Here is a 288358-nt window from a genome sequence, read left to right as displayed (position 1 = left end):
GTTATCAAACCTAGAGATGATGGTGGTGAAGTGAGCTTTCACTACAATTCTTACTCCCACTGGATGCATGAGGTGTTTGAAGGGAGCCTTCACAAAGAGCAAGAAAAGAGGTGTAGAGAAATTATATGGCTTGAAATCTCATGATTGGTACAAGATGTAAGTATTTTATGTGCATAATATCTTTTTCCTTCCAAATTTGTGAGTGAATTAGAAGCAACTAATCAACCATTCCTAATGTGTCCAATTCATACTACCTACTAGCATTTCTCACAGAGCATCAAAGGACGTGAAGGATTGTATTGACAAGATGGGCGAGCTTGTGAGGTATTTGATAGGATAGAAAATGTGAATATTGTATTTATAAGATGGGCAAGCTTGTGAGGTACTTTACAGGGTGCAAGATGTTCATATTGCTAATATTGCATACTTTTTCCTTTCTAGGTATGTGAGCTCAAAGGAAATAGATCCCACCATGCTTGAGAATGCTCGAGTTATGTCAATGGAGGTGGTTTGTTTAGTGGAGGAGACATTTCCATGTTCTATTCTCACAAGCCTACATTTCATAGTGCATTTGGTGGATGAGATTGCTATATGTGGTATTGTACATGCACAATGGTTGTTCTTCTTGGAGTGCTTCATGAAGACCTTGAAGGGTTTCATGAGACAATGCAACACCCAAAGGTAGCATGGCCGAGGGTTGGTTGGTACAAGAGTCACTTGTATATATTTTTGAGTTTCTTGTCGATGTGAATAGCTCTCTCCCACAACTATGGAGAGATGATGAAGACCTAAGGATGACCTCTATTGTGCCTCAAGGGGAAGGACGCAGCAAAGTAATAGACACGGAGTTGCTTAATAATATCAACCTCTATTGCATGCTTAATAGTGATGTGATGAAAAGATGTGTGACAAGATACAAGGATGCAAAGGCAAGAAGACGAGGAGAAAGGGCCCTCTTTCGTACACACCACGGATCTCATGTGCCATACCCTCAGTATCTAAGAGCACTTCCAAAGGATATTCATGTGGATTGGCTACTTGATGAAATGGAGAGAGCAGAGAGAGACGAAGGGATGCATATCACAATGGAAGAATGCGAGTATACTAGGGGATGCATGAGCAAGGTCAATATATAGAATGTAATGCATAAGTTAGGAGCTTTCAACAATTTAGATTGCTATTTAATTGATTTTGTCTCGGTGTACTGTACTATGTTCAATGCTATATGGTGTGAGGACCAAGATTTTTGAAAACAACGGATTGATGATAAGAGAAACACACAAGATTGCATCGTCATTGCTAGCTTTGAGGGAGCCAATGGAGCCATGGATGATTATTGTGGCATAATCCAAGATATTATTAAGCTTGACTTTTGACGCTTGTTTGTGTATGTTTTGGATGTAAAGTGGTTTAAGGACGTGGTGGAAAGAGGCCCTAATGCAAGAATCAAACGCCATGCAAGCGGCTTTGTAACTATTGACTCCACAAAGTTTTGGCAAAGTAAGAAGGACACACTAGTACTACCGCAACAATGTGAACAGGTATTGTACACACATATAAAAATACTCACTTTGAAATATTTGATACCTTTGATGCAAAGAAAATGACATGATTATATTTGTGTTTGAATTAGGTTGTCTATCAACCAATGGTGGATCATAATAGGTGGTGGCATGTCATACCTATTACGCCACGTTCCAAAGTGATGTATAGTACATTTACTAATATGGAGCATATGGAGGATGATCATGGCCATGGAGGTAATGATGACCATGATACGAGAGAGGAGGATGATCATGAGATAGGAGATACCCATATTGAGGCCATTACCCGCCGTGAGGACGAGCCTACCATTGGTGATGCTGATTTCGATGAGCACATGAGTAGCACAAGTAGTAGTGGGTTTAATGTATTTGTAGATCTCAACATTGGTTTGGATTTTAATGAAGTAGATAGTTTGGCAAGGGTTGATCTCATTGAGGATGAGATTGAACCATAGCCCATCATTGATATTGGCAAAACTATTTTACATATTGTCTCATTCTCCTCACCTCACTTAATTCTTGTATATGTGGGTTTGCCAAAAAGCATTGATATTTTTGTTAAAATTACATGCTTTGGTAATCATGGGCAATGTTTGGAAAGCAGTGATGTACATTTATCAGCCTGCACCAAAATCTCAATTTTTGTATTCTCTGCTTTGCGTCTAAATCCGCATCTAATTCATAGTGCAGATGTGCTAATAGACGCGCTATTAGACGTGCTCGTATTTTCGCTATTCTAGCAATGCCTATAGACGTGCCCGCTATTTTGCGCGTCTATAGTTGCTTTGTCTTGTTGTGGATAGATGAGTCCTAAAGTGAGAGACAAGAATAATACTAATGCCAAGAAGATTGTGCAACGATAAGGAGAGGGGGAGTGAGACTTGTGTCATGTTGTCTTAAAAGTACTAGCAATAAAGAGACCACTCTTTAGACCTATATGATATGGCCCACTTATGGTATATATTATATTACTATATCATAAGCTATGCACCTAATGCAAATGTCACGCACACACACACATAAATATTTGTCCTTTTCGCTTAAAGTTTTAATAGGATCTAAGTTCATATAAACTCCTTTTAAAGTGAATTGATATAGGCATATTTCCCTATTTACTAGAAAGTGGTTTTTAACAAATTTCACATTCTAAAGCGCACATAATTTAGCTAACTAGTATAATTTTTGAAAGAAAATGAAGAGGTGGAAATTTCAATAAGTGTAGCGAAAAAAGCACATAAGAACAAGAGAAAAGTGGAAGATGAAATTAAAGCAAGGAAAAGGGGGAGAGAGAGAGAGAGAGAGAGAGAGAGAGAGAGAGAGCGAAATTTTATTAAGAAAAAGCAAGAGAGAGAGACGCCCAAAAGCAATTGAAAGCAATATTTTGTTTAGTTTAAAACGAAACACGTGAAAAATCACACCAAGTAGCAAGAGGAACAAGAGAGACGAGCGAGGTAGGGATGCAAGCAGGCAAAGTCTTGCAACCACCTGTTCAACCTCCACATGACATTCCCATTAGCCATGCATCCACACATGCTTCATCTCCACCTCTGCTTTTCTCCCTCAAAAGCACCTAGCTCGTTGCTTTCTCCTGCTTTTCTCTTGCTCCCATGCAGCTACAAATTAATCTCCCTCCCTGTTTCCAGCAGCAGTGGCACCTTCATCATCATTAGCGCATAGGAACGTTTTTGAGACCCGTATTTCCCCTCTCTACAGACCGTCTTCATGGCAGGGGGCTTCGTCAACAATGGCGGCACAACAAGAGCTGAGAAGTACCGTGGCCGTGTCACGCCTAACGTTGTGGTTGCTTGCATAGTAGCTGCCACTGGAGGATCTCTCTTTGGTTACGATCTGGGCATCTCAGGTGAAGTTTTTATTTCTTTCTGATCGGCCGTGGCTTGTTGTGATGTGTTATCGTATAATCAGTTATTAAAATCTACCCTCCGGTGTTCTGGTTCGTAGGACGTAGAAGTCTAACACCATTAAAGAAACATCACGCACAAAAAACTGTCATAACTAAATCAGATAAGCTAGTTTCGTCACACGAGATGAATTGAATTTGTAGTGGCAATTCTCTTGCATACCTTGTCCCTTCGTTACCAAGATTTATACTTACTTGAAGCGTTTACGTAATAACAGGCGGCGTAACGTCTATGGACGATTTCCTTGAGAAGTTCTTCCCAGAGGTACATAAGCGTAAGATGCATAAGACTCGTGACCAGGACTACTGCCAGTACAACAATGAAGGGCTTACAGCTTTCACCTCATCGCTTTACATTGCTGGCCTGCTTTCTACGTATGGGGCATCATATACGACCAGGGTTTATGGTCGAAGAGTCAGCATTCTGATTGGTGGAATAAGCTTTTTGGTGGGTGCCCTCTTGAATGGAGCTGCTCAGAACCTGGGAATGCTTATCATTGGGAGAGTTATGCTTGGCGTCGGCATAGGATTTGGTAATCAGGTAACTGGATCATCATCCTAAATCTTGTATGTAGAGGCGACGCGTTATTCCTAGGTTTAGCGACGAGAGTTTAGCGAGGCACCCCGTTGCTATGTCTGATCTCATATACTTCTGTATGCTCTTATCTGTGCAGGCTGTGCCTCTTTATCTTTCAGAAATGGCACCTGCAAAGCTACGAGGAGCGTTAAACATGATGTTCCAGCTCTCAACAACGCTTGGAATTTTGATCGCAAACCTGGTCAATTACGGCACCCAAAACTTACAGCCCTGGGGTTGGCGTCTCTCCTTGGGCTTGGCTGCTGTACCTGCCACATTAATGACGGTAGGTGGGTTAATCTTACCAGAGACACCCAACAGCTTGATTGAACGGGGCCGTCATGAGCAAGGTAGGCTTGTTTTGCAAAAAATTCGAGGAACCCAGAATGTGGATGCAGAATTTGAAGACCTTATGGATGCGAGTGCAATTGCCAACGCTGTGAAGCACCCATTTAGAAATATCCTGCAAAAGAAAAATCGACCACAGCTCGTGATGGCAATATTGATACCAGCATTCCAGCAACTCACGGGTATCAACACTATTATGTTTTACGCGCCTGTGCTCTTTCAGAGCCTCGGGTTTGGTGGCCAAGCCTCACTGTACTCAGCAGTTTCAACAGGAGCTGTGATTTGCGTAGCAACGATAGTTTCAATAGCAACAGTGGACAAAGTTGGCCGCCGATTTCTATTTTTGGAGGGTGGCGCCCAGATGTGCATTTGTCAGGTATGTGGCATTGTGTATCTGCTGATTGTGTGTAATGACAAATGTTTACAGATCCCTCTTGAAACTTTGTTGAGCTCTCAGCAGGCACTAGGAATTTGGGAGGTGTTGAGAGAATGTGAAAGAGGGAAAGATATTGAATTAGAACATATCGAATCTTTTGAAACACTTAGTTGTGTTATGTAAATTTTACGCAACCACAATGAAAGGTCAATATGAGTATCGCATCAATGATCACTTGAGTGTAGATTCTCAACGCAAGCATACTAGAGACGAGAAGTATGAACGAGAAAGTTTCCTTATTTATAATGACAGACATCAAACTATTGGGTGATTGTGCAGGTCATTATGAGTATAATTTTGAAGCTACAATTTGGTGGTGATAAAAATTTCTCGAAGGAAATGGGAGGTGTCGTGGTCTTATTGATATGCCTCTTTGTAGCAGCTTTCGGGTGGTCATGGGGTCCCCTTGGGTGGTTGGTACCAAGTGAAATATTCCCACTTGAAACTCGCTCCGCGGGTCAGAGCATAACTGTGTGCGTCAATCTCTTGTTCACGTTCATCATTGCACAAAGCTTCCTAGCAATGCTCTGCACTCTCAAGTATGGTATATTCCTTCTCTTTGCAGGCTTGGTTGGAGTCATGTCAGTTTTCATCCTTCTCTTCCTCCCTGAAACAAAAAATGTGCCCATTGAGGAGATGATCATCCAATGGAGACAACACTGGTTCTGGAAAGGTGTGATTTCACAGACAGAGGAGGTGAAGGAGGGTGCAGTGGCAATATAGGCATTGCATGAATCAAGAAGCCTCGTGTATATAAGGCGATATATGGCAATTCATGAATGTAGGTAATGTCAAAGCTAGATTTGAAGGGATGTTCAGCATATGCATCAAGGATGCAACCAAGATTTTTTTGTGGAATGCAACAAAAACAAAGAATATTATGCACTCATCATTGGCTCTGCTCGGATGTACTTTGTATCTTTTTGGCAATTAATACTTCACTATGGAATTGAATCTGTTTATCCACAACCTTCTTGTGTGTTTGCTTTTACATGTGTTTTCTATGGGTATTTAAAATGATCATATACCTTTGTCCTCATTTTTTAAGCATCTCCTATTCACCTCTCCTATTCCAACCCTATTAATTAATTAGTTTTGGTGCATGGAGGCTTAATTAACCTATTTCTATCTATGGCTTAATTTATCTATGTTCTAATTAACCTATGTTTCTCTATGGCTTAATTTATTTATGCATTAATTATTTTATGCATACACTATGTCCAAGGGGGGCTTCCCAAACCTTTTTTTTTTTAAATTGAACCCAAAACCTTCTTTTTCAAGCACATGAGCTCTACCACTAAGCTATAAAGTCATATTATATGGCCCTTTCCTTGTAATAGTATGGTAAATCCTCCCTCCTTCCCCCTCCCCCTTTATGCCCTTCATAAGTGGTCCCCCCCTCCCCATCTCACTCTTTAATACCCCTCCCCCTCCCCCCTTTATTTAATTCAAGCTCTCCCCCTCCCCCTAGGGTGAGACTAATTATTGCCCCTCCCCCCTATTCGCATCTGCTACCTATTCAATTAATTAATTTATTGCTACGTGTTGTGCATCGATTGATATTTACGATTAACCCAAGCTCAAAGGTATCACTGCGTGTTACATCTGTGACATATTCAATTGATTAATTTATCACTGAATGTTGCATCGATTGATATTTACAATTAATCCAAGCTCAAAGACCCTCCCTATTGCAGATGCTTCTATTCGCATCAATTCTTCTCCTTCCCTCCTTCATGCTTCCCTCTGTTGCTCCCTCGTCCGGCTTCCTCCTTCCTCTCTACCTCGTCACTCAACCCCCCTTCCCACGCTCCTCTCCCTTAGCCCACCTTCCCTCCCTTCTCTCCCTTCACTCAACCATAGCTTCCCCTTCTCCTCCCTCCCTCCTCCCCCTCTCGCTTCTCCCACTCCTCTCCCTGCCCCCCACCTTCCGCTCTACATCTTCCTCCTCCTCTTGGAGAGGCCTTCACAGCCACTCTACCTACACTCTACAACCCCCGTCCTCCTTTTATGCCCATGGTAGCAAAAACTTATGGATTCGAAGGCTTCTGAAAGAAGCCTCCAACCTACTGCACCACCACCATAGTCAATCGCCCAGCCCCCTCAATGAGATTACCTTAATTGACCATCGCCCCCCCCCAAACATGAGCTTACCTTAATTGACCATCACGTCCATCCCCATTAAAAAATAGAGGGAAATTAATTAATAAGGCAAGTTTTTCTCATTGGGGGGCCTATTTGCCCCTCCCCCTCACCGCTTTATTTAATTCAATCCATCCCCTCTTTATCCCTAAATATTTCCCCATCATATACCGAGCATATACCTCTCCTCTCTCTGGCCCCACCAACTAATTTATTAATAGGGGGTTTTTTCTCACTTGGGGGCCCTATTTAAGATGATGTCAAAGGCTCGTCCCTCAAACATAGCCGCTCTAGCTTCGATTAGTTACCACTGGGATTGATGGTAGGGCACGCTCACCCAATACTTTACCATCAACTATCGCATGCCCTTCCTAGCCTCTACTAACCTTATCCTGACATGGGACAGAGATGAAGTTTTGAGAAAGACAATCTAGCTTGTACGCAACAGGCAGTAGATGATTATTTTGCAAAGAGAAGCAAAGTAAAAAAGAAACACATATAATTAAAAAATAACATATAAACAAATCTAATCAAAACATTTAGCTATGATATTCTCACATTAAATATCTCAGAGTATGTCCCATATCATAAAGGACAACAAGATAAGAAGCAATACACAAACTAGGTTGGGTAGGGAGCCTTTAGACTAGAGTAGGAGACTTGATAAAGCACGACCACAAAATAGGCCATAACATATCACAAAAAAAAGAGTGTTGTGAGATTGTGACCCCTTAAATGGCTTTTTCAATAGCCCAATGCTCTGAGAGGGTCATAAATTAAATTTGTTTATTATCACTTGCCATGTTCATTTGTGGCATTCATTAATTAATTGATTGCTCCCTATATTTTACAGTCCTTCGCATTCATGCATTCATTTGGTGCTTGCTCCATATACTTTAGAGTTCCATTTTTGTCGTGGAGGACGTAACTACTCTAGCATTTAATGAAATTTTTTTAAAGGAAAATAAAAACCACTAGAAATATGGATGGGAGATGACACAAGGTCCATTATGACTCGACCCTCCCTTCAAATGTCAGGGGTTGTATTTGATTACTGACTTCAGAAAGTGCAAAGATTTGTGCCTTTTTTGAATTAAAGCCCAACAAATACATGAATAAGGCTATGCTCACAATTCATCCTTAGTTGTAACGTATATAATAATGTGACATGCATGGACTAAAAGCATATGAATTGTTATCCTTCAATCTTGCATCCAACTTGGCCATCTTTGTTATTGATTCCGAATCTTCCATCCCATCAAGAACATGCATCAAAAGAAAGGTGTTGGAAGAAGTTAGATTGAAGCAAGTATATCTAGGACCAGAAGAACAATCACAAATATTTATATAATAATATATAATATGATTATTGTAACCACACATAGGCGAGGAGGTGGCACGCTTCCTTTCCCAAACAACTATAATATGAGAGAATGGGCCCTTCCCTATGCATTGAGATTGAGAGAATCCAGAATATTAGCATCAAGTATCATCGTGAATAAGTAGTATAAATGGGTGAGATAAAAAAATTACATGAATGTCAATAATCGACTCTTTCATTGGCAAGGGTGTGCTCTCACTACAAGGCATAGGCCCTTTTCCGATGAAAGTAGCGACACTTTTTACATTAAAATTTTTTTTTACGGGTGTAAACGTTGCTATTAAAGTCATTAAAAGCGTCGAAAAAGAATGATCGCTATATAGTGACACTGATAAATGTCACTATATAGCGACATATCAGCGTTGCTATATAGCGACACTGATAATCGTCGCTGTATAGTGACACTGGTAAACATCGCTATATAGCAACGATTAACATAACTTAAAAAAAAGCATTAGTGGGGCAAAACAGGGCCATAGCAAGCCCTGTTTTGCCCCACTAATGTTTTTTTTTGAATTACAATAAAAAGTTTTTTATTACAAAATTTTCCTGGTGGAAAGGGTGATACAAAATCGCTCAAATGAAATGATCGAGCAACAAAAGCATATACATGTCGAACATATACAACATTGTTTGTTACAAAATTATCCTTTCTAAAAGGGTGATACAAAATCGCTCAAGTGAGCGGATATACAAAATGACATACATGGCGAAGTACATGCAAACTGCTACTACTACTACTACTACTACTTATTCGAATCGTCCTCGTCATCCTCGTGTTGTTGGCCTATTCCTTGGTCCTCGTGAGCTACGCCTTCTCCCTGACCCTCGTCACCTGCGTTTGATCCCTAGCCCTGGTGATTGCTCACCTCCGATGATGGGATGCTCAAGCTTTGACCCTAAGAGTGAACGATATAAATTGAAAATTAGATTGGAACTTAAAGAATAAAACAATTTAAAAAGTGAGATTACAAGTAGGAGTAGACTTATACCGTGCGAGCAGCCACCTCAGCCCAATCAACCGTCGCTCCCATTGCCTCTTGCTCAATAAACCACGGCTTTGTTCCTATGCGAAATGCACATCGCGTCTCTGCATCTGTAGGAAGATGACCCATCGCAGCTTGCTGTGGATCCAATTTACGAGAGTTAGAGTTAGATAAAGTGCATGTAATATGTAGTAAAACAAATAGAACAATACATTAAATGAGAAGAATTAGACTTACCACGGTTGCCTTGAACGCCAACCGTCTGCCTGCACCAAAGGTGCGAAGTACCTACGATGTCCAGCCGTCTCTTCACAGCCCTCCTCTGACCCTCGAACATTTTGGGATGCTCCCTATTCTACTTCTTAAAAAGCTTCCAATCAGCTTTGTCTGCCCAGCTGGGTTTAGCCATCCCCTTTGCGATGGAAGTACGCAAGGTTGTTCTACGATGCTTCAAGACCAAACCCATGCGCTCCCGCATATAATTCTCATTAAACTCCCAAATTGGCAGGTTAGGGTATTTTTGTTTTAATTCATCGATGACTGCCTGCTTCTTTTGGTCATCTTGATACTGCCAATCGGTAGCAATGCCATCTTGAAGTGATGGCTCATCAACTGCCTCATGGTGGCCATCACTGCTTTGCCCTTTCTATCTTCTATTATCTCTCTGGCAGCCGTGATTTGATAGGAGAGGTCCTCGTCTAGGTAAGGAGGACTGATGGTAGTGGTAGAGTCAGAGCAAGTCGAAGCTATACGAGCGCTTCAGGACGAGGAGTAACAATGGGAGTAGGAGAGGGCAAGGGACCTGACTGATACTGTGTCTCCAGACCAAGTGGAGACCTATAGGGATGTGAGTGTGCTGACTCGTCTACATCTCCCGAGTTAGCATAACATAAGCGACCCCTCCTACTCTTCCTTCCCTTACAAGAGGCACACGTAGGTGATGAGCCCTCGGTCGAAGGGGCATGAGGGGACGGCTGGGTAGTAGGTCCAGTCGTCGGTGTAGGGGAAGATTGCTGAGGTCCTCTAAGATAGCAGAGAGAAGAATCTTGCTGCCTCCTCATCGGTCATCTGTGCTACAAACTCGTCGGGACTCCCGACAAAGCCATGCGTAGCTAGCAAAGGACTTCCCCGAGGGGTAGTCGCAGTGCTACGTCCGAGAGGAGTCAGACTAGGGGTAGTCGCAGTGCAAGATCTGAGAGGAGTCAGACCAGGGGTAGTCCCCTCAGGTGTCACCTAAGAGGAATCAAAGTCCTCTGGAGCATATAGATCGTGATGTCTCCTCATACGAGGCTGTCCATACTCGTCGAACGTGCGACGTGATCCCATGTCTAACATAGACACAAACACGAAAACAAAAAACAAAAAACAAACATAAGCATAGGCATAGGCAGAGGAAAAGAGGAAGAAGAGGGAAAGGAAAAGAGATTGGAAGAGGGGAAAGAGAGAAGAAGAGGGAAAGGAAAGAGGAAGAAGAGGAAAAGAGGAAGAAGAGGGAAAGGAAAAGAGATGGAAGAGGGGAAAGAGAGAAGAAGAGGGAAAGACGAAGAAGAGGGAAAAGAAGAGGGAAAGAAGAGGAAGAAGAGGGAAAAGAGGAGGAAGAGGAAAAGAGGAAGAAGAGGGAAAGGGAAAGAGGAAAGAAGAGGGAAAGGAAAGAGGGAAAGAAGAGAGAAGAAGAGGGAAAGGAGGGAAAGAGAGAAAAAGAGACATATGCTCATGCATAAGCATAAGCATAAGCATAAGAGAAGGAGACATATGCTCATGCTTATGCTTATGCATGAGCATAAGAGAAAGAGACATATGCTCATGCTTATGCTGATGTTGATGCATGAGCATAAGAGCATGTGCATGAAAGAGGGGAAAGAGGAGGGAAAAGAGGAAGAAGAGAGAAAGGAAAAGAGATTGGAAGAGGGGAAAAAGGGAAGAAGAGGGAAAGGAAAGAGGGAAAGAAGAGAGAAGAAGAGGGAAAGAAGAGGAAGAAGAGAGAAAAGAGGAAGAAGAGGAAAAGAGAAAGAAGAGGAAAAGAGGAGGGAAAGGAAGAGGGAAAGGAAAGTGAAGGGAAAGGAAGGGGGAAAAAGAGGGGAAGAGAGAAGAAGAGGAAAAGAGGAGGGAAAGGAAGGGGGAAAAAGAGGAGAAGAGAGAAGAAGAGGGAAAGGAAAGAGGGATTGGAAAAGGGGAAAGAGGGAAAGAAAGAGAGAAGAAGAGAGAAAGGAAAGAGGGAAAAAGAGACATATGTTCATGCTTATGCATGAGCATATGTCTCCTTCTCTTATGCTCATGCATAAGCATAAGCATGAGCATATGCCTCCTTCTCTTATGCTTATGCTTATGCTTATGTATAAGAGGAGTCTTATGCATAAGCATAAGCATAAGCATAAGAGAAGGAGACATATGCTCATGCTCATGCTCATGCTCATGCTTATGCATGAGCATAAGAGCATGAGCATGAAAGAGGGAAAAGAGGGGGGGAAAGAGGAGAAGAGAGAAGAAGAGGGAAAGGAAAGAGGGAAAAATGAGCATATGTCTCGTTCTCTTATGCTCATGCATAAGCATAAGCATGAGCATATGCCTCCTTCTCTTATGCTTATGCATAAGACTCCTCTTATGCATAAGCATAAGCATAAGCATAAGAGAAGGAGACATATGCTCATGCTCATGCTTATGCATGAGCATAAGAGCATGAGCATGAAAGAGGGAAAAGAGGGGGGAAAAGAGGAGAAGAGAGAAGAAGAGGGAAGAAAAGAGGGAAAAAGAGACATATGCTCATGCATGAGCATAAGCATAAGCATAAGCATAAGAGAAGGAGACATATGCTCATGCTTATGCTTATGCATGAGCATAAGAGCATGAGCATGAAAGAGGGAAAAGATGGGGGGAAAGATGAGAAGAGAGAAGAAGAGGGAAAGGAAAGAGAGAAAAAGAGACATATGCTCATCTTTGGAAGAGAAGAGGAGGGAAAAAGAGATCGAAAGAGGGGGAAAAAGAAGAGGGGAAAAGAGATTGAAAGAGGGGAAAACGAAGAGACGGAAGAGGAGAGAAGAGGGAAAGAAGAGGGAAGAGAGGGGAAGAGAGGGTTCCTATGCCATCACTACAGCTAGCGCTTAAGGCGCTAGCTGCAGGCCAATGCAAATAACAAAAATAACAAATGGAAAAAAGAGGAAGCACTTACCTGGAATAGTACATCCGCTCGATGTTTTGTGGACTGGCCCTACAAAAGAGAGGAAACATACCATTTTTCAAATAAGATGTTAGAGGAAGGAGGAGATTACAGAAGCAACTTCTCAAAGAGATTGGATTGAGGAGACAAGGATAAATAGAAGGAAGAGAATTACAAAAAAGACTAGAAGAGGTGAGTCTTCTTTCTTTCTTGAAATCTCGTTTTTTGTTTCAATCCTTTGAAATCAAGCATGAAAACTAGTACATAGCTTTAGCAATACAAGGAGAAGCACTCACAAAATGAAATCTCACAAAAAACCTACCTACATTGTTCAATGAGACTCACTTTCTTGAAAAACTTCCTTTCAAGAAACCAAAGAGGAAGAAGGGTGGAGAGGGAGCACAAGTGTTAGGAGAGGGGTGAGTAGTGGTGAGGAGTGGAGAATAGAGTGGGAGGTCATCGGAAATATGTGGGAGGAGAGATTGCTTTGCTTACAATGAGATTAGAGATTGCTAAAGAAAGCACCACACATCGCGTCGAGTTTCGGGTTATAACCCACAACGTCACTATATAGCGACGCTGGTCAGTCACTATATAGCGATGCTTTATAGTGTCGCTATATAGTGACGAAACAGAGCAAATTGTCACCATATAGAGACGGAATAGATCAAAAAGTTGCTATATAGCAACGCTTCAGGACACTTTATGTTTAAAGTTAAAAAAGAAGCTCATAGATGCTATTTTATAACTGTTAATATATTTCCTTGCAACTTATGTTGTGATTTTATAAGTGTAGATGGAAGTCGTCCGATGATGCGCCAATGCCCGAGAGCACAAAGTGGCTTACGGAAAGGTTATATTGTCATTGCACCCATTGCAAGCGAGAAGTACGACATCAACGTCATATTATCATGTGCCACTTGCAGATGTATGGCGAGGAGCCTGAACTAGTACCCACCGTTGGTGTTGCACGTGTTGATGGATTAGTGGTAAGTCAAAGCTATTTAAGTTCGCGGTTAATATTGGATACCATTATGGTACGAAACCTTGAGACAAGATCTTATATTTACATGAAATCTTAAAACAGGATGAGGAGGCTGACGAGGGCATGCATATACCTTCACACGCATATACCTTTCCGGATGATGACCAGGATATGGTCAACATGATGGATTCTAATTTTAGGGGCACTACATCCCATGTACACGTGATGGCAAAGTCTGAGGTCAAAATGCGAGAGTTGCAATCAACACAATTGTATGAGGGTGCTAGGATGTCTAAACTATGTGCTTGTGTCTCAATCTTGAATCTGCAAGTAAAGTATGGGTGGTCGGATACAAGTGTCTAGCTCTTGCATTCATTTGACTCATTATTTGGATATTGTTTGTTTTGAGAATCATCATGTATGGATTAGTGTACCGAATCATCATTGTTCGAAGCCTATGTATGTTTGAATTGTGATAGGTTGCTCCAAAAGATGTTTCCTGCACCAAATACCATGCCTGCATCAAGAGATGAAGTGAAAAAGATGCTAACAATGGTGGTTATGGATTATGATACCATCCATGCTTGCCGTAATGATTGTATTCTCTTTTGTCGTGAGCATGGAGATTTGGCTAGTTGTCCGAAGTGTGGGGAACAACGATATAGAGATGACTTTCAAGGTGAGCAGATACCGGTAAAGGTCTTGAGACACTTTCCCATCATTGCGAGAATACAACACATGTTCCGATGCAAATCCATAGTGGAGTTGATGACATGGCATGCATCTCGTCGGTCCACTAATGACACATTGAGGATTCTCGCAAATTGTGCAGCTTGGAAGCACATAAAAAATCAGTGGCCGGACTTTGCAAGGGAGCCACGCAACTTACATCTTGGGCTCGCCATGGATGGCGTGAATCCTTTCGGATTATGCTCGACATCTTGGTCGACATGGCCCATAGTCATGGTGAATTACAATATCCCACCATGGCTAACAATAAAAAAGGGACACCTCATGCTTGCACTACTTGTGCCAGGGAAGTACAATGCAAAAAATATGGACGTGTACATGGCACCTTTGATATAGGAGTTACATATATTATGGAGAGGAGTGTGGGTCTTTGATATTTCTAGAGCTCCTAAACATACCAATGATATTTTGATCAAGCGTATCTTGATGTGGACCATGCATGACTACCCAGGATATGGAGAGTGCACAGGTACGTGGCTGTGTCTCTACATGTATAATATAGGATTATGCTTTTATGACTCTCTTTCGCACACATGTATTATACTAACACATTCATGCACGCGTGCAGGACTTGTTACAAGTGGGTACCATGCTTGTCCTGTTTGTGGACCGGGTTTGAAATCGCTTGCATGATACTCCAAACATATGAGGAAAAATGTTTATGAAGGTTATGCTCGATACCTTCCACTGGACCATCTTGCACGTGGAGGTCAGCTTGATCCACCACCATCATATTTGAAGGCAAGTGACTGGATTCAGGCTTGGAGGGCAAATGGAGAGGAACCTCCTCTTGGTATGAAGAGGCTATCGATCTTTCACGAGCTTCCTTATTGGGCTCAGTTACAAATCAATCATCTCTTGGATCCCATGCATATCTTCAAGAATGCTCAGGGGGGTCACTCATCATATGTAACCCTATCACGTGAGTTCAACAAAAGGATATTTTTTATTTCTACAATTTACATAAATAAATATACATAAGGGATTATTTAAAATAGTTTTAGAAAAAATTTACAGATTTGTATAGAAAAGGGGTACATTTTATTAATGAGGAAATTACAGATAAGGGATTTTAAAAATAGGCCTTGAACGCACGTGATATAGAGGGTTTATACATAATGACCCCCCCGAGCAAGAATGTGGGGGCTACTACTTGGGCACACTTGGTTGGTTCCAAAGACTCGAGAGGAGTGCGAGAAGACTTGCATGCTATGAATAAGATGTCTCGTTTGTGGCCCCAAGTGCATGCTTCGGGAGAATTTGTCCTCCCGAAAGCAACGTGGATCCTCTCTACGAGGGAGGAGGCAGTGGTCAAGGCAGACATTTCCTTTTTACAAACACCGACAGGGTACATGTGTTGCTTGAAAGGAGCATTTTCAAAGGACAATAAGCTTAGTGGGCTCAAGTCCCATGATTGGCACAAGGTCTTACAGGTGTTCTAAGCTATAGAATTAGTGTACCGATAATCGTGATGCGTTAGCGTAATTATGATTATGTTATATTGTTGACATGATTTCTTTGTTGCTTTGATAGTTCATCCTCCCAATTATAATAAAAGGGTGCTTACAAGAAGATGTTAGAAATGCTATATTCAAGATCAGTGGTATTGTGAGGTATGCTTACTATCAAATCGCATTGATTGCATTTTCTTCAATTTAAGCTGATTAATTTGTAGACTGATTATGAAAATATCTTACATGGACATGTGAAATAAGTGGATATCTCAAAAAGAGATCTCCATGTTGAGCATCGAGAAGGCTAGGGTGGAATCCATCGAAGCCGTATGCTTGCTTGAGAAGCACTTTCCCTCAAGCATTATGACAACTCAAGTCCACTTGCTTGTGCACATAGTTGATGAGGTGGCTATTGCAGGTACCATTCATAGTCGATGGATGTTTTTTCTCAAGCGGTTTATGAAAACTTTGAAGGGATTTGTAAGACAAAGAGCAAGACCAGAAGCAAGCATGGCAGAGGTATGGCTTGTGCAAGAGTCATTAGTATATATCATGGAGTTCTTGCATCCATGAATCTTGATATGCCGCAAGCTTGGCATAACAAGGATGATGATCGCATCGTTGGCGAGGTTCCCCAAGGAAAAGGGATTGAAAGAAAGATGAGCGAAGAGCAAATGGAGAAATTCAATAAGTTTTGTATCCTCAATAGCCCTGAGATGCAGAAGTGGATTGAGAGATATGAAGTGGCCAAAGCAGAAAGAATAAATGCAAGGATGAGATTCAGAGTAATGTACAGGCGATCACAACCATATCCACGGGATCTGGCTCTTCTCCCCACTCACATGTCACTTGATTGGCTACAACTGGCTCCACATAAAGCCGAATGCGATGGAGAGACAATAAATGAGCGCGAGCGAGAGTTATCATCTGGATGTATGATGCATGTAAGTTTCTTACCTCTTGACGTAATTAAGTAATTATTTGTGGCATTATACGCTATAAAACAAATGCATCTTCATTGTTTTAATGATGCTCTTTTACTGTACAAAAAGTACAGTGCATTATGGTCATATGGACGACATTTTCGCATGGAACGCATCGATTCAAAGAGAGTCACATATGATTGTGGAGTCATGGCTAACTTCACACAAGATAGCCGAGCAAGTGCTTCAGATACCAATCTTCTCTCCTCACTGTTGGATTATTGTGGAACCATATGCGAAATCTATGAAGTTGATTTCGGATGATTTAGTATTTTCATTCTTGATGTAAAATGGTTTAGAACTATTTACAACGGTCCCCATGCGATAGTGAGAAAAGATAGTAGTGGTTTCTTTGCAATAGACTCCACCAAACATTGGACCGATGAAAGTGATACTTTTGTTCTTCCCGAGCACTGTGAGCAGGTGCATACTAATGATTTAATTAATCGAAGTTTTCATTTTTAAAGATCCATTGATACATGTACTCGAGCATAATTTCATATTTATAATTGATGACATTTGGCACCCATCTTCAATATAGGTGGTTTTTCATCCGGATCGTTCTAATCCAAGATGGTGGTACGTGATCCAAGTTGCACCACGAAGTAAGCAAATTTTTGAAGATAGAGATGTGGATATGGAGATGCCACTACCAATGCCGGATCAATTGATCTCGATGAATCTAGCGAAGAAGATGAAGATCACAATATGAGCCAAGAGGAAGATGCGCATAATGACATCGCATGGGAGGAAGATGGAGATCACGATATTGAGGAAGAAGACAACGATCATCAAGAATCACCAGACTTTATTGAAGAAGATGATCAAGTACTTTTAGGTGAATGTACGATGCTAGAGTACGATGATGATATAGGAGATCAACTCGGTATAGAGTTAGAGATAGACTTGTTTGGTGCCTTAGACTTGGCTCAAGATGAAACAGTTGATGTAAATGCTCTTCATTGAATTTTTTCATCTCAAACTTGGACATGAATAAAGGCTTGATGTACGTTTTCTCATACTTTTATTCTCTCAAAGGCTTGATGTACATGCTCTCATACTTTTATTCTCTCAAAAGAAACATTTATGAAAATTTAAAAAAATTTGTCATTGGAAAAAACTAACTTTTAAGGCCTATATGAGTAAAAAACCTCTCTGGAAAACATCACTATAAAATAGTATCTCAGTGTCGCTATATAGCGACACTTAAAAGTTGCTATATAGTGACTTTTGTAATAGTCGCTATATAGCGACGTTTGTCTAAAGTTGCTATATGGCGACGCTTTATGGGATGCGCTTCCCATACCGATGATTAGTGCCCCACGCGCGCTAAACATCGGTACTTAAACATCGCAATAGGATCCATGTATAATAGTGTCTCTAGTCAATCATGGAAATTCATAGTGCACATAGCTGACAAAAATTGAGTGCAACTTATAAGTGATAGGTTAGGGGAATTAGGGAAGATGGCATAAGGGAAGGCAAGAGAGCAAGGCATCTGCATCTTGCAAATGCAATGGCATATGGATATGCTTATGCATAATAAGCATTTGCATATGCATATGCTTAGGCAAGGGCAAGCTTATAAGTGATAGGATAGGGGAATTAGGGAAGACGGCATAAGGGAAGGCAAGAGGGACATATGACAAGAGGGCAATGCAAGGAAAATGCATCATTCATATGCAACGGGCATATGCTTATGCATAATAAACATTTGTATATGCATATGCTTAGCCAAGGGCAAGCTTAGAAGTGATAGGATAGGGGAATTAGGGAAGATGGCATAAGGGAAGGCAAGAGGGCAAATAGGGGAGAAGGAATATGCTTAGGAGTGATAGGATAGGGGAAGAGGGCTTATAAGTGAAAGCATATAATTATGCTTATGCTTATATGCATATACATGAGCATATGAGCATATGCTTGAGCATAAGGATAAGATTTTGCATTTGCAAATCCATATGCTTATGAGTGTGAGAGGGTAGGGGAATTAGGGAAGAGGGAATAATCAAGGCAAAGAGGGCAATGCAAATGCTTAGGAGTGATAGGATAGGGGAAGAGAGCTTATGAGTGAAATAGGGGAGAGGGAAATCATATGATTATGCAAATGCTTATATGCATATGCATGAGTATATGATCATATGCTCATGCATAAACATAAGCATTTGCATTTGCAAATGCATATGATTATGAGTGTGAGAGGGTAGGGGAATTAGGGAAGAGGGCATAAGCAAGGCAAATAGGGTAATGCAAATGCTTAGGAGTGATAGGATAGGGGAAGAGAGCTTATGAGTGAAATAGGGGAGAGGGAAAGCATATGATTATGCAAATGCTTATATGCATATGCATGAGCATATGAGCATATGCTCATGCATAAGCATAAGCATTTGCATTTGCAAATGCAAATGCTTATGAGTGTGAGAGCATAGGGGAATTAGGGAAGAGGGCATAAGAAAGGCAAAGAGGGCAATGCAAATGCTTAGGATTGATAGGATAGGAGAAGAGAGCTGATGAGTGAAATAGGGGAGAGGGAAAGCATATGATTATGCTTATGCTTATATGCATATGCATGAGCATATGAGCATACGCTCATGCATAAGCATAAGCATTTGCATTTGCAAATGCATATGCTTATGAGTGTGAGAGGGTAGGGGAATTAGGGAAGAGGGCATAAGCAAGGCAAAGAGGGAAATGCAAATGCTTAGGAGTGATAGGATAGGGGAAGAGATCTTATGAGTGAAATAGGGGAGAGGGAAAGCATATGATTATGCAAATGATTATATGCATATGCATGAGCATATGAGAAAAGAGGGCATAAGCAATGCAAAGAGGTCAAATGCTTAGGAGTGATAGGATAGGGGAAGAGAGCAAAGCAAGCATATACTTAGGCAAGGGCAAGCTTATGAGTGATAGGATAGGAGAAGAGGTCAAGGCATCATGCATATGCATAATAAGCATTTGCATATACATATGCTTATGAATGTGATTGGGTATGGAATTACAAGGCAATGTCAATGAAATAGGGAAAGAGGGAAAATGCTTAAGAGTGATTGGATGGTACCTGCAACCCCAAATGCCTCACGGAGAATCCCGTGGAAAAACAAAATAAAAAAATACAAAACGAAAGGGGTGAGATTACATACTTGAAAGATAAGGGTTGAGGGTTGGCTAGTTTCCTTTTAGTCCTACAAAACCAAGGGAAGAGGGCAATAAACCATTCTGTGAGAACAAAGGAGAGACAAGGAGAGCAAAGGAGAAGCAAAGGAGACGCAAAACAACACACAAAGCAACAAGCAAAGCAAGGGAAAGCAAACAAAATATGAAGAGGGGAGAGGAGAAGAGTGGAGATGAGGAGAGAGAGGGCACATATAGAGAGCTGACCACAAATGACTAACTGTACACTAGATTTAGTTGAAAATGTAGAATATATACAAACCCATTTAGGGTTAGGGTTAGGGCATCTAACCCTTTCCTTTATAGCACTCTATTGGGTTAGTGATGTGCACATATGCTAACATGATGTTGCGCGTGATCTCTCAACACCTTCCCTCAAGATCAACATCATGAAGTAGGCCTTCCCTCAAGATGATGATTCTACGGAATCGAAGAAAGACTAAACATTACATTCCATCACACCCCTTTAATGGGAATGTCCTTCCTCTGCATCAAACCAAGAGCTTGTTGGTGTTTCTCGAAAAGCTCTTTACTGAGTGGTTTGGTAAAGATTTTTGCAACATTCTCTTTGCTATCACAATGCTACGATGTGATGTTGTGGGGGTTAAAGGTCACTGTGCCTTAACCCCGGTTATGTACAATACTCAAACACATATATAAATGAATGAAAAAGAAGATTAGGGTGGTTCTGCACCCACCAAACTTGTGTGGCTCTCTATCTCTCTCTCTCTCCTTCTTCCGTTCTTGCTTCCGTTGAGAGCACTCTCAACTGGTATCAGAGCCCATGGCGTTCGATCTACGAGGAGCTCGGTGAGAGGAGAACGGGAACTGCTTCGAGAGATCTACCGAGAGCTTGGAGATGGGTGTGGCATTGTATGCATTGCCTGTTGCATGAAGATGGAGGTAGCTTTTGCTCCACCACTTTTGGTGTCTCCCCATCCCTTTGTGTGTGCTCTCCTCTCCCACAACTGGTATCAGAGCAAGAGAAGATGAGATATTCTCTCCGGTTGTGAAGATGACCACACTTAGATGCATGCTTGGACTAGTGGCATTAGAGGATATGGAGCTTATGCAGATGGATGTCAAGACAGCTTTCTTGCATGGGGATTTGCATGAGGAAATTTACATGGTGCAGCCGGAAGGCTTTGAAGAAAAGGGCAAAGAGCATTTAGTTTGCAAGCTAAAGAAGAGTCTCTATGGTCTTAAGCAAGCACCTAGAGAATGGTATCAGAAGTTTGATGCTTTCATTCGGTCCCAGGGTTTTAGAAGGAGTGAAATGGATCACTGCCTCTACACTAAAAGGGCTAAGGATAATAGCCTGATAATCTTGGCACTATATGTGGATGATATGCTATTGGCTAGCAAGAATACTTATGAGCTAGATGCTTTAAAGGCCAAGTTGCATGAGGCCTTTGATATGAAGGATTTGGGACTTGCAGGTCATATTCTTGGTATGCGCATCACGCGTGATCGGAGTAGGAAACTCCTTTGGCGTTCACAAAAAGAGTATGTTACAAAAGTATTGCAGCGTTTCAATATGGAGGGGGGGAAGGCAGTGAGTACTCCATTGCCTCCATATGTGAAACTGAGTCATACAGATAGTCCCAAATCAGATGAGGAGAGGGCCATGATGGCCAAGGTTCCTTATGCATCAGCAGTTGGGAGTCTTATGTATGCTATGATAGCTACTAGACCAGACATTGCATTTGCAGTGGGAGTTGTTAGCCGGTATATGGCTAATCTAGGAAAGAGGCATTGGGAGGCAGTTAAGTGCATCATGAGGTACACGAAGGGTACCAAGGAGATGTGCATTTGCTTTGGTAAAGGAGACATGCATGTACTTGGGTACATAGATTCAGACTATGCAAGGCATGTGGATAGTAGGAGATCCACTTCTGGTTATGTGTTCACCTTTGCAGGTGGTGCAGTGTCGTGGATGTCTCGCGCACAGAAGTGCGTTGCTTTGTCTACCACAGAGGCTGAGTATGTTGCAGCCACAGAGGGTTGCAAGGAGGCTATATGGCTTGATCGGCTAGTGGGAGATTTGGGGATTCATACAGGTGTACCGACATTGCATAGTGATTCCATGAGTGCTATTCAGCTAGCACGGAATCCAGTCTTTCATGCAAAGACCAAACACATCGAGGTCAGGTACCATTTCATCAGGGAGGTACTTGAGGACAAGCGCATAGAGCTTGTCAACATACAGATGATAACCCTGCAGATATGCTGACGAAGAGTCTACCTAGTCAGCGGTTTGAGTATTGTCGTATATTGATGGGCATTGGATAGTATGCTCACTAGTTATTCTCCCTTAAAGGCACATTGTCCTTTAAGTGGGAGGTTGTGGGGGTTAAAGGTCACTGTGCCTTAACCCCGGTTATGTACAATACTCAAACACATATATAAATGAATGAAAAAGAAGATTAGGGTGGTTCTGCACCCACCAAACTTGTGTGGCTCTCTATCTCTCTCTCTCTCCTTCTTCCGTTCTTGCTTCCGTTGAGAGCACTCTCAGATGTCACCAAGTAACACTCTTTCTTTGATGAAGTGCTCTCTGACACCAATGTGCTTTGTCCTAGAGTGGTATACTAGATTCTTGGCCAATTGATTATCACAGTATATTGTTGATTATCACAGTATATTGTTGTTGGCTTTGACTCATCAAAGTAATCTGTTTCTGATGACAATCTTTTGAGCCATATAGCCTCACATGCACCTATAATGAGGGCCCTATATTTTGCTTTAATAGAAGATAAAGAAACAGTTGGTTATTTGTTTGACAACCATGATATTGCACCTTGACCAAGGAAAATGTCATATCCCTGTGTCGATCTCCTAGTCTCATGATCTTCGGCATAGTCAATGTCACAGTATCCATGCAACCTTAGATGACTTCCTCTGTATTCTATCCCAAACTGTCTTGTACCTCTGATGTATCTCAAGACTCTTTTGGCTGCAGTCCAGTGAGACTACTTTGGATTTGCCATAAATTGTGCTAATGAACTTACTGCATAAGAAATATTTGGCCATGTGAGGGTGAGATATATAAGAGATCCGATGAGCTGTATGTAGTACCTATCATTGATTGTAGGATTTTTTGAATCTTTAGTAAGTTTCAAACTCTGTTCCATGGGATTGTTTACAATCTTTCAATCTCCCATATGAAACTTCTTCAAGAGACTGTCAACATACTTGAGCTGACTCATGAAGGGGTTGTCTGAATCTCTCCAGAACTCAATACCAAGACAATAGTGCATAAGTCCAAGATCTTTCATGTCAAACTCTGCAGATAAGCCTTGTTTTAGCTTCCTGATGAAGCTATTCTTGCTTCCTGTCACAATTAGATCATCTACCTACAAAAGTGCACTAGTAATGTCTTCCCCTTGAACTTTGTAGTAGAGAGTATGATCTGCATTGGATTTCATGTATCCCAGATTAGCAAAATACTTGTCGATTCTGCTGTATCAACTTTTCGATGCTTGCTTTAAGTTGTAGAGACTCTTTTTAAGATGGCAAAGTTGATTCTCTTTTCTTGGTTCAAGATAACCTGCTGGTTGTTGCATGTAGACTTCCTTGTCTAGGTGACCATTGAAAAATGCATTCTTGACATTGAGCTAATACACATTCCATCTACTGAGTGTCACTAGTGATATCAAGAACCATATGGAATCCATGTTTGCTTACTGGAGCATAACACTACTACACACGGATCCTATTGCAACGTTTAAGTACCAATGTTTAGCGCGCGCGGGGCGCTAATCGTCGGTATGGGAAGCACGTCCCGTAAAGCGTCGCTATATAGCGACTTTAAGCAAACGTCACTATATAGTGACGATTTCTAAAGTCACTATATAGCGATGTTTGTCAGAAATGTAAGTGTTGCTATATAGCGACAGTGAGATACTATTCTATAGCGACGTTTTCCAAAGAGCTTTTTTACTCATAAAGGCCTTAAAAGTTAGTTTTTTCCAATGACAAATTTTTTTAAATTTTCATACATGTTTGATCTTTTGAGAGAATAAAAGTATGAGAGCATGTACATCAAGCCTTTGAAGCTCATATATTCATGTCCAAGTTTGAGATGAAAAAAATCAATGAAGAGCATTTACATCAACTGTTTCATCTTGAGCCAAGTCCAATGCGCCAAACAAGTCTATCTCTAACTCTATACCGAGTTGATCTCCTATATCATCATCGTACTCTAGCATCGTACGTTCACCTAAAAGTACTTGATCATCTTCTTCAATAAAGTGTGGTGATTCTTGATGATCGTTGTCTTCTTCCTCAATATCATGATCTCCATCTTCCTCCCGTTCGATGTCATTATGTGTATCTTCCTCTTGGCTCATATTGTGATCTTCATCTTCTTCGCTAGATTCATCAGGATCAATTGGATCTGGCATTGGTAGTGGCATCTCCATATCCACATCTCTATCTTCAAAAATCTGCTTACTTCATGGTGCAACTTGGATCACGTACAACCATCTTGGATCAAAACGATCCGGATGAAAAACCATCTATATTGAAGATGGGTGCCAGATGTCGTCAATTATATATATGAAATTATTCTTAAGTACATGTATCAATGGATCTTTAAAAATGAAAGCTTCGATTAATTAAATCATTAGTATGCACCTGCTCACAGTGCTCGAGAAGAACAAAAGTATCACTTTCATCGGTCCAATGTTTGGTGGAGTCTATTGCAAAGAAACTGCTACTATCTTTTCTCACTGTCGCATGGGGACCGTTGTAAATAGTTCTAAACCATTTTACATTAAGAATGAAAATAATAAATCATCTGAAATCAACTTCATAGATTTCGCATATGGTTCCACAACAATCCAACTGTGAGGAGAGAAGATTGGTATCCGAAGCACTTACTCGGCTATCTTGTGTGAAGTTAGCCATGACACCACAATCATATGTGACTCTCTTTGAATCGATGCGTTTCACGTGAAAATGTCCTCCATATGACCATAATGCACTGTACTTTTTGTACTGTAAAAGAGCATCATTAAAACAATGAAGATGCATCTATTTTATAGAGTATATTGCCACAAATAATTACTTAATTACATCAAGAGGTAAGAAACTTACATGCATCATACATCCAGATGATAACTCTTGCTCACGCTTGGTTATTGTCTCTCCATCGCATTCGGCTTTACGCAGAGCCAGTTTTAGCCAATCAAGTGACATGTGAGTGCGGAGAAGAGCCAGATCCCATGGATATTCATGATTACAATCGCGTGTACATTACTCTGAATCTCATCCTTGCATTTATTCTTTCTGATTTGGCTACTTCATATCTCTCAATCCACTTCTGCATCTCAAGGCTATTGAGGATACAAAACTTATTGAATTTCTCCATTCATCTTTCTTTCAATCCCTTTTCCTTAAGGAACCTCGCCAACGATGCAATCATCATCCTTGTTATGCCAAGCTTGCGGCATATCAGGATCCGTGGATGCAAGAAACTCCGTGATATATACTAATGAATCTTGCGCAAGCCATCCCTTTGCCATGCTTGCTTCTGGTCTTAATCTTTGTCTTATGAATCCCTTCAAAGTTTTCATAAACCGCTCGAGAAAAAACATCCATCGACTATGAACGGTACCCGCAATAGCCACCTCATCAACTATGTGCACAAGCAAGTGGACTTGAGTTGTCATAATGCTCGAGGGAAGTGCTTCTCAAGCAAGCATACGGCTTCGATGGATTCCACCCCAGCCTTCTCGATGCTCGATATGGAGATCTCTTTTTGAGATATCCACCTATTTCACATGTCCATGTAAGATATTTTCATAATCACATATTAATCAGCTTAAATTGAAGAAAATGCAATCAATGCGATTTGATAGTAAGCATACCTCACAATACCACTGATCTAGAATATAGCATTTCTAACATCTTCTTGTAAGCATCCTTTCATTGTAATTGGGAGGATGAACTATCAAAGCAACAAAGAAGTCATCTCAACAATATAACATAATCATAATTATGCTAACGCATCACGATTATCGGTACACTAATTCTACAGCTTAGAATGCCTATAAGACCTTGTGCCAATCATGGGACTTGAGCCCACTAAGCTTATTGTCCTTTGAAAATGCTCCTTTCAAGCAATGCATGTACACTATCACTATTTGAAAAGAGGCAATGTCTGCCTTGACCGCTGCCTCCTCCCGCGTAGAGAGGATCCACGTTGCTTTCGAGAGGACAACTTTTCCCGAAGCATGCACTTGGGGCCACAAACGAGACATCCTATTCATAGCACGCAAGTCTTCTCGCACTTCTCTTGAGTCTTTGGAACCAACCAAGTGTGCCCAAATAGTAGCCCCCACATTCTTGAAGATATGCATGGGATCCAAGAGATGATTGATTTGTAACTGACCCCAATAAGCAAGCTCATGAAAGATCGATAGCCTCTTCATACCAGGAGGACGTTCCTCTCCATTTGCCCTCCAAGCTTGAATCCAGTCACTTGCCTTTAAATATGATGGTGGTGGATCAAGCTGACCTCCACGTGCGAGATGGTCTAGCTGAAGGTATCGAGCATGACCTTCATAAACATTTTTCCTCATATGTTTGGAGTATCGTGCAAGCGATTTCAAACCTGGTCCACAAATAGGATAAGCATGGTAGCCACTTGTAACAAGTCCTGCACGCGTGCATGAATGTGTTAGTGTAAGACATGCATGCAAAAGAGAGTCATAAAAGCATAATCCTATATTATACTTGTAGAGACACAACCACGTACCTATGCACTCTCCATATCCTGGGTAGTCATACATGGTCCACATCAAGATACCCCTGACCAAAATATCATTGGTATGTCTAGGAGCTCTGGAAATATCAAAGACCCGCACTCCTCTCCATAATATCTATAACTCCTCTATCAAAGGTGCCATGTACATGTCCATATTTTTTGCCTTGTACTTCCCTGGCACAAGTAGTGCAAGCATGAGGTGTCCCTTTTTTATTGTTAGCCATGGTGGGATATTGTAATTCACCATGACTATGGGCCATGTCGACCAAGATGTCGAGCATAATCCGAAAGGATGCATGCCATGCATGGCGAGCCCAAGATGTAAGTTGTGTGGCTCCCTCACAAAGTTTGGCCATTGATTGTCTATGTGCTTCCAAGCTACACAATCTGCGGGAATCCTTAATGTGTCATCAATGGACTGATGAGATGCATGCCATGTCATCAATGGATTTGCATCGGAACATGTGATGTATTCTTACAATGATGGGAAAGTGTCTCAAGACCTTTACCGGTATCTGCTCACCCTGCAAGTCATCTCTATATCATTGTTTCCCACACTTCGGACAGCTAGCCAAATCTCCATGCTCAGGACGAAAGTGAATACAATCATTACGGCAAGCATGGATGGTATCACCTCATTAAGGCCGAGACACTTGTATCCGACCACGCATACTTTACTTGCAGATTCAAGATTGAGAGACAAGCATGTAGTTTAAACATCCTAGCACCCTCGTACAATTATGTTGATTGCAACTCTCGCATTTTGACCTCATACTCTGACATCACATGTACATGGGATGTAGTGCCCCTAAAAATAGAATCCATCATGTCGACCATACCCTCGTCATCATCCGGGAGACTATAGTCTTGCTCAAAGTGTGAAGGTATATGCATACCCTCATCAGCCTCATCTTGTTTTAAGATTTCATGTAAATATAAGATCTTCTCTCAAGGTTTCGTACCATAATGGTATCCAATATTAACCGCGAACTTAAATAGCTTTGACTTACTGATAATCCATCAACACGTGCAACACCAATGGTGGGTACTAGTTCAGGCTCCTCCCCATGCATCCGCAAGTGGCGCATGATAATACAACGTTGATGTAGTACTTCTCGCTTGCGATGAGTGCAATGACAATATAACCTCTCCGTAAGCCACTTTGTGCTCCCGGGCATTGGCGCATCATCAGACGAGCTTCTACTCGTCCCTTCCATCTGCACTCATAAAATCACAACATAAGTTGCAAGGAAATATATTAATAGTTATAAAATAGCATCTATGAGCTTCTTTTTAACTTTAAACATAAAGTGTCCGAAAGCGTCGCTATTTAGCGATGTTTTGACCTGTTCCGTTGCTATATAGCGACGATTTGCTCTGTTCCCATCGCTATATAGTGACGCTTTTAATTAAAAGTATCGCTATATAGTGACTGACCAGCGTCGCTATATAGCAACGCTGTGGGTTAAAACCCGAACCTCGCGATGGGTGGCGCTTTCTTTTGCAATCTCTATTGTAAGCTACAATCTCTCCTCCCACCTATTTCCGACGACCTCCCACTATATTCTCCACTCCTCACCACTACTCACCCCTCTCCTAACACTTGTGCTCCCTCTCCACCCTTCTCCCTCTTTGCTTTCTTGAAAAGAAATTTTTTAAGAAGGTGAGTCTCTTTGAATAATGTAGGTTCATTGTTTGTGAGATTTCATTTCGTGAGCATTGAAGCATGTTTCTCCTTGTATTGCTAAGGCTATGTGCTAGTTTTCATGCTTGATTTCAAAGGATTGAAGACAAAAAATGAGATTTTGTGAAAGATAGAAGACTCACCTCTTCTAGTCTTTTTTGTATTTCTCTTCCTTCTCTTTCTCCTTGTCTCCTCAATCCAATCTCTTTGAGAAGTTGCTTCTTTAAACTCCTCCTTCATCTAACTAGTTATTTGAAAAATGGTATGTTTCCTTTCTTTTGTAGGGCCAGTCCAAAAAACACCGAGCGGGACGTACTATTCGAGGTAAGAAAGTGCTTCCTCTTTTTTCCTTTTGTTATTTTTGTTATTTGCATTAGCCTGCAGCTAGTGCCTTAAGCGCTAGCTGCAGTGATGGGCATAGGAACCCTCTCTTCCCTCTCTTCCCCTCTCTTCCCTTCTCTTCTTTTTTTCATCTTTCAATCTCTTTTCCCCTCTTCTTTTTTTCCCCTCTTTCAATATCTTTTTCCCTCCTTTCCTTCTCCTTCTCCTTTAATCTTTCAATCTCTTTCCCCCTCTTCCAATCTCTTTTCCTTTCCCTCTTCTTCTCTCTTTCCCCTCTTCCAATCTCTTTTCCTTTCCCTCTTCTTCCTCTTTTCCTCCCCCTTTTCCCCCCTCTTTTCCCCCCTCTTTCCCCTCTTTCATGCTCATGCTCTTATGCTCATGCATAAGCATAAGCATAACCATGAGCATATGTCTCCTCTTATGCATAAGCATAAGCATAAGCATAAGAGAAGGAGACATATGCTCATGCTTATGCTTATGCATGAGCATATGTCTCCTTCTCTTATGCTTATGCTTATGCTTATGCATAAGAGGAGACATATGCTCATACATAAGCATAAGCATAAGCATAAGAGAAGGAGACATATGCTCACGCTTATGCTTATGCATGAGCATAAGAGAAGGAGACATATGCTCATGCATAAGCATGAGCATATGTCTCTTTTTTCCTCTTTCCTTTCCCTCTTCTTCTCTCTTTCCCCCCCTCTTTCCCCTCTTCCAATCTCTCTTCCTTTCCCTCTTCTTTCTCTCTTCCACTCTTTTCCCCCCTCTTTCCCCTCTTTCATGCTCATGCTCTTATGCTCATGCATAAGCATAAGCATAAGCATGAGCATATGTCTCTTTCTCTTATGCTCATGCATAAGCATAAGCATGAGCATATGTCTCCTTCTCTTATGCTTATGCTTATGCTTATGCATAAGACATATGCTCATGCATAAGCATAAGCATAAGCATAAGAGAAGGAGACATATGCTCATGCATAAGCATGAGCATATGTCTCTTTTTCCCTCTTTCCTTTCCCTCTTCATCTCTCTTTCCCCCCCTCTTTCCCCTCTTCCAATCTCTCTTCCTTTCCCTCTTCTTCCTCTCTTCCCCTCTTTTCCCCCCTCTTTCCCCTTTTTCATGCTTATGCTCTTATGCTCATGCATAAGCATAAGCATAAGCATGAGCATATGTCTCTTTCTCTTATGCTCATGCATAAGCATAAGCATGAGCATATGTCTCCTTCTCTTATGCTTATGCTTATGCTTATGCTTATGCATGAGCATATGTCTCCTCTTATGCATAAGCATAAGAGCAGGAAACATATGCTCATGCTTATGCTTATGCATGAGCATAAGAGAAGGAGACATATGCTCATGCATAAGCATGAGCATATGTTTCCTTCTCCCCTTCCTTCTCCTTCTCTTCTCCTCTTTTCCTCCCTCTTTCCCCCCCTCTTTCCCCTCTTTCATGCTCATGCTCTTATGTTCATGCATAAGCATAAGCATAAGCATGAGCATATGTCTCCTTCTCTTATGCTCATGCGTAAGCATAAGCATGAGCATATGTTTCATTCTCTTATGCTTATGCTTATGCTTATGCATGAGCATATGTCTCTTTTTCCCTCTTTTATTTCCCTCTTCTTCTCTCTTTCCTGCCCTCTTTCCCCTCTTCTAATCTCTTTTCCTTTCCCTCTTCTTCCTCTTTTTCTCCCTCTTTTCCCCCCTCTTTCCCCTCTTTCATGCTCATGCTCTTATGCTCATGCATAAGCATAAGCATATGTCTCTTTCTTTTATGCTCATGCATAAGCATATGTATTTGCCTTTCAATCTCTTTTTCACTTTCCCTTCCTCTTTTCCCTCTTTTCCTTCTCTCATGAGCATGTCTCATCTTCCTCTTTCGATCATAAGCATATGTATTTGTCTATGCCTATGCCTATGCCTATGCCTATGCTTATGTTTGTTTTTTGTTTTTTGTTTTCGTGTTTGTGTTTATGTTAGACATGGGATCACGTCACACGTTTGACGAATACGGACAGCCTCGCAGGAGGAGACATCACAATCTCTAGGCTCCAGAGGACTTTGATTCCTCTCAGGCGACACATGAGGGGACTACCCCTAGTCCGACTCCTCTCGGACGTAGCACTGTGACTACCCTTAGTCCAACTCCTCTTGGACCTAGCACTGGGACTACCCCTAGTCCGACTCCTCTCGGACGTAGCACAGTGACTACCCCTCGGGGAACTCCTTTCCTAGCAGCACATGGCTTTGTCGGGAGTCCTGACGAGTTTGTAGCGTAGATGACCGATGAGGAGGCAGCGAGATTCTTCTCTCTGCTATCTCAGAGGACCTCAACCATTCCCTCTCCTACATCGACGACTGGACCTACTACCCAGCCATCCCCTCGTGCCCCTTCGACTGAGGGGTCATCACCTATGCATTCCTATTGTAAGGGAAGGAAGAGTAGGAGGGGCTGCTTATGTTGTGTTGACTCGGGAGATGTAGACGCGTCAGCACACTCACATCCCTATAGGTCTCCACTTGGTCCTAAGACACAATATTAGTCAGGTCCCTTGCCCTCTCCTACTCCCACTGGTACTCCTCGCTCTGAAAGCGCTCACACAGCTTCCGCTCACTTTGACTCTAGCACTACCATCAGTCCTCCTTATCTAGATGAGGAACTCTCCTATCAAATCATGGCTGTCAGAGAGATAATAGAAGATAGAAAGGGCAAAGCAGTGATGGCCACCATGAGGCGGTTGATGAGCCATCACTTCAAGAGCGCCATTGCTACTTCAAGATGACCAAAAGAAGTAGGCTGTCATCGATGAATTAAAACAAAAATACCCTAGCCCGCCAAATTGGGAGTTTAATGAGAATTATATGTAAGAGCGCATGGGTTTGGTCTTGAAGCATCGTAGATCAACCTTGCGTACTTCCATCGCAAAGGGGATGGCTAAACCCAGCTGGGCAGACAAAGCTGATTGGAAGTACTTCAAGAAGCAAAATAGGGACCATCCCAAAATATTCGAGGGTCAGAGGAGGGCTGCGAGGAGACGACTAGACACCGTAGGTACTGCGCACTTTGGTGCAGGTAGACGGTTGGCATTCGAGGCAACCGTGGTAAGTCTACTTCTTCTCATTTATATGTTGTTCTACTTGTTTTACTACATATTACATGCACTTTATCTAACTCTAACTCTCATAAATTGGATCCATAGCAAGCTATGATGAGTCGTCTTCCTACAGATGCAGAAACGCGACGCGCGTTTTGCATAGGAACAAACCCGTGGTTTATTGAGCAAGAGGCAATGGGAGCGACAGTCGATTGGGCTGAGGTGGCTGCTCGCACGGTATAAGTCTACTCTTACTTGTAATCTCACTTTTTAAATTGTTTTATTCTTTAAGTTCCAATCTAATTTTTAATTTATATGGTTCACTCTTAGGGTCAAAGCTCAAGCGTCCCATCACCGGAGGCAAGCGATCACCAGGGCCAGGGATCAAATGCACATGACGAGGGTCATGGAGAAGGCGCAGCTCACAAGGACCAAGGATCAAGCCAACAAGATGAGGACAAGGACGAGGACAACGAGGATGATTCGAATGAGTAGTAGTAGTAGTAGTAGTAGCAGTTTGCATATACTTCGCCATGTATGTCATTTTGTATATCCGCTCGTTTGAGCGATTTTGTATCACCCTTTTAGAAAGGGTAATTTTGTAACAAACAATGTTGTATATGTTCGACATGTATATGCTTTTGTTGCTCGATCATTTCATTTGAGCGATTTTGTATCACCCTTTTTGCAAGGGAAATTTTGTAATAAAAAACTTTTTTTTGTAATTACCAAAAAAAAAAACATTAGTGGGGCAAAACAGGGCTTGCTATGGCCCTGTTTAGCCCCACTAATGCTTTTTTTTTAGTTTTGTTAATCGTCACTATATAGCGACGTTTACCAGTGACGATTATCAGTGTCGCTATATAGCGACGTTTATCAACGTCGCTATATAGCGACCGTTCTTTTTTGACGATTTTAACGACTTTAATAACGACGTTGTGCCCTTTTTTTTTTTAAAGAAATTTATATAAAAAGGGTCGGTATTTTCATCGGAAAAGGGCCTATGCCTTGTAGTGTAAGTCTCATCATAATCCTGACCATATTGCTGTGCAAATACTTTTGCAACTAGTTTGGCTTTGTATCTTTGAATGCTTCCATTTGGATTGTACACTTTGTATACCCATTTGTTTGTTATGGCCTTCTTTCCTAGTGGAAGGTCGCATATTATTCTTGTACAAAGCAACCATTTCTTCATTCATAGCAGTTTTCCATTCTTGCTTGTCTACTGCATCTTTGAAGTACACTGGCTCTTCTGTAGCCATGATGGTAGTCATAAGAGCATAGTTGGTGGTTTCAACCTGAATTGCTTTGCCTTTCTGAGCATATGTCAATCTCCTGGTGGTTTGCTTTTCCTAGTAGACCATCTGAGCTTCTCTAGCACTGCTTGGGGTGTTTATGGTAATTCTAGCTCTTCTTCATCAACCATTTCTATAGATTCCTGTGAAATTGGTATGTTTATCTCCTGTATGTTTGAGGTTTTCCATTCTGATTCCTCATCAAAGATTACATCTCTAGAGATAATGACCTTGTGATGGATCGGATCATACAACTTGTATGCTTTGCTTTCTTCACTGCAGCCAACCATGATGCATTTGCGTGACTTCACATCCAATTTCTTGTGATGATCATCATGTATGTGGGCATATGCTATGCAACCAAATATGCAAAGATGCGCAATCTGTGGCTTGTGTCTAGTGAATGCTTCATAAGGTGTCATACCTTGTATCAGTTTGGTAGGAAGCCGATTAAGCAAGTAGTTGGAGTGGCTATTGCTTCTGCCCAATATTGATTCGGAAGATGCTTCTTAGTAAGCATTGCTCTAGCACTGTCTGCTAAAGTACCATTGTTCCTTTCATCTCTTACATTCTGTTGAAGAGTATCTACACAAGTGAATTGTCTTCGAATGCCATGACTTTTGCAAAAGTTCATGAATGCTGAAGACATGTATTCACCTCCTCTATCTGATCTCATGACTTTGATCTTTCTACCTGTCTGGTTTTCTACCATGGCTTTGAATTCTTTAAATTTGGAAAACACTTCAGATTTCTCTTTCAAAAAATAGACCCAACAATATCCGTTGTACTCGTCGATGAAAGGGTCAATGTTTGCTTAGGCGTAGCCAATCGCAAAACTATTTTGGGAGCCATTTTGGGGCCGTGATGCGATGCACTCCAAGGTGAATATTTGAATTTTGTGTGGATCCGCACTCTCACCGAAAATTTTCCTGACATCATGAAGGTGCACTGGCGTAATAATGAGACGCAATCTATTTATTCAAAACACCGCATAGCTCCACATATGGCATCTCTACACTACTTTGTGCAATGCAATGTCTGGCCTACGCCGCTTGATCAATTATCATCGCATAGCCTTTTGTTGCAGCTTTGCCACTTGTCACTGGGCACGCACCCATATAGATAATTAAAATTAAAGGTTGGCTTGGAGAGACCACCGCACTGGTTCTTGGCGTAATAATTAGACATAATCTATCATTCTGAACACTGCCGTAGTGGAGTCTCTGGCCTAAACACCTGTCATCATGCAACCTTTTGCTGCATCTTTGCCCGCAGTCCATGCATATCATAGGTTGGCTTGGAGAGACCACCGCACTGGTCTTTGGCATAATAATGAGACACAATCTATCATTCTAAGCATCTCCTCAATGCAGTCGCTATCCTGATGACCTATCATTGCCCATAATTCAAGGTCATCCTAGAGAGACCACCGCATTGTTTCTTGGAGTTATAGCTCCATTACCTATTTTTATGTATTACAAGAGGAGGTCTATGATGACCAGCGCGATAGCAAACAGAAGGAGATCTATGAAAGCCACCGCACTAGTTCTTAGAGTTATATATTTGTGTACCAAGGAAAATGTATTCTATTGTGCAACCAAACAAAATGCAATTGACGATAAAAAATACAAAACAATCAAACGCAATGTTGTAGAGGACTTTGTATCCAATAATCAAGTTGATGGCACTACAATCCAAGAGGCTCTTGATGTTAGTGGAGTTAGCAAGAACGGATATAGTTTGATTTTCCATGCGATATCCTCAACTTTGAAAGATCAAAGGATTAAACGAGTTTTACTGCCAAATCTAGCAACCATGTGACGGGTCCCCTTTAGGTGAGGGCCGTATCGACATGCCATTTCTATCCAGTGGCATCCTGGATATTGTATAATGCATGTCGATATGGCCCTTGCCCCTAGAGGGGACCCCTTAAGGGCCATATTGTCAATTGCATTTTCTGAAAGTTTAATTGTATTTTTTTAAATGTTCTCCATGCAACCACAATGGTGGGGTCGTTGGAGTTATTTTAGCACTATTTTGGTCATAAACGAAGGAAATTGTAGTCCTTTCCTGGTATTTTAGTCCTTGCTGCAATAAATATAAATGAGGGAAAAAGTACAACTTATCGAGTGCAAATTGAGCAAAAGTGATTACAATGTACATCTACATTCAATAACAGGTTATATAAAAATTATCAACTTATACCAAGTAAAAATTGAACAGAGGATCTTACATTTATAAAAACTCGGCAATTGCTGAGAGCCTTAAAGGCCAAAAGATTACAGTTAGTGCCATAACCATTCAAATACAAATATAAAAGTTAACAACAGTGCATACTGAAAGCCTCAAATTGAACAAAAAGAGATTACATAAATGCCTTAAAGACCAAAACATTACATCTAGTGAGCCAAAAGATCATTGAGAGCCCAAAAGATTGCATCCAACCATTGCTGAGAGCCTCATCTAGTAAGTAAGAGGGAATTTGTACAACTCAGTTTTCTGCCAGTCTAGCTTGTTGCGTTAAAAAATTTTAGGGAGCCAAAGGAGGATATGATGGAGAGGCTGCAGACCATGCACATTGCCAAGACTCAGATTACGACCCCCCCAGCAAGTCGAGAGTACTTTGCTCTAAAAATACTAAGGCCTTCATCAACATCTAGGGGGAACCCATACAACACAGCCATAAAGAGGCCTTCTGTGAGCATGTCATCTATGGTGATGACATTCAAATGTGTGGGGAATCACCTATGGGAATGAAGGGTCTCCACTAGTGCTACAATTTCTACTTCAGGTGAGTGCAACGCAATCACCTTATATGAGAAGGCAGATATTATTGGGATCACAGAGGATCGAGGGGGGGTGGTAATAGGCATGTTGAGGATGAGTGGGTGAGCAACAAATGAGCAAGGGAGCAGATGAGTGATGAGAGTTGGAGGAGGGAGCATGGAGCAAAGTAGAGCAGGGGAAAAATAGATCTAGAGGAGGGGTGTGGAGCAAAGTAGCAGAGCGTGTGGAGCAAAGTTGCAAAGCATAGGCAGATTAGAGCAACGTAGTAAAATGCCAGATGCCATGGATCTTATATATATTATCAAGTTTGAGCCACCGCGATGGCTAGAGCCCAGGGTTCCATCCATATTAATTGCAGGCCACCGTGGTGGAATCCCCTAGACAGGCTGGTAATCATGAAGAAGAAACCATGTGGTGCCACTCCGGTGGCTGCTAATTAATTTCCAGCTCAGTGGAATCTTAGCCAAGACAGATGTGGCTGATGAGAGCCATCACCACCAGGTAGTAATTTCCACAAAGGTGAATCATGAAGCTCTAATCACTCATTACCATGTCTAATCACTCATTACCATGCACTCTAGTTCTCTACTAAGCATGCGAGCCCCGTGACTGGTAATTTTTACTACACTCGTAGTAATCATGCATGCTAAAGTGCGGTGGTGGGTGAGCAGTGGCACGGTGGAATCGTAGCCACAACAGACGTGGCTGATGAACAGCCACCACCATTGAGTTTTTTCTCGAAAAGTAAATCATGAAGCCTAATCACATCTAATCCCTCATTACCATGCACTCTAGTAGTCTCCTAAGCATGCAAGCCTGGTGACTGGTAATTTACTACCCTCATAGTAATCATGCATGCAAGCCTGGTGGTGGTAACTGAAGCTGAGTAATTGTGGGCCACTGCAAAGGTAACTGCAAGCCGGGTGGGTCTTAGCCACCACCACAGATGTGTTTGGGAATCTTAGATGCCACCACCTCTAATCATTCATTACCATGCAAGTCAGTAATGCCGCCTTGAATTATTCAAAATTTGGGCCAACCACCTCAATGGCTCTCTTCTTCACAGTGTAGTCAGGCGTGTAGTCAGGCTACAAATCGATATTCCATTCCCTCAACCATTTTGTCTTCTATCTCTCTCGACCATTTCTTTCTCCCTTGCAATCGGACTGCAAACTCAAGCCTCCGCTATTTCATTTCCTTCACTGTTTCATCTTCTATCCCTCTTGAGCATTTCTATCTCCTTGCACTCTTCCTACAACTTCTATCCCCTCTCGTAATGGACCCTACACAGTCTGAGAGCTCCTCACATAATCTTTCCTCCCCCTCTACACCACAGTGTGAGAGCCCCTCCTCCCCTGATCTTGAAATCATGCCATATGGGAGCTCCTCTCTCGCTCTTCAAAGGCCCAATTTGGATGCTCTCCAAAACTTCACCAGGTTGGTACACGAGGTGAATGTGAAGGAGGGGTAGCTAGTCTGTCAAGGTCAAAAGATTACCATCAATGAAAGCGTGATTGAAAATGCTCTAGGAATTTCTGGAGGCAGTTTGCAAGCACACTTTTTTGAGAAGCAGTGGAAGAGACAGGATATTCTAGACGTATACCCCAACACTCATATTAGTAAGGATGGTGGAGTCAAGATTTTGAGCTTGCCAATAGACCTCCAAGATGTGTTGAAGAAGACCATTCACTTCTATCCTGATATGAGAGGAACCTGCAAGTTCTGGTAGGTTCAAGTAGCAGCAGAGAAACTGATAGGACGTGATGTATCTTTCTCAAGGGCGACCTCCAAGAGCATGTTAACCAACCTAAATAATTGCATGGATGGCAAATCCCACCCCAATTGTCATCTCATTCTGTTGGAGTTGCAATGCACCTGATGGCATCTATCCTCAAAGGGATTTTTTAGCAATACGATAAGCAGATGTCTCAGAAGGTGACTTTTCTACAAGAGAAAGCTATCAATGCAGAAAAGATAGCACAACTTGAGAAAAGTCTCAAGGAAGGTGCAAAAGCCAAGGTAGAGGAGGCACAAGTGCAGGCCTTGCAGGCACAAGAGTAAGCTAAGGCCGCTACAAAATTGGTCGACATGGAAAGGCATAGAAGAGAAGAAGCAGAGAAGTGCATGAAGGAGCTCCAAGATAGCCTCAAAGAAGTGGGAAATGACGGGGACATGGTGGACAAGGAGCTAGAAAAGATGCAAAAGGATCTTGAAGATTAGAGATCTGAAAAGGAGGGTCTTTACAAATGGCTCTACAACATGCAAAACGCATTGAACATTGAAAAAGACCAGATGATGGAGGAGCTAAAAAGGGAGAATGCAGAAACCAAAAAGGTGATGCAGGAACTACAAGAGAGCTTCAAAGCCAAGAAGGATGGGAAAGAGAGCACTCGAGGTGGAGAAGACAACGAGGTAGCTCCCTAGGTGCCAGGAAGAATGCAGAGACCAGCCATAGTGGAGCAAGTTCTAGCCACCATGGTGGAGCAAGTTCTAGCCACCATAGTGGAGCAATTTGCAGCAGCCACACTGAGAGTTGTTTTTTCGAAACACTATTGGAAGTCCAAAGAGCAAGCTACAAGACCTTGCAAGAAGATCAAGATAGATGTTTACACGAGCTTGCCATGGCTTTCGATAGTTATGAAAAGCATTCCATCGTTCTGAGAGATTTCCAAACTAGAGTGAAAGTCTTGAAGATGTTTTTTAGCAATTTATGCAGCTTCAATAGATGATGAGGGATTCAGATGAAGATGTTGCATAGAGTGAGCAAAAAGTGGAGGAGATGAAGGAGAAAATCTGCGGCCTTAGGATGAGGGAGGAAGGAATCAAGAAGCAACTTTGTCATGTACAGAGCAAGACTGTGGTATTGATGGCCACCGCAATAGTTAAATCAGATGCCTATCCTGCTATGCAGTAGGGTCCGAAATGCATGGTCTGCCCTACCCCCATCATAGATGATTGTTGTATCCGATGGCCTGCATGCTACCACCCTGTGCACATTTTTTGCTTTGGGGTGTTTGTGCATACAAAATTGCTATGTAGAGAATGCCATTTTCAATTGCCTAGATCATGGATAGATCAAATGTGCGTGCCTACTACATCTATCTACAATGAGAAAGTAGATGCTGTAGCTCAATTTGCCATTTGGGAAAAAAAATTTTAAGACAAGGAGCTCAAATTGAAGAAGGTCAAGACCGACGAGCCCGACTGCGAGGAAAAGGAGCCTAAAGGGAGGAACCAGCCCCCTTCAGGAAAGGAGCAAGAAGGGCCAAGCCTGCAATCAGGAAGCTCAAATCAAGGAAAGAGGAAGCAGCATCAAGGAAAGAGGAAGTGGCATGAAGGAAGCTCAAATCAAGGAAAAAGGAACTAGCCCCATTCTGTAAAGGAGCAAGGAGGGCAGCCGAGCCTGCAATCAGGGAGCTCAATAATGTAATCTGAAGTAAAGGAGTCTTTGAGATTGTAATCTATGTAATCTGTGTGTAATCTAGTGAATTGTTAATCTTCTCCAGAGTTTACTTGGGCAATGTTTTCTCAGCTATGTGTCTAGATAGTGTCCTTTGATCCAGCCAGCATGGTGATAATAATGAGACGAAAGATTTTGATTTGACAAGTAATGTGAGACAAAATATTTCGATTAGATCTCTAATGTAAGACTAAAAGATTTTGATTAGTGAACTAATGTGAGACAAAATATTTTGATTAGACAATTAATGTGAGATGAAAGATTTAGATTAGACAACTAACATGAGATGAAAGAATGAGAAGGTTGGGCTCAATGAACTCTATCCCTATTTAAGTGCAGTGCAGACACAACTAAGAACTGCCATTATGAAATCTAGCCCCAAAACTCTATACACCGATCCAAACTCTGTACACCAATCCACCTATTGCGAATCTATGGCATACCTAAAAGTCTTTGGAATGCTTTTGTTCTATCTAAAAACGACATTGGATGGCATCCTCATAGAAATAGACCCAGAGAAGGAGGAAAATAGCTGCAAGGAGGACATGCTTCAGTGGTGGGTGTATTACTTGGAGTCGCCACAGACGGTGAATATTAATTTCCCTAGCTATTGTTTTTCACTCATGATGTAGGTTTCTTTTGGCAAGACGTGATAGAGGTGTGAAGATGCATAGAGCTCAAAGACTAGGATGAAGAGGACCCCTAGCAAAATGAGGAGTTACTATGGGCATATAAGTTGGCAGAGTCAAGCAAGCAGTGTGTAATTCAAGTGTGTAATTCAAGTGTGTGAAGAGGTCTGCCATTGTGCATCAGACTGGCCTCAAGAACTAGGAGATGCTTGCTATAGAGAGGCTGATAAGATAGATGTGCGTCTGGAATTTCCTTGAAAAAGCAAAATGTCGTTGTATTTTGAAATAATAAAAATCTTGTATACATTTCTTAAACTTGTGGATATTCTCATGGTGCTCGTAATACTTGATTTTGTATCGACCTACTTCCATGTTAGTACTTAAATGTTTTAAGTAGCCTAGTGGTTGAGATCTGACAGTTAACTAAAACCAGTCTAAAGGGCACTAGTACTGTGCAACAAATTTTAGGATAGCATGGCAGTAGTGTAGGGATAGCATGCCAGTAGTGCAAGATTAGTGTAGGATAAGTTATCACCAGTGCAGTGGTTGGTTGCACTAGGATATGAACAGCCACTAGCGCAGTGGTTTGCTTCTATTATTACAAGATGAATGGATTCATTATGGGAAACCAGCATGGTGGTTGTTGGGATATACTAAAAGCAAGCATGGGTTGAAATCTAACAGATAACAAAATGATAAACAATCTAAAGGGCACTGCTTTAGTATAGCACTATGCAACAAATTTAGGATAGCATGGCAGTAGTGTAGGGATAGCACGGTAGTAGTGCAGGATTAGTACAAGATAAGTTATTGCTAGCAGGGTGGTTGGTTTGCACTAGGATATTAGCAGCCACCAACGTGGTGGTTTGCTTCTATTATCACAAGATGAATGTATTTGTAGGATGTGTGGATTCATTATGGGAAACCAGTGTGGTGGTTGTTGGGATATACTAAAAACAAGCATGGATTTTACCATTTGGGATTTACAAAAATAATTTAATAAAACCAACATGGTGGTCATTTGGGATATACTAAAAAGAAGCAGTCTTAATACAAATTCCATTTTGTAGGACAAGTGGAGATATTGTTTCCCTACAATGAGACTACATACATTTTCTTAGTACTATCTCAGTCGTCCTCGTCCACTACTCCAAGACACCCAAGATGTGCTCATGTGTGTCTAAATCCAATTTGAAGACACTCTTGCCCTTCTTTCATTGTGGCACACGTTGCATTTGGAACTAAATGAGAGTACACACATGTTTGTGGACTCTTTGCAACCTCTCTTGGATTTTTCTTTGTACCAAAAAGCTCCGACTACTACATCCCACTTCTCATAGGTTTTTCCCCAATTATCCTTAAATGTTTCCTCAACCTTGTACCTAGGTTTTGTGCACTACAATAGAAAGTATGGGTCATCTTCCTCATTCTCCCCAAAATCTGCAACAACTGCAAAGTTATCCCCCTCTTCCAAATAGTCAGCGAGTCATCAAAACTCTCCCCAAATTATGGCGAGTCGTTTGTCTCTCCATTGTTTGTCACTCCATCTAAACATAGAGAGAAAACTTGAACTCATCCCATGTCTTCGCAGTTGCAATGTTCTCACAATCATCATGATCCCCTATGATGCACGCACTGCAAAAACAAGATATTTTTCTCGTTTTAATCAATTGGTTGTTTGAAAAGCCCCATATGCTGTGCAGATGACGAACTCCTTTAATTTTCTCACTACAAGGCATAGGCCCTTTTCCGACGAAAATACCGACGCTTTTTACATTAAAATTATTTTTTTTCACAGGTGCAAACGTCACTATAAAAGTCACTAAAAGCGTCAGAAAAGAACTGTCGTTATAAAGCATCGCTATATAGCGATGATGATAAACGTCGCTATATAGCAACACTCTTAATCGTCGCTATATAGCGACACTGGCAAACGTCGCTATATAGCGATGATTAACAGAACTTTAAAAAAAGGATTAGTGGGGCTAAACAGGGCTTGCTATGGCCCTGTTTAGCCCCACTAATCCTTTTTTTTTTTGGTAATTACAAAACAAAGTTTTTTTATAACAAAATTTCCCTTGCGAAAAGGGTGATACAAAATCACTCAAATGAAATGATCGAGCAACAAAAGCATATACATGTCAAACATATACAACATTGTTTGTTACAAAATTACCCTTTCGAAAGGGCGATACAAAATTGCTCAAACGAGCGGATATACAAAATGACATACAGGGCGAAGAAAATGCAAACTACTACTACCACTACTACTACTACTACTCATCCGAATCCAAATCGTCCTCGTCTTGTTGGCCTGTTCCTTAGTCCTTGTGAGCTGTGCCTTCTCCTTGATCCTCGTCATGTGGATCTGATCCCTGGCCTTGGTGATCGCTCACCTCCGGTGATGGGACGCTTGAGCTTTGACCCTAAGAGTGAACCATATAAATCGAAAATTAGATTGGAACTTAAAGAATAAAACAATTTAAAAAGTGAGATTATAAGTAGGAGTAGACTTATACCGTGCGAGCAGCCACCTCAGCCCAATCGACCATCGCTCCCATTGCCTCTTGCTCAATAAACCACAGCTTTGTTCCTATGCGAAATGTGCATCGCGTCTCTGCATCTGTAGGAAGACGACCCATCGCAACTTGTTATGGATCCAATTTATGAGAGTTAGAGTTAGCTAAAGTGCATGTAATATGTAGTAAAACAAATAGAACAATACATTAAATGAGAAATAGTAGACTTACCACAGTTGCCTCGAACGCCAACCATCCGCCTGCACCAAAGTGCGAAGTACCTACAATGTCCAGCCGTCTCTTCACAGCCCTCCTCTGACCCTCGAACAATTCGGGATTGTCCCTATTCTGCTTCTTGAAGAACTTCCAATCAACTTTGTCTACCCAGCTGGGTTTAGCCAACCCCTTTGTGATGGAAGTACGCAAGGTTGATCTACGATGCTTCAAGACCAAACCCATGCGCTCTCGCATATAATCCTCATTAGACTCCCAATTTGGCAAGTTAGGGTATTTTTGTTTTAATTCATCGATGACCGCCTGCTTCTTTTGGTCATCTTGATACCGCCAATTGGTAGCAATGCCGCTCTTGAAGTGATGGCTCATCAACTGCCTCATGGTGGCCATCACTGCTTTGCCCTTTCTATCTTCTATTATCTCTCCGGCAGCTGTGATTTGGTAGGAGAGATCCCTTGATGAGTAAGGAGGACTGATGGTAGCAGAGTCAGAAGGAGTGGAAGTTGTGCAAGTGCTTCTGAAGCAAGGAGTAGCAGTGGGAGTAGGAGAGGGCAAGGGACCTGACTGATACTGTGTCTCCGGACCAAGTGGAGACCAGTAGGAATCTGAGTGTGCTGACTCATCTACATCTCTCGAGTCAGCACAACATAAGCTGCCCTTCCTACTCTTCCTTCCCTTATGAGAGGCACGCGCAGGTGTTGACCCCTCAGTCAAAGGGGCACGAGGGGATGGCTGGGCAGTAAGTCCAGCTGTTGGTGTAGGGGAGGGAAAAGCTGAGGTCCTCTGAGATAGCAGAGAGAAGAATCTCACTGCCTCCTCATCGCTCATCTGTGCTACAAACTCGTCGGGACTCCCAACAAAGCCATGCGCAGCTAGCAAAGGAGTTCCCCGAGGGGTAGTCGCAGTGCTACATGGAAGAGGAGTTGGACCAGGGGTAGTCGTAGTGCTAGGTCGGAGAGGAGTCGGACCAGGGGTAGTCCTCGGGGTAGTTGCCTGAGAGGAATCAAAGTCCTCTGGAGCATATAGATCATGAGCTCTCCTCTTGCAAGGCTGTCCGTACTCGTCGGATGAGTGACATGATCGCATGTCTAACATAGACACAAACACAAAAACAAAAAACAAACATAAGCATAGGCATAGGCATAGGTATAGGCAAAGAGGGAGAGAAGAGGAAGAAGAGGAAGAGGAAGGGGAAGAAGAGGAAGAGGAATCTGAAGAAGAGGGAGAGAAGAGGGAAAAGAGAAAGTGGAGGAGAAGAGGAAGAAGAGGGAAAGGAAAGAGGGAAAGAAGAGGAAGAAGAGGGAAAAGAGGAAGTGGACAAGAAGAGGAAGAAGAGGGAAAGGAAAGAGGGAAAGAAGAGGAAGAAGAGCGGAAGAAGAGAGAAAGAAGAGAAAAAGAAGAGGAAGAAGAAAACAGGGAAAAGAGGAACATATGTCTACTTCTCTTATGCTCATGCTTAAGCATAAGCATGAGCATATGTCTTCTTATCTTATGCTCATGCTTATGCTTATGCATGAGCATAAGAACATGAGCATGAAAGAGGGAAAGGAGAGGGGAAAAGAGGAGAAGAGAGAAGAAGAGGGAAAGGAGAAAGAGGAAAAAAAGAGGGGAAAAGAGGAGAAGAGAGAAGAAGAGGGAAAGGAAAGAGGGAAAAGAGAGAAGAAGAGGGAAAAAGAGAGAAGAAGAGGGGAAAAATGGAAAGAGGAAAAAAAGAGAGAAGAAGAGGGAAAAAGAAAGAAGAAGAGGAAAAGGAAAGAGGAAAGAGAGATTGGAAAAGAGGAAAGAGGGAAAGAGAGAAGAAGAGAGAAAGGAGAAAGAGGAAAAGAGAGACTGGAAAAGAGGAAAGAGGGAAAGAGAGAAGAAGAGGGAAAGGAGAAAGAGGAAAAAAAGAGAGAAGAAGAGGGAAAAAGAGAGAAGAAGAGGAAAAGGAAAGAGGAAAAAAGAGACATATGCTCATGCTTATGCATGAGCATATGTCTACTTCTCTTATGCTCATGCATAAGCATAAGCATGAGCATATATCTCCTTCTCTTATGCTCATGCTTATGCTTATGCATGAGCATAAGAACATGAGCATGAAAGAGGGAAAAGAGGGGGAAAAGAGGAGAAGAGAGAAGAAGAGGGAAAGGAGAAAGTGGAAAAAAAGAGAGAAGAAGAGGGAAAGGAGAAAGTGGAAAAAAAGAAAGAAGAAGAGGAAAAAAGAGAGAAGAAGAGGAAAAGGAAAGAGGAAAGAGAGATTGGAAAAGAGGAAAGAGGGAAAGAGAGAAGAAGAGGGAAAGCAGAAAGAGGAAAAGAGAGATTGGAAAAGAGGAAAGAGAGAAAGAGGGAAGAAGAGGGAAAGGAGAAAGAGGAAAAAAAGAGAGAAGAAGAGGGAAAAAGAGAGAAGAAGAGGAAAAGGAAAGAGGAAAAAAGGAGACATATGCTCATGCTTATGCATGAGCATATGTCTACTTCTCTTATGCTCATGCATAAGCATAAGCATGAGCATATGTCTCCTTCTCTTATGCTCATGCTTATGCTTAAGCATAAGCATAAGCATATGCTCATGCTTATGCTTATGCATGAGCATAAGAGAAGGGGGAAAGAGAGAATAAGAGGGAAAGGAAAGAGGGAAAAAAGGGGGAAAGGAGGAGAAGAGAGAAGAAGAGGGAAAGGAAGGAGAGATTGGAAAATAGGAAAGAGGGAGAGAAAGAGAGAAGAAGAGGGAAAGAGAAAAGAGGAAAAAAGAGACATATGCTCATGCTTATGCATGAGCATATGTCTACTTCTCTTATGCTCATGCATAAGCATAAGCATGAGCATATGTCTCCATCTCTTATGCTCATGCTTATGCTTATTTGGCACTTCTCATTATATGCAGTGGTCTAGATGGGAGAGATCTCCCGTCCTCTACAGGTTCTTGGAATTCGCCTTCAAAACCCTTCCAAAGATAATCGTAAATTCCATTTAGTAAGTCACCTCAGAGGAAGCAAAAGAATATTTCAGCAAATTGATGCAACTATACCCTTCGATTGGGCTCTTGCAGGTGATAGGCCTCATTCTTGGTCTACTTGGTTAGGGACCTTTAGGAGATCAGGGATCCTACTTCAAGTCATAGGATTACGAGGATCAGACGGGGATGCCTTGATCTTTGATGTTTAAACTAGGGGCAGGTTGCCAAGTCTATGGATGATATACTTATAAATATTCCATTTCAGCCTATTAGGGCTGCAGGTCATGGGGAGCAGTGCTTTTTGGCTTCAGGATGGTATCTAGATCCTAACCTATAGCATATTCCCTTGGGTTGATGGAGGATTTGGCTTTATGGAGGTTTTCGCATGAAGCCCATGGCTAGTGTCCTTTTATCCACCAAAGTGATGGTACAAAGGATCCTATGTGCATATTATGGTGGAGCACCCTACACCCAGATGTTGTAAAACACTACAAGACCTGTGATGCATGTTAATGGGTTGGAAGCCCAACCTTCCAAGACAAATGCCATTATGGCCAACCTACCCTTGGGAAACATACCAAAAATGGGGATTGCAATTCATTGGTAGGCTCAAAGTGGCACACATCCAAGGAAAAACAAATACATTATCAAATGGGCTATAGCAATAGCCCTGAGGGACAATGTAGTTCAAACCATATCAAAGTTCCTTTATGAGAATATCCTTTGTAGATTTTAGTGTCCCATTGAGATCATGTCCAACCAAGGGATTCAATTCATCATTAGTTCATCGCTTCAGTTTATAGTTTGTTCAAATCTAACATAAACATTTAAAATTAGGAGTATCATTTTGAATTTCAGATATCTCAATTCACACATCTAATACATAAGGTATTTTAAAAATAATGCCGTGTGAAGTAATTGTAAACAATAAGCATTGAAAAGGTGTTCAAGTATAAGGTCTCTCTCTCTCTCTCTCTCTCTCTCTCTCTCTCCTCTCTCTTGTGCTATGAAATTTATCATTTTGAATATCATATTGAATTTAGTATATATCAATGCTTGCAATTATTACACTAATATTGTCACTAATTTTTGTAAATTGTAGATTAAGAAAAAAATGTCAATGTTTAGCATGGAATGGTGCTTGGAGTCTTATGCATAAGCATAAGCATGAGCATAAGAGACAGAGACATATGCTCATGCTTATGCTTATGCATGAGCATAAGAACATGAGCATGAAAGAGGGAAAAGAGGGGGAAAAGAGGAGAAGAGAGAAGAAGAGGGAAAGGAAGGAGAGATTAGAAAAGAGGAAAGACAGAGAGAAAGAGAAAAGAAGAGGGAAAGAGAAAAGAGTAAAAAAGAGACATATGCTCATGCTTATGCATGAGCATATGTCTACTTCTCTTATGCTCATGCATAAGCATAAGCATGAGCATATGTCTCCTTCTCTTATGCTCATGCTTATGCTTATGCATGAGCATAAGAGAAGGGGGAAAGAGAGAATAAGAGGGAAAGGAAAGAGGAAAAAGAGGGGGAAAAGAGGAGAAGAGAGAAGAAGAGGGAAAGGAAGGAGAGATTGGAAAAGAGGAAAGAGGGAGAGAAAGAGAGAAGAAGAGGGAAAGAGGAAAGAGGAAAAAAGAGACATATGCTCATGCTTATGCATGAGCATATGTCTACTTCTCTTATGCTCATGCATAAGCATAAGCATGAGCATATGTCTCCGTCTCTTATGCTCATGCTTATGCTTATGCATAAGACTCCTCTTATGCATAAGCATAAGCATGAGCATAAGAGACGGAGACATATGCTCATGCTTATGCTTATGCATGAGCATAAGAACATGAGCATGAAAGAGGGAAAAGAGGGGGAAAAGAGGAGAAGAGAGAAGAAGAGGGAAAGGAAGAAGAGATTGGAAAAGAGGAAAGATGGAGAGAAAGAGAGAAGAAGAGGGAAAGAGAAAAGAGGAAAAAAGAGACATATGTCTACTTCTCTTATGCTCATGCATAAGCATAAGCCTGAGCATATGTCTCCTTCTCTTATGCTCATGCTTATGCTTATGCATGAGCATAAGAGAAGGGGGAAAGAGAGAATAAGAGGGAAAGGAAAGAGGGAAAAGAGGGGGAAAATAGGAGAAGAGAGAAGAAGAGGGAAAGAGAAAAGAGGAAAAAAGAGACATATGCTCATGCTTATGCATGAGCATATGTCTACTTCTCTTTTGCTCATGCATAAACATAAGCATGAGCATATGTCTCCTTCTCTTATGCTCATGCTCATGCTCAGGCTTATGTTTATGCATTAGCATAAGAGAAGGAGGAAAGAGAGAAGAAGAGGGAAAGGAAAGAGGGAAAAAGAGGGAAAGAAAGAGAGAACAAAAGGAAAAGGAAAGAGGGAAAAAGAGGAGGAAAGAGATTGAAGGAGAGAAGAAGGAAAGGAGGAGAGAAGAGGGAAAGAAGAGGAAAGAGAGGGGAAGAGAGGGTTCCTACACCCATCACTGCAGCTAGCACTTAAGGCGCTAGCTGCAGGCCGATGCAAATAACAAAAATAATAAATGGAAAAAAGAGGAAGCACTTACCTGAAATAGTACGTCCCACTCGGTGTTGTGGACTAGCCCTACAAAAGAGAGGAAACATACCATTTTTCAAATAAGATGTTAGAGGAAGGAGGAGATTACAAAAGTAACTTCTTGAAAGGAGGAGATTGAGGAGACAAGGAGAAAGAGAAGGAAGAGAAACACAAAAAATACTAGAAGAGGTGAGTCTTCTTTCTTTCTTGAAATCTCGTTTTTTGTTTCAATCCTTTGAAAACAAGCATGAAAACTAGTTTACAGGTTTAGCAATACAAGGAGAAGCACTCACAAAACTAAAGGTAACAAACAAATAACCTACATTGTTGAAAGAAACCAAAGAGGAAAAAGGGTAGAGAGGGAGTACAAGAGCTAGGAGAAGGGTGAGGAGTGGAGAATAGAGTGGGAGGTTGTTGAAAATAGGTGGGAGGTCGTCGAAAATAGGTGGGAGGAGAGATTGCCTTGATTACTTGAAAGATTCGAGAGATTGCTAAAGAAAGCACCATGTGATGTGAGTTTCGGGTTTTAACCCATAGTGTCGCTATAAAGCAATGCTTTTCTATCACTATATAGCGACAGAAGAGCAAAAAGTCACTATATAGCGACGCTTTAAGTCACTTTTTGTTCTAACTTGAAGGGAAGCTCATAGATGCTATTTTATAACTCTTAATATATTTTCTTGCAACTTATGTTGTGATTTTATAAGTGTAGATGGAAGGGACGAGTGGAAGCTCGTCCGATGATGCGCCAATGCCCGAGAACACGAAGTGGCTTACGGAGAGGTTATACTATCATTGTACTCATTGCAAGCGAGAAGTACGACATCAATGTCGTATTATCATGCGCCACTTGTGAATGTATGGGGAGGAGCCCAAACCAGTACCCACCATTGGTGTTGCACGTGTTGATGGACCATCGGTAAGTCAAAGCTGTTTAAGTTCACAGTCTTATTGGATACCAGGAAATACAAGATCTTATATTTACACGAAATCTTAAAACAAGATGAGGAGGGTGACGAGGGTACGCATATACCTTCACACTTTGAGCAAGACTATAGTCTCCCGGATGATGACGAGGGTATGGTCGACATGATGGATTCCATTTTTAGGGGCACTACATCCCATGTACACGTGATGTCAGAGTCTGAGGTCAAAATGCGAGCAATCAACACAATTGTATGAGGGTGCTAGGATGTCTAAACTACGTGCTTGTCTCTCAATCTTGAATCTGCAAGTAAAGTATGGGTGGTCGGATACAAGTGTCTCGGCCTTAATGAGGTTAGCTCTTGCATTAATTTGACTCATTATTTGGATATTTTTTGTTTTGAGAATCATCATGTTTGTTTTGAGAATCATCATTTGGATAGTGTATACCGAATCATCATTGTTCGAAGCCTATGTATGTTTGAATTGTCATAGGTTGCTCCAAAAGATGTTGCCTGCACCAAATACCATGCCCGCATCAAGAGATGAAGCGAAAAAGATGCTAACAACGGTAGGTATGGATTATGATACCATCCATGCTTGCTGTAATGATTGTATTCTCTTTCCTCGTGAGCATGGAGATTTGGCTAGTTGTCCAAAGTGTGGGGAACAACGATATAGAGATGACTTGCAGGGTGAGCGGATACCGGTAAAGGTCTTGAGACACTTTCCCATCATTGCAAGAATACAACACATGTTCCGATGCAAATCCATAACGGAGTTGATGACATGGCATGCATCTCATCGGTCCACTGATGACACATTGAGGATTCTCGTAGATTGTGCAACTTGGAAGCACATAGATAATCAGTGGCTGGACTTTACGAGAGCCATGCAACTTACATCTTGGGCTCACCATGGATGGCGTGAATCCTTTCCGATTACGCTCGACATCTTGGTCGACATGGCCCATAGTCGTGGTGAATTACAATATCCCACCATGGCTAACAATAAAAAAGAGACACCTCATGCTTGCACTACTTGTGCCAGGAAAGTACAAGGCAAAAAATATGGACGTGTACATGGCACCTTTGATAGAGGAGTTACAGATATTATGGAGAGGAGTGCAGGTCTTTGATATTTCCAGAGCTCCTAGACAAAACAATGATATTTTGGTCAGGGGTATCTTGATGTGGACCATGCATGACTACCCAGGATATGGAGAGTGCGCAGGTATCTCACAGGTATGTGGTTGTGTCTTTACATGTATAATAAGGGATTATGCTTTTATGACTCTCTTTCGCACACATGTCTTATAGTAACACATTCATGCACGCGTGTAGGACTTGTTACAAGTGGGTACCATGCTTGTCCTGTTTGTGGACCAGCTCTAAAATCACTTGCACACTACTCCAAACATATGAGGAAAAATGTTTATGAAGGTCATGCTTGATACCTTCCACTTGAGTATCTCGCACATGCAGGTCAGCTTCATCCACCACCATCATATTTGAAGGCAAGTGACTGGATTCAAGCTTGGAGGGCGAATGGAGAGGAACCTCCTCCTGGTATGAAGAGGCTATCGATCTTTCACGAGCTTCCTTATTGGGGTCAGTTACACGTCAGCTACCACGTCAGCTGCCACGTCATCGCTGCCACATCATCACTGCCACATCAGCTGCCACGTCATCACTGCCACGTCAGCTACCATGTCATCACTACCACATCATCACTGCCACATCATCACTGCCACGTCATCACTGCCACATCATCATTGCCACGTCAACTGCCACATCATCACTACCACGTCATCATTGCCATGTCATCTGTGCCACGTCATCAGTGCCACGTCATCAATGCCACGTCACCCTGCTGACATCATCTGTGCCACCTCAGCACTGCCACCTCAGCACAGAGCTTCACTGGCACACCTCTTGCTAAGCACAGTGCCACATCATCACTGCATGTGACTCACAGTGACACATCATCATTGAGCACCATTTGCACTCCTTTTGCCCCTCCACCTAGATCAAGTCATATCTCTTGATCCAGGAAGAATTTGAGGGTGCTCCAAAAAGGAAAGTCGCTCAATTTTTCGTGCTCTACGCGCTCGTTACACTTGGTTGGTTCCAAAGACTCAAGAGGAGTGCGACAAGACTTGTGTGCTATGAATAGGATGTCTCGTTTGTGGCCCCAAGTGCATGCTTCCGGAAAAGTTGTCCTCCCAAAAGCAACGCGGATCCTCTCTACGAGGGAGGAGGCAGTGATCAAGGCAGACATTACCTCTTTTCAAACATCGACAAGGTACATGCATTACTTAAAAGAAGCATTTTCAAAGGACAATAAGCATAGTGGGCTCAAGTCCCATGATTGGCACAAGGTCTTATAGGTATTCTTAGTAGAATTAGTGTACTGATAATCGTGATGCATTAGCGTAATTATGATTATGTTATATTGTTGACATGACTTCTTTGTTCCTTTGATAGTTCATCCTCCCAATTACAATAAAAGGGTGCTTACAAGAAGATGTTAGATATGCTATATTCAAGATCTGTGGTTTGTGAGGTACGCTTACTATCAAATCGCATTGATTGCATTTTCTTCAATTTAAGCTAATTAATCTGTAGACTGATTATGAAAATATCTTACATGGACATGTGAAATAGGTGGATATCTCAAAAAGAGATCTCCAGGTTGAGCATCAAAAGGCTAGGGTGGAATCCATTGAAGCCTTATGCTTGCTTGAGAAGCACTTTCCCTCGAGCATTATGACAACTCAAGTCCACTTGCTTGTGCACATAGTTGATGAGGTGGCTATAGCAGGTACCGTTCATAGTCGATGGATGTTTTTTCTCGAGCAGTTTATGGAAACTTTAAAGGGATTTGTAAGACAAAGAGCAAGACCAGAAGCAAGCATGGTAGAGGGATGGCTTGTGCAAGAGTCATTAGTATATATCACAGAGTTTCTTGCATCCACGGATCCCGATATGCCGCAAGCGTGGCATAACAAGGATGATGATCGCATCGTTGGCAAGGTTCCCCAAGGAAAAGGGATTGAAAGAAAGATGAGCAAAGAGCAAATGGAGAAATTCAATAAGTTTTGTATCCTCAATAGCCCTGAGATGCAGAAGTGGGTTGAGAGATATGAAGTGGCCAAAGCAGAAAGAATAAATGCAAGGATGAGATTCAAAGTAATGTACAGGCGATTGCAACCATATCCACTAGATCTGGCTCTTCTCCCTACTCACATGTCACTTGATTGGCTACAACTGGCTCTACGTAAAGCCAAACGCAATGGAGAGACAATAAACGAGCGCGAGCGAGAGTTATCATCTAGATGTATGGTGCATGTAAGTTTCTTACCTCTCGACATAATTAAGTAATTATTTGTGGCAATATACACTATAAAATAGATGCATCTTCATTGTTTTAATGATGCTCTTTTACAGTACAAAAAGTACAGTGCATTATGGTCATATGGATGACATTTTTGCATGGAACGCATCGATTCAAAGAGAGTCACGTATGATTGTGGAGTCGTGGCTAACTTCACACAAGATAGCCGAGTAAGTGCTTCGGATACCAATCTTCTCTCCTCACAGTTGGATTATTGTGGAACCATACGCAAAATCTATGAAGTTGATTTCAGACAATTTAGTATTTTCATTCTTGATGTAAAATGGTTTAGAACTATTTACAATGGTCCCCATGCGACAGTGAGAAAAGATAGTAGCGGTTTCTTTGCAATAGACTCTACCAAACATTGGGCCAATGAAAGTGATACTTTTGTTCTTCCTGAGCACTGAGCAAGTGCATACTAATGATTTAATTAATCGAAGCTTTCGTTTTTAAAGATCCATTGATACATGTACTTGAGCATAATTTCATATATATAATTAACGACATTTGGCACCCATCTTCAATATAGGTGGTTTTTCATTCGGATCGTTCTGATCCAAGATGGTGGTACGTGATCCAAGTTGCACCACGAAGTAAGCAAATTTTTGAAGATAGAGATGTGGATATGGAGATGCCACTACCAATGCCGCCAATTGATGAATCTAGCGAAGAAGATGTAGATCACCATATGAGCCAAGAGGAAGATGCGCATAATGACATCGCACGGGAGGAAGATGGAGATCACGATATTGAGGAAGAAGACAACGATCATCAAGAATCACCACACTTTATTGAAGAAGATGATCAAATACTTTTAGGTGAACGTACGATCCTAGAGTACAATGATGATATAAGAGATCAACTCGGTATAGAGTTGGAGATAGACTTGTTTGGAGCCTTAGACTTAGCTCAAGTTAAAACAGTTGATGTAAATGCTCTTAATTGATTTTTTTCATCTCAAACTTAGACATGAATATATGAGCTTCAAAGGCTTGATGTACATGCTCTCATATTTTTATCCTCTATGAGATCAAACATGTATGAAAATTTAAAAAAATGTGTCATTGGAAAAAACTAACTTTTAAGGCCTATATGGAAAAAAAAACCTCTCTGGAAAACGTCGCTATAAAATAGTATATCAGTGTTGCTATATAGCGACACTTAAAAGTCGCTATATAGTGACCTTTATAAAAGTCACTATATAGCGACTTTTGGCAAGTGTAGCTATATAGCGATGCTTTACGGAACCCACTTTTCATACTGACGATTAACGCCATGCGGGCACTAAATGTCGGTATGTAAACATCGCAATAGGATCCGTGTGTAGTAGTGTCTCACAATCGTGCTGACTTCTCCTTTGCACTTCATTCACTTTCACTTCATGGAACACTCTGCATACTATAGTATTCTTAAGGCTTTGTTTACTGTATGTTGAGTGCATGCCTATGGAGAGGTTGGCTGTAAGCCCTGTTACAGCATCATGGGCATCATTGAGTTTTTCTTGAGGGCATGCTAATTGGTGTTTAAACAGAGCTTTCTTAATAATAGCACCGTATCCATCATGTTCACCCTTGCCATGGCTAGACCTAAAGAAATTCCACATCATGTCTAGACCGGTCAAGGATTTGAACCTTGAGACGAAGTAGAATCCACGTGCTAATTTAAATTGAGAAGCAGCACCATCTGACCACACCCAATGTTGTTTTATATTTTCTGCATGGGGATTTTTCATTTTCAGCCATTCCTAATGCAGTAGAAAAGCATGTTGCACAAATAGGGTGTCATTTTCCCTATCATCTGAAATGTAGAAATGGTAAGTGCGTTGCACTGATCTAGACTCATGTGAGTCAGTAAGTAGATTGGCATTAGGCGTGGAAGAATCAAGCAAATGATTGCATGTGATATGCACAAGAATTGTTATTTGCTTGTTGTACCAGTGAGCACTTTGTATCTCATCTTGTTCTTGAAAAGAATAATTTTTTGCAAAATCTATGACATATACAATAGTGTCACAGGGAAAATTGGCAAGGCACATCCTGAATTGCTTATCCTACCAGCTGGCCATGAAATTTTGAAGCACATATTTTGGGATGGATTGAACCACATGAATCCCTTGTCTGGGTGTTCTTATATGACAGTAGCCATCTCTTTTTATCAGATCCTTCAACATTGACATTTTCAAATCTCCTCCATTTTAGAGCAATGTGGTTGTCTTCCCTCATTTCATTTGGACAAACATTGAATGTCTTCTTCTTCAACTTCAAACTGCAATGCTTACATGTGCCATGAATGCATTCAATCATGTGCCACTGCCAGTCTCCCTTTGGACAAACCACTGGCTCCCATAGAGACCTCGGGCTACAAGACCGGCCCTCCCTTGCAACACATACTGAGGATCCAGATTACCATAAAGCCAAACAAGAGTTCTTAGATTACCTCATTGGCAAAATGTGTGCCTCTATCCAACACAATTTTAATGGGGCATCCAAATCGGGTGATCACATTCTTGTATAAGAATATTGTTGTGCTTCTGGCATCTGCCTTTCTAACTGCTTTAGTTTCAACCCATTTGGTAGAGTAATCAGTGGCCACAATGATGTAGCGTGCCTGTGTTCCCATTGCTGCTGGATGGATGGGACCCACATAGTCAATCCCCCATTTTTCAAATGGTTTTTGTCCAACAACTGTTGTTAGGGGATTGAAGTCCTTGTGTTGTGATTTAGTAGTCTGATGGCATACATCATAGCCTTTGACATATTAATAGGCATCTGCCCAAAGTGTTGGCCACCAATAGCCTGCGAGGAGGACTTTTCTTGCTGTGGCTTCCCCTTGGAAGTGTCCCCCTGCAATGCCTCCTTGGACTTCACTTAGGATTGGCAGGATCTCATGAGGCATTACACATCTTCTTAAAACTTGGTCCTTGCCCATCTTGTACAGTTGTCCTGCAACAATGAGTTGATAGGGTGCAACATTTAAAATTAGTTTTCTGGCATCAACTGCTTTTATTTCATGGGGTGGTCGTCCTACTTTTATTTCATGGGTCATCCTACCATTAAGTATCCAATGATGACATCTCCACACTAATCTAGAACAGCATCTAGTTGAAATGGTGTGGCATCTAGCAAGTCATCTTCTACTCCAATGGCTTCTTCTCCCAACTTGACACAAGACGTGTGATCAGCAATGTAGTGTTGGGCACCTTTGTGGACCACTATTTTGAAGTTGAATTCTTGAACCAAGAGGAGCCATCTAGTTATTCTTCCTATTGTACACGGACGGCTCACAAGATAAATCAATGCTTGATGGTCGGTGTAGAAAACAAAATCATTTGCCAACAGATAGTGCCAAAATTTCTTAACACTATACACCATAACTAGGGCTTCTCTTTCTGTGGTGGTATAGTTGATCTTCGCATCATTGAGTTGTCGACTGGCAAAGTAGAATGGGTAGTCTTTCTTATGCTCACTAGGTTGACATAGCACACTCCCAATTGCATACTTGGATCCATCAGTATGAACATGAAAGTATCAATATCCCAATTGGGAGATATAAGGATGAATGATGTGATCCTGGGGTGCCAACTCAATATGTAATATGTTACTACCCTCATCCAAAATCCAGGGTATGGGGGGACAAGGTCCATATATAATATGCATGGATTTCCTTTAAAATTTTCCAATATCCAAAGGAAAAATATGAAATTTTCATGTCCCCCCTCCCACAAAATATAAGGTATATACCTTGAAAAATATGCAAGATTTTAAGATTCGTACATATTTTTCATAATATATGAGGCCCAAAGGGGGGGTCTTTTGGAGGAGGGGGGGTAAAACAAAAAATACACTAAAATATGAAAACGTATCTCTTTCCAAATTGATGCAACTTTTTCATGTATTACCCAAATGTCAAGGTGTCAAGACATATTTGAAGCTCTTTTAGTGTAGAATGTAATCATGTTAATTTCAATATTTTCTACTCATGGCATATTGTTAAATTCATCTCATACTCAATATTTTGATAGGTTTTCTTTCTAAAGGGAGTTTGTGCCCCAAGGCTGTGATTAGGCGCCACTTTAAAAGCTCAAAGGCTTGGTCGCACTCTTCTATCCATAAGAATTCCACTATTAATTTGTAAAGTGGTCTGGCTATCATGGCATACCACAATATAAATCTTCTATAATAGCTGGCATGTCCCATAAAGACATGTACACCTTTGGAATTTGTAGGAGGAGGCAATTCCATGATGATTTTGATCTTGTCCATGTCAGTTGCAATCCCATCTTGAGAAATGATGTGTCCCAAAACAACTCCATGGGTTGGTATTTTTTGTTCTAGTGGATGTACAAATCATCCAAGAACACTTGTAAAAACTTATTCAGAAATGACTTGAGAGATGTGAACATGACTCACTAGAATGTGGTCGGGGCATTACAAAGGCCAAATGGCATGAACTCTATAGGCAAAAATACCCCATTCTGTAGCAAATGCTATCTTTAAGTCCTTGGGAGCAATTTGCACTTGGTTATAGCCACTGAAGCCATCCAAGAAGCTATATATCTTGGAATCTGCCACCTTTTCCAACATTGTTTCTATTAAGGGTAGGGGATAGTGATCCCTAATTGTGGGGCAGCATTCACATTCTTTAAGTTTATGCATATTATGAGCTTCTTATTGCATTTAGGCACGATGATGATGGGTGAAACCCAATCAGTGTTCTCTATCTCATAGATGAATTCGACATCTAAGAGTTTTTCCAGCTCATCATAAACCATGGTGCCATACTTTGGATTTGTTCGATAAGGTCCACATACCTTAGGGTGGGCACCTTCCCTTATAGGTATCATGTGTACTACCACGTCTGGTGAAATTCCTTTCATCTCCTTGTATGAACATGCTAGGTAGTCACAGTATTCCATTAGGAGTGATTTGAGCTTAATTTCATCTTCTTGTCAAAGCTGTTTCCCAATGAAAACCAAATTTTCTTCCTCCCCTTATAGGGAGAGATTTATTCTTTGAGTTTTTGCCGTTCCCTCATAGATTGGAGTCTCTCCCATGCTATCGGTTTCTTGAAATTCCGATTCTCTTAGTGGTCTTGGCATTGCTATGGGGACACTGCCACTTGTGTAATTCTTGAAGTAGTCCGGCACTTCTAGAAGATCAGCTTCTAATGGTGTTGAACTAGCCTAACATGTGCTATGTGTACTAGGTGGCATAGTATCATTAACCAATTTGTTAGGCTCTAGGTGACTTTCTTTTTTTGAAGTCTCTTGATCGAGCTTCATCTGCACATGTGGCTTATACTTTTGAAACTTCTTACGTTAACTTTTCCACTTGTAAGGTGTTCCCAAAAGGTAAGGTTTCATTTGATGTGCATACTCCTTCCAGTCCCTCAACGGACCATTCAAGAGGAGGTAGCTCAAATTTTGAGGGGATACAATTCAACGATCCTTGTTTAGACTCGTTCGAATTCATTGAAGTGTTCAGCCTTGGCTTTTCGGCAATTTCCTCCTTCAGCTTTCTTGCGGGATCTTCTGTTGTTATTCAACTTTGGGAAGCTCGACTGCCATTAGGGCATGCAGAATGGCTAAGTAATTGTCAAAGACTTGATCTTCAATTTGAGCATTCTCAGGCTCAACTTTGAGGTCCCAAGGAAAATCTGAGTCATTATTGGTATGGGTACCTTCTTCAGGCTCATCATTCCACTCGAGGTCAACCGTAAAGAATGGTGCCTCTAGATTGACTTGTTCTTCATGTGTGAGTGGAGAAGCTAGATTTAGTGCTCTTGGATATGGTTGTGGATTTGGATTCCTGAGTAATTGTGGGACTTGTGTCCGGACGAGAACATGATTCAGCCTCAGAGCTCGGGGGCACTTGTGCAAGTGTCGGTTTCCTATACACTGGTATGGATGCTAGTTGGGATTGTTGAGGGCAAATGGATAGTGGGTGGATGGCTAGGTTATCGCTGCAAGAAGGGCTCGAAATAACTCACCATGTGAGGCTGGGTGTAGGGTGGTGGTCGATGGAGAGGGAGGAGGATCTTGTGTAGGGCTCGGAATGGGGAAGAGGATGGAGACTAGATGTGAAAGAAGAAGAATGAGGGGGTGGAGGCAGGTTGTTGCGCATGTTGAAGATGCAACTATTTTCATCATGGCCACCGACTATGCAGATATGGCACCACAATCTTGGAGGTGAATTGGCTTGTGCAGTGATCCTGGCTCTTAGGACCGGGCATTCATTTGTTGTATGACTGGCCATGCAGTGTGGGCACCATACATTTTCTCATCGTGGATAAGTCTGAGGTGGCGACTGAGACATGTGAAGCTTTTGTTCCATGGCCTACATCATTTCTTCTTTTAGCTTCATGGTCATGGCCTCTAGGTGATCTTTATTAGATGTTTCAGCAATGGACTTGGATTTCCCCTTTTTAGAGAATTTATCTCATGCACTAGATCTTCCATCATCACTGCTAGTGTCAGAGTCAGTCATCATGCCATCCTCGATGTTAATGGGGCTACCACATGAGCATGAGCAGCACTGAATGTTTTGTAAATTGCTAATCTTTTTCATGTCTTTGCAGATTCTCTTCCCTAATCCTGCAATGAACCAAGCCGTGAGGTACTTTGCATTAGGGTGTGGGTCACATTTGGCAATGCCTTGGTCGTACTACTTTTTGCGGCAGCAATCTCTTTCATAGTGTCCAAACTTATGACAGTAGTTGCACTGAATGTTTGACATGTTGGTGGATGCATTCCCTCATCCTTGGAATCTTCCTCAATTGGAATGATTTCCTCTGTGCTGATTCTGATGTTGCTGATGCTAATGCTAACTTTGCTTATGACTTTGTTGCTGATGATGAGCACTTCTCTGGAATGATCTACCTGTGCGTCTGGCTCTTCCTCTGCTTTTGTCTGAAGTTGTGAATGCTTGATCATGAAAATGACCTTTGCATGCATGAATGGCTTGTGTCCAGAGTTCTTCACCAAGTAAGACTTACTGAAGTTCTTCCAGTGTCAAAATTTGCCATTGGATGGCAATACTCTGGAGTAGATTCTCGTATCCCTCTCCTAGTCCATTCAGGATGACTTGAACCATTTCAGCTAGATTAATGGTCTCTCTTGCTCTGCTACAAGTTCATTATTATAGTATTTAATCCGGAGTACATAAGGATGACCAGATTTGCTGCTGTTTGTGAAAACTCTGGTTGATTTGGTTTCTCAATGTGAGAATCTTGGAAGTGTTCTTGGACTCGTATAGAGCTACGAACATATCCCATGCTTCTTTTGATGTCTTAACGGTGTTGAGTTGTCCTAGCATGACATCTTGCATATTCTTCTTGATTAGATGATATGCATATTCATCTTTCTTATCCCATTCTACCTATGCTCGGGCAATGGCAGGATCTGATACAGGTATGAAAACTATTGATGTAGCTGGAGATCCTATTGTAGATCCCGCCACTGGTGCTATGACAACAGGTGGAGTAGAGCTACTACTAGCTGGACTGTCCAATGGTCTAGGTGTAGATCCATCGACATACTCCCATTTGTCCTAAAGCACAAGAATGGTCTCCATTTGGTATTTCCATGTGCCCTAATTAAAGTTGTCTAGCTTAGCAAATGCCTCCAAATTGAGGTTGCTAGTCATAGACATGGTGCAAGAAATGTACTCAAAGTGTCATGAAAATCATCGTCTGAATCAACTGCAAAACACTAACTGGAGCAAGTGAAATCTGAACTGTTGGTGAAGGTAGAACCGTAATATATAATCCGATTTGAATTACAAGGCTTGTGGCAAATGATGTCGTGAATAGCCAAGAGGCTTTACAAGGCTTGAATAAAGTGCACAATGCCGTGAAATAGCCAAATAGTCTTTACAATGATGGCATGTGTGTGTGAAATCAAATCATGTGCTATCTGCCCACCACTGATCAATCGACAATGCCTTTGAACACTCTAAAGTCCGCTCATTGAACTGATGAATGTCAGGTTTGAGGTAATGTGATGATGTGAAACCATATGTGAGCATAGGAACTGACTCCGAGTAGGAACTAGTCAGGAATATCGGGCATGGCTTAGATTGGCCACTTCGAGAAATTCAAAGTGTCTCCTCTATGGTGATCTAGTCTACTCTGATCTAGATATATACCAACCGTCGATCGATGAAAGAACAGCAAATAATTTCTTTTTTTTTATTCTTTTTATGAGTTGGGTCAAATGCATTGATGTAGAGGCTAATGTGCATGTAGGAAGTGATTGATACTTGCACACATCCTTCACGCACATCAACCTCTACATCCTACTTGCGCACATCCTACACACACATCAGCCTCTACATGGTGTTGGATATGTAGGATGTAGAGGCTCAAAATTGAGTGATACTTGCACCAAAATTTGCGCATGATGAGTGCGTAGAGCACAAAAAATCGATCGTTTCTGAACCTTTTTGTAGCACCCTCAAATTCCTCCTGGATCAAGAGATATGGCTTGATCTAGGTGGAGGGGCAAAAAAAAGAGTGAAAATGCACAATGATGATGTGGCAAGTGGAGTCACATGCAAAAATGAAGAACTGTGCCTATGGAGCATTGTGTGAGGTGGCACATGTGTGCACGTGCAAGGTGCTGTGGGTGCCTTGCAAGGGGTAAGTGTGCTTGGTAGGGGGTCAAAGTACCACATGGCATTGATGAGGTGGTAGCTTACTGATGTGGCATATGATGACATGGATGCTGATGTGGCACCTGTGAATAAGGCTACCACATGGCCTGATGATTTATGGCAATCAGCTGCCACATGGCAGATAATGATGATGTGACACTTAACCACCACCACTCATGATGTGGTAGTCTGGATAGGGTGCCATATGGCTAGTCCTTGACCAAGCCCTAAGGTGTGTGGTTGTGATGACCTTGGCATAAGGTTTGATCCATGTGGCAATTGGAGACTGGCTAGAATCTCTAAGATACTAACAGAATCTGAAATGATTCCATCTGACGTCCATCTGGTGAACTGGCCTTCGACGTTGTGTGGGTGTTACTACTTGTGCTATTGCTGTGTAGGCAGCCATGAGCTCCATAGAGCCTTGGATCAAGTTGTCAAGGTCGTAGTCACTGCTGAAGCGTGTCGGCTCCCATGGAGCTCGTTGCGTGTGCACGTTAGGATGGCTAGATTTGGGCTCATTTGGTTGTAGGCAGGAGTGGGTCATTGAAGAGTTGAAGTGGTTGTAGGTGTTGGAGAGAGCTTCATTGGTAGCACAAGGGCGCCGCCATCGTAGAAGCAATCGTAGGTGGTGCTATGGAAGAAGTCGTTTGGAGACTCGGAGTCACTGTTGGAGAGGTGCGTAGAGATCCTGTGGGTGGCGCTGGAGTTTGGTTGAGCTTTGTCGATGAAGGGCATCAAAGCTTCATCGAGGCTATTGCAGTGTTGCACGTTGGAGCTTTGGCTGGAGCTATGTTATGTCGATGGTGCTTGTTAAAGTCGCAAGCAATGGTAGAAGCGTATTGATAGGCTATAGGTTGCTTGAAGGTGTTGTAGGCAGTGCTATTGATGGCTCTAAGGAAAGCTCACTGCGTGCCTTCCAATTTTTGTCAAGCAAGAGGTGACTAAAGATTATGACCCATTGCTGAGCTACTATCATGGTAGTCTAGGCTATGGGTCAAAGGAGCCATGAGAGGCTAGAACCGCAGGTTGGAAGCTTGTCATGAAGCTTCGTGAAGCCTTGCGTGAAAGTAGTGGTTGAAGCCACCTATGCAGAGTCTTTAAAGAGTTGTCTTTGCATTATTGCTGCTATTGCTGTCAAGGCTACTTGTTGTAGAATAGAGTTCTCTCAAAGCTGAAGAGAAGCAGGAAGATTTGAAGAACCCATAACCTTTCTTTCAAAAAGTGAACCTCTCAAGAAATGAATATTCTCACAGAAACCTTTCGATGAGCTCTCTCAAAGAATACATGCAAGGAATGAATAAGGACTCTCTCTTTCAATGGGAATCTCTCAATCTCTCATGGATGGAATTCTCACAATGCGGAAGTTCTCTCAATGGAAGAGACATTCAAGAACTCTCAATCTCTCGATCTCTCTATCTCTCTCACAATGATCTCAATGCCTCAGCGGAAGGCAAGGGAGCTCTGATACCATGACAAAATATGAAGAGAGGAGAGGAGCAGAGTGGGGATGAGGAGAGAGGGCACAGCTAGAGAGCACATCACAAATGACTAACTGTACACTAGATTTAGTTGAAAATGTAGAATATATACAAACCCTTTTAGGGTTAGGGTTAGGGCATCTAACCCTTTCCTTTATAGCACTCTATTGGGTTAGTGCTATGCACATGTGATAACATGATGTTGAGTGTGACCTCTCAACAAAAGCAAGGGAAAGCAAGAGAAAAACCGAAAAAAGAAGAGGTGAGCCTTCTTTGCTTCACCAAATCTCATTAATTGTCCTTCAACTCTGAAAATAAAGCATGAAATTGAGTACATGGACTTAGCAATGCAAGGAGAAACATGCTTCAACTCTCACAAGACAAAATGGGGTAAGGAAAAAATCTACATTGTTCAAATAAACACACCTTCTTGGAAAATGACCTTTCACACAAGTAGAGAGGAAGAAGGTAGAGAGGGAGCACAAGTGTTGGGAGAGGGGCTGGGTAGGGGTGAGAAGTGTGGGGAAGAGGTTGGAGGAAGGTGAGGTCATCAAAGGTGAGGAAGGAGGAGAGGCTTTGGATTTTTCCACGATGGATTTGTGAGAGGCGGCAACGTGCGTCTTGGCATTTTAGCACTAGAGCATCAGTATATACTGACGTGTTTCGAAACAATCGGTATTTACCGACTCTGTGTATCCCTGAAAGTCGGTATATACCGATGAGTAGAGCATAAAAACCAACAATAAGCTATTTTTTGAATCTTGAGTGGATTGTAATCATTTTGTGTTGTGATTTTGGAGGTGTGCAGATGGAAGGGACGAGTGGAAGCTTGTCAGATGATGTGCCAACGCCCTAGAGCATGGAGTGGCTTACCGAGAGGTTGTATTGTCCTTGCACTCATTGCAAGCGAGAAGTACGACATCAATGCCGTATTGTCATGTGCCACTTGCGGATGTACGGGGAGGAGACTGGGACCGTGGGTGGTGGTGATGTATAATCAGTAAGTCAATGCTATTTGAGTTCATGATTAATATTGCATGCGTACTTTGCACAAAACCTTGAGATAGGATCTTGTATTTACACGAAACCTTGAAATAGAAGGATGAGGAGGGTGGTGAGGGGGCATGTATACCTTCATACTTTGAGCAGGAGGGTAGTCCCCCGGAGGTGCCAGATGATGACAAGGGTATGGTGGGCATGATGGATTCTATTTTTAGGGGCACTACATCACATGCACATGTGATGTCAGACTCTGAGGCCGTGGTGCGAGAGTTGCAATCAACACAGTTGTACAAGGATGATGGGATGTCAAAACTACAGGCTTGTCTCTCAATCTTGAATCTGCAAGCAAAGTATGGGTGGTCTGATACAAGTGTCTCGGTCTTAATGAGGTTAGCGCATAATTTATCTCAATTTGGATCTTGATTGTTTTGAGAATCATCATATTTTGTCATTATTGGAAGCATATGTATGTTTGAATTGCAATAGGTTGCTCCAGAAGATAATGCTTGCACCAAATACCATGCCCGCACCAAATACCATGCCCGCATCAAGAGATGAAGCGAAGCAAATGCTGACAATAATGGGTATGGATTATGATACCATCCATGCTTGTCATAATGATTGTATTCTCTTTCATCATGAGCATGGAGCTTTGGTTAGTTGTCCGGAGTGTGGGGAACAATGATATAGAGATGACTTGCAGGGTGAGCAAATTCCAGTAAAGGTCTTGAGAAACTTTCTCATAATTGCTAGAATACATCACATGTTAAATCCATAGCGGAGTTGATGACTTGGCATTCTACACATCGATCCACTAATGACACATTGAGGATTCCTATAGATTGTGCTACTTGGAAGCACATAGATAATCAGTGGTGGCTAGACTTTGCAAGGGAGCCATGCAACTTACATCTTGGGCTCATCGAGGGCTCACCATGGATGACGTGAACCCTTTCAGGTTACGCCTCGGTTACGCTCGACATCTTGGTCAACATGACCTATAGTCTTGGTGAATTACAATATCCCACCATGGCTACAAGAAGTACATTGCATTATGGTCATATGAACGACATTTTTGCATGGAACACATCAATTTAAAGAGAATCACATAAGATTATGGAGTCATGGCTAACTTCACACAAGATAGCCAAGCAAGTGCTTCGAATACCAATCTTCTCTCCTCGCAGTTGGATTATTATGGGACCATACGCAAAATCTATGAAATTGATTTTAGACGATTTAGTATCTTTATTCTTGATGTAAAATGGTTTATAACTATTTACAACGATCCCCATGCCACAATGAGAAAAGACAGTAGTGGTTTCTTTGCGATAGATTCCACCAAACTCTAGACTGATGAAAGTGATACTTTTGTTCTTCCTGAGTATTGTGAATAGGTGCGTACTAATGATTTAATTAATTAAATGCTTTCGTTTTTTAAGACCAAAATTTGGTACATGTTCATATTTAATTAAGCATAAATTCATATAATCGATGGTATTTGACACCCATCTTCAATATAGGTGGTTTTTCATCCAGATCGTTCTGATCCAAGATGGTGGTACGATTTTTGAAGATAGAGATGTGGATATGGAGATGCCACTACCAATGTTGAATCCAATTGAGCCAGATGGATCTAGCAAAGAAGATGAAGATCACAATATGAGCCAAGAAGAAGATGCACATATGACATCGTACAGGAGGAAAATGGAGATCACGATATTGAGGAAGAAGATAACGATCAAGAATCACCCGACTTTATTGAAGAAGGGGAATTACAAGATGAAGTCTTAGGTGAATGTACAATGCTAGAGTACAATGATGATATAGAAGATCGAGTAGCCTAAGCGAAGGCTCTAATTGTGCAAAGCTAAAAATCGTCATTTTTTGGAATTGAAAATTTGGTATTTTGGTATTGGATGGTCCGTGAGAGAATGCTTGATTATTAGTTAATGCACATGCAGCTTTTGTTTGTTTGTGATTAGTATGTTGCTTTGGAGTAATTTGACTTCCATTTGGCAAGTATAACGGCGGATTCGATGCACCTCCATGCATGAAATAGTCTAGGATTTCAAGGCATCGACATGTGGATTTTTTCGTTACTCTCCTTGCAAACACGACCAAGATTGTGGGATTCTTCTATTGTTACACAGTTTTAATCCTGGTATGCCGACGGAAGTAAATGATCCTAAAAGTAGTGCAATGCAAAGTCCGGGTCAACAAGAGTCGGGATTCGTCCTGCTTACAAGAAATTGGCTATGGTGAGTACGACAGTTCTCTCAGTTTTCCCAGGTCTTCCTTGAATGTTCTTGCTGCCTCGATTTTCCATGTGGGAGCCCTTGCTTTACCTTCCATCTTAAGGTTCTGGCTTGCTTTCATCCTCCATAGTCTTGCAGTGATGGAATAGATTGTAGAAGCGAGCTACAGCCTCTTTTTTTCTTACATGAGCTTTCCGTGTTAAGGGTGCTGCCAACCACATAGTCCCAAATTCTGTTTCCTGTGTAGACTCCGAGGCAGTTGCAGCCCGGTGGGAGGAGGAATCGTTCGTTGAAGAACCGTTCCCGTTTCGATGAATTCTTGTAAGTTGTTGCTAACTTTTTTTTCATGGATGTGAATCCACATTATTGCGTTCTCATGTGAGCCTGTCCCAGCAATCCCGAGAGAGTGTTGATGAGACTCTGAGATTCCTCGCAAATGTGGAGTTTCAGCACTAGCAGCAGCCGACTCTGAGGTTCATAGAAAACCTAGTGACTCTCCACCCTCGCTTGCCATGATGCCTTCCCTGCCTATCAGTTGACTCTCAACCTCCTTGTTCTCCTCAATTGTGGAGCCGTCTAGTATCGCTACCACACTCATCTTCATTAGTCAGAGCTTCGTGCTCCTCCATTAACTCCTTCCACCCTCTCTCACTACTTTCCAACTCCATTAGGTCTTGCGTCCCAACAACCTGCTTCTCACGTGGTGTATTCCCTTGCTTGACTTTCGCTTTATATGTCCATAAATCGCTTCAACTGTAACAGATCCACCCAGAGTCCTTCTGTTTGGACTTCGAAACGATAATTCAATGGCTCAGAGTGATTGCAAAGGGCTAGCTAAGGTTGTGTCTCGTTAGGCTCGAGTTTTAGAGAGCAGTGTGTCCATCTGAGGGGGCTACGATGATTTTTTGGGCTTGGTGATTTTGTTCAGGTGCTTAGCAGGATCTCTTGCACTTCTCGAATATCATAGATGACAGCCATTAGGATACTATCACCTTTAAAAGCTAGGATGATCATCGATTGTAGCGTGAGGATGTGACCGGTATACAGGTGTGGTCGCAGTTGAAGGAGTCCTCCTCCACAAATAATCTAGCTATGAGCATTCGCAGCTTGCCTTTTTTGCTTTTAGAGCTTGGCAAGGTAGTTGCAATCGAGATCCTCGCTACTGAGGCCGTCGATTTCCACAAACCTGTGCACGATATAGAGCAGAGAGTGCTGAATGGAGACAAGGGGGAACGAGGTGTCAAACGAGGAGCAGAAGCACCGAAAAAACGGACCTCAAACGAGGAGCAAGAGTGTCGCCATGAGAAGGGCTAAAGCTTGCCAAGGAGGAATGGCTGTCAAACGAGGAGCAGGAGTGCCTCCATGAGATGTCCCACTATCCAAATTTCCTTGGCAGGCCATATGAATGTCATTCACCTTGTTTTTGTCATGGGAAAACACTCTCTCTTAAAGGTCGGTATATACCGACCATATTAATCTCGCCATACGTACCGACAATTAGTGCACTACGCATGCTACACGTTGGCGCTTAATCATAAGAACAAAGCCAGTGAAACCTACCTGAATAAACCTACTTGGATATTACTTACCTTAGAATTTACACATGATAGTCTCTATGCCCCCTTCCCAAGCCTTTGACGATGGAGAAAGGTGAGGCACAAGAATTTTTTCCCCGGCCCTCCATCTTCCAGGGGGGAAGTTCCACTTCCACAACTTTCCCTATTCAATGAAGATCCTCTGTCACCCACATTGGCAAGAGGAAAATGTTGAAAGTAAGCCCTATGGCTGCATCAAGCTGAATGACCAGAAATCGGTCCATAGTTGTGCTAAATGCATTGCCTCCCTGGATATTTGGCAACCATGGCAATGCTATAAAAAATAAAAAATGCTCTAAAGACAAACTCGTACAACTTCAATGCAAAGTTTTACAAACGCCTATCGATCTCATAATTAGACAAGAACAAGGAGCAGCAATTGAAGAAGAAATGCACATAATCCAAACATAAACAACCAATAGTAGAAAAAAGAGCCTTCCGCATATCACAAAAAATGCTCAATGGCAATCATGATTAGATGAGTGACGCTTTCGCTTAGGAAAATTTTATTGGAGATGGAAATAGCAAGCAGTCCTACTAAGAGCGTGCCAGTGTCTTGATTGCTCATAGGCGCCTTGAGAAGCACCAACAAAAATGCTATGCTCTGTGCCAAGGCCATCTTGACGGTAGCAATAGTTTTGTTTGGATCTTCTTTTTTGTTGTGTTCCATACTGTCTTGAAGAAGGTCACGCCATTGGAAATTGAGATGAAGTATCCGCACCTTCTTGCAAAGTCTAGAGAGGCATCCCTTGCCAAGAACTTGGGAGAGCATCAAAGTAGGCTTGTTCTAGAGTTGTAGGTTCGACATTGCCATCAGCTACTATTAGGCTATCAACTTTTGCGACAAGGGAGACACCCAAATCTATAGAGAATGAAGAGGCAAAACACAACAAAGCAGATCTTACCACTACATATTTCTCTAATGTTTTGCCCTTAGCTTGATTTTTTGCAGTAGTTTTAAACCCTTGATAGCCATAAAATCATCTTCTTTCTCCTTATGGGAAAGAGATATTAAGATCTTATGCCATTTAAATAAATCCAAGTTTGACTTTCCTAACATGATGGGTTTGCAATGCAGCGACTCAACTTTCATTCTTTTGTGAATTGGAGGATTTTTATGTGTGTGCCAGTCGTTGAACAAAGTTCTTGAAGGATCAGAAATTTATCAGATCTTTCATGAGACAGAGGCCACTAATTAAGACTATTACTAGCAATATTCCCAAAAGCAGATTTATTTTGGTAGGAGAGAAGCTCGGAGGCATAGAGGTGACTTGGATAGACAAGCTCCCAGATGTTGGCCAAAATCCTACCAAAACTAAAATCTAAAGTTGTGCAAGTAAGAGGATGGCCTGTGGCATGATTTGCCTCGAGCAGGTTGAACACGCGCAATTTCTCTTGAAATGCGACAATTGCGCTACTCTTCTTCCCATGGCCATGATAGAGAGTGTTGAGGAGCTGGAACGAGTGGATTTAATTCAAGATTGTGGCACAATGATTTTGGTGAGTCCCGAATGTCTATTCCCTGTTTGACATTGCAAGAACAAAGAGCTCAACAACTTGGATTACTGGGATCCTAACCAAGGCTTGGTCTCCAGAACGTAACTTTTGAATGTGAAGTGAACAGGGATGATCGCGCATTGCTTCCACTCTACGTTCAACTGTTGGAGCCACGTTAGTCCTTCTAATTGATATCTTTGACATTGTGCACCCAAGCCATTTTTCCTTTGTTTTAGGGGACACCAACATACCTAATGTTGCCCTCTTTGTAGCTAGTTGATCTAAGCTATGCACCCCTTTCATTTTCTATAGGCCATTTCTCAGGTTGGAGAGCATCACTTCTTGGGCATGCATCTCCCAAGGTGTTCATAGGGTGGTTACTCTACAAACTTTAGGGTGAAGGCTAAAGCTTGTGAAGATTCAAGACTAGTATTCACCTTAATGGCCTGATGTTGCTTCCTCAAATGCTCCCACCAATCATGACACCAAAGCTGCTACGAAGGCCAAGAAACATATTTGCAGAACCATTCCTCTCGCCCATATGGATGAGGACTTTTGTGATGATTATGAGAAGCATGATCATCGATTCCTTTCTAATGCCACCCTACATCCGGATGTGCACACTTTCCGAGCAAAAACCTACGAGCAGAAAAGTCCGAGCGATAATTTTTGACACCAACCATGCTTGTATATTTCTCAAAGGAATATACAATTCTTTCTTAATTTCTCATTTATGGAACCATATACTTACTTATTTTTCATTATAACCCTCATTTTAGAGAACATCATCTATATATGAACAAATAGTGAACACTTTAGAAACTCCTATAAATACCTCCCTACCATACTCTCTTTTGAGGAGTATGGTAATTAAATCAATTTGAAAGAGTTTCCCTAATCTTTAGCAATCCCATATTTGAAGCTCTCATATAACAATGTATACCATATTCCTTGGATAAGTAGGAAAAAGATATTGGAAACCTCATACTTGAGGCCATTATAATCGATCATAAATTAATCTCTAATACATTATCAAATATGGAAAGGCAAGGAACGAATTTTCAAAATATTCCCAATTCTCCAAACCTAAGTACTTTTAAGGAAATGTGGTCTCTATTGAACTCCTTCCTACCATAATATGAATTAGGGAGAAGTTGTAACTCTCATATACATCTTGAAATTTTTACTTTTTATCTTTTATAACTATCAAAAGTATAACTTTAAGCCTATCATTGCATAGATCATGAAATTTTTAACATTTTTCCTTTTTATAGCTCCTCAATCTGAGATAAGGAGCAAAAGTTATGACCCCTTCTGCATAGGCTCTCCAAGGGTATTCCGCCGGCAAAATAGGGTTGGGGGGCAAGCTCTTCAAACCATATTCCTCTAGAAAAATACACTTAGAGGGTCTATTTAAAAAGTATTATATTATTTTTTTAGGTCATCCTGAGGAACTATAAAGAGGATATTTGCTCAAAATTTCATGATCCAACCAATGGTGAAAGGAAAAGAAAGGATTTTTAAAAGTGATAAAATAAGTCACCACTTAGACATTATATATGTATATTATATAAAGGTATATTTATATCTATATCTATTTATTAGTATTTCATATTTACTTACATATTCCTTGAAATAATTTGGATTTTTTTGCTCCCTAAAAATGACTTGAGCCTATATATTTTGACCCGTCCTACCTTTTGTCGGGGTTTTTGCTCGGAAAATGGAAACCTCCCCTGCATCCAATGCAGGCTGTCTCATCGGATCACTAGGAGAGGTTTCTGGGAGGAAGGATCTTAGTTGAGAAGATATGTGTAGGATGAAACAATCTCAACTGGTGCCCCGTCTAAAGTAAACTGCTCCCTGTGTGCGATTGCTCTGGAGGTGTTGAAGATCATATCCTTGATTTTACCCAGGTTGACCCTCAAGTCACAAGACTCGCAAAAATCTAGTAGTGCATCTAAATGTCTCTAGAGCCCCTCAACGGACTAGGATAATAGCATCACATCATTAGTATCAAGTAACCGGCGAGAGAACAACTAGCACCTCCCAATGTCCTCATAAAAGACTCAAGCTCATCTATGTAGAGGCCCAACAAGGTCGGTGAAAGCGGACAACCTTATTTGACCCTAGTGGTGCACATGATCTCATTCGTCCATCCGCCCCCCATTCGAACCCTGCCAGAAACCCCCTCATAAGGTGCCATAATAGCCCAAACTATCTCTGGCCCATACCCTAGCTCATGTAACCTCTTGATGAGGTGTGCTTGAGGTACTATATCAAAGGCCTTGTGAAAATCCACAAAGCAAAAATATACCCTCTGTCTCCATGTCTTAGCCTCCTCTATGACACTCTTGAGTGTGAGGATATGATCCATGGTCTCGTGGTCACGTCAAAAGCCTGCTTGCCCATCTACTCTGAGTCCTTGCATGTATGCATAGCAATTGACCTCCATATCTAGTACCAAATCACTTATCTTGGACATGAGATGCCCGATCATAATGGTCCTATAGTTACTTGGATCCATGGGATCCCCTACCTTGTGGATAGGTTTGATAGTGTTGACGGTCCAAGTGTGTGGGAAGCTGAGACAAACTGCTTCATTGAATATCTTTGCCAAGATAGGGGCTAGGATATGAATCCCATATCCAGCAAACTCAGTGCATAGTCCCTCATTATCTTTCGCTCGGCCATGATGAAGCTTCATGACCGGTGACCGCATCTTTGATGCCCCCTTAGTGAAAAAAATGCAAGAGGTAGGTCATGGTATGTGCAAGAGATCAGGTGTGGGTTGGTTGGGGATGTCATAAAGTGTGTGGGTGTAGTTGTGCCAAACTTGAGTGTCTGTGAGTGGTTAGGGGGACCGCCGTTCAAGAAACCTTGCCAAAAGTCCTTGGAATTATTATTGAAAAGGATGTTCAGTAATTCATCCTCATTTTGGTGAACAAAGTTTTATGATACTTGCATAACATGTCTGGTTCGTTTGGTAGGCCATGTCGTGATTCGAGTTACAGTTGTCGATGAAGAGCCTTACACCCATCATCGTACCACCTATTACATGGCACAGAGCCTAAAGGCAGTGGGTGGTTAGAATGTATGGTGTATGGGAAGGCATGAAGGGTAGCTTTATTGGCTAATCAACGTGGCTTGGTCCTCTAGGAGGGGTATGTGGTCAATATAGGTGAGTAGAGTGTAAAGCCGTGCAGAGTACACAAGGGAGAGGCTGTGGTCAAAGTGTATGTCATGATAGGTAGTGTAGGTGGGTGGTGTGGTGGGTGATAGAGCAAGACGAGGAGTGGTGATAGTGAAGAAGTAATAAGTGCGATCAGCCCCAGGTGGTGGTGGTGAAACGGAGAAGTCTGTGATATGTGATGTGAAGGTAGGGATATAATCAACTATGCTACCCTCCACGCAGAAAGCAAGTGAAGCCGCTAGAGGAGGGCCATCATTGAAGACCATTATAGATAATGAGATCATGTGCCATACGTAGATCCAGCAGTGCATGTATGTAAGAAGTGATAGGGGCCCGTCTATCAGCAGACACCCGTGATATGCCAATGTCAACTAGATCTATGTCCGGAAGTCAAATAGCATCATCTCGAAAATCTAGGAGTTGCACTTGGCATGCTCCTGTCCTCGCATTGAAGTCCCTTACTAGGAGAACATCTCCATGGCTCGAGAGATCCACAATATCATGATAGAGGGGTGTATATGGTGATCTCTTAGCCCCCTCCCATACTACCCTGGCAAAAGGTGAGGTATCTAGTGGGAAGTAGTAGGTCGTTATGAAGAAATCACGACTAGTGGTGCGTAGCAATTAGATCCAGAGAAACCTAGAGTGCACAGATCTCTTCTCTCCACTGAGATTGCCCCAATAAGGGATGATCTATATAAAAACTACTACTTCTGATCCCCAAACTCTGCATGTCTCCCTCGTCTCCCTCCTGTTAGGCTAACTCCTAAGTGTATTCAACCACTAACCATCAATAAGGGGCACTCTAGGCTCTGATGTGTCTTTGTGTAAAAGACTATGTCTTTTCTTATGTATGACTCCAAAATTTTCCCAGGGTTTATTGTATGGTACCACGTGAGTGTAAGGGAGGGGGGTTATATAAGGGAAGGAAGGTACATTTTATAAGGTAAGGTCCCATAAATAGGGGGTAGATAAGGGAAATTTTCATATATTTATTGCACGCAGTGATGCCTCCTTATTACTACTAGTGAATCCCCCATGCTTGGACCATAGGTTACCATTATAGTTCCAAATGGTGGAAGCAAGGGTCTCAGTATCTCGAGTCTCATAGACCCCGCCCCCCTATGTGGAAGAGCGATCAGGTGGTCGGTGGGGTCTGGTAATGAGGCATCCATCCTACATTACTGCCCACTTCCCCTCTTTGCAACCACATCACATAGCTGCAAAAGGGCACGTCTCTCCTCTATCTATAAAGGAGTCACGTCCTCATCCATAGATATAGTGGGATGATCCCACAAAGTCGATCTACGTCGCAAAGATGCGAGGCGTGCCTGAGTGTCCCTAAAGCATACAACAAGAGGTTGCTCTCTGTTGGGATCTCTCCCCAACCGCTATGCTCCCACAATAGTGTGGTTCGAAACTCATAGTATGGTCACCACGAAGGTGGTCACGTCACCCATCGGTGCAATCTCTATCCATGGGATCCATCAGACTCTAATATTGAGAGGCTTGGTGGCCCTCTGCTGCTACTACTACTCCAAAAGGGTAGCCAAAACAGTTGCCTTTGCAGGTTCCTGCTTCACCATATCTACCCATTTGGATGTCTCTGCTATGTCCAATTGCATGGTGGCTATCTCAGCCTCCATGGTGGCTATAGTAGCAAGTGTACCCCTTGAGGCTACACTCAAGGAAGAAAACTCCTTCCTGAGCTCCACGATGTCCTATTTGAGCTCCTGATTGAGACTGGCCTACTGCTGAATAATAATTGCCTCTGCTCCTGGGTGAAACGGGTCTACTTCTGTGAAAATCGGGTCAATTCCACTTCTCGTGTACCTGAAAGCTATGTACCTCCATGAGGAGAGACTCTCATAGATCTATTAGGTCCTCTAGTGCATAGCTCGGACCTCTCGGGATAGAGAAGTGGGGGGGCAGGATGGTGGGTGGTGAGCTAGTGAATTGAGCAGAAAGTGGGGATATCAATGATGAGGGGATTCCAGTAGAGTACTGGAAAAAGGGCTGGCTCAGAGGGAGAGGGGAGGGGGAAGAGAAAGAGTACTATAAACCAATATGCATACCTAGGGACTGTGAACTAGGTGATGGAATAGTCGTACGTGTATAGTAACAGTCTCGATATGGTTGTTGAAGTAGAGGATCTTAATGTAGCTGTCAAAAGTCAATGATGAGGATCCCAAGGTGGATGCGGGTGGTGATGATGATGAGGATGGTGGCCCCACCAAGGTAGGTACTGTACTAGTCTTCGTTATTTCTTTGTTGTCCACACCAAGTCTACTCCTGTTGACATGTGTGTTCACATCCTCTAGAGTAAGTTGTTTTTGGATCCTGTCATCTTTCTTGTTTCTCCCCTTGTCCTTTTCTTTGTCCTTCTCTCGCTCGCCTTTTCCAATCTTGTTGATTCAAAACTATTTCTTTGTTTTTGTATTGGCACATACTACTTGCAACCCCTCATGTAGGCCCATCAACCCACACCCGCTCCATCATCAACGGGAAGCTAGCCAGGTGGAAGAAGCCTGGGTGAAGGGAAACCTGGAGGCAGAAGGACTAGGTGGGAGAGGTGGAGCAGGGAGGAGGCCTAGGCGAAGGTAGGACTCCTAGGCGAAGGCAAGAGGCTGGATGGAGTAGGAGGCGAGAAGATGGAGTGGGGAGGCAAAGGCCTAGGCAAGAGGGATGCGTAGCAAAGAGATTGAGGGCGTAGTAAGGAGATAGGGGGGGAGTAGTAAGCAGAGGGCGGCATAGGAGGCAGAGGAGAGCAGTAATAAGGAGGCGAGGGGGAGAGCATTAGATTGAGAGGGAGGGAGTTGCATGGAGGGACAAAGAAGGCACAAAGGGGCAAAGAAGGCAACAACATGGGTGGAGGGAGCAGGTGGAGCGTGGGTGGAGGGTGGAGCAACAACGCGGGCAGGGGCAGCACTGAGGGCAGAGCAGGGAGGCGAGAGGGAGAGAGAGAGAGAGGGGGGGGGTGCAGTAGTGACCAATAGGGGAAAAAGTACCCATGTAACAACGCATGGAAAACCACACTTTACTACTTTCAACCAAGTGATCTCATGTATACTAACCACAATTACATGACATCCTAACACTTGTATTCTAATAAATAATCATGTTTAATGTATCTCGATGGTTCATGGTATTGCTCCTCAAGAAATTGTTTATAAGGTAAGCTTATCATTATTGTTGTTATTGTCCTCCTATATCAAATATGCACATTACATTTGTATTTTGCAATCAATTACCATCATCTCCCGAACTAAATTTGTGCCATGTCTTGGACTTGAATTTCGATGTACATGAATTAATGTTTTACTCCCATGTCATAGTAATATTATTCTAACAAATTAAATTACACATTTCATTAATTTTAGACAATTTTTTTGTATTTGGACTTTGCTAAAAAATCCTTCTCGAATGAAAAGTTTACTTTCCAAAAGGATCATTCCCAAATCAAAAGGTCACTTTTTGGCATGGTTCATTCCACATAGACAATTGTTTTACTCACACCATAATTTTGCACTAATAATTAAAAAAAGGAGATTTAAATTATATCTTCATTTGACCTAAATGTAATGATAAATATAATAAGTTAAAATAATCAATGTCTATGAAAAAACAATCACTCCCTCACCTGAAATAAAAATCAAAGTAGTAATGATCCTTCATTTAAAATAAACAAGAAGTAATGATTGCAAGTATAATCTACCATTGTTTTTTTTCCCGTCCTCCTATTATTTCTTCTTTTTCTCTATTGTCCTTTTGTTTCTCCTCCATTTTTCATTTCCACAAAGAATGGATTCTTAGAACTTAAACTTTGTTGTAAAGAACAATGATGCCAAAGTTATGTACAAATACGAACTTTTAAATATAGAAGCAATATGAAAAACTCACTCTTGTTTCAAAGAATAGCAATAGTTATGCCATTGTATGAGCATTTACACTTAAGGAGTTATCTTACATGAGACTTCGATGCTTGAGGTGATAAGCATTTACACCCAATTAGTTTTTATACAAGAGATTTCGATGCTCAAGGTGTCAAGCACTACCCTTGTCCTTTCCAATGATTGCATTTTGTCTTTACAATAATTGAATTTTGACAACACAACGCCACTGCTTAGTTGGCATCTACAAATATGACTCTCATTTGAACATAATAGTCCCCCATCTTGATCATAACAATTCTTCATTGGCGCTACCTCCTTCTACTTCCTCCTTAGTGAGCATCCTTAAAAACTGTTGTATATGCACAATACCTTTTTCTAGTATTCTTACTTTTGCTTCCACCAAATAGTGCTTCATTTGCTTCTTGTTTTTCTTTGTCTTTGTCCACCAACATACTATAACTGTTTCTATGGGTAGCTCTAAAGGCGATTAATTGTTTGGGACCCATTCTTTTTTCATATAATAAGCATACAACATGTTGTTATCCATCATCTTTGTTCTATCTTTTGGCTCATACCATACCGAGGTAAATATCTTAGCTCTCCCATGACCATCCCCCTTCACATTCACTACTTTGGCAACCCAAAACTTCACATTCTCATATTTATCATCCAATGGTCAATTTACAACAAAACAGCCGCCTTCTATATCTATTATGGGCAGGAACTCTCTCTTTTCTCTAAATGGTCCACAAAACGAACATTGAAGCAATGATTTGAATTCATTGGTAAAGTCTATAGTTGAATGGAAGGCATTCCCAACATCTGGCCAAAACGAAGTGCATTCTTCCTCAACATAGGAAGGGTATTTTGCCATCATTTCCTTTTTGTATCTGATAAGTGATTGTAAGACATCTATTTCAAACTACAAATTTTTGATAAATTCTTGTTGCATTTTCTTGCTCAAAATGGAAGTTAGGAGACTGTAAGGCTCTTTAAGATCCCATTTTGTGTCAACAGGGTAGTATTTCCACTACATTATTGGTTTTTCATCCTCATTAAAACACAAAAGTAATGTGGATTTCTATGACTTTGAGAGCATCACTGCCCTTTTATAGTTTCCTTACAGCCACCAATTTCCCTCATTACCAAGTCACATATTGTCTTGACGTCCCTGTGATTTAGCTCTCTTGATACCATGATGAAAACCCAATCGATATCGTCATGTGGATGTCTCACAACCAAAAATCCAAATTCAATCTCAGTGAAGATTCAATGTGCAATTAGCATTGAACAAAGTGAGAATATGAAGATATTCTTCTTCTAAGAGGCCACCCTCAACTAGTGAGGAAGAAATTGAAGACCTCTCACCATCAGGCATCTCAGAACCCTGGCATGTTACACAACTAGATGAGGATGGAGCACAACATGCTAATGGGAGAATCCAGCAAATGGAGAAGGTAAGTCAGTAAAGGCTTTCTTGGATGACAATTTACTTTAAGACTCTCTAGTCTGGCTTAGGACTCATGCTTTGGTAGGCTTTCCACCTGGAGTAAGGCCCCCTCTCACTTTCATTGAGTCCTGGATTAGGATGAACTGGATTAGGAAAGGTATGAATGTTTTGAATGTAAGATTTCTCAAGAAATGCTTTTTTTTCTTTTTGAGAAGCCAGAAATGGCTTGTAGAGCCATGCAAAATGGTCTTTGGACTATTAGGAATCAGCCCTTATATCTTGAGTGGTGGTCCAAAGATTTTTCTCCTGATTCTCCTAGATCAACCAAGATTCTTGTGTGGGTGGAGCTCCCATACCTACCTCTATACTTATGTAACCAACTTCCCTCCTTATGTAGTGGGCTAGGAGAAGTCCTTGGAGTAGAGCAAGAAAATTTTATCAACCCCAGAGGGAATCCTCAAATTTGCATCAAAATGGACATAGCAGAAGAGATGCCTGGAACCCTCACCATTCTTAACAGAAATGGTAATGTATTTAGGGAATAACCCCTTTCTTATAAAAAGCTCCCGCATTCTTACTTTTTGTGTGGTCTGTCCACACATCTGGTCAAGAATTTTCCTCTAAAGAGACCCAAAGCTAAGGAGCCAGAAGCCAATGCTATAAAACAACATGAAGTGGGTCCCCAAAACCCAAAACCCTCCTGTTAAGGGCCAGTATACTGGCCAGATTTCCAATAAAAGGAGTGAAAAAGACGGAGAGTAGTCTACATATTCTAACAAAAAAAAAAGAGAGTAGTCTGCATCTGTGCCAATATCATACAAGACACTTGGCGGGCTCTACGCCTTAACTTTAGAGCCCACTGCATCATGAAAAATAACTCTATCCCAACTTGGCAGTGCATTTGTGAAGCATCCAATATGTAGCTTGCATGAGTTGCACCTTTGGTCCCAAATGGATCACCCCCATTGCTATCCCTACACTAGGCTCTCCTCGGTGAAAGAAGAATGGAAAAGTAGTTGAGTCACCATGGGTGAGTCAAAGAGCTGTCGCTTGGGGACCCATCCACTCCTCCATCATGAAACAATTGCTCTTGCATCATACAATCAAATAGTGAGAGGGTCCACTTCTGCTCTCCCATGGAGGCAAAATGGAATCCCTAGAAACAACGAGTGCGAGAAACCACCACTCTGATGGGTCCTCCTTCCAAGGATGTAGGATCATCACTGTCATCTCTAAGGCAAGAGGATCCTCATATGGAATCTCTAGGTAGTTCCACAACCCAAGCCTCCAAAACTCCCTTAGTGTTGTTTTTTGAGGTAGAGACTCAATCACCGTGCCAAAATCCTCCCAATGGAGTGAAGGGTAGTTTGATACTCCCTTGAAAGCACCGAGAAGCAAAGTGTCACCGGGAAGCGGGGCACATGATGAGTCAAATCCATCTCATTGACTGTGAACCCATGTTGTACTAAGGGATGAAGTACACCAAATATGGGTCGAGGACAAGGGAACTTTGGCTCCACATGGCCAGGGTGGTGTCACAGGGGAGATCAACTAGAGGAGGAAAAGACCCCTTCCATAGATAACCTCTTGGATGTGGTCACCATGGATTGCTAGGCTTGCCTGAATCCAATCATGCACCTAATCTTCATGGGGTGAGTCCAACAATCCTCCCTACCAATGCTTTGCCATGGAGTGACTTGGCTACTTTTTTCACTTGCTGCTTGTCTTCATGTGCAAGGAGAACCTTAACAGCTTGGCAAGTCAGGGGTGAGTCCAACAATCCTCCCTACCAATGCTTTGCCATGGAGTGACTTGGCTACTTTTTTCACTTGCTGCTTGTCTTCATGTGCAAGGAGAACCTTAATAGCTTGGCAAGTCAAGGATGATGCCTACCAATGCTTTGCAATGGAATGACTAGACTACATTTTTCACTTGCTTCTTGTCTTCATGTGCAAGGAGAACCTTAACAACTTGGCAAGTCAAGGATGCTTCGATGTGAGCTCCCCTTGCTAGGCCAAGGGGTTGCCACTAGGTTATGCACAACTAAAAACGAAAAAGCGGCCCTAGAAAAATGGAAAAGGGAGGGGAAAGAGTGCCAAAATCCTCACAAAAAGTAGCTAGAAGGGCGAGTACAACATGGAAAAGATCATAGCCAAGAAAGGAGGCTTGGGCCTCCAACAATCTCTACTAGATGAGCTAAAAAGGACCAGCTAGCTTGAGGCTGGAAGGATGCTTTCCAAATAATACAAGCAACTCCAAGAAAAGCCCAAGTAAACTTCTCAAAACATGAGGAATCAAGAGAGTTGAGGGGAACTATGAAAGAATGTCCCGCAAGGAGATGACTAGCGAGCCAAGTAGCTTTCTTAAAGCTCCAAGGAGCCAATGGAAAGTTGAATGAAATGTCAATAGGCTAGTTGCTTGGAAAGATGACAATGAAGTTTGGGGTTTGCGGGAGATCCCCTTGGCCCTTCAATTAGTTCTAGGAGCATTGCTTGCCTCTATTCCAGGCCGTGTAACTACTTGAATGAACCCTGAAGAACCTATTAAACGAATCTTGTACACGGTGGCTGATCATATAAGTGTTGTGCTTCGATCGGACAAGAAGGAGCGTAGGATTGAGACCTGGGAGAAGAAAGCTTCATTGAGATATGGAATTTCAGAGGAACGAGATCAACATTCGGTGGAGGAGGGAAATGTGACTTATCTTTGTACTCTCATAGAGCAAGAGATCTTTCAAGGAGAGAGGATTGGATCTAGAGGATATGGGCATATTCCATCCCAATTCTTGAGCTTTGTTTCACGAATATGATTGACAAGCAATGGATCTTTATCACTCAACTCCTCGAACCATGTGGACACATTGCCTATTATGGAATTGATTGATATAGATGCAGTTGACTCCCAATCGACCATACTAGCTAACTCACAGTTGATGGCATCCTCTTCAGGCACTACCTTTGTGCAATCTAAAGTATTCTTCTTGCATAGCGGATCTGTGGTTTCTATTATGATTTGCATCTCTCTCTCTCTCTCTCTCTCTCTCTCTCTCTCGGAATCGATCTATATGCTCTAAAAATTGCACTTGGAGAATATGGTTAACAACCCTTTGTTGCTTCACTCTCAACCCATGCTTATGTATATTATGTGTTGAATCTTCCATGTTGCTTGCAGGAAAAATTGCATGTCGAAAAAACTATTTGTCAGATTTTTGAAATTCAAAAATTAAAAACTAGCACAAAATCTTATCTGCAATTCAAAAGTGCGGAAAATTTTAGACTTTTGAATTCAAAATTTTAAAGGTAGCAATTCAGACATTCCAAATACACAACATTCTTTTACATTCTTCTAAACATTCTTTCTCATTCTTCTAAACACTCCCATCACTTTTGTGTTTTTCCCTCCCTCCGTTTGAAGTTGGCTTAGCTTCCTCTCCCCTCCTCCCTTGAAGTTCGTTTCGCTTCGTAAGTTTCCCCTCTCCATCCCTGTCTTTCCTTTCATAAGCTTTTTTTTTTCAATTCTATCTTATTGCCTCTTTCTTCTCCTCTAATCTTTTGTTCTTTCTTTTGTTTCTTTCCTTCTGTTCATTATTTTGTCCTTTCTTGCTCTCTGTCTCTTCTTTTTTAATCTCCCCTTTTATTCTTCCTCTATCTTCCTTCTCTCTCTCTCTCTCTCTCTCTCTCTCTCTCTCTCTCTCTCTCTCTCTCTCGGGAGGGGGATCTCCCCTCTCCAAGGAGGGTGGCTCCCCCCTCCTCTATGGCATGGCCTCGGCCACGATCGGGCCATGTAGGGGGGTGGCTCCTCTCTCCAAGTAGAGGGGAGCCCCCTCTCCTTAGAGGAGGAGCTACAACCGCGCCATGGGGGGGGGGCTCCCCTCCTCATAAGAGGGGGGTACCCCCTCCTTTATGGCGCAGTCGCGGCTACGGCAGTCCCATGGAGGAGGGGGAAGAGTCAAGGAGGGATCTCCTCCCTCCTTCCCTTTCGTTCTCCTCCCTCCTCGCTTCCTGCATCCCTCCCTCCCTTTCTCCTCCCTCCCCCCTTCTCCATGCATGCCCTCTCCCTTTCTCCTCTTCCCTTCCCTTTCCCTTCTCCCTCTTGAGAATGAAAGCAAAAGAAGCAGGTTTAAACTTCAAGAAGTGGAAAATTTTCTTAACCTGGAATTTTAGAAGCTACTGTAGGATCTTCCTCTTCTTCTTGGATTTCACCATATCCTGCAGGGATTGGATGATAAAGTCCCATTCCAACCTGTCATAAGCTTTATCAAAGTCCACCTTAAGAAAATAGATGTCACGTTTGGTTTCTTTAGCATACTCACACCCTTCCCAGATGTTGATGATGGCTTCTAGAAGGTGACATCCCTTGATGAACCCTTTTTTCTCTAGTAGAACCCAATCCTTCATTTTGCCTTGAATCCTTAGAGCTAAATCTTTGGCAAATATCTTGTAGCTACAGTTTAACATTGTGAGGGGTCTCCAATTTTTTAACTCATCCTTAGGGCCCTCCTTAGGGATCAGTTTTATAATTCCTCCATTTATATGAAGGGGAAGACAACCTTCCTTGGCACTTTCTTGCCATAGGAGTAAAAGTTAAGGCCCAATTAGTTCACAAAAGGCTTTGTAGAATTCAATAGGAAGACTATCTTCCCCTGCAGTTTCCCCATCTGCCATAACATTTACAGCTTCTTTCAACTCTTCTAGACTAAAGGGTCTTTCTAGATAGGGGAGGTCAAAAGTTTTAACAACCTTATCCCTTATTATTTGGCAGAGCTGTCTTGCTCTCTAGGTTTCCTCATTTGGGGGGCAAGCGTTGGAGAGTAAATCCTTGAAGTGGTTCTGAATATACTCAACATTTTCCTTAGGATTGCTTAATTGAGAGCCATTTGGTCCTTTAAGAAGAGGAATCTCCTCTTGACATCTTTTCCTTTTGATAATTCTGAAGGTTTCCTTAGTAGGCCTATCAATCTTTCCTACCCACCAGTCTCTGTAGTACACTTTAGACTCATTTAGTCTAAGTTGTTCTTGTTTTCTCAGCTCTCTTTTTGCCTTATTTAGTCCTTCATGAGCATCTTCATCACCCTCTCTGGCTTCCTGCTCTAAAGTGCTGATATTAATTTGAATGTAATGCATCCTTTGAGCCCTAATTTGTGCTCTTTTTTTCCTGGGTGTTCTTAAGATATTATGAGTATCCTTGATAGCCGATTCCCAAGCAAGTGATGCTGATGTGTGCTTAGAGAAAGCTCTATGCTAGGCCACCTTTATTAGTTTTTGTACACTTTTAAACTGAAAGAGTTTAGGGTCAGCTTTGAACCAGGAGGGACTCCTCTCCCCTGGTCGAAAATCACATCTCAATAAGATAGGCTTGTGATCTGGCAAACTTAAACAAGAGTATGTTACAACTCTTGGAGAAAGCTGTCTATTCAAGAGGTTTTGGGAAATATAGAATCTGTCAAGTCTAGCCTCCCTTCTATGCTCCCCTATCTGACTATTACACCAAGTGAACTCTTTGTTATTACTAACATCAACCATCTGCCAATGCTCTTTACAGTCTTCCCAAGCAAGTAATTCAGATCCTCTGATGCATGTGCCCATCCCCTTCCATCTATCTGCTTTGCTCTCTACCATATTGAAGTCCCCCATTATTATGCAATTGCCATTTAGGTATTGTAGAGATTCCCATAACTCCCTCCTATCTAAAGCTGAATTGGGTGCATAAACAGAAATGACAAAGATATCAATTCCTTTCATACCAACACTGCAGCATTAACCATCTATTGTGAGCATCTGTAATGACTTGAGAAATACAATCCTTATAGTGACATAAAATACTTAGAGCTGTGCCGCCTTCGCCATCCTCATGAGGATTGAAAAACCAAATCCTTCTTCTATCTATTACTTTTAGCCTATCTTCAGGAGTAGACCTACTTGCTTTGAGTCCATGATTAATCTAACATTCTTCTTTTGGCCCTTTTTAGCACTGGGGTTAGGGCTGTTCACTGGCACTGTGGCTACGTTGGATTGTCTTCTCTTATGCTGAACTACTGTGAATGTCTTGCCTTGACTAGTGTCTTCTTGAGAAGGTATAATATCTTGAGTGGCCTTTCTAGGATCATCCTCTGAGTCTTCTTCACTAGCTTTTGCCTCTTCCATAGCATCTTCCATGTTAACATCCTCCTCAAATTCTTTGGACCAACTAGCCTCTATGACCATGTTATCATCTTGGTTGACAGTGACCTCCTTCTCCAAACTTTCTTCTTGTTCCTTGAGAGGATCAAAGAAATTTTTATTGACTATTTCTATCTGTTTCCAAGCTACCCTCAAAGACACATATCCGAGGTGGTTGTGTAGGATCCCACTCAATGCTCATCTAGTGTAAACACGAAAAGAAGACATGCGACATGCTTACTCTAACCAACTAGGACATTTTGAGAATGCAAAAAGAAGGATAATCAAAAAAGAAAGGAGTCCAATCAAGATTCCAAGGAGTCAAAGCGAGCAACAAATGTGGTAACAAAATCATGGTGACGAGTGTTGGTGAGATTAGGCATGCAAATCTATATGTTTGTATGTCCGACATTGAGAGATGGTTGTAGTCAAAGGGACTAGAACAAAGCTAATATCACTTGCATAAGGGAGGGGTCTGAGGAGACCTCAAGGATCAAAGTCAATGGGGTACAAGGACTAAAGATGGCAATACAAGGTTACACACGGATGTTGTAGGTGCCTCTGGGAGGTACTTCGCTTGTTTTCAAGGAAAGCATTCAAGCGGGTGGATCCATCGATTTGCATATTCTTTGTGCATACATCCAAATTTGTAGCGTACTTTGGAATTGAAGGGTGAAAACCTTCCTAGTAGAGAGGGAAGTCTTGTCGCAAAGGATGTCAATCTCTGTTGTATGACATTTTTCCAAGGCAACGATAATTGCTTTAAGGAGCACGACTTGCTGGTGAGGGCGAGATTCAAAGGCTCCTTGAAAGCTCAGTTGCAAGATACTAGAAGCAAAACAAGGTGGACCTATTAAAGCATTTACGGTGGAGATGGGGTCATCTGTATATAAATCACTAGAGCATTAGTCAATGGAGATGGGGTCATCTGTTTATAGATCATCTAGAGCTTATGGTCCAATATTTTTAGAGACACAATTGACCTTGGGGATCTATGTCGATCAGTCACAGAAATTTCATTGTTCAAGAGGATTATTTGGTAGATGGTGCCAAGTTGGTGACGTGTTAAACAAACCCAATGAACATAGAGCTTCTCAAGATCTAGACTATCCTTGGATTCTAAGGGGGACAACTAGATAGGCCTGATGTTTGTGCCAAGATTTGGTTAACGCTGGCGGATTTGTGAGTGAGAATGGTGGTGCCATAGACAGTTGGTGCTACATGGATGGTACTGTTTTCCAAGACGGTTTACTTGCACGCGACTGGGACCCGGAGAGGAGCAAGGGCTGCAAACTGATGATCAAGAACATCTCCAACTCGTTCCTCAAAGCTTTTCACTCGGAGCTGATGGAGCATTTGCATCGAGTTGGCCCACGGTGGGTCGGTGAGATGGGGTGTTGGTATTTTAGGGGTCACTTCCCCACCTATGAGCCCCCAAATGAGGACGTGGGAAGGTAGATCATCAGCATAGGAGAGAGTCCGGCAGGTGACGGGGACAGATCTGAGAAGACATGGAGTTTGTAGTAAGTAGGGCTGCTGCAACAAGTCCTGCAGAGTACACCAGGGATGTGTGGGCACATGACAGCAGGGTGGAGCAGGACATGGCTGCAGCATGTGCAGCAGTTGGCTGGGGCTAGTTATAGGCCCAGCCTGTAGCAAGTCAGCAGAGCTGGCAGAACTGGGCAGCAGCAGTTTATGGGGAACTAGGGCCATGTATAGGCCTGGCCCCAGGTCAGCAACCAGTCGAGTGTACGGCAGACAGCGTTAGCAGGCTCCAAAAAACGTGCAGCAGCAGTTGGGCCAGTGGCAGGCTGCCATGTGGCCTGACTGTCTGTGAATGCACACCAGACTGAGTCGGCTCAGTCTATAGGCTGGTCGACTGACGCAACGGCATGCATCCAACCCCTATATAAAGGCACCTGGAGGGGCAGTTCATTATTCACCAGAGCCTCAAATACTGGCTGTTTATCAAGGCAACAGAGAGGCCACGAATCACGATTCCAGGCAGTTCAGCCTGCAGATTACCTTCTAGGTTAAAGAGCAGTACACTGCAGAGGGTTGGCTGCAGTTCAAAAGGTGGAGACTCCGCCTGGAGGTCTTCATCAAGAAGAAAAGCAGAAAATGAGTGTCTAGAAGGGCATCATTACTCAGCCCACTGAAGCTCTAGGAGAGCATGCAGGCTAACAGTGTTTTGAAGGTGCCAGGAAGAGGTAGAACAGTTTTGCAGTGCCAGGTCTGAGGTGTCCACATCAAGGCAGCACCTTATATATATATATACCTTTGTGATGCTCTTAACAAACCACTTTTATTTTTCAAAAAGGAAAAACAAATTTGTTCAGATATTTGCTAAGGGAAAGATGTGATTCAGATGTTATCGGTACAAGATTATAAAGGCAAAGGTATAACTGATAAAATGGTGCACTCTTCCCCATGTCACATGAACACTGAAGATCAGCATCCATGTATATATTCACTAAAGCTGTTAAAATTTCAACTAGCCTTCTGGAACACCTCTTTTATCTTCCCACTGCTTGCAAGTTCATCCATAATGTCTGCACCTCCAATGAATTCCCCATGAGCATACACTTGAGGAATTGTAGGCCATTGACTGTAAATTTTCAAAGACTCCCTTAAGCCGGCATTATGTTCCTCATCCAACACATCCACAGTTTCATAATCTACCCCATGTTCATTTAATAGGGTTAGAACTCGATACGAGAAACCACATTGAGGAGCTGTCCGAGAGCCCTTGATAAAGGCAACCACTTTGTTCTCTTTCACAACTTTGTCTATCAGCTGCTCAAGAGGGATAGTTAACTTCACGTGGGGTCCAGGGGTCAACCATATGCCCGGTTTACTCTGTATAGGCTTCTTTGCTGTCCAGGTTGTAACCCCTGTCTCATTGCCAGGTGGGACTTTCCCTGTTAATCCAATATGCTCCTCCATCCATTCCTTCCATGCATCCACTAAAGCTGCTCTTTCTGGAGCATCAATTACAGAATACTGTAAATATCAATAAAAACAAGCCAAACAAGAAGCTCTTAGTCCCATTACATTAAATGACCTTAGGATGTAAGACAACAAGTGGTGTTACTGTGTCATCAGTTACAGAGATGCAGAACCATTAGGCAGGGAAGATCACAGCCATCAATACAGACCAAAGATACTCCTATGCATTTGCAAAAAAACAGCAAAAACACTCCTGCCTCTTTTGAATGTGCATTCTTTTGTGTAGCCTCATTGTTGCCTCTCGGTAATGCCTTCTGATAATATACACAAGATATGACAATTACTCGATGAAATCTCTCCGCTGCTGATGTACATTATGCATGGAAAGCCCAAGGCTAGACGCAAGGACTCAAGATATGATTACTCAAATGATCTCTCCCAGCTGCTCATGTTAATCTTGCACTAGAAGGCCCAATGGTAGGCTCCTAATGATATCTTCCAAGTTGGACACCTTGGGACAGGGTTCAAGATAAATTGATTCATTCACAATTATAAAATGGCATCCAATCAATAAACCTCCATACAACAAGTAACCTTGATTTGCAATGAGAAAGGGACTGTCTATACTAAAGGCATATGCACCATAGAAATGAAAAAGTCAGATACACGTCCCAGATTTCGCATGTGGGTGACTTCCAAAGGGCTGCTTCTGTAAGCTGAGGCTAGACTGGCTGCTTGGGACTGTAACCATGAAAGGATGGAAGGGGAGGGGACTATGGAAGCTATAAGGGCTGCTGAGGGGAAACTTAAGGCAGCTAGAGAAGCTGAGGTAGTTGCATCTACTCCTGTGGGTCTGCTGCTCGCTAATGTGGCTAAAGGGGCTGCTGGACTAAGCGTTGGAGCCGCTGCTGGGGCTACTGCAACTGTTGCTGTTGCTGCTGGAGCTAATGCAACTGCTGCTTCTGGAGCTGAATGAAGAAATGGGGTGGAATGAGCCTCCTTTAATAGCTCTGACTGAATGCTGGCCAGCTGACCGCAACCTGTCACAGACTGGCCAACCAGTCTGGGGATTTTCTTGCCCTGGCCAACCTGTCTGTGCCTATATAAAACAGTTGCTGGCCCTCCTGCAGGGGTCTTCTGAAGGCCCCCCTCTTGTATGGATTGCCCACATGGAAGGGTGGGAAATGTTCTACTTCTGGTCCAGCCCATATCTGCTGGCTGACTCTTGTCTGCTGCTGTCTGCTGTCCAAGGTCTTGCCCTAGAGTTAGGAAGATGGCCACAGGCTGAGGTATGCCCAAGCCATCCCTTTCTACTGACATTGGAGCAGAGGGCAAGTCTGCAGGCCCTTGCTCAAAGACTGACTGGGTTTGTATGCCACTTCCAATCTTGTGGTAGGCCACTGATAGACCGGCTACTAGTTTTCTGCGGATCAGGCCAGGCACCATTTGAAGCATTGGAGGCTTTTTCTCTGCATCTTGCACTGTAACGGTGCAGTCTTGCCAACTGACTACAGCGCTGTGGTCAGTGAGTCATGGTGTACCTAAGATCCCACTGATGCGGAGCTTGACATCCTGTGCTACAGCTCTGGTGCTAACCGATTGCTGAGCCAGCCCAAATGCCGTGTGATGCTTGAGCACCTTAGCTGATTGTTCTATAGAGATATTAAGCTTGGCACCCAGACAATAGTTGAGCAAATCCTCTGAACTGCCATCACCAAAAAGATTAGTGACCTTGCTTCCTGCAACTTGTACACAACACATGAGAACTGCTCGGACTAGTTCTCCTTAAGGGTCTCCCTTCTGCTGAGTTTCTACCAACTATGAGACTACTAAGACTGCTTCTGGAGTTGTGGCGATTAAATGGTACTAAGGGAGGCTGTGATTTCTGCACTTAGCATGGCAGTGATAACTGAGATGCTTCTATTCATGCCTCTGCTTCTCCTCTGCTTGGAAAAACCCCATACTTCACTCATGGCTTACTATCTGAAGTACTACTGGGCTTGGAAACCCCTTTGCCTAGGGTTTCCTAGCACTTTTTGTTGAGAGGTCCTTTTGGTCCATGACCCTCACTTGTGAGCTCAAAATCTAGACAAGCTAATAAGCATTGTCGTACATCTTTGGCCTGAAGCTTGGACATACCACTAGATATCTACACAAAGACCATGCAGAAGTTGAGGGTCCTTTTGGTCCATGACCCTTGCTTACGAGCTGAAAATCTAGGCCAGCTCATAATCCCTGTTGTAAGCAATTCGCGTAATGGTTGACCAATTCAGCGATCCCTTGAACCAGCTCAAAGAACAAGGTGTGAGCAACGTCGATACTCTAGAGGCAAAAATTGAGCTCAAATGACCTTGAGGAACTCCTCCCAGTCATACCTGGCTACATCCAGCTTTGCATTGTAGTGCCCTGAGCACCACTTGTGCAACGAAGGGACGGCTTCTCATGTTAAATGCATGGAAGCAAGGATGCCCTTTTCATTGTCCTTTGTCTACACAAACCAAAAAATAGCTCTTGACCTGGTTAAACCAAGGCAAGAGTACTAATAGTTTTGTTTTCCCATCGTATCTATTGAAATTGAGCTCCCCTGGGAATGAAGAGTTGTGGAGGGTTGAAATTGGTCAGGTAGGCTCTACCACTGTGGCCTGGACCAAAGACAGGATCAATGCTCCATCCCTCTCTTCTATAGCATTCTGTGTCTCCCCATCCCACTCCTCCTTTACTTCTCCAGCCTCCCGGTTCCACTCCTCCTTGGCTCCTTGAGCCTCTTGGTCCTGTCCCCTGGCTACAAAATCCTGTTCTTCTCAATTACCTTTATCTACATGGTCACATTCTTCTTGAGCTTCTCTATCCCAAAGCTCTTATAGGACATAGGATTCCTAGTGCTCTAGGACCTCGTAAGAACGGCCTTTGTGTGGTATGCTTGCATCTGCATCATTGCCTAAAACATGGTTGGCAGGCCAGCTAGTGTAATGGAGGCGTTGAGTATAGGCCCTGTGGGTGTGGACACCACCTCCTCATCATCACTTGAACAACTCCGTACCTCTGCACTCAACGTGACCTTTGCTGGAGCAAGTTGTCACTTACACTGGTTGGCCTTGCTAGATGTAGCAAATCTCCCAGCGAGGCTGAAGGATACAGGAAAGGCTACCTAAAGTAGAAGACACCCAGGGGTGTCCTACTTGCACTCCCTACTCCCCCTGCTGCTCCTCACAACCTCACAGAAGAAAAGTTTTAAAGCTTTGATACCAAAGTGACGGACAAGCAAACCAAATCACTCTCTCACTACTAACAGTGCCCATGCTATCTACAAGGGTCCAAAAGCATGGAACGCTAACTATGAAGAGAGAGAGAGAGAGAGAGAGAGATTCTGGCCACCTCACAAGCCTATGAGAGATACAACCAAAATTAGTTCCTCATACAAGCCACCATGGGCTGATGCAAGGGCTCGCTAGGGTCCTTGATGAGTGCTATACTAAAACCTAAAATCCTGAGTGAACCAAAAGATCTAGCGTCTAGAGGTTCAACTAGGACCTTGGTGCCTCAAAAATGTAAGAGTGCTTATCACAGTGTCCTCCATTGGGACATGAGGATATCTCCTATTTGCCTCTCGGGTCATCTCTCGATGTGGTGGGAGGGGTGGCATCTGTGATCTCTATATGCGATGGGCCATATTAAGAGTGATAACTTGCCTCTACCAATCCCCTTTGAGTAGGAACCGGATAGGCTAGACCTCCATTGTGCATGCTCTAGTCTCTCTGCACTGTGCGTGGTCTTTGTGGCCTTGGCTCCCCTGCTCCTCGTCTCCTCTTCCCGGTAGTCCACTCTGTCCTCATCTCAGCTAGCACTGTAGCCTAACTCCTCCTCGTCTCCACTGCGACCCAAAAAGGCATCTCGAATCGTGATATTGGCAGAAGTGATGGCTCAGAAATCACCATAATTGCTAGATGTTTACCGATTCTTGGACCAAAGGATCTAGAATAGAAGTGTAACAACAAGGATCCTGGTGCCTCGACAATCCAAGAGTGCCGCTCATGGGGGGTCCTCCACCAGTGAGATAGGAGGATACCTCGTATCTGCCTCTATCGGGTCATCTCTTAAATGTGGTGGGAGGTGTGGCCAATGTGATCTCTATATGCGTGATGAAGGGTACATACCATTCAATGCTCTAGCAACAAAGGCACGCCGCACAAGAAATATTGCAGCCACTTTTCTTCAAACAAATACACCGGTTCTCAGAAGTTTTTATCGAGCCGCCATGTTATCATTTGTTCCTCAGCCTCTTGGAGCGGTACCAGATCAGTCCCAGTGCTAGACTGTTATTCCCTAGTTCTTTGGGAGGACAGTCAAGTTTTTTGCAGCAATTGGAGGTCATCATGATCACATTTGCTTAGCAGATTCAGTCAATCCCTCAGCAGCTACCATCATAAAGAAGTTAAGCAAGAGGGAATGTCACATGCACCCCTACACTAGGGAGTAACACACAGTCTAAACCCAGCTATGTGGGTCCATTCCCAGTTCCCAAAGGCACAAGCCGCGGAGTAGTTCGGGTCCCTAGGGCAAAGCGTTGTAAGGTATCCACCTAGCAACAAGTTTAGAAGAGGTGAATGTCACATGCACCAAGTTCAAGCCCAGGTGGCAGAAACACTGGCTGCATTGTCAGCCAACCACAGCGCCCTACGCAGTAGATTTGACACGATTCGGGGCCTCAAGAGGTGCCTTTGATTGGCAGTCTCAACACCCTCCAAGTCCGCCCCTGACCAGCCCATCCAACTAGCCAACTGGCTGGTCAGCCAGCTAGGGCTGGTTGGGTTGGCCAAATCAGACCCTTCCAGCCCTTATATAAAGGGGGGCATGCCCCTCATTTCAACATCCAGCTCCTCCAGCAACGCCTATCAGCCAGCATATGGTCAAGGTTGGATGTCCTATTTCTGCAACATAACTCCATCTCCCGCATGTCACATTTAGGGGAGTGGTATCAGCGCAGTTTTGTATGCCGATTTTGGCAATCATGTATTAATAAAGCCGTGTACTAGTTAGGTAAATCTCTGGTGTCTTTCATGCTTGAGTTCTTCCTTGTATGTTCATCTAATTTCCGCATAGCTAGTCCCCACATGCTACATTCCACATACAGAGACTCAACCATATAAGGGCTAGAGAGCACTATATCCCCTCTTGGGACTTTTGGAGAGTGCTCAATGGTGGGAGTGGCTAGTTGGCTGGTTTGGAAACCCCACACATGGCTCCCTAGGCGGGTGGTTAGGTAGCCTTAAGGACATTAGTGGGGTCACAAGTCCGTCGTCCAATCAAGAATGAAGCTTAGCAAAGTAGCTACAAGCCTAGATGCAGAGTTAAGATAAAGCTTAGTAGCATAACATAGTCGCAATTGAAGGTCCACAGCCAAGGTGCTAAGCCGTACTTGGTGCACGAAGTCAGTGTAGCTCAAGGAGTTGCGAAAAGTCACAAGGATAGAAGCTCCATGATAGCTGTGTGTAATCAAGGAATGAAGGATTCCGCATTCTTTCTTACTGAGCATCGTTCAACTCTTTTGATACCAATCGAGTGTAAAACCGAAGAGAGGCTTTCGAGATCAGAGTCCTCCAATGAAGACTTTTCCGCTGCACAGCTACGGGACGGTTGGACGAATTTGCAAACCTGGAGGCTGGTACCTGACAGTGCCATGTATTTTTTAAATAATCTATTCAATAAAGAATGCCTGCAAGCCATATTGGGTGGAGGAAAGACTAATAACGTTTTGTAGGCTACAATGAGGGGAAGAAGGGGGAGGAGGGGAAGAGGAGAGAGAGAGAGAGAGAAGAAGAAGAAGAATATATTATCGTCCTCTGAAGACCAAAACCGGCCTATGGGACCTGAGCAATACAATATCACAAGTACATGAAAGCTCCTCCCGAAGATGGGAGGGTGGAAAGAGAAACCACCTTCTAGGATTCAGGTGGATTCCTATGCTTGAAGAGCTTATACACAAATGTTCCTAAAGCTGAAGGTGACCCTTTATGCAGCAAATCAGCCAGTTTGTTATGTCCCTCAAGGAGGTGATTGAACTCTGCCCTAATGTGTGCATAGTGAGGGCATATCATTACCATGTGTTCTTCAGTTTCAACCATACCTTGATCACATAGTTGGCATATTCTACTCTCCCTTGGCATCTTTTTCCATCCCCCTGTTTCTATTTGCAGCTGGTGTGATCGGGTGCGAAGTGAGGCTAAAGCCCTCCGTTTATGCACTGCTATAGGTGTACATATGTACTTCTGCGTTGTTATCTCCCTTCTTGTATAAATTGACCAATATTCGGGGTTGATATATGTGCGATAGTACTCAAATTTATCTTTGTTTTCTGCTGTTTGCCATTTCCTGTGTAGTGCATTCAGCAGGTCATAATGAAAAGCCTCTTCATCAATCTCCTCTGAAGAGTAGTTTAAATACTCTTCTACTTCCCACTTCTTGAACCATTTTTTTAGGTCCTGTGCCCATCCGGATGTCAAAATCTTGCCCTTGTTTGTCTTTTGAAGCTTCTGACTTTCATTCCATGCTCTCTTTGGTAGCCTTTCATTATCCATGCACTTGACCTTTGTGATGTATCTGAGTACTCTCTTCAGAGCATGTAGCTCTATGGGTATACATCCTGTCTCTAGGAGTAACAAAGAGTATGGTGTAGTAGCCTTGATGCCCAGGTGCCTCCTAATGAAAGACTTTTGCATTTTCTCTATCTCATTCCACGTTGATGGAGATATACTCCCACCCCATACCTCTACTCCGTAGAGTACTGTCTGTATCACATATGCCCCAAAGATCATATTTCGTACTTGCCACCTTCTCGTATTGCTATTGTTGCACTCATTTTCAAATTGGAAGTATTTTGTCCATCCTGCATCAAGTCTCCGTTGCACACAGCTGTTCCATCTATTATTGGCGGGGATTTCAATACCCAAGTATTTGAATGAGTGCACTGTCTCAATGGGTTGTCCTTTATATAAGATTTGGAGGGGGCTGCTTGGCTGTATAGTCTTGACTATCATGAGTTTAGTTTTGTTGACATTAATAGCCATCCCACTCTCTGCACAAAATATGCTGAAGATATCCATCATTTTTTGCATCTTACTTTCACTATCAGTGAAAACAACCACATCATCTGCGTAAAGAAGCAACCCAATCACGAGACCTGCTAGATGAGGGCTGTATAACTCATCTTTACATGCTTCTTCATTCACCAACTCCTCAAGTCTATCAATGCATAGGCCGAACAAAGTGGGTGAGAGCGGACATCCTTGTTTTACCCCCATATTACTATAGAACTCTTGTGACATCCCATCCTTACATTTTAGTTGACATTTTACTTTCTCATAAAGTCTAAAGACAGCAAACCTTATTTCCTCGGGCACCCCTATGCATTCCATTCTCTCCCATAGCACATCCCTAGGCACTGTATCAAATGCCTTCTTAAAGTCAATGAAACAACAGAAGAGTGGCTTCCCCTTAAGGCGGCTTTCCTCCATCAAAACTCGAAGAGTGACTAGGTGATCCACTGTACAATGTTTTGGTCTGAAACCAGCTTGTCCCATTGCTCTTTTATTTTCTTTCTCTGCCCAAGCACTCAATTTTGCCTCTACTATTGTGCTATATAGTTTGGCTAGAGTGGAACATACCATAATTGTTCTGTAATTTGTTAATTGATTGCGGTCACCTCCTTTGTAGATTGGTTTGATCCAATTCTCTTGCCATTCTGTTGGGAAACCATTCATCAAAGCCTGATTTAGTGCCATTGCTATGTGCCTTTGCGTATGCTCATTGGTCCACTTAATGAGTTCAGCCACTAGGTGTAGAGTGTCTGCTGCCTTTCCATTTACCATTTTCTTGAGGCCATCTTGTACATCTTTCAATGAGAAAAGACCCTGAGTATTACTGCTGAGAGATATGCTCACCATGGGCCGAGCCTTGGGATGTGTGTAGAGCTGTTGAGCATATTCCAGCATCTGTGTTTATGTAAAATCTCCCATAATGTCATTTGACCTTTGTTTAATTCCTTTCCATGCTCTTCTAGAGAGAGAGAGAGAGAGAGAGAGAGAGAGAGAGATGTTCCTGTGACTTTGCCACGGGTCTTATACAAATATCAAACGCTTTCCTCCAACACGCCTCTCGGGTCTTATATAAATCTCAAAAGCTTTCCTCTAACAAGCATTTGGAACTTCTTTTTCTTGCATGTAGACAATAGCTTCCATAAGTTGATCAACAGTGAATTTAGTCCCTTGTTTTAACCCATATATGCCCATTGTAACTCTTACATCTACCCGTCCTCGTAGTCTGCCCACGTAAATCTTGTCGCACACATGCCGTCTAATTTGTCAGAGAGACTTCTAATACGTTGCAATAGGACTCAGAATCAAACATGCGATTTTACCCGGTTCGCACAACTGAAGAAAAGGAAGAACGAACCTTTGTTGTCGCGCAGAGTTCAGGGAGGTCTCGGACGTGATTTGAAAGACTCGCAGATAATCTCCGCGTAAGCCCTAAGTACTGAAGGACTCCTTCCTTATCATAAACAGCGTAGATTCCCGGAGATGCTGGAAGCTTGGCGAGGTCAACGCTGTCACCGCTCAGGGGTACGGCCTCAGAGTCAGACAGCGTGTGAAGGGAGGCGAAGACGGAGACAGCTGCGGGGCAGGGAGATGGGCGATTGCTGGTGGGAAGCCAAGGGCTACGGCGGCGGCTGCTGCTGCAAAGAAGATGATATGGGAGGGGAAATTGTGCGGGGAGAAGGTTGAAGGGGTGAGGGGGGGAGCAGATGCAGCGGGCGAAGGGGGGTGATGAAGAAGAAGAATGTGAAGATGGTTGGGCGAAGGTGCAGGCTCGCAGTGCTGCCATTGAAGCTCCCTGCTCCCTCTGCAAGCCGCAGTGCTGCCATTGAAGCTCCCCAGAAGAAGAAGATGACGACGACCTATGTCCACCTCAGCCTTCCACCTCAGCTCATTCGAAGAATACGGCTCGCCGGGTAGCCATCATTTAGCGGTTGGAGAAGTTGGCCATGGGGTGGGCGGCCAATCGTCATGGCCAACCATCTCTCGGTTGGAGAGTTGGCCATCGCGTTGACGGCCACACATCAGGGCCAGCCGTTGGAGAGTTGGCCATGGAGTGGGCGATGTCAGCGTCCTTCCTATTTGGCCAACTAGGAACCCTTCACACCACCTTGTGGCCCAATGCCTCATAGGCATCCAGTGGACGCATGAGTCCGACGGTTGATGTCCACTTGTCTGTCCTTCCGTATTCACAAAGGCAGATGGGTGCTTTCAAAACAATTCACCAAGCTTATTGAACAATATTGTTGAACATCACACGGTGCTCATGATGGCTCAATGCTGTCAGACACTCTCTTGGGTGAGATTCTGACTTTCATTTCTCACACTCGCCTGCCAGTTCATTTTCTTATGCACGACGCGTGGATGGCTGTGTGAGTTTTCATCAGTGGATAGCAAAGTTCTAGGTAGATGATTGTGAAACTTACAAAAGACCTAGGCAGTTGGTTGTGAAACTTGCCTCACAAAGGAGCGGCTGCAAAGCAGAGTACTCCGTCGTCCTTGCTAATTAGAATTCACGCCTCACATTCCACGCTTTCGCAAGCATCCGCCTATCATGCAAAAATGAAAAGAGCTGGCAAGTGAATCACGCTCTAGCACAAAAGGAAAGTCAAAGGCCTCAATATGCCGCCCAAGGCAATGTCCAATCACGAGCCCGTGCATGGGCCTACGCAATAGTCTATCTTCTATCTCTTGCTGAAATCTCACACCAATAACCACAACAACAACTACTATCAATTGTGCCTATGGGCATTACATAGAAGCGGCTCCCTGTTCTGTGGTTATTTATACAATTAATTCAATATCTACATAACCAATTGCATGCATGCCTTGACCATTAATAGCTTGTATTCTGGCAGGGCTAGGTTTAAGGAGTACCTCTGGCAATCATTCCCATACCTCTTGCGAGATGAAGTTGTGGCTTGCTCCTGAATCCACCAATGTTACTTCAAAATACATTGTCTGTCCATTAGCCTATAACTGAACTAGCAACTTAGCATCGATTGTTAGATTATCCATATCGGCTTCCTATTCTAAGATTGCCTTGAAAATTATCATGAAGCCCTTTCTTTTTAGTTTAGCATGATGGGTGTGGGCTTCCTCGGTTGCTTGTCCTTTTATGCAAACCACCTCTATTTTGAGCTATTTTTCTCTATGGATGGCTTGAAGGGTTTGTTGGGTTGGAGGACCATAGTAGCATTTAAGCTTACTCCCATTGATAAATCCATCCATTTCAACTCCATCCAGGGTTGCAATTTGGCATGTCCCTTGTGGCGTGGTCTCTACAACTTAGCATGGACCCATACTGTGATACTATAGCTTTCGCTTGGTGTTCCTCACACTATACAATAATGCAAGGTCACCTCGCTTGGTGTTCCTCATACCATACAATAATCCAAGGTCTCCTTTGCTAAGGTCCTTATATTTAAGGTTATGATCAAACCAATGATTTCTTCATAGTTTTTCAACTTTCATGATATAGGTTGGCCCTAAGTCTGGTCTCATTGAGCTTCTCTAGCTCTATTAACCTCTCAGGGATGGCTTTCTCAGATATTCTTATTTGAATTACCACCCTTAGGCATTATGAATTACATGGGCATTACCACCTCTTTCTTGAAGTTGAGGCTAAATAGGGTGCAATTAGTTGCAACTTTGTATGCAGTGTGATGCAGCCATAATGCAGCGATGAACTTATCCTCCTAGTCACTAGGGACATCCTCTATTGTGTAGGTCATGGTGTTACGTAGGGTTTTATTAGACCTCTCTCCTTGGTCGTTTGCTCTGGCGTAGTAACGGGTTTATTTCCTATGAACTATTAGAAACTCACTCATAAGGATTTGCATGGTTTTGTTAATGAAGGGAGTCCCTTGATCACTCACAATTTCCAAAGTCTAGTGCTAGAGTTGTTGCTGTAATTCCTCTGTGTCCAACATAGGGAGGTGCATGGCATTCCTCCAAAATCTTTTTCCTCATCTCTTGGGTGATGCATAGGCAATCATCTTTCATTAGATACCCATCTTTCAGGGAATAGTGACTGGTGGATTGCCCCCCTTGCATTTGCTGTAAAATCTCACCAAAATCTGCATCACTAGCATATTGCTACCTCATGCCTTCTAGGTCCTGATGATAAGCAATAGTCACATTATTGACCTGGGGTCTTTGGGACAAGGCATCTGCCACTCTGTTCCGAATTCTTGGGGTATGGACAATCTGAAAATGATACATAGACAGCATGTTTGCCCATTTCATATGCTTCTCGGAAAGCTTGGTCTGAGTCAAAAAGTCAAAGCGTGGTATTACATTTTCATATAGGAATTTAGCTGTTGCCCTAGCGTTAGATTTCCTGGCTGCCTTGGTATTTGCTCACTTGTTAAAATAGTCGATTACCACAATAATATATCAGAATTTAGTTGTTGCCCAAGCGTTAGATTTCCTGGTTTCCTTGGCTTCTGCTCACTTGTTAAAATAGTCAATTGCCACGATAATATATCAGGCTTGTGTCCCTTTAGCTACTAGACTGATAGGTTCGATAAAATCAATGCCCCACTTCTCAAATGGTTGGTTCGTAAAAATTCCTATAAGGGGGATATAAACCTTCCTTTGGGGGATGGAAGCTCTTTGGTAGGGGTCATAGCACTTAGCAAATTTGGTTGCATCTCAGAGAGAGTAGGCCACCATAATCTAGCTTGCAATACCTTGTGGACCATAAGCTGTCCTGCAAAATGCCCTCCTACATTACGCATGGGCTTCTTCCAACACCTTAATGAACTTGTCCTCATGGACATTTATGCCTTCCTTATCCATTCGATATAATTGGATGGCTATTTGTTGATAGGGTGTTACATGCTTGATGAGTTTTTGGGCGTTGACCTTGTTAAGGTCCTTGTCATGCGGAAAACCATTGGCTAAAAAATGGCCAACCTCCTGAGCCCATTCAGGTGTTAGGTCAATGAGAAATAGTGGGGCATTAGGGAGATCATCATCAATGGCAATTGGGAATCTGAAACATGTAGCCTACCATAGAGTGTGCTCATCCCTTGTGAATCACAATGGCAAAATCAAAGTCTAAGCACCAACATAACAATGATTTCCTCCTTGACATCTCTTTCATGCATGCTTACCCAAACAATAGTTGCATATTCACGTGCTTATCATACTCTCTAAATTTTCACATTGGAAAGGATGTCATTAGACAAAGTTTAAGTGAGAATATAAAATATGACATTCAGAAGAGTATCGATGAAGGCATTGTAAACAATGAAGTTTGGATGGAAAAAAACTCAATCTCTAATTGTGATCACAAGTAAAGAATATGCATGACTACATAAACATGTTGGAAATAGATCATAATGTGATTTCCCCTTTAGATTCATTTGCATACAATCACATAGTCAATGATTTCAACTTTAGGATCAAATTATACCACAACAATAGAAACAACATTAAATACAAAGAATACACGAGCAACTCTTTCTCAAGTATGAACATAGTGCAAGTTGTAATACACCCCCCTAAAATGTTCATTGTCCCATGTATGTTCCACAAAGAGTTTAACAAGGGAAAATCTGGACAAGTGGATTAGAATCTTCACTCCAAAGGATTATATGCAATAATCAAAAGAGAAGCTTAAGGGATATTGCTGCTACATTCAAAGCGTCCAATGCCTTGCTTAAAATGTCAATATAAAAGTTAGTTGCATGCAAAAAGAAGATAAATAAAAAATATTTCTTTCACAACAACACTTTCAAAAAAGTACTTGTGACAGATTAAGCGTATTACATGTGCCTCTTGATCAAAGGAGAAACATGGGCAAAAAAGGAAACAGAACATTGTTATAAAAGAGATTTTGGACAATATGGAATATACCTCTATATTTGGTAAGCTGTCCAAATCTATTCTCAAATAATTAGAGACACCCCATGCCATGAATGCTTTTCTTGTGATGCATTCTCTTCAAAAAATAAACACTCTTCTTAAAGAAGGAAAAATATGATTGGATTATATTGAAACACATCACATCACATGGGCCATTCCAAAAGAATGAATTTTGCATTTGTAAGGAATGCCAAAAGAGTATCAAGAGAAATGTGGTGCAAAATACTTTATAGCTTCTCAAATTAAAGTAAATGAACCTATTGTAGAAGTCTACCTCTTGAATGAAATAGAAGAAAGGTTAGTCTCACTAAGGATAGCCTTCACTCAAATATGTGAATTGAGCTTTGATGGCCAGCTTGGTATAAAATGTAGCATTATTAATGTTTTGGCCAACACAACAAAAATACAAAACATCTTGCCACAATTTCTAGATGATAAGGCATGCATGTTGATAGGCATAAAGAAGAAATTAGAGTACAAATCAACTTATATGGTTGAAATGTTAGACCATTATTGCTCATGTTTGCTCTCAATAAATTATTGGCGACACCCCTACACAAGAGTAGTAACATACCCTCTTCCTACACTTTTTTACCCCTAGGCAATGACCTATAATTTAACATAGTCTTTTTCATCTCGTTATTCTTTGTGCAGTCGCAAATGGAGAACTGAGCTCCCGCTCCCTACCCGCCCTGCCCCCCTTCTCCCTCTGCCCTTCTGCCTCTGCTCTCCCTCCGCCTCCTCTCTGCCTTTGCCCTTCTCTCTGCCCCCTCTCTGCCTCCACCTCCTCTCCGCCTCCTCTCTACCTCTGCTCTACCTTCGCCTCCTCTCTGCCCTTTCGCCCCTGCCTCTGCCCCCGCTCCTCTTCGCCTCCTATCCACCCTTTCGCCATCCCTCACCTCCGCCTCCTCTCTGCCCTTCCTCCATCCTCTCCCTTGCCTCCTCTCTGCCTTCCCCCTGACTCCACCTCCTTCTCCCTCCTTGCCTCCACTTCATTGCCTCCCCGCCTCCTTCCCGCTTTCACTCCCTCTCCGTCTCCAACTTTGTCTCAGCTCCTGCCTCCATCTCTGTCCCTTTCCACCTCCTCCCCACCCCCCTCTGTGCCTCCTCCCCCGCCTCCCGCTCCGCTTCCTTCTCGCCCTCTTTGCGCCACCCCCTGCTACTTTCTCTGCCTCGCCTCTTCACGCTACCCCCCGCCTCACATCCTTTTTCACCTCTCTTCTCCACCTCCTCCCTCCCGCCTTTTCCATCCCCCCTCGCCTCACCTCTTCCTCCTCTCCACCTCTTCTTCTCCTTCCTTCCTCTCCTTCATTCGCAGCAGGAGCATTTGTGTTTGTTAGGAGGAAGAAGATCTTGGTGATGACCTTTGGTCTGGCCAGAGGGGCTCTATGGCAGCACCCTCGAATACCACAGCCGTTAAGGTCTTTCTTTCTCCAGCTGACAAACAACAGGTACAACAAGCAGCTCAATCCCTCCAGGACAAGGCGATTGTGGGCAGAATTGTGGGCCTCACACCCACATGGCAACAGGTGCGAGAGTGGATTCAGGCGAGCTTGGCACTAAAGGGTGACCACATTCAGGAGGTTACTATCTATGGAAGACGTGTCTTCCTCGTCCAGATGAGCTCCCCCAATATTGCCTTCCCATCCTCCTTAGCTCGCATTTGGTGTACCTCTTTCCTTGGTACCATGGCTTTGTAGTGGCAGACGACATGGACACGACACACCATGTTTCCCATTTTTCGATTACGCTTTGCTTCCCAGGGCTCCCAAAGGAGTATAAAGCCATCCTCCCCTTCATTGGTCGAGAATTTGGCATCGTGCTCAAGTCTTCTCCAGATTCGGCCATTGAAGGAGGTACACTTCGCCAATGAGTGGAGATTTCTGGTTTACCAAACCAATGTCTTCGTTTGCAGACAGATGGGTCACCTAGCCAGAGATTGCCCCCGTGGCCAAGGCAGAGCGCCTCCCCCCCACTCCCGTAGAGCAGGCAAAGTCAGCAGGCCAGAGCCCAACACCCTCCCAAACAGGAGCAACATGAGTCTCAGACCCCCTCAGAAGGGGACTGGACCCAAGTTAAAAAGAAAAAGAAACCAAGCAAACAGGTCCGCAGGCGTTGCAAGCAGAGGGCTAGACGCAGAGACAGAGAGAGAAACAAGGTTTTTCGAGAGGCACCTTAGGAGGAGGACCAGCAGCATGAGCCCTTATGTGGAGACCCACCTGCCCTAGCAAAAGGGGCCTCTACCCAACTAGATGATCCTCCTGTGTTGGAGGTTCAGTGTATGCATTTGCCCTTGCATCAACAGCGGGCCTTAGGAGCTCCTGATGCTACAATGGCAGAAGCTACGGACGTTAGCCAGGCAGTGACTGAGGAAGAGCATATTCAGAGCCCCGATAAGCCTCTGATCAGCAAGGGACTTGTGGGTGCCCCTACTCCCCTCCCCCTCCAAATCCCTCTCCCTCTCTCTCTCTCCACTTCCCCCCCTCCCTCCTGCATTCCCCTTGCCCCCTCGCCCCCCCTACTATGATCACCATCACCACCCGCCCCCCTCCCTCCCCCTCCCACCCCCTCTCCACCTCCTTAGGAGGTTCTTCGGCCTCCCTCCCCTCCCCTACCTCGACACCCCTACTAGTAGGCAAGGGTAAGATGACGTCCCTTCTCCATCTCCTAATTTCTCACTATAGCATCCGGTCCATTTGGGGAGGGAGCGAGAGGGAAGGGGCTCATCCTCCCGATCGGCAGCTCCCAATCTCCAACCTGGGTATCCCTTACCGACGGGAATTTTTTTATAGATTGGGACCTTGGAATTATCTAGATATTTCAGAATCTTACCCTCTACCCTTGGAGGTAACGCTTGTGATCTTGCAGCCCCGAAAATGGGGTTGGATTAGCATAGTGGGCTCCCAGACACACCCGTTTAGAGATTCTAGTTCGCCTCCACAGGATTGGAGAAGTGGTCCCCAATGGTGTTTGATGCTATTGTGGGAGATCAGATTTTTCGCATGATGGACGAGTGGATGGGGCCATAGGGACTGGACCTTTGGCACACCATGGTGCAGAGGTGAGTTTTCAATTGTGCTTCACGCGAGAGAAGCTGTTATGTGGTTTGGCGGTAGGAGTTATCAGATTGCCATGAGGCAAAGGTTGATCAGGCAGACTACTGGCCCCTCTAGAAGTGTGCGGAGTTGTTTGGGGTGGAGGTCTCCTTCATGATGAAGTGGGCATGGAAGATTGGCATTGAGTCAGTGTCCACCCTAGTACGTCGACGTACAAACATGGACTACTCGCCTTCCAAGGCCCAAGCAAAGTTACATACGGCAATCTTTCTGGAATAGGCACACACTCACAAGAGAGCCTTGTTTTCTACATCCCCATCCTCATGAGCTGGACCATAGTGAGTTGGAACATGCACGGGCTCCACGACCATGCTCATAGTCAACCACAGTACCTGATACTCCGGGTGGAGTTAGAGAGGGCAGTGGTAGGGCAGACAATGGACATCCTTTTGATTCAGGAGCATATGTTCTCAGCATCAGACATCAAATGGCGACACCACCTTCTCCTAGGGAGAGGTTCGGAGGAGTAGTCCCCTGCAGTAGGACGGAGTGGAGGGGTCTGCATCTCAATCTCATAGACAGTGGCTCCAGAGGTCTATGATCAGGGCAAGCTTATCCCAAGGCAGTTTGGATGGGAGTTAGAATGGGAGAGTCTAGGATTGGGATCCTAAACATGTATGCCCCAGCGTGTAGACAACACCGTTCGGCCTTTTGGAGGAGGTTGTCAGAGTGTCTCCCTCCTAGATTGAGGGGACTTCAACAACCTGGAGTTTGGGGAGGACAAGCAAGGCAGTGCCGCCTTCTTTGAGATGCCAGTAGAACAGAGTGGAGCACCTGGGAGTAGTTCATTTTCATCATCAATGTGGTAGAGACCCATGGCGAGAGCCAAATTTCAGCAAGATACCTCGTAGCCTCCTCTTCTCTTTCAGACAGAGGAGACATGATGGACTGCTTCTATGTTTGGGACTGGGCACTGCACAGAGGTGGCTCTACAAAGATTCTGGTAGGTACCACGATGTCAGACCACTCTCCAGTAGTACTTCACTTAGAGCAGCCCCACCGAGGTCTTCCCTAAAAAGAGGTCTGCATTCCAGAGGACCTCTTGGAGGACGAGGAGATTCAGCAAGTCATGGCAAGGATTTGGTAGCAGTCAAAGACAACACCGTGTGAGGGCTGGTCTTCGTGGGTGGCCGATGCGATCCAAAAGAGTAGTGAGGAGCTGCAGGCTCATGCCCTTAGGCAGAGGACTCTTCAAGAGTGCCAGCGGGCATTGAGGAGCGACCTCACCTCCCTAGAGTGGCTTAGGTAGTGGGACCCAGGATCTCAGTGGCTTAGTGATAGGTTTGAGAGCACTCACCTTGAGCTTCAAGACATGAAGCTGAGTTCTCCTATCACTCTTCTCGAGCCCAGTGGGTACAGCAAGGGGATAGGATGACGAAGTAATTTTTTCAAACCATTGGGCCCTGATCGGCAGGCACGCACTTATAGTGTCTCCGAGATCCATAGGGCATCATGCACACTGACCCAGGAGATTTTAGACCTGACCATAGGTTTTTACAGCTAGCTCTTTCAGATAGAGAGGATGACTCCAGCTAGTCTTGTGGCCCAAGAGATAGTTTGGGATCATGTTCCGATAGCAGTCTCGCAAGATTTGTGCAGCAGACTGGAGTAGCCTTTCATGGATGAGGAGCTTTGGGAAGCCCTCAAGGTTCTCTTGACCCAGAAGTGTCCTGGCAAGGATGGCTTGACTTCGACCTTCTTTCGAAACTTCTGGGATATCATCACCCCTTTTCGACTAGCTTGCCAGGAGATTTTTGACATGGGCTCCCTCCCTCAATCCTTGAGTAGGGGGTGGATTTGTTTGATCCTGAAAGGGGGAGATAGGTCAGATATCCAAAAGTGGAGACTGATCACTTTGCTTGATACTGCATACCTTGTAGGGGTCTTGAATTTGCGGTTACAGCCCCATCTTACTAACATTATTCACAACACACAAATCGGGTTCAACATCTTGGACAACATCTTTATGTTTTGGGAGGCAATGGATTGGTCTAGGGAGGAGTCACAGCCGCCGCTGGCCATCCTCCTCTTGGATTTTGAGAAGGCCTACAACGAGTGGAGTGGTCCTTCCTGGAAGGTACTATGCGGAGACTGGGTTTCTTAGATAGATGGGTCAGAGGAGTTTCTACACTTTATGCGGGGAGCTCTAGCCAGATGCTTATCGGAGGACTCATGGGCTAGGCTATTCCTATCTCTTGCTCCGTCTGCTAGGGCTAACTTTGCCTTCATCTTTTTGTTTGTGGTGGAAGCTACTACTTGAGATCACAGGTGGCAAGCCTCATAGGGTTGAGGCTCCAAATCAAGCAGGAGGAGCTGCTAGTGAGAGTGCTCTCAACGGAAGCAAGAATGGAAGAGGGAGAGAGAAACAAAGAGCCACACAAGCTTTGTGGGTGCAGAACACCCTAATCTTTTTTTCATTCATTTATATATGTGTTTGAGTATTGTACATAATCGAGGTAAAGGCACGATGACCTTTAACCCCCACAACCTCCCACTTAAAGGACAATGTTCCTTTAAGCGAGAACAACTAGTGAGCATACTAGCCAATGCCCATCAATACATGACAATACTCAAACCGCTGACTAGGTAGACTCTTGGTTAGCATATCTGTAGGGTTATCATCTGTATGAACCTTGACAAGCTCTATGCGCTTGTCCTCAAGTACCTCCCTGATGAAATGGTACCTGACCTCATTATGTTTGGTCTTTGCATGAAAGATCGGATTCCGTGCTAGCTGAATAGCACTCATGGAATCACTGTGCAATGTCGATACACCTGTATGAATCCCCAAATCTCCCACTAGCTGATCAAGCCATATAGCCTCCTTGCAACCCTCTGTGGCTGCAACATACTCAACCTCTGTGGTAGACAAAGCAACCCGGGTTTTAACACATGAGCCTTAGGCCATAGACTCTGGACAAACTCGTCCACCTTTTGAGTTTCTCTGATCTCGGTCATTAGAGCACTCTCTAATACCGTGAAACTCATATTGTGCATAATGTGAGACAATGCATCAGCAACCTTATTATCTTTCCCTCTTCGGTACCGAATCGTTAAATTAAACTCCTGCATGAGCTCTGCCCACCTCGCTTGGCGGCCCCTCAAGTCAGGCTGTTTACAAAAATGTTTCAGAGTATCATGATCCACATCCACATAAAACTCTGAACCATATAAATAATGCCTCCATGTTTTCAAAGCATGGATAACAGCATACAACTCCAATTCATGAGTTGGCCAATTCCTTTGAGAGGGAGAAAGCTTCTTGCTTTCAAAGGCTACTGGCCTTCCCTCTTGAAGGAGAACTGCTCCTACCGCAATGCCACTTGCATCGGTTTCCAGGAACTTGCTTGAACCTACCAGAACTTCATGGTTCCTCTCGTATAAAAAAAGAAGTGCATTGTCTTCTTCAACACATCGTGGAGGTCTGTTGGCAAGCTAGAAACCTTGACTCCACCAAGCGTTGGGGTATACATCTAGAATATCTTGTCTCTTCCACTACTTCTCATAGAAGTGTGCTTGCAAATTGCCTCCAAGAGTGCCTAGACTAAGGAAAAACCAGTCAAGTTTTTCAAGATAGAGTCCTAAGGTCTAAGGTTGTGAGTGTGTGAACACATGGTGTGCCTCGATAGGTGTCAGTAGGTGTGATTGAGTGAATCTAGGTGTGTGGTGTGTGATTGAGAGAATCATGGAACTGATTGAGAGATTTGTGGATCTAGATGCTCTATTGAGCTCACATGTGATGTCACTACTGGATGTAACTAGAGCGTATATATTGGGCATGTCTCTCTTGAATAGGATACTCTCTCTTTTGCTTCACTTGCTCAATCCTTCTTGCAACTCCAACATGTGGTATTAGAGCCTTGGTTCACTCTCCTTGAGACCTCCTTGAGTGCCATGTCATCATCTTCTCCCTCACACTCTCTTCTTCTCCATTTTCTCCTCTTTTGAGCAGAATTTCCAAGCGCTTGTTCTCCCAATGCAGGAAACCATTATCCAAACCCTTTCAAACATAGATTTCCCTCATATAGGCGCACTTCCACTCTAGAGGATTTCTGGAAATTGTCCTTCTATAGCCCGTGCTTACACTCGCTCTATCCTGCACCATTTCTGATGATACAGCTTATTGGAGCCACCATTTCAAAAACAGTCTAAGCTACACTTAGGTGACCCTATGGGCTACCTTTTGGTGAATTTTGAGAGAAAATGGTCAAGAGAATGAGGAGAAACTAAGGAAAAACCAGTCGGGTTTTGAAGAAGACATGTTTTTGGAGGTGGAGAAGATGATGTTGCCCCCGGTGGTGTGAAGCTTCATTTGGTTTGAGACTTGCATTGAGTCTTCTACTTACAAGTACCTTCAATTGTGCAAAAAATTCCGTCTACTTGATGCTTTTTGGTGTGAGGTAGCAATCCTCCAAGTTTACTTTGTTTCTGCAAGCATTTCTTGACTATTTTTTGAAACAAGATGCTACATTAAATGCTAAGTTGATGCTTGAGGAGTTAAAATTCAAATCAGAGATTCAGAGGTTTCTTTTTCAGATCAGAGAATGCTCTTTTAAGTTTAGTTGAATGCATTTTTCACCTTTTATGTTGAGGATTGAGGTTATGATACTTTGAAGTGGATTTCAAGTCATACTATCTTGTTGACCATTTGACTAGTTGACTAGTGTGGGTTGACTATGACAAGAGCTTACATATGAAGGAAGAATATATCATGACTTGCATGATGATTTCCAATGGATATGATTGGAACGAAGGTTTCAACTACAACCATTATGATTCTTATTTTGAAAATGCCTTAGTTATGGTTTCAATATCTTTCATGATGTATGAAATGTATTTGCATTTGGTTGACTATACCTTGCCATATAATCATGATCATCTCTTGTACAAGAGTAGACACTGCCCTTGCATGACAAGTGGTAAGACCCTCTTCAATCCATATGATTCAAAAAATGTTTTTAAGGCTTGGACACTCAAAGAAGGTGAAGGACTACAAGGATCTTGTATTGCAGAATATGGACAAGATACATTAAAGAGTGTGGAGAAGGACAAAGAGCAAAGGAGTTACAAGATTGGCTACACCAAGAACCTCTCCAATGACAATGAACCTCACACTATGGTAGCTTGGAAGAGAAGGAGGAAAAGGACAAGATATGCCATGAAAGGGGGGTATTTCCCCACATCTTCCACTTAGAATGTGTTTTTGTGTGTGTGGTCAATAAGGGTTCTCTGCCTTGGGATGTCCCCCTCAAATGATTGTTAGTATTATGTGTTACCTTGTTGGATCTATCAAACTTGGGCACCCAATTACAAACCTATCAAATTTTTATTTTCAGAGAAAAAAGAAACATCAACTATATGATCTAGTGGAATTCTTGGATCGTTGGCACCATAGGACATAATCATTGTATGGAATCAAATATAATCCAATGGTCATAGTCTAATCATTTAAGCATCCAATGTTCATAATCATTTTGCATTGTTAATGTATGAATAGAATATTTCATAATGGTCCATTTGGGGAAAGTTATGATCACTTAATTCTTCCCCTATTGAAACAGTTGCTTGTTTAACTAAGGAATAGTGTCAATAGATTATTTCATAATAAAGAATTTAAGGAAGGCTATGGTCAATTAATGCATAACATGTTAAACAAATATAATACAATGGCCATATTATAATATATATTAAACAAATCTAATTATAAAACATTTATGTATCCAATGGCTATAATCATTTTTAGTTGCTAATATATCAATAGATTAATGCATTTGAGAAAAGCTATGATCAATTAATATTTCCCTATTGAAAGAGTTGTTTGGTTACCTAAGGAATGCAAATTAAATTAAAAGTAGACCTAAACATTATGCAAATCAAATTCAAAGTAGACCATTTACATCCCAAAGCATTTGCATCCATCCTAATACTTAAAACCTAAACCCATGCATCAATTGGAATTTAAAACACTATGCAATCCCTAAATCCATCACATTAAATCGTAAAGTCATTCAAAAAGAATGTTACCAAAGACAAGAAATATCACTTGCATTTGCTTCTTCAAGAGAATGACAATTGGCATTACCACCCAGAGGCCCATGCGATGGCAACACATAAGAATCAAGTCTTCAAAGACCAAACCCTAAACACAAGATATTTACAATATCATATTGCCACCCATCGACAGCATGCGATGAGACAATACTATATAGTGCAAAATTCTTATCCCTGCACCCTAAACCGCAACCTGCAATCAAAAAACAAGAACACATTCAAAATAAAATGAGACATTCAAAACCATATTGGCATCATTGCCACAATTCACAAGTCACTATCCTCATCATGTTTGTCATCAATGTCCTCATCTTTAGACCCATGTGGAAGGAGAATATTATTTCCTTCATCTTCATCAGATTCATCCTCCTCATTGCTATCCTCCTCGGATGTTGCACCATTAGTCCCAGTTTTATCCTCTTCTTGGGGTTCTAGAATCTGCAAACGATGGGATTGCTTCAAGTTGGATAGCATCAGGCAGGATATCATAGCTCCATTTTGGAACTTTCTCCTCATATCCCATATCTCCTAATGTTTCTAGGATTTTATGATTGGCATAGATGTACACTAACTTCTCAACCTGATCCTCTAGAAGTCTATTTCATAAAGTACTATGAATGTACTTGTAATGATGCCAGTTTCTTTCTGAGCCTGAGTTTGAGCATGTCTAAGAAAGAACCCTCATTGCAATCGGGCGTAGAAGCTCACATGTGCCACCATTCATCATCCGCCATTTCCAAACAAATGTAGTTTCTGCCAATGCTTGAACATCACTCAATGAAAACAACCCCTCCTTGCATCGATACTTGGATAACTCATTACAACACTTTCCAAACTCATGGTTGTGGGGATAATACTGTCGCACCACCTTATGAAAGTCAGGCATAACAATCATGAATCTCTTCGAGCTTCATATTCCACCAGTCAGGGTCTAAAAGGTACCCAGCACTATGCAATGGATTGTGAGCTTGCTCTCATCGTAGCCTAAAAAATTGCCACAATTCCTTGCATTTTGTAGCATTAAATGATTTTTTCTCATTCTATTGGCTTGGGCAAGTAGGGGGATTCCTCGCAATAAGAGCTTGCTCAATACTCCAAAAGTGCATCCATGCTTTTCCGATTGTTGGAGCCTTTGATTCCAAATCCCTAAGTGCATATAAAACAGGTTTCATAACATTAGCAACATCCTCAAACCATTTCCATAATGCAGGGGATCCCAATGTTTCTTTCAGGTCATGCATTTTCTCCTTTGTTGCCCTATCGGTCAACTCTGACATCCATCGTTCAAATGCATCATGTGCAATGAAATGTCTCTATAAGAAAACTCCTATTTTTCACCAAGGATTGCAATGTGTAGAAGTACGTGGAAAATCTCATGGTTGCTGGCAATTGCAACATGATAGAACCATCACGAGACATAAAGATTGCTTCGAGACATTGCTTCAATCATATTAACTTCACGATGTCTTGACCCTCACAAACAATCTCTTTGAACCATGGCACTTGTTTATACCAATGTTTCACTGCAAGATTTAAAGTGTGCGTACAACACATAGATGCATAGATTGGTATACTCCCTTTGCAATATTCTACCCACCTTTTTACAACTCTTGGCATTATCCATGACAACTTGAACAACCTTTTCAGGGCCTAACTCTCTTATAACCTTTGATAATATACTAGCCATATATGTCCCCAACTTCTTTACATGTGAGGCATCAATTGACATGTGGAAGGCCTCCCACCATGGCAATATAACCATCACATTCAATAAAGCATCGCATTTTATGCTTGTCCACCTATCTAAGACAAGCATCAGGTGTTATGTAGTTGCTCGAAAATGCTACAATTTTTGTGCTCTTTCTCTCCTGCATATGCCTTATCTAACAATGCCGTACGCAATGTGTGGTAAGAAAGCGGGGCTTGAAGCCCAGTCCATAGTTAGCAATGCAATTCCATGCAGCTCTCATATCATCATTATCAACCATACTCAGTGGACATCCTGACCGCAAGATTGATATGCCAAGTACATACTGTGCATTCTCCAAATCTTGAATCTGGATGCTCTCAACCATCCTGGGTTGCCTGAAGTTAGCAGTCACACTTGCCGATCTAGCTTCCTGCTACGCAGTCCTCCAGATGGTCCTCTCCACCCACCTCCTCCAGTGCGATTGATCCGAGGGTAGCTCAGCAACAAGAAGGGGGCATGTTAACATCCACAGGGTACAATCCCAGAATGTAGGGTAATCAGTAATTAGAGGTGATTAGGATTCATGATTTACTTCAATGGTTGCAGCCATGGAAGGAGTACAATGCAAGCTGCATGGGGTTTGAATGGCAAATAACCCAAGCGGTTATAGGCCTTACGGGGTTTGAGCCACAAATAGCTCAAGATCACAGCCTTGCCACTCTAGGTTTTGAGCCTCAAATGGCTTAGGACTTGGAGGCGCGAGGCTAACATAAGCGCTATTTGTCGCTCTTATATGGTTAACACAAGTGCTATTTTTGACACACAAGACTAGAACAGTAGAGGAGCGATGGAAAGGATAGTAAAGATGCCTTAGCACACTACGGGCCCACGAGCCTTACACATACACATTTGACTAGTTGTAATCGTCATGTACCAAATGTATGAATAAACCAAGCCCAAGCTATGGCTAGTTTTAGGCCCTAATAGGGAAAAATAATAAGAGTGGATGTTAGCCCATTGGAAAATATTTGAAGTTCTTCTAATCTACATCAAGTGATGTTATTTCGATATTGTTATGGTATAACCTAAATGATTGAGAAATAACATAGATTTAAGACAAGGGGGGGACATAGTAGACTTTTGGTGGGATCCTTATAAGCTTAAATAGGGGTATTTTATCCTCTTACATGGACCATATATAGGGGGTTTTATTGAAGTTCATGCACACAGGTGATGCCTTCATTTTATTGCGAGTGAATCCCAATAGTCTGTAAACACCTTGTATCATTTATGGCATTTAGTCTTGCTCTCTCTCTCTCTCTCTCTCTCTCTCTCTCTCTCTCTTCCCCCCCTGTGTGTGTCGCCCTCTTCTATCTCTTACAAACATGCTTTCTCTTGTATACATAAAATGTTTTGTCCTTTAACCCATGGTGGATAAAGGACCTCCTGTAGAATTTTTGATATGGGTTTTGTTGAATAGTGGGTAAAGCGAGGTCTTGTGAACATTGAATTGCATGAAGTGATGCCCATTGCCATTGCTCTTGACAAACAAAAAATTAAGAATCTAGCCATGGAAAAAAATTGCTAGCCATGGGAGAATGTGAGAGTGTAATCACGGGGGATTCATTAGTAGTAATAAGGAGACGTCACCTGCGTGCAATAAATATATGAAAATTCCCCTTATCTACCCCCTATTTAAGGGATCTTACCTTATAAAATGTACCTTCCTTCCCTTATATAATCCCCCTCCCTTACACTCACGTGGTACCATACGATAAACCCTAGTGGACCCGCCGAGAGTGTAATTGATAGGATCACACTTATGCAAAGGTTTCTATGGTGATTTGAGTGTTGTGGACCCTTGGCATAAGAAAGAATTGAAGACAAGAGGAGGCAAAAGGGATAGGGATGTGGGGATGCGATATGTGAGCAAGTTGTGCAAAGGTATTCTTTCTCCAAGTGGTGTGATGGAATGCTAATTTGTAAATGCTTTCCCCTTAAAGAAATGTGACGAAGTTTTCTGAGTTATGCAAGTACCACCTTTTGGGGGCTCTTCAATAAATTCGAAGTGACATCCAAGCATTTGCAAATTTGTCATAGTAAATAGGTTTGACCTCTTTTTGTTATTTTTCTAAAGAGGTGATCTTAAAAGAGTGCTATTGGAACATAACAAAGAGATTAAGGTCAAAATGATAATTAAAACATAAATAAGTGGAATTAAAAATCTAGTTCATTTTCTAGCATAGAATATCCAAAGACACTTCAATCCAAGCATTGTGCAAGTTTTTTTCCCCTCCCCCATACACACACATGGCCAACATGAGCGTGTACCTTACCAGCCTTCTTGCGCTCCAAAGACCCTACACTCTTCTAGAGGAAGAATTTGAAGTGCTCAACTAGAATTGGGTCGCACACCCTGTGATAGCCCATGCGTGGCTCACACCCCCATACACACAAATGGCCAACTACGAGGGCACACCGCCTGTGGCTTGCGCTGATAGAGGCGTCACGTTGTCGTTTTGAGGGTGCAAGTAGGGAGGTGTAACCCTTTTTGTTTAAGTTTGTAATTCAAACACACTTGAATGTGAAGAGAACTCTCTTTGCCTGATTAGAAAGCATGCAAACAGTCAAAGAACAAATTTCTACTATTTCTAATCTGAATTGGTTGAACATTCAACAAGAGAACTGGCTCTGTGTGATTGCCCGATTATTATTATTATTAAACAAGATGATACGAAAGCAGTCAAAGAACAAATTTCTACTATTTCTACTCTGAATTGGTTGAACATTCAACGACAAAGGCCAGTCAGTGTAAGGTTGAACTATGTAAAATCCAAAAAATCTGAAATCTGATCTGTTGGACAATTGGGTCTCTGTTGCATTTGCAAACAAAGAAGATTTCCTTGTCCATCGTTGCATTAACTTGATTACACAGAGCTTTCTGTCTGGATTTAGTTGCTCAACGCCCACACGAAAGTTCCATCGGAGGAAACATATCGACTAGGATGCGTTTCTTCGCACTTTGACATCGCCTTGCACTCAAAATCCGAAGCGTGGATCAATGCCGGAGAAAGTTTCCGGAAAAGCAACGATTTCATCCGTCTTTTTGACTATAGTCCAGCTCGAAATCGCACTTTGAACCAAGACCTTGATCTGTAGATAGCCACCACTTGTAGTTTGAGCTTGCCCAATATTTCGACCTCAATATGGCTGCTGCTGGTCTTTCCTCACAGGCTTGCAATGTGCTCGTTTCTCATCACAGTCGGGGCACGTTCTCGAGAAGGAAAACTACTTGTTGCTATCCCCTTAAATCTCGAAGTGGTCATCACTTTTCTGAGCCAGCAGATTGCTCTGTCCATTGCTTTGCTTTTTCCCAACCAGGATCATTGCAATACAAAGCCAAAAGAAGACCCAAAAGAAGAATACATCGACTCACTTCCTCCTTTTCAAGATCCTTCGAAGCTCTCAAGCATCCCCTTACTAACCTGGGCGCATCGAATAGGGCGCCTTCTCCAAGAGCAGCTTACATTTCGGCGCCAGCAGCGGATCCAAACTCACTTCACTTTTTCAATGAAGAAGAGGCTGGTAATTCTTCGAGTTTCTTTGTTGAAACCCCAAAAAGACACGAAGAGGTTATCACGTGGAGGCTCATAGGAAAGCTGCTAATGCAACAGAGGCGCCGTCTTGCAGTCTCAGCATTCGCTCTTCTTGGATGCACTTCTTGTACCCTGAGTATGCCTTTATTTTCAGGTAAGCTTAGGTAGTGTAACCATGTCTGGCAATGTCCCAGAAAATAACATAACCGCAGACATTGCAGCCTAGATTTTGTCCAAAATTTGAACTTACAAAATTGTGGGACGATATCCTCCTGTCCTGCTAAGATGGCAAAATGGAGCTCGGGCTTTTCTTGGAACGATATACTTGTTGTTAGCCGATATACATCCACTGAAATAATGTGTTGAAACAGACATTTCATGGACATGAAAAGGGATGGGACTGTTACTTCAACGTTTGCTTTATTGGTTTCATTTGGAACAGGTCGTTTTTTTGAGACGTTGATTGGAAAACACCCTGAAACTCTTTGGAGGCTACTATCCAAATTGGCTGTAATTTATGTTTTGGAACCAATTTTGACCGTCACATTTGTAACGAATATGAGTGCAATGTGGGAAGAAGTTATGGCAAGCTTGAGAAGGCGCGTATTTCAACGTGTTCTCATTCAAAAGGTCTCTCTCTCTCTCTCTCTCTCTCTCTCTCTCTCTCTCCCCCCCCCCCTCTCCCCGCCCTGCCCGTCCGCCCTCTTTTCCCTTCGCCTGTCCTCAGCTATCACCAAATTGAGAGTGTTGTATTTAGCCCCCAGTGCAATAGTCTAAAAGTAATATATCCCTTTTGTCGGCTTTTTGTTTCATTCCAGCTTTCATGCCTTGATGGTAATGAATTTAACATATATTGTAAGCTATTTCTTTGTGTCTCGAGCTGTGCGTCAATAGGTATCTTTCGTATGTAGAAGGAGATGACTGTTGGTTTTGTAAATCTTATTATACCTCTGGGGTGATTGCAACACATCTCTGTTCCAAATCACTCCCCCTAACATACCGAGCCAACCAAGCTGGCGCTTTTTTAAAGCCTAAAGTGGTTGCTTCTTGCATTCAATGCTCTCCTTCCATGGAGCCAAGACTTGAATTTATAAGCAATTGTGTTGGGGGGTTCTTGCTTAACGGCCCCGGCCTTTGCTGTCCATGACTTTACTTTCTGAGTCTCATTTTTCTTACTTGGGTGGATGTCTCTTTAGAAATGAGAGCTGTCCAATCTGCCTTGACATATGTAAAAAATGATAAAAACAATGATTGAAGTTGTTACCCGTTATGTAGCAGGAGGGGGACAATCTGTGACCCTTAGGCTGGTTGTAGAATCTCTATTACCTTGGATGACCCTGTGACTCTTGGCATATCCTCACTAAGACTACCATCATTCAAGACTCTAGTTTGAATTTTCGACTTTGCCGTACTGATCCTCTTACGCCAGCCTTGAGGATGCACTCATTGGGTATTACTAAAAGAGATTGTGTGTGGTTCCACGAGGAGGACATCCTTGGGAAAGAATGTGTCCTTTGTGATCTTTATTGACGACTTCTTCAGATTTACATGGGTCTATCCTTTGAAGGAGAAGTTTGATGTATTCATGTGTTTTGAGCATTTTGTTGCTATGGCTGAAAACCAGACAGGGTGCAAGGTGCAGATTCTGAGAACAGACGAAGGGAGGGAGTACATGTAATGATTTTATAGCATATTTGCAGGAAAAAGGCATTAAGCACCAGTTTCGCTGCATATCATATGCACATGTGCCTCAGCCAATGAGAGGCAAACTGTATGATAAAGCAGTGAAATGCATATTTGTTGGCCATAGCAGTGAAAGTAAGGATTTTTGTTAGTAGATATGAGGTCTTTGCAGAAAAATTCAGATCAGTCCTTGACTGACTTTGAATTTCACAAGTATGTGAAGGGTTGCTCCTGTTAGAAGTTGATTCCCAAGAGCTTCTGAATCAAGGTCGTCCTTCAGCAAGGTACCCTGCCTTCAGGCTCCCACACTTGTGAGCCTCCTACTGGGCTCTGATACCATGTTAAAAATGGACCAACAGAGGGTACACATCCTTCAGGCTCCCACACTTGTGAGCCTCCTACTTGGGCTCTGATACCATGTTAGAAATCGACCAACAGAGGGTACGCACAGCGGAAGACTGATAGAATAGCCTAGGAGCTCACACAGGGTGGTGTGGGTGTGGAATCACAAACTTCTTAACTTAATGTGCATCAAATAGATGCGCAGACTGATCAATAGACAATGAACCAGCCAGATATAGAAATCACCAAAATAAAGTATTTCCGTCCAAAGCTATGGACACAATACAAAAGACATAGATCCAGAGTCCCACCAATGGTGTGGTCCTCTGATCTTACCACAAGGTACTTCTCCTATCTGCTGGCTATCTGTAGACTCGAGCCCGCATGCTCCACCTCGAGCGTCTGTAGACTTTCTGTCCATAATGATCCTCTCAACCTTGCTGCCCTGTGTGTCAGCCTAGGTAGGCAGCCCCTTTCAAGCTTTGTCTGCAGCACACTGGTCCTCTTGGTCCTCCTAAATGTAGGCCCCAAGACAGCTGCTCCACTACTCCAATCTGCTTGTGAAAGGCTGCTCCAGAAGATCTGGAATGAGGGCCTGGAGGCCCTCTTTTTATAGCCCCCAAGGGCTGCTGACAAAAACCGACCAGCCATGCCAAATTTAGCCGACCAGACTGGCCGACCCGGTCTGTCAAAGACCGACTGGGTTGGCTGGTCCAACCAGCCCTATAAAAGGGCCTTTGGCAGGCCCTTTTGGGCTGCTGCCTTTGCCCCTTCCTGCGCCTATTGCAGGCCTATTTGCAGGCCTTATGCATGCCCATTTATTGCGCCAAGAAGGCTGCCATAGCCAGAGGCTGTTCCGTCCTTCTGTCAGGCCTGATGCAAGCCCCGAGCCTGCCCATATCCTCTGCCAGACAGTTCCCCAAGTAGCTGCCTCCAGCCTGCTCGTCTGCTGCCTCTTTTGTAGGTCCATGGCCTGCCCTTTTCCTTGACAGCTGCCCACATGGCAGCTCATGTGCTGCCCATGTGGCAGCCCCAATATCTCCTGGTCTACCTCCCCCATGCTCTCCTCATATGGGGGCTTACAGATGGGGAGGTGACCTTTTTAATATCTCCCAATGCTAGTTAATAGCAGATTTAAACAACCAGCAAAGCTCAGCATTTGCAGCCTTCACAACAACAGACTTTGGATGGCCCAGATCAGGGTCATGAACAACTTATAGCATATGATGATGTGGCAGAGAAGAGAAAACAGCTGTACAAGAAGCTAGATCAGTCCTTGGTGGCTTATACAAACTTTGCAGGACAATAAGCTGTCAGCTCCTCTCTCTAGTAGAACAGGGGCTGTTTCAAGACGTTCAGAAGGGGCCCAATATGCTGACATAGCTTGGATGAGCAATATGCTTGATATCGATGAACCTGATAATTATGAGGATGCGGATGCAAGCAATGCAGGCATTGTATGACTCTATTAAGAAAAAATACACTTGGGATTAGTGGATTTGTGTGTTGATGAGAAGCCAATTGGTAGCAAAAAAGGAGTGAGGTGTTACCATTGATCAGTACAAGGCATGGTTAGTCACCAAAGGCTATGCTCAGAAAAGAGCATAAATTATGAGAGACCTTTGCACCCACTTCAGGAATGACCACTATGGCTGGACATTTTGGTTGGCATGTGGGAATCAGGCGGACATACAAAAGCCTTTCTTAATGGAGACATACTTGAAGAGGTGTATGTCAATGAGCCTATTGGCTTGGTGAAGCTTGTGTTAGAATTATAGATATAATTCAGCAGTGACCAATGTAATTTAATAAGCTAGTTAGGGGCACTTTTCCCTCTTTAAGAGGTTTTTTCCCCTAACCGCAGTTAGTCCACTAACCATGGTTAGTGACTACTAAGGTTTTGTCACTAAGACAAAACCTTATCTCTCACTCTTTGAGTTGTACTCTCACACTCTTCTATTGCAACTGAGCTTTCAAGCTTTCAGCTCTCAGCTCTCTCTCTTGCTCTCTCTCTCCCCAAAACTTTCATTTGGTATCAGAGCAGGTTCAAGAGCTCCGTGCTCCCTACTCCCTTCACCTTCTGCTGCATATTCGCCTCCATCACCAGCCCACAAGCTTTTGCTTCATCTCCATCGTCGTTCGTACAGATCGTCCGTACAATCTGTACGGACTGTTTACGTACAGTCCCGCACTGCACTTGTGTCGCTCGTCTGGACCTGCTACTCCAGCACGTACGTACTTGCGCTGACGACCGTATGTACTAGTCGTACCTACTGCATTGTCGTTCGTACGTCGTCGTACCTTTTTGCGTCAGTGTCGTACTTGCAATCTCGTCGTACTTCGCAACCGTACGGTTGCACAGCTTGTCGTCGTACAACGCCGTACGTACCTGATCCGTAGATCTCTTTGCCCGTACTGTACATGCTGTGCCAACGCGTATGTGCTGTACTTGCTCACACTTGCAGCCTTACCTGCGTCATCGCCGTACGTACCAGTCGTACCTGCAATCCGTACATCAATTGTACCTGGCCGTACAGGTTATACTTGCACACAAGCTATTCCTTGCAGCTGATCTTTGGGAGGCACATTTTGCAGATAGCCATTGTTTGGCTATTCCTTGCAGGTGATCTTTGGTAGGCACATTTTGCAGACAGCCATTGTTTGGCTCAGTTTTTGGGAGTACATTTGGGGCATCTTGTTTGTTGCAAACATTGCAATCAAGTTGCAGAATCTGCTTTAGAAATTTGGGGCTTTTTTGGTTCTGCTTGCAATCTTGCAGACAAAATTTGGGACTTTGCAGATAATTTCAAGCTCGAAATTTGGGGCTTTCAATTCTGCAGTACAATTTCTTGAAGAAATTTGGGGATAAACTATGCATTGGTAGGTGGTTAAGCGCATCTTCCGTTATTTGCAGGGCAGAAGTCTTTTGGCTTGTTATTTCCGAGAGGGGGTGACTTGCAGATGCATGCCTATAGTGATTCAGATTGGGGTGGTGATTATAACACTAGGCAGTCCACTAGTGGCAATTGTTTCTTTTTGGGTAAATCTTGCATTTCTTGGCTGAGCAAGAAACAATCTACAGTGGCTACCTCATCATGTGAAGCTGAGTACAGGGCAGCTTTCACAGCAACAGTTGAACGTGTCTGGCTGCGATGTCTATTTGCTGATCTTCATCTGTCATTGGAGGGTCCTTCTCCAATTCTCACTGATAGTCAGAGTGCCATTGCAGTGGCAAAGAATCCAGTGTTTCATGCTCGCACGAAGCACATTGAGGTTCACTATCACTACGTCAGAGAGAAGTTGCATGCAGGAGAGATCATGATCTTTGTGTCCACACATGACAACGTTGCAGATATTTTCACCAAAGCACTACCACGTGAAAAGTTTGAGGCATTTGGCAGTGCCCTGAACTTATATCCGTTTGGTGATTGATCAGCCTTGTACATGACATTGGCACTGCAGGGGGGTGTTAGAATTATAGATATAATTCAGCAGTGACTAATGTAATTGAATAAGCTAGTTAGGGGCACTTTTCCCTCTTTAAGAGGTTTTTCCCCCTAACCGCAGCTAGTCCACTAACTATGGTTAGTGACTACTAAGGTTTTGTCACTAAGACAAAACCTTATCTCTCACTCTTTCAGTTGTACTCTCACACTCTTCTATTGCAACTAAGCTTTCAAGCTTTCAGCTCTCAGCTCTCTCTCTTGCTCTCTCTCTCCCCAAAACTTTTAGCTTGGTCAAGAGAATAAAGTATGCAAGTTGAAGAAGGCCTTGTATGGCTTAAAAACAAGCCCAACCGGCTTGGTATGCGAAGAATGATGCATAGTTTTCTAGTTATGGTACCAGTCTAGTCAAAGCATAGTCAATCCAGTCATCAGTCCTTCATCCGCTTTGGAATTCTCCGAGCATAACTCAGTGGACTACTCTGAACAGTTTTTACAGTTTAAGTTCAAGCAGCTCTGTTGGAGATATCATAGCCAAAGAGTGTGTTGATGTGATGTTTGGTGTGTAGTACTAGGAGGTCTAGTAGTGTGAGTCATGTGAGTGCCATGTGTCACTATGGGGCTTCTCCCATATGCACTTGGTGCATGTGTGTCTCCCTAGCTCTCTCTCTCTCTAACATGGTATCATAGCAGGTTGACCCTGCCATAGCTGCCACGTCATCCCTGACCTAGCCCTAACCCTAAACCCTAATTTTGCTTAAGCCCTTCTACCTGCAGCCACCGCAGCCATGCCCCTAGTGCCTCATCCACCCTGATGTCCTGATGATGATGATGATAATGAGATTGATATATAGTCGACCACTGACGTGACTATGTTGTACTTAGGACTTAGTACTACCATTTTTTATTTTTTGCTTTTTGCATTGGTGTGGATGCTCGTTTAGTAGCTCCACCACCACAGCTCATTTGTACCAGGTTTTTCACAGTGTCATAGACCCATCGGTCTTCCAAAGCCTTTAATAAACTTTATTTTTTTCTTTCTTTTTGCTCATTTCCGCCTCAGATTCAGCCTCATTTCCATCTCCTTTCAGCTGCTTTCTACCCTTTTAGGATTTTTGCACAGCTGCCATCTTTGCTGCCCATTTCGCCTTTGTCTTGCAGCTCGTTTGGGCTCCTTTCTGTCCGCTTAGCCTCTCCATATCCTGCCCTTCATAGCTGCCTCTGTTCAGGCCTCTTGGAGCAGAATTTAGTGCAGTCTCTTCTTCCTTGTCTGCTGGTTGGTGCTCCTTGCTAGCTGTCGGTACCTAGCAGCCACAAGCGCACAAAGCCACTTTCGGGCCTGCTCCTAGCATCTCCTTCACTAAAACAGCTGGTTTTTCAGCAAAGGCTCCTGCTATACCATCTCGGAGCTGTTTTAGGGAGCTGCTTTGCACTTTGGAGCACCATTAGACAACTATATCTGCCCGAGACCAGCCCATTTCTTTGCTGGTCCTCCATTTCAGCTTGCTGTCCGCCTTCATCAAGGTCTTTGCCATCATGACTTCATTGTCATCCAGTTCTTTGCTCGTGGAGAGGTTCAAGGGGGAAGGTTTTCCCCACATGGCAAACCCAAAGATGCAGCTGCTCCTTATGCGTGAAGGTGTTAGGGGTGTTGTTAAGGACTTCAAAGTCGAATTAATTGATCAGCAACACCAAAGGATGGAAGCAGCAGAATGCGAAGGCCATTGCCCCCATTGGTCTTTGCTTGGCCGACTCTTTCATCCATCATGTGGACTTCAAGTCAACAGCTAAGGAGATGAGGGATCTTGTTCAACAACTTTCAAGATTGAAGAGCCCACCTAATGATAAAGATAAGATGGCTGTCCTTACAAAGAATATGCACGGAATATCCTGCTTTGAGCAAACTCTAGAAGTGCTTCACCTTGCCACTACCACGTTTGTGTTGAAGAATTGAAAGGAAAGCATGAAGTTGAACACGAAATGAGAATGCTTGCTTGCTTATGGAATGAAGAAAGGTGAGGTCCATATGTAGGCACCTCTTACATGAGCCACCAAGCTCCACAATCATCTCCTTAATCATCTCCTTAATCAGCTCCTAGATTCTCTCAATCATCCTATGTGGCATCTACCACCACCTAACAGTGCTTATGGGCACCTAACTGCGCCTCTAGCACACACATAGAAACCAAGGTGTGCCTGGGGCATACACCTTGAGATATCCCATCATACCCCCCCTCAAGGGAATGCCTCAGGCTATGTCAAGGATACATCTAGTCTCATAGTTTCTCATGCCATCTCATGGTGGTCAAGGATAAATCTATGGCTAGGATCTCATGCTAGCAAGGGGTTCCCAAGGGTGTGAAGTAAACAAAAGGGATACATAAGATCTTCCAATGGTTATCTCCCCTGCATGTACATGCACACAATGTCTGCAGGAGGTACCATGGAGCAAAACACATACACATGGCCTACATCATATGGTGACTAGAGGTGTTTACAAAACACACAATAGTTTATTCCATTCATTTTGGAGGACTATCCAGGCAGAGTACCTTGACTCAACATAAAAAGAGAGATCTGGAGCATATATGGAGATGGTTCAAAAAGCATAATCTTCATAGGATGCCTCATCTTGTGGAGGCACATCAACTGAAAGTAGATTGGCAGTTTGTGGTTTTATAGTTGCTTCCTTTTTGGCCTTCATGGTGATTGTTTTTGCCACAATGTTTGCAAGGATTGATCTTGAAGCAATCTTTTGAGAGGTGATTAGTCTTCCCACAATGTTTGCAAGGTGAAAACTTGCCCTTTTGAGTTTTTATGGCATAGGCTGTGTTATTGCCTCTCTGGAGTTCCATGTGCCTTTCTTCTTCTTGAAGAGCAGTAATAAGACCTTCAAGAGTAGGATTAGGAAGATTTTTCAAAGTGGTAACAACATGATCATAATCTTCAGGCATACTTTTGAGTTTTTATGGCATAGGCTGTGTCATTGCCTCTCTGGAGTTCCATGTGCCTTTCTTCTTCTTGAAGAGCAGTAATAAGACCTTCAAGAGTAGGATTAGGAAGATTTTTCAAAGTGGTAACAACATGATCATAATCTTCAGGCATACTTTTGAGCAACACTGCCATTGCATCATCTGTAGTGATTGGAGAGTTGATAGAAGCAAGTTGAGTCATGAGACTCCGCATGTGATTGACATGGGCAGCTAAAGGAGTGCCACTAGCCATCTTTAATTCAAAGAAAGCAATCTTAAGTGACAATTTTGAGATGTGAGAGCTAGCACAAAAAATAATATCAGGCTTCTGCCAAGCTTCAGAAGGAGACTCCAAATAAGAAATGTGATGAATATAGTCATCTCCTAAGCCAAGAGTAATGATGCCATAGGCTTTCTCCTCTCTAGCAAGATCTCATGCCGGGCGTGTAGGAGCTGAGGATTCTCCAACATTAGAGGCTGTTGAAGAAGAAGTTGAAGCAGGTTTGATAAGCCCCCAGAGGTTTTCCCTCATCAATGCAAATTTAACCTTCGTCTGCCATGTGTGAAAGCCTTTACCATTGAACTTATCCATATTCAAGAAGGTAGCCATGAGAGGGTCTAATGGGCAGTGTCTACTCTCTTACAAGGCTAGAAAGAGTTGAAGAGCTTCAAAGTACAAGCATTTAGAGTAGCAAAGACTTGTAACCAAATTCCATACTACAAATCATAATGGAAATGATGCTTCGACTTGCATGCTTCATAGAGGTGGCTAAATGAAAGTATTCCAAGCAAATCCAGGTATAGCAACTTAAAGGAAAGTTGTAGCCACAGTTGTACTGATGCTATTCAACACTTTAAAACATCAGAAATGCTAAAGTAGCATCTAATGTAGCATCAAACTCACAACATTGTCAAAACTGTCCAAAACAGAGGCCTGAACTTGGAGGGCTTGTATCTCACTCTTCAAAGCAAAGAAAAGAGGGCTTTCTAGGTAGAAACAAAGCTGATATACCAGAGAAGAGCCACTGAGGAGGAGAGGTGAAATGCTGCGTCACGTCGCCATAGCCAGCAGCTTGAAAGTCGACTGGTTTTTTTCCTGTTTCTCCCTCCCTGGTGGACCATTTCCCTTCAAATCTGGACAGGAGCTAGCTCATACTGTTGTGCAAGCTTCGCTCAAAGGAATTTTGGAATGGCTGCTCCAGCAAGTTGCATTGCAAGAAAAGGCATCAGGAGGAAGATGATTGTTGTGCGGTTTCGTGGGCAGCATTCTCTAATTCCTCTGACGTGGAAGTTCGCCCATACACGAGGAGTCTACAGCTCAGAGGATTTGGAGAAAGGCGGAAAGACGAGGGAGAACAAGCTCTCACAAGTTTGGGGAAGAAATGGTGAAGATGAAGAAGAAGAAGATGGAGAAGAAGAAGATGATGACATGGCATAAATGGGCTCAAGGAGGATCATAGTGCTCTGATACCATGTTGAAGAACTGAAAGGAAAGCATGAAGCTGAACACGAAATGAGAATGCTTGCTTGCTTATGGAATGAAGAAAGGTGAGGTCCATATGTAGGCACCTCTTACATGAGCCACCAAGCTCCACAATCATCTCCTCAATCAGCTCCTAGATTCTCTCAATCATCCTATGTGGCATCTACCACTACCTAACAGTGCTTATGGGCACCTGACTGTGCCTCTAGCACACACACATAGAAACCAAGGCGTGCCTGGGGCATACACCTTGAGATATCCCATCAGTTTGATGATATGATGGCACTACTCATTGAGAAGGACCGTCACAATAAGGAAGCCTCTCTTGCCTCTCTTGGTGATCGAGCATTTGCTTCCACAAGCAAATGGAAAACCAACAAGAACATTATTTGCAGGTTTTGCAAGAGGGAATTGCTTCAAGAAGAAGGATTTGGAACAAGAGTGGCAAGTGCTTCTGGCCAACAGTGATTTAAAAGATGCTTCTCATTGAGCTGACTGAGAAGTCACTATCACATGGGAGGTGTTTGATAGTTGGAATTGCTCTTTGTAGTATTGCGGTGGAGGGGGGATCGGTCTACTCCTTGTGTGTTGGGTCTCACACTCTTTGCTTTGAAGGGGGTTGTTGGAGATATCATAGCCAAAGAGTGTGTTCATGTGATGTTTGGGGTGTAGTACTAGGAGATCTAGTACTAGTGTGAGTCATGTGTGAGTACCACATGTCACTATTGGACTTATCCCATATGCACTCGGTGCATGCATGTGAGTGTGTAGCCTATAAGGCTTGTACTTCACTTGTCTCATTTAGTGATGATGATGAATGAATGAAAGCCTTCATTATGTCTTCATTTGAGTATCACTTCTTCACTCCCCAACTCTCTCTCTCTCTCACACACACACCATGTTTCTACAATCTCAATCATGGGTCTCACTTGGGTCTACCACCCAAGGAAGGCTCTCATTTTTCGACGTCAACTCCCAGGGGTCTTTCATCCATGAGAACAACTCAATAGTGCGTGCAAGTGAGTGCCTTGGGTTTACTACCCAAGATAGTTAATTCCCATAGTAAGTTCAGTCAGATCAGTCATCTCAATTAGTCCAAGCTTTGCAGACAAGACCATCAGTGACATCTTATGGAGTGGTATGACATATTTGTCATCAGGAGGAGTTCAAGGAGTTCCGTACAAGTTTTAGCATATAGGAGGTTCTCTTTAGTTCGTGGGTTCCTAGAGAAGGTGGATGAAAGGTTTCTTCTAGCAAGTCATTAGTGCAAAAGTTTGCATCAGGTGGTTAGGTCCCCAAAGTCACAGGCCACGGTGGTAGAGCTTGGATCCCTAGGGCAAAGTGTTGCAAGGTATCCACCTAGAAACAAGTTCAATAGAAGGGAATGTCACGTGCACCAGTGCCAGGCATAGGTTGCAATGACACCCGGGTCAAACATCATTTCCCAGCATCAATTAGAAGCAAATTGGCATGGTTTTGGGCAGCATAAGACAACATAGGTCAAAGCATGAAGAGTTGAATTTCCAGTTAAAAAGTCACCGTGTTGACTTTTGACCAACGTGGTCAGCTGTCGGTGTTGACCAGATGACCTGGGTCAATGTGTTGGAATGGTCACCTCCCCATCTGTAAGCCCCCATATGAGGAGAGCATGGGGGAGGTGGACCTAGGGATGAAAAGACTGCCACATGGGCAGAGAATGGGGCTGCCACATGGGCAGCACATGAGCTGTCATGTCGACAGCACAAGAGACCTTGTGCAGGAGAGATGGCGGGGGCATGAAGCCCTAGATCTGACCTGGCAAGACGGAACTGCAGAGTAGGCGTATGGCCTGCAACAGGGCTCTGTGAAGGGTGCTATGACATTAGCAGGGTACAGACCCACTGTACGGGGCTGTACGGAGGCCTACTGGATGGAAAACAGGGCTGCTGGAAGCCTGACAGATGGCGGGATCTGCAGTGGCCAAAGGCGCCTGCATGGCAGGGCCTTTGGGCCAGCAGTTGACCAGAGAGCCTGGGCCTATGGCGGGCTGCCACGTGGCCAGGCGGGTCTGAAGAAAAGCCCCAACCAGGTCGAGACTCAGTTTTACAGACTGGGGGGGAGGCAGACTGGTCGGCCCAAACAGACTCACATCCAACCATTCAGCAAGAGCAGGAGCAGACAGGAGCAGCCAGAAGCCACTCCCTTGGGCCTCACACTGGGGGTGAAGGAGAGTGGAAGCTGTGCTGCAGATTGATTTTCCTAGAGGCTGGACCTTGGCTGTCTTCCAGGGCAGCAAGGTGTTGTGATCATCATCATATCTTCTGGAGCAGCAAACCTACAGTAGACAGGAGCAGCAGTTAGGGCTTTCTTGGGCCTACTCCCAAGAGGTGAAGGAGACCTACAGTGAGCTGCAGACTCAGCTGAAAAGAGCTGCCTACCTAGTCTGATCTACAGGCAGTAAGGTAGAGAGGAACACTCTGTCCAGTGAGCTGCAGACTGAGCTGAAAAGAGCTGCCTACCTAGTCTGATCTACAGGCAGTAAGGTAGAGAGGAACACTCTGGACAGAGAGTCTACATACGCTCGAGGTGGAGCACGCGGGCTCAGAGATCTAGAAGTGTTTGACATCTAGTAGGAAACCCTTTTGGTATTGTATCCTGTCCTACTTTGTGGACGGACGGAAATATAAAGTGTTGCTTCTATATTTGTCTCTGAGCATTGTCTATTTACTGGCTTGCACATCTATGCACATTAAGTTAAGAAGTTTGTGATTCCACACCCCACATGCACACTATGTGAGCTCCTGGGCATTACTATCAGTCTTCCGTTGTGCATACCCTCTGTTGGGTAATTTCTAACACAACGGTCGTCGTTAACCATCCGGCCCAAGGGTCAGCCAGTCTACCCTAAAATCCTATTGAAGGGGCCTTAGCCCTCCATTGTGGGGCATGCATTCCAGGTAGTTAGGCCCTCAGTCCCAGCAGCAACAAGTACCGGCATTTTAGCCTCAGCATTACGCAAGAGTCCAAAGCATACAAACTGAGCATCAGTCCAAAGCATTTAGCCTCACCATTACGTAGCAGTCCAAAGCATACAAACTGAGCATTAGTTCAACATACAGTTGTAGTCTCGCCTCAGTTCGGAGTAGGTCTTGGAAGGCCCTAGTTCAGCTACAGAAGCCCTAGCATAGGTTACAACATCTACATCAGCATTCCCTATAGCCTCTACTTCAGCATTTAGTCCTCAATAGCCTTGCAGAGCAGGAGTCAGTCATAGCCCAGCATCCAAAGGGGCTCTTTTTTATATCTAGACATTCACAACATTCATATTAGTAATTGCAAATTACATTGCATACCAATTTGCGTGTCTCGTGTCAGAGTTGCATTCTCTTTCTCTCTCTGCCTCTCTCAGTGCTATCTAGTTCTTAATGGTAGTTAGTCTAAGGTTGTTTAACTATAGTTAGGAGCCTTTGCATGTTATAGAATAAATGTGGCCATTTTGGTTAGATGATCTTTGCATGCTGTGTCTAAGTACAAGGTACTCCCAACTTTGAAACCACGTCTTATGTGGAATTTCTAGAGGATGTGGTGTGCCACCCCATCTAAAGCGTTTTGCCTTATTCACTCAGTGAAATCGACTCTCGGTATAAATTCGTAACAGCTAGGAGCTGTGGTAGGCAATTCGCAATCCAATGTGGCAGCGTGGGATCAAATCAGAGCTGACACTGGCCTTCTAGAGTATATCGCAATCAGTTCCAACCTTCTAGTACAAATCGCAATCAAGTTCTGGACACGGAGATTAGCGGCGAGAAACCCTAATCACAGCAGCTTGCCAGGGCTGGAAAACGAATCACGATAATAATTGGAGAGGATTCCCACATTGGAATCAGTTGCATGATTGAGGGGAAGGCATGGAAGATATGAGAAAAAGTGAATCGCACAAGCAGAGGCATCTAGGAGATAGAGGAGAAGCCAATACACAGCACTAGGGCCCAAAAATAAGGGCTGGCCCCTCTCGAAGTCTTTATTGCAATAGAATAAACTTTGTACAACTGGCTCCGAGAAGAGCATGGAGCTGAGGACAACCTTGAATGAACCTAGGAGCTTTGAGGCCCCTTCTTTTATAGACTTGGCCTAGCTAAAAGCTAGCCTTGCTTTTCTAAAGCTACTTTTCACAAAAGCTAAGTTTTCTTGCTTTTAGCCTACCTTGGGGCAGCTGCCTCTAGCAAGCTATATTGCAGTAATCCATAACTAACTTGACATCCACATTAATCACAGCCACAATGCATCACTTTCAGCCACTTCCATTAGTTAAGTACCATTGAGAAATAAACTTTAAAAACACTGGAAGGGAGGCTAGAGTGCCCTTGCTCATAAACCATACACAAGAGACGCAGATTAGCTCCAAATCCTTTGGTGCCCCTTTTGGTATTTATTTATTTCTTTTGGCAATGGAATATGCTTTTACAACAAGGGCTCACCCTTGCACTTTGCTTCCCTGACAATTCCACTGTGCCATGGTTGCAAGACACGTTAAGACACGACACCTTAGACATGCTTCAGACACGAGTGTCTAAAGTGTCTTAAAAATAAGACACGTAATACACGTCATTGCAATAATAAATATTTAATTAATACAACTTGCTAGCATAGCTAACATCTAGATTCTAGAAGTACAATAAGCTAACTTAAACAATGTACTTAGGAGTCAAAAGGTAAAGCTAAGACTCACGGCTCAAGAGCTTGCAAGTCACGACATAACTTTAATAAAGGTTCACATTGACAATTGAATCTTGATATTCAAAAATCCAAATAAACAACTTAACAAGAGCCTAGAGGGCTACATAAATTATATTACCAATCATCATAGATCAATAAACATAAATATCATGACAATTGCAGGCTTCTGAAATTTGCAAATCAGAAATTCTACTTCAGAATTTAGAATTAGCCAGGATTCCATACAGAAATACTACTTCTGAAATACGGGTGCAAAAGTCCATAATGATGGCAATCTGCAGAACACAAAAAAATGCATGAATACCACACTCCAGTCTCCAAACACTAGGTCGCCCATGGTCCCATGCTACTGCTCGCCTCTTGGTCTTCATCATCATCATCCCCATCAGTGTCTTCACCTTTTGGGTCGCCCTCTATGTCATTGGCTTTTGATGATGATACATCAAATGTGCATTGCATTCATGAGCAGCTGCACCAGCATGCGAACGGAAGTCCTCTGCAAGCTCCTCCGGAACTTGCTCCATAAACAGCATCTTATCCTCATCTTTCTCCTTCTCTATTGCTTCTATTGCGATCTTTGTCTTCTCAAAACCCTTCTCCTTGATTTTTGTAATGAGGCGTAGATTGTTATGAATGTAGACAAGCCTCTCCACATTAGCTGGCTTCAATCTATTCCTCTTTTTGGTTCAATCAAAGAGATGGTGCTTTAATTCCTCACTTGGTGAGGCAATGCAACCTTGTGATAACATGCGTATGGCAAGACCTTGCAACTCTGGAACACTTGCACCAAACGCTTCCCACCACTTTGTTCCCAAGTGCATCTTGGATTTCTCTTTGGCAAGTGGACTAGAGAAGTGACACATCTCGTTCCTGTATATGTCTAGCTGGTCTTGAAGCTTACCTTGCTGCTGTACCGTTCAATTGTTTGTATCCACCCACTTTGCACCTCTTCATCTGCTTCTTGATTCTTGCCTCTCCATTTTGGATGCAACACAGAACCTACTGCATGTAATGGAGAATGCAACATGTCCCACCTTGCATGGATAGGTCCTCAACTCCTTTTAGATTTGTTGCATTGATGGACTGCATGGCACGGATATTTTCTACCATTTTGTCCATGAACTCATACACCATGCCCATTGTAGCCCCATCTCTGCCCATTGAGCCAACGCCCGGTATGGGTATGGCAGCTCTAGTCCGAGCCCCCGCTGGTTTATGGAGTTTTAGTGTCACATGCACTTCTGCACTTGGGTGCAAGGTGACACACTGGCTACATCGACAAGTGCATTATAGTTCCCAGATAGGAGATTTTGTCGTATGTTGTGACCCCTTTGTGAGCCCTTGTCTAGGGATAGTCAGGCACAAGCTACGTAGGTCAGTCTCTCAGCCTTAGGTCAAGTCAGTAGTCAGTTCTTGTTCACTAGTACCCACTGGAGAACAGTAGGTTAAGTGTTTCCATCTTATAGTTTAGGTCTTAGCCTAGGTTAGGAGTCTCTTTAGGGTCCCCAAAGGCTGGACAAGTAAGCAGGGAAGGCAGCCTGCAAAGGCTGCCCAAAAACTCCCCTGGCAAATGAGCCAGGGAGGTTGTAGGCCAGCCAGTCTGCGAGTTGGTCTGTTTACAGATTGGGTTGGCTCAGTCCAGCCCTATAAAAGGGCCCCTTGGCTGCCCTGTTTTCTCATTCAGTTTGCTTCTGCCTTCAGTCCTCCTACAGCTCCACTTCAGCCTCCTCTGCAGCCCCTGAGATCCTCAGGTCTGGCCCTGCTCTAGCCTTAGTCCCTTGGCCATCAGTTCAGCCTGATCTGAAGGTGACCATGCAGCACAACAGTCGGAGGTTTGGACCAGCAAACAGAGAGAGGTTTGGACACTGTTTCCTGAGCTTTCTCAGCTCTCTTTTACAGTTTACACAGCTCACTCTCAGTTCTATATTTCAGTCATCTCTCAGTTCTCTCATAGGATCTATCACTTCTAGTTTTCACTCTTTCACTCACGCAGTAACCTTGCATTCTGGTAGACAGCACAAGCCTCTTCCTTGCCCTGTAGAAGCGTCCTACATCGTCAGTGTGGACAGCATCAAGGTCTCGGTATTGGTCGGCATTGCCTCTCAAGTCCTTGGGTCTGCTATATGTGTGCACAGTGAGCTCTTCAGAAGTGCGTTCCGTTCTCTCTGGAAGAGTGTTCTTTGTATTTCTCAGTTCTCCAAGTATAAAGCAAATTCTCCCCTGATTGGGGGAGGGGGCCCTCAGTGGGTACAGGGACCCAATCGGTTGTCAACTCTACTCTCTCACTACCCTCATCTCCTTTCTCTCTCTATGGTAAACAACGCTCATTCCTCACTAAAGGTTTAAAGAAGGTCTTGCTATGAATTACACGATCAGATAACCGTTGCATGCTACATTGGTATCAGAGCTTCGGTCTGTATTGAGCTTGACTACCGCGAGTGTATGGTTTTGCTGAGATCTGGAAAGGACACACAATCAAGCGCCATGGAAGGGTCAGGAAAAGATTTCAACCGTGAAGACTTTGAAGAGGAGAAAGACTACCAATAAGATATGCTTCCGCCAAATGCTCAAGAAGTGATGGTGAACCTTTTAGAAAAGAATCAGGTCCTGCTGCAGCAACTCGAAGAACATTCATCCCAGCTGGAAGAAAGCAGAAGACAGCTCGACTAGACAAAATAATGTCTGGAGGAAAAAGACGTTGGAAGAAAGAGGAACCATTGATTTTGAAAAACTGCTCTTGTTGATGCATGAGGAACGCAAAAATGAGGAGGCACTGCGATGCGCAGAGCTCGCCCAGGCAGAGAGGCAACAAAAGCTAGACCGAGAGGCGATGCTTCTCCAACGCAAACAGATGCTAGCCGCTATGCAGGCAAGTTTGAGCGCAGCGGCCGTCTCCGCCACAGCTTCGTCATCGACAAAGGTAACACCACTCACTCGGTCTACTCCAAATTTTGTTAAGTATGATGGTAAGTGTGACCATTCAGCAATTTTGCAATTTATTCATCAGTTTGTACCTCATTTTTCGATAGCACGGATTCAAGATGAGCAAGATAAAGTCCACCTTGCAGCCCCTTATCTTACAGGTGAGGCGGTGACTTGGTGGCAACATTGGGCTAGTAAGCATACTGACCCAAAAACGTTTAAGACGAATTTCGTTTGGGCAACGTTTGTGACCGACCTCAGCCCGTTTTCTCCCACCCCAATATATGCTTAACCTGGAGGATGAGTTCGCTTGTCTCTCCTAGAATGGTTTGTCTGTGTTGACATACAGTAATAAGGTCATCACACTGGCGCAACAAATGGGCGTGACAGAGAGCGCCAAGATGAAGCAATTCATTCAAGGTTTGGACACGAACATACGTTTTACCATTCGGAACTTCGACCCGTCGGATTACGAGCGGGCGCTGACTCTCGCACATAATTAGGAGATGATGCTGAATGGGGGAAAGCCCAAGCAGGTCCAGAAAGATTCCAAAGCCCCGCAGTAGTCAAACAACACAGCGGATAAGGATCAGAAGAAGGACAACCAGTTCCAAAAGAAAGACGGCCAGGCTTCTCGTCAAAAGAAGGAGTCCAAGCCAAAGATGACTCCGGATGAGAAGGCTAAAGTGGGTATTACGGGAGGCTATCTACAGCCCGACGAGCAGAAGCGGTACCACTAAGAGCATCGTTGCTTTCATTGCCACCACATCGCTGGGCATGGCAAGAAGGATTGTCCGAGTGGCTTGCCGAAAAGGCTGTGAACGCACCTACTTCGTTCGTCGCTAATCTATTGGCTCTTCCAGCCCCGCCTCCATCCTCAGCTATGAATGCCGTCTTCCCTGCTTTGAATGCCGTTTCCACAGTGGTCTTTCAAGGTAAGAAGGAGGGCGACTTTTCAGATCAAAAGAAGGCGCTCATTCGAGCATACAGCACAGCTAACGGTTATCAGTTTATTGTCCTGTTCGATATGGGGAGCTCAAAAGATGCCATCTCCCCTCAGCTTGCCAAGATAGTGGGGTGCACCTTGGCAAGGTGCCTAACGAGCTTGCAGTGGACGGGTTCACGCCCGGCTTGCGCACACACATCACGCATAAGGCCATCCTGTTCACTTTTTCAGTTCAGAAGGCCATGTTTATGCGGGATTTTATATTGACTCCTTTGATGGGGTGCGACATGATCCTCGGGATTCAGTAGTTCCGTGAGCATGTTCCGATGCGTGATTGGCGGCAGGACACCTTCACGATTGTGGAAGGTTTACCTCAGCCCGCCGTGATACGCGGTGATCCAAGCATACCAGGGATTCCATTAATCTCTCATATTCAAGTAGGTCGCGCAGTCCGCAAGGGTGCCATTCCCAGAATAGTTTAAAGAAGGCCTTGCTGTGAATTACACGATCAGATAACCGTTGCATGTTACATTGGTAGCTTGGGAAAGCTACCAATGTAACATGCAACGGTTATCTGATCGTGTAATTCACAGCAAGGCCTTCTTTAAACTCCCAAGCTACCAATGTAACATGCAACAGTTATCTGATCGTGTAATTCACAGCAAGACCTTCTTTAAACCTTTAGCGAGGAATGAGTGTTGTTTACCATAGAGAGAGAAAGGAGATGAGGGTAGTGAGAGAGTAGAGTCGACAACCGATTGGGTCCCTGTACCCATTGAGGGCCCCCTCCCCCAATCAGGGGAGAATTTGCTTTATACTTGGAGAACTGAGAAATACAAAGAACACTCTTCAAGAGAGCACGGAACACACTTTTGAAGAGCTCACTGTGCACACATATAGCAGACCCAAGGACTTGAGAGGCAACGCCGACCAATACCGAGACCTTGATGCTGTCCACACTGACGATGTAGGACGCTTCTGCAAAGCAAGGAAGAGGCTTGTGCTGTCTACTGGAATGCAGGGTTATTGCGTGAGTGAGAGAGTGAAAACTAGAAGTGATAGATCCTATGAGAGAATTGAGAGATGACTGAAATGTAGAGCTGAGAGTGAGCTGTGTAAACTGTAAAAGAGAGCTGAGAAAGCTGAGGAAACCGTGTCCAAACCTCCGACTGTTGTGCTGCATGGTCACCTTCAGATCAGGCTGAACTGATGGTCAAGGGACTGAGGCTAGAGCAGGGCCAGATCTGAGGATCTCAGGGGCTGCAGAGGAGGCTGAAGTGGAGCTGTAGGAGAACTGAAGGCAGGAGCAAACTGAATGAGAAAACAGGGCAGCCAAGGGGCCCTTTTATAGGGCTGGACTGAGCCAACACAGTCTGTAAACAGACCGACTCAGTCTGTTTTACAGACTCACTCTGTTTTACAGACTGGCTGGCCTACAACCAGCCTATAACAAACCCTCCCTGACTCATTTGCCAGGGGAGTTTTTGGCCAGCCTTTGCAGGCTGCCTTCCCTGCTTACCTGTTCAGCCTTTGGGGACCCTAAAGGGACTCCTAACCTAGGCTAAGACCTAAACTATAAGATGGAAACACTTAACCCGCTGTTCTCGAGTGGGTACTAGTGAACAAGAACTGACTACTGACTTGACCTAAGGCTGAGAGACTGATCTACGTAGCTTGTGCCTGACTATCCCTGGACAAGGGCTCACAAAGGGGTCACAACATACGACAAAATCTCCTATCTGGGAACTATAATGCACTTATCGATGTAGCCAATGTGTCACCTTGCACCCAAGTGTAGGGGTGCATGTGACATTCCCTCCTTAACTTGGCGGTAGGTTCATTGCTTCCAAGTAGTCTGCCAATATCTGCGGAAACTCTTGGAAAGAATCTTCATCCAACCACACTGCTTCATGGGTACCTCGATCACGGAACTTGGTGTAAAACTCCTGGATCCTGCATCCTGACCCATGCTTGAATTTATGAAGAAGGATCTGTTCTGGTTGCAAAACCTCGGCTTCATCAAGAACTCCAGGTTGTTGCTCGTCAGAAATCTCTGAAAGAGGAGGTCCAAAATATGGCTTCAACCAGGCTACATGGAACACGTTGTGCATAGTCCAACTGTCTGGTAGGCGTAACTTCATTGAGACATCGTTGATCTTTTGAATAATAGGGAATGGTCCGAAGCTCCTAAAGGACAGCTTAGGGCATCGCTTGCCCACCTGCTTCAATCGTTGCTTGATAATGCGTAAATACACCCATTGACCCTCTTTATTCTGGACATCTCGTCTGGATTTATTAGCTTGGCATGTATACGATGCTTGAGCTTTGGCGATGTGGCTTTTCACGGACTCCGTAATCTCTGCCATGGATTCGGTGGTTTTGTTGGCTTCAAGAGACGGAGACACCATCCGCGTGAGGAGTGAGGTAAATCGCCGTCCAAATGCCGCTTCATAAGGTGTGCGACCAATACTCGAAGAATAGGTATCATTCAGAATGGCCTACACAAGCGGAAGAAACTGCTCAAAATGTGATGGAGATGCTCGGAAGAAAAGTTGATGAAGATGCTCAGGAGGAAGGTTGTTGAAGAGGCTTCTGAATGGGATCCAAATGAGCCTGAATAGGGTTGTCGAAAGCCCCTAAAAGAGGCTAGAATTCTGAGTTTTTGGCTCTTTTTTTTTTGGGGGGGGGGGCCCTAAGTCACCTAGGACAGTTAGGACTCCTAAGCTAAGGACTGGTAAGACAGTTAGGACATTGACTTAGTCTAACCTAACCCTCCTTGTAACCCTAGTTAGTACTAACCTAACATAGGTCCAAACTAACCAAACCTAAACCTAACCCCTAACTAAACTAGCCCTAGTTAAAGTCTAACCTAAGGCTAGGATCTTGTAGACTAAGGTTTGCAGGGTGGCGGAGGCAGCGCGCGGTTGGCGGAGCAGAAGGCGGTGGGGAGGAGATAGAGTGCGGCTGGCGGAGCAGAAGGTGGCGGGGTGCGGCATCAGCGTGGGCGTGGGCGTGGGAGACTACGGGGTGTAGATGTCATGAATAGAGACGGGATCCGGCGACTCACGAACAGAGATTGGAGGCGCAGGGCCCCGACGACTCACGGAATGGGGATGGAGGCGTGTTGGACGGGTAGCTTGAGGCTGTTGGTGACGGGCAGCTCGAGGGCAAGACTGCCGTCGATGGCAGTTGCGTGGAGCTTCAAATTAGTTGTGGTCGGAGGGCTCTCGTGCGCTTGGGCTGTGGTCTCGTGGATGCTCTCGTGGTTGCTGTGGAGCGCTTGTAGTGTTTGCTTGCTTGTCGGTTGCTGCGGGCAGGTTGCAGGGATTTTGGGTCTTGTGAATAGATCGAGGGGATTTGCAAGTGGCATTGCCTAAGTGCTTGATTTGGACGCTCACGAGCAGCTTCGAAACACTGATGTAGCTTTCCTGTGTTGTAGGTTATGGCAACCCTTCTGGCTGCCCTTCCTGCTATGGTGATTCACCGGCACACTGTCTTGTTCAACAGGATGTCCACTGTTAAATCGTTCGTAGCAGCCACACATTTTAAAAAAAAAACAATATGGTGAACCTCGCTCCCGTGTGAGTCGTGCATGGGCTGCACGTGTCATAGTGAAGAGGGGTCCTGTGAAGACTGCTTCTAGATAGGTGTAGGACTGCACTATCTCCACTAGCTCGAAACTTGATAAGTGAAGCTGAGTCGATGGAGCACTGCATGTGAGGTGTTGAAGATTATATCCTTGGTCTTCCCAAAGTTGACTGTGAAGTCTCTCTCTCTGCAAAACACCTCTAGGGCCGCCAAATGTCTTTGCAGTCCCTCCACTGAGGATGGGACAAGGACTATGTCATCAGCATGTAACAATATTTGTATCATGAGATCGGCGAGTAGTGATCCTTTGCCTCCCAGTGGTCTATGAAGGAAGTGATCTCATCAATGTAAAGCCCAAAGAGGGTTGGTGAGAGGGGGCAGCCCTGCTTCACTCCAATCGTACTCTCGACCCAATTCGATAGACCACCTGGAGTGCGAACTCTACCTCTGACTAACTCATATAGGCTCATTACTCCCCATATCAGTGTCTTTGGAAATTGGTAGCTCCTGTAGTCTCCTGATCATGCAGGACTGTGGGACAGTGTCAAAAGCCTTCCCAAAGTCTACAAAGCATGCATAGATCTTTTGGTTTCTGGACCTCGCCTCCTCAATGATAGCCCTCAGAGTGAAAATGTGATCTAAGGTAGAGTGCTGCCTCTGTAATCCTGCCTGCCCTAGTGCCCGCTGCCCCCAAGCCTCTGTGTGGCTGCTGAGCTCCCTCTCTAAGACTGATCCATAAATCTTGTCTAGAGTATGGCCAATCAAGAGGGTACGGTAGTTCTCAGTTTCCATAGGTGTCTAGCTTTGTGTATTGGTACAATAGTGGTAGTGCTCCAGGCAGGTGGGAAACCCTGGCACACAGCCCGATTGAACATTTGTGCTAGGACCAGAGCTAGGACCTTTTGCCCATGTGCAAAGTGCTCAGTCCATAGTCCCTCATGGTCTGAGAGAGATGGCAGGAACTATTTCAATATGAGTTCTATTGAGTATGAGTATTTTAAGAAATCAGGAACCAGTTGATCATCATGACTCCAATGGGCAAACAAAAAGGGTGAATCAAACCTTGGGAAGGTATGCTCCAAGCATACACTCCAAGAGGCTATCTGATCGGGGAGAACCTAACCTTGTATGGAATTCTAAAGTTATGTTATGGGGTTGTCCTAGCTCTCCTGCAATCTCACATGTTGTTCGTGAGTTGCCTCCCTCACTTCCTCGTCCTCCACTTCCTCCTCCTTCCGTTCCTTTAACTTCCTCAGGTCCAAGAGTTTTTGCTTTTCGAGACTATAAAAGAAGACTTCTTTGCCTAGATAGATTAATGTCTTTGGGTCTTTTTTCAATAAAAGTTTTTGAAAAATATAATGTCCAAGTTCTTTTTAAACTTCAATACACCTTGGAAAACTTCTCTTTTGAGGATTTGAATCTAAATAAGCTCCATTATATACAACTTAAAACTTTGTTGGATCGCTTCTTAAAAGTGAAAGCTTCCTTTCAAAGCAAAAAAGTCTATCTAAATAAGGAACTCTTGATTTGTATTTTTACTTCTCCCTCTCTTGATAAGGTAGGCTTAAACTCAATTTTGAAGTCTCTTGAAGTAATGGATTCTCTCCCTTATTATGTGAGAAGAATTTGGAAGCATCCAGTAGTAGCTTGGAAGTATGTAAAAACTTTAGGACAAAAGGCTTTCAACTATGGAGAGATAGGTAAAAGGCTTTCAGAGCAATCAAAATCTTCTATCCTTAGAGAACCTTGTTGTTGTAAAAGTAAGAATTTCCAAAGCTTTATTGATGCTGATTTAGGACATGTAGTCACAGCTGATACCTCAATTTTGCTTTCTAGTAACTTAAGAGACCTTTTCATGAAAGGCACAAAATTTTGATTGAACTCTTTTAAAGAGTCTTGCCTTTTAAAAGCTATTGATAAGGTAATCTCAAAGTTTGCTTTGCATTTAGAAGAATGTTTAGGAGTTCAAAATATCTTATCAGAATGGAAAGGGAAGTGCTTTGAAACTAGAAGAAGTCCCTTCCGTTAATTGCTCAAAGCAAAGTACCATCTTTCTAAAGAAGATGAAACTCTTCTTCGAAAGTTCCATAGGAATTTTGTCATTTCTTATATGGACAAATGCTCCAATAACTTTGTTTTTATTTTACTTAGAATGTCTTTTAAGAGAAGTGAACTCGTCTGCCAAGACTTATGTCCCTGCCTTAGTTTCTCAAAAGGATTTGATCTCAAAACACTAGAGTTTTTGCAAGTCTTTTGGGTTTGTTTGCAATCCAAGTATCCCTTTTCTTTGTGCTGCTTGGAAGTTTCACAAAACTCAGCCAAGATTTATTGCAGTTGCTTGTGAGACTACTTTGACGGATGTCTCTAAATGGCTAAGCTATTGCTTCAAAGCCATGTTGCCTAGTGTCCATGAACTTTGGAGGGACTTATTAAAGGAGGCATATGTCCCCTCGCACTCAAGCGGAATCTTAAATGACTCTGTAGGAGTGGTTCCTGTTGTAATTTTTTTAAATTTCTCTCGAAGCATTTAGGAAAAAGAGTCTCCTATTCTCCTTCAAACCTATGATTTTACTATGATTTACACAAAGATCGAGCTGGAAGATCTGAATTTTAGAATCAAAAAGCTAGTAGTTGAAGTTTTCAAGCTGAGATTTGACAAAGATAGATGCAAAGTGCTAAAAGTTGAGAAAACAGCTTAATGTGTTGACTTTTTGTGGCTAAATAATAAAGATCATGACATCGGTTCTAAAAAGAAAAAATACACAAAGGTAGTAAGTGTTGAAGATGTTTGCTCTTGGATAGATTTTCTTTTAAACTTTTTATCTTTTCACTTATGAATTTTAGTTCATGCAACGTCTTATTTCTATCAATACCTGCCCTGTCATTTTACATAAGCTTAGCCAAGTTAGGCATTTTATAGATGATTTATTTGTACCAGATGTTGCTGACTTTCAAGGCTTTATGTACAAAGACGCTTGTGCTTTTGGAGAAGGAATCTATCCTCGTGACTCTTGTGAATTGAATTGCACTTCAAGAGGGGATTCTTGTGTTTTCTTAGATCTTAGAGTTTCTTAATCTAGTGTAGGATTAGAGGTTGATATACACGATAAATGTGAACAACCTGAATATAGTGGTTTACACATTATAAAAATGCCTCACATTGACTCAAAACATTTCTGATTTGGCAAAATATGGAGTCATTTCTTCCCAATTCCATAGATTTTATCGCCTTTGTACAACTAAGGAGTCTTTATCACTCAATGTAGTAATTTGATCACTTTACTATTACACAAGAGGTATAATCCAAGAAAATTAATGAAAAAAGTACGCACAATCTTAGATATGAAGTCTTTTATCTATGGTGTATCAGCCTTAGGTATGTTTAGAATGATTGAACATAAGCTGAAAACAAAAAGCGGGGAGCTGAATAGCCCGTTTTTCTTTTAGTTTCGGGAGAGTCTGATTGAGTATGCTTGTGCTTTCTAAGTTAGGAATGTAATTTTGCCTCTTTGTAGGAAGCGATACATAAGTGTAAAGGGTCTTTTTAGCTTTTTATGTTTTTTTTTTTAAATTATTTTTTTTCAAAGAAAGGAACCATCTATTAATGCTTGAAAGATTTCATACAAGATAACAGCCCCGAAGGTGCTGAGTATGGAAAAAAGGAAAAGGCTGAAAGAAGAACCGGCCTGTTCCAGAGAAACCTAGCTCACTGCCTAGGGGATCTTTGGAACTGGGGCTAACAGCCAAGTGGGGGAGTATACAGCCAGCGAATCCCTCGCGGTGTGAAGATGTAGAAGACACCTGTAGGCCATGCCTTGCAGAAGCGAGCACACCTCTCGATGGTCGCCCTAGAGCCTGGAGTCCCACGCTCCCAGATGGACCGTAGAGTGTAAATGATATCCTGCCAGATGGCAACTAGGGTAGCCGAGGGTGGAACCGGGTGCTCATCCATCACAAGACTGCAACGAGCCACCCAAATGTTCCAAGCCGTGATGCTGGCCACCACCTCCCAAACACTGTCCTCCCTAGGAGGAGGAGGAGCTAGGCTTTCAGGAGGGACTGCCTCATGGAGTGCAATCCTTTGGATGCTCTGACCCTGTATCCGGTAGGCTGAGGAGATCTCATCAATCTGAAACGCGTGTCCTCCCTCTGTCAACCAAGCCACCATCCCCTAGGTGTAGTCTCTATGAAGACTCTGCAAACGTGTCATGATCCTGAGGGCTCTCATCCAGATTCTTGCTGCGCTACGCCAGCTGCATAGGCAATGCGGGATAGTCTCCAGGATGCCCTTAGCAATGGCACTGCCCCTCCACTCGCATCTGCTCCAACCACGGTCCGATGGGCAAGCCTCCATGGGCGGCTAGCCAGAAGAAGTATGAGATCTTCCTCGGCCGCAAGCTGGACCACAACCGCATCCAGAACTTGGACCGCACATCCCGGGGCACTCTCTGAGTCACCTAATGTCTCTCCCTCGAGGGGGTCCACCTTGACGAATCCATTTGAAGCTACCTGCCAATCTGGGTGGTGTAGGAAAAGAAGGGCACCTCATCCACCTGCTCAGCTAGGCCGCCCTTGGAGGGCTAGAACCACTCTCTCGGGTCCCACTGGACCTCCCTCAGGGGTCTACCCTCCCACAGCCAAAGGCGCCATCTAGAGGCGTCCTACTCTAAGAGACTGGGAGGGTCAATGTGCCACTCCTTTCCCAAACATCCTACCACTCTGATCATCTGCCAGTGTATCCCATCAAGACTCCCATCCATCTCGGTGTCCCTCTCAGTGAGTGGCTGAAGAAGGCCTCCAGGTCCTATATGGAAGAAGCCGGGGTGCGTGCTGTTGCACTGCATCAACATCCTCAAGGGAACACGAATATGGGAAAACGGCCTCAATCATCTGCTGTCTCTCCAAACGTGAAGTCCTTCCCACCCGGACTCACGAATGGCTAAGTCAATCTCGCCCATCTGCTTCCCTGCCCCTCGCAGATGTGCTAGGGCGTCAAGCCTCACCTCTATCTCCATAGGTATTCTACCGCCAGCGGCCAAAGGACCTTGTTGGACCACTGTCCCACTGTGCCCCTCGCAGATGCGCTAGGGTGTCAAGCCTCGCCTCTGTCTCCATAGGTAGTCTGCTCGAGCGGCCAAAGGACCATGCTAGACCACTGTCCCACTGTGCCCAACCAATGTGAGTCCCCTGTTCGAGCATACGGCTCTCCTGATCTCTGATCTTTGGGTGCCACATAAGGGGTTGGCCCTCAAACTCCTCTTTGCATCTGGGCGGAGCACGGATGAGACCCCTTGCCAGTCTCTGCCATACCCTGTGAAGACTCCTCATCAGGGGGGAGCCCTTCCCTGTAAGGGGGGCCTTTGAGAAGATCCATCGATGTGAAGGCTGCCAATGTCCCCCAGTGCGTGGGGTGTTTCTCAGAAGCCCTCGCTGTAAGAGGAGCTTCCAAGGCTTTGCACCTAGGGTGAGGCCACGAACCACCAACTTGCCTAGAAGGGCCCTGTTCTACATCTCCGGATCAATGACACCCAAGCCTCCCAGTGCCTGCGGCATGATCACTGTCTACCAAGCTATGTGAAAGCACCAGTAGGAGGCGATATACCAGGCCGTGGCAAGAAGGACCTAGTTTGCCACTAAGGCGCGACCTGCTAGGAGAGTTTTGGCCGAGGTCCAATAGAGAAGCTTGCGCCGAACACTCTTAAGGACCGGGGCAATCTGCTGCTCTGCTGTAATGTCAATACCCACCTGGCATCCAAGGTATCTCATTGTCTGGCCCCACGGTATCCATCTGAAGCCAAAGTCATTCCCCCACTCACGGATCTCTTGTGTCTCCTCAAAACCTGTGAAGAAACCTATAGATTTCGTGCTGTTGATCTGTGCCCCTGAGGTCTCATAGTAAATAGCCAGGGCGCCCCTGACTCTCTCCAGACTCGCTGTGGTGCCGTGTTGTCTGCAACTCCGAGTCAAGTAGCTCCTCCTCCTGTCTGATTGGTAGACCCACCACCTGTGATCTCAAATAGTATCCCAAAGTCTCTGCCACAAACAAGAAGAGGAAGGGAGCGAGTGGGCAGCCTTGGCGGACTGAGCGAGAGAGAGGAAAGGCCTCGCTTGTGTGTCCTCCGATAAGCATCTGGCTAGAGCTCCCTGCATATAGCGCTGAAACTCCTTTGACCCATTTGTCTGAGAAACCCAATCTCCTCATAGTGTCCTCCAAGAAAGACCACTCCACCCTGTCGTAGGCCTTCTCAAAGTCCAAGAGAAGGACGGCCAATGGTTGTGACTCCTCCTTGGACCAATCCACTGCCTCCCAGAACATGAAGATGTTGTCCAGGATGTTGCGCTCCTAGACAAAACCAGTCTGTGTCATGGATAATGTCGGTAAGATGGGGCCGTAACCGTGAACTCAAGACCTTGGCAAGGATCTTGTATGCAGTATCAAGCAGAGTGATCTATCTCCATTGTCGGATGTCTGACCTATCTCCCCCTTTCGGGATCAAACAAATCCACCCCCTGCTCAAAGACTGGGGAGAAGGCGTGTGTCAAAAATCTCCTGGCAAGCTAGACGGAAAGGGGTGGAGATAATCTCCCAGAAGTTCTGGAAGAAGGCCGGAGTCAAGCCATCCTCACCTGGGCACTTCTGGGTCAGGAGAGCCTTGAGGGCTTCCCAGAGCTCCTCAAAGGCTCCTCAAGTCTGCTGCATAAGTCCTACGAGACTAGTGGCGGAACGTGATCCTAAACTAGCTCTCGGGCCACAAGACCAAACTGGGGTCATCCTCTCCGTTTGAAAGAGCTAGCTGTAAAAACCGGTGGTCATGTCCAAAATCTCCTGCGGGTCAGTGTCCATGATGCCCTATGAGTCCCGAAGACGAAGTAGCTGTGTGCTTGCCGATCAGGGCCCAGTGGTCTGAAAGAACCGCTTCGTCATCTTGTCCCCCTGCTGCATCCATCGGGCTTGGGAGGAATGATAGGAGAACTCAGGCCACCGCACCTCCGTGTCCTGAAGCTCGAGACGAGCGCTCTTGAATCTGTCACTAAGCCATTGAGACACTGGGTCCTGCTCCTTGAGCCTCTCGATGGAGGCGAGGTCTCTCCTCAAAGCCTGCTCTCGCTCCTGAAGGGTCCTCCTCCGCCTAAGGGCGTGAGCCTGTAGCTCCTCACTGCTCCTCTGAATCGCATCGGCTACCCACACAGCCCAGCCCTCACACAATGCCATCTCTGACTGCTCCCAAATCCTTGCCATGACTTGCTGAATCTCCTCGTCGTGCAGGAGGTCCTTTGGAATGCGGACTCCCTTCTGGGGGAGACCTCGGCGGGGCTGATCCAAGTGAAGTACCAATGGAGAGTGGTGTGACATCATGGTACCTGCCAGAATCCTGGTAGATCCGCCTCTGTGTAGTGCCCAGTCCCCAACATAGAAACGGTTTAGTCTCTCTAGCAATCCATCGTGTCTCCTCTGTGCAAAGGAGAAGAGAAGGCTACCAGGTGTCTTGCTGAAATCTGGCTCTTTTCACGGGTCTTTGCCAACACTGATCATGAAAATGAACTGCTCCCAGGTGCTACGCTCTACTGTTGGCATCTCAGAGAATGAGGCTCTGCCCTGCTTGTCTTCCCCAAATTCCAGGTTGTTGAAGTCACCTCCAACAATTCAGGAGTCTACATCTGGAAGACACTCTGACAGCCTCCTCCAAAAGGCCAGGCGGTGCTGTCTGCACGCTGGGGCATACACGTTTAGGATCCTCATCTTGGACTCTCCCGTTTGAACTCCCATCCAAACTGCCCGTCCTGGAATGAGCTCGCCTTGATCGTAGACCTCTGGAGCCAAAGTCTATGAGATTGAAATGCAGACCCCTCCACTCGGTCCTACCGCAGGGGACCACTCCTTTGGACCTCTCCTTGGGAGAAGGTGATGGCGTCATCTGATGTTTGAAGCTGAAAACATGTGCTCCTGAATCATCAGGATGTCCACTGCCCGCCCTACCACTTCCCTCTGCAACTCCTGCCGCAGTATCAGGTACTGCGGCTGGCTACGAACACGATCGTGGAGCTCGTGTACGTTCCAACTCACTATGGTCCAGCTCATGAGGACGGGGAGTCGAGAACAAGGCTATTGTGAGTGGGTGCCTGTCCCAAAAAGATTGCTTTGTGTGATTTTGTCGGGGGTTTAGAGGGGCACTTTTCCCTCTTTAAGAGGTTTTTCCCCCTAACCGCAGTTAGTTCACTAACTATGGTTAGTGACTACTAAAGTTTTGTCACTAGGACAAAACCTTATCTCTCACTCTTTCAGTTGTACTCTTTTACACTCTTCTATTGCAACTCAGCTCTCAAGCTTTCAGCTCTCAAGCTCACTCTCTCTTGCTCTCTCTCTCCCCAATATCTCACATTTGGTATCAGAGCAGGTTCATCCTGCTCCCTGCTCCTTCCTTCTTGTCCTCCAGCCTACAGCCCACGCTCCTGCTGCTACATCCCGTTCGTACCTGCTCGAAGCAGTCAAAAGACTGTCCGTACAGTCCGTACGATTGTACGGAATCCGTACCTTGCGCCACTCGTCTACTCTCTGTCTCCTGCTGACAACCACTCTCGAACATAATGATATTGAACTTCAATATGCTTGGTACGCGCATGAAACACTGGGTTACGCGCAATGGCCAAAGCACTCTGGCTGTCAGTGTAGACCATAGTGGAGGATGTCTAGCGAATACCAAGCTCTGTAAGTAACTATCGAAGCCAAACACACTCTACTGTAGCGGTGAAAGCTGCCCTGTACTCAGCCTCACAGCTAGATGTGGCAACTGTTGGTTGCTTCTTGCTGAGCCAAGAGATACATGAACTGCCAAGCAAAAAATAGCTGCCGGTATGTGACACTCTGGTGTCGGAACAACCTGCCCAGTCACTATTCGTGTAAGCATGCATGGTAAGTGAACCCTGATCACCATAGAAGAGGGCTAAATTCTGAGTGCCTCTAAGATATCTGAAGACTCTCTTCACTGCCTGCCAATGCTGTGAATTGGGCATGTGCATGAACCTGCTGAGCTGAGATACTGCATACTATAAGTCAGGTTTGGTGTGACATAAATAAATAAGGTATCCAACAGCTTGCTGATAAAGAGTGATATCACATGGTGGGCTCCCATCATGAGATGAGAATTTGAAGCCAGGGTCCAGACTCCATTGGAGTAGAGATTGGCTTGCAATCCTCGAATTGAAAACGATCAAGGAGCTGTCCAATATACTTGGACTGTGACATCATGATACCCCCCTCAACATGAGTTTGATACCCCCCTCAACATGAGCAAACTGAATGCCCAAATAATAGTGGAGCTGTCCCATGTGTGCATTTCAAAAATCTGCTGCAAATCAGTCTTGAAAGCTGCTGAGTATCTGGGCCCGTGATGAGCATATCATCCACATATAAAATCAGCACTAAAAAATCAAATCCACTCCCATAGACATAAAGAGTGGGTTCTGTGGGGCTATTCTGAAAACCAAGGGATAGTAAGTGTGCATGAATTTTGGCATACCATGCCCTGGGTGGCTGCTTCAAACCATAAAGGGCTTTTCTAAGCCGGCATACCTCAACAAAGATAGGGGGGGGAGTATATGTCAAAGGAGTTTGATGCATTTTTGTCTTCACGGGGCATTGTTCACTCATGCACTACTCCTTACACTCCTCAGCATAATCTTGTTCCTGAAAGAAAAAACAGGTCTACTATGCGAAAAACAGGTCTACTATGGAGATGGCCAGATGCATGCTTAAGGCTAAGTCTTTGCCAAATAAATTTTAGCTTGATGTAGTGATGTGTGCCAACTATGTGCTGAATAGATCACCTACAAGGGCATTGAAGACTGTTATACCTTATGAAGCATGGAAAGGCAGGAAGCCTTCACTTTCACATATGTTCATGTACCATCTCAGCTGAGACATAAGCTTGATGACAAGGCAATCAAATGCACACAAAGGAAATTGCAGCTAGTACACAGTGATGTCTGTGGCCCAATGAGGACAAATGCCATTGGGGGGTATAAGTATTTCATGACTCTCATTGATGATTTCACAAGATATTGCTGGGTATATCCTTTGAAGTCCAAATCTGAAGTTTTCTTATGCTTTCAGAGATGGCTGAATATGGTTGAGAATGAATCAGGAAACAAGCTTGTCACCCTCAACACAGATTGGGGGGGTGAGTATATGTCAAAGGAGTTTTATGCATTTCTATCCTCACGGGGCATTATTCACTCATGCACTACTCCTTACACTCCTCAGTAGAATCCTGTTTTGAAAGAGAAAACAGGTCCACAATGGAGCTGGCCAAATGCATGCTTAAGGCCAAGTCTTTGCCCAATAAATTTTGGCTTGATGCAGTAATGTGTGCCAACTATGTGCTGAATAGATCACCTACATGGGCATTAAAGACTATTACACCTTATGAAGCATGGAAAGGCAGGAAGCCTTCACTTTCACACATGAAGTTTTTGGGTCTCTTGCATATGTTCATGTACCATCTCAGCTGAGACATAAGCTTGATGACATGGCAATCAAATGCATATTCATTGGTTACAGCCAGGAGAGCAGAGGGTATCGGTTATATCAACCAAATACTGGGAAGATTATTGTCAGTAGAGATGTGATCTTTGCTGAACATTCAGCTTCTCCTCTTGTGGACTTTAAAGCAAAGCCAGATGTTGACATGTTTGATGCCTTCGAATCTTGGTTACCTCTGCCATCATCAGAGGAGGATTTTGAGCAACAACATGAGCCTCCTGCAGGCCCTCCACTAAGCAATAATCAGCCCCAACCTCATGCTGATTTGCAGGTTTCTCTTCCGGCACAAAATGATCCCATTACTCATGATGCAGTCATTGAAGAAAGAGCCGTCAATAGACAGCAAAGGCAAGTTCCCAGATGGCTTCTTGACACATTGAGGGACAGCAAACAAGATCAGCCTTTTGCTGCCTGAACAAGATCAGGGAATAGACAGCATGGTCACTTTCTTGAATTTGTACTCCTTGCTACAGCTTGCAATGAAGAGCCTTTGTGCCATAAAGATGCTTTTGACAGCAAAGAGTGGATGGATGCAATGAAAGCTGAGTTACAATCTATTGCCTCAAATGACAAATGGGAATTAGTAGATCTCCCACCTGGCAAGCATGCCATTGGAACGCGGTGAGTCTACAAATTAAAAAGGAAATCTGATGGCAGCATAGATCATTACAAAGCCCATCTTGTTGCAAAAGGGTATGCCCAACACCAAGGCATTGACTTTGAGGAGACATTTGCTCCCACATCTAGGATTACTACCATTCGATGTGTCATTGCCATTGCAGCCCATCATCATTGGCAAGTGCACCAACTTGACATCAAGACCGCTTTTCTTCATGGGGATTTGCAGGAAGAAGTCTATGTCACACAACCTCTTGGCTTTGAGGTTGTTAATTCTGAAAATAAGGTATGCCGGCTTAGAAAAGCCCTTTATGGTTTGAAGCAGGCACCCAGGGCATGGTATGCCAAAATTCATGCACACTTACTATCCCTTGGTTTTCAGAATAGTCCCACAGGATCCACTCTTTATTTCCGTGGGAGTGGATCTGATTTTTTAGTGCTGATTTTATATGTGGATGATATGCTTATCACGGGCTCAGATACTCAGCAAATTGCAGCTTTCAAGCCTGATTTGCAGCAGATTTTTGACATGTCAGACATGGGACGGCTCCCTTATTATTTGGGCATTCAGTTTGCTCATGTTGAGGGGGGTATCATGATGTCTCAGTCCAAGTATATTGGACAGCTCCTTGATCGTTTTCAGTTTGAGGATTGCAAGCCAATCTCTACTCCAGTGGACACTGGCTTCAAATTCTCAGCTCATGATGGGAGCCCACGATGTGATATCACTCTTTATCAGCAGGCTGTTGGATGCCTTATTTATTTATGTCACACCAGATCTGACTTGCAGTATGCAGTATCTCAGCTCAGCAAATTCATGCACATGCCCAGTTCACAGCATTGGCAGGCAGTGAAGAGAGTCTTCAGATATCTCAGAGGCTCTCAGGATTTAGCCCTCTTCTATGGTGATCAGGGTTCACTTACCATGCATGCTTACACGGATAGTGACTGGGCAGGATGTTCTGACACCAGAGTGTCACATACTGGCAATTATTTTTTGCTTGGCAATTCATGTATTTCTTGGCTCAGCAAGAAGCAAGCCATAGTTGCCACGTTTAGCTGTGAGGCTGAGTACAGGGCAGCTTTAACCGCTACAGTAGAGTGTGTTTGGCTTCGACAGTTACTTACAGATCTTGGTATTTGCCATACATCCTCCACTATTGTCTACACTGACAGTCAGAGTGCTTTGGCCGTTGCGCGTAACCCAGTGTTTCATGCGCGTACCAAGCATATTGAAGTTCTCTATCATTATGTTCGGGAGCGGTTGTCAGCAGGAGACATAGAGTTGTCCTATCTTCCCATAGAGGACAACATCGCAGATATGTTTACAAAGGCACTTCCTCGTCCCAAGTTTGAAGTCTTCCTACAGGCTTTACACTTGGTTCCTTTTGTTACATAATCTGACATTCCTTGTACATTCATAGGTGGCTATATCCTTTTGGATGAACATGTGCCACCATGACCAAAAACTACTAGGTATTCTGAGACGTTTCCAGAGTACTTCAGCCCATCCCATGGAGGGGGGTTTGTAGGCCATCTTCTGGTGGCTCTAGTGATGCCCTATAGGCCATGGTATGTGTCTTGTAGGCATAAGTGTAGGCACTTATAGTGTTAGTGCCTTCAAGGCCACATAGGACACTTAGTCCTATGTGACACCTAGGACACCTAGTCCTAGGTCTAGGTACAAGTACTTTGTACTTGTGTGTTTTCAAGTTATCTAAGATTTGACGTGACTAATGCTCTATCAACTCGTCTTGTACCTGCACTCTCTCTCTCTCTCTCTTCGTTTCGTATCTTCAAAAAGTAATCAGCCATACATCAGTTTAAGACTGAGAATTTTTTGGTTTTGATTTAAACTCTTTGATTAGTGCTATGGCTTGACGATAAACTGCCCAATTTCCATCCTTACTAGCAGCCCTGACTTTAGCTAATTCTGTTGTCTTATTCTTCAATTGAGCTCATGTAAGTTGCTATCCATATCTTAGTCCCTTTCAACTTGTAAGATTGTCGAAGAAGCTTGATCCGTAAATCTCGCGACTTAAGGGTAAGAATAGCATGTCTTTTGGAGTGCTGGATATTAGTTGCCCCATCATCATCATCATCATCATCATCATCATTATCATCATCAACCTTCCATTCAATATTAGGCATGGCTGCTTTGACATGTACTAAAATCTCATTGAAAGAGTCGTGTTCTTTGATCTCTTCTTGGATATCAGTCTTGTTTGCCTTTGTGTAAAACTCCTCAATCACTTCTTTCTCGATTGATCGTACTTCAGTATGGACCATATCAAGCCTCTTTTTGTAGGTTCACCGAAAGCATCCAAGCTCCTGCGAGCCCTCCCCCTCCCTCCCGCAACCTCTACCTCCCCCTAGCTCCCCCCGCCTCGACCGTCCTCACCCCCTTGCCTCTCCGCCCTCACCCCCTCGCCCTCCGCCTCACCCTCGCCACTGTCGCCTGCACCCCCCCCTCGCCTCTCCGCTCTCACCCCCTCGCCCCCTCTGCTCTCACCCCTCGCCTCTCCGTCCCACCCCCTCGCCCCTCCGCTCTCACCCCCTCCCCCTCCGCCTCACCCCGCTGCACCCTCACCCGCCCTCCCCCGCCCTCTCCCCTCGCCTCTCCGCCCTCATCCCCCTCGCCCCTCCGTCTCACTCCGCCCCCCCTTGCTACGCCTCACCCCCCCCCTAGCCGCTCCGCCTCACCCCTCCCGCCCCTTGCTTCGCCGCCCCCCGCCCCCCCACTTCGCTCCCTCCCGCCCCCTCGCTTCACTCCCTTGCCCCCTCGCTACGCCGCCCCCCGCCCCTCCCGCCCTTCCGCCCCGCCCGACCCCTTCCGCGCCGCCCTTCCGCCCTGCCCCCTCCCACCCTCCCGCCCCGCCCCGCCTCACCCCCACTCCCGCCTCTTCACCTTCCGCCCCCGTTTCCACCGCCCTCCGCCCTCCATCCTTCCCGCTCTCCGCCTCCGTTCTGGCTTACGCCTCCGCTTCCCCCACCCGACTCACGTCGCCCCGGTTCGCCTCACCCGTCTTCTTCACACCCAGGCTCCACCCTCCCGCATCTATCCCTCCCTTTTTTTGGGTGGCAGCCTCTTCTTCATCGGAGGTCTCGCAGTTTGTCTTGGCGGTATGGCAGCTCCCTGCCCGGAACCGGAGGCCCAGTCGGACCCTCCCTCTCCAGATGCCTACCGCGTCATCTTGACAGAGCAACAATCGTCTCAGGTTCAGGAGGTTGCCAATGACTTTGCCCTTACCTCTGTTTATTGCAGAGTCATTGGACATTCCCCCTCCAGATCAGCCATCAGGGACTGGCTCCAGTCCACTCTCATGCTAGAGGACGGCCATATTGAGGAGGTGGCCCTTATGGGAAGGGGCATCTTTTGGCTCAAACTCTCCAATGCGAAAGCTGCGAGCAACCTGATTGCTGGTTCCCCCACGTTTGTGGATGAAAAGATCATTATGATAGTCCCTTGGTACCGTGGATTCAGTGCAGCGGATTTTGATGCTCGGTTCCGCATACCTCGTCATCCAGTGATGCTAGTTTTTCCAGGTCTTGCTGCTGAGCTGCGGCCGATTATCAGGGACCTGGGCTCCCACTTTGGCTGGGTTATGCACGACACTTTCGCCGATGCGGTGACTACGGCAGGAGCCGCCCGAGTCCGTGTGGCTGTGGCGGACCCTTCGACTCTCCCTGCAGTGATCGAGATTGTGACAGATGCCGGCAGCATCACCCAGAGCATGGTAGTCACCGGACAGCCAGGCCAGTGCTTGAGGTGTCACGGCTTTGGGCACTTGGCTGCTATCTGTCCACGATTCGCCAGTTCCTCTCGGCCTCCCCTGCCCCCTCCCCCTCTGCCCCCTCCTCCCCCCTCCGGGCAGCCACGTCAGGAGGAGCAGAGGCAGCCGGAGTCCGGTCCAGACTTAGCTGGCGGTTGGACTGAGGTTAGAAGGAAAAGAGGAAAGAACAAGAAGATTTCCGATAAAGGCAAGGAGGCAGAGGTTACTTAACCTGCAACAGCACCTCAGAGACCTGACAGGCAGCCGTCCCAGCGTCCTGGGAGAGCTTCTTCTTCGACGGTAGCCCGCCCTCCACAGCCTCAGGTCCCCCTCTCTTCCGCTCCCCAGCCCCTTTCCACTCAGTCCCAGGCCCTTCCCCAGTCGCACCTCCCTCTTCCCAACCCGCAGCTTCAGCCCCCGCCTCTTCCTATTCAGTCTCCTCCCCCTCCTTCTCAGCCCCAGTCCCAGGTGCAGCCCCATCCCCCCCCCCGCCTCTCCAGCGCTCCTACAGAGTCAGCTGTATCGATGGTTCCTCAGTCGAGGGCAGCCCCCACTCCCCCTCCTCGACCCCCCCCGCTAGTCGCCTCCGTGGAGTTTGAGTCGCCTACCCCCCAGCCACCTCCCCCTTCCCCTCCACAGGCAGGACACCCTGAGTCTACACCACCTCTGGAGCAGGCTTCCCTGTCCGCTAGCCCCTCAGTTACAGACTCTGGTGGGCCTCAGCTTCAGGAGAGAGAGCTTCGTCGTGACTTTTACAGATCTGGCCCCTGGGACTACTTGGATGTGGCCGACCTTGGGACCTTCCCTGCTTGTCTCGACATCAGTATCTTCCTGCTCCGCAAAGGGGCGGATGAGAAGATAGCAGCCTTGGCCCCGAGGGATGGCCCTAGCTTTGCTTTCACGTTCCTCAGCGACGGCACCGAGACTTGGACAGACGACTCGGTCTGGGAGGCTCTCAGAGAGCAGACGCACGCTCAGGTTTGCTCCTGGATAGGCCCATTCGGTGGGCAGCTTCTCGAGACTCAGTGGTCCGAGGGTGACGTGTGCCTGCGGTGGCGTTGCGCCGCTAAACGCTTCAGATTGATTGTGATCCTCAGGTCCCCTCTGTCATGGCCCCTCCCCCAGGATGTCAGAGCCTGGACCCCTCAGAAACTCCGAGCCTTCTACGGGATGACTACTTCAGAGATCTCGAGTTGGCTCGAGAAAGCATTTGCTCATGGCACCAAAGGCCTCTCGCCTTTGCTAAAGGTGTTGAAGAACGGGCAGGACGACCCCGCCTCCCCCTCCAAACCTTCTCATAAGCGTCAGCGCCTCCACTCCGACATGTCAGCTTCTTCATCGACATCTGCCGCGAGCAGACAGTTGTTCGCAGCCTCCCAGTCCTCACCATGAGCTTACACCTTGTCTCCTGGAATGTGAACGGGTTTCATTCTTCTGGCACCCGTGGTCCTAGGAAGCTCATTCTGAGTCAGGAACTTCAGCCAGCAGTGATTGGTCGTTTGAATATACTTCTGCTCCAGGAGCACAAGCTTTCTGTGGCTCATTCCCGTAGCTGCGGGAAGATTCTCCTTGGACGTTCTCACACTTATTGGGAGCCCTCGATCGGCGCACAGGGGAGGAGTGGAGCCCTCGATCGACGCACAGGGGAGGAGTGGAGGTGTCTGTACTTCCGTGTGCGAGCAGTTAGCCCAGGGAGTTTTTGGTCATGGCACGTTGATCCCAGGCCGTGCCCTCTGGGTAGGCCTGGAGTTGGAGGGTTCCAGAATAGGAATCCTCAACATTTATGCTCCCACAGACCTCCGGTGCAGAGCCACCTTCTGGAGGACACTCACAGGGATTCTCCCAGACTTGGATTCCTGGATTGTTGGAGGTGACTTCAACAATCTGGAGACCCTGGAGGACCAGCAGGGCAGAGGACCAGAGTTTACAGGCATGTCTCATGCAGAGCAGTCCGCTTGGGACTCTTTTATCTTCGCGACAGGAGGCAGGGACAGCTGGAGAGACCCGTCCTTCCGTCGTTGGCACGGGAGCTTGGACTTCTCGTGGGGCTTCCGCAGGGAAGGAGGCAGACTCCTGGAGAGGCTGGATAGATTTTATGTCAGTGATTGGGCCATCAGCAGAGGCGGTCAGGTGGGTATAGTTCCAGGGACGACACTTTCCGACCATGCGCCTGTGCTCTTATCATTAGACTCGGTAGTTCAGGCCCTTCCCCCCCGTTCGTACTGGATTCCCGACTCCATCTTCTCGAGGGAGGACGTGCGCAGCAGTATCGGCAGTCTATGGGACAGAGATTGGGGCGAGTGCGTGGATCTGGTTGATTCGGTGGCACAGGCTTTGCAGGAGTCCAGCCAGATTTGCCAACTCGTAGCCCTACAGGTTCGCCAGGAGTGGTGGGGCAGAGAGAGAGCTCTTTGGAGGGACCTCGCTTCCATTCAGCGACTCCAGCAGGCAGCCCCGGGCTTGGAGGAGCTTCGGATCCAGGCCCTTCGAGCCAGAGCCCTTCTTGAGGAGACTCTCCAGCGCCGTTCAGAGTTTTCCTATCACGCCTCTCTCTCTTTCTGGGCTCGGAAGGGCGACCGGATGTGCAGGGAGTTCTTCAGGACGCATGGCCAGAGAGCAGCAGGTGATCAGCTACGGAGTCTTAGGACAGTGGAGGGGCACATCGTTACTGATCCGGGTGAGGTCTTGGGGTTGGCTACCGACTTCTACAGGACTCTTTTCCAGCAGGAGCAGCTTGTCCCTCGCACTTGACGCTCTCGTGAGGAGGTGTGGAGGCACATTCCATCCCTGGTCCAGCCCAGCATGCAGGCGACGGTGTTGGCACCGTTCACTACAGACGAGATGTTGGAGGCCTTGATGGCCATCGACGGGCAGAAATGCCCTGGCGAGGATGGGCTATCCCGCGCTTTCTTCACCTCCTTCTGGGATCAGATCCATTAGCCCCTCCTAGCAGCTCTTCAGAGGATTTTCAGCAGCGGATATATGCCAGAGAGCCTCTCCTCGGGATTGATTTGCCTCATCCCGAAGGGAGGACATCGACAGGAGATCCGTCAGTGGCGCCCGATCACCCTCCTCACCACTGCCTACAAAATCCTTGCCAAGATGATCAGCGCCAGAGTTCGGCCTCTACTTCCAGACCTCATACATGACACTCAGACAGGCTTTGTCCAGGATCGCAGTATCATGGATAATGTCTTCACCTTCTCAGAGGCGGCGGAGTGGGCTCAGCACAGTGGGTCACATTTAGCCATCCTACTTCTCGACTTTGAGAAGGCCTACGATCGAGTGGACTGGTCCTTTCTGGAGGGGACTCTGGAGCGACTAGGTTTCCCAGTAGGATGGATTCAGGGTATTTCAGCGTTATACAGGACAGCTTCTAGCAGGGTCATCATTGGCGGCAGGATGGGAGAGCGTTTTCGTTTGGAGAGATCACTGCGTCAGGGCTGTCCCCTTGCTCCATACCTGTTTCTCTTCTTCGCCGAGGCTATGACATACTACCTTCGGGCGAGGTCTACCAGGATCCGGGGTGTTCGCCTTCCCCTCAGGGAGGACACGGAGCTCCTAGACTCGGAGTATGCGGATGACACAGCATTGTATGTCCAGGATGATGAGGTGATGTTGGAGAGGGTGAGGATGGCCCTAGAGGTCTTCTGTTCGGCAGCCGGTGCGAAAATCAACTGGAACAAATCAGTTGGTTTTCTCACAAACCCCGGGGCGTGCTCTCAGTGGGGGAGGTTTTTGGGTTCCAGGTGGATCCCGCGGGGATAGACAGCTAGATATCTCGGCTTTCAGGTCGGCCTGGATATCACGCCAGCTCAGCAGTTTCTCCCGGTGCTAGATTCCATTCGACGGAAGCTGGCTTTCTGGAGCACTGCTAAGCTCTCCCTTGCAGGTCGTGCCCTGGTAGTCAACCAGGTCCTCCTAGCCACGGCTTGGTATGTGGCTTCCTGTTGGTGTTTCTTGAGATCCAGCGTGGCACAGCTTAGGAGGTTGGTTCGGAACTTCCTGTGGTCCGGGGGGGATGGTCTCAGAGATACCAGAGCCAGGGTTGCTTGGCAGACAGTCATTCTTCCACAGGCTGAGGGTGGCCTGGGGGTCATCGATCCAGAGCTTCAGAGCCAGGCCTTGCTGGGCAAGCTAGTTATCCGCGGTTTGACCCCGGGGGGGCAAACGTGGAAGATGTTACTTCAGCAGGGGGTCGGTTCTTGTGTCCCGCGCCGAGGTGGAGAGTGGCTACCGTCCCTCAGGTGGATCTTCACTTCCGCCCCGCTCACTCAGCCCCGCTCTCCACTCGTTCGTAGCCTTCTCTTGGTTTGGAGGCGGCTCCGCCTCAGTCTCATACAGTCCCCTCCTAGTTGTCAGGAGGAGATCGATCGCCAGCCGCTTATCTGGAACGATCAGGTCAGAGATGCCGAGGCCCTTCAGCTGGGGGAGAGATCACACATCAGGTGGGACGGCTGGATGCGGGGGCCAGCCCGGTCCCTTCGAGTTTGGAGGGACACATACAGACATTTGGAGACCGCTGATCTAGCAGACGCAGCTGGAGGTGCCCGTGGAGCTCAGGCGAGACGTACGGAGATAGACGGAGTGATTCCAGTCGATTGGTTGGTTCCACCGGAGTATCAGATCCTCATGCCTAGTGATGACCGTTGGCTGGGACAGTTCACCCCCCGTGGCATCCCACTGGTGGTTGCAGGTCGGATGGATGACTTCTCTGTTTCCTTCTTCGTGGTTATGGGGGATGGCCGACTCAGGAGAGAGGATGTGCTCATCGACCCCCTACTCCCATGGCAGAGGGTTTGGGTCGTAGGCCTCGTGGGGAAGGTTTGGCGGACCGATCCTAGCATAGAGTAGGATCAGCTGCAGCTTTGGCGACTCTGGATCTGGGAGGGGCGGGCCTTGTCAGCTTGATTGGGACCGAGGAGAGTGGAGATGGCCAGAGATTGTGACAGGTCAGGGGCCGACCTCTTTCTTTGCCTACAGCACGACATTGGGCAGGCGAGTTCTCGGGAGGATGCAGAGCTGCCCTCCCACCCAGCGGCCCAGTTGGTATGCACAGGGTATTTCCAGGTTATTTTTGCAGGCCTTTTGGAAGGCCTTGTGGGAGAGCTGGCGGCCGCGGAAGATCTCCTACTTCCTGTGGCTTCTTGCCCACAAAGGTCTTCCAGTGGGGAGCTGGTTGCGACAGATAGGTCAGGATGGACGTTGTCAGATCTGTCATGTGGACGAGGAGTCACCAAAACACTGCCTATGGAGCTGCACTCGCGCCCAGGAAGTGTGGAGGTGGACCTTCGGGATCCTTACTCGCGCAGCATCGGAGCTAGGATTGATCACTTGGGACGCGTTCTGCTGGTGCAGCACTGCACCTGGTTTTCATCACTTTTTCGAGGCATGTCAGCAGGACCCCACATTCCTTATCACACAGGGGACGTGGGGGCCGCTCGAGAGCATTCCGCCGCACTTGGCAGAGGTTGGCACAAGAGCTCATGAGAGGCAGTCAATCTGGGAGATTATTAGCAGCATCGCAGGATGGCACATTTGGACCTCGCGTTGCGCGCAGATCCTCGGTGGCACCTCCTTATCGACTGCCCAGATCACGACTGACATCTGGAGTGAGATTATTCACACCCTCAGAGGCCAGTGGGACCAGATACAGGGAGACTCCCAAGCCGGCCGGGAGAAGCGGAGACGCTTCCTCCGGGTTTGGGATACATAGGGCCTCTTCTTCGAGCATACTTCGGAGGGCCTTCAGTGGCGCTACTCACCACCTCTCTGGCTGTTCATTCACACTCGCCTGATCCCTCCGTGAGAGAGAGCTTTACTTTTTTGTTACCTTTTGGGCTGCGTCCGATTTGTGAACGCAGCCCGTCAGCTGCAATGCTGACCTCTTGTATCTTGTTTTCGAAGTAATATAATTAGCACTGTTTTTTCGGGGAAAAAAAAAAGTATGGACCATATCTTTGACTGTAGAGGCTAGTTGAGGAGTAGGAGGAGAATTCTTACACGAGTCCACATGGTTGTTAAGACACTCGTGTCTTATGATAAGACACTTAAGACACTCTTGTGTTTTTTTTTTTTTTCCTTGTGGGTGGGGAGTAACAACACACATTGAGTTTGACTTAGCCATGCTATCATTGATGGTGACTTTGGATCTAGCAGTGGCAGTGACCTCATAGATTTAGATTAGGATGAATCTTTAGAGATTTGAGTCTTGAGAGTCGAAAGCTTCCTTTCAATTTTATGTATCGAGATGCAGTTTTCATTCATGTCACATGTGATAAGATTCAATTGTTAGTTTAAACCTTTTAGTACTCAAAACTTGCGAGCTCTTCAGTCGTGAGTCTTAACTTTAACTTTTAAGTCTTGAGTGACGAGTCTTGACTCTTAACTACATTGTACAAGTGCATTGTTTCTTTAAGTGTAGCTTATTGTACTTCTAGAATCTAGCAGCTAGCTATGCTAGCAAGTTGTACATTTGTATACTTATACATATATTAATTAAATATTTATTATTATAACCACAATGGTGTGTCTTACGTGTCTTATCTTTAAGACACTTTAGACACTCGTGTCTGAAGCGTGTCTAACATGTCATGTCTTAACGTGTCTTACAACCATGCGAGTCCACAACCTCAGCAATTACTGCCTGCTTGCCAGGTCCCTCTAGAACTTGAAGTCGAGCTTTTACTTTTGCCAGCTCAAGCCTTAACTTTCTGACTGCTTGCTGCAAATAATAAATCTGTTGATGTTGTCCAATGATAGGTCGTTTTGACCCTTCTTGCTGGTAATTGAGTGCGTATGGAGAGGGTGTCATGGCTGCAACTGTAGAGTATCGAGTCCTGATAGTTGAGATTGATGGAGTTGAGGGGGATTTGGAGGAGAGGGTAGGTCAATCCATATTGAAATTTCTTAGAACTCCCTAGCTGAACCTAACCCCCAAGTTGGGCTGGGAGTTTAGCCCAACTTGGGGTTAGAAACCCTAGGAGCTTATTGCGAGAAGGTACGGGCATGTACGATGGATTAGTACGGGATGTACGAAGAGTGTACAAAACTGTACGGAGAACTGCACGGTGCTGTACGTCGAGCTGCATGGGACTGTACGGAGAGTGTACGATGAGCTGTATGGAGGGGTTACGGAACTGTACGACGGGCTGTACGGAGGGGTTACGGCGAGCTGTAGGGGGGGGGGGAGAGAGAGAGAAAGAGAGAGAGAGAGAGAGATTTTATTCCTGTTTTTTGGAAGATTTTGTTTATTGACTTGCTTGTCTATTTTTGCTTAGTCACCTTCGTCTTTTCTTTTTTATTTCTTGTTTTCTTTCTCTTTTGTTTATTTGACGTATTTTTGTAAGCACTGGGTTTGCCCAAGAGACTCCGCAGGTCTTTAGAAACCCGATATAGTTGCTTATGCTTGGGCACTAATGATGACATAAGTGTTGCTTTGCTTGCTAAGTGTCTTTTGTTTTTCTTTTTTTTTTTTAAACTGCTTTTTTTCTTCTCTTTCATTTTCTTTTTTTTAATTTCTGTGTAGATTTTTGGACTTTAGAACAATAAAAAATCTAAATTTGTATGATTGGACATATTCTAGTCTTACAAAGGTATATATCTGATTAGAGAGAAGTACATCCCAATGGTGGAATTTGCGTGCAATAGTGCTAAACATACAACTACTGCTTTCAGGCCGTTTATGCTTATGCATGGATATCAACCCAAGACCCCTGTGAACGATTTGAAGGATATTCAGCTGGATGCATCTAAAGACTTCTTATAGGATATGCAAGAGATGTTAATGACTGCACGAGAATCTATTAGGAGTGCTCAGGATAGAGTACGATTTTATGCTGATAGGCGGCGTTTGCCCATAGAGTTTTTTAAGAGAATGCGGATATACTTGCAAACAACAAAGTATTGAAACATATTATGAACGGAGCAGAATTGCCCTCACATGTAAAGTTCACCCGATCTGCATGTCAGTAGACCAAAAGAGGTGATGGGGGCCAAAGATAGTCTCATTTTGCCCCAAGAACTTGAGGAACTTGAGAATTTGACCTATCTTCCACATGAACTTGAAAGAGCTATTGATTCCAGGGAAAGGAAACTTAGGAATAAGTTCATTATGGAGAGAGGTGATGGGGGCCAAAGATAGTCTCATTTTGCCCCAAGAACTTGAGGAACTTGAGAATTTGACTTATCTTCCACATGAACTTGAAAGAGCTATTGATTCCAGGGAAAGGAAACTTAGGAATAAGTTCATTATGGAGTTCAAAATGGAAGGATAGGTCTAAGGAAGACTCAACTTGGGAGTCGATGGCTAGTTTGCAGAAGAACTTTCCCAATTCATCTAAAAGTAAACATTGAAGAGTGGGGAATGAATCTTATGTACATGGACGCTAATCCTCAGATTAGTGGACTTAATGTAGCAGGGTTAGGGGGTCTTGCATTTAAGGGAAGTAGGCTAGCGCGAGACTAGAGGACTCGACCACTAGCAAAGGGCTAGCTAGCTATATTTAGCTGGGATGCTTTCCATAAAGTGGGATGCTCTTCTACATAAGAGGGCCAAGGCTATTGTGTTGGTATTCAATGTGTACACACCATTGGATGGTCTGGTATAGATCTTGAGCCTAGACTTCTGTCTTCTACATGCTGGATCATGAGATACGATGCTAAGGGTTCCTTGGGATGGGTTTGGGTGGTATGGGATGCTAGAGCTATGGGCAGAGACTTGTGGGCTCTGAACTCTAGCCCACATTCTTGGGGGTGGCTGGGAGGTGAGTCATTTGCTGATCTTTTTTATGTTTGCTGATTGTGTTTGGACTGTGTTTAGGGTTAGATCCTAGTGGGCACATGGCATTTCATCTATATGCTACACCTTAGGCACGTAGTAGGTGCAAGCTGCTTACTTTGCCAACAACTGGTTGCAGTTTTGTTTAGCAACTATATCTCTACTAATTTTGAAGAAATTATTGTTTTTAACCTTGGTAATCTGAAGAGGCTTTTGTAAGTATGCCCTTACCTTAGGCACGTAGTAGGTGCAAGGTTAGCAGTTTTGTTTAGCTACTATATGTCTACTAACTCATTATTATTTTTAACCTCGTTAGTCTGAAGAGGCTTATGTAAGTGTACCCTTCCTCTTGCTAGTCTGGGAATAGGAAGACAAGGAAGAATGATCTGCTACAACTTGTAAATCTTCTATAAGTAGAGATAGGACAGGTTTGAGTCATGGGAACATGCACAATAATTTTAATTGAATTTGATTTTTGCAGATTAGTAGCCCTGATACGGTGTAGGGTTACAACTGCTTGAAAAGCGGTGGATGGTGTAATGCATACGATTCCCACAACAGGATGAAAAGTTCCAATTGTCTGTGCTGAAATAGTTGCCTTGGCAATAGGTAGTAGCTTGAAAGTGAGACTAAGAGTTAGCATGGCAGCTCATCATCTTTGATGGGATACGGTTCTTTTCCTTGTCCATGTCCTTATGTTCCACTCCAAAACTTTGAACCCCGCCTGCAACCTTCCCAAAAAGTCTCAAACTCGAACATAAATTCAATGCAATAAATATATCTGAATTCAAAAAGTAAATGTATGCTATTGCACCATCAGCAGAAACTAATATGACACACATGCATACACATATTGAAATGCAAGGGTTAGCGCATGAGATAGGTGCCACTTGGCCTCTATGATCCCAATGCTAAGTTGTTTTCTTGCCCTTGAAGGAAGGCATTGACATAATTTCGGCAGGGCATAAAACACTGCTAAGCATTGTTTAGTGATTAGTCATTGTACTCATAATGTTGTGACAAAGTCTCCTACAGTTTTCTTGTTTATGATCTGTTTATTTCCATAGAAGGAATGATTTGTGCAAAAAGGTTTTGAGAGAGGTGAACTTTGTATTAGTAGACCTTATGAAGACATTTTGTGGTAGTTTGTTAGGCTGTGCTCTGTTTCCTCTTGTTGGGTTAGTGCTTCTGCTTCTCCCTGCAAGGCTTACTGGGACAATCATGTTGATCATGCCATTTGCTTTGCATGCAGGTCGAGTTTTTTGATCGGCATAAGGTACATCACAAGCTTTAGTTTTCAAGCTACCAGGGACTTCCTTTTCTCCAATTCTCCAATTCTGAAGTTTTCAATCTATAAAGTGTAGCATGTACAAATGTTGAAAAGTATCAGAAAATGCTATTCATCTTTCTGGCATTTGGTTCATACAAAAGGTGCAGAAGAGGTGAATGCATGTTTATTGGTAATGCTATAGCAATTGATTGTGGAATGCCAGGATTGGAAATGAGCTTAAATCTTCAACCTGTAATTCTTGGTTGGTGCTATGGCTTAATATGCTGGAGGTAAAAATTTTTATATATGAGGAAGCTTGAGTTTGCTTACATGACCAATGAATACAAGTGGATGAGGATGGTGCTTCTATGTAATTGTTGTACATGGTCCATTTGAGGTATGAGTCTGGATGGTCAAAATGCTTAGTCTTATATGTGGTATTCTAGCTGTGTCACAACTTTGATTTGTATAGTGATCAGACAAGGGTTGAATGGGACCTGAGAGGGGGCTGGGAGGATTGGGGAAGATGGGATGAACATAGGTGGATGAGTACTATGCACAATCCAATGCATTTTCAAGTGGTTAATCCTATCAGATATGGGTAGATTAAGCCCTCTTGTTGATTCTTGTACGTGAATCAGCTTGAGACAAATATCGGCCATACTATTTACAGATGCACTTCTAGCATGCTGTTAAAGAAACACCTTCACGAGAAAGTTGAAGAAAGATGACCATGTATACAATATGAACCAGTTTTGAAAGTGGATTGAGAAGGTTTTGGAGCATTTGCTATAACTGCAGCATTCTACTATCGTTAAGTGTTTGGAAAATGGGATATGAGAATGATATTTTGTAAAAATGCATCATTCAGAATTGTTGTCTTCGACCCTCTGACAGACATGCTAAGGACATTCTACTTCTTCCAGCTTAAATGAAACAGCAGGCCTTGTCCATGAGCATATGCAAAGAAGTCAGGTACATCGATGTGGTGCTATAGGGAGCACTCTTCAAATAGCATAGGTGGTTTTCCCCTGAAGAACACACTATTCCTGGCTTACTAATTTCATTAACAGTCGTACATATACATGTTGCAAATTGCAATTTTGATTTTAAAATCCCCCTGTCTACATGTACATACTATAATTATATTAGATTAGTATTAGCGCCCCCCGCCCCCCTCCTCCTGTCCTTAGATGGCCCGTAATGCCCCCAAGATAAAAATCCCCTTCCATTAATGAACCTACTATCTTACATTTTGTACGGAGTAATTACCCAAGGGTACGGCAGCCTGCAGGCAGGCGCAGGCACCAGGAGCATGCACAAGATACGTGTAGTCCATAGATTGGGTTGGTCAATATCCAGCCCTATTCCTATATACAGGCATTCCTATCTCATTCCAGCATCCTATATGATCATCTCTTAATGCAGTAGATGCAGCCTTTCCCGTGTTGGCTCCACCCAGCAGATTAGACACAGTCCATGAAGCAGCTCCAGGTAGCCCTGCAGCAGCCCTAGAAGTCCACGCAGCTCCCTCAGCAAGCCTCTACAGGATCCATCCTCCCATGGGGACAAATCTGCTGTTGTCTCGAGAGCATAGCCTTGGCTGTGGACAGCCTCGTGGCCTCAGCATAGCCCTTCAGCGAGACTCTTGAGTTTGGATGAGTCTCGGTAGCATGCTCTGGAAATTAATATTTCACTCTACTCCTTGCCTCTCTCCCGAGTAGAGGCATTGATCGACTAAGTAGGTACTCGAGCATTGGGAAAGTCTCATGCATCTTAGTGACAAGATAAAAGAAGAGTTATGGAATTGATGTGTATGGTGTACAAGGTGCCCTAGGAATTACTTAATATCTTGTTGAGTCGTGAGGTTTTTATCCAATGTAGCATTAGTAGTTGAGCTATTGGCTTATAAGTGAGGCTGGTGAGTTGCTTCACTGACGATGGCATAGATATCCTACTTGACACACCATTGTTACATCATGGCCAGTAGCCATGGAGCGTAAACTTGAAGGTGACTCCATAGTAGATGTATTTCCACAATATATCTTGGCCTCGAGATCATTTTGTAAGGACTAGCCTCAAGGCACTTTTCAAAAATTTTCAGATCATTGTGTCAGGTGCTGTTCGAAGGTGATCATAGGTGATGCCCGAAAACCATATGGACAGTCGAAAATTTGTACTTTCTTTTATTCAAGGTTTTTTTTGCAGAAATAAGACTTTTGTTTGTCCATATTGCTAAAAGTTTTTTGGGATCTAGCTTAATTCTTTTCTGGTATTGAATTCCAATCCACATAGTAGAAGCTTTTTTGTGGTCAGCTAGACAAGGGTGCTGTTTGACTATCTATGAGCTAGTCTCACAAAATTTGCTTGACTAGGTTGGAGAGCTGACGGGTCTGCTTTCTTCAGAATTGGGGTCAGTCAAGGACCTTGTCAATGAAAACGTTTCAAGGGATCGTGGTTTTAGAGCACTTTCTGAGGTGACCTTTTTAAATTCTCTCTTTTGCAACCCAGGATAGAGTGGAGATTAACTCTCATGGTTTTTAGCATCTTGCATCAGACTTATCCGTAAGCTTTTTCTACATGGTGTCAGCAATGATGCTATAGCTGCTGTGTCTTTTGAGGAAAAAATATTATCACAAGTTGCTGACAGGGTTTGAATTCATGTGGGATATTTTGCACAGACATTGGGGACGTTGGTGATCCTGTTTGTATTATCAGTGCAGTTGGCACCCATACTTGGTCTGCTGATGCTGTCTGTTTCAGCTCTTGTAGGTAAATCCCACTCAAAACTGAATATCACACACCATCACGAGACTCAATAAGTATTTGTATGATGGCATGTTTTGTGCAGGTCGTGGCATTGAGTTGGCCACACTTGTTAGTACCGTGTTGTTACTTTTTTGTTGTGTGTGTGTGAGTTCAGCCCCCGGACTGGCTTCGGCTTGATCTTGATTGGCTTGTTGGCAATTATTGCCCTAAAGTTAAAAACTCTCATCTTGTGTGTATTAACATAACGCCCAACATTTCTGCCACATTGTGAGCACACTTGTTGGTATATGTTGTGATCTTGTTGTTGTGTGTGTGTTTTCAATGGCGGGATTTACTTGATCCTGATGGGCTTGTTGCCACTATTGTCCCAAAGTAAAAAAACACACACACACCCCTTTTTTGTTGGGGCGTGAAAACACACACACACACATTTTTGGAGGTGAAAACATGTATTTTTATATTACAAGAGGCTGTCCCCAAAGTGGAGATCAGCAAATACAAGATCACACACATTCTTTTTTATTTCGGTGAAAGCTTTGATTGATTATATTACAAGATCTCTCTCTCTCTCTCACACACACACACGTTTTTAAAAAAAAAGTGAAAATATTGTTACTTTTATATTACAAGACGAGCATCCCAAAGCAGGATATGCTCAAAATACATCAAGCAAAGATGTCAATATATGGCAAATATACATCCTGATCTAGAGACCCTGTTTGCAAACAATCATAAAACGATCGTTGCAAAGAGTGCGTGAAGAAAGAGTAAGCTGAGAAAGTCGGGTCACCAAAAACTCTGTGATTTCTATCCTTCCACAGAGTCCAAAGTGCCCAATATCGAACCCAAATAAAGAAAAAAACAAACTGATGTCAAGGAGGATGCATCCCAAACAGCCAGACACTGTTTCTCTGGGAGCCAAACATCGGCGACAAAGTGGTGGAGCAACACAGCGTTGTGCCAAAACTGTCCAGCTGGAAAGACTCCCAATAAAACATGCCACAGAAACACCTGTTGCCGAAGAGGAATTTTTGCTTTCCAAACCCCACTCAATCTTCTTCGCCACCACTTTGCTGTACTATTCATATGCCAAATTTTATTTGCCCTTTGTGCAGCCCAAGGCAAAGGCAAAAGAACTTTATAGAGCGCTGAAACTGTAATATTGGACAGCCGCAAGGGACGACATGTCGATCCTGGCAAATGAAAAGTCCAATCGTGCAGTCGATCCTCCACTTCCAAAGCAGGTACAAGAGTAAAATTCTGAATCAAGGAGATAATCTTATGCCAGACCGGACGATAATGCAATCCAAGATTATATTTTGCAGCACCTAAGGGAAAGAAAGAGGGGTCCCTTCATCATGAACAGTATCTGAAACCAAAAGGATCCCCTTTAGACTCAAAAAATAAGACCGTCGAGGCTCTTGCAAGGCCAGCAGAGGGGAAAAGACCCGAGACCAGTGTACAGACACACACTTTTTTTTTGTTTTTTTGGGTGAAACTAAGAAAATTATATTATGAAACATCCATTTTACAACAGGGCAGTGCTCGAGAAAAGAGCCAATGCCCTATCCATCAGAAACAGTAAAAGAAAAGCTGAATGCAAGAAACATCCAAATCTTCCTCATGCAAGGCATCATATAAGGACTGCCGCAATGAGGCCCGGAAGAACTCATAAGGGTGCTGAAGGGGTGAATTCAGATATGCATGATTTCACTGTAGCCAGAGGGTCCATAAGGCCCAGTATCTGGTCCAATGGAAGAAAAGAGAATATTGTGACACAGAAGCTGATAATCTGCCAAACATCCAGAAAAACCTCAAGAACCTGTGTGCAGGAAATCTGAGAGATAAAAAATAGGAGATCTTGTCCAGAAGGTCTCTGGAATATGAAGAACAAAACCACAATAAGTGCTGAATACTCTGAGGAGTATGATGACATCTTGGACAAAGAGGAGGCAATCCTTCTTTGAGCCAATTTCACTCCCACTGGAAAAATACCAACAATACATCTCTAGAGAAAGAGTCGCTGCTTCAATGGCATTTTCAACTTCCATATCAATTTCAATTTCTTTCCACCAAGTTAAAGACTTATTCAGATGCCAAAGAGAATTTGCATGATGAGCAATCCATGGAGGAGGTAATATCAATTGATAAGCTTGTATGGAAGTCAATAGATGCAAAGGCTGAGAGGATAATCCTGGACTTGAAGACTGAAGATGCTAATCTTGAAGCCTGTCTCTGACTTCCAATGTTGGAATCAGAACCAAAGGGAATAAGAGATCTGCAATAGCTTTCCATATGGGTCTATGATGCATCCCAAGATTGTAGTGTTGGCATGCTGCCGGAAAAGAGAGAATATGCCCCTGAGTATCTACCACATCATCAATGAACCGGATGCCCCATGAGATTGTAAGCTCTGATTGGTTGTTGTACAGCAAGAGGAGAGTAAAAAACAGCACTCCAATGAAGGCTTTTCATTCGAAGCGAGGAAGCTATAGAAGCAGGATGGGGAGACCATTTGATGCGAGAGAGCACTTTCTTCCAATCCTGAATCAAGGCAGTAGAAAATGGGCAACTAGGGATTTTACCTTGAAACTTGCCAAGTACTACTTCCTAGGAATCAACTAGCCAATGTCCATAAGCATTTGTGCGCATCTGGCCACATAAAAATGCCAACATGATAGACCAAGGCTGCTCTTGCTGAAAAAAAGTCTTGAGCATAGTGATCTTTCTTGCCAACACATGAAATTTGATGTTTATAATATTAAAACCACGATGCATTCTTGGAGAGCAAAGCAGGTCCACTTTGAGCAGCCTTAAAGCTTTTTTATGAAGCTTAGTTTTTCAAAAAATCTCCATGGCTTGAGACATAAAAGAAGAGAGATCTCGAGATGACCAATGTAATAAAGGAAGGTAAAACTGGACATAAGCTAAAACAATGGACTGGACAATTCGAAGCCGAACATGCAAAGGCCAAGTGGAGATCTTCCAATATTCTAATTTGTCATGAATTTTGTTAAATACCCAAGACATTTGTTGCTTATTTCTGATTTTCCAGCCAATTGGATAACCCAAATGTCTTACTATGTTTTTCGGATGAATAATCTGGCCGCGGGCCAAAGGATAGCATGCCAGTCGCAATGCTTGAGAGGCAAGAGTTTTGATTTCTGAAAATTAATTTTTAGACTAGTCGCCAATCCAAAATCAGAAAGGGTATCCATCAATAAGCGAAGCTCCAGAGGACTATTCTTTGGCTTGAAGAATGAATCATCTGCATGTACAGACACACACTTTTTTTTTTTGTGAAACCAGTAACTATATTATTAACATGAGATCAATGTACATGACATTAGACTCTAAGAGAGAGCCTAATGGAAGAACTAAAAAACAGTCAGAAAACACTTCAAGGCTAGTAGCATCCAAGTCCCTCGTAGCATAACTATCATATAAAGATTGCTTGAGGGACATTCTGAAGAAAGCATAAGCCTGAGGAAACTGTTGTCCCATCCTAGAATGCAATCTCTGTGTCCAAATGGTCCATAGTACCCAAAAATGAGTCCAGTGAAAGAAAAGGAGGAATGGAGACATCTGAGATGAGAAGCATCCAAACATCCAGAAGAGTTTCCCGAGTCTGATGGAGGGAAACCAAAGCCGCAGCAAATGAGAGACATGAGTGATCAATATCCGAGAATGCGGGCAAGACCATAATAGATGGGGTACTGTCTCACGGTGATGAGAGCAACGGGGGCAGGAAGGAGAAGCAATGCGACGTGCTGCCAATTTCACCCCAATGGAAAAAGCTCCCACTATACATCTCCAAAAGAAAAGCCTCTGTTTCAATGGCAATTTGGCTTTCCAAATTTTCTTGAGTCGTGATTGCCACCAGGATAAAGGGCTATCCAAATTCCAAAGAGTGTTGGCATACTTATCAATCCATGGCGGTGGAAGAAGAAATCTGTAGACCATCGAGGAGGTCAGATTGTGCATTGAAAGCGAACAGATAGCAGGAGATAAAGAGATCAGATTCTAGTCCAGTAATCTGTCCTGTACAAACAGTGGAGGAACAGGAACAAATGGCTGCAACATAGTTGTAAGTGTTCTCCAAATGGACCTATGATGCAGGCTCAAAGGGAATGTCCTGCAAGCTTGTGGGAATGAAAGCATGTAACCTTGTTGATCCACAACATCGCCACCAAATCTTATGCCCAATTTCATAAGATTATACGCTTTAATAGGTGCCTGTAAAGCGATAGGCGATTCAAACACCTTGCTCCAATGGATGCTTTCCAAGCGAAAAGAATTACCATGATGAGAAGAAGCACCTGTCCATTTATCATAAGAGAGAATTCTCTTCCAATCATGAATAAAAGTAGTAGAAAGAGAACAACCAGGAATTTTCCCGTGAAATGTGGTCATGACTGCTTCCCAGTGATCTGTAATCCAATGCCCATATGCATGGGACGTCATGTTTCCACACATAGCTGCTAACATGATGGCCCATGGCTGTTTTTGCTGAAAAAAATCAGCAATCATAGTGCTCTTTCTTGCCAACATATGAAACTGAAGATTGAGAATATTCAGCCCCCCATGAGTCTTAGGTGAACAAACAGACTGCATGGAAAGTAGTCGCAAAGCCTTTTTGTGAGATTTGCTTTTCCAAAATATCTCCATGGCCTGGGACATATAGGAAGCCAAATGCTTAAGAGACCAGGAAAGAAGAGGCAAATAAAATTGCACATATGCCATAATGATGGACTGTACTATCCGAAGTCGAACATGTAGAGGCCAAGTGGATAGATGCCAGTATTCCAGCTTCTTGTTGATCTTTGAAGCACCCATTTGAGCTGTTGTTGCGGGGTAATATTCCAGCCAATGGGATATCCTAAATGCCTCACAGTAGTATGGGAAGAAATAATGTGGCCCGGCCAGAGAAGTGCATGCCAATGAGCTTCTTTCAATGCTAGAAGATTTGATTTCTGAAAGTTGATATGTAGTCCAGCAGCTATGCCAAAATTATTCAAAGTATGCATCAAATGAGAGAGGTCACTTTGAGAATTCCTGGGCATGAAATATGAATCATCAGCATATGCCTATGCAAGAAATGACTGTGCCCCTGGAATTTTCAATCCATGAAGCTGCCCTGTATCTGCAAGATGGTCCATATGCAACAATAACGGGTGGGTAGCAATGGCATACAGTAGCGAACTAAGAGGGCACCCCTGTCTTACTGAGCGGGTCATAGTCCAGGTTCTTGACAACCCACCACCAAGCAAACACTGCGCAGTGGCATGCGAATAGAGCCAGTAAATAATATGAACCAGCCGAGGGCCAAATCCCAATTTATGCATAGTCTAAGAGATAAAATCCCAATGGACAGTATCAAATGCTTTCGCAATGTCTACTTGCAGAATGAGAACATCTTGTTTGGAATATTTGGCATACTTAATTGCAAGCAAAGCATTGGAGATATTGTCAGTAATCTACCTTCTGGGAACAAACCCATACTGCCTGGGATGAAGTCTTGCATGCAAAATGAATCGAACCCTAAGGACAATCATTTTGGCAATGAGTTTGTAGATGACTGGCATAAGAGATATGGGCCGCCAATCAGCCATTGTCTCAGACAACCTTTTTTGGGGGATCAATTTGACAAGGCCATGTTTCCAAGAAGGAGGAAGAGATTGTTTTGCCCAGGCATGATTGATCATAAGCAGAAGAGTGTGTTTAAGATCACCCCAAAATGCACGGACAAATTCAACAGTCAATCCATCCCAACCAGGAGAGCTGCCTTTATGTAAATGACTCAAAGCATCATCCAGTTCATTAAGCTTAAAGGGCTGCTCCAATGCATGAGCCTGTTCCCGAGACAATATGGGCTGAACATGCGTAAGAAATTGAGACCTGGCTGCATTCGCTTGCACCGAATGATCAAGCTGAGGAGAAAAGAGATGCTGGAAATGACTAGCACATTGTGATTCTAATTTTGATTTGGAGGTGGTCCAGGTGCCATCATCTTTCCTGATCTTGCAAATATCCTCCTTTCGCCTGTCCGCATGTAGGTTTTTAAAGAAGGCTTTGGAGGAGCAGCACTTATCCAAAAGGGGTTTCATGCGAGCTCGGATTTGCCACTTCTTTAATTTGCGAAGATCATTTTGATGGATGATATGAACCGCATAAGCACAAGAATCCTGTTCAGAGGAGGTGAGCTGCCTATAAGAGTTGATTACATCCATTTGTTGCTTGTGAGATTGAGCCCATTTCAGCTTGAGCGTGAGGTCTCCCATGTAACTCCGTCCATAATCTTGAATAACAGCCTGCAAGCGATGAGCAAGACTGATCCAAGCAAAGTCCATGTCCTCCTGAGCATGTGAGAGGAGGGGGCGGACAGCCACTTTCACCATGTTTTGAAATTGTTGATGAAGCAGATAAGCACTATTAACATGGAGTAGGCGACGACCAAAAAAAGGCATATCATCTGTCAAACGTGCCATAGATAATGTCAAGCATACTGGGAAGTGATCAGATAGCAAGAGGGAATGATCAACCCATAGCGCACATGTAAAACTAGCATACTTCTGAGCATGCATCTTCTGCATGCAAGAAAGAAAGCATATCTTCCCAATGTCGAAGCTCAGTGGGGATCATATGAGAACGATGAGTGGTATTATCTTGAATGGCAGGCGAGTTATTAAAGTCTCCGCACAAAAAGGCATTAGACAGCCATGGATATTGTTTGAGGGAGGCCCACATTCGAGCTCTTGTCGCAGAAGTTTGAGAGGCATAAACAGATGCTATTTCATAGAGATCAGCATGACAGGTGCATTTGATCACCATCCATCGACCCTGGGGGTCATTGGAAGCAACCATGGGCTGCATATCATGTTTCACCAACATGCAGACCCCCGAAAAGTGCATTGTACCAGCATAAAAGATGTCATAACCAGCATAGTGACCTTGTTGGCCAGCCAAGAAGTGTTGGTTGTGTTCCTGTAAAGAAATTTCATCGGGGTGCATTCTATGTACATAGTGCCAAAAAAGTCTCCACTTATTGACATTGCAAAGACCTTGAACATTGTATGTAATGCAAGTAATTGAAGTAGACATAGAAGATATGTACAATCAAACCAAAAAGCATAGTAAAAGTATAAGCTGTCAGGGCTCAGCCATGACATCAACGTCCACCTGGCCTCCTGGATCATTGGCTCTATAATCCTCATCATTGTCACATACAGGGATGCCCCTCTTTAGCACATCAACCCACAGTTAAGAAGCAAGGCTATGAGCAGGGGTAGAGGTCTGACCAGGGGTGGAAGTTGAGGCATCCCAATGGCAAGATTGTAATGGTTGTGGCTTGAGCGCAAATACCTTTTTGGGTTGCTGCCAGGCACCTTGGGAAGAGGCATGAGATTATGAAATTTTGCCCTTTCCCTTATCCTTTTGCTTGGCTGAAACCTGAACCACATTTCTTTGGGAGGGATTGATTTAGATGCCACATCACCCAGCTTGGTAGGCATGGCCTTAGGCCCTGGGCCATAAGTGGGGGGGGAAGTATTTTCTGGAGCAATGGTTGTGGGTGGGAGCTGATGCAAGACTGCCGGACACTGTGAGGCTAGGTTGCCAAACTTATGACATGGCAAATACTCCCCATTTCAAGTCAAAATATTTTTCACCCAGGGGAACATCCTCCACTTCTACCGCAATGGAAGGAGGGGTCGGGTGATCTGTATCCCAAAGAACACAAAAGCGATTTCAATTACCCGAAGGACGGGGTGGGCATGGCATACAACTTGCCCCAAAGTAGCTGCCAGACTTGGTAACTCAGCCCTCATCTAATCCGGAAAATCCACTACCTCAACCCATACAGGGCAGTGATGTCGAATGAGACCGTGATAATCCTTGTTTGGCGACCATGGCATGACATGCACCATTTGTCTGCCATAGAATAGAGGTGACATCTCCAATATCTGCTGACGATATGAGGCATCCAAGAAGTGCACTTCATAAAAACCTCGAGAAGCAAAGTATACTCCTTCAACAAAGCAACCTCCCAACAAAGCCTGAACCCACTGAGCCACATCATTTGCTGAAGGTAACTTCCCTGGGAAGAAAATGATAACTGCTTGCTAAGAGAACTTTCGAAGAGGAGCGACCAATGAGGGCAGCTTCAGCTTATATTTGAGAGCCGGGGGAGGTTTGGCCCACTCCTTTCGGCTGTGATGAAATTCATCTTTGAGCATGTTGAAGACATAGTGAGCATCTACAGAGGCTGCAGTAGAGCAATCAACTTGCTGTCTTTTGGAGTCCCAGGTCGAGTCCTTGCGGGAGTAACTTTTAGGCTGGTCTTCCATGGAGGGGAGCAGGGCGGGATGGATGAAATTGTAGAAAAAGCAGAGCTGTATGGCAGGGTTTGTACAGGCAGAGAGTACGGACAAAGTACAGGGTAAAAGTACAGACTGTACGGATCGTACGGGTGTACGGAAGAAGCTGTACGGAAAAGGCTGAACCGTACGGGGATGCTGTGGGGGCGAGCAGAAGCTGTATGAAAAGGGAGAAGTGGGCAGAGATGCTAGGCTGTACGGAAAGGGACTGGGGGGTACGGACATACGAAGGGGGATTCATAAAAGATACAGAAATGACGATGGAAAAGGAACGGAGATGCTCAGGACTGCGCAGGGAGGAGACGGGGTGTTCGTGCGGCTGTACGGTGGACGTATGGCGTCCGTACGTCTATACGGACAGGTCGCGAGCCTGTACGGGATCCTGGCGAGGCTGTATAGCAGGTGGACAGACCCTCTCTCTCTCACGACACACACCCTCCACACCTCTCTCTCACACACACACACGATACACGTACACACACACCACACACACACACTTTTTTTTTTTTGGGGTAAAACCAAGATACTTATATTATGATACATTCATTTACATCTGGGCAGAGCTCAAAAGAGAGCCAAAGCCCTATCCATCAAAAGCAGTAAAAGAAAAGCTGAATACAAGAAAGATCTAAATCTTCCTCATGTAAGGCATCATATAAAGACTGCCGCAATGAGGCTCGGAAGAACTCATATGGCTGTTGAAGTGGAGAATTCAGATATGCTTGATTGCGCTGTAACCAGAGGGTCCATAAAGCCCAGTATCTAATCCAGTGGAAGAAAAGAGAATACTGTGATAAAGAAGCTGATAGTTTGCCATATATCCAGAAAAACCTGTAGAACCTGTGAGCTGGGAATCTGAGAGATAAGAAATAGGCGATTCTGTCAAGGAGGTCTCTGGAATATGAACAAAACCACAGTAAATGCGGAATACTCTCAGATGTAAGATGACATCTTGGACAAAGGGGCGAAGCTATCCTTCTTTGAGCCAATTTCACCCCTACTGGAAGAATACCAACAATACATCGCCATAGAAAGAGTCGTTGCTTCAAAGGCATTTTCAATTTCCATATCAAATGCAATCTTCCTTTCCACCAGGCTAAAGACTTGTTCAAATGCCATAGAGAATTAGCATGATGGGCAATCGAGGGAGGAGGTAATATCAAACGATAAGCCTGTATAGAAGTCAATAAATTCAAAGGCTTAGAGGATATGCTTGTATTTGAAGAGCAAATGTGCCAATCTTGAAGCCTGTCTCCGACATTCAATGTCGGAATTGGAAGCAGAGGGAGTAAGAGATCAGCAATAGCTTTCCAAATGGGTCGATGATGCATCCCCAAATTGTATCGTCGACATGCTACTGGAAAAGTGAGAATATTTCCTTGCATATCCACTACATCATCAATGAACCGGATACCCATTTTCATAAGATTGTAAGCTCTGATGGGTTGTTGAACAGCAAGGGGAGAGGAAAAGACAGCACTCCAATGACTACTTTCCATTCTGAGTGAAGAAGCTAAAGAAGCAGGATGGGGAGACCATTTGATGTGAGAGAGTACTTGCTTCCAGTCCTGAATCAAGGAATTAGAGAATGGACAACGAGGGATTTTACCTTGCAATTTGCCAAGCACCACTTCCAATGGGTCAACTAGCCAGTGTCCATAAACATTAGTGCTCATCTGTCCACACAAAATTGCCAACATGATAGACCAAGGCTGCTGTTGTTCAAAAAAAGTCTTGAGCATAGTGATCTTTCTTGCCAACACATGAAATTTGATGTTGATTATATTCAAACCACCATGCATTCTTGGTGAGCAGAGCAAATCCATTTTGAGCAGCCGTAAAGCTTTTTTATGAAGCTTTGTTTTCCAAAATATCTCCATGGCTTGAGACATAAAGGAAGTGAGATCTCGAGATGACCAGTGTAATAGAGGAAGATAGAACTGGACATAAGCTAGAACAATAGACTGGACAATTCGAAGCCGTACATGCAGAGGCCAAGTGGAGATCTTCCAATATTCTAATTTGTTCTGAATTTTGTTTGCCACCCAGGACATTTGTTGCTTATTGCTGATTTTCCAGCCAATGGGATAGCCCAAATGTCTTACTATATTTTCAGGATAAACAATCTGGCCTGGTCACAAGATAGCATGCCAGTCACAATGCTTGAGTGGCAAGAGTTTTGATTTCTGAAAATTAATTTTAAGACCAGTTGCTAGCCCAAATTCTGAAAGGGTATCCATCAAGAGGCGAATCTCCAAAGGACTATTCTTTGGCATGAAGAATGAATCATCTGCATAAGCCTGTGCAAGGAAGGGGCGTGAACCAGAAATCTGAAGCCCCTCTAGCTGTCCAGTATCAACCATGTGATCCATATAAAGTAGCAAAGGGTGTGAAGCAATGGCATAGAGCAAAGCACTGAGAGGGCATCCCTGTCGAACTGAGCGTTCGAGAGTCCAAGACTCAGACAAATGATTACCAATAAAGCATTGAGCAGTGGAATCTGAGTAAAGCCAATATATGACATTAACTAGCTTTGGCCCAAAACCAAGTTTTAACATGATTTGAGAAACATAATCCCACTGTACTGTATCAAAAGCCTTAGCCACATCCACCTGCATGACCAACACATCCTGTTCTGAATATTTTGCATATTCCATTGCGATGATAGTGTTAGAGATATTGTCATGTATGTGCCATCTAGGAACAAAACCATATTGCCTGGGATGAAGGCCTTCATGAAGGATATCCTTTATCCGATGTACCAACATCTTGGCAATCAGTTTGTATATAACCGGCATCAAAGTGATGGGTCTCCAGTCGTCCATAGTCTCACATAGAGGTTTTTTGGGCACAAGCTTAACCAGACCATGCTTCCAAGCTGAGGGAAGATGTTGAAGCTGCCAGGCTACATTTATAAACTGCAGAATTGGACCCTTCAGTTTAGGCCAAAAGGCTTCAAAAAGTTCAACCGTCAGACCATCCCAACCAGGGGATTTATGTTTACACAAATGCCCAAGAGCTTCATCCAATTCAACATCCGAAAAAGACATTTCCAGCATTGAGGCTTTGTGCAATGAGACAATAGGAGAAACAAACGTAGTAAATTTGTTACGAGCTGAAATAACCTGAGGTGTAGAAGATGATGGCTGAGAAAGAGAAGCTGGAAATGATCCAAACATTGCTTTTCTAGCTGAGATAGAGTCTGGGTCCAAAGGCCGTCTGGTTTCCTGACCCTCATAATAGATTGGCTTTGTCTATGTGCATGTAAGTTCCGGAAAAAAGATTTCGAGGAACAGCCCTTATCTAGCATAGGTTTAGCTCTGGCCCGGATCTGCCATTTGGACAACTTGCGTTTATCATTGGCATCAATTATGGAGGAAGCACAAGACAATAAATGTTGCTCAGAATCAGATAGAGATCTTTGATGACTAATCTGTACCAAATATTGCTTGTATGATTTTGCCCACTGGATATGCTGTCTGGTTTCTGCCAGGTACCATCTTCCATATTCCTTAATGACATTTTGAATGCGATGTATGAAAGAGGTCCAAGCAAAGTCCAGATCCTCCTGAGCGTGGGAAAGCAATGGCCTACAAGCCAATCTGATCATATGCTGGAAATTTTCATGAGATAGACATAATTGATTAACCTGTAAATTTCTGACTGAAGAGGGCTGCAAGTCATCCAAAGGCATACCAAAGGAAAGAATGAGCCATAGTGGAGTATGATCAGATAATTGCTGTGAATAATCAGTCCGCATTTGACATGTATATTCATCATATTGCTGAGCATGAAGAAGATAAAATCTATCAAGCCTGGCCCAATATTCTGTGAAAGCATTATGATGATATGTAAATCCCAAAACTGATGGGAGAGTTGCTGTCCATAAATCTGCAAATTGTAGAGATGATGTCATATGTTCCCATTGCTGAATTTCAGAAGGCAGCATATGGGATTTATGTGTAGTGTTGTCCTTCTAGTGAGGAGAATTGTTGAAATCACCACAAAGTAATGCATTTGAAGACCAAGGATATTGCTTGATGGAGTTCCACATTTGAGCTCTTGATGCTGAATTTTGAGAAGCATACAAAGATCCTATCTCAAAAATCTCTCCATTAATCATACATTGGATAATCATCCATCTTCCACCAAGATCATTATATGCTATCAAGGGTTGCAAATCATGTCTGGCTAAAATGCACAGCCCAGAGAACTGTCCAGATCCTGAATAAAATATATCATATCCAGAAAAAAACCCATGCTGGCCAGCCAAAAAATGCTGATTATGCTCTTGTAGACACACAACATCCGGATGAGTTGTATTTATATAATGCCATAAAAGCCTCCATTTATTCTGGTTGCAGAGACCCTGTATATTGTAGGAAAAACATTTAAGAGAAGCATGCATGAAAATATATACAAGAGATGATCTGTCCTCAAAAAGTACAAGAGGCCTCAAGCCTCTGCCATTGCCACAGGGTCTTGCTGACCCTCAGCATCCAATTCCCTGATAATATCATCTTCTTCACAAAGGGGAAGACCCTTCTTGACTGCATTAACCCATGCCTTTGAGATGGGGTTGCTTGGAGAGGTAGAAGATTGTCCTGGAGAAGGAGCAGAGGCATCCCAATTACGAGATTGGAGAGGTCTTTGTTTGAGGGGCACCGTCTTCTTTGCAGTCTGCCATCCCTCATGAGAAGATGGGTTATTTTCCCCTAACTTGCTTTTTCCTTTATCCTTATTTGGAGCTGAAATGGCCTAGGTCCCTGTATGAACTGAAGGCTTTGCTCCTTTAATTTCAATCTTTTCAACATATGTCTTCTGACCTCCTTTATTTGATGGCAGAGGGATAGCTGCAGGAGGAGGTGGATGAAATGCCCCATTTTAAAGTGAAATATTTTTTTCCCAAATTAACACCCTCAATCTCAACTGCGATAGAGGAGGGGGTCGGTCTATCAGTATCCCACAAGATGCAAAAACGATTTTTATTACCTGTGGGACGAGGAGGACAGATCACTTGTCCCAATGTCATAGCTAAACCTGGAAGCTCTGTTCTCATGTAATCTGGAAAATCAACCACTTCAACCCATACTGGGCAGTGATGCTTAATGAGATTCTGATAGTCCTTATTAGGGGACCAGGGCATAATATGCACCATTTGTCGACCAAAAAATAAAGGAGACATTTCCAACATCTTTTGTTTTGTCAGGGCATCCAAAAGATGTACTTCATAAAATCCTCGGGAGGCAAAATAGACTCCTTCTACATAGCATCCACCTAGGAGAGAATTCACCCATTGTCCCACATCATTAGCAGAGAGAATTTTGCCTGGGAAAAAGATGATCACTGCAGTTTGAGAGAGCTTCTTCAAAGGATGCACAAGAGAAGGCAACTTCATTTTGTAAGTGAGTTCCGGAGCAGGTTGAATCCATTCCCTTCTACTTTGTTGAAAATCCTCATTCAACATATCAAACACATATGAAGCATCTTCAGAAGAAGGAGCTATGGGGGGAGAGGTTTCCCGTGCTTGTCGTTTGGGTTCAGGAGAGAGTGCTCTCTTGACATAATATTTGTTTGCTTTTGCCATGAAGGCTGAGGGATTCAACCAATATCAAACGATGAGAGAAAGAGAGGGCTGCAGCACTGTACTGACGAAAGGAGGAGTAGGCAGAAACTGTACGGGAGGAACACCGGAGTGAGGTACGTACAGATGTACGGAAAGGCAACATAACAGAACGGAAAATTGACACAGAAGAACTGTCAAAATTGTACGGAACAGAGGGGTGAGGAGAAACGACGGGGCTATAGCTGTACGGAGGAGGAAGGGATGTACGGACGTACGGTGGCCCTGTACGGAGATATGAAGAAGACTGACCCGTACGAAATACTAAAACAGAGAGTATAAGCAGAAATGTACGGAAAAGAGAGGCTGATTTGATACGAAGGGACGGTACTGTACGGAAGAAGCAAAGATGTACAGACGAACAGAAGGAAGTTGAGAAGGAGAAATTCGATAGCGAGGAGGACAGCAGCGGGTTCAGACAGGCGTCGCAGGGATTAGCCAAAACAGTACGTTCAACGCCGTACAACCGTACGTCGTCCGTACAGACGTACGGACGGAAAGGGAGGTGAACGGGATCCTGGCTCTGCGTCGACCTCTTCTCTCACGTTGCTCTCCGACACACACCCTGTCAACCACATGGTCCACACACCTACACACACACACACACTAGAAAATACACAGACACACCACACACCAACCACACACACACTTTTTTTTTGGTAAAATCCATTGTATTTATAAGCTCATGAATTTACAATATGGGAAGTCTCCCACACACTAGCATAGAACTCCGAAAGAGAGCCCGATAGAAGAACTCAAAAACAAGTAGAGAACACTTCAAGGCAAGTAGCATCCAAATCCCTTGCAGCAAGACTGTCATGTAAAGACTGCTTAAGGGACATTCTGAAGAAAATATATGCCTGAGGAAACTGTTGACCCATCCTAGAATGCAGTCTCTGTGTCCAGATGGTCCATAATACCCAAAAGCGAGTCCAATGAAAGAAAAGGAGTAATGGAGACATCTGAGATGAGCAGCATCCAAACATCCAGAAAAGTTTCCCAAATCTGATAGAAGGGAACCGAAGCCGCAGTAAATGAGAAACATGAGTGATCAATGTGCGAGAGTGCGGGCAAAACCATAATAAGTGAGGAACTGTCTCGCGGGGATGAGAGCAACGGGGGCAGAAAGGAGAAGCAATGCGGCGAGATGCCAATTTCACCCCAATGGAAAAGGCTCCCACTATACATCTCCAAAAGAAAAGCCTCTGTTTCAATGGCAATTTGGTTTTCCAGATTTTCATGAGACGGGATTGCCACCAAGATAAAGGCCTATCCAAATTCCAAAGAGTGTTGGCATGCTTGTCAATCCATGGCTGTGGAAGAAGAAATCTGTAAACCTTCGAGGAAGTCAGATTGTGTATCGAGAGTGTATGTGTAGCAGGAGGTATGGAAGTCAAATTCCAGTCCATTAATCTGTCCTGTGCAAACAGTGGAGGAACCGGAACAAATGGCTGCAACATAGTTGAAAGTGTTCTCCAAATGGATCTATGATGCAGGCCCAAGGAGAATGTCCTGCAAGCTTGTGGAAATGAAAGTGTATAGCCTTGTTGATCCACAACATCACCAACAAATCTTATGCCCAATTTCATGAGATTATATGCTTTGATAGGTGCCTGTAAAGCGAGAGGCGATGCAAACACCTTGCTCCAATGGATGCTTTCCAATCGAAAAGAATTGCCATGATGAGAGGAAGCACCTGTCCATTTTGCATATGAAAGAATTCTCTTCCAATCATGAAGAAAAGCAGTAGAAACAGGGCAACCAGGAATTTTTCCCTGAAAGGTAGATAAAACTGCTTCCCAGTGATCTATAATCCAATGCCCATATGCATGGGAAGCCATGTTTCCACACATAGCTGCTAACATAATAGCCCATGGTTGTTTTTGCTGAAAAAAATCAGCAATCATAGTGCTCTTTCTTGCCAACATATGAACCTGGAGATTGAGAATATTCAGCCCCCCATGAGTCTTGGGTGAACAAATAGACTGCATAGGTAGTAGTCGCAAAGCTATGGAGATATTTTGGAAAAGCAAATCTCCCAACCACACACACACACACACACTCACCTCACCACACACACACACACACACACACACACACACACACATGTACAGACACACACACACACATACGTACACACACACACACTTTTGGTGAAATCCATATTTCTTTATATTACAAGAAGCAGTTCCCAAAGACAGAACTTGCCATTACAAAAATCAGAAAATTTTCAAAAATCATAAAAGGATTGCCTTAGTGACTTTCGGGAGAAAGACACACACACACACACACAAGGTATTAGTTGAGCCTAGCCAGCAGGTGGATATATGTGTGTATATATTTTATTCACATATTACATGTGTTCCCTTTTGCCACATGCTCATATGGCTTTCTACCGCAAAAGGCAGTTGTATGTGCTTAACTTTTGTAGTCATGCTCAAAATTGAATGCATAGCAAAATCAAAGGCATCATAAACTGCCTTTGACTACAAAACATTGGCATGAGCTATTGTGGCCGGGTTGTATTTTGGAACCAGGATAGATAGTACGGCATTTGGGATATCTGATTGGCTGATGTATATCTTTAAAGGAGGAAGCTTCTTGGGTCATGCAATGCATACAACAAAAGCTTGATGACTGGAAGCTATCTACTTGGCCATTGCATGTGTGTCTACAAATCATACAAGCAATGATCAAGGCTTATATACAATTTCACTTGCGGCTCATAGCATGGGAAAGGAGAACCTTGGATGGTTTCATGTCACAAACAATGGAATAACTTTGGAAAACAAGAAAAGACAAGAAAGCTCTCCATCTCCTGAAAGTTGAGTTAGTTTGTTCTCCAAAAATACATGGAGGGCTCAACATCTTAAACTTACACTATCATTTGATTGCTCAGAAAGCCACCATGCTGCTTACTTTTGCAGCTCAAAAAGAGCCATGGATGTAAATGCTAGTTGGAATGTGCACTTGTTATGCTCTAGCCGGGATAGCATGACCTCGGATAGATCGGTGGGCATTTTCTCTTAGATGACCAACTTTTGTAATAGTTAATGTGCGTAATTAAAATGGTCAAGAGAAGTAACTGCCAAGGTCCTAGGTGAGGGCGGAATGGCATTGACTAGATAGTTCTGAGTGCTAAGGCCTAGGTGCACCTAAATGTGCAATAATGCCAAGGGGCAAGTGGGTTTTAATGTGCCCCAAGAGAGGGGTAAAAGGGTGCACCAAGTGGAGAGGCCAAAATGCTGACATTTGGCAAGGAGAACTATCAAGGGAAATGAGGGTCTCATGGATAAGTATTAAGGAAAAATAACGTATGATTTGATGATTAACTATCCAAGAGAAAAGGCTGGGTGGAAAGATAGCAAGCCATCGCCCGTGATATTTTTAACGTCGTGGAGAGATTTATCCTGAGAAAAGACGACGATAGAGGAAGTCTTTGACATTTTGGTATCAGAGCTGGGCTAGAGGATGGAAGGGGGATTCGTGGAGAGATGAAGCGATGGAGCGCAAGGTTCACGGAAGGTGACGGGAGGCTACGAGGAGATCGATGGAAAGTTGACGGTCTGAATGAGAAAATGGCTACCGTGGCCTACGAAGGCTGTGTGTGAAGAAATTGCGGCTGGTCGATGCGGATAGGCAGTTTAAGGAGGTGACGTGATTAGCGTACGACGGGCGGTTAGCGTGAAAAGAAAACCAGTCGCAGGTGACGGGTCGAGCTGGACGTGAGCTTGGACGCTGCTGACGTCGAAAGAGCTTATGGGTCAACAAATTTAGCCGTCCCCTGCTAAAATTTTGTTTGGGCAACGTAGCGGTTCGGTAGTCAGACAGGTTTTTCTCATCGAATTTTGGAGCGGGTTGATAATCTACGCAACGTGAAGGAGTCACGTCGATTTCATCATGGTGACAATCGTCAGATACGTTTGGTCGCATCTTGCTTGCTGTCCTGCAGAAGCACCCCGGTGAGGCATTTTAAGGCCTCTACACAGTCTATTTGGAATGGACTTTGAAGGGAAATTTTACGTCTGAGAAAGAGCAGCCGGAGTCGTCGCAAAGATCAGGGAGCTCTTTCTTTCCGTGCAGTTTTTTTTTTGCTTTCATATGTCCTGTGATTTCTGCACTGTAGAAGAGAAAAAAAAAAGCAGGAAAACGGAACAGAAGTGAAGGGTGTATATATTGGTTATTTGGGATATTTATTATTATTTTTTTTTAAAAAGAAGGGGGAAAAAAAAAAAAAAAAAAAAAAAAAAAACCCCATCTTCCACTGTGAACCTATGGAAGCAGAAGGGCAGAATTCAAGAGTGAATCCTAGTGAGTCTAGAGTACAGTCTACTCAACAGATGTCACATCAGGCAGCACCTACTTTGATTGGTAGGATTTCGATATTAGAGGATGCTTTACAACAGATTATGAACCAGCAGCTTCAAGTGAATGCTGGTCAAAATGAGATCAGGGAGATGGTGCAAGCCTTGTGGGCTAGACCGTCTAGGATTGATAAGGGCAAAGCTCCAGCAGAGCCAGAGCCCAATATACATTCCTTAGAGCGCGCAAGGGTCAAAGTGCCCAATATCGCTAATTATAGATCGGAGAAGTACGCTGGTCGGATGACCGAGCGCAGCTCTGATGTGATCGAGGTTTGGTTACACAAGTGGGAAGAAGCCTTCGCCATTTGTGAGATTAGATCCGATCTAAAGAAAATCCGCGAGGCCACACACCTGTTTATTGAGGCAGCGGATAGATGGTGGATAAAGCAACAGAAGGATCAAGTTGCTCCAACCACCTGGGAAGGGTTTAAAGCTGAATTCAAGAAACACTTTCTTCCACCTGATGAAGAATCCCGAGCTTGGGATGCTTATAGAAATCTTCATCAGAGGAGTCTGTCAGTGGCAGAGTACATTGACAAATTCAGGGAATGTGTCATGAAAATAACAGGCCCTCTCCCTATGTCGGTTCAGTTAAAGGACTATATCTATGGACTGAACGACAAGATCAAAATGGAAGTTCGGGCTAAATATGTGACTACACTAGATGAATCTATAGCAGTAGCCCTGAACTATGAGGATGCCAGAGGCAGATCTGGTGGATTTGTGCAGGCAGGGACTCAGTATGAGCACCCGAGAAAAGGGGGATTTCAGAGGAAATGGGTTTCAAAGACAAGTGTCTCGCAGCCAAGTGGCCAAACCAAGCAGGTGAAGCCGGTTGAGGGACCAGTAAAGGCAAGTACCACCGTTGGGGTGAAAAGGAAAATAACTCCAATGGCAGCCCGGGCTTGGTCAAAGTCCTCGTTGACCCCTGAACAAAAAGAGAAAGCTAGAAAAGAAGGATTGTGCTTCGGCTGCCTTCAGCGACATCAGTGGAAGGATTGTCCACTGAATAAAGACCGTCGCACGGCTAATATGATAATATCTGAATGTGACGTAGAAATGCAGGAGAGTCCCAGTGCGGAACATATGCAGATGCAACTGGCGGGACCTTCTCAGAGGTTAGTACCTTGTTTGTTATGTGTATCTGTTGCTAAGTTAGTGACGAGTGCACCTGATAACATCCTATCTAAGCCCGCAGCAACGGGGTATACGGCCTTTAATGATACAGAGTTAATTAAAATGAAAGGGCAAGTGGCCAATCATGATGTCATTGTGTTGTTTGATTCGGCGTCAACTCAATGTGTGATTAACTCCAAGCTCGTGAAGAGGCTGAAATTAAAGACAAGTCCATCTGACTATGCGTATGCAGTCAGGATGGCAGATGGAAGTTCAACTGAAGTATGGGACCAAAGGGTTACCCAGTTGGAACTTCGGATTCAGGACTATGCTGAGAAGCTTGATTTTGAAATGACCAAGCTTGCTCATGCAGATATAGCCCTGGGTATGGCGTGGCATTCTAGGAAGAATCCAGCCATTGATTGGAAAAAGCACGTATATCAATTCAAGATGAATGATGTGCTTTATGTCTTGCGAGGTGAAAAAGATATACCTCAGGGACCGTTGGTTTCCGTGATGGAAATCAGAAAGGCTCAAGTAGAGTTTTTATTCCTTTGCACAGCATCGGTAGAGCCGGTGGATGAGTCTTCCGCTAGCACTGATGTTACGCAAAGTGGTGAGATGGCCAAGCTGGCTAATCTTATAACAGAGGAGTTCTCTGAATGTTTTAGGGATGAACTACCTTATGGGTTACCTCCAGAGCGGAAAGTTCAACATAAGATTGAACTGATCCCGGGGGCAGAACCCGTGAATAGACCTCCCTATAGAATGAGTTTTGCTGAAGAGGCGGAGGTGCGTAGACAACTGGAAGAATACCTCAAGTTGGGGCAGATTCAACCAAGTTTCTCACCTTTTGCTTCGCCAGTGATATTAAAGAGGAAAAAGAATGATACATTTCGCCTCTGTATAGATTACAGAGCATTGAATAATATCACTGCTAAGCACAGGTATCCCATGGCTCGGATTGATGATTTGCTAGATGCATTACATGGAGCCGTGATTTTTAGTAAGATAGATCTTAAGTGTGGCTACCATCAAATCCGGATTAGAGCCGAGGATGTGCATAAAACCGCTTTTAGAAGCAGGTTTGGTCATTATGAGTTTTTGGTAATGCCCTTCGGACTTACCAATGCTCCAGCGACCTTCGTCATGCTTATGAACGATTTACTACGTCCGTATATCGGAAAGTTTGTAGTACATTTTATTGACGACATCCTGATATTCAGTAAAAGTGTTACTGAGCATCGTGAACAATTAAGGATAGTGTTCAGTACTTTGAGGAAAGCCAGTCTTTATGTGAATAAAAAGAAAACTATACTGTGTATGATTAGGCTTGAGTATTTAGGGTTCATAATTACTCCACAGGGGGTAGAAATGGATCCGAAGAAAGTGGCTGCGATACTAACTTGGCCAATCCCTCAGAGTTTGACCGCGTTGCGATCATTCTTGGGATTTGTCCAGTTTTATAGAAGGCATATCAAAGGATATTCCGGAATAGTATCGCGATTGACTGATCTGACCTCAGATAAAGTACCTTTTATTTGGGGACAGAATCAACAGGAAAGTTTTAACACCATAAAACAAGCTGTGGTCTCAGGACCGGTGTTAAAAATAGTTGATCCCCAGAAACCGTTGTTCCTAGAAACCGATGCAAGTGGCATTGCGGTAGGAGCAGTTCTCCTTCAAGAGGGAAGGCCAGTAGCCTTTGAAAGCAAGAAGCTTTCTCCCTCTCAAAGGAATTGGCCAACTCATGAATTGGAGTTGTATGCAGTTATTAATGCTTTGAAAACATGCAGGCATTATCTGTATGGTTCAGAGTTTTATGTGGATGTAGATCATGATACTCTGAAACATTTTTGTAAACAGCCTGACTTGAGGGGCCGCCAAGCTAGGTGGGCAGAGCTCATGCAGGAGTTTAATCTAACGATTCGGTACCGAAGAGGAAAAGATAATAAGGTGGCTGATGCGTTGTCTCGCATTATGCACAACCTGAGTTTCACGGTATTAGAGAGTGCTCTAATGACCGAGATCAGAGAAACTCAAAAAGTGGACGAGTTTGTCCAGAGCTTATGGCCTAAAGCTCATGTATTAAAACCCGGGGAAAGTGAAAAGGATGACCTGGCATCCAGAAAAGGCCAAACTTATGCAAGATATACCATAAGAGATGGTATGCTAGTTAGAAATGGCAAGGTTGTAGTACCTGGTCAGAATGATCTCAGGCAGAGAGTCATTCGACAGTGCCATGATAGCCTGTGTGCGGGACATCCAGGAGTCGAGAAGACCTATGATCTCGTGAAGCGAGATTTCTTTTGGCCAAGGATGAAAAAGCATATTCATGAATATGTGACACGGTGTTTCTCGTGTCAGGTAAGTAAGGCCGAGCGGGTGAAGCCACCCGGACTTTTACAGCCCTTGGAAGTACCACTAAGTGGGAGAGGATTTCCATGGACTTTATTGTAGGGCTACCTGGAACACAAGGAGGGTATAATTCTATCCTTGTGGTGGTTGATCGTCTAACCAAGATGGCTCACTTCATTCCGACTAGAGAGTCTGTTAGTGCCCCGCAAGTGGCGGATTTGTTCATTAGACATATATTTGGTCTGCATGGATTGCCTAAATCCATAGTGTCAGACAGGGATATTAGATTTACCGGTCATTTTTGGACAGCGGTATTTGAGACACTAAGGACTGAGTTGGGAATGAGTAGTGGGGATCATCCTGAGACGGATGGTCAAACGGAGAGAGTCAACCAAACTTTAGAGGATATGCTGAGGGCATATGTGTCATTGAGGCAACATACATGGGACAAGTGGTTGCCATTGTTGGAGTTTGCCTACAATGATAGAAAACATTCATCTACCGGCTTCAGTCCGTTTGAGCTGAACTATGGTTATAGACCAGCCAATCCGACTATAGTTGGAGTACCTCAGAAAGTGCCTAGTGCCGCAAACTTTGTAGTTCAGATGCGGGAGATGCTAGCACTTGCGAGAGCTAATATCCGCCAGGCTATGGATAGAGCCAAGGTGTATGCGGATGAAAATCGGTCTATAAGAGTATTTGAAGAAGGAGAAAAAGTTTTTCTCAGAATTCCTTCGCACTCGAAGTCGTTGACTTCAGGAGAGTGTGCTAAGTTATCACCTCGATACTGTGGGCCGTGGTTAATTCTAAAGAGAATAGGCAGTGTAGCCTATAAATTAGAATTGCCACAGGGGTGTAAGGTGCACCCGGTTTTTCATGTTTCGCGCTTAAAGAAATTTTTGCATACAGGTGACTCACTAATCGAAGGTGTGGTTTTGTTTCAGGAGATAGAGGATATTGCAAGGCGCAAACCAATGAGAATCCTGGACCGAGGAACAATGCAAATACGAAATCGGAAGATACCCACGGTGTTGGTTGCATGGCATGGTCAGCCTCTATCGGAAGCTACCTGGGAATCCGTATACCAGTTACGGAGAGCTTTCCCAGATTTCATCATCGAAGACGCTGATGCTTGAAGAGGGAAGGAATGTTATGCTCTAGCCGGGATAGCATGACCTCGGATAGATCGGTGGGCATTTTCTCTTAGATGACCAACTTTTGTTATAGTTAATGTGCGTAATTAAAATGGTCAAGAGAAGTAACTGCCAAGGTCCTAGGTGAGGGCGGAATGGCATTGACTAGATAGTATTGAGTGCTAAGGCCTAGGTGCACCTAAATGTGCAATAATGCCAAGGGGCAAGTGGGTTTTAATGTGCCCCAAGAGAGGGGTAAAAGGGTGCACCAAGTGGAGAGGCCAAAATGCTGACATTTGGCAAGGAGAACTATCAAGGGAAATGAGGGTCTCATGGATAAGTATTAAGGAAAAATAACGTATGATTTGATGATTAACTATCCAAGAGAAAAGGCTGGGTGGAAAGATAGCAAGCCATCGCCCGTGATATTTTTAACGTCCTGGAGAGATTTATCCTGAGAAAAGACGACGATAGAGGAAGTCTTTGACTGCACTAAGGTTCATACAAATGCTTTTGGGAACTGGGAGTTCACCATTTTCTGGGCCGCGCCAAAAGCTTGAATTGAAGGAGCCAATTGATAACTCGAACTGTCGAACTAGCTCAGAGGGATACAGGGAAGGGTGAATGGAGCGCGGAACAGAAGGGATATCACCAATAGAGCTAGACGCACATGAAACGCTCTCCGAAATTTACCCAACACATTAATGGGAGTGGCATGCCTTCCATTGCCAGCAGCCCAAGGAGCTGATTAGTTAGAGTGAGAAAGCCGCTTAAAAAACCACCCGACAAGGCCGAGCAAAAGGGGTGAAAGGAAAGAGGGCCAGTTGTGTGAGGTGAGCGGGAACCTCAACATTGCCCTTGCTGGAATGCCAAAGCTAGGAGGGGGCACGATAGAGCAAGGTTATGGTAGTAGGGAGCGACGACTCATTACCATCTTAGGTAAGGTTTTTCAAATTGCTTTTGATTCACCATACATTGTAGCATAGGTGCTTCAGCTAGCCTTCTAGCCCTCTCCTCCAAGATGGTGTTCTTATCTTCTTATATTTTGAGCTTTGACTAGTGAGGAGAATAGGTGGATCACCTCATTGTTTATCAGGTTTTGAGCCTTCCACATGTTTATCACTGGCTACTCATCATTGGAGCTTCATTCGGAATTGCCTTCTTTGGCATGAGAGGCTGTCAGGTTGATGGAGTCCCTCCTGTTAGGGTCATTGTTTTGTGACCCTAACATCTTTGATGATCACATCATGGCTCGTTTTTTCAAACAGAGGATTGAGATTATAGGTTGTTAGGATCAATGTTGTAATTTATAGACTCTTTGGGCATTTTGCTAGCGATTGCCAAAAAGAAGGAAAAGAGGCCCAAGAAGAAAAGGAAGATGCTACTCACTCTTCTTGACAGGATTCTTCTTTGTCTAGTGCTCCTTCTCTTCATAGATGGATGGTAGTCAGAGATGGTAGGTTTGTTGTTTGTGCACCATAGGATCAAGAGACTCTCTATCATGTTCATCTTATGTGTCACGAATTTGTACTTCTCCTAAGAAATAAAGAGGATTGTTGACTTTGATCAAAGAGAGTTGACTTCGCTTCACTAGAACAAGTATCATTTTCCTTTGCATTGCATTGGTTAAAGAATACTGTGGGGACCCCTAGAAGGGACTAGTATTAGTTCAAGAACTAGAATGCATGCATTTGGCTAACCTCTAATTGGAAGTGTTGGATATTGTTTGTGCAACATGTAGGACGGTGGAGAGTGCTTAATTCCCCCACTTTTTAAGGGGAATAGCACAAGACAAGTGGCGTCCCACTTGGATGGATGGCCCACTTGAGGCAAAAGCAAAGGAGGCACCCCCTTCTAGGAGAAAGCGCCCCCTTTTGGAGAAAATCTCTAAAGGGTCAAGATTACCGAGAGAGGGTTGCAGAGGCCATGTGCGACATGAAGAGCGATTAGAGAACACTTTATTGAGGTCCTACTTATCACAGCTTTCCTCATAGGAGACGGCCCGAGACAAGGGGTCACTATGGACCGCTCAGTGGGTGCAAAGATCGAGGAGACCATGGCCCCCTCCACCATAGCATGAGACAGCCTGACAGACTTTTTGAGATTTTGGTGCCATGTGGAATGTATTTATTTGTGTGATGCATGTACTTTTTTGTTGGTGATATAAAGTAGGTTTTGCAAATTAGGTTGAAAAACAAGTAACTTGTTTTGTGAATCACATTGAAAAGCAGGTAACTTAATAAGTGCACATGCTATTTGAAAATATCATTGACACTTCAATTTTCCAATGTTGGGTGCAATTTGCTAGCCTCATGCATTAGTCATACACGTCTGATGCAACCGCCTACGAGACTGAAATGCAAACCCCTCCACTCCTTCCCACTGCGAGAGACCAGATCTCGGGGCCACTCCCAGGAAGGATGTGGCATCTACGTCTGATGTCGAGGCAAAAAACGTATGCTCCTGTACAAAAGGAAATCCATTGCCCTGCCAACCACTGCTCTCTGTAACTCCTGGCAAAGTAACAAGTTTTGGGGTTGCTGATGTGCCCGATCGTGGAGTCTATGCACGTTCCAACTCACCATGGTCCAACTCATGGGGAGGCGGGGGGGGGGGTGGAAAACAAGGCTCTCTGTGCGAAGGAGCCTGCACTACAACCTCTGACTTCTGTGACTTCGCCGGTGGTTTAGAGGGGGAGTAGTCCAAATCCACTCGGCGCCGACCTAGTGGCGTAACTGGCTCGATGCCTACCTTGATGGCTCACTGCATCAAGAAAGAGGCCTCGACTCCAAGCCTATCTGTGCACTGCTGTAGCGTCCAGTATGATGCCTGCTTAAGCTGAACCTCAGGTGCTAGGCAAAGCACACAAATAGTTGCTCCCAAGTCCCATCTATCTGCAGAAAAACCCAATTGAAAAGTATCGGTCTTCCCATGGGAGACCCACAGCTCCCTCCCCTGCGGGCCTAGCCACTTCTCCATCATGCTGAGCATCTGCTGTCCCGTCATCAGATCAAACAGCGTGGGGGTCCACTGCTCCTCCCCACTAGCTGAGAAGTGAAATCCCCAGAAGGGACGAGTGCGAGATCCGTACACTCCTATGGAACCCCCTTTTTGGGGCTGTAAAATCAGGGCTGGCACCTCCGAAGCAAGCGAGTATCTGTCCGGAATCTCTAGGTAGTTCCATGGTTCTAGCCTTCAAAACTCTTTGGGCAGAGGATGACAAGGGCGGGGCTTAGGACCTAGAAGCTGAGGAAAGGGCCTCGATGACCCTGACTGTGAGGAGGTAGAGCCAAGGCTGGGCTGTGTCGAAGAGTGCTCAGGCACCCCCTTGCCCATAGGCCGAGACGAGGAAAGGGTAGGAGGTGGAGGGGGGGAGGAAGCTGCTGTAAGGGGTGGGGTGGGGGGGGGGGGGGCGAGAAGGAGAGGCGCTCGGGGTGGGAGGTGAGAGTAATAGCAGCTGAGGGGAGGAGGGGTGGGGGGGCGGGATCAGGGGGCGACCTTGGGAGGAGGGGGCGGTGGAGGCAGAGGAACCTCCATTGTCGACTCTGTTGGGGCTCCAGGCTCTCGCTGAACGGAACCTGGGTGCTCTGCTTTGCTGTCACCTGCGGGTTCGAGGGGAGATTGAAAAAGGTCTCCTCCTCCATCTGTGTCCGGTCTGGGGACTTTTTTGGCACCTTCTCCTTCCCCTTCCCTATGTCCTAGGAAGAAGAAGTCCTCACCTTCTTGCACTCTTTAAGTCTGATTCTCCTCCTCTTGTTTTTTTGAGCTGATTTGGAGGGCTTCTTTTTCTCCACCCTTGTCCAAGTCCCTTGGGAGGGCTCGACCCAAGGTCTCTGAGTCTGCTGCTACTGCTGCTGCCTCGCCTGCTGCTGAGGCCTAGCCGACAAACGGCGTTGAGCCTCCCTATGCTCCTATCTCTTGTGAGGGGCCCTGCCCACCAAATAGTCGTGTGCCAGGTGACCCATCTGTTTGCACCGAAGACACTGCTTGGGCAAGCCAAAGATCTCCACACGCTGTCTGAACTCGCATCCATCTAAGGTCTCCAAGAGGATCTCCTCTGGGAGGGACTCTGGATGCTCTGCAATAACCCGGAGGCGGGGGACCCCGTCTGCCACTACCGAAGCCGTTGTCTGTGGCGAAGATGCTAGAACTGTGCCAAGATAGCTCCCTATGGAAGGAAGAATAGATATGTACTCCTTCGGAAGCCCCGGGAAGCGGAGCGTCACTGGGAATCGTGGCACGTGATGAGTCGAATCCATGTCCTCGACTGTGAAGCCATGGTACCCAGGAAGGAGGTAGATGACATGAGGGCCTAGTAGGATAGGGTTTTGCTCGACAAGGGAGGCCGTGGTGTCGGGGGAGTTCAGCTGCATGAGGAAGACTCCTCTCGCATAGATCATGACCTCCTGGATGTGGTCAGCTCCTAGGGCTAAGCTCGCCTGAAGCCAATCCCTGACGTGTTTCCTTGACGGGGTGAGCCCAACAATGCGACCCATTAGGGCCCTGTCCTGCAAAGCCTCTACTTCACACTTGACTTGCTGCTTGTCTTCCAGACAATGGCCATGGAGGATCCCGGGAGGGGTGCAGAGATATGTGGGCATATCAACCTTGTGCTGCTGCCACGCATCAGCCCTTTTAGGCACCTTTTATGGTCCCTGGATGAGGGCTGTGGAGCAGGGGGTGGAGGTCGGCCACCTTGGTTGGTTGTGGGTGTGAGCCCCCTTTATAGGGCTGTGGGCAGCCCTAGTAGTGAGTCGGCCCTACAACATGGTGTCAGCCCCCTTCTATATCAGCCGGCTAGGGAGGGGGGTCGTTGTCCAGGTCAGTTCTCCTGAGAAACAAACACAAAGAGCTCGTTGCCTAAAAAGGAAGAAAGGCTCGGATCTCCAAGTAGTGTTGGAGCTAGCTCTGGGCTTCTTCCTTGTGCCGATGAGGATTGCTTGTTGGAACATTCAGCATCTTGGTATTATTCAGCATCACCGCCGAAGACAACTAGTAGACAATCAATTGCCCCTTCGGGTTGTTGGAGATCAACATCACCTGATGTCACCTAGAGAGAGAGGGCCTTGCTTGTGGGTGTGCCCACCTAGTGTGAGGCTAGGATAGATAAGTGAGGGCTTGTGTTGAGGGTAAGAGTACCTACATAAGCTGATTTAGTTGAATGAGCTCCCTCCATGTGCCTTACTGCACTAGGAGTTCTGCCAGGCAATGGAGCTTCAAGCCTACTCTCCCTGAGAGTCTGAAGCAGCCAATGCGGGACTGTTTTGGCTGCGTGTATTTCTTGAATTTCTCGCATGACAACTTCATCCACACCCTGAGGTTGTACCAATTGAGCTGGGGGCTGAATCTGTACTTGTGGAGCTGGCGGAGGTTGCTGTAAATTCTGATTTCAGCGGGGGAATTAAATGCTATAGGAAGCATCCCCTCAAACACATCATCTGAAGAGGCTGGAATCTGAAATTCAGCATTTGTATGTGCATAATTTTCAGAGAATATGACATCTCTACTAACAAAAATCTTGCGTGTAGCAGGATTGTAGAGACGATAGCCTTTGCTTTGTGAACTATATCCCACCAAAATGCATTTTAGTGCCTTATCTGACAACTTGTGTCTGAACTCCACAGACACGTGGGCATATGCAACACAACCAAAAACTCTGAAGTGGTCCACTCAAGGCTTTCTCCCATGCCATGCCTCATAGGGAGTGATTTTCTTAAAAGCCTTTGTAGGAGGCCGATTCAAAATATAGTTGGCACACATGAGGCCTTCTAGCCAAAATCTGTGAGGCAACTTCTTACTTGTGAGCATGCATCTATCCATTTCCATGGCGGTGCGATTCTTCCGTTCAGCTTTGCCATTCTGTTGAGGTGTAAGCCTCACTGTAAGCTGATGCATAATGCCTTTTTCGTTCAAAAATGTCTCAAATTCACGAGACATATATTCCCCCCCTCGATCTGTGCGAAGTGTCTGCACCTTGAGTCTTGTCTCATTCTCAACCATAGCCACAAAGTGTTTGAAATGCATAACCACTTCTGATTTTGCCTTGAGACCATAGACCCAAGTGTAATTGGTAAAGTCATCTATGAATGTAACAAAATAGAGATAACCCCCAAAAGCAGGTGTCCTCATGGGACCGCAGACATCACTGTGAATAAGCTGCAATTTTCTTGTAGCTTTCACTACACCATCCTTCTTGAAGGGAAGCCTAAGCATTTTGCCAAGAATGCAACCTTCACATGCATGAGGAGGAGGCGACTCCAAAGGAGGTAATGCATCAACCATATCATGCCTATGAAGTGTCATTAAGCTGCAATAGCTCATGTGCCCATACCTGGCATGCCATAACTCCGCATTGTGCATCGCAGCAGTGGGAGTGCTAACTGACAATGCAAGATGGGATCTTTTTTCATATAAATCAAGCTAAAAAAGACCCCGATACAAAGTGCTAGACAACATCAAAGCATATTCATTTTCTTTGTCTCTGACTACACACTTGTCATCATAAAAAACAACTTGAAATCCTCCTCTATTGAGTGAGGACACTGAAAGCAAATTCTTCTTTATACGTGGCACATAGAGTACATCTGAAATCCTGAAATCTGTGCCATCAATGTATGTGAGAATAATATCTCCTACTCCACACACTGAGTAAGAAGAATTATTTGCACAAGTGACCTTCTTCTTGGTGGGTGAAGAATGCAGAGTTACAAACAGATTTTTCTTGGAAGTGATGTGCTTTGAAGCACCACTATCAAAATACCAAGTATGTAGTGTCTCATCAACACTGAAAGAGCATTCATCCTTTGAAGGATCGTAACTGCAAGTCAAAAAAGCATATGGGTCATCATCATTAGTGGCTGTAGTATCTGAACTACCCACTAAAAAATCTGAAATGCAAGTCAAAAAGGCATAGTGCTCTTCAACCAAGTTGGCTGCAACATCTCCTCCATCATGGCAATGTGGACCTGATGCATCTGATACAGCCATACCAGAATCCCTTTTCTTTTCTTTGGCTATGCGCTTCTTACACTCTCCAATATAATGACCTGGCTTCTTGCAATAATGACAGATGCCCTTCCCTTTCTGCTTGGTTGTATCACCCTGTGCCTTATAAGAAGGCTGTCCAGAATCAGCTTTATGCTGATGTGTGGGCTGATTGGCATGTGGCTTATGCTGCCCTTTATCCTTGGGCTTGAACTTGGAGAGCATAGCATGCTCGCCAGTCGGGGTTGCCATATTTCTGCGTGTTTGTTCCTCCTGCAACAGAAGTCCTACCAACACGTTGTGTGAAGATTTTTGAAAACCCCCAAACTCGTCTGAACATATGTACATGTGTGATGTTCAACCTGTGTGTGTGCTTGCTGGCGTTCAATCAGATTTTGTGTGAGCAACTTTCGAGCACTTCATGGTATCCACCAGGGACGGGATGGTGTTCATCATATGTGGATGGTCAGTGGGCAATCAAATGCTAAACGACTGGTGGCATGCAATTGTGTGCACATAGTCAATGAATATGTGCTTAAGTGCCTTGGTGTGTGACTTGGGGGAAATGTCTTGAGAGTGGTAAAATGTCACTGATGAGGTGGCAAATAAAGCTAAGGTGGCCAAATTGATTTGGAAAGGAGCATGCATGCACGTGGCTACGTGATGAAGGAAGCTTCTGGTCATGAGCTCGCGAGGATGGCAACGATGAAGGGGGACGAGGATTCAACGGAGGGAGGAGGTGTGTGTGGGGGAGTTTCAGTGAGCAGGAGAGGTTCGTAGTGCTCGGTGGAGCAGAGGAGGCTTCTGGATAAAGGAGACGGCAAGGAAGTTGAAAGAGGGGGCGGGCGTTGCAACAACACGAACGGAAGGGTTTGGGAAGAGGACTGCGTTGGAGAGGGAGTTTGGAGAATTGGGGGCGACGCTCTTTGTAGGTTGGAGATGAAAGGCGACGGGATCTGGGAGAGACTTGAGTGGGAGAAGGAGTCGATGAGGATCGCAATATGCTGATGAAGGAGGACGAGCTGCACATAAGTGAGTTGGGGGATCGCGTGAGTGGCTCGTAGTAGATGGGAGGAAGTTGAAAAATAAGAGAGTTCCAAGGAAGAAGGAAAACCGTGAGCGATTGAAGGTCTGGGGAGAGAGGTTGCTTAATGACGGGTATGTGGAGAGCTTCAAGGAGCTCGAGAGCGGAAGGCGTAGTGAGGCTCGTGTGCAACAAAGAGCAGAGTTTTGGCTGTGGGTTCGTTGTGTGTGACGAAGTGGCACTTATTGAAGTCCTGTAAATTCCTGACTGTGGTCGCGATGATGCGAGCTCAGAGAGGCAATGGGGGTCGTTTTGTTCTGCGAGCTGGGGATCTGGTTCAAAAGCTTCACGTGAAGAAGGGGCTCTGAAGGGTGAAGGCGACGGCTAGAAGGAGCGGAAGGGGAAGCTGCGTTATTGGCTGTGATCACTGGAGGGGTGACGGAAGGGCAGTCGTTGCCTTAGCTGGGAGCGACTGGTTTGATGAAGAGGACGACTGTCCATACTAGAGGTTGAGGGATCTGGCTCGAGGGCCGTTGCCCTTACAGAAAGGTTCTCAGAAGAGGATAGAGGGGAGTTTGGTTAAAAAAGCAAAACGTGAGCAAGGAGGAGCTTGTTAAAAGGACCAACAGGAAAGAAGCTATGGGTGCTGAGGCTTGATGACAAAGGAGGTTATGTGCGTGGACGAGCAACAGAAGGAGAGCTTTGGAAGGGAGATCATCACGAAAAGAAGAGGGGCTGCATGGTTCGAGATGAAGGTTGAAGGATATATGGGTGAAGAAGAGGCCTTTGGCTGTGGAGGGTACGCAGCAGAGGGGGATCTCTACTAAGGAGGAGAGGAGGTGTAATCCGGTCGGGAGGTCGACCATTGCTCGGAGGTAGAGCTTTGGGACATGGCGAGAGGCATCATCATTTTGTCGACTGGGTGGATTTTGGAAGGACGTATATGTGCTCCATGAGGTGTTTGAGCTATGAAGCCAAAGGTGGTCCTCATAAAGGAAGAAATAACGAGGATGGAATAACATGCTTATGGCTAGCTAGTTGTTGAATGCACACCAATACTCTAGTGTTGAGAACAGAGAGGCCTTGCCAGGCAGTATATCAAGATCTCCAAGGGTGGTGAGCTGTGATACGGGAGCGTAGTGCATGTCAGATTTCCTTTAATCTATAAGGAAGTTGTGGATGGTTGTCCGATGAATTGTGGGATTGGATGCATTATGTCTTTGTATGCTTTGTGAGCTTGAGCTCAGTGGTAGGAGCATCATGTTGGGCTGTGTAGTCCACTGGTTTTCTTTCTGAGGTTGTGTGGCTTCTCGAAGAATGTAACCAGAGTCTGAGTTGTGTCTGGAAATGTGTAGAGAGAAGGATGTTGAATGAATTCCTTTGGCCTTGTGATAGTGTTGTTCGGGTGTTTTAAACGTGGATGAGTGTGGCTGTGAAGGTGGGTTAGGCTCTACTATTTTTGTCCATCCAACGTGAAAGGAGAGAGGATTGCTGCTCCCCTCAATGACAAATTCAGCGAGGTGTGGAAACCGAGATAGGACTCAGGAAGAGAGTTCAGAGTGGTGGAGATCATCTCTGAATTCGGAATGACTTCATCAATGTTAAGCAATTGTTCCGTGAGATCCTGAAGCTCTGTGAGGTGAGAATTTATGGAATCTCCCTCCTCCATATGTGTATGGGAAAGTTCTCGCTTCGGAAAGGAAACCCTGGCATCGTTCCTTGCTGCAAACATTCTCTCAAGTATTACCCAAGCTGCCATAGATGTCTTGCATGACCGAATATGAGGTATAATGAACCTCTTGAGAGAAAGAGAAATGACTGAAAGAGCTTGTGCATCTCTAGAGTCCCATCTTTTCTACTCTGCTGTGGGAGCTCCTGGAGCGGCTGCTCCAATCACCTGTGCTGTATTTGTATCTCTACCCCTGCCTCCAGCTGCAGTCTGCCTACAAAAGCTCCAAATTTCACTGCAAAATTGCAGTGTAATTGCAAAAGCCCCAATTTCTTAGACAACCTGCAACCGAACTACAATGTCTGTCCACAAATACGGAATGCCCCAAATTTTTACAAGATCTAAGCCAAAAAATGGCTATCTGCAAACAATGCCTGCCAAAAAACAAAATTGCTAGAGGCAAGGATAGAGCTTGCACAGAAGGTTTTGCAACAGAAGTGTACGGAAGGTACACGCTCTGCACTGTACGGATCCCACAGAACTTGTACGGACGTACGGAATACCTGTACGGAACGAGTATGCAAGTACGGACGACATGTGTACGGATGTACGGACGACGAGCGTATGGATATATTGCAAGTGTGTACGGAATTTGTATGGCGACTGTACGGAAGGTACAGAATCTGTACGTTGCTCGATGTAGGGAATGTATGATGGTACGGATAGTAGATGTACGGACGAATGTACGACATATGTACGGAATAGTCCGTACGACTTGTACGGACAGCATCGCAGGAGCAACGTATCGACGAGTAAGGAGAAGTGACGCTTGCAGTACGTACGTTGTATGGATGGAAAACTGTACGGACGACGAGCTGGAAGAGCAGGGAGCTTGCGGGCAAGGAAGCTAGGAGCAAGATGTAGGTCCGGGAAGCGGTGTCTGCTCTGATACCAAATGTTACAAAAAGAGAGAGTGTGAGAGCAAGAGAGCTGAACGTAGTGCTTGCAATAGAAGAAGTGACTAATACAAGAAGTGGGATGGGTTTTGTCTAAGTGACAAAACCTTATCCTTCACTAACCGTAGTTAGTGAACTAACTGTGGTTAGGGGGAAAAACCTCTAAATGAGGGAAAAGTGCCCCTAACATACTTATTACATTACATTGGTCACTGCTGAATTATAATAATAATTCTAACACATGGAACCATGGATCACATTCTCACGCTCAAATGTCTCATCGAGGAGGCGAGAGCACGGAAGCTGAGGGTTTATTGTTGCTTTGTGGATTTCCGCAAGGCATTTGACACGGTTCTGAGAGCCCGTCTCATACGGCGCCTACAGGATTTGGGTAATGACCAAGATATTATTTGGGCTGTCATGGCACTTCACGAGAGAGTTTTCGACAGAGTCTGGGCAGGATCTGGGTGGACAGATGAGATCATGAGCACTATCAGGGTCAAACAAGGGTGTCCATTATCACCTACCTTGTTTGGTCTCTATATTGACGAGCTTGAGACAGTGATGCAGACACAGGGGGGAGTAGGTTGCTCTCTGACAAGCACGCTGATCTGGATATTGCTTTACACAGATAACGTGGCTCTCTTGTCTTCCTCAGCAAAGGAGCTCCAGAGACACCTTGACACACTACAGTCCTTTTGTGAGTCTCATGATTTGAAGGTCAACCTGGGTAAAACCAAGGTTATGATCTTCAATACATCTCGAGCCGTCATGCGCCAGGAGCAATTCACATTTGATGGGTCACTTGTTGAGGTAGTTTCATCATACACTTATCTTGGCATTGTCTTTTTCGGACCCATCTTCACTATGAGAGTTGCGATGCAGGCATACTTGAGTAGAGGATTTGCTTCATTGGCCAGACTAGAGAGACATTGCTTCCGCTTGCACTTTCAGGATTCATAGACCAAGGGGTTGCGTTTAGACTCCTTGGTCCGTCTAGTGGGGATGTACGACAGCCCATGTTGGGGGCCAGACTTGTCGGATACAGAGTGGGCCCGTGTGGAGCGGCTATGGGTTCTCATGTTATCATGGATGATTCGTGATAAGCCATCTATTCCTCACCAGATCATTCAGATTGAGTTTGGGTCACCTCCATTATAGCCGTCCAGCGGGGATGTACGGCAGCCCATATTAGGGGTCAGACTTGTTGGATACAGAGTGGGTCCATGTGGAGTGGCTACAAGTTCTCATGTTATCATGGATGATTCGTGATAAGCCATTTGTTACTCACCAGATCATTCAGATTGAGTTTGGGTCACCCCCATTACAGCTATATGCTGCATTTCAGGTCATCACGTATTTGTATCGGGTCAGGGAGTATGGGGATTACACCTCTAGGCATAGCAGGCTACCACGGCTAGCACTATCCTCTTCTATGACACTTGCAGCAGGAGGGGACTAGAGGTGTTGATATGCAGGTACATACAGATGGTCTGTTGGGACTCCATATGGATAGACTACCTCCCTTCCAATACAACATGGATGCTCAGTTTTCTCCCCTCCTATCACACGAGGTCATCTAGGTTATCCGTGAGGATCTCATATAGCTACACACATTTTAGACCTGGTTGGGACCCAGTGAAGCTTAGCTTCTACAGAGATGACTTCTTACATATCACAGCGGAGGTTTCATTGCCCCCCCAGGATACACGCAGATCTACTTACTCAGTACACTCACTGAGGATCTCTATTGGACAGTTCTGGGTCTCTTTACATAGACTTCGTATCGAGAGCGACAGAGCAGAGCGACTACCTAGGGGGAGGCGCATATGCACATTATGTGACATGCATGAGGTTGAGACAGAGGAGCACTTCATCTTTAGGTGTCCTGTTTACTATGAGATCCGAGGGCGTTTCTACTGCCTCTTTAGAGATAGCTATGGGATTCTTGCTTGATTCCTCTCTTACCCAGACCAGCGATGTTTGGCAGGTTTCCTTCATGAGGTACTCAAGACACCGCGAGAGGATACTTCGAGCATGGAGACAGGAGCATACTTTTTCCTTGGTTGATCCCTCTTAGAGCTCTATCAGGTAGTTTTTTCAGCCAGATCACAGGGACCCCCAGGAGACAAGGCCTCGACATGAACATGATCCAGAGCTAGTGACCCGACAGCTCAAACAGAGGGTTGACATATAGATCACACTTGGGGACATCACCTCCCTGTTTAGAGTCGGTGCCCAACCACCAGGGGTCACAGTAGCCCTTGTTAGACGCCGAGCTATGACCAGGAGATGTGCCAGGGCTGCACCTGCTATGAGTGGCTGACAACACTCTATCGCTGATTTTATGCCCCCATTGCCTCATCCACCCTGATGTCATGATGATGATGAGATCGATATATAGTCAACCATCAACATGACTATGTTGTACTTAGGACTTAATACTACCATTCTGCATTTTTTGCATTTTGCAATGGTATGGATGCTCGTTTAGTAGCTCCACCACCACAGCTCGTTTGTACTAGGTTTTTCACAGTGTCATAGACCCATTGGTCTTCCGAAAACTTTAATAAACTCTCTCTCTCTCTCTCTCTCTCTCTCTCTCTCTCTCTCTCCCCCCCCCCCCCTCCCTCGCCCACGTCATTTCCGCTACACTTCTCACAAGGTATCAAAGCCACGGTTGGCTTGAGACCCTGTGGAGCGGAGGGACTGTTGAGCTAGCACATAGAGAAAGAAAGAAAGAAATTTTATTAAAGTCTTCAGAAGACTGATGGGTCTATGAGACTGAAAGAAAACCTGATACAAATCACAGTAAGGGTGGAGCTACTAAAATGAGCATCATCACCCGTGCTGAATCCTAAGTCTGATCATACATAATCAAATATATTTGGGTGTGACAATGAAAAGAAAAAAGACTGGAGCGGAGCGGAATCCTCCGTATGTCATGTCGCCCTGGCTGGTGCATAGCTAGTGATGGGACGCTGACATCCTTCAAGGGGTGTTGTGCGTCTCGGTCTCCTGGAGGAGACTTGACGCAAAACCATTCCACCGTGACTCCCGTGGGACATATCTCGGGTTTAAACAATGACGAGAGGTCCCCCAAAGTGTTTTGTGTGTCCCCTCGATGTCTCATGTGTCGTCTGCGGCTAGAGACTAGACGATCAATGTCACTTGATGGGAAGAACTCTGTGATCCTGCTCTGAGAGGTGTCTGATGGTGTGGCCAAGCCCCGTCACCTGAGTAAGTACTCTCTGTGTCGGACCCCCTCGTGAATGAAGGTTGCAAGGCATCTCTGATCTGGGTAGGCGAGGAATCTGGAAAGGAGCCCAGAGCCGTCTGTGAAGAGACAGTGGTAGCGACCTCAGATCTCGTAGTACACTGGGCACCTGAAAATAAAATGTTCCTCCGACTCAACCTCCTGATAGTCGCACAATATGCATATGCGATGCTTCCCAGGGATCCCCTCTGCTCTGCGGCTCTCTATGCGGAGACGGTGTGATGATACCCGAAACTGTCTGTAGAAACTCAGCTTCACTGGAAGCTCCCTCGGCTCCAACCAGGTCCTAAAGATGTGTAGCTGTAGGAGATCCTCTCGAATGACCTGGTTGGGGCCCGATCGGGATGGTGGGTAGGAGTGGCATCTAAACTGTATTGAAAAGGAGGTATCCTATCGATGTGAAACCCTAGTCTCACAAACCATCTGTGAGTCCTTGTATACCAGCATCGCTCGTCTCCCTCTACTGCCAACCTCATGGAGGAATCGAGAGCCAACCATGGCAACCTATGTCTCCTTGATGTGCAGTCTCCATATGATCTAACCCGGTGTAGATATGTGATGGTCTAAAACGTTGCATCTAGCTGGAGTGGAGAAGCATCAAACTCGGCCTAAATGATGTGATGTGGTATAGATGGTTTCCCCCGGATCATTCGTGAGAGCATAGGATCTGCAAGCGCTCCACCCTTGTCCACTCTATCTCTGGCATGTCAGGTCCCCAACAAGGGCTGCCATACATACCGGCTGGTCGGACCAAGGAGTCGAAGAGAAGAGCCTTGGTCCGAGGGTCCTGGAAGTGGGAGTGGAAGCACTGTCTCTCTAGTCGAGCTAGTGCGGCGTATCCCCTACTCAGTCTGGCCTGCATTGCTGGTCTCATCGTGAAGATCGTGCCAGAGAAGATGATCCCCAAGTAAGTGTGTGAGGATGCGATCTCAACTGGTGACCCACCGAAAGTGAACTGCTTCCGTTGCATGTTTGCTCGAGAGGTGCTAAAGATCATGACCTTGGTCTTGCCAAGGTTGACATCCAAATCATGGGATAAACAAAAAACCTGCAGTGCATCCAGGTGTCGCTGGAGCCCCTCGGGTGTGGACGACAAGAGTGCCATGTCATCTGCATAAAGAAGAATCCTGATGATGATCCCGGCAAGTGAGCAACCGGTCCCTCCGGAAGCCCCTATGAAAGTCTCAAGCTCATCGATGTAGAGGCCAAACAGGGTTGGTGATAAGGGACAACCCTGTTTGACCCCTATGGTACTCAAGATCTCATCTGTCCAACCTATGCCTATCCGAACTCGGTTTGAGACTCTCTCATAAAGTGCCATGACTGCCCAGATGATCTTCTGATCAAATCCCAGTGTCTGTAGGTGTGTGATGAGACGAGCTTGAGGTATTGTGTCAAAGGCTTTTCGAAAATCCACAAAGCAGCAATATACCCTCTCCTTCCGTGATCTGGCCTCCTCAATGACACTCCTGAGTGTGAGTATGTGATCCATAGTCCCATGGTCTCCGGCCTGACCCTCTGCTCTGAGCCCTCTCATCTCTGCGAACAGGTTGACTGACACATTCAATACTGCTGCATAGATCTTGGACATCACATGTCCAATCATGATAGTCCTGTAGTTACTCGGGCCCATGGGATCCCTTGCTTTGTGGATGGGGATGATGGTGTTGAGTGTCCAAGTGCGGGGGAAGCCAAGGCAAACAACGTCATTGAATAGCTTTGCTAGGATCGGGGCTAACGTGTCGATCCCATGTGCGATAAACTTAGTGCATAGCCCCTTGTGATCCTTAGCCCGGCCATTGTGCAGTTTCAATGTCGCGTCCTTGACTCCCCCTCTGGTGAACAACGTGCAAGTGGTGGGGCGAGGTGTGTGTATGAGATATGGAGTAGGCTGGTGTGGACATCATAAAGATGGCATGCATACGTGTGCCAAACTCTCGTGTTGGTGAGGGGTGATGGAGACCTATGCTCAAGGAATCTCCGCCAAAAATCCTTAGAGTTGCTGCTGTACAAGATGTTCAGCAGCTCCTCCTCATTTTGACGAAGAAATGCCTGCTTCTTCCGACGTATGAGACATCGGTACTTGCGTACCGTGTCTGGTGTGTTCGGGAGGTGACATCTGGTTTCAAGTCGGAGTTGTCGGCAATAAGCCTTGCACTTCGCATCGTACCAATTGTTGCAGGGTACAGAACCAAGAGGTGGTGATCTAGTGGACCGTGTGGTGTGGGGAAAGATTTGGAGGGCAGCCGTGTGGAGTGTGTGACTAATCAGGGCAGCACGGTCCTCTATGAGTGGTAAGTGATCGATGTAGGTTAGGAGTCTGTTTAGGCGTCCAGAGTAGGCAGGGGAGAGGCTGTGATCAAAGTCTATATCGTGGTAGGTGTCGTGCTTCCTATGTGGTGTGTGTGGTGTGGCTAAGCGTGGGGTGGCGATAGTGAAGAATAGGCATGTATGTGTGATCAGCTCCTGGAGGGAGTGGTGCTACAGTGAAGTCGATGATACATGAGGTGAAGGTAGGGGATCCCATGATGTAATCTACTACACTAGTGCGCCCCCCCCCCCGTGTGGGAAGCAAGTAAAACCACCTGAGGAGGGCCATAGGTTAAGCCCGTTGTAGATGATGAGATCACGCATCCTGCCCAGATCAAGGAGCGCGTGTCCATATGGTGTAACAGGCTCGTGTCAGTCCGATGAGATCTTGGTCATACCTACTCCGTCTAGGTCCATGTTTGGTAGCATGATAGAGACGTCTTGGAAGTCCAGGAGTGGTGCCTGGCGCGTGCTCGTCCTGGCGTTGAAGTCCCCAACAAGGAGAACTTCCCCGCGGCACCGCAGGCTGAAAGGTCTGGGATATCCTGATGTAAGGGTGCATATGATGATGTCTCACTCTCCTCTCGTGCCACTCTGGCGAAGTGGGATGTGTCTGGTGGGAAGTAGCATATTGCTATGAAAAGGTCACGAGTGGCTGTGCGTCGGATCCGGATCCACATGAATTGGGAGTGTGCGTCGTTCCTCTCAATGGAGATGGCTCCAGCGAGGGAAGACTTGTACAATACTGTGACCCCGCCTGATCCTCAAACTCCTCCTGTATCCCTCGTCTCATCCTTGAAGGCTGACTCCCATGTGTAGCCACTAACTATCGGTAGTGGACGCTTTGGGCTCTGGCGTGTCTCTGTGTAAAAGACTATGTCTTGTCCTGTGTAAGATTCCAAGAAGTTCCCAGGGTCTGACCAAATGGTGCTAGTTAGGGTCTCGGAAACCTAAGTCTCATAGGCCCCGTCCCCCTAGGGGGTACGGGTGGGAGCTTGACGGGTGCCCATTTTCCCTCCTTGCGGGCAACATCGCGCCGTTGGAGAAGAACTCATCGCTCCTCAATCTCTAGTGGTGTCAAATCCTCATCCATGGACAGTCTGGGATGCTCTCGTAGAGTGGCTCGACATCGGAGTGTCGCCAGTTGAGCATGTGAATCTCTGAAGCGAATGACTAGGGGCTGCTCTTGGTTGGGGTCTCTCTCAACACGCCATGCTCCCTCTATGCCATGGTCGGGGACCCCCATGGTGGTGGTCACAAAGGTGATCGCCTCCTCCATGGGTGTCGTAGTGGTGCTGGTGCTGTCTTGCGTGATCTCTCGTATTCAGATGTTGAAGGCCTTCGAAGCCCTCTGCTGCTGCTCCTGTATGGCGGTTGAAATGGTTGCCTTTGCAGGCTCCCGTTTCGTCACGTCCACCCACCTAGTCGTCTCTGCTATAGCCGACTGTATCCTGGCTATCTGTGCCTCCATCTCTGTGACTGGGGTCCCTCCAGGCGTTGCTCTCAGGGTCCCGAGCTCTTCTCAAAGCTGTGTGATGTCGTGTCTGAGCCCCTAGATAAGGGTGCCCTGCTCGTGTATAATGTGGCCCTGCTCTTGGGTGTATCAGGCTTGCTCCTGAGTGTAATGTGTCAGCTTTGCTTGACGGGCCCGGATGCTGTGTATCTCAGCCAATAGGGAGTCCCAAGCATCTGGTGGGGGCCTAAGATATCCTGGTCCAGGTGGGAACTGGATCTCGTGAGGGGTTGGGGGCTGCTGAGGTTGTACTGAGGTTGTACTGAGGTGTGATCTGGGCGGGGGAGTGGTATATAGGAGTAGCGAGGCCTGGACGAGGTGAAGGGTTGCTGACTGAGAGGTAGAGGGGATATGAGGGAAAAGTACTATGGAGCCGTGGCTGGTGGGGCTAGTGGTGGGGCTACTAGAAAGGAGACCTGTGATGATGATGTAGGAGAGGGGGAGGAGAGGTGGCGTAGATGATGAGGCGGATGATGGTGGTGAAATAGTGGTGGTAACCATAGAGGTCGAGGATGTGGTGAGCGGCTTCGGGTAGGCCCCTTTCTTATGGGCCGCGGTGCTGTCCACTGTCAAACCAGTCCGGTTGCTGCGTTTGTTGAAGTCCTCCAGGCTGAGTTGCTTTTGTGTTTTCCCCTTGTCACCGTTCCCCTTCCCCATCTCGCGTATGTAAATTTGGACCGAAGGGTCTCCCGCCTAGTCCCCTGTCCTCATCCCCCTTTGCCATTCATTATGGGGGAGGCAGCAGCGGGCAAAGGAGGGGTTGCAGGAGGGCGGAGCTGCAAGCGGAGGGGGAAAAAACAGGAGTAGCGCAGGAGGGGCAGCGAGGGACAGCAAAGGAGCAGGGCGGAGGGGCAGCAACGGGCGGAGGGGCAGAGCGATGGGGTGGAGGGGCACCGAGAGGTAGTGAGGGGCAGTGAGGGAGGCAAGGTAGCAGAGTGGGAGGGGCAGAGCAGGAGGGGGAGAGCGGGAGGGCAGCACGGTAGGGCGGCGCAGGAGGGGTTGTAGGAGGGCGGAGGGGCAGGGCAGAGGGGAGAGGGTGCAGGGCGGAGAGGCAAGGGGCAGGGCGGAGAGGCGGAGGGGCAGGGCGGAGCAGAGAGGCTAGGGGAGAGGCTAGCGGGAGAGGGTGCAGGGCAGAGAGGCAGGGCGGAGAGGTGAGGGGCAGGGCAGAGAGGCGGAGGGGCAGGGCGGAGCGGAGAGGCTACGGGAGAGGCCTATGGGAGGGAGCGGAGAGGCTAAGGGAGGGGGCGGAGAGGCATGAGGACAACACGATTGTGAGAGATTTAGGGTGCTGTTCGGAGGTGTCTTTGAGGAGCGTGTGCGAGGTGTGGATTGTTCGGGTGCCCAGCAACGGGTGAATTTGAAGGGTGTTTTCAGATGAGAGAGGGTCCTAATGGTGCTTGACTTGGACAAGCACTTTGTCGATGGTACCTATGAGAGTCAGTCTGAGGCTTTGGTAGCTGAGAAAAAAGGCAGAAAGTAGTTGATACCTGAGGAACGAGAAGCACTGAAGGCATCCCATACGTGTAACCGATGTGGCTAGAAGGGTCATTATTGGTGGCAGTGTCCCCAAAAGAACATTGAGGGGTCTAGTAACCAGCTGGCCAATAGTGTTACTGCTGCGATGACTTATACTCCGGCCTTCTAGTAGCTCAGGGCAGGCCTTGCAAGCAGATTGTCTGGATCTAGATGGAGGATTGCTTGCTTGCTTGTGGCAGCGGGACCCACCAATCAGGTGCAGGGGGGAGTGAGTCATCTATCGAGGTAGGCTTTCAGGCAGGATCTAGAGCCACGAGGAGTTGTTTCCGTTGACTCAGGTAGCAGTATGTTCATAGTATGTATGTTGTTTAGATGTTATGACCTGGCAGATCCAGAGGGGGTCTCCTAGTGTTCTGCTGCAGCTATTGTCTGATGAGCTGCTGGAGATCTGGATGGGTCAGCAGATTGCTAGTGTGGCCAGACACAATTGATTGATCCGTGTGAGCTGTTATATGCCCGCTGTCATTAGAGCACTGAAGTCCATCGATCTAGCAACAATGTACCAGTTTGGACTTGAGAGGGGGCTTCAGAGGGAGCCTAGAGCCACGAGGAGTTGTTTCCGTTGACTCAGGTAGCAGTATGTTCATAGTATGTATGTTGTTTAGATGTTATGACTTGGCAGATCCAGAGGGGGTCTCCTAGTGTTCTGCTGCAGCTATTGTCTGATGAGCTGCTGGAGATCCAGATGGGTCAGCAGATTGCCAGTGCGGGAATCGAGACACAGTTGCTTGATCCGTGTGAGCTGTATTATGCCTGCTGTCATTGGATAACTGAAGTCCATCGATCTAGCAACAGTGTACCAGTTTGGACTTGAGAGGGGGCTATCTAGCTTTGAGATACAATTGCCCATGCAAGGGAGCAGACCTTGCACCGGTGGCAGTATGAGTTGGATTATTGTTGGAGTACCTTCTGTTGGAGTGATGTTTCAGTACCAGCAGTTGGATTGTTGTACCAGATGTCCAACTGTACCAGTTCCGGATCAGAGGAGTGTATCTAGCACCTGCGGCTTGAGAGCAACAGTTCCAGGATTCTAGTGATTGTGTGGAGGTGGTTCACGCCAAGGGGGGGCTTTTTGATAGTACTGTGGCGGTCTTCAGTGATGGAGTATCACACCATGGATTCCTCCAGTTGTTCCAGCTGCACACCTAGCTCCTTGGCGTCACTGTTCCATCCAGAAGCTGAGAGGGGATGTTGGAGGTCAACATCTCCTGATGTCACCTAGAGAGAGAGGGCCTTGCTTGTGGGTGTGCCCACTCAGTGTGAGGCTAGGGTAGATGAGTGAGGACTTGTGTTGGGTGTGCCCGCCCCCCGTGAGAGTATGATTGTCTAGCTATCCAGTGCCTCTTGCTGGTCCATGCATTGCCACAAGGGCCATTGAGGATCCTGGGAGGAGTGTGGAGATATGTGGGCATGTCAGCCATGTTGTGCTGTCATGGGTCAGCCCTTATGGGCTGTGGAGCAGGGGGTGGAGGTCAGCACCTTGGCTGGTTGCAGCCCCCCATAGGCTGGGGGTGAGCCCCCTTTATAGGGCTATGGGCAGCCCTAGTGGACGGCCCTACAACAGGGGGTCATCCCCCTTCTATATCGGCCGAGTAGGGAGGGGGGGGCTGCCTATATATAGGCCCCCCTTTCTCCTTGTTTTGCATCACTTGCTGGAGCAGCATAGCCAGCCCAATAGAGCACGGAGCAGTTCATCCAACGCTGTGTGCCTCTAGTGGTTGAGGTTGTTGAGTGGAGCACTCGAGCAGCCTGTTGTGCAGAGGTTTTCCCCCAGATGTAGCGGGGCTTGGCTTTTGACAGAGAGCACTTGCATTTCTCTTGTGCCTATCTCTCCGTCTCAATGTGGTGTGTGAGGCATGCTCTCTCTCTCTCTCTCTCTCTCTCTCTCTCTCTCTCTCTCTCTCTCTCTCTCTTCTGTTCATTTCTGCTGCACTTCTCACAGGGGTCTCAAGGGGACCTGTTGATGTTCTCTTTTCCCAGAAGCACCAATTGGTAATTAGGGATTGTAGAAAGTCGGGTAAAGTGGTTTTAGGTCATACTTTTTGGTCTGGGCACTTGGATGAAGGGGAGGGCTCAACAACCTCCACAAGGAGCTGCACATTGGTGTGGAAGAAGTGCTCCACAACCTACTCCAAAAGATGCACAACCAGCGCTGGAAGGGCTGCTCCAACTGGTGCTCTACGGGCTGGAAGAACTACTCCAGGACAGGGACAGCTTTGCAATGCCCTTCCAGCCCGACCAACACCGTACCTTTCTATACTCCCTCGCAGTATGCCTCCTTTATGTCACCTCTACCCCTCACCCAGCCACCTTTTCCCTCTATAGATGGACTCTTCTCATCCACTTTCCAGGGGTCTCCTTAGTCTCATGCCACTCATATGCTCACATTTCCCATCAGTCAGCTATCTCCTGTTACTCAACTACCCTCTATTAGCTAGTCAGCCCCCCTTTATACCATATCCATACCCATCACACCAGACTCACACGATCCCATCCGAGGCATGGAAGCTTATCGTCATGGAGGTTCATCGTCTCTGTGCATGAGAGATGGAACATGCTCACTTCATACAGGAGCGATAGAGACCCTACGATAGAATGTCCTCAGCCTAGACAATGGCGGCTGATCTCCGAAAGGAGATGGATGACCTCCATCGTTGTACAAAGGGGGGCCTAGGGAGCAGTGTTGTTGTGGAGGAGAGGATTGCCACAATGGAGATGTTCATTTAGGAGACTTCCAAGTGGGTGGATGTTGTGAAATGGGGACCTCCGAATGCGATTGTTTCTGCCGCTTTACTTGAGCAGCGGTAGAGAGCCAATAAGGCTCTCAACATTAGGGTCCACGGGGTCACACACACCGGTTCAGCTTTTCAGATGCTACCACCTTTGTCACCTTGACCTTGGGGGTGCCAGAGCATGGTATTGAGAGTGCATGTCAGGTTGGACGAGATCCTACCAGAGATCAGCCTCTTGTGATACGCTTCAGAAAGACTCAGGCAGCATCTAGGTGCATTGCTACGAGATCACCCATATATTTACATGGACAAGGACCTCACACTTCTATAGGTAGAGGAGAGGCGAGCCCTCTTACTACAGTGGGATGCTGCACGTAAGAAGGGGAATCTGGCTGTAGTACGCGAAGGTTGGCTCTTGACTGGACCTAGGGATGTGGGGTCTATGAGACCCATAGGACGTGGACCTTGGCCTGTACCATTTGGAACTGTAATGGTAATGGTACCTTATGGTCAGAGCTAGGGAATGTCTCGGAATCATACACAGGACGAGATATTGCTTTCTATATAGAGACTCATCAGAGCCCAAAGCGCCCACTACCACCAGTCTGTGGATACACATGGGAGTTTGCCTATTGGGACGAGACCAGGGAGGGTGGTGGAGTACGGAGTACCTGGTCTCGGTGGACTAGTAGTTCTATATAGATCATCTCTCATAGGAGTGATCACCGTGGAGAGACACCACCCTCATGCTAGATCCATCTGGATCTGAATTAGGAGCACCTCTACTCTAGATATTTTTTTGCGGTCTGCTACTTTCCTCTAGAGACATCGCATTTTGCTAGGGAGCTTCGGGAGGATGGAGAGACATCTCCATACAGTGTGTTATATTAGGATATCATGGATTTCTTGAGGCGCGGGGAGGTCCTCCTTCTTGGAACTATTATACATAGATGATGTGGTCCTACTCTCCTCCATAAATGAGGGTCTCCAATGACATTTAGATGCGCTCTAGTCTTTTTGCGATACACGTGATTTGAAGGTCAACTTCGGTAAAACCAAGGTTATGATCTTCAACACATCTCGGGCGGCTGCACACAGAGAGCAGTTTGCCTTTGATGGAGCTCTTTTCAGGTTTGATTTTCACGATGTGATCAGTTGTGCAGGCCTGTTTGAGCAGGTGACATGCCACACTCGCTAGACTCGAGCGCCAATGCTTCCACTCACATTTTTAGGATCCCAGAACCAAGTCTCTTCTTTTTGACTCATTGGTCTGCCAGGCAATGATGTATGGTAGTCCCTTTTGGGGAACATTCTTATTGGAGACAGATTGGTCCCGTATAGAGAGACTTCAGGTTCGGCATCTCGCTCGCATTATCCTCAACAAACCCACTCACATGAGAGCCACTGACATTTCCTCTCTCTTTGATGTGGGGAGACAGACCACTGGAGTGACAATAGCACTTGTCAGGGAGTGGGCCACATCACAAAGACTACTGAGGAAGAGAGAAGGACCTAGAGAGGCCGAGTGACAACGTTCTATTACTAATGTTCTCTCTCAATGCCAGCCCTCGCTTAGATCCTAAGCCACTATCAGATGAGCTCCTGTTGACTCTCCTCAGTCGTCTAGTGGTGTTGGTCCCACAGACAACATACACAGGCCTAGTCATTGGGGGACGGGTGACCGAATGATAGACGATTAGGGGATTCTCTTTGATGTTTGCTCCTCCTTTGTGGGTTTCTCTTGCAGCGAGAGCACAATGTACTACTTTTATTTCTCATCAGCCTTGGGCAGAGGAGCCATTTTAGTGGCCCTACCCTTAGATTTCATTGTATTTGGTTTCTTTTAGTCTCATAGACCCTTTGGTCCTTTGTAGATGTTAATAAACTTTCTTTCTTTCTTTCTTTGAGCCTCATGCTTCCTTTGTGAGGCAGTTGTACAAAGTTATTCTGCAATAAACTCCTTCAGGGGGTCCAGCCCTTATTTTTGGGCCATAGTGCTGTGTCTTCTCTCTCTTCCTCCATCCCACACCCTTCCTTCATTGCAAATTGTGTTCCAGCTTCATTGTTTAGTTCTACAGGTGCTGTCTGGAGTTTCTAGCTTTCAGGCAATGACTATGCTGAAGTGCAATCTGTTTACCAGTGCTGCAAATTGATCCCTCTTGTTGCGATTTGAATTCTACAGCTGTGAATTAACTAGAGGAGCTGTGGATTGTTTGCTGAAATCGAGCGGGGGTCTGGATAAGGTTACAGTCCCCTTCTTTCTTCATTGCCTTTTGGGTGGATATTAGTGATCATATCACTTCAGCTTTGCAAAGCATTTGGGACTTTGCTATTATGCCTGTGTCACTTACCGAGGGTCTTAGTTATTTTATCCCCAAGAGGTGTGCAAGAACTTGATAGATTGGTGGAGGCCTATAACACTTTTGGGTACTGCATACAAATTGTAGCGAATGCAATCAGCCTTCGTTTTCAGCCTCTACTCCTTGACTCTATACATGACACATAGACTAGCTTTGAGCATGGGCACAACAACTTTGATAATATCTTCTCACTTTGGGGGCCTAAGAGTGGGCTAGACAGAGTGGCCAGGTTCTTGCTATCTACTCCTGATTTTTGAGAAAGCTTACTACAGAGTAGATTAGGTTTCTTGGAGGGTATGCTACTATGTTTTTGTGTTCTCTCTTTATAGGTCAGCACATACTTAGGTTCTTATTAGAGGTGCTAGAGGAGAATGGTTTCAGATTACCAGATCAGTCTGTCAAGAGTGCCGTCCTGGCTCTCTTGTTACATTTGTTTGTGACAGCACAAAGCCATGAAGGTGTCAGATTACCAGATCAGTCCGTCAAGGGTGCCCTCCTTGCTCCCTTTTTATGTTTGTTTGTGACAGCACAAAGTCATGATTATGGTATTTTATGTCAAGATGTATTTGAAGCTCCTTAGGTTAGGGAGGGTGTACATGGTGCCTATGTCAGATACAGATACTTTGGTCTTTGCAAAGAATATTATTGAGGTTTAAGAAAGTGTGTTATGCACAAGATGAAGCAGAATAAGGTAGGGCTGAGAAAGATCCTTGTGGGGGAAATTATTTGAATTAAAGAAGAAGGCTGCAGTCAATGCATGAGGAACTCAACTCAATCATGGTCAACTATAGTTGTTGGTCTACCAATAACAGATGAACAATTAATATATTATCTGCATAGATGATTATGTCAAGAAATACATTACTCAAATAATTATCCAATCATGGGGAAGAGTTTTGTTCTAGGTTATCAGTCATCAGCCATTCAAGTGGCACCTTTAGAATGGTATACCTAGTGGTAACATTTTTGAAGTAGCTATGGCTTGTAAAGTTTTGGTTGGCCATACTTAAGTGCAACCGGTTGCAGAAGAATAAGCATAATGCACAGGAATGATATGTTTTTGGCTAACTTGGGGTTGCCTTAGTACCTTACCATTGGTGAGTGAACTGAAGATGCTGGTGAGGCTATGAAATCTAGAGGATAGGGATCTGTTGAAGTCAAACAGAAGAAATGATAGTGGGTTTGATGTTCCAAGGTGTTTAGCTAAATTTAGTCATGCCTGCTGTGACCACATCGTAGGCTGATATGATAATACTTGAACAACACTTTTAACGTTTTAATGGCATAAGCTTGCAAGCAGTGAGGTTTCTCTTGCAGTGGTAACTGGTTGACCACGTAATGGGACGTCTCCAAGTACTGTTTTATGTAAGGACTGTCTGTGCATGTGAATGATAAATGAGTTGTGGATCTCTTCTTTATTTTATTATAGAGGTATGCATCTTACGGATAAGAAACAATATTGTCTCTTCAGTAATTGTATAGTTGAATAGTTTTTGCTTGTACAGGTCTAATGTGATAACAATAGGTAAAACTGTTCATTGTATAAACAGCTGTATACAAGCGGACAACTTTATCGGTGTTCAAGGCTCATGGGTTGGCACAAGCTCGAATAAGTGAATGGGCCAATGAGACTTTCTCAGCTATACGCACGGTGAGATGCCATTATATTTGCTACTTGCTGGGGCTTTTGCTGACTAAATTGCGAAGGTATAATTTTGAGATCTACTAACATGTTTAGGTCAGAATGGATGTGGCAAGGTATTAGGGTAATTGTGGGATGAAAGCTAAACAGGCATTGAGATCATGAAATCAGCCACAGCGATTACTCATTGCAATATTATGCTGACCTGCATGACAATATCACATATAGGCAGGCATCGTCGAAAGTGCAACTCATGGTAGCGATGTCAGTTTTGATAAAGCTGACAAAAGATGATGCTTATTACATAATCAAATCACATTGAAGTTCCAATGCAAGGCCATATTTTATTTAAAAATGTTAGTTGTAGTTTGCATAGTCCAACTCCTGGTTTTCCTGTAACATTTCATTCCTCGATTTGGTTTTTTTCACAGGGCTGATCTTCCTTTGCAGGTTAGATCTTTTGGTGGGGAGAGAAGGCAGATAGCAGTGTTTGATGAGCAGGTAGTGTGATGAGTTTTCCTATATAATGCAGTCTTTCTCTAGTCAGACAACAAGGTGCCTTAGCTACTGTCATTTTTCTTATTTTTGTAGCTTTTATTGCGACATAAGTTAACAATGTAGGTCTGCTCGTATCAACAAAGTGGCACAAAACTTGGATGGATGAAGTCTGCAAATGAGTCGTGGACACGTGTAGTGATATACATTTCTTTGATGGCATTGTACATACTCGGAGGAAGTAAAGTGAAATCAGTAAGTGTATTGTTGCCCTAGCTTCCTACTTCGTTTCTTAAGGGTGATGCTGTGTAATGCCTGCACACACATGCTGTCTGTATCTGTGCATGTACACATGTAAAGCATGCATATATGTATGTATGTATGTAGGTATATACTGTCTGCACACACATGCTGTCTGTATCTGTGCATGTACACATGTCAAGCATGCATATATGTACGTATGTATGTAAGTATATACTGTACGCTCGTCGCACTTCATATATATATATATATATATATATATATATGGGATTTTTCAAAATCAGAGAGGCAAATGAAATCTGCATTCTTCAATAGGCATTATTCAGAAGTCTACTGGTTCACAGTGCAGTTGTATTTTTTGGCGGATGGTCACAAATATCATTGAATCAAGTTCTGCTGTCTAATAATACAGGGTGAACTTGGAGTTGGCACCATGGTTTCATTCATCGGGTACACTTTTACATTGACATTTGCAGTAAGTTTTGATGGATGCTTTCCTTAGCACTGGGAATTATATTTCTGTTTTTAGCAAGTTTTGTAATGTGTTCGATTTGCAGATTCTAGAGGTTGTCCATCAATCACATTGTTAATTGCTATTACAGACGCCTGCAAGTTATACTGATATCATATACATGCATTCATCAGGTCCAAGGAGTAGTGAACACGTTAGGAGATGTTCGTGCCGTGCTAGCAGCAATTGATCGGGTCAATTCAATTGTTTCAGAGACTGCAGTAGATGAGTCACTTGCATATGGCCTGGAAAGAGATGCACGAGGTCAGATGCAAAGCACAAAAAAATGTGCCGAAGTCATGAGGGCTTCAAATACATTGGACACCTCAACACTCCCGTTGAACAAAAATGAAAAAGTTGATGGGGTCCACCCAGGATTTAATGCAGTGAACAGTGTCTGTGAGCTTGCATGGGCTGGTGATGTTGCTCTTGAAGGTGAGATTTAACTTTAGGTTCATTTTCCTATTATTATGACCATTATAATGTCGAGTGTTTTCTGAATGACAAGTACAAGAAACACATAGAAAATATGCATTCTGGAAAATTGCAAACGTATTCGCTGCAGCCCACCTTTCTAGTACTGATAGGTGAAATGAGAATTGGACTATATTGTGTCAGACCATCAAGGGCATTTGTAGCTTCAATATGTTCTTTTTTGTGAGATTTGGCTTTTTGCTCTTGTGAAAGTCTGCATTTCAGTATGGACTGGCAATGAAATCCTAATAAAATTAGTCAAGGCTAATTGTAAGCAGAGTATATTTGTTAATAGGAGCTGAATGTTGCATTGTGATTTCTTTGGAAGAAATGAGGAGCTTGGTATAATAATAGGAAGTCTGTTTTTGTTCTTCAGGTCTCAAATCAGACCTGGCACAAAAGTCCAATCACATTCTTTAATTGAGCACCATAGATTTTTACATTGAAATCTCTAGCCATAGGTTCCATCCTTGGGACTTGGATAAAATGGGAGTCCCTTACCACCACAAGCCATCCATGAGGGGTGAGAGTGTTGGGGTAAAGGCACATTGCCACCCTTTAAAATGTTATGACACCTATGACTGTCTTAAGACAGTCATAGGGTGAATCCCTAATCCTAATAAAACTCTTGAGTTTGTGGTGTGGCTGAACACTTTTACACACCCACACTTCTTGTGTCTCCCTCTCTCTGTCTCCTTTGTTGCACTCCCTCTCTCTTTCCCTCACAAGTGGTATCAGAGCGGCCGTGCCGTACGGATGCCGCGACAAGCAGGTATAGGGCTAAATTTTTTGTTGGGGATTCGTGCCCTCGCAGGTACAGGGTACAGCAGGTACCCTGCGCAGGTACAGAAGGTACAGCAGGCACAGATTTTTTTTTTGGGGGAAGAAGGAAAAGAGAGAGCACTCTGCTCTTCATTCCCGGAATTTTTTTCAGTTCTCAAAACTGTATGTTTGAGGTACAGCAAGTACACTCGTGTCCCTCGTGCTTGAGGTGACTAGTGCCACAGTGTGTGGTGGTTGCACAGTTATTTTGTTTCGGGAAGGTCAGATGCCTTGATTTTGCAGAGGGCTTTTATGCTTTTGCTGAGTGCAAATCTCAGTTTTCGGGTGACAATTTCATAGGGCTTTTGCGTGGAAGTGTATGCAATGTATGCCTTGAGGCAGTGTGGAGCCAGGGTGCCCACATTGGTCTTGTTTCCGCAGTGTCTTCAGTGACATTTCTTGCAGGTCACATTCTGTGTACGACACTTTGAAAATCTCAGTTGAGCCACGCTTGGCCAGGGCGCATCGAGTTTACTCGGTCCCTAACTGTCCATCGTTGACAGTGCTCAAAAGATTTTCTCTTCAGTGTTTGTACGTTGGGATCTGTGTTGTTACTGTGTACACAGGGCCGTTTATGCATTACATTGTCAGGTGAAAGTGCCAGGAGAGCGCTGTATTTTGTATGCTACCTCAGTGTTGAGGTGTTTTTCACTTGGTACAGGTGTCAAATCAAGGGGCTTTTGCCCAGATTTTTTTTTTTCCTATGAAAAAGACTTCTATTAAGTAAGAACAAAAACCCGCGAGAGCAAGCTCAAAGCGGAATACATCATGAAATCATGAGGATAATAAAAAACCCCCTCAGAGTGAGGTGGAAAGAAACCAAGGCTGAGGCTGAAAGTGCCATCTCAACCCTGTAGTAGATTCAGAGAAGAAAGGAGAATCCTTCCATTCCCTGAAGAAAGAAGCCCTCCTAGCTGAGGCTGCACGGGAGTCCCCCTGCATACCCGTCCATACGGCCATCAGAGTGTGTACGATGTCTGTCCAGATACTAGCCAATGTGTGCGAGGGATGAACCTGAGTACCCTCCATAGCCTCTGTGCATCTGGCTCTCCAGATATGCCAGGCTGCTATGCTCGCTATAATCTCCCAAGAAGTATCCACAGAGGCATGTACAGCTGTAAAAGGACGGTGTGGAACCACATCCAACGAGCAGAACTCAACCCGATGACGTCGAACCGAAATGGCCCGAGAGGAGTCAAGTCCCTCGTAGAAAACCTGAGGTCCTGTAAGAGAAAGCCAATCCACCGACCCCAAGTCATAAAGAGTGGGGAATGGGCAAAGTGACTGAAGATCCTGGCTATCCCCATCCAAATCAATCTCGTCTGTCTGCAATCCCATAAGCAATGCTGAATAGACTCCGAAGCAGAAAGGCAACGAGGGCAAGTAGGGTCGGCTCCGATTCTGGACCTCCAAAGGTTCACTGCAATCCCTCCATGAATAGAAAGCCAAAAGAAGATAGTGATCTTTCTATTCCTGTGGGATTTCCAGAGCCTCCTCCAGAAGTACCTCTGCTGATCCGCAGTAATACCAAAAGTCTCCCAATGAGGAACTCTGGAGGGTCTCCAGCCTCTACTACTGAGCTGAAATCTCCTGGCATTACTGACCGTGTAACGAAAGAAGGGGATGGTCTTCTCTCGATGCCCCGCGTCAATCCACTCCCACTCTCCGGGGTCCCACTGTAAATACCTGATGGAACTCCTCCATAGAGCCAAAGTCTCCAAGACCCGGTGGAGAGTAACTGGGGGTCAGGGTCTAAGAACCACTCTGAATCTGATCCCTGCATCAAAAGGCCTACGACCCTGATAGGCTGAAAAGCAGACTCAAGCAAGATATCATCTGTAGATCTGGCAATTTGCCACCATCCTGGACACTGAAAACCAAAGCATCCTCCTGTGCATCTCGGAAGGCTAAGACCTGAAGTGGAACCCCGCCTCTCGAGAAAGTACCTGCCCAAGTGGAGGAAGTGAGAGGCATATCATCTGTGTCTATCCAAGCCTCTGGAAGGGCTGTCTCAATCTGCAAGATCCTCCCTGCACTCTCTCTGAGATGTCCTGTCAACCTTGATTTTGCTTGTGAGCACTTGAGAACTTCAGATGCCTTTTATCCCCTTGGCAGAAGGGTGATTGTTCGGGATTTGTCCCATACTTTGTTGCAGGTTTGTGACAGGCTGAGGTGTTTGGAGCCTCTTTTTTTTTGGTGGACAAAACAGTGTATGACAAGCGGTTTATGCATATAAAATCAGTGCAATACCTCATCTGAGGTGGGAGAAGTGTCCAGGACAGCAGTGTTTTGTGCTTCGTCAGATGATGATGCACTGATAAAGCACTTGTGGAACAGCTGCAGCATTCTGAAGTTACTGTTTTATGCCTATTTGAGCACGGTACAGTGTGTCAAAAGGTACAGTGACTGGAGGGAAAATTTTCTGTTTTGCTGCAGATTTTTTGACAGTAAAAAACAGCACTATTGTGAGTGCTCCTGGCTCTTGATAGAGCAGGTTTTCTGAGAAATCAGAATTTTATTTAGTCATTTTTTGACTTACAGGGAGTCAGGCACTTTCTTTTGTCTGATATGGCATCAGGGGGAAGTGAATCTTCAATACTAAACATAAAGAAATTGGAAGGGGCACACAATTATGCATTATGGGCAGAATAGTGTTTGAATGTACTGCTGCTAAAGAAGATTTCTAAGCCCATAAGGGTGAAGGGTGTCAAGCCATCTGGGATGGCAGATGATGAGTGGGAGGAGCTTGATTTGTCTGCAAGGGCTGCTATGGCTGCTCACCGCTCTTTAGAGAGAAAAGGAAAAGCACAACCTTCAGATCCTTGGATTCATGAGGGGCTAGCTCTAGCGCATTAGGATGTAGCAGCTTCTTGATCAGAGATCATAGCACTGGTACCAAGCTTTTTTGGACTCAGATTGGTGAAAGATGCAATAAGCACTTCTTCTCCATCATGGGTAGAGACATGTAGGGAGGGCATCAGATAGGTACAGGACTCTCACGGAGTTCTACAGAGAGATCCCTTGGTAGTCAGACAGATTGCTATGGCCTCCTCTCTCTACTTGGCTGAACGTTTCACTGCAGCCACTTGCAGAGGTCAATGCAGAGTTTGGGAGTGCATGCATAGCCTGGTCACAGCAAAGATGAGGACACTTTTTGATGGCCCCTTCATGACACAGGAGCTTAGGATGACACTTCTTGCTTTGCCGAAAGGCAAGTGCCATTCACGGATTTTATAGGGACTAGCCTTTCAGGAGATTTGGGACAGCGGTATCGTTCCCTCCTCTCTCTTAGAGGGACTCATCCTTGGTAAAGTGAGGATTTAGGCACTTGCTACATCATTTGGGGTTCTATGGCCTACCTCATAGGGTTGGGTCCAATGCTGTTCTATGTGGGACCAGAGAGGAGTGAATCATGGCAAGGCTGCCTCAGATTGTGGCAGGATCACCAATGACCATTAGTTGAATGATGCTGCCTAATTGTTCTGTGTATCATCTAATCCTGACCACAGGAAACTGCACACTAGTGCTGAGGTTTTCCCATACATTCTCTGTGAAAGCACTATCAACATGCTGTGTACCAAGCCATGGCCAAAAGGGCCTGGTTTACCACTCAGGCTCTCCCTACCAAGGACAGCTTGGCGGATCTCCATTTAAGGAGCTTACGCTGCACACTCTCTAGTACCAAGGCAATCTACTTCTCCGCTGAAATATCAAAACCCACACGGCATGCCAAATACCTCACCATTTAACTTGTAGGAATCCATTTGAATCGAGATCCTACGAGTAAGCAACTCCTCAAAGCACCAAGGGAACCAAACAATTTGTTCTAGTTAGTGGTGCCACACTTCCACATACAAGGCCATGCTGTGCCATGAGCTAAGATTTATCTTGTTGTCCCCTTTCCAGATTAAAAAAATCCAATTAAAAATCTTTTGAAAGGGCAAGCTCAATGGGGTATGAATGCGACCTCAAAAGATCTGAAAGAGCAAGAGGGACATGCCATCTTCCCTCATGCATTTTTGCATTGGAAGGGCCTTGATAGCCTCTAGCATCTCCTCATTGATAAAAGGGGTCTCACCAGCAGCGAGCCATATAATCGATTAGAGGTTGTCACAAGGGTCGCCACTGGAGGAACTAACGGGCTGGAATCATGGGATAGTTTAGCAGATGTTGCTGAAACTAGAGGAGACCCAAAGCATCTCCAAAATATGTGCCACTGAGGTTTTGCCACCCCATTATTCATGCTGGATAACTCCATTTACTACGATGCGTGGACTCTAGTGACCCTATCCAAATCACCCCATCCAAAGTTTGCTTCTCTCAACAGAGAATGTGTCCCAGAAAGTGAATCTCAGGCATAAAAACTCACTCTTCTTTGCATTTATGACCAGCCTATGTTTCCTAAGTTCTGCAAATACTATTGCCAAATGCTTCTTATGCTCTACCTCATCTTTTGAGAACACTATTATATCATAAAAGAAATTGCCCACAAGAGATCTGCACTCATGGAGGATTCTATCCATCATCTGGTTAAAGGTGGAAGGAGCATTCGTAAGCCCAAATGGCATAAGCAAGAACTCATACAGCCCAAAGCTGGTCCTGAAAACTGCCTTGGTGATACCAAGTTTGCCTACTAACTCTGGAGAGATAAATCTTTGGGCTGTATGAGTTCTCTCTTGAGTTAGCAGATAAAGTTTGCCCCATACCGTGCATAACTCTATAGCATCCCCATTGGGCTGCTTGTTGATAACATCAGGCATCAATCTTGCAAAGGGCTTAGGCTTCTTTCCTTTTTGCTCATTCCTATCATCCATTTTCCCTTTGAGCTTACGTTTTGGGAATTCCCGTGCCACATACCCCTCTTCCTTGCAGTGGAAGCATTTATTGGCATCCATCAAAGCTTTCCTTTCCTCATGTGAAAGCCAATTAGAGCTTGGTCCGTCACGCTTCTCCCACTTATTGAATGGAGCCTTGGAAGCATTCCCTGGCTTCCCTGTTTTCTTAAAGCTGTTAGACTTATTGCTCTTGTAATCGCTTGTCTTACCAAGCAACAATGCATCAGCTGTAGTTGCATTTTCAATTAGCTGAAACATGTTGGCTACCCTTGTTTTTGTGCAGTCACATGCCGATAAGAGCTAACCTACAATAGGGCTTCCCAAAACTTTTATTATACTCTTCTAAGTTGTGACAATTGGCTGCATCCAACTTATGCCATGCTGTCAACATCCACCTCAAATGTAGTGGTCAGCCAAGTAGCTGAGAATACTTGTCTAAACTGAACCCAACTAGTCGGTGCTTTGTTTAGTAGCAACAAATTGGTCCACCAGTGTAAACCATTTCCCTTCAAAAAGGTGGCTGCCTTACGAATCTTAGAGGACTCAGGGAAGTTTCCTCCGAAAAAGGCTGCATCAAACTGTTGCACAAAAGTCAAAGCCTTTAGCCTATCTTGAGCCCCATTGAAGGCCTCAAACTTCATTGCTGCCCCACCTTGATTGTAATCCTTTGCCTTACCTTTGGGTGTCAAATTGTCATAAACAGGTGGCTGCAAAAATGGAGGATGTATAGCATTACCTCCAGCCTGTCCTATACTGTCACTACCCATTGGAGGGTTTACCGAACCAGCCGCAAGTATTCCAAACATACATGTGGGAGCTCCAAAATTACCTTGCATTCCTGGCTACATGCAAATATTCCCATACATTATGTTACGCATTCCAGGCTGCATATCCCCAAACATATTCCCTTGCATTCCTTGCATACCAGGCTGAGGACCCATTGGGTAGTTTCCAAGCATTCCATGGTTATCTATAGCTCGACCAATCTTAGCCTAGAACGCCAACCACCATCGAATTCCATGGATGCAAAGAGGGTTGGGGAAAAGCTTGCTGCTCCTGATTTGCATTCTGAAAATTATTCCCTTGGCCATGCATATCCATTCCAGGACCATGAAAAGATTGTTGCAATGGAGCACATTGTGTATTTGGCATTATTGAGGGCTGTCCATTCAATGGCATCAAACCAAGTGTCTGTTTTGAACCCCACTGGGCTCTCCTGCATGAGAATGCCTCTCTCTCTCTCTCTCTCTCTCTCTCTCTCTCTCTCTCTCTCTCTCTCTCTCTGTGTCTTTCTCCTTAGACCTCAAACGAGCATGCATAAACTCGAGCAACCGTGGGTCTTGAGTGAGCTGCGTGAATGTTCCCACTGCACTCAACAATTGTGCATCGGCATCCTTTGCATCCTCAGCCTCTTTTGGCCCTTTAGACCGAGAGGCACTCACACCAAAAGGATTTACATGTTGCTGCACCTTCACATTCTGATCATCCTGAGAGGCTCCCTCATGCATAGATTGCTCATCTTGCTCATCCTAAGAGGACTGTCCTTCCATATCCCAATCTCCATCAGTGTAAGACATATTTGCTGAGTTTTCCTTGCTGAAATCCAATTATAGTAGGCACTACTTCACGAAATACAACCACATGCTCACCTCCTTAAAGAAGATGGTGATGTCGTGGCAACGGAACCATGATACCAGCCTCAAGGACAACAAGAGCGTGGTAATAGACAATCAACCATCAATACTCTCAGTTAAGCAATTCAGCAAGTAAACAACGGAATGGATCGGGAGCTAGAATGCTCCTGCACAAAAAGAAAGACACAAACTGGCCCCAAACCTTTGCACCCCTTTCGGTATTTCTTTATTATTTGGAGATCCTTGTAGATAAGATACACAGTAGATTTGACCACGCTTGCATTCAATGCACACCCACTCTCAGTAGGCATTAGTGTCCCAAGCAATAACCCTTCTGGGCTTTGCTCACACCATACATTTCAATAGAAATACGAATCAGTTCCAGTACTAGCATGAAGCCCGGAGCTGTTACTGGCAATCCAAATGGGATCACAGAACTCCCTGCCAACCTCAAATGCCCACGGGACCAAAGGTGTGCCCAAAGGAATAAATGATAGCATTTAAAACCAGCCTGCAACCTCAAGAGACTGCATCTCTCTGTGTAGCAACAATCGTGCATCTACCTACCCGTAGTGGCTCTCCCAAGCCAAGGGCCATCTTTGAGAAACACTTGTGAACTCGTAACCACCAGAACCTCAATCTAAGCTCATTTTCGAGCTAAAGCACACCCAGCAGAGGAATCTCTTCTCCACGCTGCCACAGCCCATACAACCCATGTCAGCCTACCCGCACATCCACATCCGTATGCTGTTCAGCAGCTCTGGACATCCGTACATCCCATACTCAGCATGGGCACCCGTACAACCTTGGATCGTGTATAGTTGTACAAACTCTGCTGTCCATACACAGTTCCATCCGTACTTTTGTACGCAGCAATCTATATACAAAGTTCAGCCCTCAGACATACTGTGCCGTCCGTACAGCAGCAAAGGTCCGTAATTCCAGCCAAACAGTTAGTGCGATCTGAACTCCTCCTGAGACATGAACTCCTTGTGTTATGTGAACTCGTTCTTTTTTTTTTTGTGAGTTTCCTAGGTGCTCCCACAAAGATGATAGATCCTTGCCAATTCCATCCAAAACGTGGGAAATGCCATGTGGCATTCCCCTTCTCATTTGCCCCCATCGTCCCCTCTAGTGGGGCACTTTGGGACCCAACCAATTGCCCAACTTGAAACCTTAGGCTTTTGGCCCCCTCTTTAGAACAAACAACATACTCACCCCCAAGGCACTAATTCCTAGGGGGGACCTTGCACACCAACAACCTATGGCCTTACCCATCTAATTTTCTAGGGTCCTGCCCACATGCAAGCTCAAAAACTCACACCCTCCTGAGAGAAGCTCTATGAAAAGAGGATGAGAGCTGCAAATAAATTTGAGGGATTTCCCTCGTTTTATAGGCTAAGATGAGGGCTGCATCCCCCCTAGAAGCTGCTATGAGTTGGGTGACATGGCCGGTTGTAAGCTTAAACTATTTCTCCATGTGTAAGTGTTTATCTTTTGACACGAGAGTGTGGTGGGCTATATATGTCATGACAAAAGTGAGGGTACACTTATGCTTTGCATGGTAGATTGAGTATTAAATACCGTTTTTGCCTTGGTGTCATGTAGAACCATAAAAAAACACAAAGGGGGAAGATAAATGTACGAAGAAAATGCTGTCTGCATGTGCAAGATAGAAGACTGGCCCGTCAAATTTCTTGTTGGCTAACCCTTTCAGGGCCTTGGCATGTCTCTTTTGGACATGATCGTCAATATGACATGTAGGCAAAGTGCAGGTATAAGAGGGACTGTGGTTTCCTATGTGCGGTTTACTAAGTCATTGCTTGATGCATGCTCTTAGCTTGCTGAGCCAATACCCATTTGGTGTATACCTTGCAGTTTGCACTTCTTTCAGTCATTGATTTTAGTCGTTTGGAAGGGTGCAGCTTGGTATCTGTAACTGGATGGAGATTTGAAGGTTAGCTCTGTCGCATAGATCCTCTTTTCTTGTGCAAAGTATCTTTTGCGTAACATGTTATTTGTAAATTTTATGCACGTCTCGTGGGTTGCCTACAGAAAAAATAGCTGAGTTTAGACTACTCTTTTTAATATGCATGGATCCTGTTGGATTGTTTCACTGTGTTGTATCATCTGGCATCCATTTTGATAAGCTTTCTGGACCTCTTTTTCCTCTAATGGGTTCCTCTCAATGCTTTGATCAATCTAGCTTTATTAGCTGAGAAATTGCCTGGTCACCTTATTTTGGAATAAACTTGACTTGTATTCATAATGGGATATAATGTTCTGTATTAGCTATTAAAGCTAGATTTGAGTTGATTGAAAGGCATTTTTGCAATTCAGAGTGACAGTTACTTCTTATTTGTGTAGATGTGCACTTTGCGTATCCATTGCGGCCTGATGTAGAGGTTCTGAAAGGAATCAATTTATTGCTTAAGAAAGGCACAATAACTGCAGTCGTTGGCTCAAGCGGAGCTGGGAAAAGCACAATCGTTCAACTGCTTGCTCGCTTTTATGAGGTTTGTTAGGAGTCCTTGACTGTGCTCAACTTACTTCACCAAGATCCAATTTCCATGCAATTTTTCCTTTGGCTATTAGCATAGGAGAAATTTTGGTATTTTGATTTGGAAGAATTTAGTGGCTGCTTAATTGTTATGGTTAACAGATCTCTCGTGAAAACATCCATTTGTCAGGCCTGGAGAGTACATTATCTGTGCAGGGGGTGTGATTGTATGGCATGTCTGTGCATAAGAGCTTTGGTCCTTGCTTTTTAAATGCTTCTGTCTTGCTCTTGCTAAGTTTTCTTGCTTTTTTATCATCAGTTGTTTTACAGAACGGGGCTATAAGCGCAAGAGTCAACTGAGAATTCCTTCAAGGGGATTATAAGCATGGATAAAACTATTGGTGTTTCAAGTGCTAGTTTTGTTCAATTTTCACTACCCTTGCCAAAGTAGTGGAGAGTGTGCTATTAGCACATCAATGCACTGTCAAGTGAGATAAGACATGTTGGATTCCCGTTAATCATGGGTAGTCCTTGCAATGGAAGAGAGTGGAGTCCAAACTACACATTTGATATTGGTTTCTCCTTCAGATGACATGTTTTTAAATTTTTCTTAGATAGGTTAGCTAGTTAGCTACTTAGCTAGGTTAGTTAGGCTAGAGAAAATAGTAGGTTCACTTAAGAGCGGCAGGTTTAGTTAGTAGTTAGGTTAGCTAGTTAGGCTATTGGTTAAAAGATATATATTTATTTTAGTGTAAATATATTTCAAATCTATATTATAATGTAAATATATTTTAAACCTATATGTGACTGAGCAGCGAGATGCTCTCAGTGGAAATAAGTACTGTTATCATGCCGTGACAATAACTGTTTTTCTTCAAATGAATCATTTAATAGCAACATTGTGGGCCATGGAGCCTTCAGATATTTTTAGGAGGGCACATCAATCTAGACTAGCAAGAAGTGAAGATGGCTCCAGATCTCAGCTCTCTTGGCACAAAGTCCAAGACCAGCTGCTATAGCCAGCCACTTGAAACATTCTAGGCTCCCCCTGCTGCTGCCAGAAGGAACCTTCTTGCTGCTTCCTTAAGCAGTGTACTTTGTCATGATCAATTCTCTACCGACAGTTGCTCCCATGAGAGCCAGTACAGCCAATACCATGTCTTTTTCCAGCTATTCTTGCAAACTGATACTTATTTACACTTGTGCTAGGAGCTGCCCTGGCACTGCTGCTCTCTGCTGTACATAAAGCTTACCATTTGCTTAAGATAGTCATTTGCAGACAAACCATGACGTGCCATCTCTTGGTCTCTATTGAGCTGTCTGGCGTGTCTAGCAGTGCTCCCACCCCAACTAAACAAGACCAAATGAGTTGTTGCAGCAGAAGTCTGAACAAGAGTCAATTGGAATCTTGCACCTGGTGGCAGTAAGGGCTCAAGGTCACACAGAGATAGTGTTTCTTGCCAGAGGAGGTTTCTCTCGAGTGATAAGCTCCCTATGTGGTGCGCTCCCCATTTTAGCCCAGGTGCTGAGTAACTCTCATCTGAAATGTACTCCCCATTTCATGCATTCCTTGTCACTTGAGCCATTTTATTTACTGTCATGATATTTGGTGCTGACCTCATGGTTAAAGATTATTTTAAGTGACTAGACGGTTCTGAAGTCTAAGACACAAGTCATTGCTTAGCCATTATCCTTCTACTCCTTGCATTCTATTCTACAAGTCGAAGTTCCTTCAAGTTCTATGCGTTGGCTTGCACATGGTGTGAGTACTCTCTCTCTCTCTCTCTCTCTCTCTCTCTGTCCCTCTCTTGCTTTTATTATAATCTGGAATTGGAAGCAAGGCACTCCTAATGCTTGCTGGGTTGGGATTGGGGGAATTTTTTTTCTACTACAGGTATTAGAACTGAAATGTGTGCTCTCCCATGCATCCCTTTAAGCTCACGTCTATTGATCAGACCTACCAATAAAGCACTCCAATCTTTGCAAATTGCTGTATTAATGTGCACGTTTTTTCTTGGGCTCAGCCAACAAGGGGTCGAATTACTCTTGCTGGAGAGGACGTGCGGAAATTCGATAAGAGTGAGTGGGCACGTGCTGTTTCAATAGTCAATCAGGTGTGTGAACTAAGATTCAAAGCAGGTGTGACCCTTTGGTCTACTTTGAACATTAATTTTGATTTCAAAGCATGAGAGTAGAAGTTGTGCAAACAAGGTTTGAGATGTGACACTCTGACAAGAAGAGGATGCATTGCAGGAGCCTGTGTTGTTTGCGATGTCCGTGGCTGAAAACATTGCCTATGGTTTGCCAGACGAGGATGTTGCGCAGGATGATATCATTACTGCTGCTAAAGCTGCAAATGCTCACGACTTCATTATTTCCTTGCCTTTGGTTGTGACTTAACTTCTATCATTGTCCAAAGAATTGTGCTCAAGAAATTTTCTTTGTCCATCAAGCACATGGATAGTTTACAATCACCACATATATATCCCCAGGAAAAGGTGTTCACAATTATTTATAGAGCTGCACTAGACTTTCCTGTTCTGTCCTAAATTGAGAAGAAGCATGTGGATGCTAATAGGTCAGGTCTACGCAGGGTTATAATACATTAGTGGGCGAACGAGGAAGCTTGCTCAGTGGAGGCCAACGCCAAGTAGATTTCTTGTCGACAGTGACTTTTTGTTATGGAATTTGCCGTCTGGTTGATGTTGTGTTGGCTGGACTGATTCCTAACCACTTGAACCATCTTTCTGCAGAGGGTAGCGATTGCAAGAGCCTTGCTGAAAGATGCTCCATTGTTAATACTTGATGAGGTACTGTTACGCTTTTTGAGCAAATTTGTGGCTAAAAAATACACTAGTGTATTACAAGAATATTCTCAGCTTTTGTTAAGATTTTGGACTTGTCAAAACATCACAATTGCTGCTTTGCAACTCTGTATCATTAGTGTATTTCCTGTGAGAGAAGAAAGTTCATTTTGTGCAGGCTACAAGTGCATTGGATACTGTAAGCGAGCGGCTAGTACAAGATGCCTTGGACCGGCTTATGAAGGTACCATTTCTGTTTTCTTCCAGAAGGTGAAACTTGAAGCTCCTGTTTACTTCAAGCTCTAGTGTAAGTAGTGTTTCAGCTTCTAGTCTAGACAATGTTGTGGAAGTCTTAGCAATGTATTGTTGAATCACAGCATGGGAAATACGAAATAATTTTTCAATGTAACCCGGATGGTGTAAGCAATATGAAATTAGGTTGGGGCCTGGGTTCACCCTTACTGTTGTTTTGTACGCAGGGTCGCACGACAATGGTGATTGCACACAGGCTGAGCACTGTGCAAAGAGCAGATCAGATAGCTGTATGTGTAGATGGAAGAATTGCTGAACTTGGCAATCATGCAGAGCTAGCTAGTCAGGGTGGAATGTATTCTTCCTTGGTGGACTCTCAAAGACTAGCTTTTGAGTAGTTCAATAAATGTATACCTTTATTCAAAGTAGACATGATTAAGCTGTAAAATCACAGCAAACCAATTGAATTCGCAATTGTTTTTGCTGTATGCAGCAATAAATATTCTGGCAAGCAGCAAGTGTCAACACCTAGGATGTAAAATATGATATTTAGCATCATTTCGGCTCCGTCTGTAAGAGTTTACAACTGTGCTGTTTGGAATCACCCAAGGTATGGGTGTCATCTTTGCAGATCTGTCTTTAGCCCTCGCATTGGCCATATGGTTTCTTCCATAATACGTAAATAATTACACTGTCATTACATCTGTCCCTATGTTGCCATTGTAGACTCAACTTTCTAACCAGAAAAGAGCTGAATAACCACTATTTGCTAGAACAATTATGGTATCAAGCACAGTTGCACGCCAGAAACGGCAGAAACGCTGGAAACTGAGCTTTCGGCCGGAGCCAAAATGGCATAACAGGACACAGCAATATAGTACAATCTATGTGTAAAAATAATTTCTTTTATAAATAATACAATTATCAATATAGTGCTTAAAGTGTGAACTTGGCCTCTGCCATTAAGTCATGACTTATGCAGCATGCATGATGCTTTAACATCTATGATTCTCTGATCTATCATTCATGAATGATGATTCAAGAATCAATAACGAGTTATAACAATTTGAAATGGATTACAATCTGTAGCTGCATATGTAAAAAGCATCCACAGCGTCTACTATTATCCAGATTCCAGATTCATGAACCAAGTAACATGTCATATCAATGTCAGAAAAATAAAGGCACACCCATAGTAGCATACATGATCATGAATCATGTAAACAAAAAGGAAGCCAACTACCAAAGTAAACTTAGTCTCGTATCAATGATCATTTAAACAAAAAAACCGTAGTCTAGACTAAGGAAGTCTGAGACGCATTTGAAGTGTCCTAGGGCCTAATCTAGTAGTAGTAGGCTAAAGTTGTCTAGTTGAAGGTGCAATACTAGTCTTATCTGTGTCATTTGCATCATCCATTGCCTTGTTATTCTTTGGCTTCTTATTCATGGATGTCACTGCTTGAAGAAGCAGTAGCATGATCTGGTGCGGTTGAAGTGCTAGTGTCATCTCTACATGGTTGTGATTGTGTATGGCATGTTGGTATTGACATCTCCTCATAGCAAATCTGTTCAGCTCCTCTTGTGGGATATTCGATGTGGCCTTCATCTTCTCCACGTCTACTTGGCGAGGTTCGAGGGAACGAGTGACGTACTTAAGGAGACAGAGGTTGCAATAGCAGAATACCGACTGCTTCAATTGAGCCATGCTCAATCTATTCTTCTTCTTTGTGTGGAAGAGGGCTTAAGTGCTTCAATTTTTCTCACAAGGATCCGAATTTTAGTCTTGGGAGAGAACTTGTATAGCAAGACATTTCTATCGTAATCCAAGTAATCAAAGATAGGTATCAATAAATTGTTATTTATACATCTTCAAATTTCTTAAAAGTAAGTAACAAGTAGTGAAGTTCTCTCTTACCAAAGTAAGAGCATAGTCACCATAGTTGCCATATTTCTCCCACAAGGAAGTGACTGTGTCTCTCAGAGCCTAGTCGTAGGTCGATCAAATGAGGAACAACAGAAGATCATCCTCTAATTTTTGTTGCATTTGCATATCACCACGCGCTCTTTTGAAGATATTGTTGCATCTCCTCTTTCAACTTCTCATTTTCATATTGAGCTAGAGCATGCCTTAGGGGGTGCAATAGATGTGTCATCGCATGGATTGGGCAGTGGAACCAATTCCACCTATAATTCCATTCTCCAAGGATGTCTTGGACCATAAATCACACAACATACAAAATTCATACATAAACTAAAAATTATAGCAATGAGCTTTAATAGTAATTTAGTAAATCATAAAGTGTAGTCTTATCAGGTGGTATGGAAGGGTTTATGTTGAGGGTGTCTTTAATCTTGTCCATAAACTCATATAAGAGTCCTAGCGTGCTTCCCACCATGTTCGTGATGCGAAGCACCATGTAGATAGCATTAACAACTTTCACTAATGCCTCCGTCTCACATCACCAAGCTTCATCCATGATCATGCATGCAAATTTGACAAACTTTGCACAGCCTTTGTCATTCCAATCATTTCACTCTCAAGACAACCATGCATAGCAAGCCTTGGTATACTCGCACGAGCCTGTCCACCACTATGAACATGTAAGTAAAGCTTGTGGTTGAAGGCTTCAAAAACTTGAGGTCAATGTAGGCTCGATAGATGTTTAGGATTTTGGGTCTCTTTGTGACAAACTTCATGATACTTCGGAAAGTGGACAAAGTGGCACCAATCCAAGCTATCTTTTCTAGGTCCTCAATCAAAAGATCAAGGCAATGTGAGGCACATGTTGTCCACACAATCTTTGGGAACTCATCTTTAAGCATCTCACCCATAGCCACACAATTGTTGTCATAATCTATCACTACTTGCATCTCATTCTTTGCACCTATCTCCAAGATGGATACACATGCATCTATGGCTCTCAAGAACATGATCCCCTTGCAAGAAGTAACCAAAATGTCGTTCACACTTCTCTTGCATATATTCGCCCATACATCGCATAAGAGTGTGCACCCACACTTACCCAAACCTCTTTCAAGGGCTACATGTGTGCTTCAATACATGTCTGTCTTCTTAGCTCTCTTGTCCTCAAGGCTTTAAATGTAGGTCCTTCCCATTCATAGCCAATGAGACTGACAGCTCTCATGGTCTTCTTACATCACAAAGTCTTTGCCACATGAAAGGGTATTGCACATTGTATAAAGAGCTTTGTAAGCTTGCTAGTGGCCTCCTTGGCTGCTTGCTTTTGCATGCGTGCTTGAATGCTAGCCCTGTGTAATGAGCCTCTTTTTCCTGCACTAGCATCGACACTACTTGATCCATGTGGCAAGGGTGTCCTCATAGTGCTTGAAACCACGCTTGATGTTGATGATGCCTCTACTTTTCCTTGAGCCCAATGTGCTAGCATCATGCAATCGCTCCTCCATGGCCTCGGCCTCTTCTTCATCTTCATTGGTTGCGGCCATGCGGTTACACTTTCATTCTCGAAGGCCATCTTACACAAGAGGAGGCAAACACTTACAAGGTCCTATATCCTTGTTGGGAACATCTGCCAGATGGTCTTTACTTGCGTGACGGATCCCATTTTGCTTACGCCATAATAGTTGCATCTCCACTTGGAGCCACCACCTCCCACATAACCATCGAGGTGGGTGACATGGCTTCAATACGCATCTTTCGGCATTGTCGAGAGGAGTAGGTAATAGGGAAAGGAGGAGGAGGAGGAGCAAGGGGAGGAGGGAGAGTTTGAGGAGTAGGAGGAGGAGGAGTCAAGGAGTAGGAGGAGGAGGACTCAAGGAGGAGGACGGTGAGGATGAGGAGAAAGGGGAGGAGGAAGAGTATGAGGAGGAGTGGGGGAGAGCAGGGGAATTTAAAGGATGAGGGAGAGTATGGGAAGAATCAAGAGGGAGAGCAAGATAATGAGGAGAGGAGTAGGAGGATGAAGAGTATGAAGTAGACTATAGGAGAGGAAGAGGAGGAGTAGGAGAGGTGTAGGAGAGAAGTGGGAGAGGAGTAGGAGAAGGAGAGGAGTAGGAGAGTGGAGAGGAGTAGGAGAGGGTAGGAGAGTGTAGAGGGTAGGAGAGTGGCGAGGGTAGAGGAGAATGGAGAGCCGATGCATGTGACTAAAGAGGGTGCGATGCGGCTAAAGCCCTGTTCAGAGTGCAACCATGATGGCAAATCGATCCTTTGTAGTCTTTACCTTGGCTGCTTCCCCCTCCTTTTGCCAGCTCTCACCTTCACTCATGCACCCTCTCTCAACCTTGCCAATCCCCCCCACGTCTCCAGGTATGTAGGTATGGATGCAATGCATTTGTCTATACATTCCCCACGTGTGTGTTAAGACAAGCAACACATGTGCTTCATGGCCGTGTAGCTCACATGCTTCTCCTTGTTCTTGCCACTTTGTATGATCCTTACCTACACAGAGAGAACCGCTCCCTGGGCTTTTAGAAGCAATGTTCATTCCATCTTGTCCAAACTGTTTATAATCCTAGGGAAATACAATAGTATATGAAGCTAGGGAGTTTGCCCATCTTTTGCTAGCAGTTGAATGCATTGGAAAGATATGCTAACTTAAGAGATCTGGAGAATGATTCTTGCTTAGATATTTTTGGTTCTTTGCTTTATAGTAATAACAGACACAAGAGTGTTATGACGATATGTTTAGCAATCTATTGTTTGCACAAGAATGTTGCCTCCTCGTTGCCTCCAATGAACGATCCAAAGGAGTACAACATGTCTTTAAAGGACAAGATGTTAGCTAGGAAGGATGAAAACTTAGGTGAAATTTGTGTTTTGACAAAGAGTCCTTGCAACACATTTGATTTCTTGCAAGCTTCTAGTTCCCACTTGCCAAGTTGTTTTGCGTGCATAGGGGACATTTTGCAGATTGCTATGATCATAAAAGTCTTTATCTAAGCAAAAGAAAAACTTAACTAGGTACAATGGAGAGGAATAGGAACTATTGAAAGAAAAATAGTTAAGGATGCAATTAAATAAACGAACATGGAAAATCTCCATCTAAGTGGGGAAAAAATGCTTAAATTGGTAGAATGGAGGAGAAGAACATGAACTAGTGAAAGAAAATTAGATTTGAACACTGACATGACAAAACTATATGAGATGCCAAAGAAAGATAAAATCAATGAGAATGCAACGACAAAATCATTGATGGTTATAAATGCCATGGAATGTTTGTGGCTCCTCGAAATGATAGCGGAGGCCATATACATCACATGCTTGGCTCCTAGTATTGGAAAGCACTTCATGATTTTCTTTGTTCTGAGAGCCGGATTTTTCTATAGGTTCAAACACCCACCAGAGAACCCTTTTCCCCCACCTTACGACATCAAGTGTGTGACCTCCTTGCTAGTGGTAGGGAATGGAGAAGATACTACGACCCTGATCAACCCTATCATGTAGGATGAGCTGCCAAGCCTTTAACTCACTATGCTAGAACTCCATTAGCTGATAGGTTCTCGGATCAAAAGCGTTGTTGATCATGTGGGTAAGATGTTTGTTTGTGAGGTAGAGGTCTCTACCTTTTTAAGTGGCCCATTGTGCTTAGCATGGATTTTTTTCCCATGTTAGTTTAATTAAAAAACCAAAAGTTGCATTAATTTTTGGGAGGCTTATGCACTTCAATGTTGGCTTAAAAATTACAATTGAACAAAAAAAAAACTTCTTCTGTAAGAGATCACTAGTTTTTTGGAAATTCCAATCAAATTGTGAATGGCCAATCCATGTTTAAGTTGGTTTTTGAACATAGTTGAATAATACAGTTTACACCTATCTATTTTTTCCGTCACCAAACTTTAAATCTATAATAGCTTTTAAAGGGTTTAGGTATTCTACACATCTTTCCTTATCTCCATATAATGACAAAAACACACTCCATAATAACTCTCATAACTAATTTAAAGGGAGATTATTAATAGTCGTAACTTTTGAAGCAAACTTCCTCATGGTGGAGGTGAGGACAATGCTCGCCTGTTCTTGGATACACAAGATTGAGATGCCCAGGACTAGGAATCTACATGAGTCTCAACAAAGTTGTTCAAGCGTAACATATACTAGCTCCTTGCTTTCCATATGACAGGTTGCCAAATGGGGGTTTACATTAACATTGGTGTCGTGGCTAACATCCTAAGTATTTCAGTGCAACACTCAAGTAGAGCCAAATATAGGGAGCATGGGACCGCTTGCCAAACTAAAGTGGTTTGGGTTGTGTGCCATATATTATGACATTAGGCGCCACTATAAAAAAAATGCAAAACTTCACAAAAGAATAATTAAAAAGTGTCTCATAGAGCAACTGGGTGAGCTAGATACCCTCGAGGGAGGTGACCAATAGGTATAACAGGTCCACTCGGTGATGGACTACTTGCTTTAAGCGTCCTCATAGTCAGTGATAGACTCCTTGCTTTGGCCCTTCTTGCTGTTGTTAAAGGAATCCTTTCTTTGGTCCTTATTGTTGGCTCCTTTCTTTGGTACTTATTGCTATTGGTGAAGGACTCCTTACTTTAGTTCTCCCTGCTATTGGTGAAGGACTCCTTGTCTTGGTCCTTGTTATAGTAGGTGAAGGAGTCCTTTTTGGTCCTTCTTGTTGTTGGTGAAGGAATCCTTGCTTTGGTCCTTCTTGTTGTTGGTGAAGGACTCCTTACTTTGGCTATTCTTGCTCCACTTGCACTCATAATTTTGACTCCTCACTCCAGTGTTGCTCTTCAGTGTGGGCCTTTGTGCTTGAATTGAACTTTTTCAGTTATGCCTTCTTGCCCCAACTAGTGAGGTTGGAAGGGCTAGGACTTGAAGGCTATGGTGCCTTGAGTTGAGCAGGACTCGGTACATGGGTCCTAGTAGCTCAGTGATCTATTGGAGTTGAATATCTCATGCTTCACCTTGGCAATTATCACTATGGACGTGCTCACTATATGCATTACCTGGCAGAATCGGCACATCTATTTTCCCAAACTCTAATAGATGTTGTAGATAAGTTTGTCTTCCACCAAGCAGTTTAGTTGATGCATACCTCTCATAGCGTGTTCCATTCTCTACCTTTGTCTCATGAGTAGGTCTTCTTAGTATTATTCTTGAGACTCTTCTCACATTTGGACTCAATTTGCACCTTCAAGGCCAAAGATCATGCTCGGCTCTCATGGTAGTCAACTTCATTAGACACCTCTAAATCCTATTTTTTTGTGGAGGAGTGCTTGATTTCCCCATGTTGCTGCCTTGAGGACTCACTAATCTCATCTTCCTCAGGTGGTGTTAGATGAAGCTCAAGAACAGCTTCACTTTTGGTGTTCAGTAGTAGTTTGTGACCAGCTCTCAGGGTGCAAGGCTAGGGTTTCTTCATCCTTGGGCTCTAAAGCTTGTCATGATGGTAGATGAGTCGCAAGATTGGCGACATGGACATCTGATTGGACCAAACATAATAGCAACATAGCTAGAACTTTTATCGTGATATGCCTTGAAGGTGATGGTTGTTCTTGTTGATCTTGGTACTACATCCTAGCATCTCCACCAATTTATGTAACAACTGGAAAAGAGGAAAGTAAATGAGCATATGACTTAATTCAAGACATCAAGAGAGAAGAGAGGTGTATAAAAGTGAAAGCCTAATTCCATAGGGAGAGGTGAAATTATGGACAAAGCTAGATAGCAAGTGATGGCATAGCTATAGGTAGAAGAGTGAGGCACTTGGGAGGGAGGAGAGGCTCCTTTTATAGAGAAATTTGCACCCTCCTTTACCTTGTTACATTTCTAGCCAATAGATACCTTCACCCCTTGGTGACATAAGGAAATGGGTCACCATCAATTGTCCTTTTGGGCACATTTTGAGAAGTGTCCCATCATAAGATGCTCATGAATCTTTAAAAATTGAGAAAGTTAAGAGTCTTCCCACATGGAGCCCATAGGGACCCTCTCTTTTCCATATGTCCACATCCTCCCTACTCCACTACATAGGAATTCTAGAAGGATTCCTCTTGATCCCACACTCTGCCACACTCCTTCACATGCCTTCGACACACACGGCTTGTGATACTTCTTATATTATTGAGCAATCATGGACATACGGCCCAGTTCTTTATATGACTCACTCTTTCTATTTTCTAAGATGCTCTTAATAATCCCTTATTCACAAATAACTTTCACTCCATATTTATCATTCATACACATGGTATTTATAATGATCCATTCCACTCATCTTCTTAATCCCTTACAATATCCAATAAATTTAAAATAAAGTGATAGCAACTAGGATACTGCTTGATTCTCACAACCTTATAAAACATACATAAAAGCGATATTGATACCAAATAAGATAGATCAATTTTTTGTGTCAAAGTAGCATTATGGATAAGTCCACGCCTTGATAGTGTGCCCAGGGCCTCTTGATCCCCTTCTTGGCATCCCCTCAAGCCCACCTCTTCCCTTTTTACCAAATTCTTACCTTTTCCCTTTACTTTCCCTTGTGTGCTTGTTCTCCCTTTCAAACTAGCTCTCCCCATCTACAATTGTATATCCCCAACCCCTTTAAATTGTGCCTTTTTCTCACCCACCTATTCCTTTATTGTGCATTCTCAGCTACTACACTCCATGTGCTTGCTCCCATCTCTCAATTCACCATTTCCTATCCCTTCTCCCTCCTAGCTATTGTGTCCTCTTATTGACAATCATGGTTTTGTAACACTCCCTAGAGTGGTGGAAGGGTGAGTGTAGATCACATGTTTCTAATTCACATGTGCACATAGTTCTAACAAAAAGTCTCACATGGAGCATGCCCAATGTAGTTGTGGCTATGGATGAAAACAAATGGGAGAATGTGGATGTAACCAAGTGGGTGTCTCATACACAACTATGGTGGACCTCTTAGCTCCTATTTGAAGGGGCTCAAGAGAGTCTTTTGATGGACTAAAGTACAAAGTCTCTAATCTTTGAATAAGCATTGTCTCTTATTGTCTCCCTCTCCTTCTTGCATGTGGTCTTCATCTAGATCTTCATGCTCACCAAACTTCTCATTGTGTAATCTAATCTACACGCTTGAACTTCATCATAGTATCATAGCCTACTTAGGCTAGATCCATAGTTTGTAGCCTCCCTTATCTTCATTCCATTTTGTTGATCTTTAAGAAGTTACCATCTCAACCACTATCCTATCCTTGTTGACTTTATTTTGCACCATTTTTCTTGTGTATTAAGATTTCTTCTATGAGCTCCATGCTATCTATCACTATTTACCACATAAGCTCTTGTGTACTAAGATTTCTTTTATCACCATTTCAATGATGTAGTGTAGACCACAAGAAAGAGCTCTGTGATACCTATCACTATTCTCCACATGCTCCAAAGTAAAGCAATATAAAAGTAGTAGGCAATATCTTCTGAGCACCAACAGACAAGCCGAAAGCTGGAACCATGACATCTAGCTATTGAGTAGCCTAGTAGTAGAGTTTTGATGTACCAACAGCAAAGGTAGAGCACAAAGCAAGCATCAAGGAATTTTACAAGAAAGTGAAAGCAAAGATAGAGATGATGATTTGTAGGCTATTCAAGCAAGAAAACTTAGCTACAAATGTGCCCTACAAATTGTGAAGGAAAGAGTAGAGTAGCAACTATAGCCATAGAGTAAGAAAAATGCCAACCTACAGTATGGAGGAAAATTTATGAGTAGAAAGAAAAGGATCACAAGGTAAGCTACTACCACAAAAAAACATCATTAAAGCCATGACGGTCTTTTCTCCCAAAGGTTCAAAATCCTTCCATTTGCACAAAGTGACTTCTTTGGAAGATAGCTTGATTGCAATACTTTAGAGCAAGTTTTCGGAGGCTATTATTGTGCATTCTAAAAACTTGTAAGAGCCTCCAAAATTCACATGTCAAATGTACAAATATGGTTCTTCAATAATTGATCATGCTCCATGTGAGATCTTTCATGAGATCCATGCACAATGGACAAAGAGATAGTTTGATTGTGATATCTTGGAGCAAGTCACAATGGCAAAATAGATTTCTTCAATATAAAGTTTAATAGAGAGGGTTTCCATTCATGGTAAACCCAAGTTAAAATGTTAATGGTGGCAAGAAAACCCTAACCCAACGGAAGTAGATGAGGTTGATGATGACGAAAGGGGACAAGCAATTATCATGCTTGCCATTGACAAATATCTTGTCTAATCAATTTGATGAGATTGTAATAGCTAGGCTTAAATGGGATAATATGGAAAAACTATATTGCTAAAAGAATTTAAAAATTGCTATAAAGATTGATTTCTTAAGGTTTGAATTACTCAAGGAGACCTTCGCATTGCCATATCTTGCATGAAAGGGCTTATGGCCCAGTTGGCATACTTAGTCAAGATGCTACGTTAAGGATCCAATAAAGAAGTGGTGTGGGTAGAAAGTGAGAATCCAAGCTTGAAAGCTCCGAAACGTCACAACTTTGGAATGCAACTTTGGACCTTGGCGTTAAATGATGGATCATTGTAGTTTTGCATTGCAGTTATTGTGGGAGAATCGATACGTAGAGGAGCCCCTTGATGGACAACCCTTGATCGACACCTCAAATTCAAAAATAAGGAATATAAGAAGATAAGAAGTCCATGTGAGCCGGTCGGTTAACATATATTGTTACGGCCTCTTCTAACTCGAGGGCTTTTTCCTCATTTTCCACCCAACCGCAGACTCCCGTGAGCTCCCTCTTGCTTCCGTGAACCCTCTATCAAGTTCCATCCCCCTACTTACATGTGGAGCTCTCTTTCTAGAATCCTCCCCCTTGCTCAATACCTCCCAAGTGGCCAACCCTCATGGTGCCATGTGTCCAAGTGGACCTTACCATTAAACCCCTCTTTAGGTTCAACTAATGCACCTTTCCATTAATTGCCTAGGCCTAGGATTTCCCCCTAGACCCTAGCCCTCATTAGCCACACGGGTAAGTATTGTCAAGCCCTCATGGTTTCCCCGTTACACCAATGTCACGGTATTACAGTTGACGTAACATTCCCTCCCACTTAAGAATTGTTTACGTCCTCGAAAACAAGATTGGGAAACCTCCTCTAGTGATTACTTACCTTTTCCCATGTTGAACTCTCTTCATATCTATCTTTCCACTTAATCAGACATTCTTTCCATATAGTATGTCGCGTTCTTTTTTCTTGTGTATCGAAAATTCTTTCTTGTTCATGTGGTAAAGATGCGGGTTTAACAAGTTCAACTAGGACTTCATTTCCAATGAGATTATCATCATCTCCTAATCTTCTTTTTAGCCTACTAACATGAAAAATTGGATGTACTCTACATCCCTCAGGTAAGGCTAATTTGTAAGCAAGTTCTCCAATCCTCTTAAGTATTGTGAATGGTCCACAATACCTAGGAGATAACTTCGGACATTTACCTGTTTTTAGAGATTCTGAAGATTCAGGTACCTTAAGGTAGACTTTCTCATTTACTTCAAACTCTAACTTTCTACGGTGGGGGTTTGCATAACTTTGTGCTCTATCTTGAGCTCTTCTTATGCTATCTTTAGCTAACTTAAGCATTTGATTCATATCCTCAAGAAAATCTTTGGCCGCTTAAACCTTCTCTTTTTCAAGTCCCACTGTCATTGGGGCTCTAGGTTGAAATCCATACATCATCATGAATGGACTAAAATCTATAGTTGAATGTTTGGCACTATTATATGCAAATTCTAATATGGGCAAATACTGTTCCCAATTACTTTGCCGTTTATTTACATATGCTCGAAGCATATCCTCAATGATTTGATTGACCCGCGGTGCTCATATTCAATGAAGTTTCCAACCTCTTAAACACAGCCCTCCAAAAATGGCCGTTAAATTTGCTATCCCCATCACTAACAATACCAGTGGATAGCCCATACAGTCTATACATATGCTCCATAAATAGCCTAGCTAATTCTAGAGTTTTAATATCTTCACTGACAGGAACAAAATGAGCCATCTTGGTCAACCGATCCACAATTACCCACACAGAGTTGTACCCCCTCTGTGTCCTAGGTAGTCCCATAATAAAATCCATGGAGATGCTTTCCCATTTGCCAGATGGAATCTCCAATGGGTGTAGGAGACCTCCTACCTTAAGGTGTTCAGTCTTATTGACCTGGTATTTTTGGCACTTCAATACATAATCTTGGACGTCCTTACCTATTCCAGGCCAAAAGAATTGTCTTTTCAGAAGTACATATGTCTTCTGAATTCCCGGGTGTCCAGCACTCGGACTATCATGACATTCAAAAAGGATTTGGCGCCTAATGTCATTATCATGCGGGACACATACTCTGCCCTTGTAGAGTAGGTAGCCATCTTCAATAGTATATTTTCTCCACTTGAGTCCTTTATCACCAATCTGTTGTGTGTCGCCATTTCCATGCGACTCCTCAGTGAAAGCCTCTCGATTAGTTGGATCCTTGTTATTAATTGCTTTCCATATTTCAGAGAAGTGAGGATCAAATTCACATTTCCCTTTTAAGGACTCTAGGAAATCATTCTGAAATTGAGTAAAACTCAATTCATTAACAATCGGCATTCGGCTAAGAGAGTCTGGTACCACATTAAACTTCCCTTTCCTATATGTCGATTGTATATCAAACTCTTGCATTAACTCAGCCCATCTAGCTTTTCTACCTTTAAGCTCTGGCTGATTACAAATCCATTTAATGCTTTCTTGATCAAAGATGATCTCAAATTTTGCACCATATAAATAGTGCCTCCACTTCTTTAAAGCATAGACTATAGCATATAGTTCCTTCTCATATGCCGAGTAATTCCGTTGGGCACGATCTAGCTTTTTGCTTTCAAAAGCTACTGGTCAACCTTTTTGTATAAGTACTATGCCAACAGCAAAATCATTGGCATCTATCTCAACCACGAATGGTTCATTGGGATCCACTACTTTTAAGACAGGAGCTGCCGCTATAACTACCTTTAATTTTTCAAAACTTCTCTTTTGAGATTCATCCCATATGAAGGTGCTTCCCTTCCCCTTAAGCTGGTCCGTCATCGGAACAGCAATCTTAGCATAATCTTGGATGAATCTCCTATAGAATCCTAATAAACCTAAGAATATCTGTAATTCTTCTAGATTTGTAGGATGTGGCCATTCCAATATGGCCCTTACTTTATCAGGGTCCATACGAACCCCTTCTTGGGATATTATATGTCCCAAGTATTTCACTTCTTTTGCAAAGAATTCACATTTGGATTCTTATGCAAAGAGTGAATTATCTCTAAGCAGTTGGAACACTTTTTGCAAATGTTCCAAATGTTTTTTTCTGGTTTTACTATAAATAAGGATATCATCTAGAAATACTACAGCAAATTTCCCTAGATATGGCCTTAAGACACTATTCATACGTGTCATGAAAGTTGCTAGAGCATTTCTTAATCCAAATGGCATTACTTTAAATTGATAATGCCCATACCTAGTATGAAATGATGTCTTAGGAACATCTTCTTCCCTAATTCATACTTGATGATATCTTGATCTTAAATCAATTTTAGTAAAGTATTTTGCCCCTTGCAATTGATCAAAGAGCTCATCAATGCGAAGCATATGATACTTATTTTTTATGGTGATTTTATTTAGTGCTCGGTAATCTATGTATAAACGCATGGTACCATTCTTTTTCTTTACCAATAAAACTGGTGCAGACCAAGGTGAACTACTTGTTTGGATTTGGCCCTTTCTAAGATATTCTGTTAACTGTCTTTCGACCTCACGTTCCTCCATTTGACTAAGGGGGTTTACAAACAAGGGTAGATCCAAGAATTAAATCTATTTTATGATCTACTTCTCTCTCAGGAGGTAAACCATCAGGTAAGTGGAGCAGAAAAACATCTTTAAATTCAAACATTAAATCATTGAAAGAAGATTTATACTTTTTAACATTACAAAAAACAACATTACTTCTTTCCGATGCAGAAGACATAAAATCACCAATAAAAGTAAGTTCACAAAGATATACCTCGCATTGTTCTTGGTGTAGTAGTCGTTCCAATTCCATCGAACAAATAAGAGGAGAGTTAGGCACATCATGTTCTCCTTGAATCTGAAAGACTCTACCCTCTTTTTCAAACATTATGGAGTTATTAAGATAACTCCTCTGTAAGCTATGCCCAAGACTATATAGCCATTCTCGACCAAGCACTACATCTGTCTGGTCGAGATGCATGATTTGGAAATCCAAGGCATCCTGATAGCCTTGAATATCCATCTCTACACCATATATCATGGTGTCCCAAACTTTTTTACCACTGCCCTTCGCCAAAGAGACCACATATTTATGGGCACTGGGACTCTCAGGCAATTTTAATTTCTTAACTAACGAGTAGTTTAAGAAATTATGTGTTGCACTATCATCGACCATTACTCTTAGTCTTTGCCCCTTAATTTTTCCATGCATCCTCATTAAATCATGAGGACCAAAGGTGGGCTGCCACATTGCCGATGATAGATAGCACATGTGGGTGCTATCCTCATGATAGACCTCTACCTCAGTGTACTTTTTAGTACCATTAAGCGCGGTAACACTTGCACCGCATGCATTTGTTTTGGTGGAGGTCTATTTGGGGCTTTAGCTCCCGCTGGTTTATTTTTAGGATAGTTCCAAGCAGCATGGTCTTTGCTAAGACATTTGAAGCAAAGATTTTCTTGCTTGGCCCTTTCATAATCCTCTTTTTTCAAGAGAGGATAATTTTGTGTTTGATGTTTCTTAGGTGGTGCCTGAGGAACCTCCTTCTTAAAGTGCCTCTTCCTTTTCAAATTGGAAAATTTATTAAATTTTGGAACAAAACCTATTTCCTCCGAAGTTCCAATTTTGAATTTCCCCATCGTATCATCATATATTTGGGCATACTTAATAGCTTCCTCAAAGGTTTTTGGAGAATTTCTTTTCACGTCAACCTTATAAGTGTCTTTGAGACCTCTCACGAAACCCCTTATCTTTTGGAATTCATCAATTCCCTTCAGCTTAAGGACTGCCTCCCTATAATTCGCTATGTATTGGACTAGATTGTTTTTACCCATAATGCAAATGTCCCAAGCCTCCCACGCTCTTTCTAATTCATTTTCTGGTAAAAACTATTTTTGGAAGGCTTGTTCAAACTCAATCCAATATCTAGGAATTTTATCACTCTCCCTGAGGCTCATCCACCATTTATAGGCTTTATTTCCAAGGGAAAGACTTACTTCCATGACTTGATTTTCAGGAGGTGTATTCCTGAGTCAATGAAAGTTTTGCCATTTTTGCAAGAACATCTTTATTACGCTCCTTTTCTTCCCCATTGAAAATTGGCGGTTTTAAGTCCTTAAGGATGTTCGAGGTTTCTCTAAGTCGAGAGGTAGACCTCTCAACTTGATTAGGAGGAATCGGTGATTTTTCAGTAATAGAGAATCGGCTATCTTAGTTATAGCTTCAGCTAGGGTTTTTAATGTTTCACTGATAACCTCTAACTGTGTTTCTATATTTTGTGTTTGAGTTTCAAGTTTAGCGAATTCCGCATATGGAATTCCATAATCACCATAATCAATATCCTCCATTTGTACATTATCCTCTTGAGTTTCAGTCTGTACCTCCTCATGTATTTCCTCTCCAACTATTGCTTTTCCCTTTCTAGTCCTTTCCTCGACCTCTCTAATCCTACCATCCCTTTCTGGAGTTGTCATTTTAATGACGTATATTTTTCAGAAATTAAAAAGCAAAGCGCTTTATGTCAGAGAGAAAAATATGATGCCCAATTCCCTGGTATTTGTTCAATGGTCTTGAATTTGTCTTTGAAGCTGACGCGTCCTCTCATGCTTTAAATTCTTGATCTCTCTTCTCGATCCCTCTCTTCTTGCTTCCCTCAATCCTGAATGTCTCGATTCGATTGTAAATCCTTTGCTTGAAATCGGTGAGGCTAAGGAGATTGGGAAGAACAAGGGAGAAAAAAGGTTTTTTTTTTTTAAACCTTAGGAAGAAGAGGGGTAGAAAAGGTTTTGATGATGTGGCTTTTTCTAAGGTCTTATAGACCTTAGATGATGTGGCTTTTCACAAAGCTTCTGTGCAGTCCGCAAGTCGACCAACGAACATAAGTGTCGAATCGCCTTTCTTGCAAAGTTCGTAAGTCCTCTCTATTCCTACTCTGTTTACGACGGCCGTAAGGTAGCCTTGAAAATACAAAAATTCGAACTCGCAACTTTCCTGCAGTCCCGTTTGACGTACTTATGGTCAGCTTCTAGAATCTGAACATATTTAATTTCTCAAGGGAAGCGTGCGCGTTGCAAGCCGAGGGAACTGCGTTGAGTTGTGATGGAGCTCGGGGGAGAGGCAGGGGCAAAGTCAGAGGAGCTCATCGGATTGCACAGCAACAGGCTGCATCATTCAATGCTGCACGAACGGCACAATTCGGTCCTCTTGCAACTTTGCACTGTTGTGAGCTCCTTTCTTGCACAGCATGCACGCAGCATGGAACTCCCCCATTGCGGGTTGTTGCTGTGCATGGTTTTCCAAATTCTATCGTTGCAGGCTTTTGTTACACATTAAATTACTACTGCGCCATCATTCTGGGTTGTTGCTACTTCAAAGTCCATTGTGGGCTGCACGACTTCAATTCAGCATTAAAGTCCTTCCTGACGTTCATGGCAGTGAGTCTCGTCTCCTTCATTTTCACCTTCCCATAACTCTCGTCCCCTTCGATCTAATACCAATGTTACGGCCTCTTCTAACTCGAGGGCTTTTTCCTCATTTTCCTCCCAACCGCAGACTCCCATGAGCTCCCTCTTGCTTCTGTGAACCCTCTATCGAGTTCCATCCCCCTACTTACCATGTGGAGCTCTCTTTCTAGAATCCTCCCCCTTGCTCAATACCTCCCAAGTGGCCAACCCTCATGGTGCCATGTGTCCAAGTGGACCTTACCATTAAACCCCTCTTTAGGTTCAACTAATGCACCTTTCCATTAATTGCCTAGGCCTAGGATTTCCCCCTAGATCCTAGCCCTCATTAGCCACACGGGTAAGTATTGTCAAGCCCTCATGGTTTCTCCATTACACCGATGTCACGGTATTATAGTTGACGTAACAATAATGTTTCGCTTGTTTATTACACATAACTTTTGATCGGACGGTCAGCGTTGAAATTCCCATGACCCAAGCCATTGACAAAAGAGATTGTGGGAGCTTGGAATTGATGGAAGAGTGATCGAAGAGCTTTTCTAGATAAAATCGAATGGATATGTATGCTAGTTTTTACACAAAGTCCAAAGTGCCCAATAACGAACCCAAACAAAGAAAAGATCAAACTCCTGAGTGCGCGGATGAAAACCAAAGAGCCAGAAGAATTTCCCAAAAGTAGGAGTCGGGAGTCTTGTTCTCAACCGCTATCGAAGAAAATCCAAGAACTCACAAGAGGAATATGGGCAAAACTAGAACAAATGAAGCATAGTCTCTTGAGAAGCCAAACATCTGCGACATATAGCAAGAGCAATGTGTCTACGTGCCAGTAGTTGGCCAGATGGAAGAACCCCTAGAAGAACTCTCCAAAAAAAGACCTGTTGCCGAAGAGAAACTTTATATGGCCAAAGTTGCCTTAGTCTCTTTCTCCACTAGCTAGCTAGTCGATGCATTCGCCAAATGGAATTAGCCTGATCTGAAACCCAAGGTTGAGGCAAAAGGATTTTATATAATGCAAGCACTATAACCTGAGATAGTCTCAAAGGACAAAAGGAGGACTCTCGGGAAGTCGAAATCCAATCCTCCAACCAATCCTAAAGTTCCAAAGGAGGAATTGGGACAAAAGGTGAAAGCATACAAGTAATTTTTTGCCATAGAGGACAATAATGAGATCCCAAGCCATACCGTGTGGTTGCAAGAGAAAAAGGTAAAATAGTTCCATCATTATGAATAACATCCGCAACATAAGTAATTCCTTTGAAGGTAATAAAATAGGAACATCTAGGTTCTTGTAAAGCTAGCGGAGGCTGAAAAGCTTTTGACCAGTGAATGCTTTCCCAGATGGTGTGAAAGATCCACTGGTCATGCAAGCAAACTAGATGATGTAGACTACAGGTCCCAACCATAAAGGTACATTGCAATGGTCAAGAAATACAAGGTACATTGTTGGATGGAGGATCGGTGTGAACATTCTCCCGCATTTTTTTTGTATGAAAAGATGGGATTGAGTGACATGGAAGAGGCCCCATTCCAGATAAGGATGGCAGATCAGTGGCATATCCAACCAATGGGCATTGTTCGGAACAACAAATCAGTATTAAAGGAATGACATCTAGAGTGAATATTGTGGTTCTAAAAATGGAAAAAGGTAATTTGTTCTACCCAATGCTACTGGGCTGCTGACCTTGGTTCAAGATGGCATGGATCAAGCAAGACTGGGGAGCATCCAAAAGCACAGTCCAAAGGTGGTTTTGCAGAAGGAGAACAGACCATTGATTGCACAATATGTCAGCATGCTCACGGAAATGGATGATGACGAGGAACAAGAATTCCTTGATGCGAATCCATCCATTGTACCCTTATGTGAAGTGGATGTGAACCACATTGTGCACCAATACCTGACAGGACCAGCCTAGGTATTCCAGGTTTCAGTCAAAAAACCCAACAAGGTTTGAGAAAAATATGACAAAATGGTCGTAGACTCAGAATTTGAAAAAGAGGCAGAGGACAGTTCCGCACAACAAAAATGGAATGAACATGCGATAAAGAAGCCTTGGACGCATTAAATGAAAAGAACATCGAGAGTTAAGGAAGATGATTTGAAAGAATTGAACCTTGGGATGACGGAAAAACTGCAATCGATGAAAAGCAGGGTGCATTTAATAGGAAAGTCTAGAGAAGATCTGGTGCAATTGTTGATAAAGTTTAAAGAGGCATTTTCTAGGGAATATACAAACATGAAAGGAGTGGACCCAAGTCTTTGTGTGCATCGTATCAACCTCAAATAGGATGCAATGCCAATTATGCAGCAAAGATACAGAATGAATCCAAACTATGCAAAGTTGGTGAAAGAAGAAATTGACAAGTTACTTAGGCCTATCTTATCTACCTAGTGGATAAGGTCACATGGCTGTCACCCATTGTGATTGTCCTGAAAAAGAATGGCAAACTGTAGGTTTGTGTGGACTATAAAAAAATGAATGTATCCACTATAATCAATCCATTTCCTTTGCCCTTTTGCGATTCTAGATGCAACCCCGTCGGACACGAGGTATACAGTTTTCTGGATGGGTTCAATAGGCATAACTAGATTTGGATGGCAAAACGACATTTGTGACAGAATGGGGCGTGTTCCGCCAGCAATGTGATGAATTTTGGCTTCAAGAATGAACCACCTACATTTCAAGGGTGGATATAGAAGGTGTTTGCCCCATAACTCACAACATTTATGAGGGTATTCTTGGATGATTTCAGCGTGTTTGGGAAAAAGGAAAATTACCTTGAACTGAATCAAATCCCCTTATTCTAAGCATAAGATACCCATGGCTCCTCCTTTTTTTAATAATATACATGTGTCTATACGAACAAATAGAGGGTTGGCACAAAGATTCTTGCCACCTCTTCCTGAGTTCTCCCCTTTTATAATATAGCACCCATTGACCTTGAACCAATTCTCAATAATCCTTGCATGGAACCGCTCAGGTAGAAGGGTAGCACATGGTGGTGCCGCCTTGACACCTCAACCATCTTTTGCATACTGGGTGCATAAGTTAAGAGTATTGACTCAGTTTGAATCCAATGAAATGTGCCTTCGGAGTTCGTAGGGGGAGTTCTTTTGGGGCACATCATTTCCGAGGAAGGAATGACAATTGACCCAAGAAAAGTGGAAGCCATTCAAGAAGCAAAGGCACCATGAAATGCAAAGGAAGTCATGCGATTCATTTGCCAAATCAAGTGGCATAACCGATTTATGCAATACCTTTCCCATGTATGTCACCCCTCACAAAGTTTACAAAGAAGGATAAACAATACATCTAGAAAGAGGGTCAGGAGAATGCATTCCAATTATTGAAAAAGATGCTAGTGGTAGCACTAATTTTGGTTTCGCTAGATTGGAACTTGGAATTCCATGTGTTCATAGATGCATCAGACATTGCTATCAGGGTAGTACTGATGCAAACACATAGGTCTAGATGGTTCCAACTAGTGTACTATGCAAATCAGACTTTGTCACCAGTGGAAAGAAATTTTTCAGTCACATTGAAAGAGAGGGACTAGGTATGATCTACTCAATACGGAAGGTTTGACATTATCTTCTTGTTTTCGGTGGTGTTTCATGTTGACCATCAAGCATTACTATATTTAATGAATAAGCCTCAGTTGTTGTCAAGAAGGTTGGCTCGATGGATATTGTTGCTACAAGAGTTCCAATACCAAGTGATACATACACCAGGAACAAAACACTTGGTGGAAGATTACCTGAGTAGATTAGAAACAAGGGAAAGCTCGGATAAAGGCATCCCAAATGACTTACCAGATGCTGCATTGTTTGTAGTACAAGTGATGAGGACAACAAATTAATATAACTAGATGTTACAATTCCTCATAGAAGGGGTTTGTCTAGAGACATTTACGAAGGATCAACGATGTTGATTGGCACTAAGGAGTAAACCATTTATGGTTATTGCAGGGCATGTTGTACAGGCATAGAATTGACCAAGTCATTCGACATTGTGTCCCCCCAGGATACAAAGAGCATGAAGTATTACAAGAAGCTCATTAGGGGGCAGCAGGTGGACGCTTTGCCAATGAGATCATAGGAAAGAAAAGTTTTTAGGCCAAGCTTTGGTGACCAACATTGCTCAAGGATTCTCTTTGCACCCAAGTGCTAGTATTGCTAAAGAGATGGACAACCTATTAATGCAGACCGATTACCTCTAAATCTTGTCCTCCCACTTGATCCATTTCAAAAATGGGGATTAGATTTCGTAGGACCGATAAAGCATGTGGCACAAATCACAAGGAATTAGTACATTCTAGCGGCAATAGATTACTGCACCAAGTGGATGGAGGCACAAAGTGCTCAAAGATAACTCCTCATCTAGCACATGAAAATTTCTATATCAAAAGATCATAACCCATTTTGGATGTCTGATTGAATTGGTATCGGATCAGGGGGACCACTTCTTGGGAAGGGCAGTAAAGAAGCTAACGACAATTCACATGATTATACACAAAGTGGCATCAACATATCACCCACAATGCAATGGGCAGGTAGAAAGCACCAATAAAATAATTAAATGACAGTGTCGAAAAATAATGATTGGGATACAAAACTTGATTCAGCTTTGTGGGCATTTCGAATCACTACAGAGAAATTGGGTCTAGAGCAGTCAGTGGAATTTCGCCAAGAGCAACTCACACATCTCAAAGAAGATCGGTTTAAAAGTTAGTATACAACATAAATAATTCAGTCTCGCGAAGACAAGCAACATGATAGGTTGTTTAAAGAAGGGGATTGGGTTTTGATGTTTAGCTCCAAGTTGGAAAAATTCTCGAGCAAACTAAAGTTGAGGTATGATGGGCCATTAAAATCATTGAGGATATGGGTCAAGTGATAATCCATCGGTTAAGGGATATGCATGGTTTTATCCTACCCAAACCCATGAATGGGTTTCGACTCAAGCCTTTTCTTGTTCTGCAAAATAGGTCCGCCGATGGGTCGAAAATAGTCGGATCGGCTAGGAATGGATTTGAAAAATCGGAGTTGAGTCCGATGGTTTGGAACTAGTTGGAAATCGAAATCAGGCCGACGTTTCGGATGTGGCACTCCGATATCTCGGGGTTATAAAAGTAGCCATTAGTACTTGGAAGGGTGACAGTGAGAGTTTGCACTTGTGGAGGTTACCTTTAAAAAATTCATGCTCCCATTGTGTGAATACTCACAATCTCTATGATTGCATCCTTCCAGGCGTCTATATTCCTTGTTTCTGTCAATCGCATTAGAATCCCCTACAACCTCCTCAGCATGCAAGGCACATTATGTAATCTTCCTGAAGATGTTTGAGGAGAAAGCTGGAAGTAGTTTGACAAGCTTAAGAGTATTCTGAACATGATTCGACCCAAACATGAAGAAGCACAAAGTCACATGGGTGACGCGATGGTCACTAAGGAGTCAAGCCCCAAGGAAAATTATCAAGCAGCAAGAAGAACAAACCATGGAGTCACCCGTGAGTGGTAAGAGGTTGTCTTTGGATACTTCAACTTGCTTAACAAATCTCAAATTCAATTTAGATTATGGAAGGGTGCAAAATGCAATTGGTTTACACAACATGCGACTGCATGCATATCACAAGCTTCCATGGTGGACATGGGCAATGAATATGGAAGCAGAAGAATAGTTTCACCATCTTTAGAGCATGGAAGGTAATTTGATACCAAAAATGCCAATCACACCAAAATTAATCTCTAAGATGTTTCAATTGTGGTGGGATCCGAAAGCCCTGCCAAAATCACCAAACAGATATGCAGATGAGATCATGATGAAAGAATTTAGCCCATGGTTTCACTCAAAGGGTTATTTTTTGGTAAAAATTTCACAGGGAGAACATCGAAAGGAGTAGTGCTATTGGTTTTTGGAGAGGGTTTTACTGTTGACAAAGTACAATTATTTCTCCCTGAATAATTATGCACTGATGCATTATGTCAAAATGGGTAATCATGCTTTCGCTATTTGTGGTGATTGCTAGATGCATGACACTCTAGACATCTAAAGAACGTGGTCCTATGAAGGTCATACACGATACCTTCGGCACCATCCCACACGTGAAGGTCAAGATGGTCATAAACCATCTTCTTTGAAGGCCACTGATTGGCTTAACACTTGGATAGCGAATGGAGAGCATCCTCCACTAGGTGTAAAGAGACATTCGACCTTTCATGAGCTTCCTTATTGGGGTTAGCTATAGATTAATCATCTCTTAGATCCATGCATATCTTCAAGAATGTGGGGCCTTCTATTTGGGCATATTTGGTTAATGAGAAAGACACAATTGAAGCACGAGAAGACTTAAGAGATAAGGATAGGATGCACTAGTTGTGGCCCTGAATTCATGGTTACAAACTAGCTCTCCCGAAAGCACCGTTGATATTTTCCAAGAGAGAGAAGGCAATGGTCAAAAATGACATTACCTCTTTTCGAACACCAACAGGATGCATAAAATGCTTGAAAGGATCGTTTACAAAGAGCAATAAGCTTAGTGGCCTCAAGTCCCATGATTGGCACAAGTTCTTACAAGTATGTAGCCATATTTTGAATTGATATATGCTAATGCTTGACGATCTTATAATTGCGTGCATTACTATAACTATGATTGTGATGGATTGCTATGGCTCTTTCATTGCTTGGATAGTTTAGCCTTCTAATTATAGTAAAACATATGGTTATTATTAAAAGATGTTAGAAAAGCTATCTACAAGATCAGTGATATTGTGAGGTATGCTTGCTATCATATCACCTTATATTCTATTTAATTTTGAATTATGCAAAATTTTTGAATCTTATATGGGTACATGAAATAGATGGATCCCTAAAAAATAAATCTCTTTATCAAGCATCGAGAAGGCTAGGGTAGACTCCATCAAAGCTATGTGCTTGCTTGAGAAGAACTTTCGCTTAAGCATTATGATGACTGAAGTGCACTTCTTATACACATAGTAGAGCAAGTCGCAATTGTAGGAACAATTCTAGTCATTGGATGTTTTTCCTCGAATAGATTTTGAAAACTTTAAAGGAATTTGTAAGGCAAAAAGCAAGACCTAAAGGAAGCATGGTAGAGGCTAGCTTGTGCAAGATTCATTAGTATATATGACTGAGTTTCTTGCATCTATGGGTGTTGATATGCCACATGCTTGGCATAATAAGGATGATGATTATATCTTTGCCAAGATTGTTCAAGTGAAATGAATTCAAAGAAAGATGGACAAAGAGTTAAGGGAGAAATTCAACAAGTTTTGTATCCTCAATAGCAAGGACATCCTAAAGTGGATTCATAGATATGAAGAGGCCAAAACAAAAAGATAAAATGCAAGGAGGAGATTTAGAGCTTTGCACAAGCGAACACAACCATATCCACAAGACCTTTCTCTTCTCCCAAAGACATGTCACACGATTGGCTACAACAAGCTCTTCGTAAAGCTAAAGGTGATGGAGGTATAGTGACCAAGCAAGAGTAGGAGTTTGCAAGTGGATGTGATTATCATGTAAGTTTCTTACTTTTTGATTTACTTAAGTTAATCATGGACACAATTGCTATAAATTGTAACCTCATTGTTTTAATTATTTTATTTTGTAGACAAAAAGTACAATGCACTATGGTCGTACGGACGACATTTTCATGTTTAATTCATCTGTTCGACGAGTGCCTTATGTGATTGTGGAGTCATTGAAAACTTCATACAGGATATCTGAGCAAGTGCATCCGATACCAATCTCCTTTCCTCATAATTAGATTATTGTGGGACCATACACAAAATCTATCAAGTTGGATTTAGACTATTTAGTATTTTTATTCTTGATCTAAGATGGTTTAGAACTATCTATAAGGATCCCAATGCTACGATCAGGAGAGATTTTAATGGTCTTTTTGCCATAGACTCCACCAAACTCTTGACCAATGAAAGTGATACTTTGTTCTTCTCGAACAATGTGAGCAAGTACGTCTTTATTTTTAAACAATGAAGACATGTTCATACTTAAGCATAAACTAATATAACTAATGACCTACAAGAAAAGATGAAGATCACGTATGGACTAAGAAGAAAGTGAAAATAATGTCATCATAATAGAGGAAGCTGGAGATCATGACATTGGGGAAGAAGATGGAGATCTTGTATCAATTGATATGATTAAAGAGGGTGTATTAGAGAAACAAGCCTTAGGTAGTTATATAGATCATGATGATATAGGTGAGCTGAACATAGAACTAGAGATAGACTTATTTGGTGTGATGGGCTTGATTGAAGACCCAACCTTTGATGTAAATGCTACTAATTGATTCTTTTGCCATCAAGAAGGCTTCTTATCCTTGGCTATTTCACTTTTATACTTGCAGTATGTTGATTTAGAAATTAAGTTCATCATGACTATATGAGTATTTTTAACTCAAACTTGGTGTATATAGTCTTACATTTTTTATCTTTAAAATGATCAAACTTATAGCTTAATTTTGGGTCCTATTGCAAATAATGTTCTGTAATTCCATCGAGGAATGCTAGAGCCGACAGTCTTACAAAATCATGCATGAGGTAGGTATCATAGTAGTCACAGTACTACCTGTTGTGGAAAGACAAATGACCAAATCTGAGGGGAACATTTAAATGGAAAATACAAAAAAAGCTTGATCTTGTATTCTAACCTTGATCTTAGATAAAGACAAACAATATGAAGGAATTACCTTGATATACCATGACATGAACTACACACGATGTGCAATTTACTTGCTGCTCCATGTAGGAATGAGAGCAAACTCTCTCTCTCTCTCTCTCTCTCTCTCTCACACACACATATGTCCTATTCAACCTCCAGGTGAACGGGACATGCCACCGCAATCTAATATCCCTGGACCCTTGGGTATGTCAAGTTGTACATGAGCTCCCATAAACCCTTGTTGGGAATAGTATCAAAGGCTTTTCTAAAGTCCGCAAAGTAACAATGTAGTGTGTGTTCCTTGAGTCTAGTTTCTTCCATGATAACACAAAGGGTAACTAGACGGTCTATTGTGGAGTGATTTGACCTGAAATCTGCTTGACCAATTGCCCTTTTTGCATGCTCCTCTCTCCATAGACTTATCCTTTTTTCCATAATTGTGCCATACAACTTTGCGAAGATGAAGCCTACCATGATAGTTTAGTAGTGGAGACCTCATTCTTATCCCCCCCCTTGTATATAGGTTTAATTCAATTGTCTTGCCTTTCTTTGGGGGAGGGGGGGAGAGAGAGAGAGAGGAGTGCACAAGATGCTAGATTTTACATTCCATGTATTAGAAGTGTTTGGGTAGGATGGTCAACCCCACCCGTGAGCCCCACATAAGGGGGACCCTAGGGGCTTGACCATTGTAGGAGTTGTGGGTATAGGAGAGGCTGCCATCATGCAAGCACACTATATAGGTGGCACATGAGTCAGTCGATAGAATGGTCAGCCCCACCTGTGAGCCCCACATGAGGGGGACCCTAGGGGCTTGACCATTGCAGGAGTTGTGGGTATAGGAGAGGCTGCCATATGCAAGCACACTATATAGGTGACACATGAGTCTAAGTCGAAAGAATATTTCCACTTGAGCTATGGGCAATGCACGGCTACCTCACGAGCAACATCGTGATCAATAGCATGAGGCATCATGTACCCATATGCTTGGTACAAGGGTTGGGTCTATCAAAGAACATTGATGAGGCAAGCCAAATCTTAGATGTAGAGCAAAATCCATCTATGGACCAAAATACTTGGCAATATGGACTTGACCTTGATGACAAATTCTATGGTATTTCGAAAGATTGAGCTCCATGCTGAGTCCCTAGAGAAGAAAAAATGTCATCTAGATGATTCAACTAGTACTTTGACTTCATTGATCAACAAACTTTTTGAAACTCAAGTTAGGATGGATATTCAAAGAAGGGCTCTACGATCATCTGCGCATAGTAGTGTGCTAATGATGCCTCATGGTGAGGGCAATTTCGTTCTGAGTAGTCACAGTGGTGCTTGTAAAGAGTCAATGAAACCACCCATATGCAATGGAGACAAGAAAGAGGAATATAAAGACACTCTTTACACCTTTTCTTGGGTGTTCGCATTAATGCTTATAAAATGTCCGTGAAACCACCCATATTCAATGGAGAGGAGAAAGATAAGAATAAAGACGCTCTTCACACCTTTTCTCCATAAATGATAAGATCTCCATAGAATGAAATCTTCCCCTTCTAAGTTGCAATCTATTGACACTGGTTATTTTTAGGCAACAAAGCATACAAATGGTGTGAAATCTAGCCCTTCTAAGTTGCGCGTTATTAAACCTGGTTTATAAGCAAAGCATACAAGTGTGGATGGACTTGCATGACAATAAGCAAGTTCAAGGTACTTGGTTGGAATTTGAGAAGGTTGTTTTAAAAGATTGTAACAATGCAAAATCAACTTTTCTTACTGAAGATGGATAACGGTGACTCAATAAGTAAGCATCTGGTCAAGATAAAGTGTTGAAGGACCAATTAGCTACTATTGATCAGAAGGTTGACAATTGTATGCTCAATAAAAAGTGCCTAAGAGCTACAATGGTTGGTGACAACTCTTACAGCTAGAAAGAGATTGAAACCATTAAACTTTGAAGAGCTCGATCCCTTGTTCATTCAAAATGAAGCAAAGGCAAAAGTTTTTTTAGGATACTGGAAATGAGAGAGCGTTTAATGCTTCCACCAAAGGTAAATTTAGGGCAAGCACGAGAAAGGCAAGCCGAAGAACAAGAACAGAGGTAATGAGGCTTCCAAGGACGGTGACTCTTTTGACCGAGAGTGCGAGAATAACGAAAGAAGTAACATTACCATGATATCCTACATCTAGTGAACGATTGGCAATTCAAAAGTAAAAGAAGGAAGACCAATCTAAGGAAGATGAGCTTGGGAATCAAAAAGCAAAGGAGGAGCTATTCTCCCTAGATTGGTTATGTGGAGCAAGAGATGACAATGCTCATGTTTGATAATAAGCAATGGTTAGAAGATCTAGGATCCTTTGTGAAGGTGAAGGAGAGTACAAGTTGCTCAAAGGATGTTGAGAATGAGGTTGAGCTCAATTTGTTCTTGAGAGCTTTTGAAAGGACGTAGATGACGAGGATACATCTTTGGGTCACGGTGGGTCCACAATGTGACACTAAGGTCATTGTTCCTCTTGTAAGACCCCATATGAGGAGAGCATTTTGACATGATGCACATGTGTAGGATTGGGGGGCATGATAGAAATCCATATGGGCATGAGATATGCAACATGGGAAGGTCATGTTGGATCAAAGATCTTCTTGAGCACACGCAAGTTGTGCATATGCAATCATTGCATTCTCTGTCACCACATTTGGCTTTGACAATTTGGTGAAACACCATGCAAGTGTTATGATGCTCTCACATTATGGTATATGAGTTATCAGAACATATCCATCCACCTCACACGCTCTTACAACAATACATCATTCAGGCTGCCACTTTACATATTTATCGATGAGGCTGTCCACAAATTTCTCAAGTTCACAACCACGATAAATGATATTAGCATGAATAAGCTTGCCCTGATCTAGGGGGACTCTTGCTATTTCTGAGTTCTCTGAGCTTGTTCTTGTGCACATATCACGTACAAGTATTCCTGAGTGTGCTCAATCTAGATCTAACTGGAAAAAATCTTCCATTTCAAGGTCAGGCTCTGGAACAACTAGCCACACTTTCTCTAACACATCATTGCCACACTTTCCATAAGCTGATCCATGTGACTTAATCTCGCTTCGATAGTTTCTCGAGCTGCCCATGTGCATTTATTAGGCTACCAGCATTTGTCTCAATCAATTTCTGGCATTCCTGAAAAGCCTCCTAACCTTCTCATGCTAGGCATACCACAACTATTGCATTTTACACCACCACAGCCCTATTTGATAATTGTACAAGCCTCCTTTAGACTGCCACATGTGGCATACATATGGATGAGGATACTCCACATGTGGCATACATATAAATGAGGATGCTTCTAATAGAATCATAACCACTTTCAAGAATGCAATTGTGGATCAGCTTGCTTGGTCCACTAAAGATTCTACCAAATGCAGCCAATGAAAGAAAAAGAGAACAGAGCAACACTTTATAGAACATGGCAACTGTGGGCACTGAAAAGCCACAGCAATAAATTAAGGTAAGATGCAAAACTACCTAGAAAAGCTCACATGAAAACAGCTTGCTCCACTACTACAGACTTCCACAAATGGAAGATGAATCACCTTGCCTTGCTCCAACGTTGCTATGCTAGAGCACTCTGTGTGTGTGTGTGTGTGTGTGTGGTCTGTGTGTGTGTGTGTGTGTGGATCGTGTGTGTGTGTGTGTATGAGGAGAAGGTGTGCTGTTCAGCCTCGCCAAGGATCCCGTAAAGCCTCCCTTTCTGTCCGTACACCTGTACAGTCGCTGTACGGTTTTCGTATGGCTGTACGAACAGCTAGGTTAGGTCTGGCTTACCTCTGCGTAGTTCTGTACCTGTCTACATCGCCGTACTTTTTTTTGACAACCACCTTTCATACGTCCGTACAGCCCCGTCCGCATTTCCGTGCAGTCCAGTCTTTTCCGTGCCCCGTCTGCATCTCCGTACAGTCCAGTCTTTTTCCGTACAGCCCCATCTGTATCTCAGTACAGTCCAGTCTTGACCATACAATCCAGTACCCTTTCCGTACAGTCCTGAGTCTTGCTCTTGTACTTTTCGTAGTCTTGTGTCTCGCTTGTTTTGATTCTATACTTCTCCATACAGTCCCTCTTGCCTTGTCATATCTCAATCATGGCTTTAGGTTCAAATATTTGTACATATGCTCGAAAAGAAAGACCCGCAGATGCTAAGCGCCGCCCTTCACAGCTTGCAACACAAGATGATGAACTTACTATGGAAGCTCAATACGTGTTTGATACCCTTAAGGATGACTTTCAACAGTCACGACAAGAATGGGGCAAACCAGTTCCAGAGGTCACGTACAAATTGAAATTGCCATCCCTCGTGAATCCTCTCAGGAAGTTATCTCAAACCACGGTTATAATTTTCTTTCCAAGAAAAATCCCAGCAGCCAGTGATGTCGCACAGTGGATTAAGTCCATCCTTAGAGGATGCTTTGTAGAGAGAGTATATTTTGCATCTAGAGGCTTTTATGAGGTGCATTTATCAGACGCTTTGTGCAAGCAGAGGCTACTTGAGCTCTCTCCCCTCTTTTACGAGAAGCAGATGGTCCATGCTATGCCCTAGTCCCCAAACAAGGATTATCAAAGCCTTATACGACATCATTGTCCTGTATGAGTTGAGGTTGTTAACTTCTCGGACTATATGCATGAAGAATTGCCTGGCCTGGCTGCTTCTTTGGGATAGGTCATTTGTCCTCCACGCCCTATGGGAAACCGTAACAGGTTTTGCATTCTCTGGGACACTGATACACCTACTGAGAGTGCTCTCAACGGAAGCAAGAACGGAAGAAGGAGAGAGAGAGACAGAGAGCCACACAAGTTTTGGTGGGTGCAGAACCACCCTAATCTTCTTTTTTATTCATTTATATATGTGTTTGAGTATTGTACATAACCGGGGTAAAGGCACAGTGACCTTTAACCCCCACAACCTCCCACTTAAAGGACAATGTGCCTTTAAGGGAGAACAACCAGTGAGCATACTATCCAATGCCCATCAATACACGACAATACTCAAACCGCTGACTAGGTAGACTCTTCGTCAGCATATCTGCAGGGTTATCATCTGTATGAACCTTGACAAGCTCTATGCGCTTGTCCTCAAGTACCTTCCTGATGAAATGGTACCTGACCTCAATGTGTTTGGTCTTTGCATGAAAGACCGGATTCCGTGCTAGCTGAATAGCACTCATGGAATCACTATGCAATGTCGGTACACCTGTATGAATCCCCAAATCTCCCACTAGCCGATCAAGCCATATAGCCTCCTTGCAACCCTCTGTGGCTGCAACATACTCAGCCTCTGTGGTAGACAAAGCAATGCACTTCTGTGCACGAGACATCCACGACACTGCACCACCTGCAAAGGTGAACACATAACCAGAAGTGGATCTCCTACTATCCACATGCCCTGCATAGTCTGAATCTGTGTACCCAAGTACACGCATGTCTCCTTTACCAAAGCAAATGCACATCTCCTTGGTACCCTTCATGTACCTCATGATGCACTTAACTGCCTCCCAATGCCTCTTTCCTGGATTAGCCATATACCGGCTAACAACTCCCACTGCAAATGCAATGTCTGGTCTAGTAGCTATCATAGCATACATAAGACTCCCAACTGCTGATGCATAAGGAACCTTGGCCATCATGGCCCTTTCCTCATCTGATTTGGGACTATCTGTATGACTCAGTTTCACATATGGAGGCAATGGAGTACTCACTGCCTTCCCCCCCTCCATATTGAAACGCTGCAATACTTTTGTAACATACTCTTTTTGTGAAAGCCAAAGGAGTTTCCTACTCCGATCACGCGTGATGCGCATACCAAGAATATGACCTGCAAATCCCAAATCCTTCATATCAAAGGCCTCATGCAACTTGGCCTTTAATGCATCTAGCTCATAAGTATTCTTGCTAGTCAATAGCATATCATCCACATATAGTGCCAGGATTATCAGGCTACTATCCTTAGCCCTTTTAGTGTAGAGGCAGTGATCAATTTCACTCCTTCTAAAACCCTGAAACCGAATGAAAGCATTAAACTTCTGATACCATTCTCTAGGTGCTTGCTTAAGACCATAGAGACTCTTCTTTAGCTTGCAAACTAAATGCTCTTTGCCCTTTTCTTCAAAGCCTTCCGGCTGCACCATGTAAATTTCCTCATGCAAATCCCCATGCAAGAAAGCTGTCTTGACATCCATCTGCATAAGCTCCATATCCTCTAATGCCACTAGTCCAAGCATACATCTAAGTGTGGTCATCTTCACAACCGGAGAGAATATCTCATCAAAGTCCACACCCTTCTCTTGCTTGAACCCTTTAGCAACCAAACGGGCCTTGTACCTAGGCACATCATCACCTGTGACCTTCATTTTGTAGACCCATTTACATGGCAATGCTTTCTTTCCATGTGGCAAAGAAACCAAGTCCCAAGTCTTATTCTTCATAAGTAAACTCATCTCTGATTGCATAGCATACTCCCACTTGCGTTGATCCTCACGCATCATAGCCTCTCTGTAGCAATAAGGCTCCCCGCAATCAGTAAGCATCACATAGTCTACCCCTGGAACAAACCTATCAGGTGGTCTAGACACTCTAGATGATCTTCTCAAGGGCATTTCAGCTTGTTGTCCCACTTGCATATCAGCCACATTTGGCTCATCATTTCCACCAATAGATGATCCATCATCTACCCTTGATTGTATACCTGTGGGAGTACTTGGTTGTACCATTTCTTGCACATTTGGTGCATGGACAGCTTGCTATCTATCAACATATGCAGGTGGATTCACATCCTGGAAAGTGATTCTCCTCATTTCCACATCCCTCATGGGTGCCTTATGCATCTTCTTCTCATTGAAGACCACATCATGGCTGCGTATGATCTTCTTTGCTTCTGGATCCCAGAGACGATAGCCCATCTCTCCACTTTCACCATAACCCAGAAAGATGCATTTCCTAGACTTAGGATCTAGCTTCTTTCGAAGCTCTTTTGGCACATGTGCATATGCCTCACACCCAAATATACGCAAATGAGAGTAAGAGGGCTTCTTGCCACTCCATGCCTCTTCAGGAATACCACCATCCAAACTCTTACTAGGTGATCTATTGATCACATGCACTGCAATCTTCATTGCCTCAGCCCAAAAACCACCAGAAAGACTTGCATTGGAAAGCATGCATTGCAACCTTTCTTGAATGGTACGGTTCATCTTTTCTGCAACTGGATTTTGCTCTGGAGTACGAGGGGATGTGAGCTCCCTCTTAATCCCACGTGTATCACAGAAATGCTGAAAGTCATGAGAGAGATACTCTCCACCATTGTCAGTTCGTAGGCATTTAAGCGTTCTACCTGACTGATTCTCAACCAAAGCCAGCCATTTCTGAAATACCTAGAACACATCACTCTTCCGAGCTATAGCATAAGCCCACACTTTCCTAGTTGCATCATCAAAGAATGTCACATAGTATTCGTAGGCATTTAAGCGTTCTACCTGACTGATTCTCAACCAAAGCCAGCCATTTCTGAAATACCTAGAACACATCACTCTTCCGAGCTATAGCATAAGCCCACACTTTCCTAGTTGCATCATCAATGAATGTCACATAGTATTCAGCCCCGCCTAATGACCGTGTAGGCATGGGACCACATATATCTGAATGCACCAAATCAAGCATTTTAAACTCTTTCTTTCCCCTTCTTTTATGGGCTGATTTAGTCTGCTTCCCATAGAGACAATGCTCACAAAATTCAAAATCAGAGAAACTCAAATGCGGTACATAACCCAAACGGCATAAGAGTTTCATTCCATTCTGGCTCATGTGTCCCAACTTGCAATGCCACAAAGAAGTGCTTGGCTGCTCGGTTATTGCAACAACATGATCAAATACCCCTGATACATGTAAGGGATACAAAGTCCCACACTTGGCACCCCTAGCCAAAAGCATAGAGCCCTTTTGAATTTTCTAACTTTGAAAGCCAAAAGTGGTGTGAAAACCAGCATCATCTAGCTGACCCACTGAAATAAGACTCTTGGTCAACTTGGACACATGTCTCACATGTTTCAAAACAAATGCAGACCCATTTGCAAAAGAAAACTTTATGTCACCTGCTCCCACTATGTCACATGCATAGTCATTTCCAAGATGCACACAACCTGTCTTTCCACTATCATAAGTGGAGAACCATTCCCTATGGGGAGTAACATGGAATGAAGCACCAGAATCCAAAATCCAATCCTGGGAATATGCATCATCTGAAGTGGTAAGCAACTCTGCAGATAAACTAGACATGAAGAGAACATCATTGTCACTATCATGTGTGACTGCATTGATCTCCTCGATCTTCACTTTTCCTTTGTCTTCCCTTGGACTCTCTTCCTTTTGATTTGCACCCCAATTTGCATTCTTTTTCTTATCCTTTTGCTCTCTTTTCAGCTTGTAGCAATCCTTTTTCATATGGCCCTTCTTGCCACAATGGTAACACTCAATGTTCCGTGCTCTGGATTTGCTACGAGACTTCCCTCTTTCTTGGGACTTCCCCCTGAACTGTGATCTGCCCCTTTGCACATTTAAGGCTGCATCCTGCTTGTTGCCATCCATAGACTTCCGTCTAATCTCCTTGGCCAACAAGCTACCCACAACATCATCAAATTTCAGTACTCCACCAGGTGCAGAGTTACTGACAGCTGTACGGAAGGTATCCCATGAGGATGGCAATGAACATAAGAGAAATATTGCCTTAGTCTCCGCATCAAAATTCATCTTCTGAGCCTGAAGCTGGCTGAAAATAATATTAAATTCATTCAAGTAAGAAGCAATGGAGACCCCTTCCTTCATCTGCAGCTCAAACAACCTCTTCATGAGGTAAACTTTATTAGAGGCAGTTTCCTTCTCATAAGTGGCACACAGTTTCTTCCACAAATCTTCCGTAGTCTACTCATTTACTACTGTGAAATAAACTGACTCTGCAAGATGAAGTCTAATAGTAGACTTTGCTAATGCATCCAACTCATTCCAATCATCCTCAGACATATTTGCAGGCTTAGCTTCAATCCCTGCCAAGGGTTTAATCTGCTTCTTTTGAATAAGCACATCCCTTATTTGTTCTTTCCACAAAGAAAAGTTTGTCCCATCAAACTTTTTAATGCTGAAAAACTCCTTTACTAGTGGGGCTGAACCAATTCCATAAAGGGTTCAAGTCACAAGTTTTTTTGGAAAAGCATTTGAAACACTGAGACGTGGAAGAGGATGCCATGATGCAAATGAAACAAAATCCCAAATGCTAGTACCTACAAGAGAGAATCACACCAAATACTAGGTGCACCCAAATGTGTATGCCACAATAGAGTGAAATATCACCAAAATTCAAAGCTCAAAGCATCAAAAGATGCCTCTGACTCATGTGCATATACTATGCATCCATATGAGCAAATCTGGCCCAAAAGAAAATGCCAATAAGTGCCAAATGACTCAAGCATAAACATTGTCCACTGGCATATGCATCAATAATATCTCATCCAAGAGAGCATAGCACTATCAGTGCATCACCTGCAATGTGTCAAAGCTGTCCCTCAGCATAAAATAGCATCCATGTGCAAAGCGTCCATAAAAATAGCATCCCACAAGGCAATTTGGACCTATCAGCGCATCCAGTAAGGACTGCAATGCATCCAAATGGCCTATAAATCATCCACTGTAACCCAATGCACACCACGAATGAGCGCACAAACTGCAACCAGAGTGATCTGCATAAGGTATGCTCAAGAAATCATAGTCCCACGGTAATGAGCGCTACTGAAAATAGAACCTGAGATGCCTCAAAACATGGGTGCCATTGCATAATCGGAATCAGCAAGAAAATCTGCAAATATCTCTCTTCTGCCAGAACTCCAAAATCCCAACCGATGAGTGAGAAATGGGAGTCAACACTTATCCACTGCCATGTGGCATAAATCTAAGGTTTCAAAACCTTAGAATGAAAAATGCATAACAGAGAGACAAAATCGAATACACAGAGATCTATAACTCTGAAAATCCTCCACCGAATTGCGCAAGAACTGACAGGTAGGGGTTTTTGGGCGTCCGAAACGCAATGGGACAGACGGTTTTGGAAACCGTGGTCTCAATCACTCGGTCCAACACACGGACTGAAAAAAGTTTTTGGAAACAGAGCTATCTGTAAACTCCACCGGAGTGCGAATGATGAGCAACATAGAAGTTTTAGGACCTCCTGAGTCCACCGGAACTGACAGATCTGCAAATGGTTGCTCCAAACTTGAGTTCCAACACCCGGGCAAGCTCAAAAAACGACTTTTTCTTTGAAAGCTCTTAACAGGCTCTCAAAACCACTTCGCAAAGCCAAAGTGACTTTTCCAAAGGTTCCTCCAAGGTCTCTGCACACTTGGATGCAAGTAAAGTCGCCCACAAAGCTTCCCACAGAGCTTCTCCTTCCTCCCACAGAGCTGCTGAGCTTCAAGCATTCACGCACGCTCAGCTAGATCACCCGGGCTCTGATACCAGTTGAGAGTGCTCTCAACGGAAGCAAGAACGGAAGAAGGAGAGAGAGAGACAGAGAGCCACACAAGTTTTGGTGGGTGCAGACCACCCTAATCTTCTTTTTTATTCATTTATATATGTGTTTGAGTATTGTACATAACCGGAGTAAAGGCACAGTGACCTTTAACCCCCACACCTACCCCTCCTTCTATTGCAGTGGAAGTTGAGGGAGTGCAATTGGGAAAAAAGTATTTTGAATTGAAATGGGGTGCGTTTGCAAGAGCTTGTTTTGCCTGCCATAAGTTTGGGCATCTAGCCTCTGAATGCCCAATGGTCCTGCATCAGCCCCCTCCCAATGCCTTGCCGCCCCAGACACGGGAAAAGAATGAGAATTTGCAAGCTAAGACAGCAAATAGAAATGGAGCAAAGAATGCCAAACCAATCAATCAAGTGCAATCACTTGCTGGAAAAGGAAAAGATAAAGAAAAAGAGAAGATAAAGGAATCGGCGGGAACTGATCGGGATGGTTTTCAACAGCCTAAGAAGATGGTTCTATTGAAGCAACGTCCCTTTCAATCTCGTCAATGGGATGCTTCTTCTCCCTCACCAGGACAGGCTTCTACTTCAGCTCATGTCCTTCAAAACTGGGTGGGGGTTTTGAAGAAGGGCATCCCCATATGTGATTCTGAAGAGGGGGAGAATGCTATGTCTTTCATGGATCATGAAGGAATGCAGCCCATGTAGGCAGAGGCTTTGCCTCTCTGATATCTTGTTTCATACTTATATTTTACTGTATATACCTCTTTCATGCATCAAACACTTAAGTGCTTTACATACAATGTACAAAGCCTCTGCAATGTCTCAAAGTGGAGGCTTTTATGGAATTATGTACATAAAATGCAGCCAGATATTGTTTGTTTGCAAGAGCATAATCAACACTCTAAGGTTGGTCATCATGATTATTTTGGCGGTTATGATATATATTATGCTGGTACCACTACCTACTCAGGTGTATGCATAATGGTTAGACATGAGCTGGAGCCTCAGTTAGCCTTCAATGACAGCAGTGGCAGATGGATGGTCATACAATGTAATGTTAATGGTGATATACTTGAGTTTGCATCAGTCTATGCCTCCTAGACCTCTGCCATGAGGGCTTCTTTATGGGATTCTTTAAGCAAATATCCATGGAGATCTAATGCATTCATCTGTGGAGATTTTAATAATTCCCCTCTGCCAAGAGATAACACCACTTCAAGATCTCATATGCTATCATTGGAAAGGCAGAAATGGGATAGCATGCTTCTTTCTGTGCAGGCTGAAGATTTATGGCTGCTTCTCCAAGGGTCAGTGCCCGGATATACTTTTCATCATAATGCACTTACTACATACTGGGCAAGGCTTGACAGATGGTATTTGTTTTACCCACAACAATATGCAGATTTTAGCCCTCATCTCCTCATAGATTTCTCATTGGCCTTGTCAGATCATGCCCCATTATGGATGAATCTGCACCTTGGTATGCCACTGGATGATTTGCCACCCCTTTCCAGTAGATTATTGCATGTTAATCAGGCTTATTTCCGACATCACTATTTCCAGCAAATGATCAGACTTGCAATTCATCCCTTGCCTTTGCATGCCCAGGAGGACATGGATTATGCTTGGGACAGTTTTGTCTCTCGTATACAGAATGTCATTAGAGAAACTGGCATATGACTAAATGGAGGAATGAGGTTAAATGGGCAAAAAGGACAGCACAACAATTGATTGAATTTTCACATTTAAGGCCTCTCTCTGAATCAGAAAATGATTCCCTTTCACATGCTCGGATTAAATTGACTGTTAATGATCAGAGGAAATTGCACAAATGGCAGATTAAAGCAAGAATGAAGCCCCTCATGGATAAGGGCTGCTCATCAAAAGCCTTTTTCCAGGGCCTGCATGCTACTCGAAAGAAAAACTCATGTCTAAGGGTAAGGAAGCTAGATGGCTCTTGGACGCACTCTTTCTCTGATCTCCAAGATGAATGCCAAAATTATTTCCAGAAATTGTTCTCTGCTCCTGGTTCCCCATCAAATCAAATGACTGATGCGAGGACTGAATTTCTCCAATATGTTTCTGAAATAGTGGAAATGGATGATGCTCTTACCTTGGAGAGACCTTTTACCGACACAAAACTTGATAATGCATTGTTCCACCTCAGCAAATACAAGTCCCTTGGCTGGGATGGCCTTACGGTGAAATTTTATATTTCTTTTTAGGATGATTTGAAAGATGTCCTCTTGCAAATGATCAATGTTGCCTGGCAAGAAAATCAGTTACCGCACTCTTGGAAGCATGGCATAGTCAAACTTGTGCCCAAAAAACATCTGTGTGACCATATGTCAAATTGGAGGCCTATTACTTTGATGCCTATAGTTTACAAACTCATTACCAAAATGATTGTGCATAGGCTTCACAGGATACTGGATGCGGGACTTCATCCTCATCAGTATGGATTTGTGCCGCGAAGACAAATCCATAATAATATTTCCAATGCCTTGACTGCAATTGAATATGCTAAGTATTCGCATCAAGATGTCCTTATATTGCAGGTGGATATTGCTAAGGCATTTGATACTGTTCAATGGGATTTTATCTCTCAAATTATGACAAAGTTAGGCTTTGGTCCCAAGATAGCAAATGCAGTTTACTGGCTTTATTCTGACTCTACTTCTCAGTGCATTCTTGGGGGTCATCTGTCTCGGTCATGGACATTGGGTCGATCAGTTAGACAGGGCTGCCCTCTCTTCTATGCCATTGCGACACATCCCCTTTTGATGTATCTTGATCATCTTACAAACACAGGACAGATGACTGGTCTTCAAATCCCTGGGGCTGCATCTTTTTTGGCACAAGCATATGTTGATGATTCCTTCTTTATGCCACAGAATTCTCCCCGGGAAGTTCACATGCTTATGACCACTCTTTCATTGTATGGTTTGGCAGCAGGATTGCATGTCAATTTTGACAAATCTAAATTACTTCCCCTAACACAATGTGATTGGCATTCTATTCTTTGGCCAGGTCAGGTGGTGCATTCCAAAGATGTAGTCAGGCATTTGGGATATCCCATAGGATGGCATATCACCAGGAAGCAGCAGCTAAAATGGATCTTCCAAAGGCTTCAACACAAACTGGAATACTCGAAGATTTCTACTTGGCCTCTTCATGTCAGGCTCAGAATAGTACAGTCCATTGTAATGTCCTATGTCCAGTTCTATTTGCCTTTGATACATTGGTCCTCCACGGATATTTCAGCCTTTATGTCTCAAGCTATGGAGATGTTATGGAGGACAAAAACTGCTGTGAAAGCATTGAGACTGATGAAGATGGAAATGGTGTGCTCTCCTAGGATGCATGGTGGACTTAATGTCCTCAATATAAGATATCATGTGCTTGCAAGGAAGGCGACTATGCTGCATACTTTTTTCCACCTACAACAGCCATGGACTTGTATGCTAGCATCCATGTGTGTCAACATGAGGACTTGTGCTTATAGTCATTGGACTACTGTGTCAGGAGAATTTCAGATTATCTTTGGATCCGTTTCCCGAGTCACAAATTTGGGAAGCATCTCTGGCTCTTTGGCTGATTTATGAAGTCCTTGTCTCAATACTCACTATTTCTCTCTTGGGTGCGATATTGGGCTCTTTGGACAATCTGGAGTGAGCATAATTTGGCATACTTGGGTCGGCAAATTCACAAGTCATATGAATCTTTCCGAGCCTCATTGCGGCAATCCTTATATGATGCCTGCCATGAGGGTGATATGGATGCTTCTTGCATACAGCTTTTCTTTTTATGCTTCTGAACTTTGGGATGCTCTCCATTTTGGAGACCTCCCATCATGTAAATTTATGATCATATAAATATATGCACTGGATATTACCCCAAAAAAAAAAAAAAAAAATGTGTGTGTGTGTGTGTGTGTGTGTGTGTGTGAGAGAGAGAGAGACTTTTAGGCACAAAGTAAAACTCGAAAAGCAAGGGAAGCAAGTAACTTACTTTTTGCCATCTCTAAATTTCCCCATAAACTAATTAGGGGACATATTGAACACGAATAAGCTCTTTTGTTGTATGATACTGAACTACTATAGTGTCGTTAATCACAAAGTCCACTGTCACAAGTTTAAAGAACTTCTAATTTAAACAATTAGAAATTTACGTGATCTAGCTCAGAAGTTTCAATCAGAAGTAACCGACATAATTACGTGATCTAGCTCAACAGGGTATCCTCAAATATGGTGAAATAGTAGATGGGTCGTGGTGTTGTGGAATCAGCATTAAAGAGGGAACCATGAGCTAAATAAAACAGTTATGTCATGTAATTTGTAAGGACTTGCTGCTTACATCTATTGTACTTGCTCCCTGAGCACAGGAAGGCAGCACTCTTGATTGAACCTTAGGTCCCATAAGCCGTATTTGGTCTCTATGATCATTGTACAGAAGAGAGTTGCTTGCTGTAGCCAACTCCCATATAGCGGAATGAGAGAGATTGAGATCCTTCTATATCACTCCAGGAACCACTCACTCTTCGTGCATGCATGCATGAAAAGATACTTCAAATCTAGAGAGAAAATACTGAGAAATACAACCAAGAGGATCATATTGATATGAAGAACCAAGTACAATATGTGCTAATACATGTACCAACACCTTTGCACACTGTCACTGAGGTAAGCAATCAAAATCAGATCCATATGGTGTCCTATTAATGCAAGGAATCAAAACCAGCTCCATTTGCTGTCCTACTAAGGTAGACTCCTCGTCTCTGCCACGCACCTTCTTGTAGGCTTCAGTAGCTACAGATGTGAGGCCTCCTGCTCACCTTCTGAATGTGCCTTTATGGCTCTTCTATCAGTGTAGATCTGCTCCTCTTTAGTGTGCTCCTGGAAGACCAAAATCCCCTGCAGATTGGAATGCTGCCCCCAAAAAGGCCCTGGGCCTGGAACCCTCACAGACTGGCCGACTACACTGTGGATCTGCTGCTAACTGGGCCACCCAGTCTGTGGGTCCTGCAGGCTGTACGGCCAACTAGAGACTGCAGCCAGACGACCTTCTGCTGCTCTGCCCTGGATGTGGCAGCCAGTCTGCAGCTGCTTCACAGTGCACCAAGTCATTGTCGATTAAGGTTGATTACAGCATGTTGTTTTTGTGAGTTGCATCCAAGAATGATTCATATGTGTTCTTGTTGGGCATTTTTTTCCCAAGTTTCGATACTTCACTTCCTTCCCCCCCCCCCCGCCCCACAACAAATGCCTTGTCAATGGCCAACCCCTGCCCCAGATCACCTGACTTTACAGCCTCTAGGGCCCCCACACCTGTCTCGAGCCAACCACATTCTAGCAGGCCTGCACCATTTAGGTGGCCAATCTCTAGGCAGATCCATGTCGCCACTTTGTTGGGTCATTTGGCAGGCCGATGACGTTACAGGCATCCTCAAGGCTCCCACATTTGGCATGTGGTAATTATCTCCAGCTCAAACCACTTTTAATAAGATCATGATGAACTTTTTCACTGTTAAGAAAAAAAAAGATCATAATGAGCTCAGTGTGCCCGCCCTAATGAAAACCTTGGATGCTCTCACATTTTGCTTACATAGAGATGATGATATTCTCGACATACACATCCAGCTCACACCACATTCAACAATTTGGAAGTGATCTGGTTGTCATAGTCAAACAGTCCTCTTGTATGAGCCTTCTGGCCAAACCTGTATTCAGCATATCTTATCTTACAAACATCAACGGGGGTGCTCCTGACAAATTCCTCAAGTTTGTAAAGTCATCAATTGATGATAAAGGCATGAATCAGCTTGCCCTAATACCCCAGCACAAAACGCCATCTAAATTCATTTTCACACTGGCAGATCGAGCAAATGTATTTACCATGTTCCAAAGGTGACATCGCTGCACCAACCAATCCGGTAAGTTCAAGCTTCTTATTATCTCAGCCATCAGTTCAAAAAAGTTTGGCCACAGCCCTAGGCCCAAACAGCTGCAAACTGAGAATCAATCATTGAAACAGACAGCGATGGGCCTATGGCTGCTTAAAAGCCAAAGCACCAATCGGCACTATGTTGTAGATACCACCAGGAAGAGCTGCAATGGTGACCAATGGCAGAGAAGACACAGATTGGAGAGCCAAATTGCTGTTGCTCGATCGTTGGAGGGAAATTTCTGAAGCTGGGGGTGGTAGGCAGTTTCTTCATGATCCCTCTCATCACTTGCAGTGATCTGTGCAGGGCTGTTGAGAGCTCTGCAACCGGACATGACAAAACCCACCTAGCACCAGCTCTCTCTCTCTCTCTCTCTCCTGTTGAATATGGACCAAACATCCTTGGTAACCCCTTGTGTGGCTTGATTAATTGGAAGGGTATTGGGCTCTTGTGTGCTTCATGACACGTGTACAAAAGGAAAAGTAATCCCCTAATCATAACACACTTGTGGGGACCTTATATATATGGCCGTGGTTGAAGACCTCCTTGCATCCTGGTTGACCTTTTGGAGGAGGTGCGGCTATGGGGTGGCTTCGGATCCGCACCCGGCGCATGGCTGACACGTGGCACACTCTTCAAAGAGCCTACATTGGTATCAGAGCAGTGGACTGCTTGTGGACTGTGGGGAACTGTCGCATGTGGCTGACACGTGGCAACCACACTGATTGGCTGTCTTTAATGTCTCAGGGTGTGGCAACCCATGGCAGCTATTTGGCGGCGACTGGCTGTCTCTGGTTGCTGGCAGACGAATTCAGCGGCAGCCACCTACACCGGCGGCTGGCATGTCTGTATTATTGCCTCGACCTTCTTCTCGTCTTCCTCCATGTGAGCATCTGCATAAATGTTACACATCAGGACATAAGCTGCAGCATCCTTTCCATCCAGTTGCACTGCACATTCAAAGGCTTGCCTTCCAAGATCCACATTGCCCCACTTTCGACAAGCACTTAACACTGTCAGCCACACCCCAAGATTGGGTTGGAAAGGCATTGTCTTCACCATCATTATTGCCTTGTCTAATTGGCCTGCACGGCCGAGGAGGTCAACAATGCAAGTGTAATGCTCGATGGTTGGACTGATGCCATAGTCTTTGCTCATGGCTTCAAAGTACTTCTGGCCTTCATCCACTAGACCTGCATGACTGCATAAGGTAAGAACATTGAGGAACGTGACCCCATCTGGCTCTACACCTTCTCGTCTCATCCTCTCAAGCATATAAAAAACAATTTCACTTTCTCCAAGCTGGGCATATCCAGTGATTAGTGCACTCCATGAGGTTACATCTGGAGAGACACCCTCCAATTGCATCTGCACAAAACATCTCTGTGCTGCTTCGCAAAGCCCATGTTGGGCATACCCTGTGATCAGTACACTCCATGAGATGACGTCTCGATCTGGAAGCCTCTCAAACATTCTCTGTGCTTCTGCAAGTGAGCCACATTTGGCATACATATCAACCAACGTCACGCCAACAAAAGAATCTCTTTCCAACCCCTTTTGGGCAATATTGGCATGTATTTCACGGCCCTTCTTGATGGATCCTGCATTGCCACAAGCTTTCAAGCTGCAAACAAAAGTGGTAGCATTCGGAGAGACACCCTCCAGTTGCATCAGTTCAAAACAATTCAGGGATTCCTCACCATGCCCACATTCAGCATATCCAGCAATCAGTGCATTCCAGGAGACTACATCTCGAACTGGAAGCTTGTCAAACACTTCCTGTGCTTTTGCAAGCGAGCCACATTTGGCATACATATCCACCAAGGTGTTGCCAATACAAGGATCTCTTTCCAACCCCATCCTGGCAATCTGGGTGTGTACTTCTCCACCCTCGTGTATGGCAACAATGCTGCCACAAGCTTTTACAGTGCAAACAAACGTAACAGCATTTGGAGATACATCCTCCAGTTGCATCCTTTTGAAACAGTCCAGTGCTTCCTCACCAAGCCCCTGTTCAGCATATCCCGCGATTAGTGCAGTCCATGAGGATACGTCTGGAGAGACACCCTCCAGTTGCATCTGTTGGAAACAGCTCATTGCTGCACCATCAAGTCCATGCTGGGCATAAGCTGTGATTAGTGCAGTCCATGAGACCACATCTCGAACTGGAAGCTTGTCAAACACTTCCAGTGCTTTCGCAAGCAAGCAACATTTGGCATACATATCAACCAAAGTGCTGCCAACAAAATTGTTTGTTTCCAACCCCTTTCTGGCAATCTCAGCGTGTATTTGTCCACCCTTGTCTAGGGCTTGGACATTGCCACAAGCTTTCAAGCTGCAAACAAACGTGACTGCATTTGGACAGACACCCTCAACTTGCATCTGTTCAAAACAGTCCAGCGCTTCCTCACCAGGCCCGTGTTGAGCATAGCCTGCGACTAGTGCAGTCCATGAGACAACATCTCGGTACGGAAGCTTTTCAAACACTTCCCGTGCTTTTCCAAGTGAGCCACATTTGGCATACATATCGACCAAGGCACTGCCAACAGAAGGATCTTGATCCAATCCCTTTCTGGCAATCTCGGTATGCATTTCCCGGCCCTTGTCTATATCTCCTATGCTGCTACAAGCTTTCAAGCTGCAAATAAACGTGACACCATTTGGAGGCACACCTTCCAGTTGCATCAGTTCAAAACAGTCTAGCGCTTTCTCACCAAGTCCATGTTCAGCATATCCTGCAATTAGTGCAGTCCACAATACTACATCTCGAAATGGAAGCTTGTCAAACAATTCCCGTGCTTTTGCAAGGGAGCCAAACTTGGCATACATATCGACCAACGCAATGCCAAGGAAAGAGTCTCTTTCTAACCCCTTTCTTGCGACCTCTGCATGTATTTCCCAGCCTTTATCTAAGGCGCATATGCTGCCACAAGCTTTGAAGCTGCAAACAAATGTGACAGCATCTGGAGACATACCCTCCAGTTGCATTTGTTCGAAACAGTTCAGTGCCTCCTCACCAAGTCCATGTCCAGCATATCCTGCGATTAGTGCATTCCAGCAGACTATATCTCGAACTGGAAGCTTGTCAAACACTTCCCGTGCTTTTGCAAGTAAGCCACATTTGGCATACGTATCAACCAACGTGCTGCCAAGAAAAGGATCTCTTTCCAACCCCTTTCTGGTAATCTCCCTGTGTATTTCTTGGCCCTTGGCTATGGCTCCTACACAGCCACAAGCTTTCAAGCTGCAAAGAAATGTGACAGAATCTGGAGGGACACCCTCACGTTGCATCTGTTCAAAACAATTCAGTGCTTCCTCGGAAACTTCTTGTACACCATATCCTGCAATAAGTGCATTCCATGAGACTACGTCTCGTACTGGAAGCTTGTCAAATACTTCTTGCGCTTTTGCAATTAAGCAACATTTGGCATACATATCAACCAAGCTATTGCCGAGAAAAGGATTGTTTTCCAACCCCTTTCTGGCAATCTCAGCATGTAGCTCACGGCCTTTGTCTGCATCTTTCAGCCTAGTACAAGCCTTCAGTAGAGCAACAAACGTAAACTTGCTTGGGTGAACGCAATCCTCTTGCATTTTTTGATACAGCTTGAGGGCTTGCTGCGATTCCCCATAGTCAATGTAACCCGTGATGAGAGAAGTCCAACAATACTCATTGGGATCGCCCATCCTATTGAAAACCTGTAGAGCATCGTTCATGCTTCCACATTCCACCAACATGGGGACAAGGTAGTTTCCCAGAGATCTGTGAGTATCCAGTTCATTTTTACACATGTAGGAGTACAAGCGCTTAGCATACGCTAGATTTTTCTCTTTTCTGCACTTCTGCAAGATGCTTATAAAGTTCTTAACCGAAGGCATCTGGGGCATCCGTTCCAAAGAAGTAATTGCCCCATGTAAGCTGAGCATCTCCCAGCCCAGTTCTTGTGATCCAGACGCATTCATCTGTACTCCAGACCGAACTCCGGCCTTGCAATTGCTCTTACTCTCCACGAAACCACGGTCTTCAAAGTTTGACCAGGCTTGACCAGTGGATGCTTTGGCCCCTTGCATTTCCTTACTTCCAGACGACTCCTTCTCAAGCATGTATTTAACCCAACCTGGATTGTTCCAAGCATCGATCGGTAGCGATTCCTTCGTAATTTTATGGTTAAAATCTGAAGTCCTTGCGTTTTCCTGCCAAATCTTGCAAGAAAATCAACAGACTAGCCGATATTTTTACCAGCTTTATCCTGAAAACCATGTTGTGGCACACTTACTTTGCTTTTTCAGTTGTCCCACGCCTGGGAGGGATCCGTGAAGTACTGGTGCGATAAGCGCTCTACTCTTGACGGACCGGCGTAGCATGAAACAATGAAAACCAATTGCCGAATGTAGTGCGTGAGACTGAAAATTTCAAGGTACATTCTTCGGTAATTACCTGAACTGGAAATTTTTGAGGCAATTGGAGGAGATGCATGTACAAAGGGGTTGAGGATGGGGAAACCGGCGTTCTGGCGGGCAATTGCTACATTGTCTCCATGGCTGAATCCCCATGGAGCCTCAGGGAATGACCCGTTTGCCAAAATCTTCGTGTGTTATTTGTTTTGAAAGCCGGTTTTGCTCTGAGAAGTCCATACTCTTTTATTTATCGGGGAATGGCCCATGGGAATAATTATCCTGCTCGAGCCGGATTCCAAGGACTTGGAGGAAAGTCCTTGGTCCTCCCACGAAAGTCGATGAAAGTCCGGACCATGGTTCATTCCAACATTGTTCTCCAAATAAACTAAGAGAATAATTTTGGGTTGGATAAATTAGTCATTCGGAGGGGAGATTCCCATTCCTAATATGCCAACATTTGACGGCGGCTGCTATTAGATCTAGGCCAATGGAGGACTTTTATATATTCCTAACCACCTTAAGTGTGGACTCCCTCTGTGTAACTAACTAGAGGAGAAGATACCAAGACCCTGAATGGACCCAGGCATTTGAGACTTGCCTTAGAGCACCTCCTCGCGCTCTCCCTAACGATCAAACCCAGCACTTGGAGGCTATGCTAGCATTTCAAACGACACGTCCCCATGAAGGCTTGTGGGGTTGGAGAGTGATGGCATGGCAATGATTCTGCAGGTTCTTTTAGCCAACCATGAGACAGTCAAGGTCTATGGATCATTTAGAGTGGTGGGCATTGCAATGCTAGGCTATTGGGCTAGCTAGCATTGCAGTGCTGAAACAAAAGAATCTCTAGCAGTCCAACAATCGTGGGGATGCCCAATCTACCTTAGTAAGGCTCTCCCAACCCTACTAGCATGTGTGGGAGCTGCTCTTAGGTCCCCAGGGCTCTAGCTCACCACGCTAAAACATGTGGGAAAAAAATGAATTTCACGTGCCCGATGATGAATTTCATCGTGTTTGCATATCAATAATGGCAATTTGAAATTTTGCATGTCAAAAACCTCCCAATGGCATTCGTATGGCCTGCCCAAGGGAGTCTTTGAAGGTTGTGCACAAATTTTGAAGTAGTAAAGGCACTTAACAATAAAGAACATCTTAGTGAATGACTAGTAAGTAGTAGTGAGAGGCAATAGCTTGTTGTGCACTTATTTGTTGTGTGTTAAGAATCGCATTTCCTATTCTTTGCAGCCACTCGGTAATGGTTGCATTTGTCTGCAAGCAATATTGCATTGCAACTTTTATAGCATTTGTGGTCTCCTTGTCAACTTTAGTGATGTACAAAGTGTAGTAAGAGGCTACTCCGTGAGGGTTCAAGATGAATTGGATATTTGTGTTGACTCTCCATAATGTTGATAGTGTCAAATTAAAGTTGTTAGTGAAGATGCCTTTGGGTTGCCTTCATAAGAACATTGCTAGCTATGAGATATTCACATGCAAGGATCACACATACTCCTCCTTGAACATTTCAAGCCACTCGAAGACGTGGTCAAGGTCAAGTTGGCTTGTAGAAGGCAAGGCGAGGAAATTAGCAATTTATTTTGCATTTCTTTGGTCAAGTTTTGTGACTAGCCCTAGGTCAATTGTCAGCATGATTTGTGTTTTTTGCATAGGTGGTCGAGCGAAACCAAATATGCATTCTTTACCCTTTCTTCTACAAGTTTTGTGGTGGTAGTGAGCCTATAGTTGTGTTTGCTCCAAGACAAAAACCGAGACATGTTTGAGGTAATGTAACTATCCATGAATTCCTCTATCTCTTGGTTGGAGGAAACACTATAAATGGGAGCATCCTTTATCCAAACCCGCCCATGGTCATGTTGGCTTCTGAAATTCAATCACAAAAAGTAGTCTAGAACTTTTCCTATGATGGTGGAGTCTTCTTGAGTAGTTGTCTCATTGCTTGGAACTTATGCACATAGTATTGTGCTGTAGTGAAAGGATTAGAACGAATTAAATTTTGGTTATGCTTTGATGGAGTGATTGATCGCTTTGTTAGAGAGCTCCCTTGTAACTCCACGAGACATGCCACAAATGTTGCCATAGTCTCTCAACTGCAAAAAATGCGAGGAAAAAATTTGGTGGGCCTAGTTGTCGCAACATTGCAAAAATGTTTTTTTTCAAATTTTCCTTGTACTCTAATGATGTCCTCAAGAAAGTGAAGTCGCAATAACCAATTTTTGATTGTAACAACTTATCTATATTTGTGTCAAGCATGGCATCTCTAGCATGCAATGGTTGCCCTTTCATTACATTTATCATATAGTGTGATAATAAATTTTAAAAGCATTTCACTATGTTTTATGTTTTGGTTGATAATAACTAAAGTCCTTTTTTATTCCATAAAAAATTGAAGATCATTATGTTCTTTCATACACTAAATTAACACTTTCAATAGAGCCCCCTAGGCTAAAAAGGGGAAAAGCTGAAATGGTAAATAGACACATCACCTTTCTCCCACTAAATGTGTGTGGTTTGACTAAACCTTCAAGGGGTCAGGAGCTAAGTAGATGGTTAAAGAATAATTCTCTCTCCCCAACCTTCTTAGCATTTCAAGAAGTTAGAGTTGTCGATGCTACACTGGAAAACTGGCTCAAAATAATTTTTTACTGTACATGAGGAAGGCAAGGATGGTTCTGCTTTGGGTGCTCTCTCTCACTATCAAGTAGGGATCTCCAACTTTAAGTAGGATGCAAATCAAAGATGGATTTTGATAGAATGCAGGATCAGAAGTTTCTCTCTTATTGTTGCTGTAGCCTACGCTCCACCTATGCTCCAATAGGAGTTATAGCTAGAAATTAACTTGGATGTCACTTCAAGGTTAGAAACTGTTAGGAGACTTCAACATGGTTCAATTTGTTGAGGATAGATGAATGAAGAAAGGCTCAATTTTAACAAGCTTTGAACTACTTATTTGGGAAGAACTCAAAGAGATCCTACAGTTGATTGACATTGGGAAAGCTAGCAATTTTACATGGTGTAACAGGTAGGTTGGAGATCTAAGAAGGGAAGCTAGACTTGATAGAGTATATGTTTCCCAAACAATCTTAGTGAAATCTTCTCATCTTTGATTTTATCATACTACAAACCGATTTGTGCTTAGATTGATGTTGGTTTGGGCAAGAAAGGTCATGGTTCAAGACTGATCCTTTTCTCTTTAACATCCGATCAATACAACAAGATATTTTCAGCAGTTGGAACACCCTTTCCTACTTGGTTGAATCCTACTCACAAGGTTGCTGTGAAGCTATCTCTAATATTCAAAGAGTTCACGAAACATAAGGCAATCATTAGAGCTCAAGATTGAACAAACTAAATGAAAAATTAGAGGAGTTGGAAAGTAAAGCAAGGACTATAGATATTCAATCCCAACAACAGATAATTGATAAGATAAAGGAAATTCATCATCAAGAAGAACAATTGAGGCTTCAAAATGCCAAAATATACTTTAGAGAGTGGTGGGTTGAAAGGATAGATAGACCCTCAAGGGAAATTTTCTAATTAATAAGGAAGAAAAGGTCCTAGGAAGAGATTCCTCTTCTCAGAAAAGATCAGATGTCCTTTGTTTCCTTTGTCAAAGAAAATATGGATCTTATCCTTAACCATTTTTAAAAGATGTTGACTACTACTGATAATTCAGATGATGAGATACTAGAAGTGCACCAAAAATGTCAGTAGACAAGAAAGAAAATGGTCTCAAGTCTTGATTAAATCCATCTTGACTTGGATTTACACTACAAGAGCTCTAGGCGGCTATTTTTGCCATGGTAGATGGAAAAACTCTTGGTGAAGAAGGACTACCTATGGAATTCTATAAACTTTTTGGGATACTGTTGTTCCTTGCTTGCTCAAACTCTAGCAGGAGTGTACATGGTGAGTAGCTTACCAAACCATCTAAATGGAGGATTGATCCCAAAAGAGGGTGAGAGGACATAGTTAAAAAGTTGGAGGCCCTTGACAATGCTCAATTGTAGTTACAAGATTTTTGCAACAACGTTGGCTTTGAGGCTAAAGAACAAAATGGATGAATGGATTCTACAAGAACATAAAGGATTCATAAGGGTAGGCACCTCTTGGAAGAAATTATTAATTTGTGGGAGGGTTGCACTCATGCTAAGGAGACATGGTAGGATATATGTTTTATCAAGATTGGGCTTACGATAAATTAAATTGGTATTTTTTGGTGCAATCTATCCAAGACTTGGGCATCGGGCCAGGTTCATGCCCATTGTGAAACTACTTCTTACAAATGTTTCTACCAAGATCTATAGTAATGGAGAAATGTCTCAGTCTTTTCTATTAAAGCACAAGGTTGTCCTCTTGCCCCTCTGTTATATGAAATTTCTCCAGTTGACTTGGGCTTGTTAATTCTGCATCAAGCAGACAAAGATGCCTTAAAAGGAATTGAGCTACCATATGGGAAACACTTGGTGACACAACGGTTTGCAGATGGTACCAACCTCACAATCAAAAATACGCCCCAACACATAGAGATTGCTTTAAAATGTGTTGACATTTTCTCTTTTGCCTCTGGGTCCAAGGTTAATCATGCAAAAATGGGATATGCTATTCTTTTAGGTAAAGACCAAGAGCAATCAAAATCCTAAGCATGTAAGCAAATCCCTCAAGGACTAATATTCAAACTCTTGGGTATACCTATGGGATTCAAAGTCATCATGAAAGCAAGGTGGGACTAGTTTCTTAACAGATTGAGAAATAAGCTAGATAGATGGAGAGGGTTCTAGGCTAATCTTGCAGCAGGAAAAGTGGTGTTAAATCACTTATCATATGTTTAGTTTTACTTTATCTTGCTAGTGTCCTTCTCAGGCAGGACTAGAAAAGCTCATCAGAGATTATGCAAATCTTTTTTGTGGGGGGCATTGACACTAGAAGCATCCTTGCTTACGTCAACCATGCCACCCTACAAATATTGCGTGAAACAACACTAGAAAAATAGCTAAAACTTTTTTGTAAGAATGGAAAGTTCAAACATGAATAAGAACAACAAGGCTTAGAGACTTACATGACGAACTGCCATTGCAGTCCAATTAACCGATACTCTCTCTTGGTCAAACTTCTCAAAGAGGGCTTTTGGTCCATGCATAAATGCATAGTTATATTCATCATCTGTGTGAATGCAGCCAATCCTAGCATACTTGTGAACCAAAGAAAAACTTTAGCTGAAGTACTGTGAGCAAAATAATCTATTCAAACCAAAGTAAAAATTATAAAAGAAGTATGTTACAACACGCGTATACTTATCACCCATGCCTTAGTGCCTTTCCTGCAACCACTCCCAAGGTGTGAAGTATCTTAGGTCTATATACATACTCTGCCTTCCACTGGTTGCCCCAGATACTTACATTCTCTTAAAACTCTTTCTTAGCATTCTTCAATCCACTTTAAGTACATGTGACAGCCTAGGTCTACCCTACTTTATCGCGATGTGGATGTCTAACCTGCAATGTTTGAGTACCTCACCCGTCTGTCAAAGTATGTATGCATCATCAAACATGTATGCTGGTGGGTTTGAGTGAGGGTGGAGTCTATGGTATGGGTGGTGATGGGGACAGTGGTAGGCTGTGTTACAAGAGCTCTGTCCTAGATGGAATACACCATCTCATCTACAACTTTTGAGGAGCCCTCACAACATCCTCAACTCTTCCTGCAGTGTCGATTCCCCGTCGATGATGCTTCACTATGGAGAGGCGAGCTCTCTCCACTAGGGAGTGGTAGCCTATCTCCACTAGAGCAGGGAGGCATATTGTGTAGAGAGATTGGAGAGGCACAAGATGAGGTCATGTGAAGAGCGTGATGTAATGTCTCTTGCTAGGATGGACTCATACTATCCACAATCTCATCGAGGCTCATCTAGGAGATGCGTGTTGAATGGATCGACACTGATGGTGAAGACCGATGTGAAGACATCTATTATAATGGAAAGACATAAACAAAACAAAACAACCTAAATTAACAAAATTGAATAAAAGAGGAAAGCATAATACGAATACGGACGCAAAATACAAAATATGGAGAGAGGGGAAAAGATGTAGAAAAGAGAGAAAAAGAGACAAAACAAAGGGGAAAAAAGAAAAAAGAGAGAGACAAAGCAAGAAAAGAGAAAAGAGAGGGGAAAAGAGAGAAAATAGAGGGGGAAAGAGGGGATGAAGGGAAGAGAGCATAAAAGAGAGGGGGGAAAAGAGAGAAGAGAGGGGAAAGAAGAGATGAGAGAGTGGAAAAGACAAGAGAGGGGGAAAGATGCAAAAAAGAGAGGGGAACAGATAGGGAAAAGATGTGGAAAAGAGAGAAAAAGAGAGGGGGCAAGAGAGAAAAGAGAGGGGAAAAGAGAGACAGAAGAGAGGATAAAAGAGAGGGGAAAAGAGAGAAAAGAGACGGAATGAAAAGAGGAGCTGAAGGGAAAAGAGAGAAAAGAGAGGGTAAAAGAGGGGAAAGAGAGATAAGATAAGGGAAAAGAGAGAGGAGAGGGGAAAAAGGGAGAAAAGAGAGAAAAAGAGAGGGAAGAGGAGGAGAGGGAAATCCTACACCCATCTCATTTGCTAATGCTTAAGGCATTGCAAATGGCCAATATAAAACACAACATGAACAAAAAGAGAGGGAAAGGAAAAGAGAGACAAGAGGGAGGAAAAGATGTGAAAAAGAGGGGGAGAAGAGAAAACATAAGAGGGGAAAACAGAGAAAAGTAAAGGTAAAAGAGACGGGAAAAGACAAAATAGAGAGGAGAGAAAAGATAGAAAAAAAGACAAGAGAGGTGAAAAGACAATGGAAAAGAGAGAAAACGAGAGGGAAGAGAAGAGGAGAGGGAAATCCTATGCCCATCTCATTTGCTAATGCTTAAGGCATTGCAAATGGCTAATATAAAACACAACATGAACAACAAAGAGAGGGAGATCTCAAAGAGGTTTTTTGCCTGGAGCTTAGATTTCCATGAAAAGAGAGATTAGGTTTTCTATGGATGCCTATGAAAGGAAAAAAAACACACCACTTTTCATAAGAACTAGTGAGAAGCAAAGGAGAAAGAAAAGCAAGACAAAGGAGCAGAGTATGTGATGGTAAAAATATCTTTCACAATGGTGAATAATCTGTCATATATTCCATGAGAGGAATGTGTATTACTTAAATGATAATGGTCGTTATGTTATGGAATTCATTATTACATGAAAATCCAAGAAAGAAAAAACAAAGGTTGTTAAAATAATATCACTAGACTCTCTCTCTCTCTCTCTCTCTCTCTCTCCCACACCTGCACACGCCCACACACACACACACACACACGCACAATGATTTTTAATTTATACTAATAAAATTTGAACCAAAGGCACAATAACTACAAAATCCAAAGAGAGTCTCCATAGCCATGTCACAATATAGGACTATTTATATTCCTCACACAAAATGATATAATTAAAACAAATTCTATTCACATCCACACACAGTCAAATATTGCCAAAATTAGGAAAGGACAATATTGTTTAATTTCATATGAGATAGCTAGAGATCATATCTAGTGGTTGAGGTTTGTTTTCAAGTAGACTACCTTCGACAAAATTTTGAATTACATTATGGAACCCCAAAAAATACCTTATGGTACCCCAAAAAGACCCTTGCGATACCCCAAAAAGTCCCTTGTAGTGCCCAAAAAGTTCCTTTGTAGTGCCCTAAAAAGTCCCTTATGATACCCGAAAAATTCCCTTGTGGTACCATACCACAAAAGTCCCTTGTGGTACTAAAAGGATTCTCCTTATGGTACCTCAAAATGGTCCTTGCAATGGGAACCTCCGATATATGTCTTTGTCCCTCTTCAAGGTACCCTATTGTACTTTTTGAAGTAACCCAGAGAATCAAAGTACCTAATGTACCATCTAGCGTACCTTGTAAGCCAAAGTATCTCAAGCTACCATCCAAAGTACCTTGTTGAACTCAAAGTATCATATGTACATTTTAAAGTCCCTTATAAAACTCAAATTACCCCAGGATACCATCCACAATGTTGTAGACTGGCATTACCCACTCATGCAATCAATGATTTCAATTCCCAATTCTATTGGGAATTTATTCAAAAAAATCATTCTAATAATTTTTTAATTTCATAATCAATTCCCTCCACTTTAATTCCTCAGCCCATCCCAGATGTTGCACATGATATAGTATTCAACAAGAAGTAGGTCATTCTATCAAATAGTGCACATAGGGTCATTATGTGTATCTTTGGCAATTGATGTGTGCTCTAATATGGATATTGAGCTTCCATTTTTTATAATGGATACACACAAATTTGGTGATGCAATGGGAAAGCACTACCAAATGGGAATGAAAATATTTGAAGCCTTAAAATATAGGTTATCACTACAAGGAAGGAGGAAGTTGATGTAGAAAATATGAGTATGCAACTTGTTAGAGAAGATGGATATGGCATACAAGAGAGCTAGAGAGAGAGCATAAGTTCTACTATTGGAAAAGGACTTACACAACACATAAAGAAAAACTAGTGTTACAATACTATGAGGTTGTTCCAGTCAAGGGATTTGGGCAATGATATAGGTAAGCTTTTGGTTCTAGTTCTATGGCCATGACCTATAGAGCAGATTACATTTGAGAATGGCTTGATGTTGCAACCCTTGGACTATAAAGCACATATAGATGAATTGTTAGAAAATTCCCAAATAGAAGATGGGATTACTAACACTTTCTTGAATATCAAACCACTCCATACAAAAATAAAATATCATATGTTAAATTGTAGCCTAGGGAGGACACTGAAACAATAAGGGGCAAACAAGGAAGGAGAAGTGAAGGTTTAGCCCATACAATGGTTTTACAAATGAGAATGGAATTCTAGGGCATGAACTTGGAGGATCAAATGGCCAATTTCTCCAATAGCTTTACTAACATTGTACGGGTGGATTCAAAGGGCATTATGTCATCCTTAATTAACTACCTTCTTTTTTTATTATCTTTCTCAAAGGGATCTTATCGTTTGTGCAATAGTTCCTCACACTATAAATCAACAAGTATGTGCATTTTGAATGTTAAAAGCAATCATGCATGATGGTGACTATTGCCTTGTATGACACTGCTCTAAATTTATAATCCAAGCTCCAACATAGATTTGGTCATTCTTTGGTTTTTTAGCTCTAAAGTCAAAGGAATACGAGTCCTTTTCGGAGGACTTAAAATGTACATAGTGTGGGTGAAAGGAAACACATAAACGACTTGCCTCACCACTTTGCTACTAATACAAGTGAGTAAAGGGCAAGTATTTGTGGTGGAACTTATATTGGTCATTCATCATTCTCTATGACATATATCCCTTACATTAAACGTTATTAGAACTGGATGTAAATTGCAAATAGTGAACATGAGTTGTATGTTTTTCTATGTGCTCACAAGTTCAAAAAATTGTCTTCTGGGTTATCTTCTTGGAAACTTGTTAATTTTGTATTTTTTTGCTTTCCATAATGACATGCCTACACCTTTCATGGTCTTCTTCAATCCATGGAGTAAAACATAGATCATTTGAAATGTATGAACCATGGCCAAGTTGTCCCCCCCCCCCTTCCCCCCTACACACCTACTCACACACACATGGCCATCTACAAGGGCACATTTGCCCATGGCCTATAGTGGGCTTCCTGATGGAATTGAACATGTGCAACTAGCTCAGGTGGGTGAATGCCCACCCACCTGATCTATCGCTGTGTTACATGATCAAATAGTTAAAGATGTGAGTTTGTTTTGGTATTTTGGAGTTCTCCATTATGTTATGGCCATGGCCATGCATCCATGGCTTCCTTTTCAAATTTTTGCTCATCTTCCTTGATACTTCACACTGCTTCCTCCCTTCTAGTTTCCCATCAACCTTTGTCTAGTTAGCACCCCTTACCTTGCATTTTGAGTGCTCTCCAATTGCTAGTTTATGATGGGCAAAATTCAAGTATAATTGGCCAAACTGAGACCTCTATGATTGCAAGTTTTAATTGCTCTATTGCTAATGCTTTTTTGTTGCTCAATTTGCTAATGCTTTTTTGTTGTTCAATTCTATGTTGAGATAGTGTAATCATAATTATGTGGTGGAAGCAATTGAAGGCTTGCCAAATGGATGCCTCAACATGTTCACTCTTTTTTTTCAAGAACAACATAGTAGCTTTTCATTCCCAGGCCCGTTGAAAATAATGCATCATGTACTCTGATCTTACAAGTGCAATTCATGCAGCTACATGGCCATCATAAGCATGTGAAATTATAATCATAGGGTGACTACAATTTAGTTAACTTAATAATTAACATGATGAAAGCTAGCAATAAGTCATAGCGAGAAAAGTAGCAACACTGCCAAGGAGGAGAGTGCTACAATACCATGTTTCATGATTTTGAGATCATGGATAAGGAGGATTGCAAAGTGAGAACCTGGGGAGATTGGGAGCCCTAGTGTAGTGGAAGGCAATAAAAAAGGACTCATACATTCTTTTTCTTTTCACAATAGAGATATCGAATAGCATGCACAACACTTGAACTACTTAACTCCATGTCAATATGTCTCAAGAGTTTCTTTTCAATTTTCTTCTTCTAAGAACATACATAGAGCTAAGATGTAACCAATGATTGATTAGAAGTACACAGGTGACCGTTAAAGACTTAAGAATCCAAAGACATGGACACATGGGACACATGTAAGAGAGCAATTCATTCTTCTTGTTCTTCTAGCGATTTCTAGCTATATGATTTTATAGGGGTAGCTCAAGATTTGTGAATTGCATGAGATACTCAATGGAAAAAGGTGCATATGGATGTTTCATGAGTTTATACTTGTATCTCTACAATGGCACTAGGGGATTCACGTGAGTTGAGTAAAACTGTAGGAAGGTTGAGGACAAGTTCAAGGAAATACAAAGTTCATGGAATCCATCAACCTAAAAAGTATGGCACTAATCATTGAAAGATATCAAATCATTATATGCAAACAAGAAATCATTATGCTATATCATCTTTAAAATGTGTTCTCATCAATTTTCAGACAATATGTCCACAAAAAGTGGGTTGATTAGAAGCACTGCAAGCATTGCAAAAACCCCATTAGACTCCTCTTTTCTCTTCTTTGACTGTGCTCCTGCTTTGATTATCTTATGAAGCATCCCACTATGTCACATAAGACTTATTTCATGCTAGTCGATACAACCCTTTGTATGTTTTGATTTCCTAATTCAATTGTTTCTCAAGCTTTGTTAGTTTAGATTACAACCCTGTTCTTACTTATTACAGTCATAAAAGTAGCTACACAAATTATCGCTTACATTGGGTTTTTCAATTCATGACTGTCAAAGTCTTACTTATGCCATGTAATTTTTCGTTAAATTACTTAATGAACTTAGAATTTTAAACAAGCATTACTTAGAAATTAACAATCACATATATCATTCAAATTCCACATAAAGAATAGGGTAGAGGAGAGAAAAAGAAAATGGGGTGTGAATGAGGTACACACCTTACCTAACTAGATCCTAGGTATATTTCTTATTACGATGATTCTCAGCTTTAACTACAATAGCAATGTAGATCCTCTAACAAAACCGAACGTAGAAGTCCTAGAGCATCAAAATATAGTCCAATGTATACAAGGATCTCCCCAACAAATCAAAATGCGAGAAGAGAACACAAAGTAGGGAAAAACTATTGAAAATAATAGAAAGTAACTGCTGGCAACCCTTTGAGATAAACCGAGGAAAAGAGGCACAAAATCCTTTGAGTAGAGCCTAATCTCAACAAAATATCAAGGTTGAGTATTGTAGTATCACTATATCAGCACCAATCTATCTCTCGAACTTTGAAACACATAAGATTCAAATGAGAAATAATTAGATTATAAATTTTGGTTAGGAAATTCTTAGTAATCAATATTTTCATTTCAAACTTCTCCAAAAATGTCAGAATTCAAAGATTGAGTTAGAACTTCTAGAAGTGACCATAGATGAAAAACATAATCTAGAGGTAAGAAAAACAACCTATAAATTTATATGCAATTTTAAAAAGAAGCTAACTTTGCATTTGCACTTATGGCATGGCTAGCCAGGAAAAAACCATAGGCTCAAGCAAAATTTCAGCATCTCATCAAGCTAGGAGGAGTTTAGAACTGAATTTGCGTGTAGACTCTATCATGTCAAGACAAAGCCCTAGCTATAGGAAAATCAGTTGTATTTTTGTAAGAAAGGAAATATAGCTACTCTGAATTGATTTCTAGCTCTTCTTCCCGCTATAGAACCCCTATTGCAAGCTTGGGCAAGTACAAAATACTCTAATACAAGTACTAGATAAATCACAAATCATGTAGGGGCCTTTTGGAATTGATTAGAAGGTCCATGAAGCAAGGGTGAAGCAAGAAAATAGCAAGAGGAGTAGGAGAGAGCAAGGGGACAACAAGAGAGTGGAGCAAAATTGCACTAAGTACCACCAACCCTCCTAGAAACTAATCGCACTATTTTATAGCATCTACATGAAGGTAAGAAGCTTATAAAAGCTAAGAAACTTAGAAAAAGTACGTTTGTAGAAAGCTAAAAATTTGATTTCCAATATCTAAGTTTCGAGTTGTAATATTTAATTAGCAGTTCTATGTTAGAATAGTACTTAGTGTTATTTTAATCTTATAATTAGTTCTTTTAATGCCCCATGCCCATCTCCCTGTACGCACAATCCTAGGTTTTCTAGGCTCACAAATCCTACATAACTAGAAATTATGAAACTAAAGCCATTCTTTAGGCCTCGGCATTCTCTAGCTAAGGTGCATTGTTTATCATTGGGATAAACTCTACTTTTTGTAAGTGTGTACTCATTGCAAGGAAAACAAGATTTCCAGGCATCTTAACAGTGTGCATTGTTTGGTTTGTGAAAAAACAATTACTTCGCGAAAATTTCCAAACTTGGATGCCTGTAAACTTCTCTTCAGGTGTCATACCACGTATTGGAGTAGTGGGGTTTCTATTCATGATAAGAACAATTGATAGTGCTTCTATGGAGGTGACTCAACAAATATAACATGCGAAACAATAGTAGATAATATACAAGATGACGAAATACATAAACGCTCTTTAAATGTGAAGTAGATCTTCAAAATTCATGAAACCTGCAGGACATTATTTGCTTACAAGCAACAAGAACACCATGTTGTGAACCACGAATTCCTCCAAATTTTAAAGCTATTAAATAATTTATCTAACGTTGGCACTTGACAAAATAACATATCAATTGAAGGAATTAAAAAAAAACACACACACACACATGCACTTTTTGTTTTTGTTAGTGAAATCACACATGCACCCCCCCCCCCCCCCCCCCCACACACACACACACATGATGGAATAGACGTTTCCATAGCTCAAATTTGCAAGCAACACAAAGATACATAATCTTTAACATATAATGACCACCAACAGAAAGTCATTATTTTTATTACATACATTCATAATCTACTAGCTAAAATAAATAATACATACCCATTGTATTGCTAGGAGACTTCAATATTGACATGTCTCAAAAAGCATCACGATCATCAAAACTACAAAAAAATAATGGAAACTTTCAATTGCTACATGTAGTTCAAAGAAATAACTATAATCTATGGAACAAATCTGGACAACATCTAGAGAATGTATCCATAACAAATACAAACTTAGGAACAACTTACAGTTATTGGACAAATCATTCAATAACTTACATATATACACAATTTTTATTCAATAAAAATTAAATATAAATTTCATATACAAATAAAATTTAACTCACAATATGTATCCTTACTTTCATCCTTAAGTACAAGCTAGGCCATAGTAGTCTCACGATCTGGTTTTTCCCCTTGCTCACCTCCTCACTCACATGCCCCCCCACACATAGGTGGCCCTATAGAGGGGCACAACTGCTCATGGCATACACTGATAGTAGGCAGCTGGAATCGAATGTGAGCAGCCAGTTTAGGTGCGTAAACGCCGAGCTACTAATGCATTGCCTTTACTACCATGTTGATATATAGGGTGAGGGCCTATATAAGGGCGCTTTCCCACCTACAATTAGGTTATATTAGTGAGCTTAACATAACTAATTCCATTAAGTTAAAGATAACTTTAACAAGGGAATTACATTCCCCTTGGTACCCACCATGCTATGCACTAAGTGGCCTTAACTAAACATTTAGAGGGCATTCAAGGCTTTTTTTGTACAAAATGGTCTATTTCATTAATCTAGAGTCTAGTTCTTAAAATTAAGATTACCATGGTTTCTTCTTTTCAAGATCTTTCAAACAACTACCCATGTTGTATAGTTTTGAGTTGATCATGATCATGAACATTTCTTAACAAAAATCTTGCTCAAAGTGGCATTACCATTGACTAGCCTTAAGTTAACCATTAAAATTTATATATTCCAACTTCTTCTCTTCATAGTAGTCCTTAAAGTATCTCTTTTGGGGGGGTGTATAAATTTACCAGTCGTTAATATATCTAAGCTAACTAGACTCTCTAAATGCCAACAGGAATGCACACTTATGTGAACACTCCCTTAACTAGTGTTCCCTAACTGGTAGGGGGAATAAGCCCTAAGACCCATTTGAAAAAATTGCAA

General features: G+C 43.7%; 5 protein-coding genes across 7 annotated transcripts; 2 read left to right on the top strand and 3 right to left on the bottom strand.

The window, feature by feature from the left end:
* Nucleotides 1-3266: 3266 nt before the first annotated feature.
* Nucleotides 3267-5630, top strand: LOC147901689 (sugar carrier protein A-like). Its single transcript, XM_087374345.1, has 4 exons — nucleotides 3267-3405; nucleotides 3681-4003; nucleotides 4137-4763; nucleotides 5103-5630. The coding sequence occupies exons 1-4, from the start codon at nucleotides 3267-3269 to the stop codon at nucleotides 5544-5546; spliced, it is 1533 nt and encodes a 510-aa protein (XP_087230471.1). The 3' UTR covers nucleotides 5547-5630.
* Nucleotides 5631-85986: 80356 nt separating this feature from the next.
* LOC147901688 (monothiol glutaredoxin-S12, chloroplastic-like) lies at nucleotides 85987-95491 on the bottom strand. Its single transcript, XM_087374914.1, has 2 exons — nucleotides 95038-95491; nucleotides 85987-86643 (listed from the first exon to the last, which is right to left on the bottom strand). Exons 1-2 carry the CDS (start codon nucleotides 95464-95466, stop codon nucleotides 86131-86133), a joined length of 942 nt encoding a protein of 313 aa, XP_087231040.1. The 5' UTR covers nucleotides 95467-95491; the 3' UTR covers nucleotides 85987-86130.
* A 17683-nt stretch (nucleotides 95492-113174) lies between these two features.
* ABCB28 (non-intrinsic ABC protein 8) lies at nucleotides 113175-228274 on the top strand. Of its 2 annotated transcripts, XM_087374615.1 has the most exons (18): nucleotides 113175-113993; nucleotides 114099-114158; nucleotides 114447-114634; nucleotides 161062-161085; nucleotides 163455-163556; nucleotides 163761-163851; nucleotides 212729-212829; nucleotides 213271-213321; nucleotides 213442-213570; nucleotides 213989-214051; nucleotides 214222-214522; nucleotides 224220-224368; nucleotides 226377-226466; nucleotides 226606-226740; nucleotides 226946-227002; nucleotides 227106-227162; nucleotides 227335-227400; nucleotides 227636-228274. In XM_087374615.1, exons 1-18 carry the CDS (start codon nucleotides 113615-113617, stop codon nucleotides 227804-227806), a joined length of 2214 nt encoding a protein of 737 aa, XP_087230741.1. In that variant the 5' UTR covers nucleotides 113175-113614; the 3' UTR covers nucleotides 227807-228274. The 2 variants fall into 2 exon arrangements, with proteins under 2 accessions (XP_087230741.1, XP_087230740.1); XM_087374614.1 differs by having other exon boundaries at nucleotides 113175-114158.
* Nucleotides 172936-173899, bottom strand: LOC147901687 (uncharacterized). The gene is made up of 2 exons (XM_087375123.1): nucleotides 173136-173899; nucleotides 172936-173011 (listed from the first exon to the last, which is right to left on the bottom strand). The coding sequence occupies exons 1-2, from the start codon at nucleotides 173897-173899 to the stop codon at nucleotides 172936-172938; spliced, it is 840 nt and encodes a 279-aa protein (XP_087231249.1).
* Nucleotides 228275-267754: 39480 nt separating the features above from the next.
* Nucleotides 267755-273875, bottom strand: LOC147901685 (pentatricopeptide repeat-containing protein At2g39620-like). 2 transcript variants are annotated; one of them, XM_087374925.1, is made up of 2 exons: nucleotides 273729-273875; nucleotides 267755-273484 (listed from the first exon to the last, which is right to left on the bottom strand). In XM_087374925.1, the coding sequence occupies exons 1-2, from the start codon at nucleotides 273765-273767 to the stop codon at nucleotides 270116-270118; spliced, it is 3408 nt and encodes a 1135-aa protein (XP_087231051.1). In that variant the 5' UTR covers nucleotides 273768-273875; the 3' UTR covers nucleotides 267755-270115. The 2 variants fall into 2 exon arrangements, with proteins under 2 accessions (XP_087231051.1, XP_087231052.1); XM_087374926.1 differs by lacking the exon at nucleotides 273729-273875 and adding an exon at nucleotides 273568-273610.
* Between the last annotated feature and the right edge of the window lie 14483 nt (nucleotides 273876-288358).

This window comes from Dipteris shenzhenensis, chromosome 5 (assembly GCF_047967505.1).
Source record: "Dipteris shenzhenensis isolate YYH24624 ecotype China chromosome 5, Dip_SZ_1.0, whole genome shotgun sequence".
Lineage (NCBI taxonomy): Eukaryota > Viridiplantae > Streptophyta > Polypodiopsida > Gleicheniales > Dipteridaceae > Dipteris > Dipteris shenzhenensis.
The sequence above is the reverse complement of the archived record's forward strand: the minus strand, read 5'-3'. Positions and strand labels throughout refer to the sequence as shown.

Bases quoted from the DNA above. Each gene is read 5' to 3' on its own strand.
- LOC147901689 (XM_087374345.1), top strand. From the start codon at position 3,267: ATGGCAGGGGGCTTCGTCAACAATGGCGGCACAACAAGAGCTGAGAAG. The intron at 3,406-3,680 runs GTGAAGTTTTTA...ACGTAATAACAG, and splicing joins TTACGATCTGGGCATCTCAG to GCGGCGTAACGTCTATGGAC. The intron at 4,764-5,102 runs GTATGTGGCATT...GTGATTGTGCAG, and splicing joins CCCAGATGTGCATTTGTCAG to GTCATTATGAGTATAATTTT.
- LOC147901688 (XM_087374914.1), bottom strand. From the start codon at position 95,466: ATGGCAGCACTGCGAGCCTGCACCTTCGCCCAACCATCTTCACATTCT. The intron at 86,644-95,037 runs GTTCGTTCTTCC...TGATATTTACAG, and splicing joins AACTCTGCGCGACAACAAAG to TATTCTGTAATTGATGCTCC.
- ABCB28 (XM_087374614.1), top strand. From the start codon at position 113,615: ATGGCTGCTGCTGGTCTTTCCTCACAGGCTTGCAATGTGCTCGTTTCT. The intron at 163,557-163,760 runs GTGACCTTTTTA...TATTTTGCACAG, and splicing joins GTTTTAGAGCACTTTCTGAG to ACATTGGGGACGTTGGTGAT. The intron at 214,052-214,221 runs GTAAGTTTTGAT...TGCATTCATCAG, and splicing joins CTTTTACATTGACATTTGCA to GTCCAAGGAGTAGTGAACAC.
- LOC147901687 (XM_087375123.1), bottom strand. From the start codon at position 173,899: ATGAGCACTAATGTTTATGGACACTGGCTAGTTGACCCATTGGAAGTG. The intron at 173,012-173,135 runs GTTTTGTTCATA...TCTTTATCACAG, and splicing joins AGTATTCCGCATTTACTGTG to TATTCTCTTTTCTTCCACTG.
- LOC147901685 (XM_087374925.1), bottom strand. From the start codon at position 273,767: ATGCATCTCCTCCAATTGCCTCAAAAATTTCCAGTTCAG. The intron at 273,485-273,728 runs GTAATTACCGAA...AAGATTTGGCAG, and splicing joins CTCAAAAATTTCCAGTTCAG to GAAAACGCAAGGACTTCAGA.